Genomic DNA, 283,891 nt, shown 5'->3' on the forward strand with positions numbered 1-283,891 from the left:
GAAACCTGGGTCCCCCGTTCACTCAGCCAACCCCACTCCAAGGCTCACGAATTCCAAAATCCAGTCCTACTCCCAACGATGATGTCTAAGAGCTGTGGGCTCTCAGTTCCTGGCACCTGGGGCCTGACCTGACTTGGGGACCGCATGGGTCCCCTTCTTTCCTTCTCATTCTGGTGTCCTGGACCCCCTCTCACCAGCCTCCTCCCAGTCTCTCTCCCTCCACTTCCCTTGGGCCACAGCAGGGAAAACAACCCATTAGAGATGTAATCACTGCGGTAGTGGGGACTTTCCTGACAAGTCCCAAGGGACCAGGCCCCATACCCTTGGACAACCCCATGAGCCCTCCCTCGTATCTCACTGCAAACCCATCAGCAGATCAGCTCCTGGGCACTGCGGCAGCCTCCAAACTGTCCCTGCATTCTGCCCTCACCTCTACAGCTCCCCTCCCCACTCCAAACCAATGCTCCCCACCTCACTCTCCTGCCTCCCCTGCCCCTGCTTCCTCCCTCCCTCCCTCTACTCCTCCCTGCTGTTTCTCCAGAAGGCACCCTCCCCCCTGTACCTCAACACTTGCAGTCTCCAGAGGCCTCCGTCCCTGGCCTTCTCCCAGCTGCCCCTTCCCCCAGGGCTTCCCACCTTCCCTGCCCTGAATTCTCTTTTTTCTTTTTTTTTTTTTTGAGACAGAGTCTCTCTCTGTCACCCAGGTTGGAGTGTGGTGGTTCAATCTTGGCTTACTGCAACCTCTGCCTGAATTCTCCTGCCTCAGCCTTCTGAGTAGCTGAATTATGGGTACCTGCCACCAGGCCCTGCTAATTTTTGTATTTTTAGTAGAAACAGGGTTTCGCCATGTTGGCCAGGCTGGTCTCAAACCCCTGACCTCAGGTGATCTGCCCGCCTCGGCTTCCCAAAGTGCTGGAATTACAGGCATGAGCCACTGCGCCTGGCTCCCTGCTCTGAATTCTCTTTCTCCCATGCACTCACTGCCTCCCGATTAGACAATGTGCCTGCTTCATTTATGGGCTGTCTCTCCACTGGAGTTCCTCCTGTGAACTCCAGGAGGGCAGGCATTTTTGTCTTTTATTCTCTGCCATATCCCCAGTGCCTGGAGCATAAATGCTCAACAAATATTTGAGCAAACAAATGAACTTCCTGTCGCCCACCTTGCCTGGGCCATCCCCACACAGAACACCCTTTCACCCCTAGCACAGGGGAGAACGCACAGGGCTGGGGTTGCTGTCATGCAGTCAGCTCTGCCCTAGCCTCTCAGTATGTGGCCTCCAGCCAGCCAAGCAGCCTCTTCTCTCTCACTCAGTTGCCCAGGCTGGAATGCAGTGGTGCAATCTCAGCTCACTGCAACCTTCATCTCCTGGGTTCAAGCAATCCTCCTGCCTCAGCCTCCTGAGTAGCTGGGGCTACAGGTGTGCACCACCACACCTGGTTAATTTTTGTATTTTTTATAGAGACAGGGCTTCACCATATTGCCTAGGCTGGTCTTGAACTGCAGGGCTCAAGTGATTCACCTGCCTCTGCCTCGAAACGTGCAGGGATTACAGGCATGAATCACCATGCCCAGCCCCAGCCTCTTCTTTCTCAGCCTCAGTTTCCCCCTCTATATGATGAAGAGATTAGATTGGAACTCCTCTAGCTTCCGCTGTGATGAAGCTCCAAGATGCCTTCAGCATCTCTCCAAGGTCCAGGTCCCGGTAGAAGGGAGTGGGGTATAGACACAGCATTCACACAGAACGGGAGTGGGGACACCTGGTGGTACCTGCTTGGGACAAATCTCCTGGCCTTAAAGCCCCCGCCCTGCAACAGGGGTGGGTGGAGGGGGACAGGGTGGGGTAGTTGTGGGAGGCTAAAAACACACTTGAGAAAGGTTTCTCCAAAAATATGTCCATATTTTAATCATGCCTAAAGTCCCATTTGGGAAGGCTAAGGACTGGAAGCCGGGAACTTGGAGAGCTGAGGCACCAAAGAGGCTGCGTGCAGAAGTGAGCCATCATCGCAGGAAGCCACCCAGCAGGCAGGCCAGCGTGGGGCCCAGTAGGGCAGGCAGGGCCCAGGGCAGCGGCCGACCCCGGGGCCCCAGACTTAATCACCGTTCACTGTCCTGGCTGCTGCAGGGGCCTGAGCATTGCTTCTCATGCTCAGTTTCTGGTTCTTGTCATAGTACAGCTTCTGAGAGAATGCCACGATCTGCAGAAGCGACGGGGCTCAGCGGGTGGGGGCAGGGGGAGCTGCACTCCCGCCGTTTGACCTCAGGCAGGCACCTCGTCCTGACCTGGGAGCCCTCATTAGGAAAGAGGGGCTCCAAACCCCTGGCTCTCAAGGTGGTCGTGAAGATGATAAGAATAGGGGATGTAAATGAGGTGCATGGCATGGGTGAGGACTAAGCGCCCATTGGCTTCCTTTCACTCACACTCCAGGGAGACCGCAATGCCTGCTTCTCTTGTCACTCTTACTACAGGACAGTGGCTCTCAAACTTGAGCATGCATTAGCTTCAGCTGGGGGGTGGGGTTGTTGGGCCCCAGATGCCTGGGCTCCACCCCCAGAGTTCCTGATTCAGTAGCTCTGAGGATTAGCATTTCTAGCAAATTCCCCCGGTGATGATGTTGACCCCACTGGTCCAGGGACCCCACTTTGAGAACCACTGTTTTGGAATGAAAGTAGTGCAAGGGCAGGGATTTGGGTCCTTTGGGCTCACTGCTGTCTCCCCAGAGCCTCGTTCATTGTAGAAACCCCAGCACTATTTGCTGAATGACTCCACCTTCCCCTGCCTCCCGTCCAGCCCCCAATCCGGGGATGGAACTACTCAGGCCTTTCTTGCCTGTCTTCAGTGAATGTCCATGATTAACAATGGAATTAAGTTACCTGGGCTCCCCACCCGCATCCCGAGGGACCTCTGAGGGCAGACAGAGGGATAATTTCTGGGGAGCCAGGCAATGGGAGCTTGTGCCCTGCCCTGGGCCCTGTGCACCTGTTCTCTGCGAAGCTGAATGGGCTTCTGGAACATAGTCCAGACAACCGTGTCATCACAGGTCGGTGTGGTCAGTGAGCCCAGGTAGCGGAAGTAGTGTCTCAGTTTCTCCTCCTTGGGGAGCAAGTCCAGCAGGCTGCTCTCTGCCATCATAGTGCTCATCTCTGAGGTAGGGGCAGAGGACACTGTCAGTGAGGGTGGGAGAAGGAGCCCCTCTTCCCCTGCACTCTGAAAGCCCAGCTCCCCGCACACCCACCCCTTCCTTTGTGGGAGGAATCACCCTCCTCAGCCCGCGCCCTTCTCCCCCATCCTGATTCACCAGGTTTGGGGATATTAGACAGTGCCACCAGCAGCAGCTGGAAGCCCTCGTTCACCTGGGGTCCAGCCTGGAAAGGGAGGGAAGGGTCTTGAGAAAGTCTGCAGGGAGCCAGTGGTGGTGGCCCGTTCATTCTCCTGATCTGGGGATGGAAGGCCAGGCAGCTTCTGGGATTGAGGCTCTGGGCTCCCCACCTGGCGCAGGGGCATGCAACCCCAGAAACAGAGGCGGAAGCTGGAGTCTCCTTGCCCCCTCCTGCCTCGCTGGAGTCCCAGGTCTCTGGATCCTAAGAAGCAGCCCTCAGCCCCGGGTTCCCTGGGAAGTGGGGGGTGGGAGTCCCACCTCCACCAGAAAGGCCAGCACCGTGATTTCATCTTCAGGGTCCTGGGCCTCTTTCACGTTCTCGATGTCCCCTTCTCTTTCTCATGTACTATGTGCACCTGGTGGGGGTGGAGGGGTGAAGAGGGGACCTATGAAGGGCCTGGACTACCCTGCTTGCCCAAGGCAGGTGCATGCCGAGAGCCCAGACAAAGTCCCAGTCGGGAAGGGGCCCTCACCTCCATAACAAAGTGTTCCCCATGGAGGCTGTGCTCCGAGCCCTTATCTAGCAAGTTGGACCAGTGCAGGTGCAACTGTGTAGCCTGGTACCGGGCAGGCAGTCCTCCTCCAGAAATGCTTGTTCTCCAGCAACATCATCACTGGGGGCAGAAGGGGCAGAGTTCTCGAACCACTCTCCCTCAGCCTCCTCCAGCCCCTCATCCCAGCTTCACCCAGACGAGACATTGTCTCCTGCCTCCCACCCTTCATGGGCTCTGGTCCTGGCCTGCAGGGGTGGGGCAGGGCGGGACAGTCCTGGACCTTTCCCTGGTCTCCTCCTTGGCCTCCCTGCCTGCCTCCCCCTCTCCTGCACCCTCCACTGCCCCAAACTGCAGCTCTGCCCTGGTGTCTCCTCTGCGTCCACCTCCTCTGTGGTGCCCTGGTGTCCTCGGGGTAATGTCCAAACTCCTCTGGCCTGGGCGATCTGCCCCCGGGCCTTGCTTGGGCTCCGCCTGGCTTCACTCTCTGTCCTTCATCCACACAGAGCTCCTGGCAGTTCTCTGGACGCGCCGAGCTGTTCCATGCCTCCGCGCCTTTGCACATGTCCTTCTTCCTGCAACGTTTCCTTCCCCCCATCCCAGACTGGTCTGATGAAAGTACCGAAAACACACTAGAGTGTTCTCTCCTCCTGGAAGCTGTCCTCCCCCATGGGATTTTCAGCCCCCTCGCAGCACAGATGGGCCTGGGCCTGGCACACCTTCCTGGGAGAAGCCCCATCCTCTCAGTCCTCGGGGAGCTCAGGTGCCCAGGCATGCCTGGGGCCTCCTTCCAGCCCACCTGAGTGCCTGTTATTTTGGATGGTCCATGTTTGCTTCTTATTGTAGCCAGAGAAGAAGCGTCCCAGTTTTTTTATCCACCTTTGCCTTGGTGGTGACGATGTTGATGGGGGACTGGTGGTCCTTCTGGCAGTTTCCACCCCACTTGACTGGCACTGAGCAGGGACAGAGGGTGGGCTGAGAGTCAGGGGCACCTGGCACCAAGGTGTAGCCCCCACTGCCCCACTGAAGTCAGGCCCACCCACTCAGTTCCCACACGGCAATGCTTTGGGGTGGCCTGAAGGCTGTGTTGGAGGGCTGCTCAGCTCAGAACTCTGCCCTCACCCTCCCTGGGCCCTCCCCCTCCTCCACAGACACACACATGCAAGGCTGGGGAGTCTAGCCCCAGTGTGGGACAGGGTGGGAACAGGGTTGCCACCTGTTGACTGTGAGCTCCGGGGTGGGGACAACTTCATGAGGTGGGGCACACGGCCTCTCCAAGTCCTGGGTTTCCCAGATGTAAAGTGGAAACTGCAGAGATAATCCGCTTCCCTGGGATGTCAGAGAGTTTAAAGGAGGTAGATGGAGAGGGCTTTGGAAGCAGTGGAGTGGGACCCCCTGGGGGGCTGCTGATGAAGGATGCTGAGCATCATCTCAGGAATGGGAGGGAGAGGAGTAACCCTGGAGGAGCTGGTTCCCCGAACCCTGGTGACCCCAACACCAGGTGGGCCAGGGTCAGGAGCGGGCAGCACTGCTCAGTCACCAAAACACAGCAGACTGCAGGGTTTGCATTCAAATTTGTCAGCATTCGAATAAAAGCATAAAGGACCATCGCTCAGGCCCCCTACAAGGGGTGTCACTGGGATAGAAACAACTCCCCGTTCTGTTATGGGAAACAGCAAGGCACCTTTCTTCCTTTAATGCTGCTGCCGATTCATTCCACAGGGAACACGCCCTCTCGGTGACAGCAGGTGCCAGTGAAGACTCAGGTCGCTCTACACTCCCTGGTCCCTGAGCACCAGGACAGGAGAGTGTGAGTGTGTGTTTGTGTGTGTGTGAGAATGTGTTTGTGTGCATGTGAGTGCGAGTGAGTGTGTGCTTGTGTGTGTTGTGAGTGTGAGTGTGGGTGTTTGTATATCTGTGTGTGTGTGTATATGTGTGTGTGTGTGTATGCTGGGAACTGATATCTGCCTGGGAGGCCACCATCACCCCTCGCCTTCCCACCCTTCCGGGGTCTCCATTTCGGCCTGTGTGGTGCCCACCACGCAGAAAGAGCAGTCCCCTGGACTGGCTGTACTCACCCAAGCAGGTGTAGTTGGAGGACTCGGCTTGAACCTTGTAGCACCAGTGTGACTCTGGAGCAGAGAGGAAGGGTGTGAAGTGTGCGTGCGTGTGTCTTGTTGCTCACACACACAGGAGGATCAGAGCCTGGGCTTACCCCTGGGGTTGGAACCCCTCTTGGGCTGGGATGGAGTGTTCCTGGCAGTAGGATTGAGGGCCCAGGGAAAGAGACTCAATCGAAAACTAAGCAGGGGCTGATCAACAGGTCAGCTGGCGTAGGGCTCTGTTCCCCAGGCAAGGCCAGGCCAAGCAGCCACCGGCCCTCCAGGGAACCCCTCTTAGGCCCCTCATCCCTAACGTGGGGCTGGCCTGGATACTCCATTCCTTGGTCACCAGCTGCCTCCTCCCCGCTTACCTCCCACACCCCAAACCTGGAAGGGAGACTCTGGTGAGGGGGGAAGAGGAGGACTCGGCCCAGCCTCCGATCCTGGGACAATAGAGTCAGGTTCAGCCGGACAGCCTTCCCAGATCCGAGATGAGGGAGGAGATTAGGCGGCCCCTCCCCAGAATGCCTTGCCCTGTGTTACTAAGATCCCTTCTTGGCTAGTGTCTCACAGCACCCACTGCGGGGAAAGCAGCCAGGCTTTCTCCCCTGCCCCTCAACCGCACAGTCCTGGTCTTTGGGGCCAGGCTGAGAGCTCTGCCTCAGGGCAGTAGAACCCAGCATCTCTGAAAAAAAGGCTGCACCTCAAATGTCCCACATGGATGCAAGATGTTAATAAGAGGGGAAAGTGCATGCAGGGCAGAAATTGCATTTTATGAAGTATTTTAAGTAATCTGATTTAAAGCATATGGATGTGCATAGATTATATGCAAATACCGCATCATTGTATATAAGGGACCTGAGCATCCATGGATTTTGGTGTCCACATGGGGTCCTGGAACCAATTCCCAGAGATACTAAGGGATGACAGTATCCACTCTCTTCTCAGATGAGGAAATGGTGACTGAGCATTTATTATTCTCTAAGTCTGTACTTGTGCCTATGTGGGTGACTATGTAGGTGTCCCCGTTTTCACAGCAGTATCTGAAGCTGTAAGATTCATAAAGAAGTAGCAGCTTGCCTGTAAAGAAAGCCTACAGAAGTGGGGAAATCAGTAGAATATGAAAGTTTAGGGAAGAAAGATTCCAGGAGGTGGGAACAACCTATAGTGTAGAATGCTGCAAAAATGTCAAGCAGGATGAGGTTTAAAAAGTGTCCATTCATTCATTTATTCCATAAGTATTTATTGGCCACTTAATATATGCCAAAAACTGTATTAGGCATTAGGTACAGTAATAAACAAAGCCAGGCCCGGCGCGGCAGCTCATGCCTGTAATCCTAGCACTTTGGGAGACTGAGGTGGGCAGATCACCTGACATTAGGAGTTGAGACCAGCCTGACCAACATAGCAAAAGCCCGTCTCTACTAAAAATACAAAACTTAGCCAGGAGTGGTGGCACATGCCCGTAATCCCAGCTACTTGGGAAGCTGAGACAGGAGAATCGCTTGAACCCAGGAGGCAGAGGTTGCAGTGAGCCAAAATCACGCCACTGCCCTCCAGCTTGGGTGACAAAGTGAGACTCCATCTCAAAAATATAAAAATAAAAGTAAAGCCGGGCTCGGTGGCTCATGCCTGTAATCCCAGCACTTTGGGAGGCTGAGGTGGGTGGATCACTTGAGGCCAGCAGTTTGAGACCAGCCTGGCCAACGTGGAGAAACCTCATCTCTAATAAAAATACAAAAATTAGCTGGGCGTGATGGCACACACCGGTAACCCCAGCTATTCGGGAGGCTGAAGCAGGAGAATCAGTTGAACCAAGGAGGCGGAGGTTGCAGTGAGCCAAGATCATGCCACTGCACTCCAGCCGAGGCGACAGGGTGAGACACCGTCATACGATACAATACAATACAATGCAATGCAATGCAATACAATACAACAAAACAAAATAAAATAAACAAAATCAAAATTGTCCCTGTTGACATTCAGTATAGTGAAAGAGACATACATTTAATCACTCCTTTGAGAAATAAGCTGGATGTGGTGGCTCACACCTGTAATCCTAACATTTTGGGAGGCCAAGATGAGGGGACAGCTTGAGGCCAGGAGTTCAAGAGCAGCCTGGGCAACAAAGCAAGACCCCATCTCTATAAAAAATAAATTAGTGGGTGGCACAGTGGCTCACGCCTGTAATCCCAGCAGTTTGGGAGACCGAGGCTGGTGGATCACTTGAGGTCAGGAGTTCAAGACCAGCCTGGCCAGCATGGTGAAACCCCGTCAGTACTAAAAATACAAAAAATTAGCCAGGCATGGTGGCAGGGGCCTGTAATCCCAGCTACTCAGGAGGCTGAGACATGAGAATCGCTTGAACCTGGGAGGCAGAGATTGCAGTGAGCCAAGATTGCACCACCGCACTCCAGCCTGGGCCAACGGGGAGACTCTGTCTCCAAAAAAAAAGACAAAAGAAAATTTCACCACATCAACAGGCTAAATAAGAAAAATTGTATGGTTTTTTAATAAAGGCAGAAAAAGATTTGTCAAAATTCAATATCCACTTATGATAAAAATTCTTAGCAGACTAGGAGTAGAAGGGAATTTATTTACTTGACCTGATAGATGACACCTACAAAAAAACCTAGAGGCTGGGCACGGTGGCTCACGCTTGTAATTCCAGCACTTTGGGAGGCCAAGGCAGGCGGATCACCTGAGGTCAGGAGTTCAAGATCAGCCTGGCCAACATGGTGAAATCCCATCTCCACTAAAAATACAAAATTAGCCAGGTGTGGTTGCAGACACCTGTAATCCCAGCTACTGGGGAGGCTGCAGCAGGAAAATCTCTTGAAACTGGGAGGTGGAAATTGCAGTGAGCCGAGATTGTGCCACTGCACTCCAGCCTGGATGACAGAGCCAGACTCCGTCTCAACAAAAAAAAAAAAAAAAAAAGAAAAGAAAAAAGAAAAAAACGTGAATATTCATAGATATACATATATGTGGGTGCAGGTAGAAACGGAGGGACACACAGACAAAGAAAATATGGCAAAATGGTATTAACTGGTGATCACCGAACTATTCTTGGAACTCTTTGAAAAGTTTTAAAAAATTTCAAAAGTATATTATTTTTGAACTGCTCAGGAGGTTTAAATTTTTGCATTTTTAAAATAAGCAATCAATTGTGAGGAAGTCTGAGAAGCCACAGACTAAGAGTTAAGATGAAAAATAAGGAAAGTAGAATCACAGTAATGAAAGAGAGTTTCAAAATGCTGTGGTCAGTAGCTTCAATGCAAAAGAAAGTTAAATTAAGAACAAATTCAGTAAAGACAACTGTATTCAGCAACTGGGAAGTCAATGATGACCTAGGGTACAGGAGCTTCATTGAAATAGTAGAGTTGGGCCATGGCCCACACCCATAATCCAGCAGTTTGGGAGGCCGAGGTAGGTGGATCTCGTGAGGCCAGGAATTCAAGACCAGCCTAGCCAACGCGGTGAAACCCCATCTCTACTAAAAATGCAAAAATTAACCAGATACGGTGGCACGCCCCTGTAATCCCAGCTACTCACGGGGCTGAGGCATGAGAACTGCTTGAACCTGGAAGGCAGAGGCTGCAGTGAGCCGAGACAGGGCCACTGCACTCCAGCCTGGGTGACAGGGCAAGACTGTCTAAAAAACAAAAAATAGGCCAGGAGCAGTGGCTCATGCCTGTAATCCCAGCACTTTGGGAGGCCGAGGCGGGCAGATCACAAGGCCAGGAGATCGAGACCATCCTGGCTAACACAGTGAAACCCCATCTCTACTAAAAATACAAAAAATTAGCTGGGCGTGGTGGTGGGCGCCTGTGGTCCCAGCTCCTCAGGAGGCTGAGGCAGGAGAATGGCATGAACCCGGGAGGTGGAGACTGCAGTGAGCTGAGATCACGCCACTGCACTCCAGCCTGGGCAACAAAGCAAGACCCCCTCTCAAAAAAAAAAAAAAAAAAAAAAAGGAAGTAAACTTGGTTGGTATGTGCCTTCAGAGGTGTTGTACGTTTTCAGCATTATAAACGAATAAAGATGAGTGGCAATAGTTACTTTGGTCCTTAGATTTTTGGTATCTTAACTAGTTTTGGATCTCTTCCACTAAAGGAATTGCCTGTTGACCGTTGTTAGGAATGTAAGTACTGAAGGCAAACTGCCTGGGTTTGAATTTTGTTCTGTCCCTTGCACCCTGCCTGGGTTCAAATCCTAGCTCTGCTTATTAAGTTCTTTAAAGGGGTTCATCTTTGAGCAAATGTCTTAGCTCCTGTTTTCCCAAGTAAATGGACACAATAGTTGCTACCTTGTGAGAGATTCATGTAATTGACCAGCATTTACCAAGTAAAATCAGTGTTCAGTTTCAGTCATTGGTGATTCTGCAGTTGGACTGTGAGGGGATGTTGGGGTGGGGGTGGTGTGTGTGTGTAGCATTTAATTGCATGCGGAAAGGAAAAGATACTTTTTATAACCGAGAGGCAGTTTTCTCTGCTTTTGTGTCAAAAGGGAAGAAGGGAGTTTGGAGAGGGAAATGAATTCTGTTCAATACTAAGCTCTCTTCCTCAGAATCAGAGGTACATAGAATGTGTAATAATTTACAGAATTTCTACACTTCAACAATCTGAATTTTTTTAAATGTATTTTTATTTTTTCAGGTTGAGACTGAGCTAAAGTTAATCTGTGGAGACGTGCTGGATGCACTGGACAAACACCTCATTCCAGCAGCTAACACTGGCAAGTCCAAGGTTTTCTATTATGAAATGTAGGTTCTATACTAAAAATTAACAGACATACTTCAATAATTTTAAACACGCTCAGGAATAATTGGCTTTGTTTTTTTCTTAGATATTTCCTATTATTTTCCTTATTAAATATAACCAAAAATCCTACAGAAATTAACTGAGGAGCCTCTAGATAGCAACAAAATTATCACTTGAAAGACTAGAATTAAACAAGCAAGTGGTTCCAAGAAATGGCACAAGTGTATTAATCATAAAATTAAATTTCTACATGAAACATTCAGCCAGCACTGTGAAATGTGTGGCCGTTTAGGGGAGTGGAATGAGATAGGTCCCATGAAAGCAAAAGAATATAAATAAGTAAAGCAAAAGCTAATGCATTTTTATAATAGCCTGACCATCTTTTTATTCCAACATTGACTATCCTTCTAATATTAAACACTTATTTTTAAATAAAAGTTGGAAACCTACATAGAAGGAAGTCATGATTCTAAAAAGGCCAACTTTTAATCTTACATTTTCCTTTCTAGTATAGAACCTACATTTCATAATAGAAAACCTTGGACTTGCCGGTGTTAGCTGCTGGAATGAGGTGTTTGTCCAGTGCATCCAGCACGTCGCCACAGATTAACTTTAGCTCAGTCTCAGCCTGAAAAAATAAAAATACAGGCCGGGCGCGGTGGCTCACGCTTGTAATCCCAGCACTTTGGGAGGCCGAGGCGGGCGGATCACGAGGTCAGGAGATCGAGACCACGGTGAAACCCCGTCTCTACTAAAAATACAAAAAATTAGCCGGGCATGGTGGCGGGTGCCTGTAGTCCCAGCTACTCGGAGAGGCTGAGGCAGGAGAATGGCGTGAACCCGGGCGACAGAGCTTGCAGTGAGCCGAGATCGCGCCACTGCACTCCAGCCTGGGCGACAGAGCGAGACTCTGTCTCAAAAAAAAAAATAAATAAAAATAAATAAAAATACATTTTAAAAAATCAGATTGTCTCAGTCTAGAAATTCCGTAAATTATTGCACATTCTATCTACCTCGATTTTGAGGAAGAGAGCTTAGTATTATAGAGAATTGGTTTCCCTCTCCAAACTCCCTTCTTCCCTTTTGACACAAAAGCAGAGAAAAGCTGCCTCTCGGTTATAAAAAGTATCTTTTCCTTTCCGCATGCAATTAAATGCTACACACACACACCACCCGCACCCCAGCACCCCCTCACAGTCCAACTGCAGAATCACCAATGACTGAAACTGAACACCGATGCTACTTGGTAAATGCTGGTCAATTACGTGAATCTTTCACAAGGTAGCAACTATTGTGTCCATTTACTTGGGAAAACAGGAGCTAAGACATTTGCTCAAAGATGATCCCCTTAAAAGAACTTAATAAGCAGAGCTAGGATTTGAACCCAGGCAGGGTGCAAAGTACAGAAGAAAATTCAAACCCAGGCAGTTTGTCTTCAGTACTTACATTCCTAACAACGGTCAACAGACAATCCCTTTAGTGGAAGAGATCCAAAACTAGTTAAGATACCAAAAATCTATGGACCAAAGTAACTATTGCCACTCATCTCTATTCATTTATAATGCTGAAAATGTACAGCACCTCTAAACGCACACACCCAGCTTGCTTCCTATCTTTTTTTCCTTTTTTTTTTTTTTTGATAATGAGTCTCACTTTTTCCCTCAAGCTGGAGTGCAGTGGTGCTATCTCGGCTCACTACAAGCTCCGCCTCCCAGATTCAAGCTATTCTGGTGCGTCAGCCTCCCGAGTAGCTGGTACTACAGGCACTTGCCATCACGCCTGGCTAATTTTTGTATTTTTCTTTTTCTTTTTTTGTTTTTTTGAGACAAGAGTCTCGCTCGTCGCCCAGGCTGGAGTGCAGTGGCACGATCTCCGCTCACTGCAAGGTCCGCCTCGGTTCACGTCATTCTCCTGCCTCAGCCTCCCGAGTAGCTGGGACTACAGGCGCCCGCAACCATCCCCGGCTAAGTTTTTGTATTTTTAGTAGAGCGGGGTTTCACCGTGTTAGCCAGGATGGTCTCGATATCCTGACCTCGTGATCCGCCCACCTCGGCCTCCCTAAGTGCTGGGATTACAGCCGTGAGCCACCGCGCCCAGCCCCTGATTTTTGTATTTTTCTTAGTGGAGACAGCGTTTCACCGTGTTGGCCAGGCTGGTTTCAAACTTCTGAACTCAGGTGATCTGGCTGCCTCAGCCTCCCAAAGTGCTGGGATTACAGGCATGAGCACCACGTCCGACCTTATCACAGTTTTTTGTTTGTTTGTTTGTTTTGTTTTGTTTTTTTAAGAGACGGAGTCTCACTCTGTCTCCCAGGCTGAAGTGCGTTGGTGCGATCTTGGCTCACTGCAACCTCCGCCTCCAGGGTTCAAGCAATTCTTTTGCCTCAGCCTTCTGAGTAGCTGGACTACATGTGCACGCCGCCACACCTGGCTAATTTTTTTTGTATTTTAGTAGAGACGGGGTTTCACTGTGTTGCCCAGGCTGGTCTTGAACTCCTTAGCTCAGGCAATGAGCCCGCCTCAGTCTCCCAAAGTGCTAGGATTATAGGCATGAGCCACCGCGCTTGGCCTATCACAACGTTTTAAAAGTGAAAAGTTATGTACATATAAATATTCCTTACATTTGTATCTACGTTATTAAAAACCACGAACCAGCTGAAGTATAAATGGGGGAACAGTTTAACACACATCAGTAAGACTGAAACTTGTTTATGCTGAGAGAAAATATAGGCCAGGCGCGGTGGCTCACCCCTGTAATCCCAGCACTTTGGGAGGCCGAGGCGGGTGGATCACGAGGTCAGGAGATCGAGACCATCCTGGCGAACACGGTGAAAGCCCGTCTCTACTAAAGATAGAAAAAATTAGCCAGGCGTGGTGGCGGGCGCATGTGGTCCCAGCTACTCGGGAGGCTGAGGCAGGAGAATGGCGTGGACCCGGGAGGCGCAGCTTGCAGTGAGCAGAGACCACGCCACTGCACTCCAGCCTGGGCTACAGACCGAGATCCTGTATCAAAAAAAGAAAAAGAGAATGCACATTTCTAGCCCTACTCCCAAGCACCCAAATCTTGGAAGATTCTTGTCTTACCAAAGTCTGAGCACCACTATGCTAAATGTTTCTTCCCTACCCCAGTGATTTTTCTATTTGCTTTAGGGCTCAAAAGAGAGTCACTGCAGTGGTGGGGTCAGCTATTAACCTCTCTCTTTTCCTGGAAACCAGTTGATGCCTGTAAGAGGGGTTTCCTGAGCTCTCTGAATAACTTCGATTTGTTCTTTTTGGGCCAAGCCCTGTGCTGCCTGGTCCTGCTGATCAGAGTTCGGCTAGAGGGAGGGGTGGGGAAGGGCCTGGGCTGGAGGGCAGCCTGCAGCCCTGAACCCTAATCCTCGTCACTGTCCCTTCTCTGCCTCATAAAGTTTTTCTTGCTCTTTCTAGCCAAGCCTCCTCCCTCCACATACGTGTTCTCATCCAGATCAGTTTCGATTCCCGCTGGTGGAAAGTAGCCTCAGGCAGGGCCACTGCGCAGGAAGAGCGGGTCTGGGTGCAGGCGGGGCTCCAGGAGTCACCCCCAGACGCCTGGCTGCCCTTCATTGTCCTCCGCATGACGCCAGTGCCGGAGCCCACGTGAGCCTTTACCAAGGAGAGATTCAGAGACGTGAGCAGAAAAGCTGGAAGAGGGACTTCTTCAATAAGGCAGCAGGAGGGTTTGGCTGGTGGAAGATGTTTCCCGGAGGCCTGTTCACGCTCCACCCTGAAAGCCCCAGGGCGTGAGAGACAGCCAGGCCTCCGAGGCCGTCCCCTCCAGGCTGCAGGATGAGCCAGGAACTTGTTTTCCTCAGCACTGTGTAGGTTTCAGCTTATGAGTTCTGTCCATGTTTTGTGAGATTTATAGCTAAGTATTTAATTTTTCGAGTGATTATAAACAACATAGCAATTTTAATTTGTGTCTACTTGTTTTTTATTACTATATAGAAATACAATCGGTTTTCATATATTTATGCTGCATCCTGTGCGCTTCTAAACTCACTAGTTTTGGAAGCTGTTTTTTGTTTTTAGATTCCTTAAAATTTTATATAGGGGCAATCATGTCATTTAAAATAGGAACAGTTTGATAATAATCAACCTGTATGCCTTTTATTGTAAGAAAATCCCTAAATGCTGGGATTACAGGTGGTGAGCCACTGTGACCAACCAGAAACTTTTTTTTGGTGATTTCAGATGAACTTGACTTTTACTGTAATTATACCTAAAGTGTTTGTAAACAATTGTTTAGAACTTCTATTTGTCATGGACTTTTGAGTTTATTCTTTAGATCACATAATAAGACTTTTTTTGTCTTTAAAGTTATAAATCTCTGTATGCACTTTGCTTTTCTTAATTAAACATAATCCAAAGTAAGCTGTGACTTATTTATTTATTTATTTATTTGAGACAGGGTCTCACTTTGTCACCCAGTCTGTGGCTCGATCTTGGCTCACTGCAGCCTCAACCTCCCAGGCTCAAGCAATCTTCCCACCCACCTAGGCCTCCCGAGTAGCTGGGACTACAGGCACGCACCACCAGGCCTAGCTAATTTTTGTATTTTTTGTAGAGACAGGGTTTCTCCATGTTGCCCAGGCTGGTCTCAAACTCCTGGACTCAATCAGTCCTCCTGCATCAGCCTCTCACAGTGTTGGGATTACAGGCGTGACTTTGCCACCATCCCCGGTTTATTTTTTTCAACCGGCAGAATTTAACTGCCACGGAAGCCTCCCGCCTCAGCCTCCCAAAGTGCTGGGAATACAGGTGGAAGCCACTGCACCCATACAGCTATGATTCTTTGGTAGTGTACAAGATTGTACACTACCAATGTATCTGATTTTCAATTTTGCTTGAGATGTGATGCAAGTGATGTCAGCCTGCTGACGAGTTAACGTTGTCAGGATGAATCTTCTACAGAAATAATTGCTTTTTTCCCCAGTATTTAGTACTGAAAGATATTAATGGTAATATATTTCTGGCTTAAAAAAATTAAGCATGTTTTCTAGTTATGTACGAATGCTGGCTGGCAACTTAGTAAGTTTTGACAGTTGTTTAAATATGTAATGTTAAGCTTAGGTTTTAAAAAAGTAAAACTTATAAGGGAAAATAAAAACAATCTCAGGATCCCCAAACTCCTTATGCCAAAGGGAAAGTTAAGCATAGAGGTTGTGCCACACAACACTGCCATGCTTTTGCCAAGTGCCAAGCTGCTACTTCACAACCTTGTGTGAAAGCATGAAGCATTAGCCAGACCCCCACAGGTTGCAAAAGGCCTCAGGCAGCTCCAGATGTTTGCCCCACAAATCAGTCACACTTAAATATTTTGCTGCCTCAAAAACTTCCAAGATGTATATCTGCCCATAAAATGAGGGCATGTTGATTGTAACTTTAGGTCTGCAATCTAAATCTAGCTCCTAAAACCAACGTTGTTCCTTTCTACACACATAATGTTGATTCCAAGCTTATCTTTCCAGGTGCAGAACAAAGGGAAGATGAGATTAATCATTCTTCCACCTACCCGGAGACGCCTGCACAATTAATTCTTCCTTTACTCCCTTTTTTTCCTTCGGAAGTTCACCTTATCTTATGTAAAATGCAGATCTACTGGGAACTAACTAAAGTCTCACAAGAATATAACTATTCCTTGTCTCACTACCTACCTGCCCCTCATCCTACATACCTTCCCCACCTCCCCCCTTTTTTTTTTTGAGGTAGAGTTTCGCTCTTGTTGGCCAGGCTGGAGTGCAATGCCGTGATCTTGCCTTAACGCAACTTCCGCCTCCCAGGTTCAAGCGATTCTTCTGCCTCAGCCTCCCGAGTAGCTGAGATTATAGGCATGCACCACCACTCCCATCTAATTTTGTATTTTTAGTAGAGATGGGGTTTCTTCATGTTGGTCAGGCTGGTCTCCAACTCCAGACCTCGGGTGATCTGCCTGCCTCGGCCTCCCAAAATGGTGGGATTACAGGCTTGAGCCACCGTGCCTGGCAATGCCTTCCCCTTTTTAAGGATATGTATAAACACTACATCTCTTTAAAACCTCTTCAGAGAATCCATGCCACAGACTCTTTCTGTGCCTTGTGTATTTCCTGGGCACTTCCTCAAGCTTGGACTCCATAAACTTTGGCTGATGGAGACTTACCTCAGCCTGTCATTTTTTTTTGTTTAACAAACTGATAAACTGCTGTTTATTATTTACTTTTAAAAAAGAAAATAAATATGAATGTGTTTGGCACATTCAAAAAAATTTAAGGACCGCTTTTGAAAGACACTTGAAAAAATGAAAAGATAGTCACAGGCTGAGAGAAAATATTTGAAAATCAAATTTCTGATAAGGTGCTTGCATCTGTTAAGTCTTGTTAAACACCAACAAAAAAAAATAAAAAAAGAAAAGTACTCTCACCCAAAATATGTAAATTACTCTCAAAACTAAATAATGAGAAAACCATCTAAGTTATAAATGGGCAACACGTTGAAACAGACAATGCAAAAAAAGAAGAGACACAGGCATAAATAACCAACTGAATAGATGTTCAACATCATCACTCTTTAAGGAAATGCAAATTAAAACCATTAATGAGACACCACTACACAGCTATTAGAATGTCTAAAATGAAAACATTTCACTCAGGCTTGAGAGGCTGATAATGAGGTTCTGCCTAAGTCCTGTCACCCAGAGTTACCTGATATACCTTAGGAATGCACCCTGAGACTGGGTAATTTACAAAGAAAAGAGATTTATTTTAGTTCACAGTTCTAGAGGCTGGGAAGTTCAAGATTGGGCAGCTCATCTGGTCAGCTTCTGGTGAGGGCCTTTGACCTGTGTCCTAACATGGCAGAGAAGCAGAAGGGCAAGCAAGCGTGTGCCAGAGAGAGAGAACAAAATAGGCTGACCTGCTTTATAACAACCTACTCTCAGGAGAGCTAATCCATTCTCTCGATAAGTCACCCAGAGGAAGTCATTCATCCATCCTGATAACCCAGTCACCTCTTAAAGACCCTGCCTCCCAACACCATCATGTTGGCAAGTAAATTTCAACATGAGTTTTGGTTGGCACAAACCACATTCAAATCATAGCACCTGTCAAGCAGAGAGACCAGCCTGTCCGGAACACCCTGAAGGAAGTGCCTAGGGTAAGGCCCTGTGTGGGGACAGGGAACAGAATAAACCTGGCAGTGGTAGATTCTCAGTCTGGTTCATAGAGACCATCACACTCACATTAAAAAAAAAATTTTTTTTTTTTTTGAGACGAAGTCTCGCTCTTGTTGCCCAGGCTGGAGTACAATGGCATGATCTCACCTCACTGCAACCTCTGCCTCCTGGGTTCAAACAATTCTCTTGCCTCAGCCTCCCGAGTAGCTGGGATTACAGGCACCTACTACCACACCCGGCTAATTTTTGTACTTTTAGTAGAGACTGGGTTTCACCATGTTGGCCAGGCTGGTCTCGAACTCCTGACCTCAGGTGATCCACCCACCTCAGCCTCCCAAAGTGATGGAATTACAGGCATGAGCCACCATGCCTGACCACATTTTTTAAAATTTTAATTGCAGGCAGGTGCAGTGGTTCATGCCTGTAAATCCCAGCATTTTGGGATGCCAAGGTGGGCAGATTCACTTGAGCTCAGGAGTTTGAGACGAACCTGGGCAAGAGGGTGAAACCCTGTCTCTACCAAAAGTACAAAAAATTAGCCAAACATGGTGGCATGAGCCTGTGGTCACAGCTACTCAGGAGGCTGAGGTGGGAGGATGGTTTGAGCCCGAGGGTGGCGAGAAGAGGTGGGGGTGGCACGGAGGTTGCAGTGAGCTGAGATCACACCACTACACTCCGGCCTGGGTGACAGAGTTAGACCCCATCTAAAAAAAGAAAATTAATTGTGGTAAAACACACATAATATAAAATGTACCATATTAACCAGTTTTAGATATACAGTTCAGTGGTATTAAGAACATCATGCTGTTATACAATTATCACTACCATCCATCCGCAAAACTTTTCATCTTGTAAAACCAGAACTCTGTACCTATTAAATGGTAAGTCTTCATTCCCCCTCCTACCAGCCCCTAACCACCATTCTACTTTCTTTTGTTGATTCTGGCCACTCTAGGTATCTCAGACAAGTGAAATCATACAGTGCTTTTTCTTTCTTTCTTTTTTTTTTTTTTTTTTTTTTGAGACTTTGTTGCCCAGGCTGGAGTGCAGTGGTGTGATCTCAGCTCACTGCAACCTCCACCTCCCAGGTTCAAGCGATTCTCCTGCTTCAGCCTCCTCAGTAGCTGGGACTACAGGCACTCATCACCACGCCTGGCTACTTTTTGTATTTTTTTTTTTTTTTTTTTTTGAGACGGAGTCTCGCTCTGTCGCCCAGGCTGGAGTGCAGTGGCGCCCTCTCGGCTCACTGCAAGCTCCGCCTCCCGGGTTCACGCCATTCTCCTGCCTCAGCCTCTCCGAGTAGCTGGGACTACAGGCGCCCGCCACTACGCCCGGCTAATTTTTTTGTATTTTTAGTAGAGACGGGGTTTCACCGTGGTCTCGATCTCCTGACCTCGTGATCCGCCCGCCTCGGCCTCCCAAAGTGCTGGGATTACAAGCGTGAGCCACCGCGCCCGGCCAACTTTTTGTATTTTTAATAGAGACGGGGTTTCACCATGTTGGCCAGGCTGGTCTTGAACTCCTGACCTCAGATGATTTTACCACCTTGGCCTCCCAAAGTGCTGGGATTACAGGTGTGAGCCACCGCACCCAGCCTACAGTGCTTGTTCTTTTGACTGTTTTATTTCACTTAATGTTCTCAAGGACCATCCATGTTGTGGCATGTGCCAGAATTTCCTTCCTTTTTAGGGCTGAATTGTTATGTCTGGCCCACATTTTGTTGACCACTCATCCATTGATGGACACGTGTTGCTTTCACCTCTTGGTTTTTGTGAATGATGCTGCTACAAACATGCATGTTCACATGTCTCTTTGAGTTCCTGCTTTTGGTTATTTGGGGGATATACCCAGAAGTGGAATAGCTGGATCATATAGTAATTCTATGATGAGGAACAGCCACGCTGTTTTCACAGGGTTCCAGTTTACTCACATTCTAGCCAACAGTTGTTATTTTCTGGATTTTTTTTTAAATCATAGGCATCCTAATGAGGGTGAGGTGGCAGACTCCCTCAGTCTATAGGGCAGAGAACAGAGAGCCTCCGAGAAGGGTCTGCGACTTTGAATACTAGAGCTCTGAGCAGGAACATTCCCGAGGGCTGCTTCTAGCCTCCTGAAGAACAGAGCTAACCACTGAGAATGGATTATGGTGACTGAAGGGTGCCGAAGTTAGAACTCTCAGTGGCCTGGCACTGTGCCTCGAAGTGCCTCCCTACTGTGTTGATTAGTCTAAAAACATGTCAGCCTTTGGGTATGAGTGGGGCCCCTCCAGACAGGGCATGGAGCAGAGGGCCCTCCTCTATGGGCTGGACTCACTAGTGAAGCTGCTTACCTGTGACTCACCTCCAAGGCTCAAGGTGATGCTAAGGTACTAAACTGCTGGAACTCTTAGCTGTGCCTGTGTCTCCTTGGGCTCTGGGAGATTTTTTCGTTTAGCAGTATTTTATGGAGATATTGTCTAGGTAGAGTAAAATGTACAGATCCTGGTTTTCTGTTTGAGTTTTGTTTTGTTTTGTTTTGTTTTGAGACAGGGTCTTGCTCTGTCACTCAACCTGCAGTGCAGTGGCACGATCATAGCTCACTGTGGCCTCAGCCTCCCAGGCTCAAGCAATCCTCCTTCCTCAGCCTCCCTGTAGCTGGGACTACAGGCGTGTGATATCTACCACATCTGGCTGATTTAAAAAAAAATTTTAGTAGAGGTAGCATCTCACTATGTTTCCCAGGCTGGTCTCGAACTCCTGAGCTCAAGCAATCCTCTTACCTCAGCCTCACAAAGTCCTAGGATTACAGGCATGAGCCACTGCACCCAGCTTGATTTTATCTTAAGGGTAACTGAGAGACATGGAAAAGGGGAAAATTATATTGCTTCCCTTATCCCCTTTGTAACATATTTGTATATCAATATGCTTCCTTGTGTTTTACTATGGTAAAATTCTATCTTGCATATAGAGAAATAAGTCTATTAGGGTGAATTAAAAGAAATCTTTATTCTGAGGTGGCAGCCTTGTCTAGTGGACGGTATGTTTAAGCCTTGTTAATACATCACACTAGAGCCCAGCGCAGTGGCGTGCGCCTGTAATTCCAGCCTCTTGGGAGGCCGAGGCAGGAGGATTGCTTGAACCTAGGAGTTTCAGACCAGCCTGGGCTACATAACGAGACCCCAACTCAGTCAATCAACCAATCAATCATTTACACTAAAAAGATCAAGATCTTTCTTGCTGTTTTAGAATGTTTTTCCCAGACATTTGTTAGAATGTCTGGGTGTCTACGGCCGGGCGCGGTGGCTCACGCTTGTAATCCCAGCACTTTGGGAGGCCGAGGCGGGTGGATCACGAGGTCAGGAGATCGAGACCACGGTGAGACCCCGTCTCTACTAAAAAAATAAAAAAATACCCGGCCGTGGTGGCGGGCGCCTGTAGTCCCAGCTACTCGGAGGGGCTGAGGCAGGAGAATGGCGTGAACCCGGGAGGCGGAGCTTGCAGTGAGCCGAGACTGCGCCACTGCACTCCAGCCTGGGCGACAGAGCGAGACTCCGTCTCAAAAAAAAAAAAAAAAAAGAATGTCTGGGTGTCTAAAACAATAAAAAGGGTTTAAGACAGAGTTACAGCAGTCATCAGAGAAAAATCCTGGACAAGTTGCAAATCTATACCAGTTGTGAATTGCTATGACTGCAGTTGAAATCCGACGTTATTTTTCTACAGTCTTTTTGGGTATATCTGTGTTTAATAATAACTTCTTTGCAAATTGAGAGGACTGTAGCTATGATTTCTTCTTAGAGACCTTGACCTTGAGGGACTTACAGTTTAATGGAAGACAGAACTAGAAACCAAGAATTCAATGCAGAGAGTGAGGTTCTGCAGTACAGGGTGTATACAGGGTGCAGAGAAGCGCTGTGGCACCGTGTTCTGGCCTCATCTTCTACTGCTCTAGACTTCCTAAGTGCCATTTCCTGAACCTACCCGTTTTCTTCCACCATCTGGACCTCTCTCTGTAGGCGCCGTTCTCTCTCCTTGCAAGCCTTTTCCACACCTTATGTGTCTGGTGAAGTTCTGTTTCCTCAGAAGCTCTAGCTCATGCAAATCATTGTTTTATCTACATCTCTGTTCCTTCTTTATAAATAACTACAGTCAATTCTTATTGTTTGCAGTAGTAATATTCTATAAAGTTTCCTGGAACACTGAATTAATCAAATACTGAGCCCTTGTTTCCAGGGTAAATATGTACATATATACATATCTCACATGGGTTATAATCTTAATTCCGAAAACCAACTCACCCTGGTAGATTGAATTTTTTCTTTCCAAGAGAATAAGGGAAGTACAGAAGTGTCAAGTGATTTGCCTGAGGCCACTCCACTAACAGGTGCCAGAGTTAAGATTCAGACCCCGTCCAATTGGCCCCAGAGCCACAGCTTCTTGCACCACACTGCACTGCTCTCTACTGTCTCTGTCCTCGGGTCATCTTTGTATGAGAGCTGAAACAAGAAGACCGAGGGTCACCTTATTTGACCTTAGCTTGGGACGTGTGCAAGGAGTGACAGAGTTTTCACTACTATGTGTATATCCATGAGTCACCTTGAAAGCTCCACAAGGAGTAACTTGGGGATTACAGAGACATTTTAGCAAGTAAGCAAATTCGCAAATGTGGGATCCACAAATAATGAGGGTCAACTGTATTTGTAAGTGACTGCTCGGGTCTGTTTCAAGGTAATCCCTTCCCCCAAGAGTGTGGAATGTTTCTTTAGTTTCTTTGATAGTTTATTTATTTAGTAAGTACTTACTATAAAGCAGACTCTGCGTTAATTTGTGGTGAACAAGCTAGAGATTAAGTCCTGCCCTGTAGATTTTATATTAGAGCGAGAAAGACAGATAGCTAAGTCTGGAGCTCAGGGGCGAGGCCCAGGTTGGAATTACAGATTCACTTGACCAAGGTGAAATCTGGTGTGCCCCCTCCTACTTCACATCCCCAGACACACTTCCAGAACATTTCTGCTCTATTCTTGTGTATAAACTCTTCCTTTTGAGCCTCTCTCCATTGATGCATGTCAACCTCTACTTGTCTTTTGTTGATTTTGAGGCCACTTGCCCATGTAACTGGCAGGATATTGAAGAAGAATCATACAGACCAGGCTCTGCTACCTAACAGCTGAGTTACTTTCGTCAAGCTCTTGGGCTTCTGAGGCTGTTTCCTAATTTCAAAAGTGCAGATATGATGTGTTAGGCCCTGGTGGGTTGCAAGGAAGAGGTACACACATATCACCTTTGATGATGAGGGCCGAATGTTAACTTAGATGGAAAGTCATCCAAACAGTGATATTGTCTCTGGCCCCAGTACTTTTAAAACCTCACAGAATATTAATTTAGCAGTATTTAGGATAGGGTTTGAGCTCTGAAGACCTATAGTGTGGTTATTTGTTCATATGGCTGTTTTCCATACTAGACCATGAGCTCCATGGGGGCAGGGTCTACAGTTTCATCTTTCTATCCTAGGCACTCAGTTCAGTGCCTGATATATAGTAATAGAGGCAAAAATGTTTCAAGACTTGAGGAATTTTCAACTCTTACTGAAAGAATAGGAAGATATAAAGGCTTCTCAGAGAAGGTATTATTCAAGCTGTTTTTTTGTTTTTTGTTGGTTTTTTTTTTGCTTTTTTTGAGGTGAAGTCTCACTCTTTCGCCCAAGATGGAGTGCAATGGCATGATCTCAGCTCACTGCAAACTCTGCCTCCCGGGTGCAAGCAATTTTCTTCTGCCTCAGTCTCCCGAGTAGCTGGGATTACAGGCATCCACCACCATGCCCAGCTATTTTTTGTATTTTTAGTAAAGACGAGGTTTCACCATGTTGGCCAGGCTAGTCTCAGACTACTGACCTGAGGTGATCCTCCCGCCTTGGTCTCCCAAAGTGCTGGGATTACAGGCATGAGCCACCATGCCCGGCCTATTTAAGCTGATTCTTTAAGGGTGAGTAGCAATTTTTTCCAGATGAATAAAACCTTGAGATATTATTCCAAGCAGAGACCAGTAGGTGCAAAGACACAGGGATATAGAGATGTTGAAGTTTACCAAACACTGCTAGATTAAAAAAACAAAAAGGAAACTATCAAAATCAAAAATTAAAATTAAAAATCACCTAAAATAAAAAGTATGAATGGGCTTGGCCGGAGGTCACATCGCAATTGAGTTAACTATGACCGTAGACACTCAGTAATGGATGGACGTTTTAGGGAAAAAACAGAACATTCTCAGGTCGTTGGCAGAGTATCTGGAACAATTTACAAATATGGGCATTGAATTCTGGGAATAGTTACACTGTAGTGATATCATTTCCTTCTCTGCGTATGAAGCATGTATGTATTGCACACTTTTCAAGGTGCTGAAAATCAGACTCCTCATAAGCAATCAACGGAGATAGATGGGTGAACAACTGATTATCGTGTGACAAATGAGGTAATAGAGACATGACTAAGATGCTATCTAAACAAGAAGAAAGGAATTATTCATAATATATGGAGTGCTGGGGAAAGATTTCTCAAATGAAGCCGGCTGGGCGTGACAGCTCCCACTTGTAATACCGGCACTTTGGGAGGCGGAAGTGGGACAGGAGGATGTAGGAGTTCAAGACCAGCCTGGTCAACAGAGCAAGACCCTGCCTGTCTCTATATTTGAAAAAAAAATAGATAAATTTTTTAAATGAAGTGATATTTGAGCACTCTGGAGCACCATACAAATATAGGACAGACTGAAGGAATGTGTACAGCTTAATTTGAGTTAACATTTTTTGAAATTTTATATTGTAAAAATAGTACATATTCACTGTTTTGAAACTAGAAAGAATTGATAGGCAAGGAGGGCTGTCTACAAAGCACTCCAGAGATCCACCATACTGAGACAATGCTTAATGCTTTGATGGATTTATTGTATACTTCCTATGCATGTGCATGTATTATATACATACATGTGCATGGTTAAATAGAAATGGTTCTCTTTGGTGTTCTGTTTATCCATTTATTGTTATGAAGTAAATCCCCAAAGAGCACATTTGCTTTGCCCAAGGGAGTCTTTTGCTACATACTGCTGTACATAATGAAAACTAAAAAAGGGGCTAACTATTCAGCCTTGTGACCTTGTGGTGATTCAAATAGAGGCTTCATCAAAGGCAGATTCAGAAATGAACTTGGCGTGTGTGGGTGGTTATGCTTGGCATTATTGTTTGTAATAGGATGACAGGGATGACTTCAGAGTCCACCAACAGGGAACTGGTTAAGTGAACGGTGGTACATCCAAACAGTGAATACTGTGCAGTTGTAAAGAAGAATGAGAAAGACCTCTGTACTCATGTAGAAGAACCCACATATATTGTGTGTGTGTTTTAAAAGGAGCAAGGAATGGTATAGTATGCATGGTATGCTACTTTTTGTGTTGAGAGAGAAGAGTAGAATAAGAACATACATGTGTATTTGCAAAGATAAATTCTGAAATGATATATAAGGAACCAATTAAAAGTGTTTGGCTGTGGAAGGAGAATAAGACTGTGAATGGGATTTGGCCACATACTTTTATAGGTAGTTATATTTAAAAATTTTCTGAACTATGTGTTTTTACACATGACCCTTTTAAAAATAAGCGAATGAAGGAATGAAGTAGGATTATGAGAAAGAGATAAGAACAAATGATCTAAGGGGCTGCCCATCTTTTTAGTACCCAGTGAATATTAATACATAACAATAGCAGCAAAAATTGGAAGAGTAGCCCCAGGAGGGTAGGGAGTCAGCCTTTCCTTTGTCTTTTCCTCAATTTCATATATTAAACAAAATAATCTGAGAACAATAAAACAATTTGAAACAAAAATGTCTCCAGATCTCTTAAAAGGAAGCTGGGGCAGCTTTCTGTAGCGCACTTCCCAAAAATGGGCTGATTTACCTCAAGAGGCAGGGATTCTAGCCTACATGGGATACATATAGGAGAAAAAAAATCAGAAAAAGAAAAGAGATTTAAATATAAATAAATGAAAATAACAATTCTTCCCGATTATAAAGGAAATCATTCTTTTTGTAATAATTTGGATGACAAATATTAAGAAAAATCTTTAATTTGCCACTCAGAACATTCTGGTTTGTTGCTTTTTATATGTTTTTATGCATATAAACCTTTTAAAAAGTAGAATTGTAATATATAGTCTTTTGTCACTTACTATATTTTGGGCATATTTCTGTGGCAGTAAATATATCCTGGCATCATCATTTTTAATAGCTGGATGTATATTAAGTTAATCACTGCCACCCCAGAGGTGAATTTTCTTATACATACATTTTAATGGGCTCAAGCAAACATTTTTGGACTGAATTCATAGAAGTAGAATTTCTGGAGGAAAATAATTTTTCGGGTTTTTAATAGAAATTTTCAAATTATTCTCCAGGAAAAGTGACTCAGGTTATACTCCCACCAACAAGGACAGAGCTCCAGGTTCCCTTTTCCATTTGTCATCTTTGCTGCCTTTATACAGAAAATCTCATTGTTTTCATGACATTGCTTTGATTTCTTGTGCTTTTGAATCTTTTTATATGCCATTGGCCATTTTTATTCTTGTGAGAAGTGCCAGTTTCTCCATTGCACATTTTCGGTTGAAAATCATTTGTTTCTTTTCTCCATAATTTTAAAGATTTCTTTATAGACTAAGGATGCAAACCTTTTATCTGTCATTGAGGTTAAAAAAACTTTCTCCCAGTAAGTAATTTGTCATTTCATTTTTTCTTCCTTCTTTTCTTTTCTTTTGCCTTTCCTTTCCTTTCTCTTTCTTTCTTTCTCTTTCTTTTCCTTGTTTCTTTCTTTCTTCTTCTTCCTTCCTTCCTTGCTTTCCTTTTCTTTCTTGCTTTCGTTCTTACTTTCTTTTCCCTCCCTCCCTCTCTTTCTTTCTTTCCTCTTTCTTTTTCTCTTTTTCTTTCTTTCTCTCTCTTTTTCTTTCCCTCTCTCTCTTTCTTCTTTTCCTTTCTTTCTCTTTCTTTGTTCCCTCCCTCCCTCCTTTTTTTTCTTTCTTTCCTTCACTAGCCAAGCTCCAAAGTCACATTTCACTTAATTTTTATTCTGCCAAATTTGAAAGCCTTTTAACTAGTGATTTTAGTGTAAACAGGAGCAGGAGAAAATGTAATTATCTAAGTCTCGTTCTGTCACCCAGGCTGGAGTGCAGTGCCATAATCATAGCTACTGCAGCCTTGAACTCCTGGCCTCAAGCAATTTTCCCACCTCAGCCCGCCAAGTAGCTAGGACTACAGCTGTGTGCCACCACACCCAGCTAATTTTTAAAAAGTTTTGTGAAGATATGAATTCGTGTGCTGCCCAGGCTAGTCTTGAACTCTTGACTTCAAGTAATCCTCCCACCTTGGCTTGCCAAAGTGCTGGGATTACAGGCGTGAGCTACTGCTCCTGTCCGAGAGTTTAGTTTTGTTTGCTAGTGGTGTTCTTGGTATCTTTTCATATTTGAGGCTTTGGGCTAGTGCTGAAGTATTACACTCACCATCTGACGTCTACAGCACTTTTGGTTTAATATTGAACAGATGGAACTGTTTAGTTCTGCATCTTTGCAGGTATACAGAATGTGCCTACCAGGAATCTGCTTTATATCCATTGAAAGCAAGAAATAATACAGTAAAACTTTGCCTGGCTAGAGGCTTTGAAAGAATAGCATATTCTGGTTTAATTCTATTAACTTGGAAGTATGAAGGTGAAAAAAGAACTCAAAACTTAAATTTCCTGTTGAATGCAATTGAACATATAGCCAATAATTCCACTTTTCTTCTCTAGTAAGGTTGGACATTCTGATTTACTTGGTGTTTTATTATAGAACTGCTAGTGTGCCTGAGTCTTACATTGTGAAGATACTTTTTTAAAACTTGAGATGTAAGAGGATGTAAATGGTTTTGTAGGAGATCAGGCTGGATGAGAACGGACACTTGTAAACATACTTTCTAGACTAAATCTCTGATGGCCACTTGTTTTCTTATTGAACTCATAAAAATAAAACACATTGGATGGAGGGTGGGAGTAGAAAGGAGATTGATGTCTTTTAATTGCATGTCATTGTTTCATAACAAGGCAGAACGTATGGTAACCCTGGCTTTGGACCTACAGAAGGAAACACATTTTACTACCTGCTGTATGCCAGAGGTTCTTGAACACCTGGAGGGATTACTGCAGCACAGATTGCTGAACCCTAATCCAGAGTTTCTGATTCACCAGGTCCAGGGCGGGGCCTGAGAATTTGCACTTATAAAAAGGTCTCGGGTGCTGCTGGTGCTGCTAGTCCATAGACTACATTTTGAGAACCACTCTTGTCTATTAACTGTAAATTGTAGAACTCTAGAAAAAAGCTTAGTTTGGTCTGGGATAAGAACCACACAGGTTATGGAGAACATCATGAAGGATTCAACCCTTGATCCCAACCTAGTGTGGATTTCAGGTAACAAGCAATACACAGTGACATAACATAATTCTTGGTTTTCATGATTGCAAGTCATAGCCAGGTATCAAGTGAGAAATTCAGTTTCATTTGCAAGGCTTAGAGAGGCCAGGTGATTCTAGAAAAATGGGCCTTGTGTTTGTTTTAAACCAGTAAAGAGCTTTAAGTGCTTATTAAATTGAAAGATTTGTGTTCTTACTGATTTTGTATTTTATTTTATTTTGTTGCTTTTGAGATGGAGTCTTGCTCTGTCACCCAGGCTGGAGTGCAGTGGCGTGAGCTTGGCTCACTGCAACCTCCGTCTCCTGGGTTCAAGTGATTCTCCTGCCTCAGCCTCCCAAATAGTTGGGATTACAGGCACCCACCACCACGCCTGACTAGTTTTTGTATTTTTAGTAGAGACAGGGTTTCTTCATGTTGGCCAAGCTGGTCTCGAACTCCTGACTTCAGGCGATCCACCCACCTCGGCCTCCCAAAGTGATGGCATTACAGGCATAAGCCACCACACCCGGCCCATAAGCTTTGTGTTTTTAAAGATATTAGACCTATTTCTTGTTTTTAAAAAAAATCTTAACAATAATGGAGGGGAATAAGACAAACATTTTTCCAAAAAAGAGAAATCATTGTGATTATTTTGTCTTATTGGAATGTTGGATACTATAGTTGGCTTCATTAATCATCAAGCATGCTATGGATTTTCCATTTTTATAGGATCTATATCTCAGTTAAGGTAATACTGGTAATTCTTGTGATCCATTTGAAGATGAAAAATATAGGCCAAATTCCTAGACTTTGCATAGAAGCTGGATAATGAAGACAGCTCTGGAGGAACACATAGATACACACACAGAGACACACATATATATAAAGTATACACACATATGTTTTTTAAAGTGTATTTTTTACAGTTTCAAAGCTTTTAAAGCAAAAGCCAGCCCCTCCCCTCTCCCAGAGTGGGCGGCCCCTCCCCTTTCTCTGAGGGGGCGGGGACAGCGGTTGCATGGGCCGCTTTCCTTATGATGTCACAGGTCCCTCTGGACATGCTGCTGCCTGGCCACACCTCCTTTCCCTTTCATCTTTCGCACTGACCAATGGGCTTGGAGTACTAAGGCCACGCCCCTATTCTGCGTTCTAGTGGGGCCCTGGTTACGCCTCCTGTGGCTCAGTCGCACAGCTGCCTGGTAGGTGACTGGAGGCATTCAGCAGTGCTCACTGGGATTTTGCTCATGTGGCCCCAACCCCGCCTCCCTCCCCACCCTGCGATGTCAGAAAAAACACAACAGGGGAAATTGGCTGCAGCCAAGAAAAAGGTAAAAACACACCAGGTTATGGCCCCCAACCCAGCCACAGATCCCCTCTGATGACAAGACTGGTGCCAGAGTCCATGCCACTCCTGAGGCATACCAGACTGGGCCCCCCAACCCCAGCGCCTCTGGGCTCCCCCGACCAAAGTCTTGTCAGCCCCACCCCTTCAGCAAGGAGCCCAGTCCCCGCCCTTGCCAATCACCCCAGGGTGACTTTGGGTGGGTGACTCCTGGGGCTCCCTGCTCCATACTCGGCCCTCACCTCCTGCCGCCCCAAGCCCAACCTCCCTGGGCTCTTTGGGCTTGTGTCTCCCAGGACCTGGGTCCCCCAGCCCCAGGCCCCACCCTCGCCAGTCGTCGCTGGGTGACTTTGGGCTGGTGACTCCTGGGGCTCCCTACTGCAGACTCTGCCCTCCCCTCTTGCTGCCCCAAGCTCGACCTCCCTGGGCTTCTTGGGCTGGCGTCTCCGAGGACCTGGGTCAAAACTGTGTGTTTCCCTCCCCCATCATGGAGCGGCTACTTGGGCATCGCACTGATGTGGTCCCCTCCCCTGGGAGGAGTGGAATGTAGTGATGTCACAGTCCCCCTAGGAACTGTCATTACTGCTGCAAGACCGGCCTTTGATCTTACAACCCAGTCCCCTAAGTTTTCTCACCCCATTTCTGGTTCCTCTGGTTGCAGCACAAATTTCCAGCTGGAAGGGGAGTGGAGACTATGGGACCTAGGAGCAAGAGGTTCAGGCTGCCTTACTCCCTTAACAATGTCTAATTGACAGTGGGAAAAGCCTACACTTCGCCCGTGAGCTCAAAACGTTGACAGTATCTCTGGGTGGCAATGGGAGAATGGGTTTGGTTTGGTTTTCTCCCAGGCTTCTACTTTCCAGAGAGACTTTAACATTTTTTTCTGAGTTCTCCACGCTTCTGGGACCAGACTGCCCTTCAGTCAGTGGTCTCTGAAGTGAGATTTGCCCATCTTCTGTGGAATAGATCTTGGGAAACTGAACTTGACAGCTTGAATCTTCCTCACATCATCTCAACCTGGGGTACTTTGAGTGCCACTGGATAAATGTGGGACATCTTTCTGAAGCATCATTTTCCCTTGATTCTCTTGAGAAAAAACATTAATGTACTTAGAGATGACAGACACATAGGTTTCCAAGAATATACCAGACTTCCCTCTGAAATGAGGCTTGGGTTGTCATCTTCCTGATAAATTCCCAGATTTAACAGAAAAGCTGCCTCCTGCCATGAGGACACATTGATATGAAAGTATGAGAGGTACCAGTGCACTTCTTCACACCAATAGACGTGTGAGGATGTATGACTCTAAACCACAAGGCCTACAGTTCCTGCCTGCTTAATGCTTACTTTTCTACCTCTGCCCCTGGTTTTGGTCCCTGGCAGCTGCTGATTCAAGGCAAAACCCCAGAGCTTGGAGTCAGAGGACTGAGTTTAAGTTCCAGTATTGCCTTTTTCTTTCTTTCTTTTGTTTTTTCTATCCATGATATCAATCCCTGTCATTCACTAAATGATTGTGACAACACCTTGTACAGTGGTTGGTGGCATTAAATCAGATGGTGTATAAAAGTATTTTGTCAAAACTGTAAAGGAGGATGTGGCTATAGGGGCTGATAGTTCTCACGAGTGTTACTGCTCTTTTTTCCCACAGCTAAAAAAATTATGGCAGAGGAAGAGCCCTGGCATTCCAGGAGGAAAGCAAATCAATAGCAGTAGCCCTGAAGCATCCACTTCTCGTGGTTACCACTCACCTGGGGATGTGAGTCTTGGCTGGCCAGGCTCCTGGGGACAGGGGGCCCAAGGGGCAGTAGAGGGTAATTGTTAAGATTGTGGACGGACTGTTGGGTACTGGTTAAGAATCCTGGGTTTGAATCCTGCCTCTCCGTCTGCTAAGGATTGATTAGGGATTGATTAGGATATGATTTAGGGCAAGTTGCTTGAGGTCTTTGGGCCTCTCTTTTCACATCTGTATAATAGAGATGGTATTTTTTGACTTCCATTTGTGAAGTTTAAATGAGATTCGTTATTGTTGCTTTTATGTGCATCCTTAGTACATGGCCTGCTGCAAACACCCAGGACACCCGGGAAATGGTCATTTCTGTTTGATATTCCTCATCCCCAGTCTCAAGGGGAAGCCAGGCCAATGAGAAAAGCCACTTGCCATCAGGCCGTCCCTTTAGGAGTCACTGAAAGGGCCCCACGGTGGGATGGTGGGGAGGTAAGAACCATGAGAGAAGTTGGCACAAAGGAGTTATAGGACAAAGGGTCCAAGATAGGCAGAAAAGAAGCTTTTGTCAGTTGATGGGGAAGAAAGGAAGTCAGAGGGCTTAGACAGTGAGGGGGGACAGAACATTTCCATGTGCACTCTCATCTCTTGCAGTCAGCAACAGGTGTGTACAGGGAGGGCCCTGCGTCATCTACCCTGAAGGATCTGGAGGTAAGAGGCCCTGGGCCGAGGTGCAGTGACCCTGCAGGCCAGCCCTCCAACCTCCTCCCACAGCAGGGGCTTGTTGCCCCTCTGCCAGCTGAGACAGCCCACACCCCCCTCAGCCCTAATGATTGTTCTCTCTACCCCTCCCCACAATCTTCCTCCAACTCCTCCTCTCTGCATGCACCTCAGAGCCAGTACCAACAACTAGAGGTAGCCCTGGATTCAAGCTCCACAAAATTCGGCCAACTCAGCGAAAACATCAATTCACTGGGAAGAGTCCAGTGGGGTCCCCTGATTCCAGCCTGTCAATCCTGGACTCCAGTTTCCCTTTGGGGCCCTGAAGAAAGGGGTTAGGGGCCCCTGATGCCAAGGGCAAATGGGGAGCTGGGGTACCCAGGTCTCACCTGGAGGGACCCCAGAGCACGGAACATGCAGCATGGCTCTTCTGCACTGCCCTCTTTGCTGACTCTCTCTTCTCCAGACACCCCTGCTCTAGTCCTTGCCACACATGCCCTGGAGTTGTCACCTCTCAGGGAAGCACTAGCCTGACTGGTTGTCAGGGGCCGGAATTTCTGCCCAGCCTCAGTCCCTAATTTGCTTTTGAGTCTGGACAAGCCATCTCTCCTCCTTAGGCTCGTGTTTCTGGAGGAGGTAGAGAGTATCAAAGGTCTCTGTTAGCTCTGAAAGTCTGAGATTTAAAGGCCCCTAGAATGGAAACCTCAGGGCCAAGGGCTCCTGTCTGTCCTTTGCTGTCTTATATCTCTGCTATGAAGAACTGTACCCGGCCTGTACGTGCTCAGTAAATGTTTGTTGAATGAATGCACCTTTCTAAATCACAAGCTGGCAGAAGGGGGGTGGGCCTTTCTCAAAGTCTGTCTCTAGAGGTTCACCAGCCGCTCTCTCCAGGGCCCTTTCCCCCCTGTCCTTTGGGCAGGCTCCTCGCATGTTGAAGAAGGGGAAGTCCCGATTACTGAAGCTCGGGAGGAGCTTGTTCAAGTTAAAACACCAGACGGGTAAGATGGGGCTGGCATGACCTGGGAGCAGGACTGGCATCAGAGGTCTGTAAGGGTGACTTAGAATGCCCCAGGGAGGTGGGTGGATGGAAGGGCTTTGAGGCAGAGGGAAAGAGGTCTGTGCCAGGAGACGGCAAGTCTTGTCTTCTCCATGAGCCTCAGTGTCCCCATCAGTAAAGAGGGAGGAGTGCCCGCTGTCAGCCACCCACAGTGCTCTCTATCTGAAAGGGACTTGGAAGACAGGCTACCATCCGGGTGCGAGGAATCATTAGCAATGAGGCCAAGTTTGGGAAGCCTGAGAGGAGGAGCTGTGTATCAAAGGGAGGATTTTTTTTTTGTGGGGTGGGGGGAATCCAGAGGCCCTTATTGTCTGCTTCCTTTCTCAGCTGAACCCCTGGCCCCAGAGCCCCCAGCAGGGCCCTCTGAGGTGGAGCAGCTACAGGTTGAGATCAACCATCTAAAAAAGGAGCTGGAGAGCGCGAGAAGACAGCTCCAGGCCAAGATGGAAAACAACAAGATGTTGCTTCTCCTGAGCACCGGACACAAGGAGAGGCTACAAACACAGGAGAAGAGGATACGTGAACGGGAGGAGAGGATATATGAATGGGATCTGCATATACGGAAACAGGAGGAGAGGCTATGCGAATGGGGAGAGAGGCTATGTGACTGGGAAGAGAGGCTACAGGAACGGGAAGAGAGGCTGCGTCAGCAGAAGAAGCTGCCAGGGCAGGAGAGGCCGCGGGAGCTGGAGAGGATGCTGGAGCCGGGGTGGGAAGACCTCGATGAGGAGTTGGAAGAGCTATCCAGCGCCTCGGAGGACCTGGTGCGTTGCCCCACCTGGGGAGGCTGCCCTCTTCCCTAGCCCTCAAGGCCTTTGTTTCCCCACCTGTAAAATGGGGCATTGTAGCCTTCACATGAAATGGTACTTCTAAAGGCACCTGTGAGCCAGAGCCCTGCTCTGATGGCTGTGGGAGAGAGGGGATGGTTTTTCTAACCTGCCTCCACCCTTCCCGGTGCCATGGGAGGCAGACACCAAGTTCTGGGGTCTCCAGTTTTAGTGGGTGGCCACTGATTGGTTCTCTCTGTCCCGAACAAGGCCCTACAGCTGCTGGAGCAGAAAATAAAGGAGAAGAAGCCAGGTGAGCTGAAAGAGATGGTAACCTCTGACCCATCCAAGAAGGGCTGGGAGGCGGGCACCAGCCTCTGGAGAGGGGAGGTGCCAGGCCAGAGGCAGCTGCAGCCTGGGGGCAGGTGACCCCAGCACCCTCCAGGGCAGTCCTATGACTGTTTCTTGCTTCCTGCCCTCTGACTTTTAGAGGCAGGTAGCCCTGGGCTCCTCCCAGGTCTGGACATCATCATCCCAGCTAGAGGCATGGAGCCCCCCAATCACAGAGGAAGAGACAGTGGTATAAGAGGCTCCTTATGTCGGGTGTGGTGGCTCACGCCTGTAATCCCAGCACTTTGGGAGGCTGAGGCAGGACAGTCACTTGAGGTCAGGAGTTTGAGACCAGCGTGGCCAACATGGCAAAAGCTCATCTCTACTAAAATTAAAAAAAAATAATAATTAGCCAGGCCTGGTGGTGCATGCCTGTAATCCCAGCTACTCTGGAGGCTGAGACACGAGAATCACTTGAGCCCGGGAGGTGAAGGTTGCAGTGAGCTGAGATCGCACCACTGCACTTCAGCCTGGGACACAGAGTGATGCTGTCTCAAAACAAAACAAAACACAAAAACAAAAAAGACTCCTTGGATTCAAACTGGATTCTGACCTCGGTTCCACTGGTCATAATTCAACTACTTTGCATCTCTAAGTCTCTGTTTCTTTCACTTCAAAAGGAAGGTGGCCTTTTCCTTGCAGAGGTGCTGATGATTAAATGAGATAATACGTGGAAACATTAGGCATGTAGCCCACTTAGCAGATGGTGGTTGGCTCCCCCTGCTTTTCCACCAGTCTGTGGCCTACAGTTTAAATGCTGGGAAAAAGGACGTGAGGTTTGAGGCTGGGGAAGGAGGCATGGGGTTCTAGGCAAGGGAGGCAGTCTATTAGGCCTGGAGCAAGGGGCCAGGGGCCTGGGCAGGCCACAGAGCCCCACAGTGCCCTCGCTACCCTATTAATGGGCCAGGAATCTGGAAGCCAGCCACCACATGCCCTCATGCCCAGGGTCTTCCTGCAGGTGGAGCTGAAGAGCCAAGAGGCTCAGAGTCTGCAGCAGCAGCCAGACCACTACCTGTGTACCGTTCTGGGAGCCCTAATCCCACAGGACCTGGGGTGTTGCTGACAAGCAGGGTGGTGAGTAGAGCCCCCAGGTGGGGTGGGCAGTCAGGAGCAGGTGAGGCTCGCACTGTGCTCAGATTCCCTCCCCCCTCCCTCTCCCTGAAGATCTTTGTGAGGTGAGCCTCACTGATAGCGTGGAGCCTGCACCAGGAGAGGAGAGGGAGGGTTCTCCCCATGACAACCCCACTGCACAGCAGATCCAGCAGCTGCTTTCTGTAATGCAGGACTCCCCAGGCTTGGGTGGAGAAGCTGTTGGTACAGGAGAGGCGGCAGGAGGAGCAGGAGAGGCTGCATGCCATTCTTTTCGGGCTGCCAAGAAAGGGAAGAGACATCTTCTTCAAGAGCTCGTCAAGAAATTTAAAAAAACAAAAACAAAAAAAAAACGGTTAAGGGGTTAATCTCCTACACAATTCATTTACTTCATTTGAAAGTTAGAGCCACTTATGTTTATTTGTGTTTCTAATTTATAGTTTAAATTTATTTGTGTTTCTAATTTATAGTTTAAATTTATTTGTGTTTCTAATTTATAATTTAAATTTATTTGTAAAAAGTTAAAGGAGAGTGGGTCTTTCCCTCATGTTCACTCTGGCATCCTTTAGCATTTTTTTAATTTGATAATTATAGGACGTTAGCATGCATATCGAGTTTGCCCTTATGTGGTGGGAGTTCAAACACACAAAGACCCACTATATGCACACAACTGTTCTTGCTGGTTTGGGATAGGCTGCCATGCTTTTTTAATGTTAGTGCAGCATGTATATTCATTACAGAATTCAGATAGAATTTGCTTATGTTCTGCTGTTATGTTTGATCAAATCCTAATCACAGTGAGCTCTTCATTAGCTCAATATGTGGTTTGTCCTCAAGTGCACAGTTTATTACTTTGTAATATGCCACTGTGAGTACTGACGTTTACAGCTGTTTAAAGGCGGAGCACTGGAAACAGCCTTTCCCCCTTTTTCTGTGTATTGGGGATGGGAGTAATAACATTTTGGGGGGCTTTTTAAATCTCCCGGAAGAGGAAAGTGGCCTGCTCTGGCAGGTGTGTGCAGGATAGAATATGTTTCATTTGTTCCGGTGCCAAGAATGAGCACTGTACTATGGTAGTTCCCTTAGGATTTGTATGTGCTCTGGGCTCATGAAGATATTGCATCATGAGCTGTGGCAGTTGTTCTCTTTTTTGACGACCTAAAAAGGGATTATTTCTGAGGAGTGAAAGGCTCCTATCATGACTGTGGATGTGGAAAACCTTTTCTAGCTGAGAGCGTTTATATCTACAATACATTTTAAAGTCAGAGTTCATGTTCCCTGTTTTAATCAGATGACTACATGTCCCAGTACACAAAAGGGCACTGGCTGGCATTCTTCTTAATGTATTTAGTAAAGATCAGAAGAAATCCTTTAAGAGTTTAAATGTCCCTGGAACAGGCATACAGGCTCTAGTCAAGAATGAATTCGAGTGAAGGAAAGGTGTGTGACACCTGGCGTTCCTCTATGTTCATGGAGCTTATTTGAGGCTGGAAGATGGATTTTACCATCTAGACCTCTCTGGCTAATACCTAGTCTTCAACCATCTGACATAGGAATTTACTTCTTTTCCTTGAATGGAAAACACTTTAAAAATAATAAGAAACATTATTATAAACTAATATATGTGAGAGTACTTAGTTGAAACGAAAAGGAGTTTTAGTAGACAGTGGTATACTACATTTGAAAATCAAGGAGAAGTTTATGCAACTTAAAATGGTTACAAACTGCAGCGCAATCTACTGTTTGTGAATGTCAAAGTGTTATGAGGAAAAGTGTCTATACAATCACAGAGTTATATTTCCTCACAAAGTTCTTTACGAAGAGTGAAATATGTTTTTATACCTCTTGGTTTCAGTTAGAGGCGTATTTTGTGTAACATTTATGTTAATGTGCATGATCAATGAATTATTTCAGTCATATGTTGCCTAAATCATTAACTGGATGATGCTTGGGAAAGAATCAACAGCTGAAACTTCACGAAGTTCTAATGTCTGTATTCCAAAATATATCATATCATTAGGATGTAGGGAGAGATGTATCTGTGCTCCCTGGGGTGGGCATTTCTAGTTACTAGACCATCTCCATTTTTAGCGTTTGGCATCCTCATGATACTTTTATAAATATGACATTAATAGGAGATCAATAATACGATTTTACAGATTGAATAAGAAAATTGCCTGCATTCACTGAAAGAGTGTAAATATTGAGCCCTTGTGACTTCAACTGACTCTTCCAAATTGTATGAATTTATCAATGTATCAGATAAACTCAGTTTCAGAATGATAAAGAAAAACTGTTAGACCAAATAATGTGGCTAATTAACAGTGGTAGGATTTCCAGCCCAAGGGTTTAAAATGGACTTAAAGTCCTGTTCTTGCCTTTTATTTTCTGAACTTGCTGCTTTTGCATTCTTTGAGTTCAGTTTAAAGACAGTTACTTTAAGTCCATTTTAAACCCTCGGGCTAGAAATCCTATCACTGTTAATTAGCCACATTATTTGGTCTAACAGTTTTTCTTTATCATTCTGAAACTGGGTTTACCTAATACATTGATAAATTATTTCAAAGGTATTTTTATAGTATTTTTATATTTCGAATCACTTCACTTTTACCCTGACACATATAAGTGACCAGGAATGACCTTCAGATAGTGTTTAGCATCTGTAACCAATCTGACAATAATGTGTTCATCAGGTACCTATGGATTAAATCACATATGGGCATATTTAAGCTCAATGTCAGTCTGAAAAATAAATGTACTATATTAATTCAAATACCACTCTTTGTGTAGGTATTTTGTCATATGTTTAAGACAAACCTAAAAAGAATGGAAACCGTGTGACAATAACTTAAGTCTTTCTTCAAAGTGCATGCAGTCTTTTGCAATACCTCATTCAGCCAAGTATTTGTTTTCTTCCTCATTCAGTATAAGGCAGCTTTCAATTTGCTTAGAAGGCAACATTAGAAGATTAGAGTTCATCAGAAACAGAATTTTAAAATGTGAGTTCAACTGAATAAATGTGAATTTCTGTAGGAAGTAAAGAATTAAAATATCTATCTAAAGACTGCAGTATATGATGATTATTTTCAAAGTATTTGATTAAACCGATAGGTTTTCTCGAAATGAAAAAAATCAGTTCTAAAACCAAAGCTAATTTTTTGAAAATGTGAAAATGTAAATCAGCCCTATCCATAATATAATTTCTCTAAAACTTTATCTTAGTCATCTTAAAATAATATAACTATTCAAAAATGTAACTGCTATCTTAATGTTTTGAAATAAGTTAAAACATTTTAAATATGAATACTGTAGTTTAAAAGAAAGAAACCACGGGAAGGAAAAGTAGAGAAAGAAATGCCAATTCCAGTCCAAAGCTTTATTTGCCAAGTTTTCTTAGAATGACTTTTACCTCTTTATGAATTCTTACAAACAGAATGTATAATGGAAATACTGACTTTTGCCTAAAGTGGCATTGTTGACTGCTGTGATGTTACTGTAATGTAATAAATTATTAAATTGTTGCAAAGTGCTGTTTTTGCCTTAAAATTTTGTGTGTCTTGAAAACTATAGTATTAAATACTATAGCCTGCAAATAATGGGCACGCTTGGCATGAGATAATCTGTTTTTGTTTTTACAAAATTGCAACTATATAAGTGTGTTTATTAAAAGAACAAAGTTATGGGATGAAAGAGTTGTGGGATAAAAAATGTGGAAAAGTGTGTCAAAAAAAGTAGAAAAAACTTGTATGAAAAGTTATTTAAAAAGTTATGAAAAAGAAGTTATGGGATTAAAAATAAAGTCATGGGATATAAATAAAAATAAATAAAAGCAGGCCCCTGTCAGCATAAACCTGGAGAAGTGGGTCTGGAGTCTCCGCCCCCACCATGTCCCTACCACCCCTTCCCAGTCACCCCTTTACCATTAGGGTAGCAAGACAAGACCCCTGTCTAATGGGGGGAGACAGACCCTTTGCCACCTTGACCAGGGCTGGGTCCTTAAATTTCTGGATGATGATGTTTGTTATTTAAGCGCCAGAGGTTGGTAGAGTTGGTTTGTTTGGAGGAGGTCTGATGGCCTCCTTACTCTCACCAGAGCAACTTTTCCCTCAGGGGTCTCCCATCTTCTTATTCAGAGAGGCAGCTGAGGCAGGACAGTGGGGCTAGCAGTAGACCAGGCGAGGGCACGGGCTGCTGGGGTGACCCCCCCTTCCCTAGTGTATATATTGTATCTGTGTAACATTTTGTATATTCTGGGGGGTGGGGCCGCCCCTGTATCGTACCTAGTGGAGGTTAGAGCTGGCATATGGGGAGGAGGTTCTAATAATTATTTGCATCTGGGAAACGTATTTATTGCTAGCATAGGACAGAGGAAGGAGGCGGGGATGGGGTTGTGGCTCCCTTGGTGATGCGACTCCTGTTTATTTTGCTTTTCATTTTGGAATAAATGGATTTAGCCATACTGCTCAGCCTGGTGTGTTCCCGTTTCCTTCGCTGGGTCCTGGAGTTTGTCCCACTGAATGAGGAGCCCCAGAGTGTCTGAGCATGTCCAGCTGGGCTGTTGGGGATCTTCCAGGCCTGTTACCTGTATGCTGCCTGGTGACACCTGGTGGATTTCACGGGGACTGCCATGGCACCTATGGGACACAGTCCAGCCCTGACAGCCAACAGGCTCAGAAGCCTGATCTAGCAGTGGCCGGGAAGACAGATAGCAGCACCCAAGGGCACTGACTTCCATCCACCCCAGGCGTCTTCCCTTCCGTCCCCTCGCCTCCCTCTCCTGTCTGCACTGGGTGGCCTTTTCAACTTTTTTTTTTTTTGGGGAGACTCGGCCTCCCAAAGTGCTGAGATTACAGGCATGAGCCACTGCGCCCGGCCGCCCAGCCTATTTTTTATATTTTTCCACCTATAGGAGGATTTAAAACCCTCATTATAGGTGTATTGCTAGTGATAAGAACTTGCTTGCTGCTCCCCTGTGTGTTACCCTTGCTTTTTCAAATGATAAAAGCTTTTGTTGCTACTTTAGTTCATCAGAAAACTTCAGCTCACGTATATTATATAAATCACTATCGCTCTATCTCACAAAAAGACTCACAAAGTAAAGACAAGAGTAAGAACTCCCACTAAAAAGTAAAAATTCTCAAAGGGGGGAAATATGGTATGAGACCACCACTTCTCCTGTTGTCCTTCCCAGTTTCTCCCCAACCTCCCCTTTTACCCTAGTTTATAAGACAGGAGAAAAGGGAGAAAGCAAAAAGCTGAAAAGAAACAGAAGTAAGATAAATAGCTAGATGACCTTGGAGCCACCACCTGGCCCTGGTGGTTAAAATAATGATAATATTAACCCCTGACCAAAACTACTGGTGTTATCTGTAAATTCCAGACATTGTATGAGAAAGCACTGTAAAACGTTTTGTTCTGTTGGCTGATGTATGTAGCCCCCAGTCACGTTCCTCACGCTTACTTGATCTATTATGACTCTTTCACGTAGACCCCTTAGAATTGTAAGCCCTTAAAAGGGCTAGGAATTTCTTTTTTGGGGAGCTCGGCTCTTAAGACACGAGTCTGCCGACGCTCCCGGCTGAATAAAAAAAACCTCTTCCTTCTTTAATCCAGTGTCTGAGGAGTTTTGTCTGCGACTCATCCTGCTACAAGATCAAACATCTATACTGAGGTTTGCATAGGGAGAAAGGAGGGCATTTATTTGCAGGGTGCCAAATAAGGAGAATCAGGCAGCTCGTGCTTAAGACCCGACCTCCCTGATGGCTTGCATGCAAGAGTTGGTTTTTTTTTTTTTTTTGAGACAGAGTCTCGCCCTGTCACCCAGGCTGGAGTGCAATGGTGTGACCTTGGCTCACTGCAACCTCTGCCTCCCAGGTTCAAGCGATTCTCCTGCCCCAGCCTCTCAAGTAGCTGGGATTACAGGCATGCACCACCACGCCCAGCTAATTTTTTGTATCTTTAGTAGAGGAGGGGTTTCGCCATGTTGGCCAGGCTGTTCTCAAACTCCTGACCTCAGGTGATCCATCCACTTTGGCCTCCCAAAGTGCTGGGATTACAGGGGTGCACCACCATGCCCAGCTAATTTTCGTATTTTTATTAGAGATGGGGTTTGTCATCTCATGCTGAGATTAACGACACATACACATGAGTAGGTTAAGGAGAGGAAAGTTTATTTATTTATTTATTGTATTTCTTTTACTTTTTTGAGACAGAGTTTCACTCTTGTCACCCAGGTTGGAGTGCAATGGCATGATCTTGGCTCACTGCAACCTCCACCTCCCGGGTTCAAGAGATTCTCCTGCCTCCGCCTCCCGAGTAGCTGGGATTACAGTCATGTGCCACTACACTAGGCTAATTTTGTATTTATTTATTTATTTATTTATTTATTTATTTATTTTAGTAGAGATGGGGTTTCTCCATGTTGGTCAGGCTGGTCTCAAACTCCTGAATTCAGGTGATCCGCCTGCCTTGGCCTCCCAAAGTGCTGGGATTATAGGCATGAGCCACTGCGCCCAGCCTTTGTTTTTTTTTTTTTTTTTGAGACACAGTCTTGCTCAGTTGCCCAGGCTGGAGTGCACTGGCGCGATCCCAGCTCACTGCAAGCTCCGCCTCCCGGGTTCATGTCATTCTCCTGCCTCAGCCTCCTGAGTAGCTGGGATTATAGGCGCCCACCACCACACCTGGCTAATTTTTTTTTTTTTTTTTTGTATTTTTAGTAGAGACGGGGTTTCACCATGTTAGCCAGGATGGTCTCAATCTCCTGACCTCGTGATGCACCCGACTCAGCCTCCCAAAGTGCTGAGATTACAGGCATGAGCCACTGCGCCCGGCCACCCAGCCTATTTTTTATTTTTATTTATTTACTTTTTTTGAGATGAAGTTTCAGTCTTGCAGCCCAGACTGGAGTGCAATGACATGATCTTGGCTCATTGCAACCTTTGCCTCCTGGGTTCAAGTGATTCTCCTGCTCCAGCCTTCCAAGTAGCCGGGATTACAGGTGCACGCCACCACACCCAGCTAATTTTTTGTATCTTTAGTAGAGACGGGGTTTCACCATGTTGGCCAGGATGGTCTCGAACTCCTGACCTCAGGTGATCCGCCCACCTTGGCCTTCCAAAGTGCTGGGATTACAGGCATGAGCCACTGCACCCGGCCTCAATGGCATTCTTTACAGAAATAGAAAAAAATCCTAAAATTCATATGGAACCACAAAAGACCCCAAATAGCCAAAGCAACCTTGAGCAAGAAGAAAAGCTAGAGGCATCACAATTCTTGTTTTCAAAATATATTACAAGAGTTCCTGACCAGCCTGGGCAACATAAAAGATCCTGTCTCTGCAAAAAATTTAAACTGGGCATAGTGACATGCACCTACAGTCCTAGCTACCCAGGAGGCTGATGTGGGAGGATTGCTTGAGCCCAGGAGTTGGAGATTACAATGATCACAACTTCGCATTCCAGCCTGGGTGACAGAACAAGACATTATCTCAAAAACAAAACAACAACAAAAACCCAAAATATATTACAAAGCTACATTAATCAAAATAGTATGGTACTGGCATAAAACAGACATATAGACCTATAGAATGGAATAGAAAACCCAGAAATAAATCCACTAATCTATGGTCAACTTATCTTTGACAAGGATGCCAAGAAAACACAGTGAGGAAAGGATAATCTTTTCAATGTTGGGAAAACTGGATATCCACATGCAGAAGAATGAAACTGGAACTTTACCTCACATTATGTACAAAAATCAACTAAAAATAAGGCCGGGCACGGTGGCTCACGCTTGTAATCCCAGCACTTTGGGAGGCCGAGGCGGGCGGATCATGAGGTCAGGAGATCGAGACCATGGTGAAACCCTGTCTCTACTAAAAATACAAAAAATTAGCCGGGCGTGGTGGTGGGCGCCTGTAGTCCCAGCTACTTGGAGAGGCTGAGGCAGGAGAATGGCGTGAACCCGGGAGGCGGAGCTTGCAGTGAGCCGAGATCGCGCCACTGCACTCCAGCCTGGGTGAGAGAGCGAGACTCCGTCTCAAAAAAAAAAAAAAAAAATCAACTAAAAATAGATTAAAGACAAAAACCTAAGACTGGAGACTACAAAACTATTAGAAGAAGAAAACACAGGGGTAAGCTTCTTGACATTGACCTGGGTAATGATTTTTTTGGATATGACACTAAAAGCACAAGCAAAAAGGCAAAAATAGACAAGTGGACTGCATCAAACTGAAAAACTTCTGCAAAGCAAAGGAAACAAAAGAGTGGAAAAGGCAACCTATTGGATGACAGAAAATATTTGAAAACCATGTATCTGATAAGGGGTAAATAAATATCCAAAATATATAAGGAACTCATACAACTCAGCCAAATAAAAAAACCCAAATAACACAGTTTTAATTTTTAATTTCTTATTTTTGAGATGGAGTCTTGCTCTGTCGCCCAGGCTAGAGTACAGTAACATGATCTTGGCTCATGGCAACCTCCACCTCCCAGGTTCAAGCGATTCTCCTGCCTCAGCCTCCCGAGTAGTTGGGATTACCACTGCCTGGCTAATTTTTTTATTTTTTAAGTAGAGATAGTTTCACCATATTGGCCAGGCTGGTCTCGAACTCCTGACCTCAGATGATCCACCCACCTTGGCCTCCCAAAGTGCTGGGATTACAGGCATGAGCCATCGTGCCCGGCCACAATTCAGTTTTTAAATTGGCAAAAGACCTGAATAGACATTTCTCAGAAGAAGACATACAGGCCAGGCATGGTGGCTCATGCCTATATCCCAGCACTGCTGAAGTCCAAGGCAGGCAGATGGATCCCTTGAGCTCAGGAGTTGGAGACCAGCCTGGCCAACATGGTAAAACCCTTTCGCTACTGGAAATACAAAAATTAGCCAGTCTGGTGGGACGTACCTGTTGTCCCAGCTACATGGGAGGCTGAGGCAGGAGAATTGCTTGGGCCCAGGAGGTGAGGGTTGCAGTGACCTGAGATCATGCCACTGCACTCCAGCCTGGGTGACAGAGTGAGACTCCATCTCAAAGAGAAAAAAAAAAAAAGAAGAAGACATACATACAGTAGCCAGTAGGTATATGAAAGGGCACTCAACACCACCAATCATTAGGGAAATACAAATCAAACCCACAATTAGGTATCACCTCACACCTGTTAAAATGGCTATTACGAAAAAGACAAAAGATAACATGTTAGTGAGGATGTGGATCTAATGTACAGCAATGTGAATATAGTTAACGATAGTATATTAAAGACTTGAAATGTGCTAAGTTGGTAGATATAACAACAAAAAATACTCTAGAAAAAATCAGACACAAGAAACTGCAGTTAATGAACTAATTGAAGGAGGAAAGAGATGTAGGGCATATGGAAAACAAATAGCAAAATGTCAGAAGTCATTCTTTATAGGCCAGGTGCGGTGGTTCACACCTGTAATCCCAGCACTTTGGAGGCTGAGGCAGGTGGATCACTTGAGGTCAGGAGTTCGAGACCACCCTGGCCAATATGGCAAAACCCCATCTCCACAAAAATACAAAAATTAGCTGGGAGTGGTGGCATGTGCCTGTAATCCCAGCTACTCGAGAGGCGGAGGCACAAGAATCACTTGAACCTGGGAGGCGGAGGTTGCAGTGAGCCGAGATTGCACCACTGCACTCCAGCCTGGGCAACAGAGCAAGATCCTGTCCCCTGAAACCCCTGCCCCAAAAGCAGGGCTGAGGCAGGAAGATTGCTTCAGCCCAGGAGTTCACAGTTACAGTGAGCTATGGTCACACACTTCACTCTAGCCTGGGTGACAGAGCAAGACCCTGTCTCAAAAAAACCAAAACCAAACAAACTCACTTTACCACAGACAAATTGGAACATTACATACAGATGGTCCCTGACTAAAATGATTTGGATAAAATTTTCAAGTTTATGATGGTGGGAAAGCAGGACACATTCAGTAGAAATCATACTTCATACTTTTGATGTTTAAAAAAATTAAACAAAAATATTTAGTGGCTGCCAGGACCCCCCGATTAGAGGCCCTGTTTTTCACTTTCAGTACAATATTCAATAAATTACATGAGATATTCAACACTTTATTATAAAATAGGCTTTGTGTTAGATGATTTTGTCCAACTGTAGGCTAATGTAAGTGTTCTGAGCTTGTTTAAGATAGGCTAGGCTGGGCTGGGCGCGGTGGCTCACGCTTGTAATCCCAGCACTTTGGGAGGCCGAGGCGGGCGGATCATGAGGTCAGGAGATCGAGACCACGGTGAAACCCCGTCTCTACTAAAAATACAAAAAATTAGCCGGGCGTGGTGGTGGGCGCCTGTAGTCCCAGCTACTCGGAGAGGCTGAGGCAGGAGAATGGCGTGAACCCGGAAGGCGGAGCTTGCAGTGAGCCGAGATTGCGCCACTGCACTCCAGCCTGGGCGACAGAGCGAGACTCTGTCTAAAAAAAAAAAAAAAAAAAAAAAGATAGGCTAGGCTGAACTATGATGTTTAGTAGGTTCAGTATATTAAATGCATTTTCAACTTACCAAATTTTCAACTTACAATAAACTTATCAAGATGTAATCCCATTGTTTAAGTTGAGGAGCATCTGTATTGATGAAATTCATCCAGAAGAATAACAATTATAAATAATATATGTACCTAGCAACAGAGTCCCAAAATACATGAATTGAACGAATAAATATAAAGCTGTTAATACTAGTTGGAGATTTCAGTACCCCACATTTAATTAATTAATTAATTAATTTATTGAGATGGAGTTTCGTTCTTGTTGCCCAGGCTGGAGTGCAATGGTGAGATCTCGGCTCACTGCAACCTCCACCTCCTGGATTCAAGAGATTCTCCTGCCTCAGCCTCCAGAGTAGCTGGGATTACAGGTATGCGCCATCACACCTGGCTAATTTTGTATTTTTAGTAGAGACGGGGTTTCTCCATGTTGACCAGGCTGGTCTTGAACACCTGACCTCAGGTGATCTGCCCACCTCAGCCTCCCAAGATGCTGGGATTACAGGCATGAGCCCCTGTGCCCAGCCCCACCCACTTTTAATAGATAGAACAATTAGACAGAAGAGCAAGAAGAAAATAGAAGGCTTGAGCATCATTATGAATCAACCAATAGACACATTTAGAACACTCCCCCAACAACAGTAGAACACATGTTCCTCTCACATTCTAGAATTAGAAATGAAGGACTAGAATGAATGGGGACATTACTACCAACAAAAAGGATTATGAAGGAATACTATGAACACTCAAGTGCTAACAAATTAGGTAAGTTAAATGAAATGGGCAAATTCCTAGAGACACACAAATTACCAAAACTGACACAAGAAACAGAAAATATGAATAAACTTATAACAAGAGATTGAATTAGTAAACTACCCACAAAGGAAAGCGTAGTCCCAGAGGGCTTTACAGGAAAATTCTACTGAACATTTAAAGAAGTAATATAAATTCTTTACAAACTCTTCCAAAAGATAGAAGAAGAGGGAACATTTCCTAGCTCATTCTATGAGGCCAGTATTACCCTGCTACCCAAAATCAAAGATATCACAAGAAAAGCAAACTACAGATCAATGTCTAATCTAAATATAGAGGAAAAAAATCCTCAACAAAATCCAGAGCAAACCACATTCAGCAAAATGTAAAAAGAGCTATATGACATGCCTAAGTGGGATTTGTCCAGGGAATATCGGGCTGGTTTAAAATCCCAAAATCAATTAATGTAAGACACCATATCAACAGAATCTAAAAAAACCAATAGACATGGAAAAAGCATTTGACAAAATCCAACACCCTTTCACGATAAAGTCTAGGAAAGGGAAGTCAGCATCCAACAGTCTTAGAATAGTGTGGGATTTTTCTAAAGGGCATCTAAAGAAAAGCCTACAGCTAACATTGCACCTAATAGTGAAAGACAGATTCTTTACCCCAGTTCTAAGATCAGGAAGTTAGAAGACCATCACTTCTTTTAAACCTTGTAGTAGAGATTTTAAACAAAAACAAGAAATAAAAGTCATCTAGATTGGAAAGGAAGAAGTAAAACTGTCCCTATTCCAGATGAATCCACAGGATATGCAGAAAATCCTAAGGAATCCACAAAAACCTTTTAATTCCACAAGTTTGCAGGATAAAAGATTGCTATTCAAAAATCCATTGCTTTTTTTTTTTTTAGACAGAGTCTCGCTCTGTCGCCAGGCTGGAGTGCAGTGGCGCGGCGATCTCGGCTCACTGCAACCTCCGCCTCCCAGGTTCAAGCAATTCTCCTGCCTCAGCCTCCCGAGTAGCTGGAACTACAGGCGAGCGCCACCACACCCAGCTAATTTTTGTACTTTTAGTAGAGACGGGGTTTCACCATGTTGGCCAGAATGGTCTGGATCTCTTGACCTCGTGATCTGCCCACCTCCACCTCCCAAAGTGCTGGGATTACAGGCATGAGCCGCTGCACCCAGCCAAATCCATTGTATTTCTACATACTATCAATGGGCCGGGTGTGGTGGCTCACACCTATAATCCCAGCACTTTGGGAGGCTAAGGAGGATTGCTTGAGCTCAGCAGTTCAAGACCAGCCTGGGCAACATAGCAAGATCCCATCTCTTAAAAAAATGTAAAAAAAAAGAAATTAAAAAATATGTACTAGCAATGAATAATTCAAAAATAAAATTAAGAAAATAATTACATTTTAAATATCCTCAAAATAGCAAAGTACATAGGAATAAATTTAATAAGAGAAGCATAAAATTTATACTCTAAAAACTAAAAAACTTCACTGAAAGAAATTTAGAAAGACCTAAATAAAACTTTCCACGTTCATGGGTAGTAATATTGTTAAGATGTTGGTACATCTGAAATTGATCTAGAGAATCAATGCAATCCTATCAAAATAATGACTGGATCCTTTGTGGAAACTGACAAGCTGGTTCTAAAATCTGTGTGGGTACTCAATGCAGCAGCATAGCCAAAACAATTTTTTTTTTTTTTTTTTTGAGACGGAGTCTCTCTCTGTCGCCCAGGCTGGAGTGCAATGGCACGATCTCGGCTCACTGCAAGCTCCACCTCCTGGGTTCATGCCATTCTCCTGCCTCAGCCTCCTGAGTAGCTGGGACTACAGGTGCCCGCCACCACGCCCAGCTAATTTTTTGTATTTTTTTAGCAGAGACAGGCTTTCACCATGTTAGCCAGGATGGTCTCGATCTCCTGACCTAGTGATCCACCTGCCTCGGCCTCCCAAAGTGCTGGGATTACAGGCGTGAGCCACCACGCCCGGCCCCAAAACAATCTTGAAAACAGAACAAAGTTGCAGGACTCATACTTCTGGATTTCAAAATTTACTATAAAGCAACAGTAACTAAGAGATGGTGGTACTGGCATGAAGATAGACATATAGATCAATGGAATAAAATTGAGAGTCCAGAAATAAATTCATGTATCTATGGTCAACTGATTTTCAACAGGGCTGCAAAGACCATTCAGTGGAAAAATAATAGTCTTTTCAATAAATGGTTCTGGGATAACTGGATATCCACATGCAAAAGAATGAAGTTGTATGCCCACTTCATGTCAAGTACAAAATTAAGTCAAAATAGACCGAAGACCAAAATATAAGAGCCGGAACTGTAACTCTTTTAGAAGAAAACATAGGGCTAAGAGTTTGTGAGCTTGGATTCTTAGATATGATGCCAAAAGCACAAACGACATAATAAAAAATAGATACATTTGGCTTCATGAAAATTAAAAACTTTTGTGTTTCAAAGGACACTATCAATAAAATGAAAAGACAGCCCACATAATGGGAGAAAATATTTGCAAATCATATACCTGACAAGGAACTCATATCTAGAATATTGTGTTAGTCCTTTTTGCACTGCTTTAAATAAATACCTGAGACTGGGTAATTTACAAAGACATTTATTTGGTTCACAGTTCTGCAGGCTGTACAAGCAGGCACCTGCATCTGCTCAGCTTCTGAGGAGGCCTCAGGAAGCTTACAATCATGGCAGAAGGCAAAGAGGGAATAGGCACATCACATGGCAAGTGTGAGAGTGGGAGAGAGGCGAGGAGGTGCCAGGCTCCTTTTAACAACCAGCTCTCGAGTGAACTAACAGAGTGAGAACTCACTTATTACTGTGGGGAAGGCACTGAGCCATTCATGAGGGATCTGCCCCTGTGACCCAAACATATCAAATATATAAAGAACTCTTACAATGCAATAATAAAAAGACAAATACTGAATTTTAAAAATAGACAAAAGATCTGAAATTTCCCCAAAGAAGATATACAAACTGGCCGGGCACAGTGGCTCACACCTGTAATCCCAGCACTTTGGGAGGCCAAGGTGGGTGGATCACCTAAGCTCAGGAGTTCGAGACCAGCCTGGCCAACGTGGTGAAACCCTGTCTCTACCAAAAATACAAAATATTAGCCAGGCCTGGTGGCGGATGCCTGTAATCCCAGCTACTCGGGAGGCTCAGGAGGCTGAGGCAGGGGAATTGGTTGAACCCAGGAGGCAGAGGTTGCAGTGAGCAGAGTTTGCACCACTGCTCTCCAGCCTGGGCAACAAGAGCAAAACGCTGTCTCGAAAAAAAAAAGTATATGTGTGTGTATATATATATATATATACACACACACACACACACACACACACACACAAACTGCCCAATGCCCGTGAAAAGATGCTCAGTATCAATTGTCATCATGGAAGTCTAAATCCAAACCACACTGAGATGCCACTTGACACCCACTAGGATGGGTATAGTGAAAAAAGACAAGTCTTACAAGTGTTGGCAAGAAGTTGGAGAAGTGTTGATAAATGAAACCCTTAAATGCTGTTGGTGGGAATGTAAAGTGTTGAAGCCCCTTTGGGAGATAGTCTGGCAGTTCCCAAACTAAACAGTGTCACCATTTTACCCAGCAATTCCACTTAGATTATATCAAGAAAAATGAAAATATGTATGCACACAAAATCTCGTACCTAAACATTCATGGTATGTTCATGGTAGCCAAAGGTGGAAACAACCCAAATGTCCATCAACTGATAACCAAATGTGGTCTATCCTACACTGGAATATTCTCCAGCCATGAAAAGGAATGAGATACTGATCCATGCTCCAACATGGATGAACCTTGGAAGCACATGCAAAGGAAAGAAGGCAGTCACAGAGGACCATGTGTATCACTCTATTTATGTGTGTGTGTGTGTGTGTGTGACAGAGTTTCATTCTTTCGCCCAGGCTGGGGTGCAATGGCGCAATCTCGGCCCACTGCAACCTCCTCCCCTGGGGTTCAAGTGATTCTCCTGCCTCAGCCTCCCGAGTAGCTGTGATTATAGGCACCCACCGTCCACCCGTCTCATTCTCCCAAAGTGCTGAGACTACAGGCGTGAGCCATTGCGCCCGGCCAACTCCATTTATATGGAAGTCCATAGCAGGCAAATCTTAGAGACAGGAAGTAGATTGGTGGTGTCTAGAGCTGCAGTGGACGTGGGAGATTTGGGAATGATGACTAATGAGGACAGAGCTCCTGTATGGGGTGATGGAAATGTTCTAGAATTGACTGTGTTGATGGTTGCTCTGCTCTGTGAATATATTAAAAACTATTGACTGCGCACTTTACATTGACGAATTGTATATGAATTATATCTTTTTTTTTTTTTTTTTTTGAGACGGAGTTTCGCTCTTGTTGCCCAGGCTGGAGTGCAATGGTGCAATCTTGGCCCACCACAACCTCCGCTTCCCAGGTTCAAGCTCTTCTCCTGCCTCAGCCTTCTAAGTAGCTAGAATTACAGGCATGCGCCACCACGCCCAGCTAATTTTATTTGGATTTTTTAGTAGAGATGGGGTTTCTCCATGTTGGTCAGGCTGGTCTCGAACTCCCGACCTCAGGTGATCCGCCCGCCTCGGCCTCCCAAAGTGCCGGGATTACAGGCGTGAGCCACAGCGCCCGGCCTGAATTATATCTTTTTTTTTTTTTTTTTTATTAATTTTTTTTGCATACAAAAACAATAAACATTTTCTAAAAATACATACAAACAAAAAGATGCGTATCAAACATATTAGGAAGGTTGCACATGGGAAGTCGGGGAATAGAAATGGGGGGTGGGAGTTAAAATAAATGAGAGAGGGACTTTATATGGATCAGTGATAATAACTCAATCCTCTATTTGACAAAGAAGAGGGAGAAGGAAGAGGAAGAAAAAGAAAGTGGGATAAAGGATCAGAAAGGGAGGAAAATAGAAAAAATTAGAGTATGACTCCAGGGTAGACCTGTTTTGTTGTCACTGAGTTGGTTGGTTGGTTTGTCTGTTGTATTCTTCATGTTTCGCCAAGTTGGCCAGACTGGTCTCGAACTCCTAGCCCGAAGTGATCAACCCGCCTCGCCCCCCAGAGTGCCGGGACCACAGACGTGAGCCACCACGTCCAGCCCCCACATTGCTTCTGGCCTCCGTGGTAGACCTCCCAGACGGAGCGGCCAGGCAGAGGAGCTCCTCACTTCTACCCAGACACGGGGCGGCCGGGCAGAGGAGCTCCTCACTTCCCAGACGGGGCGGCCAGGCAGAGATGCTCCTCACTTCTTCCCAGACGATAGGTGGCCGGGCAGAGGCGCTCCTCACTTCCCAGACGATGGGTGGCCGGGCAGAGGCGCTCCTCACTTCTTCCCGGACGGGGCGGCCGGGCAGAGGCGCTCCTCACTTCCCAGACGGGGCAGCCGGGCAGAGGCGCTCCTCACTTCCCAGACGATGGGTGGCCGGGCAGAGGCACTCCTCACTTCCCAGATGGGGCAGCCGGGCAGAGGCGCTCCTCACTTTCCAGACGATGGGTGTCCGGGCAGAGGCGCTCCTCACCTCCCAGACGATGGGTGGCCGGGCAGAGGCGCTCCTCACCTCCCAGACGATGGGTGGCCGGGCAGAGGCGCTCCTCACCTCCCAGACGATGGGTGGCCGGGCAGAGGCGCTCCTCACCTCCCAGACGATGGGTGGCCGGGCAGAGGCGCTCCTCACCTCCCAGACGGGGCGGCCGGGCAGAGGCGCTCCTCACTTCTTCCCGGACGGGGCGGCCGGGCAGAGGCGCTCCTCACTTCTTCCCGACGGGGCGGCCGGGCAGAGGCGCTCCTCACTTCTTCCCGGACGGGGCGGCCGGGTAGAGGCGCTCCTCACTTCTTCCCGGACGGGGCGCCCGGGCAGAGGCGCTCCTCACTTCTTCCCGGACGGGGCGGCCGGGCAGAGGCGCTCCTCACTTCTTCCCGGACGGGGCGGCCGGGCAGAGGCGCTGCTCACTTCCCAGACGATGGGTGGCCGGGCAGAGGCACTCCTCACTTCCCAGACGGGGCGGCCGGGCAGAGGCGCTCCTCACCTCCCAGATGGGGCGGCCGGGCAGAGGCGCTCCTCACTTCTTCCCGGACGGGGCGCCCGGGCAGAGGCGCTCCTCATTTCTTCCCGGACGGGGTGGCCGGGCAGAGGCGCTCCTCACTTCCCAGACGGGGCGGCCGGGCAGAGGCGCTCCTCACTTCCCAGACGGTGGGTGGCCGGGCAGAGGCGCTCCTCACTTCCCAGACGATGGGTGGCCGGGCAGAGGAGCTCCTCACCTCCCAGATGGGGCGGCCAGAGGCGCTCCTCACGTCTTCCCGGATGGGGCGCCCGGGCAGAGGCGCTCCTCATTTCTTCCCGGACGGGGTGGCCGGGCAGAGGCGCTCCTCACTTCCCAGACAGGGCGGCCGGGCAGAGGCGCTCCTCACTTCTTCCCGGACGGGGCGGCCGGGCAGAGGCGCTCCTCACTTCTTCCCGGACGGGGCGCCCGGGCAGAGGCGCTCCTCACTTCTTCCCGGACGGGGTGGCCGGGCAGAGGCGCTCCTCACTTCTTCCCGGACGGGGTGGCCGGGCAGAGGCGCTGCTCACTTCCCAGACGATGGGTGGCCGGGCAGAGGCGCTCCTCACTTCCCAGACGGGGCGGCCGGGCAGAGGCGCTCCTCACTTCCCAGACGGTGGGTGGCCGGGCAGAGGCGCTCCTCACTTCCCAGACGGTGGGTGGCCGGGCAGAGGCGCTCCTCACTTCCCAGATGATGGGTGGCCGGGCAGAGGCGCTCCTCACTTCTTCCCGGATGGGGCGGCCGGGTAGAGGCGCTCCTCACTTCTTCCCGGATGGGGAGCCCGGGGGAGAGGCGCTCCTCATTTCTTCCCGGACGGGGCGGCCGGGCAGAGGCGCTCCTCACTTCTTCCCGGACGAGGCGGCCGGGCAGAGGCGCTCCTCATTTCTTCCCGGACGGGGCGGCCGGGCAGAGGCGCTCCTCACTTCTTCCCGGACGGGGCAGCTGGGCAGAGGCGCTCCTCACTTCTTCCCGGACGGGGCGGCCGGGCAGAGGCGCTCCTCACCTCCCAGACGATGGGAGGCCGGGCAGAGGCGCTCCTCACTTCCCAGACGATGGGTGGCCGGGCAGAGGCGCTCCTCACTTCCCAGACGGGGCGGCCGGGCAGAGGCGCTCCTCACTTCCCAGACGGGGTGGCCGGGCAGAGGCGCTCCTCACTTCCCAGATGATGGGTGGCCGGGCAGAGGCGCTCCTCACTTCCCAGACGATGGGTGGCCAGGCAGAGGTGCTCCTCACTTCCCAGACGGGGCAGCCGGGCAGAGGCGCTCCTCACTTCCCAGACAGTGGGTGGCCGGGCAGAGGCGCTCCTCACTTCCCAGACGGTGGGTGGCCGGGCAGAGGCGCTCCTCACTTCCCAGACGGTGGGTGGCCGGGCAGAGGCGCTCCTCACTTCCCAGACGGTGGGTGGCCGGGCAGAGGCGCTCCTCACTTCCCAGACGGTGGGTGGCCGGGCAGAGGCGCTCCTCACTTCTTCCCGGATGGGGCGGCCGGGTAGAGGCGCTCCTCATTTCTTCCCGGATGGGGCGCCCGGGCAGAGGCACTCCTCATTTCTTCCCGGACGGGACGGCCGGGCAGAGGCGCTCCTCACTTCCCAGACGGGGCGGCCGGGCAGAGGCGCTCCCCACCTCCCAGACGGGGCGGCGGCCGGGCAGGGGCTGCAATCCCAGCACCCTGGTAGGCCAAGGCAGGCGGCTGGGGGGCAGAGGCTGCCGCGAGGCCAGACCACGCCACCGCACTCCAGCCCGGGCAACACCGAGCACTGGGTGAGCGAGAGTCCGTCTGTAGTCCCAGTACCTCGGGAGGCTGAGGCGGGCAGAGCACTCGGCGTCAGGAGCTGGCGACCAGCGTGGCCAAGATGGCGAACGCGTGCCTGCAGCGAAAAGAGAAAAGGCAGGCAGCGGTCGCGCGCGCCGGCAGTCCCAGGCAGTCCGCGGCGCGGGCAGCAGCAAGCGGAGTAGATTGTAGCCTGGGCCAGAGAGGGAAAGAGAAAAGAAAAAGAAAGAAAGAAAGAGAGAAAGAAAGAAAGAAGGAAGGAAGGAAGGAAGGAAGGAAGGAAGGAAGGAAGGAAGGAAGGAAGGAAGGAAGCAAGCAAGCCTGAATTATATCTTAATAAAGCTGTGACATGACCTGGAACCCCTAGGGTCCTGCTGAACCCGGTCTCCCGCTGTCTGCCACACTCAAAGCACGCCTGCCTTCCATCCAGACGTTGCTCCCGTCTTCTTCCCACAGTGCCACCTGCCCAGAACTGCTCCATGGTCCATGGAGATCGGTTTACTTCTCTTTTCGCCTGCTTCAGCAGCCAAGACTCAATTCCCTCCCATCTATGAGTTCTCTTAGAGTATCTTTGTGTAAACAAAGTCTCAGTAACTAAATCCTGTTTCCATCTCCCTGCATCAGTGTTCTCTGGCTGGGTGGGCGGCGCTCCTTTGGCTCGGTGCTGCTGATGTCCTTAAAGGCCTCAGCCCATGGAGTCAAAGCCTGGGGCCAGCGGCTGCAGGATTCTAAACACTGTGAGTGCTCAGTTGCGCAGCTGGGTGTGGGACTGTGTGATGGCAAGAAGCATCCAAAGGTGGACGTGGCCAGGGATAGGAGGAGCCATTGGAGCGGTGGGCAGGACAGCGACCAAGTTCCCTGGGAGAGGCGAGTCTTAGTAATTCGGGAATTCAGCCCCCACGACTGTGGTGAATGAGGAGGAAGAATGCGGAATTGAGAGATGGAAAATGAGGAAGGCACTGGCCCCAGCCCTGGAAAGCCGTCCCTTCTCCTGTTCTGAAAGCCGACTTCTCCCACCTGGACGTGCACCCCATCTCCCCGGGAGGCCCCGAAGCATGACTGCCGTCCGTCTGCCTGCCTGGCTCGCTGCCATGGCCTTGCTCACCCCTCTCATCTTTGCCATGTTATCTCTACACTTGGGAGTTGTGGTTTGTCTTGTACGCTAATAAACGGCAACTCTATTAGGACATGAACAGTGGCTTTAAAATTTTTCTGACTCCATGACTCTCTTCATGGTATATTGCACAGAAAGCCACTGGTAAATATCTGTTAATTGAAGCACCTCAAAAATCCAGAAATAGGGCCGTGTGCAGAGTGAGTACTTGATTCATTCAGTCATTCAGCAAGTATTTATTCATTGTCTATTATGCATGGGTGTGGTCACTGCCATGGACACAGAGACCACTATCCTGAACAAAGCAGATAAAATATTCATCCTCACCAGGCTCACGCCCGTAATTTCAGCACTTTGCGAGGCCAAGGCCAGAAGATGGCTTGAGCTCAGGAGTTTGAGACAAGCCTGGGCAACATAGAGAGACTCTGTTTCTAGAAAAAGTACAAAAATTAGCCAGGCATGGTGGTGTGCGCCTGTCGTCCCATCTACTCAGGAGGCTGAGGTGGGAGGACGGCTTGAAGCTGGCAGGTCAAGGCTGCAGTGAGCTATGATCTCATCACTGCACTCCAACCTGAGAGACAGAGCCAAACCCTGTCTCAAAAAAAAGGTTCGGCCGGGTGCGGTGGCTCACGCCTGTAATCCCAGCACTTTGAGAGGCCAAGGCGGGCAGATCACGAAGTCAGGAGATCAAGACCATCCTGGCTAACACAGTGTAACCCCCTCTCTACTAAAAATACAAAAATTAGCCGGGCGTGGTGGCGGGCGCCTGTAGTCTCAGCTGCTCGGGAGGCTGAGGCAGGAGAATGACGTGAACCCGGGAGGCAGAGCTTGCAGTGAGCCGAGATCATGCCACTGTGCTACAGCCTGGGCGACAAAGCAAGACTCCGTCTCAAAAAAAAAAAAGGTTCATCATCATGGCACTTAAATTTCAGTGATGTGTATGTTTCCCCAACACGTACACTAATGAAGGAGGGGAGGTTCCTGGAGAGCAGTGAAGGACTTTAAATATTCATGACTATGTCCTCTCTTGCCTTAAGATGTTCGAGGCACTTATTAAACTAGCCATTAGAGGGCACTCCAGGCACCGAGAGAGGAATAAACCTGTGCTTGATTTTCCAGCCCCTGAAACTGGTGACTCAGGTTGGGGGCAGTGGCTCATGCCTGTAATCCCAGCACTTTGGGAGGCCAAGGGGGTGGATCACCTGAGGTCAGGAGTTCAAGACCAGCCTGGCCAATATACTGAAACCCTGTCTCTACAAAAAATACAAAAAAAGTACCTGGGTGTGGTGGTGCATGCCTGTAGTCCCAGTGACTCGGGAGGCTGAGGCAGTAGAATCACTTGAATCTGGGAGGCAAAGGTTGCAGTGAGCCGAGATCGCAGTAGAATCACTTGAATTTTGGAGGCAAAGGTTGCAGTGAGCCGAGATGGCGCCACTATACTCCAGCCTGGGCAACAACAGTGAAACTTCGTCTCTAAATAAATAAATAAGTGATGGACATCCCATTTACCTCCTTGCCTTTTGGTTTCTATTCCCAAATCCTGGGCTTCAGTTTGATCTTGGACAAGCTTTATTCTTTGGGTCATGGGTTCCCTATCTGTAGAATGGACATTTTGGATGGATGATTTGTGAGGTCACACCTGGGTCAAATTTTCTTTTTTTTTTGAAATGGAGTCTTGCTCTGTCGCCAGGCTGGAGTGCAATGGCGAGATCTCGAGATCTCGGCTCTCCGCAAACTCCGCCTCCCAGGTTCAAGCGATTCTCCTGCCTCAGCCTCCCGAGTAGCTGGGATTACGGGTGCGTGCCACCAGGCCTAGCTAATTTTGTATTTTTAAGACAGACAGGGTTAGCAGGCGAGGAGTGGGCAGCAGCGCCTATGTGAAGTTAGCTAATCTGAGAAGGCCCACTTCTGGTTCCATGGATGATGGCGGTTGAGCAGATGCCAAAAAAGGATTAGTACAGCATCCTGGGGGCAGACCCATCTGCAAATATATCAGACCTAAAACAAAAATATCAAAAACTCATATTAATGTATCATACAGATAAACAAAGTACAGATGTACCAGCAGGAACAGTGGAGGAATGTGCACAGAAGTTCATCGAAATTGATCAAGCATGGAAAATTCTAGGAAATGAAGAGACAAAAAGAGAGTATGACCTGCAGCGGTGTGAAGATGATCTAAGAAATGTAGGACCAGTAGATGCTCAAGTGTATCTGAAGAAATATCTTGGAATGAAGGTTGGAATTTTTTTTTCTCTTGACAACATTAAAAAAAAATAGGGATTTTCTATAAGAAAAAAAAACTCATTGGATATTTGGAAATCGTAAAAAGAAATAATAGTATGGCTTTCTAAAAAAAAAAAAAAAAAAAAAAAAGACAGACAGGGTTTCACCATGTTGGCCAGGATAGTCTCGATCCCTTAACCTCGTGATCTGCCCGCCTCAGCCTCCCAAAGTCCTGGGATTACAGGTGTGAGCCTCCACGCCCAGCCCTGGCTCAGATTTTCTAGGGTTCAAATATTTGCATGGTGAGGGGATCTTTTGTCATACTAATTCATGCATTTCCTGGGTCTTTGAGATTTTTGAAATCAGATAAATCTGATGCACAGGCTCATGCCTGTAATCCCAGCATTTTGGGAGGCCGAGACAGGAGAATCACTTGAGGTCAGGAGTTCGAGACCAGCCTGACCAACATGGTGAAACCACTTCTCTATTTTAAAAGAATACAGAAAGGCATGGTGGCTCACACCTATAATCCCAGCACTTTGGGAGGCCAAGAAAGGAGAATCACTTGAGGTCAGGAGTTCAAGACCAGCCTTACCAACATGGTGAAACCACTTCTCTATTTTAAAAGAATACAAAAAGCGGGCCGGGTGCGGTGGCTCATGCCTGTAATCCCAACACTTTGGGAGGCCGAGGCAGGCAGATCACAAGGTCAGGAGTTCAATACCAGCCTGGTCAACATGGTGAAATCCCGTCTCTACTAAAAATACCAAGAATTAGCCGGGCATGGTGGTGTACACCTGTAATCCCAGCAACTCAAGAGGCTGAGACAGGAGTACTGCTTGAACCCAGGAGGCAGAGGTTGCAGTGAGCTGAGATCACGCCATTTTACTCCAGCCTGGGCAACAAGAGCAAAACTCTGTCTCAAAAAAACAAAACAAAACAAAACAAAAAGCTAGGAGTGGTGGCTCACACCTGTAATTCCAGTACTTTGGGAGGCTGAGGCAGGCGGATCACCTGAGCTCAAGACCAGCCTGGCCAACATGGTGAAACCTCATCTCTACAAAAAATACAAAAATTAGCCAGGTGTGGTGGTGTATGCCTATAATTCCAGCTACTTGGGAGGCTGAGGCTGGAGAATACTCGGGAGATGGCGGTTGTAGTGAGCTGAGATCATGCCACTGCACTCCAGCCTGGGTGACAGAGTGAGACTCTGTCTCAAAAAAAAAAAAAAGTAGGCCAGGTGCAGTGGCTCACACCTGTAATCCCAGCACTTTGGGAGGCCAAGGCAGGTGGATTACGAGGTCAGGAGTTCGAGACCAGCCTGGCCAACATGGTGAAACCCCGTCTCTACTAAAAGTACAAAAATTAGCTGGGTGTGGTGGCGCATGCCTGTAATCCCATGTATTCAGGAGGCCAAGGCAGGAGAATAGCTTGAACCCAGGAGGCAGAGGTTGCAGTAAGCCATGATCCTGCCACTGCACTCCAGCCTGGGCTACAGAGCGAGACTCCATCTCAAAAAAAAAAAAAAAAAAGTGATGCACAATATATTGCCAGGCTCAACAATCCACAGCCACTCCAGGGGATCCCCAGAGCCCCAGGCCACCTGTGGTGTGGGCTTTAGCAACTTTGACCCGCTCTCTGCTCTGGTGCCCTCTCCTGGTCAGCCCCTTCTGCTCAGGGCATCATGCATGGCTGGGGGGCCTCAGCCCTAGAGGAGCAGTTCAGAGATTAACCCACTTCAGTGTAGAAGCTCCCCCATCTCCCAGCAGAGGCACTATGTCTCTTGGTGGAAAAACAAATTTCACTGTCATTTTCTCCCAGCCCTCTCCAACTCACAGCCTAACTTGGTCTCCAGTCAAATGACTGTCTTCTAGAAGCCTGTACATAGTTTAAGATGGGTCTCTGCAGAAACTCTCCCAATTCCCTGGACTTTCTGCTCATTGGCAGTGAAGCTCTGGGAAGGCAGAAGAGAGGTGAGCAGTGCCTACAGGAAACCCTGCCAGGAGTTCCACAGGCTGGCTGGCTCTGCAGCTCCTCTGCACCCCAGATCATCCCAGGGCCAGGTAACAGACAACTTGGGACACCCTACACCGCAGAGCCTGCGGAAATTATTCAAACTAACCAACCCTAAGCCTACTCACCTTGCCTTGCCCATTCCTTCCAGAGAAAACCCAATAAAGGCTTTTATCCACGCCTTCCCCTCGCTCCTGCCTTCTGGCCAACCTCAGTGCTTCTCTGCATGGCCCTGCATGGGATGGCCTGCTCCCTCCTCTTGATAACTGTAACTTTTTTTTTTCTTTTTTTTTGTGGTGGGGTCCTCACAGTCTCACTCTGTCACCCAGGCTGGAGTGCAGTGGCACAATCACAGTTCACTGCAGCCTCCACCTCCTGGTGCAAATGATCTTTCTGCCTCAGCCTCCTGAGTAGCTGGGAGTACAGGCACGCGCTACCACACCTGGCTAATTTTTGTATTTTTTGTAGACAGAGGGTTTTGCCATGTTGCCCAGGTTGGTCTTAAACTTCTGGGCTCAAGTGATCAGGCTGTCTCAGCCTCCCAAAGTGCTGGGATTACAGGGGTGAGCTACCATGCCTGGCCAAGTAATTAGTTTTCTTTTTTTTTCCTTTTTGAGATGGAGTTTTGCTGTTTTGCCCAGGCTGGAGTGAAGTGGTACAATCTCAGCTCATCCCAACCTCCTCCATCCCCCAGGGTTCAAGTGAGTCTCCTGCCTCAGTCTCTCAAGTAGCTGGGATTATGGGCACCCACCACCACGTCTGGCTAATTTTTGTATTTTCAGTAGAGATAGGGTTTTGCCATGTTGGCCAGGCTGGTCTCAAACTCATGACCTCAGGTGATCCACTCGCCTTGCCCTCCCAAAGTGCTGGGATTACAGGCATGAGCCACTGTGCCCAGCCCAAGTAACTAGTTTTCAATGGCAAATGTCTCCAGATCTGTAAGCCTTGCCATAGCTGTATAAAAAGCAACTACCAGGTACATTTTAAAACACTGACCATCATGGGATCCTTGGAGCTGTGTTCCGGGAGAGGAGTACACAGGAGCCCTCCTGGAGCTCACTTGGAGGGGGGCCTCTGGGCCAAGTGACTGGAGCAAGCAGAGGGAAAAGACACCCCTCTTCACTTTACCCATCACGGATGGTTAACCTCAGAGATCATTAGGCCCAGAATGAGCCCCAGAGTGGCCTTAATCCCCTTAATTTGCACACGGGGATAATGAGACTCAGAGGGGAAGGGAGACACCAACTGCAGAGACAAAGTGACCATCTGGGCTGCAAACCTGCCGTGTTGACTCTGATTAGCTCCAGTCCCAGGAATGCCTCCTGATTCCTACACTTAATCAGGAACACCATGGAACACTGGTGTTCCATGAAAGGGCCTGGACTTAATTTCCTGTCCTTAGTGTGCGAAAGGACTTAATTTCCTGTCCTTAGTGTGAGAACATGTCAACCCTGATGTTATCACACAAATTCTAGGCTATGTGCACAGCATTCCTGCCTGTTCCGAATTGCTGCCATTGTCTCTGTAGAGCAATACACGCTTTCTCCATGGTGTACAAGCCCTGGGTCTGGGAGTGTGGACACCTGTCTTGCTGTCATCCAAGACCATGCTTCTGCCTTAAATTCCCCAAATAAACCACCCTTTGCTGACACACTGGATGTGTGTGCCTTGTTCTTTGGTTTCTCAGCTCCTTCTGCATTTGGGGCTGCTTTGCATATGTGGCCCTTTCATGGAGCACCAGTGTTCAAACAGCGCATGGGAAATATGATCTCATTGCCCTCCTTGCCACCCCCCCTCTTTTTTTTTTGAGATGAAGTCTCGCTCTGTCACCCAGACTGGAGTGCAGTGGTGCCATCTCAGCTCACTGCAACCTCTGCCTCCCAGGTTCAAGCAATTCTGCCTCAGCCTCCCGAGTAGCTGGGATTAGAGAGATGCACCACCACCCCCGGCTAATTTTTGTATTTTAGTAGAGACGGGGTTTTGCCATGTTGGCCAGGCTGGTCTTGAACTCCTGATCTCAGGTGACCCACCCACCTTGGCCTCCCAAACTGCTGGGATTACAGGCATGAGCCACTGCACCCAGCCTCATTGCCCCTTTCTGACCTGCTCATAGCCTAAGCCCAGGCTAAAAGTGAAACAGGAAAACCAGTCCCCCTTATGTACCCCACAGAAGCCTGGGAGCTAATCCTGATGTCGTAAATGGGATATGGGGAACCTGAGGTGATGGGGCGAGAACGTTGAACAAGCCTGACTCCGTCCAAGCCAGGCACAGTACCAAAGGACCTGAGTCGCTGACATCAGAGAGTGCTTTACTGGGCTTCTCAGCCTTGTATGACCCTGGGCAGGTTTTTCCTCTGGTCCTTTAGGCTCCGAATAAATGATGGCAAAAACTTGGTCTCCAAATGCTATGATGACTTCACCAGAAGATTCATATAAGGATGTTCATAGCAGCTTCATTCATAGTATCCCCAAACTGGAAATATCCCAGGATTCCACCAGTAGCAGAATGGAAAGCAATCTGTGGTCAGGCACACAACGGAACACTGCTCAGCAATAAAAGCACCGCTGGCACACACAGCCTCACGGTGCACAAAAAGAACATCGTCCCCAATGGAGAACATATTGTATGAGCCCATGAATAGGAGGTTCCAGAATAGGAAAAACTTACCCAGAGTGGGAGAAAAGCAGAATGGTGGTGGTCTTTGTGGGGACAGAAGCCTTACCCAGGCAGAAGCAGAGTCGCAGAGCACAGGAGCCACGGATATGGCCCCAGCCAGCTTGCACTGCTGGCTGCATGTGCCTGGCCAGGGTGTTCATATCACTGGCGAGGACACACTTTGTGCTGACTGCTCCCCGACAAGTAAATTAACATGTGGACTCACTTAAGTGGAGAAAATGTACTCAGTGAGGCTGTGAGTGCCAAGCATGTCTTTCCCCTCCCCTGCAAATCCAAACTTACTCATTAGGGCTCTGAGTTTTTGTTCCTAGGCTTTATTTACATTTTCTTCTCCAGCTTGTGCCACGTGCAGTGAACACATGTCACGTTGCAGTTTTCTACAGGGTTCCTCCTTGGAGGTTTTCTTTTTTCTTTTTTTTTCTTTTTTTTGAGATGGAGTTTGGCTCTTGTGGCCCAGGCTGGAGTAAAATGGCATGATCTTGGCTCACCACAATCTCCGCCTCCCAGGTTCAATAGATTCTCCTGCCTCAGCCTCCTGAGTAGCTGGGATTACAGGCATGCGCCACCATGCTCGGTTAATTTTTGTATTTTTAGTAGAGACAGGGTTTTGCCATGTTGACCAGGCTGGTCTCGAACTCCCAACCTCAGGTGATCTGCCCACCTCAGCCTCCCAAAGTGCTGGGATTACAGGCGTGAGCCACCGCACCCAGCAGAGGTTTCCTCTTTCTACTCAGGTGTTCAGTACACAATGCTCTGTCCCACACTCTGGCTTCTATTCCCCTGTTGCCCAGGTGTCCTGAGGCTTTCTGGATGTGTTAGGTCATTCTTGCCTTGCTATAAAGAAATACCTGAGGCTGCGCAATTTATTGGATTGGTGCAAAAATAATTGCAGTTTTTGCTATTTTTTTAATGCAAAGGCTGCAATTACTTTTGCACCAACCTAATATAAAGAAAAGAGGTTTAATTGGCTCACCGTTCTGCAGGCTGTACAGGAAGCAGGGCACTAGCATTTGCTCAGCTTCTGGGGAGGCGTCAGAGCTTTTACTCGTGGTGGAAGGGGAAGTGAGAGCAGCATATCACATGGGGAAAGCTGAAGCAGAGAGAGCATTGCACCAGTGAAGCCACACACTTAAACAACCAGACCTCAGGAGAACTCACTATCACGAGGACAGCACCAAGCCATGAGGAATCTGCCCCCAGGACCCAAGCACCTCCCACCAAGCCCCACCTACCAACATTGGGGATTACATCTCAACGTGAGGTTTGGGCAAGGACAAACATCCAAACTCTATCATTCTGCCCCTGGCCCCTCCAAATCTTATATCCTTCTCACATTGCAAAATACAATCATGCCTTCCCAATAGTCTCCCAAAGCCCAAAGTCTTTTTTTTTTTTTTTTTTTTTAGACAGTGCCTCACTCTGTCGCCCAGGCCAGAGTGCAGTGGCGCTATCTTGGCTCACCGCAACCTCTGCCTCCTGGGTTCAAGTGATTCTCATGCCTCAGCAATCCGAGTAGCTGGGATTACAGGCATGCGCCACCGTGTCTGGCTAATTTTTGTATTTTTAGTAGATGCGGGGTTTCACCATGTTGGTCAGGCTGGTCTGACAAACTGGCCTCAAGTGATCCATCTGGCTTGGCCTCCAGAAGTGCTGGGATTACAGGCATGAGCCACCATGCCTGGCCCCAATAGTCTCCCAAAGTCTTAACTCATTCCAGCATTAACACAAAGTCCCACGTCCAGGTCCAGAGTTTCATCTGAGACTCATCTCCTTCCTCCATCTATAAGCCTGTAAAATCAAAACAAGTTATTTACTTCCAAGATACAATGGGGAAGTGGGCATTGGGTAAACATTCCTGTTCCAAAAGGGAGAAATCGGCCAAAAGAAAAGGGGTACAGGCTCCAATTAAGTCAGAAGCTCAGTAAGGCAGTCATTAAATCTTAAAGCTCCAGGCTGGGCATGGTGGCTCATGCCTGTAATCCTAGTACTTTGAAAGGCCGAGGCAGGTGGATCACTTGAGCTCGGGAGTTTGAGACCAGCCTGGACAGCATAGCTAAACTTCATCTCTACATATATATATATATATATATATATATATATATATATATATATACACATATATATAATGTTATATATATTATATATAATTATATAATATATTATATATAGTTATATAATATATAATATATAATATATTATATATAGTTATATAATATATTATATATATTATATATGTGTATATATGTATACATATATGTATAGATATTATATATTATATATTATTAATATTATATATAATATATATATAAACATACACATGTATATTATATATAAGCATACACATATATATTATATATATTATATATTATATATATATATAATCTGGGTATGGTGGTGTGCACCTGTGGTCCCAGCTACTCAGAAGACTGAGGTGGGAGGATCATTCGAGCCTGGGAGGTGGAGGTTGCAGTAAGCCAAGATCACACCATTGCACTCCAGCCTGGACAAGAGAACAAGACCCTGTCTCAGAAAAACAAAAAACAAAAACAAAACAAAACAAAACTTAAACTCCAAAAGAATCTCCTTTGACTCCATGTCCCACATCCAGGCACACTGGCATGAGGTCTGGACTCCCAGGGCTTTGGGCAGCTCTGCCCCTGTGGCTTTGCAAGGTTCAGTTCCTGTCGCTCCTGTCACACTTTTCTGGGCGCAAGGGTACAAGCTGCCAGTGGCTCTACCATTCCAGGGCCTGGAGGACATTAGCCCCCACTTCCCAGAGCTCCACTAAACAGTGCCGCAGTGGGGATTTTGTGTGTGGGGACTCCAACCCCACATTTCCCCTATTCCACCTCTTTGGAGGTTTTCTCTTTCTACTCAGGTGTTTGCCACATGGTGCTCTGTCCCACACACTAGCTTCTATTCGCTTGTTGGCCAAACGTCCTGAGGCTTTCTGGATGTGTTAGGCCATTCTTGCATTGCTACCAAGGAATACCTGAGGCTGGGCAATACTGTGCTAGTAGAGGTTCTCTCTGAGGGCTCCAGCCCTGCTGTAGGCTTCTGCTTGGGCACCCAGTCTTTCTCATACATCCTCTGAAATCTAGGGGGAAGCTGCCAAGCCTCATTCACTGTTGGACTCTGCAAGCCTACAAGCTTAACACCACATGGAAGCCACCAAGGCTTATGGCTTGCACCCTCTGTGGCTGTGGCCCACGCTGTCCCTAGGGCCCTTTGAGCCATGGCTGGAGCTGAAGCCTCCCTAAGTGGCACAGGGCACACTTCAGGCTGGGCCCGCAAAACCATTCTTTCTTTCTAGGCCTCTGCACCTATGATGGGAGGAGCTTCCTTAAAGGTTTATGAAATGTCTTTGAGGCCCTTTTCCCATTGTCTTGGCTGTTAATTAGCACTTGGCTCCCTTTTAGTTATGCAAATTTCTCTAGCAAATGGTTGTTCTGCAGCCTGCTTTAATTCTTCCCCTGATAGTGCTTTTACTTTTTCTGCCACATGGTCGAGCTGCAAAATTTCTGAACTTTTGTGCTCTGTTTCCCTTTTGAATATGAATTTTAAATATAAGTCACAATGGGCCATCTATGACATCATGCTGGGGCTGCTTGCCCACTTGACTCCCTCTAGGAAGTACTCCCAGCTGCCCAGAGTCATCCTCCTCCATCCCACTGACCTTCCACCCCTGACCAATCAGGAGATGTTTCCAGTTTATCGGTGAATTTATTAGGGCTCAGAGAGGATGACCTATCCACGGTCACACTGCCAACTGGGTGTAGGACAAGTCTCTGAACCCAGTGTGCCCCTGCCGGAAAGCAGCAGGGATCACAGAAGTCCAGCAGAGGTCTGCCGCCTTGGACCCCCCCTCTTACACATTGAGTGTGGTTTCCGTGGTGATGGTAAACAAGCCTCGAGCCCTTAATTCCTTAATTTGTTCACTGACTCTATATTTTCCATAAATGTGGCAAACATTTCTCTCAGTTGATCTTTTGTGAGTCTTCATTACAGTGGATTTTTATGTTTGATTTTTCTATTTCTCGGTTTTGACTTTCATTTTGGCAGCAAATAATTATTTTTATTGAGTCCCATTTAGGGTGACTTTTATTAAGGGAAAAATAGAAAGTGATGATCTTATCCCACAGGGCGTTGTTTCCCACAGAATTTATAGCTGGGTGTGTCATGTTAAAAATGAAAATAAGGATAGGCAGGGTGGCTCACGCCTGTAATCCCAGCACTTTGGGAGGCTGAGGCAGGCAGATCGCTTGAGCCCAGGAGTGTGAGACCAGCCTGGGCCACATGGGGAGACCCCCTCTCTACAAAAAATACAAAAATTAGCCAGGCATGGCGGCACACACCTGTAGTTCCAGCTACTTGGGAGGCTGAGGTGGGAGGTTTGCTTGAGGCCAGGAGGTCAAGGCTGCAGTGTTCACACCACTGCACTCCAGCCTGGGTGACAGAGTGAGACTTTGTCTCAAAAAAGAGATAAATTTTTAAAACTTAAGGTTGTGGGAAGAACATTTCCTTAAATAATACCCTTTAATGCCTATTGTTCATAATGTCAGATATGAGCTGACTTAGGAAACAAATTAGAAAGGAAATCTAAGAATTCAGGAAAAGAGGCTCTATATCTCAGAGGTCGACTCTTATTTGCTGAGGCATGTGGAATCTTGTGAGTTTTGGTTTTGAAACTTATTTGTGGTAGCTGCTACAACAACAAGCAAACATCACCCCATGGAGTGAATAAATAATTAAAGAGAATTACAAAGTATGCTCTACAGGAGAACCTGAACCCTTTCTATGTCCCCTAAGGGATTTCTATGAAGGAACCTGTGTATGGCAAGAAAGAGACAGAGTGACAACACAGAGGTTTACAGGCTCTTTCTGTAAGTGTTGCTCACCATAAATGACCCACCCAAAGCTCATCCAGCTCCTTCTTCTCCACTATTGATCTGAAGTCACCAGGAAGGAAAATGAGCCAAAGTACATAATGGCTACACCCTAAGAGGGGTTATCAAGTTTCTTTGGCACTGGACTACTTCAATTTGAGCCCCTACCTGTCACTGGCCATCATTTGTGGGCTGAGGGCATGTCTTAGATTCCCACACTCTCATCATCTACATGCAAAGAGGAAGGCAATGGAGCCCAACTCACAGAGGTTCTGTGAGTTTCATGTGGGGACAATAAAATCACTCAGAACAATATGTTGACAAAAAGAGTCAAACTCTTTGAAGAGATTTATTCTGAGCCAAATATGAGTGACCATGGCCCATGACACAGCCCTCAGGAGGTCCTGAGAACATGTGTCCAAAGTGGCTAGGGTGCAGAAGCCTGGTTTTATACATTTTAGAGATGTATGAGACATCAATCAAATACATTTGAGAAATACATTGGTTTGGTCCAGAAAGGCAGGACAATTTGAAGCGGGGTGGGGTTCCAGGCTATAGGTAAATTTAAACATTTTCTGGTTGACAATTGGTTGAGTTTGTCTAAAGACCTGGGATTAATAGAAAGGAAATGTTTAGGTTAAGATAAAAGATTGTGGAGACCAAGGTTCTTTTGATGTCTCATAGTGGCTGCCCTTAGAGACAATAGATGACAAATGTTTCCCATTCTGACCTTTAAAAAGGTGGTAGACTCTCAGCTAATCTCTTCAGAACTGGGAGGGCCTGAAACAAAAAGATCGAGCTATGTTAATAGAGATTCTTTACAGATGCAAATTTTCCCCCACAAAGGATGGCCTTTGCAAGGCCATTTCAAGGTATGGCAAATAAAATTGTTTGGGGGTAAAATATTTTGATTTTCTATTTTGTCATGTGATGTTATGCCAGTCAGATTGGAAAGTAAGTCACAATATATAGGGTTAAATAAAACCCATCTGATGAGAATTTATGGTTTGTAGAGCATGACTCTCCAGACCCCTTAGACAGGAATTTGGGCAAGATAAGAAAAAAATCAGAGCTTAGTCCTCAAATACCTGTGCTCTGTGTTAGCTTTTTAAAGAGCTATTCCATTTTTTAATACAACCCTGAGAGTGGGTCTTAGAGGCACAATTTGCCAAACAAAGCCCCCTCCCTCTATTCCTTTTGCCCCAGTTCCTCATATGGAGGTGCCATTTGTGGCATTCACTCATGTTTGTGTCAGGCCTCTGAGCTTAAGCTAAGCCATCATATCCCCTGTGACCTGCACGTATACATCCAGATGGCCTGAAGTAACTGAAGAATCACAAAGGAGGTGAAAATGGCCTGTTCCTGACTTAACTGATGACATTACCTTGTGAAATTCCTTCTCCTGGCTCATCCTGGCTCAAAAGCTCCCCCACTGAGCACCTTGTGACCCCCACCCCTGCCAGCCAGAGAACAACCCCCTTTGACTGATTTTCATTTACCAACCCAAATCCTATAAAACGGCCCCACCCCTATCTCCCTTTGCTGACTCTCTTTTCGGACTCAGCCTGCCTGCACCCAGGTAATTAAAAAGCTTTATTGCTCACACAAAGCCTGTTTGGTGGTCTCTTCGCACAGATGCAAGTGAAATTTGGTGCCGTGACTCGGATCAGGGGACCTCCCTTGGCAGATCAATCCCCTGTCCTCCTGCTCTTTGCTCCATGAGAAAGATCCACCTGCGACCTCCAGTCCTCAGACCAACCAGCCCAAGGAACATCTCACCAATTTTAAATCGAGTAAGCAGCCTCTTTTTACTCTCTTCTCCAACCTCTTTTGCTATCCCTCAACCTCTTTCTCCTTTCAATTTTGGTGCCACACTTCAATCTCTCCCTTTTCTTAATTTCAGTTCCTTTCCTTTTCTGGTAGAGACAAAGGAGACACATTTTATCCGTGGATCCAAAACTCCGGCGCCAGTCACAGACTCAGGAAGACAGTATTCCCTTGGTGTTTAATCACACGGGGACGCCTGCCTGATTATTCACCCACACTCCATTGGTGTCTGATCACTGTGGGGATGCCTGCCTTGGTCATTCACCCACATTCCCTTGGTGGCAGGTCAATTGCGGGGATGCCTGCTTTGGCTACTCACCCACATTGCAGCCCAGAGCTGCTCACTCAACCCCTTCTCTCCGTGTCTCTACCCTCTCTTCTCTCCACTTTCCTGGGGGGCAAGCACCTCCCACCCCTTCTCCACTTTCCTGGGGGGAAAGCACCCCCCAACCCCTTCTCCACTTTCCTGGGGGGCAAGCACCCCTCACCCCTTGTCTCCAAACTTGCCTCCTTCACTATGGGCAACCTTCCACCCTCCATTCCTCCTTCTTCTCCCTTAGCCTGTGTTCTTAAGAACTTAAAACCTCTCCAACTCTCACTTAACCTAAAATCTAAGCACCTTATTTTCTTCTGCATCACCGCTTGACCCCAATACAAACTTGACAGTGGTTCCAAATAGCCAGAAAACAGCACTTTCGATTTTTCCATCCTACAAGATCTAGATAATTCTTGTCGTAAAATGGGCAAACGGTCTGAGGTTCCTGACGTCCAGGCATTCTTTTACACATCGGTCCCTCCCTAGTCTCTGTTCCCAGTGTAACCTGTCCCAGATCTTCCTTCTTTCCCTCCCACCTGTCCCCTCAGTCCCAACCCTAAGCGTCGCCGAGTCTTTATTTTTTTTCCTGAGATGGAGTCTCGTTCTGTCGCCAGGCTGTAGTGCAGTGGCGATCTTGGCTCACTGCAACCTCCAACTCCTGGGTTCAAGCGATTCTCCTGCCTCAGCCTCCCAAGTAGCTGAGATTACAGGCGCGTGCGACCACACCCAGCTAATTTTTGTATTTTTAGTAGAGAAAGGGTTTCACCGTGTTGGCCAGGATGTTATCAATCTCCTGACATTGTGATCCGCCCATCTTGGCCTCCCAAAGTGCTGGGATTACAGGTATGAGCCACCTTGCCTGGCCTGCTGCGTCTTTCTAATCTTCCTTTTCTACAGAAAAATCTGACCTCTCCCCCCCTCCCCAGGCTGCTCCTCGCCAGGCTGAGCCAGGTCCCAATTCTTCTTCAGCCTCTGCTCCCCGACCATTTTATCACCTCCCCTCCTCTCACCTGGTCTGGCTTACAGTTTCTTTCCATGACTAGCTGTTCCCCACCTGCCCAGCAATTCCCTCTTAAAAAGGTGGCTGAAGCTAAAGGCATAGTCAAGGTTAATGCTCCTTTTTCTTTATCCGACCTCTCCCAGATCAGTTAGCGTTTAGGCTCTTTTTCATCAAAAATAAAAACCCAGCCCAGTTCATGGCTCATTTGGCAGCAACCCTGAGACACTTTACAGCCCTAGACCCTAAAAGGTCAAAAGGCCGTCTTATTCTCAATATACATTTTATGCCCAATCCACTCCCAACATTAAATAAAACTCCAAAAATTAAATTCCAGCCCTCAAACCCCACAACAGGATTTAATTAACCTCGCCTTCAAGGTGTACAATAATAGAGTAGAGGCAGCCAAGTAGCAATGTATTTCTGAGTTTCAGTTCCTTGCCTCCACTGTGAGAGTAACCCCAGCCACATCTCCAGCACACAAGAACTTCCAAATGCCTGAATCACAGCTGCCAGGGGTTCCTCCAGAACCTCCTCCCCCAGGAGGTTACTTCAAGTGCCAGAAATCTGGCCACAGGGCCAAGGAATGCCTGCAGCCCAGGATTCCTCCTAAGCCATGTCCCATCTGTGCAGGACCCCACTGGAAATTGGACTGTCCAACTGGCCCAAAGCTCTGACTGACTCCTTCCCAGATCTTCTCGACTTAGCGCCTGAAGACTGACACTGCCCGATTGTCTCAGAAGCCTCCTGGACCATCACAGATGCTTTAGGTAACTCTTACAGTGGAGGGTAAGTCCATCCCCTTCTTAATCAATATGGAAGCTACCAACTCCACATTACCTTCTTTTCAAAGGCCTGTTTCCTTTGCCTCCATAACTGTTGTGGGTATTGACAGCCAGGCTTCTAAACCTCTTAAAACTCCCCAATGCTAGTGCCAACTTGTATTCTTTTATACACTCCTTTTTAGTTATCCCCACCTGCCCAGTTCCCTTATTAGGCCGAGACATTTTAACCAAATTATCTGCTTCCCTGATTATTCCTGGACTACAGCCACATGTCATTGCCACCCTTCTTCCCAACCCAAAGCCTCTTTTGTGTCTTCCTCTCATATCCCCTCACCTTAACCCACAAGTATAGGACACCTCTACTCCCTCTTTGGCGACCGATCATGCACCCCTTACCATCCCATTAAAACCTAATCACCCTTACCCCGATCAGTGCCAATATCCCATCCCACAGCATGCCTTAAAAGGATTAAAGCCTGTTATCACTCGCCTGTTACAGCATGGCCTTTTAAAGCCTATAAACTCTCCTTACAATTCCCCCATTTTACCTGTCCAAAAACTGTACAAGTCTTACAGGTTAGTTCAGGATCTGCGCTTTATCAACCAAATTGTCGTGCCTATCTACCCCGTGGTGCCAAACCCATATACTCTCCTGTCCTCCATACCTCCCTCTACAACCCATTATTATATTCTAGATAAATCTAGCTGACCCCATAGATCCTAAATCCTTTCCCCACTCCTCTTTCTGTTCCTTAAAAACAGCCCTAAAAGCTGCTCCCACACTAGCTTTCGCTAACTCATCCCAACCTTTTTCTTTTTTTTTTTGAGACGGAGAGTCTCGCTCTGTCACCCAGGCTGGAGTGCAGTGGTGTGATCTCGGCTCACTGCAAGCTCCGCCTCCCGGGTTCACATCATTCTCCTGCCTCAGCCTCTCCAAGTAGCTGGGACTACAGGCGCCTGCCACCACGCCCGGCTAATTTTTTTGTATTTTTAGTAGAGACAGGGTTTCACCGTGGTCTCGATCTCCTGACCTCGTGATCCACCCGCCTCGGCCTCCCAAAGTGCTGGGATTACAAGCATGAGCCACCACGCCTGGCCTCATCCCAACCTTTTTCATTACACGCAGCCGAAGTGCAGGGCTGTGTAGATAGAATTCTTATACAAGAGCTGGAACCATGCCCTGTAGCCTTTTTTGTCCAAACAACTTGACCTTACTGTTTTAGGCTGGCCGTCATGTCTCCGTGCAGCGGCTGCCACTGCCTTAATGCTTTTAGAGGCCTTCAAAATCACAAACTATGCTCAACTCACTCTCTACAGTTCTCATAACTTCCAAAATCTATTTTCTTCCTCACACCTGACGCATATACTTTCTGCCCCCCTCCACTACCTTTCAGCAAGCCGAACTCATTGCCTTAACTCAGGCCCTTACTCTTGCAAAAGGACTAGGCGTCAATATTTATACTGACTTGGCCAGGTGCAGTGGCTCACGCCTGTAATCCCACCACTTGAGAAGGCTGAGGCGGGCGGATCACAAGGTCAAGAGATCGAGACCATCCTGGCCACCATGGTGAAACCCCGTCTCTATTAAAAGTATAAAAATCAGCTGGGTGTGGTGGTGGGTGCCTGTAGTCCCAGCTACTCGGGAGGCTGAGGCAGGAGAATCACTTGAACCTGGGAGGTGGAGGTTGCAGTGAGCCGAGATCATGCCATTGCACTCCAGCCTGGGCAACAGAGAGAGATGCCGTCTCAAGAAAAAAAAATATATATATATATATTTATACTGACTCTAAATATGCCTTCCATATCCTGCACCACCATGCTGTTATATGGGCAGAAAGAAATTTCCTCACTATGCAAGGGTCCTCCATCATTAATGCCTCTTTAATAAAAACTCTTCTCAAAGCCACTTTACTTTCAAAGGAAGCTGGAGTCATTCACTGCCAGGGCCTTCAAAAGGCATCAGATCCCATCACTCAGGACAATGCTTATGCTGATAAGGTATCTAAAAAAGCAGGTAGCATTCCAATTTCTATCCCTCACGGCAGTTTTTTTTCTTCTCATCTGGCCACTCCCACCTACTTCCCCACTGAAACTTCTGTCGTGGAAATCTATCCTTAATGAAATCACTTCTCAGGGTTCCATCTGCTATTCTACTACTCCTCAGGGATTGTTCAGGCCCCCACCCCCACCCCCGCCTTCCCTACACATCAAGTTCGGGGATTTGCCCCTGACCAGGACTGGCAAATTGACTTTACTCCCATGCCTCGAGTCAGGAATCTAAAATACCTCTTGGTCTGGGTGGACACTTTGACTGGATGGGTATAGGCCTTTCCCACAGGGTCTGAGAAGGCCACCACAGTCATTTCTTCCCTTTTGTCAGACATAATTCCTTATTTTGGCCTTCCCACCTCTACACAGTCTGATAACGGACTGGCCTTTATTAGTCAAATCACCCAAGCAGTTTCTCAGGCTCTTGGTATTCAGTGGAAACTTTATACTCCTTACCATCCTCAATCTTCAGAAAAGGTAGAACGGACTAATGATCTTTTAAAAACACACCTCACCATGCTCAGCCACCAACTTAAAAAGGACTGGACAGGCCGGGCGCGGTGGCTCACACTTGTAATCCCAGCACTTTGGGAGGCCGAGGTGGGCGGATCACGAGGTCAGGAGATCGAGACCACGGTGAAACCCCGTCTCTACTAAAAATACAAAAAATTAGCCGGGCGTGGTGGCTGGCGCCTGTAGTCCCAGCTATCCGGAGAGGCTGAGGCAGGAGAATGGTGTGAACCCGGGAGGCGGAGCTTGCAGTGAGCTGACATTGCGCCACTGCACTCCAGCCTGGGCGACAGAGCGAGACTCCGTCTCAAAAAAAAAAAAAAAAAAGGACTGGACAATACTTTTACCACTTGCCCTTCTCAGAATTTGGGCCTGTCCTCAGAATGCTACAGGGTGCACCCCATTTCAGCTCCTATATGGACGCTCCTTTTTATTAGGCCCCCGTCTCATTCCAGACACCAGACCAACTTGGACTGTGCCCCAAAAAACTTGTCATCCCTACTATCTTCTGTCCAGTCATTCTCCTATTCACCATTCTCAATTACTCATAAATGCCCTGCTCTTGTTTACATTGCTGGTTTACACTGTTTCTCCAAGCCATCACAGCTGATATCTCCTGGTGCTATCCCCAAACCGCCACTCTAAACTCTTAAGGTAAATAAATAATCTTTGCTGGCAGGGCTATGCTGAACCTCTTTGTGCACTCTCTAATTGGATGTCCTGGGTCCTCCCAATTCTTAGTCCTTTAGTATTTGTTTTTCTCCTTCTCTTATTGGGACCTATGTCTTCCGTTTAGTTTCTCAATTCATCCAAATCCGTATCCAGACCATCACCAATCATTCCATACAACAAATGTTCCTTCTAACCACCCCACAACATCACCCCTTACCACAAAAGCTTCCTTCAGCTTAATCTCTCCCACTCTAGGTTCCCATGCCGCCCCTAATCCCACTCAAAGCAGCCCTGAGAAACATCGCCCATTATCTCTCCATACCACCCCCGAATTTTTGCTGCCCCAACACTTCAATACTATTTTATGTTATTTTTCATATTAATATAAGAGGACAGGAATGTCAGGCCTCTAAGCCCAAACTAAGCCATCATATCCCCTGTGACCTGCGTGTACACATCCAGATGGCCTGAAGTAACTGAAGAATCACAAAAGAAGTGAAAATGTCCTGTTCCTGCCTTAACTGATGACATTACCTTGTGAAATTCCTTCTCCTGGCTCATCCAGGCTCAAAAGCTCCCCGACTGAGCACCTTGTGATCCCCACCCCTGCCAGCCAGAGAACAACCCTCTTTGACTAATTCTCGTTTACCTACCCAAATCCTATAAAACGGCCCCACCAGGCCAGGCGCGGTGGCTCACGCTTGTAATCCCAGCACTTTGGGAGGCCGAGGCGGGTGGATCACGAGGTCAGGAGATCGAGACCGCGGTGAAACCCCGTCTCTACTAAAAATACAAAAAATTAGCTGGGCGTGGTGGCGGGCGCCTGTAGTCCCAGCTACTCGGAGAGGCTGAGGCATGAGAATGGCGTGAACCCGGGAGGCGGAGCTTGCATTGAGCCGAGATTGCGCCACTGCACTCCAGCCTGGGCGACAGAGCGAGACTCTGTCTCAAAAAAAAAAAAAAAAACGGCCCTACCGCTATCTCCCTTTGCTGACTCTCTTTTCGGACTCAGCCCGCCTGCACCCAGGTGATTAAAAAGCTTTATTGCTCAGACAAAGCCGGTTTGGTGGTCTCTTCACACAAACACAAGTGAAAGTTTGTCCATCTTCCTCTTTTTAGTGGTGAGGACCCACCTGAAATCACTTGACCAGGCTACTGCGGTGGGTGTATGGAATGGGGCAGAGGATTTCTGGAACACCTTGTGGAACATGAGGATGAATGATGAAAACCTGTCCGTACAGCACGGTTGCACTAGGAGAGTGCCAGGCTGTAAGCAGCAGTTCATGAGCCACAATCTTCCCCTGCTAGGCCTGAGTCCTGAAGCCTCTACTCCTGCATTTGAATGATGAATACCAAGATAATCTGCTTAGCATCCCTCTTTGTCTTGGCTGCCCCCAAGGAAGACATAAAGTCCCTCCCTCCATGTCTGTAACTTCCAAGTGGTTTTCATGTGGAGGAGTTTCATGGATTAGGAAAAGGGAGGGACTGCATTCACCCCAGGCTGCCACCATTTTCTCAGGTACCCTGCAGTATTGAACACAGCCTAGGGATGGAGTGTTGAAGAAGGCCCTTTAAAGAAACCTGAAGTTTTATCAAAAGCTCCAACTGTACAGGGACTTCAGGCTTCAGAATTTCTGCATTTGAGCCAGGCACAGTGGCTCACGCCTGTAATCCCAGCACTTTGGGAGGCCAAGGCAGGTGGATCACTTGAGGTAAGGAGTTCAAGACCAGCCTGGCTAACATGGTGAAACCCCATCTCTACTGAACATACAAACATTAGCTGGGCATGGTGTGTGTGTCTGTAATCCCAGCTACTTGGGAGGTGACGCAGGAGAATCACTTGAACCCAGGAGGTGGAGTTTGCAGTGAGCCAAGATTGTGCCACTGCACTCCAGCTTGGGTGACAGTGAGAATCTGTCTCAAAAAAAAAAAAAAAGATTTTCTGCATTTGAATAGATAAGATCAGCTTGCCAATTTAGGAACAGAGGAAACAGATTTAATGTTAAGTGGTGAGCTGCAGAAACAAAAAATAAAATTCTAAGCCCCACAAACATCTGTACAGACCCCTCCCCTTAGCCAAGAGCATTTTAAAGTTAACCTGCAAAACCAGTTCAGGCCATGATGAGAAGGGGGAATCAGACATGCCTCATCATACCCTCCTCTCTTTTGGAATTCTGGCACAGCTGACCAGCATGAACATCAACACAGAGGCCTTCAGATTGAGAGAACAGACTCTCAAGTCTGACAAGAAACATTTACACTCTATTCTCTCTGAAGCCTGCTACCTGGAGGCTTCGCCTGCATAGAACCTTGGTCTCCACCACCTCTTATTCTAACACAGACACTCCTTTCTATTGATTCTAGAACTTTGATAATAACTCTTTCAACCAATGGCCAATCCGAGCTCAGAAGCTTCCTAAATAATATCATATACAGTCATCCCTTGATCTATATGGGGGACTGGTTCCAGGACCAATGGCGCATAACCAGATCTCCACATACTCAACTTCCACAGTCAGCCCTGCCAAACCTGCTTGCAGGAAAAGTCAACCCTCTGTAAATGTGGGCTTTGCATCCCATGAATACTGTATTTTTCATCCTCATTCGGTTGAAAAAGAGCTGTATGTAAGTGGACTCATGCCGTTCAAACCTGTGTTGTTCGAGTGTCAACTGTGCAGCACTATAATCACTGAGTAGCCACAGTGGAGGGCAGATCTCCCTCCACAGACTGATTTTGTTTTCCTGAGAACAAGGACCCTCTCCTCCCTCCAGTCACATTGAAACTGGCTTTGCAAAAATTGTAACAGAAAATTATGGCAGAGGGGGAGATCTGACCTAGCCAACCCTGCTCTTGCCTTTAGCCTTCAAGCTGCCTTTAATTATTCCTGGGCTTCGGCCAAGCTAACTTTGGGAGACATTTAGCTTATAGTTTAAATTTTAGTAGCCCTTTCCCAAAACTCAATTGCCTTTGTAAAGCTAGTGAGTGACCACCAGCCTAGGAGGAAGAGGAGCCTGGATTCTGCCAAGGAGTACACATAAACAATCACTACCATTCTTCCAGAGCTCACAAGACATGCAATTTCCCCACTTACTCCTGCAGGTAACATCACTATTGTAGAATCTAAGATTGGCCTTTTGAGATATCTTTTCAGGATTTTTGCATGTCTGACACTAATGGCTCCACCTGGACCCACCAGGACCTGCCAACTGCTCCTGTGGCCCCACTCAGAAATGATTCAGTGCAAGAGGACAGCTTCGATCCCCTGATTTCATCTCTGACCCAACCAATCAGCACTTCCTATACCCTAGCTCCCTGCCCACCAAACTACTTTTGAAAAACCCCTACCCTATGAGCCTTCAAGGAGATTGATCTTCTGTTTGTTTGTTTTTGTTTTTTGAGACAGAGTCTCTCTCTGTCAGCCAGGCTGGAGTGCAGTGGCGCCATCTCGGCTCACTGCAACCTTCGCCTCCTGGGTTCAAGCAATTGTCATGCCTCAGCCTCCCGAGCAGCTGGGATTACAGGCACCCACCACCATGCCCAGGTAATTTTTGTATTTTTAAAACAGAGACAGGGTTTCACCATGTTGGACAGGCTGTTCTCGAACTTCTGACCTGCACTCAAGTGATCTGCCTGCTTGGCCTCCCAAAGTGCTGGGATTACAGGTGTGAGCCACCATGCCCAGCCCAAGGAGATTGATTTGAGTAATAACTGTCTCCCACATGGCATGAGCAGCCTCACGTCTGTTGAATTCTTTCTTTACTGCAATGCATTGATCTCCTTTGTGCAGTGGCCAGGAAGAACCCATCAGGCAGCTACAGCATCACTGTGAGCAGAGAGGGAAGGTTCTCACTCCAGCAAAAGTGGGAGTACTTGGGAGCCTCATCACACATGTTTACAAATGGTACCCTAAATGAGTGACTGAGGCAAGTCTCAATCATTTGAGGTTGAGTAAGCTAGAGCTTGAGGGCACATCTGAGGAAAAACTCAAGCCAGAGATGCACCTGTGGCTGTTTTTTTGTGGAGAAGTTTTCAGGAGCTTCCGTATGTATACATTTCTTTAAAGTGGGGGAAGGCATGTAGGAAAAGGGGCAGGTAGGTGGTAAGGCAAATGTTACATTCTTGTGAGACTTTAGTTAGTGTAAAAGAGGTCTCAATTATGCTGATGTCTCTTGGTAGGGGAAGGAATGGTTGATCTCATGTCGACTTTGTTCTGCCCCTCGGAAGGTAAGCTTGTAATGGGCATTGTCAGTGTGGAATGCAACAGACTTTAGTTTTAGGAGCTGGACTTGGATTGCACATCTCAAGTCCTTATTTATGGGAAGAAAGACATCTTGAAAGGCGTGTGAAAGGAAAATAAATAGTGAGACTCCCAAACTCACTCAGCCAGAGGGAAAAGTCAAGCTGGGAACCGGCTCATGCAAACCTGCCTCCCATTTTGGGTCCCAAATAAGATGGCTGCAAAGATGAAAAGCTACCTACCTCCCTCACATTTTAGGGTAAAGATCCTTATGGGCCTCAAGATCTTTACCCTAAAATGTTTCTGTTGCAGTTCACCATGGCAATGTAAATTGATAGCTTATCTTCACAGGTGCCGGGACATACAACAGAGCTCAGATTCATGCTTCCGCCCATCTGAGACAAATGCATATCTTACTGTTTCCTCTGCCCTATGGTCTATGGCATCTCATGTAAAAATTCAGATTCGCTGAGCCAGGCAAAGGCATGAATGACTGTTTTTCCCTACCCTGCTCTCACATGAAAATTGTGTATTTCTCAATATTCCACCCATTCCCCTTTAAATATGGAAGCCAACAAAATTATCTTCAGAGAAAGGCATAGACCTGTCTCCAGGAGTGCATCCTTAACTTTGGCAAATAAGCCTCCAAAATGATTGAGACTTGCCTGGGTTATTTTCCTTGATTGACAGTAAGTCAAGTCAATTGACATAAGAGTTTACTTATGAGTGCTTTGTGGGGGCTGTCATCTGGAGATGCCTGATGCCTTTCCATGGGGGTCTAGCTAATGCCTAATGCTTTGACACAAGGTTGTGAATTAACAGCAATTCATCTGGCAGAGGGTGTTGCCAGTGACTCAGGCTCCAGGCTTAACTTTCCCTTTGGCAGAAGGAGTTGAGTGGTCCTGAGATTTTTTATTTCCTTGTGTGAAGACCTACTAAAAGCAAAAGCGTTTGCAGCACCGCCATTCACTTGGCATTTCAGGCAAAGTGGCTGTGGAGAGGTGTCTGGGTATGAGACTTATTGTGGGGCCCACACTCCCAGGGAGCTCTTCTTCAGCCTTTCCACTCCGACCCTGGCTGATCACCTCTCATGGAAAAAAGTGCAGGGGCTGCCAGGCATTTGAAAAGCACAGTTCTAAAGTTCCTGGTTGCTTCTTTGGCAGAGCACCTGGGTACCACAGCTGTTTGCTGACAGCCAAGTTCCCTTCATTTTGAAAATCTGGGGATGCTGTCTTAGGGTTAGTAGGGGCTGTGCTGAGAGGCAGGAGATCGGAACTCAATTTGTGTATTTCTGCATTAAATGGGGATGTGCACTTCACTTGGATCCCTGTATGACTTGTCTGATGTCACCTCAGTAAAATCCCAGTAGTTAGAAGGATGGCGAGGCCCTGCGTTCCCGTTCACCCTGAAAGTGAAAATCAAGTGCACTTTTGCCCTTTTGTTCCAGGGGAAGTTCTGTCCACCCTGGCCTGCTTTGGGACACCCGTGGACCTCCCAAGAGCTGGTGGTGAAAGTTCCTGGAGGTCAGGATGCTCTCGCTGGTCATTGGAGAAAACCACAGGAGTAGCAGACTCCTCTGTCTCACCAGGCCAGACTACGCTCAGTCTCTGGGGTCTTTCCCCAAGATCCTGCCAAGCACATTCCCTTGGCTGAGGTTTTGCTGGAGACTGGGGCTCCCTGGGCAGCCACAAGGCCCACAGCAGCTGGGGGCAACCATGGGAAGGGCCCAGCTCCTGTCCACAGCCACAGTCCCTGAACCCAGCAACCCCATGACACTGCAGGACCCTTTCTCCCACTAGAGCCCTACATCCACCCTTCCTTGGGGGCTGGAGGCTGGAGACATCTAAGGTCCAGGGGATCCTAAGTGAGGATGGGAAAGTTAATCACTTTATCCGGTGTGTTAGTTCATATTGCTTCACTATAAAGAAATACCTGAGGCTGGGGAATTTATATAGAAGAGGGTTATTTGGCTCATGGTTCTGCAGGCTGTACAAGAAGCATGGCACCCTTCCTTCCTTCCTTCCTTCCTTCCTTCCTTCCTTCCTTCCTTCCTTCCTTCCTTTCTCTCTCTCTCTCTCTCTCTCTCTCTCTCTCTCTCTTTCTTTCTTTCTTTCTTTCTTTCCCTCCCTCCCTCTGTGGCCCACGCTGCAATCTACTTGGCTCGCTGCTGCCCGCGCCGCGGACTGCCTGGGACTGCCGGCGCGCTCCTTTCGCTGCAGGCACGTTCGCCATGTTGGCCACGCTGCTCGCCAGCTCCTAACGCCGAGTACTCTGCCCGCCTCCGCCTCCCGAGGTGCTGGGACTGCAGACGGAGTCTCGCTCACCCGGTGCTCGGTGTTGCCCGGGCTGGAGTGCGGTGGCGTGGTCTGGCCTCGCGGCAGCCTCCGCCTCCCTTGGCCTACGAGGGTGCTGGGATTGCAGCCCCTGCCCGGCCGCCGCCCGGTCTGGGAAGTGGGGAGCGTCTCTGCCTGGCCACCCATTGTCTGGGAAGTGAGGAGCGCCTCTGCCTGGCCACCCATCGTCTGGGAAGTGAGGAGCGCCTCTGCCCGGCCACCCATCGTCTGGGAAGTGAGGAGCGCCTCTGCCCGGCCACCCATCGTCTGGGAAGTGAGGAGCGCCTCTGCCCGGCCGCCCTGTCTGGGAAGTGAGGAGCGCCTCTGCCCGGCCACCCATCATCTGGGAGGTGAGGAGCGCCTCTGCCCGGCCACCCATCGTCTGGGAAGTGAGGAGCGCCTCTGCCCGGCCACCTATCGTCTGGGAGGTGAGGAGCGCCTCTGCCCGGCCGCCCTGTCCGGGAGGAAGTGAGGAGCACCTCTGCCCGGCCGCCCCGTCCGGGAAGAAGTGAGGAGCGCCTCTGCCCGGCCACCCACCGTCTGGGAAGTGAGGAGCGCCTCTGCCCGGCCACCCACCGTCTGGGAAGTGAGGAGCGCCTCTGCCAGGCCACCCATCGTCTGGGAAGTGAGGAGCGCCTCTGCCCGGCCACCCATCGTCTGGGAAGTGAGGAGCACCTCTGCCCGGCCGCCCCGTCTGGGAAGTGAGGAGCGCCTCTGCCCGGCCACCCACCGTCTGGGAAGTGAGGAGCGCCTCTGCCCGGCCACCCACTGTCTGGGAAGTGAGGAGCGCCTCTGCCCGACCACCCATCGTCTGGGAAGTGAGGAGCGCCTCTGCCCGGCCACCCCGTCTGGGAAGTGAGGAGCGCCTCTGCCAGGCCACCCATCGTCTGGGAAGTGAGGAGCGCCTCTGCCTGGCCACCCATCGTCTGGGAAGTGAGGAGCGCCTCTGCCCGGCCGCCCTGTCTGGGAAGTGAGGAGCGCCTCTGCCCGGCCGCCCTGTCCGGGAAGAAGTGAGGAGCGCCTCTGCCCGGCCGCCCCGTCTGGGAAGTGAGGAGCACCTCTGCCCGGCCGCCCCGTCCGGGAAGAAGTGAGGAGCGCCTCTGCCCGGCCACCCACCGTCTGGGAAGTGAGGAGCGCCTCTGCCCGGCCACCCACCGTCTGGGAAGTGAGGAGCGCCTCTGCCCGACCACCCACCGTCTGGGAAGTGAGGAGCGCCTCTGCCAGGCCACCCATCGTCTGGGAAGTGAGGAGCGCCTCTGCCCGGCCACCCATCGTCTGGGAAGTGAGGAGCGCCTCTGCCCGGCCACCCATCGTCTGGGAAGTGAGGAGCGCCTCTGCCCGGCCACCCATCGTCTGGGAAGTGAGGAGCGCCTCTGCCCGGCCACCCATCGTCTGGGAAGAAGTGAGGAGCGTCTCTGCCTGGCCGCCCCGTCTGGGAAGTGAGGAGCCCCTCTGCCCGGCCGCCCCGTGTCTGGGAAGAAGTGAGGAGCGCCTCTGCCCGGCCGCCCCGTCCGGGAGGAAGTGAGGAGCACCTCTGCCCGGCCGCTCCGTCCGGGAAGAAGTGAGGAGCGCCTCTGCCCAGCCGCCCCGTCCGGGAAGAAGTGAGGAGCGCCTCTGCCGGGCCGCCCCGTCCGGGAAGAAGTGAGGAGCGCCTCTGCCGGGCCGCCCTGTCCGGGAAGAAGTGAGGAGCGCCTCTGCCCGGCCGCCCCGTCCGGGAAGAAGTGAGGAGCGCCTCTGCCCGGCCGCCCCGTCTGGGAGGTGAGGAGCGCCTCTGCCCGCCCACCCATCGTCTGGGAGGTGAGGAGCGCCTCTGCCCGCCCACCCATCGTCTGGGAGGTGAGGAGCGCCTCTGCCCGGCCACCCATCGTCTGGGAAGTGAGGAGCGCCTCTGCCCGGCCACCTATCGTCTGGGAGGTGAGGAGCGCCTCTGCCCGGCCGCCCTGTCCGGGAGGAAGTGAGGAGCACCTCTGCCCGGCCGCCCCGTCCGGGAAGAAGTGAGGAGCGCCTCTGCCCGGCCGCCCCGTCCGGGAAGAAGTGAGGAGCGCCTCTGCCCGGCCGCCCCGTCCGGGAAGAAGTGAGGAGCACCTCTGCCCGGCCGCCCCGTCTGGGAAGAAGTGAGGAGCGCCTCTGCCCGGCCGCCCCGTCTGGGAGGTGAGGAGCGCCTCTGCCCGCCCACCCATCGTCTGGGAGGTGAGGAGCGCCTCTGCCCGCCCACCCATCGTCTGGGAGGTGAGGAGCGCCTCTGCCCGGCCGCCCCGTCCGGGAGGAAGTGAGGAGCGCCTCTGCCCGGCCGCCCCGTCCGGGAGGAAGTGAGGAGCGCCTCTGCCCGGCCGCCCCGTCCGGGAAGAAGTGAGGAGCGCCTCTGCCCGGCCGCCCCGTCCGGGAAGAAGTGAGGAGCGCCTCTGCCAGGCCGCCCCGTCCGGGAAGAAGTGAAGAGCGCCTCTGCCCGGCCACCTATCGTCTGGGAGGTGAGGAGCACCTCTGCCCGGCCGCCCCATCTGGGAGGAAGTGAGGATCGCCTCTGCCCGGCCGCCTCGTCTGGGAAGAAGTGAGGAGCGCCTCTGCCCAGCTGCCCCGTCTGGGAAGTGAGGAGCGCCTCTGCCCGGCCACCCATCGTCTGGGAAGTGAGGAGCGCCTCTGCCCGGCCGCCCCGTCTGGGAAGTGGAGAGCGCCTCTGCCCGGCCACCCCGTCTGGAAAGTGAGGAGCGCCTCTGCCCGGCCACCCATCGTCTGGGAAGTGAGGAGCGCCTCTGCCCGGCCACCTATCGTCTGGGAAGAAGTGAGGAGCGTCTCTGCCTGGCCGCCCCGTCTGGGAAGTGAGGAGCCCCTCTGCCCGGCCACCCCGTGTCTGGGAAGAAGTGAGGAGCGCCTCTGCCCGGCCGCTCCGTCTGGGAGGTCTACCACGGAGGCCAGAAGCAATGTGGGGGCTGGACGTGGTGGCTCACGCCTGTGGTCCCGGCACTCTGGGGGGCGAGGCGGGTTGATCACTTCGGGCTAGGAGTTCGAGCCCAGTCTGGCCAACTTGGCGAAACATGAAAAATACAACAGACAAACCAACCAACCAACTCAGTGACAACAAAACAGGTCTACCCTGGAGTCATACTCTAATTTTTTCTATTTTCCTCCCTTTCTGATCCTTTATCCCACTTTCTTTTTCTTCCTCTTCCTTCTCCCTCTTCTTTGTCAAATAGAGGATTGAGTTATTATCACTGATCCATATAAAGTCCCTCTCTCATTTATTTTAACTCCCACCCCCCATTTCTATTCCCCGACTTCCCATGTGCAACCTTCCTAATATGTTGATACGCATCTTTTTGTTTGTATGTATTTTTTAGAAAATGTTTATTGTTTTTGTGTGCAAAAAAAAATTAATTAAAAAAAAAAATAAGAAAAAAAAAAAGAAAAAAAAAAAAAAAAAAAAAAAAAAGAAGCATGGCACCAGCACCTGCTTCTGGTGAGGCCTCAGGGAACTTCCAATCACGGCCAAAGGCAAAGGGGAGCCACTGTGTCACATGTGAGAGAGGGAGCAAGAGATGACAGGCTGTCTTAAACCACCAGCTCTCATGTGAACTAATAGAGTGAGAACTCACTCATCACTGCAGGAAGGGCACCAAGCCACTCATGAGAGATCTACCCCCATGACAAAAAACCTCCCACCAGATCCCACCTTCAGCACTGGAGATCACATTGCAACACGTGATTTGGAGGGGACAGATATCCAAACCATATTCACCAGTCAAGATTACCTGACCCAGCCCTTAGAGCCAATTTTTATCCCCAAGTAAGTGATTGGCTCGATGACTTCCCTTACCTACTTTGTCCAGAGGCTGTTCACCTGGGAGACCTGCTGGGATATGGGCTGTGGAGATTTACACCCTCTTTCCCGGATTCTCAAGTGCCACTAGAAGTCTCCAGAACTGTGAACTTATTCTAGCCCTGCACTTCACAAGAAAAAGAGAGCTCTCCCTGGGCTCCTGCCGGCTCCTCCAGGATACGGCACTGGAGGAGGCAACTTGGTGTTTCCTATCTCCGCCACTCTGGATTTGGGAATCCGAACCCGACTCCCTTTCTAACACTGATGGCGATTGAGGCCAATGCCCACTCCTGTGGGATGATGCTCGCCTGTCTCAGGACCGACTGACTCATGTTCAACCGCTTTTCACATGGAATCCTTCTCCACTTTGGCCTTCAAAGCGCTCATTTGAATATTTACTACTACCACCAAGATCTGCCCCTGCCATGGTGCCACCTGGGCCCACCCCTAGGCTTGCAGGCACACCACAGTGGCCCCTTCTGCCAGTCCCAGCCTATGCGTGTGTGCATGATCCTGCATGTGCATGTCTGCATGTTAAGAGGGTAGATACAATGTCAAGCATTCTTAAAAAGATTTTTAAAAGATATTTTTTAAAAGTCAAAGAACTGTAGAATCTGTTTTTAAACTATGTATTTGTGCATTTTTTGGTGTGTTAGATAAATGGGATGATATCAGAACCATATAAACAAAATTGCACTGGGCGCGGTGACTCACCTGTAATCCCAGCACTTTGGGAGGGCGAGGTGGGCGGATCACAAGGTCAGGAGATCGACACAGTCCTGGCTGACATGGTGAAACCCCATCTCTAATAAAAATACAGAAAAATTATCCGGGCATGGTGGTGGGCTCCTTGTAGTCCCAGCTACTCAGGAGGCTGAGGCAGGAGAATGGCATGAACCCAGGAGGAGGAGCTTGCAGTGAGCAGAGATTGAACCACTGCACTCCAGCCTGGATGACAGAGTGAGACTCTGTCTCAAAAAATAAATAAATAAATAAGTAAAAATAAAAAATAAATAAACAAAAATGCTAACATTCAACATCTCTGGAAAGGGTTATAGAATTCTGGGAGGTGAACTTTCAGTCTTCCAAATATCTGTCCATTAATTGTTTGTTTACTTATTTTTTGAGACAGAGTCTGTCAACCAGGCTAGAGTGCAGTGGTGTGTTACTAGCTCATGGCAGCCTTGGTCTCCAGGGCATAAGTGATCCTCCTGCCTCAGCCTCCTGAGTAGCTGGAACTATAGGTGCACATCACCATTCCTGGCTATGTACTATTATTATTATTATTATTATTATTTTTAGTAGAGACCGGGTCTCATTATCTTGCCCAGGCTGGGCTTGATACTCCTGAGCTCAAGCAATCCTTCCACCTCAGCATCCCAAAGTGCTGGGATTACAGGCATGAGCTACTGCACCTGGTCTGTTCATTCATTGTTTTGTTGTTGTTATTGTTCTGTTTTTATTTGTTTGTTTTTCTCACTATTGGAGATAGAATTTTTTTAAAATTAATTGTTAATAGAAAAATATGCATCTGCATTATCTGTGTTAGACAAAGTTCCCCCAGATAGTGTTCCATGGAGCCAGTGCCTAGAAGACCACATCTTTTATCTTGCCCCCTTTATGTTTAATCCAGTGATGAAACAATCCACTAGCAACAGGCAAGTCCTCAATTTTCAAAGGTATTTATAACTGCACACAAGCACGGGATTGATTTTTCCGATGCCAATTTGTCTGTTATTTCCCTCCCCATTGGATCTGTTTTCTTTTTTTCTTTTTTTTTGGAGATGGAGTTTTGCTCTGTCACCCAGGCTAGAGTGCAATGGCACGATCTTGGCTCACTGCAACCTCCACCTCCCGGGTTCTAGCAATCCTCCTGCCTCAGCCTCCTGAGTAGCTGGGATTACAGGCGTGCATCAACACGCCCAACTAATTTTTGTATTATTAATAGAGACAGGGTTTTACCGTGTTGGCCAGGCTGGTCTCAAACTCCTGACCTTAGTTGATCCACCTGCTTCGGCCTCCCAAAGTGCTGGAATTACAGGTGTGAGCCACCTCACCCAGCCAAATCTGTTTTCTTTTTCTTTTTTCCTTTTTTTTTTGAGATGGTCTCACTCTGTCACCCAGGCTGGAGTGCAGTGGCGTGTGCAGTAGTGCAATCTCGGCTCACTGCAACCTCTGCCTCCCAGGTTCAAGTGATTCTCCTGCCTCAGCCTGCCTGGCTAATTTTTGTATTTTTAGTAGAGATGGAGTTTCACTATATTGGCCAGGCTAGTCTCGAACCTCTGTCCTTGTGATCTGCCTGCCTCAGCCTCCCAAAGTGCTGGGATTACAGGCGTGAACCACCATGTCTGGCCTCTGTTTTCTTCTGTAGTTTCACTACCTTCCTTTGTGGTGAGTGGGGTGAGCATTAGCCCAGGGTGGAACCTAGTTTTGTTTTGTTTTTCTTGCATCTGAACAAGATCTCGATTTCAGAATGACCACGTTGCAGAGCAGGCCCCCCAAATGTGTAGATAGCAGAAAGAATGATATGGGTGTCATGGCTTATGATGTATGCAACAACATCAAAGGCTGATTTGGAGGGAAGGCAAAACTTACAGTAAACAGAGATTTCTACATAAAGAATAATACATCAACTAGACATCTTGGAGGCATTCCCAGACTTGAGGTTAGTCAGGAGTCACATGGTGGATTAGCATTTGAAATAGAGTTACCTTTGTCCCCACAGCTGCTGTGGTTTTTCAACAGCAGATCAGAAAAAGGTCCCCTTCAAACCTCGTGTTGAAATTTAGATCCCCAATGCGGCAATTTTGGGAGATAAGCCCTGGCGGGAGGGGTTTCAGTCATGGGGGTGGATCCCTCATGAATGAATTAATGTCCTCCCATTAGTTCACGAGAGAGCTGGTTGTTAAAAGGAGCCTGGGCCAGTGTGATGGTTTGCATCTCTAATCCCAACACTTTAGGATGCCAAGACAGGAGGATTGTTTGAGGCCAGGTATTCAAGACCAGCCTGGGCAACACAGACATTGCAACATCCCTGTCTTTACCAAAAAGGAAAAAATTAGCCAGGCATGGTGGCATGCACCTATGGGCCTGGTTATTCAAGAGGCTGAGGTGGGAAGATAGCTTGAGCCCAGGAGTTCAAGGTTACAGTGAGCTATGATCGCATCACTGCACTCCAGCCTGGGTGACAGAATAAGACCATGTCTCAAAAAACAAAGAAACAAACAAACCAGCCTAGGACCTCCTCCCCACTTTGCTTCCTCCTTCAGCATGTGTGATCTCTTTGCACATGCCAATTCCCCTTTCACGTTACACCTTGAGCTGAAGCAGCCTGAGACCCTCACTGGATGCCCAATCTTGAACTTTCCAGCCACCAGAATTGCAAGCTAAATAAACCTCTTTTCTTCATAAACTACCCAGTCTCCAGTATTCTGTTAGAGTAACAGTAAACAAAGACCTCTGCCTCACTTGTTCAACCTTTCATTAAATATATTTGTGTTGAACACCTTTTTGACACCCAGTTCTGTACATCTTTTGACCTGATATGATCTTTTGGAGTAAAGAATAGAGGAACTGGGGTGACATCAGCAAGATGGCAGAATAGGAAGCCCCCACCCTTGTTTCCTTCACAGTGACACCAAATTAACAACAATATATAGACCGAAATACCTTTATGAGAACTCTAGAAACCAGTGAGGAAGTTGCAGTACCCCAAGGCAAGACCAAGCCAAGAACAGTGCATTGAAATCAGTAAGAAGAGCCATTTCACTTTATCTGCAATTGTCCCTGTCCCAAGCTAGCACAGCTCAGCTTTTCTCATGGCTTGTCCCTTAGGTTAGAGGGAGGGGAGAGAAGAGTGCCTAGCATTCCAGCTTCTCGGAAGGCTGCCCAGAAAACTAGTTTCTGTCTTACTTGACTCAGGGCACTAATGGAACCAGAATAGTTTGGATGCCTGGAGGATGCTGAAAGCAAGGGAGAATGTGGTGGCTTACTGTGCCATCAGAAGGCCTGAAGTGCTGCACACAGAGGATGGCATGACTCAGGGTAACTGGCAGGTGCTCAACTCATAGGTCTTCCCTTGGCAGGGAGGTAGAAGAGTGGGCTGTTTGGCTGGCTGTCCAGCTTTTCAGAGAGCTGCTCCAAGGACTGGTGAATGTCTCATCTGATCTGGGGGAGCTGACAGGGAACCAGAATGCTTTGGATGGGGCCTCTGAAAACAAAGGAGAGGACAGTGGCTTGCTGCTGTGGCACGAGGGAACCTGCAGTTCTAGAGACAGACACCAGAGGGAGCCAAAGATTATGATCTTCTGAAAAAGAAACTGGCAAACCTCTCTAATTGGAAAATTACAGGCAAAGCTCAGAGGAATTGCATCCTCCTAAAAAGATTTCAGAGGCCCCCAGAATCTCTAGGTGTGGCTGATTGGTGAATAGAATTCCCCTGTACAAACCCAATCCATAAAGACTGAGAGAGGAGGCTATTGTTTTCAAATGTGTACAACTCAACAAAAAAAATATCACAAGCCACACAATAAAGCAGGGAAATATGACCAAATCAAAGGAACAAAATAAATCTCTAGAAACTGCCTCCGAAGAGATGGAGGTCTATAAACTATTGGATTAATAATTCAAAATAATTGTCTTAAAGAAACACAGTGACATTCAAGAGGACACAGATAATTAAATGAAATTTTTAAAAATGCATCAACAAGATGAGAAAATCAACAAAGAGATAGAATGATAAAAAAGAAAGAAGCAGAAATTTTTGAGCTGAAGAATATAGCAACTGAATTGAAAAATTCTCTAAAAAACTTCAAAAGCAGACCTGATCAAACAAAACAGTGGACTAAACAACAGGTCATTTGAATCTTTGAGTTAGGGAGCAAAAAGAAGAAAAAAAATGAAGAAAAGTGAGGATAGCCTAAGAGACTTATGGGACATCATCAAGCAGATCAACATACACATTAAAGGCATTCCAGAAAGAGAAGAGAAATTATTTAAAGAAATAATGGCTGAAAACTTCCCAAATCTGACAAAGGAAGTGGACATCCAAATTCAACAATCTCAAAACAAATATTAGTAAACTAGTAAGATTATTAGTAAGATGAACTCAAAGAGGACCGTACAGAGAGACATGTTATAATCAAACTATTGTCTTCAAAAGAGCAAGGGCAGTGACTCATGATGTACAAGGGAGCTCCCATTAGAGTGTAAGTAGATTTCCCCACAGAAATTATATAGGCAAGAAGGGGGTGGGATGATATGTTCAACATGCTCAGAGAAGAAAAGCTATCAACCAAGAATACTATGGCTGGCAAGACTGTCCTTCAAAACTGAAGGAGACATACGCATCTAACAGCAGAGCATCCAAATGTATGAAGCAACATTGACAGAATTAATTGAGAGACAGAAAGTGTCATGGTGGTTGCGAGGGACTGGGAGAGGAATTAATGGGGAGTTACTGTTTAATGAGTACAGAGTTTCAGTTTTGTAAGATGAAAAAAATTCTGGAGATGAATGATTGTGATGGTGGCACAATAATGTGAATGTACTTAATGCCATTAAACTGTATGCTTAAAAATGGTTAAAATGGTAAATTTTGTTACATTTGTTTTACCATAAGTTAAAAAAAATTTTTTAAATTAATAGGCATGGTAAAAGCAAGAAAATATCACACATAATCAGGAGAAAAATCCATCAATATAGTAAGATTCATAAGTGACATAAATGATGCAATTAACAGACATGATATAGAAAATAGATATAAATATGGTTCACATGCTCAAGAATGTAGAAGATGAGGAGATAAATAGAAAATATTTTTAAAGAAACAGATGGAATTAACAGCAGAGTAGGTATTTGTATTAGTTCATTCTCACATTGCTATAAACAACTACCTAAGACTGGGTAATTTATAAAGAACAGAGGTTTAGGCCAAGTGCAGTGGTTCATGCCTGTGATTCTAACACTTCGGGAGGCCGAGGTGAGTGGATCACCTGAGGTCAGGAGTTTGAGACCAGTCTGGCCAACATGGTGAAACTCCATCTCTACTAAAAATACAAAAATTAGCCGGGCGTGGTGGCAGATGCCTGTAATCCCAGCTACTCGGGAGGCTGAGGCAGGAGAATCACTTGAACCCAGAGGCAGAGGTTGCAGTGAGCTGAGATCACTCCAGTCCACTCCAGCCTGGGCGACAAGAGCAAAACTCCATCTCAAAAAAAGAAAAGAAAAGAGGTTTAATTGACTCACAGTTCCACAGACTGTACAGGAAGCATGTCTGGGGAGGCCTCAGGAAACTTACAATCATGGCAAAAGGTGAAGGGAAAGCAGGCACTCCTACATGGTGGGAGCAGAAGGAAGAGCACGAAGCAGGAGGTGCCACACACTTTGAAACAACCAGATCTCATGAGAACTCACTATCACGTGAACAGCAAGAGGGAGTCTGCCGCCATGACCCAATCACTTCCTCCCAGGCCCCTCCTCCAACATTGGGGAGTACAATTCAACATGAGATTTGGGCAAGGACACAAATGTAAACCATATTATTCTGTCCCTGGCCCCTCCCAAATCTCATATCCTTCTCATATTTCAAAATACAATCATGCCTTCCCAACAGTCCCCCAAAGTCTTAACTCATTCCAGCATTAACTCAAAAGTCCACAATCCAAAGTCTCATCTGAGATAAAGCAAGTTCTTCTGCCTATGAGCCTGTAAAATCAAAACAAGTTAGTTACTTCCAAGATACGGTGGGGGTACAGGCATTGGCTAAATACTCTCTCCCATTCCAAATGGGAGAAATTGGCCAAAACAAAGGGGCTACAGGCCCCATGCAAGTCTGAAACCCAACAGGGCAGTCATTAAATCTTAAGGCTCCAAAACAATCTCCTTTGACTCCATGTCTCATATTCAAGGAACACCGATGCAAAAGGTGGGCTCCCATGGCCTTGGGCATCTCTACTCCTGTAGCTCTGCAGGGTACAGCCCCCTCAGCTGCTTTCATGGGCTGGAGTTGAGTACCTGTGGCACTCCAGGTGCATAGTGGAAGCTGATGGTAAATCTACCATTCTGGGGAGTGGCCCTCTTCTCACAGCTCCACTAAGCAGTGCCCCAGTGGGGACTTTGTGTGTGGTGGCTCCAACCCCACATTTCCCCTCCATATTGCCCTAGTAGAGGTCCTCTATCAGGGCTCCTTCCCTGAAGCAGATTTCTTCCTGGACATCCAGGCATTTCCATATATCTTCTCTGAAATCTAGGCAGAGGCTCCCAAGCCTCCACTCTTCCTCTCTGTGTACCCACCAGCTTAACACCTCACGGAAGCTGCTAAGGCTTATGGCTTGCACCCTCTGGAGCAGTGGCCTGAGATGTATCTGGGTCCCTTTTAGCCATGGCTGGAGCTGGAGTAGCTGGGATGCAGGGAAGAGTGTCCCTTTTAGCCATGGCTGGAGCTGGAGTAGCTGGGATGCAGGGAACAGTGTCCCTATGTTATGTAGGGCAGTTGAGCCGTGGGTCTGGCCCAGGAAATTCTTCCCTTCTAGGCCTCCATGCCTGTGATGGATGAGACTGTCACGAAAGTCTCCGAAATCCCTTCCAGGCATTTTCCCCATTGTCTTGGCTATTAGTATGGCTCCTCTTATGCAAATTTCTGTAGCTGGGTTGAATTCCTCCCTGAAAATGGGTTTTTATTTTCTACCACATGGCTGGGCTGAAAACTTTCCAATCTTTTACACTCTGCTTCTCTCTTAAAGATAAGTTCCAGTTCCAGCTCATTTATTTGCTCACAAATATAAGCATAGGCTGCTAGAAGTAGCCAGGCCAAGTCTTGAATGTTTTGCAGCTTAGAAATTTCTTCTGCCAGATACCCTATATCAACACTCAAGTTCAAAGTTCCACAGATCTCTAGGGGAGGGGCACAATGCCTCCAACCTCTTTGCTGACACATAACAAAAGTGATATTTGCTTCAGTTCCCAATAAGTTCCTCATCTCCATCTGAGACCACCTCAGCCTGGACTTCATTAACCATATCACTATTGGCATTTTGGTCACAACAATTTAACAAGTCTCTAGAAAGTTCCAAACTTTCCTTTATCTTCCTGTCTTCTTCTGAGATCTCCAAATTGTTCCAACCTCTACCCGTTACCCATTTCCAAAGTCACTTCCACATTTTCAGGTATCTTTATAGCAATACTTCACTCCCAGTATCAATTTTCTGTATTTGTCCATTCTCACATTGCTATAAAGAACTACCTGAAACTGGGTAATTCATAAAGAAAGGAAGTTTAATTGACTCACAGTTTCACAGGCTGTGCAGGAAGCATGGCTGGGGAAGCCTCAGAATACTTACAATCATGGCAGAAAGCAAAGGGGAAGCAGGTGCATCTTACATGGCTGGGGCAGGAGGAAAAGTGTGAAGGGGAAGGTGCTACACACTTTGAAACAACCATATCTCATGAGAACTCACTATCACAAGAACAGCAAGAGGGAAGTCCACCCCCATGATCCAATTACCTGCCACCAGGCCCCTCTTCCAACATTGGGGATTACAACTTGACATGAGATTTGGGCAGGGACACAAATCCAAACCATAAAAGTATTAAAGAAAAAAGACCAGAGAAGAAAAGATCAGAGAAAAAATGAAGTACAGATGGAAAAAATAATCAAGGATTTTTGTGATAATATCAAGTAATCTGATGTACATGACATTGGAATTTTAGAATGAGAAAGTATAAAGAAAAATATGAAGAATAATCTTATGAAATTTTCCAAAATTGTTGAAAATTATAAACCAACAGATCCAAGAATCTCAATAAACCTTAAACACAGGAAACATAAAGAAATACACACCATTATGTTTTTTGTATTTTATAATGATAAAAAAGTAAAAAAGAAAAAACCACATCACTGCACATCATATCAGAATTCCTTTAAATATAAATGGTCTAAAGACTGTGAACAAAAGCAGGTATCATCAGAATGAATAAGAAAAGCAAGATGTAAAATATGCTGTCTATAAGAAACAAGAAATCAAGTTTAAATTTAAAGACACAGGTAGTTAAGAGTAACAAAATGAAAAATAGATATGCCACAAAGTCACTAAATAAAACAAACATGGAATAGCCATATTAATATCAGACAAAGTAAACTTCAAAAGGACTATGACCTATATTAAAGAGAAAAATTTCATAATGCTACATGCAAAAGGAAGATACGACATTCTTAAATGTCTATACAACTAAATAACATAATTTCAAAATACACGAAGCAAACCTGATAGAACTACAAGGAGAAACAGACAAATCCACAATTATAGTAACAGATTTCAACATTCCTCTCTCAGTAATTGATGACCAAGTAGATATAAAACCCAGGGGAGATACTTAAGACTTGGCAGTGCTATTAATCTCATTGACATAATTAATATTTTTAAGACTCCACCCAACAGCAATTAGAATTCTTTTTAACTGTTCCTTCTTTTCCGTGGTTCTCATACATATAGACCCTCCGAATGAGGAACAATTTTCAGAGAAAAAATATTCTTATTTTCTCCTAATTCTCCTAAAAAAATCCACTTGGGAGAGACCTGCTGCAAAACTTAAAGGCAACCATATTCTGTACTTAGATGAAGTGTTTGTCAAGCTCCCTGGAAAAGAGAATCAAAGGACCCTGACTTGTTTACTCTGTGCCTTCTGGAAGAAAAAAGTGATGAGAGAGAGTGGCAATCTCACACCATGCTGAAAAGCCCCCCCAACTAATTCAGATTCATGCGTCCCTTTGGGCCCTGAGGAATGATACTGCTGGTTTAATTCTAGATATAAAACCAATAAAAATGGTTTACCTAAAGGATATACCACAATAGCCATATGTGAAACAATATCCTTTGTCCTGAGCTTGGTTTGAGAGAATCAAACCCATTATAAAAGAATTAGAAAAACAAGGGATACTTCTATAAAAGGTAGCCTCACCTTGTCATACTCCCATACTTCCAGTAAGCAAGGAAAGTAAATTTGGTAAAGATGGTTGACCACCATGTAGATTTGTACAAGATCTTTAAGAAGTAAATGAATTTGTAGTTCCTAATCCTGCAACTATTTTGACTTTGTTTCTGTTGTCTGTAACGTGTTCTGCTTTTACTTCCTGTTCCTGTGGGTAACGAGTCCAAACCCTTGTTTGCTTTTACCTACAAAAGAGTTCAGTACTTAACTTAGTAAAGAATTTCTCAAGGGTTTCAGGACTCTCCTACTATTTTCTCTAGCAACTTACAGGAAATGTTGGGGAAATTTGTCCCACCAGAGAAATTTATAATTATCCTGTCAATGAAAAGAGTCAAACTCTATAAAATATTTGAAGAGATTTATTCTGAGCCAAACATGAGGACCCTACATGTGACATAGCTCTAGGAGATCCTAAGAACATGTACCCAAGGTGATTGGGCCATAGCTTGGTTTCATACATTCTAGGGAGACATAAGACAACAATCAATACATGTAAGATGGCTGGGCATGGTGGCTCACGCCTGTAATCCCAGCACTTTGGGAGGCCGAGGCGGGTGGATCAAAAGGTCAGGAGTTCAAGACCAGCTTGACCAACATGGTGAAACCCCATCTCTACTAAAAATACAAAAATTATCCAGCCATGGTGGTGCGCAGCTGTAATCCCAGCTATTCAGGAGGCTGAGGCAGGAGAATTGCTTGAACCCAGGAAGTGGAGGTTACGGTGAGCTGAGATTGCACCACTGCACTCCAGCCTGGGTGACAGAGCAAGACTCTGTCTCAAAATAATAATAATACATGTAACATATACATTGATTTGGTCCCGAAAGGTGAGACAACTCAAAGAGGGGGCTTCCAGGTCATAGGTGGATTCAGAGATTTTCTAATTGGCAACTGGTTGAAAGAGTTATTATCTAAAGACCTAGAATCCATAGAAGGGAATATCTGGGTTAAGATAAGGGGTTTGGGAAATCAAGGTTCTTATTATGCAGATGATGCCTTCAGGTAGCAGACTTCAGAGAGGATAGATTATACACTTTTTTTATCAGATTTAGAAAGGTGCCAGACTCTTAGTTAATTCTCTCCTGCATCAGGAAAAATACCTGGAAAGGGAAGGGGATTCTCTACTGAATGTAGATTTTCTCCACAAGATAGAGCTGTGCAGGGCTATTTCAAAATATGTCAAAGAAATATATTTTGGGGTAAAATATTTCTATTTCTTTTGGGGCCTTCTATCTGTCATGTTGGTATCTTATTGCTACAAAGAGTCTATTTAAATCCAAAAATTAACCAGGCATGGTGGCATGCACCTGTAATCCTAGCTACTCAGGAGGCTGAGATGGGGGAATCACTTGAACCTGGGAGGCAGATGGAGGTTGCAGTGAGCCAAGATTGTGCCACTGCACTCCAGCCTCGGGGACAGAGTGAGACTCTGTCTCAAAAAAAGAAAAAAAGAGTCTATTTCATCAGTGTTAAGGTCTCTTGTTTTAACATTAATGGTAGTCAGTTGCACCTGAGTTCCAAGGGAGGAAGGTATAATGAGGCATATCAAACCACCCATTCCCATCATGGCCCGAAGTAGTGTTTCAGTTTATTTTGGAATCCCCTTGGCCAAGAAGAGGGGTCCATTCAGTTGGTTAAGGGGTTTAGAATTTTATTTTTGGTTTACAATCCAGTATGTAGATGATTTGCTGATAGCCTAAGAAACTAAAGAGCAACGCCAAACTGATACTTTTGGCTTTGTTAGAATTCCTCACTTCAGAGGGCCTTAAGGCCTTACTAGACAAATTGTAATATTGCCAAACTGAGGTAAAATATTTAGGACATTTGTCAACGAAGAACACAAAAGTGTTATAATCTAGGAGTTAGCTAATTTTTCAGATGAAATGGTCTACAACAGGAAAAATAACTTAAAGACAACTTTAGAGACGAGTAGGATATTTTCCACAGTGGACTCCAAGGTCAAAAGACAAAACTACAACAAATTTAAAGATCTCAATTGACTTTATTATGAGTCTAGAATTGAGCAACACTCCATTCCAGAAAACAGAGTAAGTGTTCCCACGAGCTGAGCAGAAGGGGTTGGCTTTATAGACAGAAGGGATGAAGAAAGCAGAAGCAAAGAACAAAGAGCATATCCCTGGTTTCAAAGCTACTTTTCTGGTAAGGTGGGCACAGGGATACGGAACAATAGAGAATAACTGACTAGGTTATTCTCAGGTTGCTTCAGGCTGCTGCTTTTGTGTAAGGATTAAAGCACAGAGAATTCATTATCATGCTGCTTAAAAATGGAAACTGGCCTGTTTGGGAAATCTCTCTCCTGTCAGATAACAACTTAGTTTTGGTTTTGTAACCTGGAACTTTAGCATAGGTGACTCTATTTTGATTTTTAGTCTGGTCCTTTGGGGCCTAGTGCAGGAGCTTCATCCAAAACAATGACCTCCCATAATTTACTTTACTTAACACCAGCTTTTACAGGGCAGGCAAAAACCTCTGATGGAGCATTACATGACAATATTCCAGAATCTCTGAGTTAATCCTTAGAACCTGAAAAGGCTTTTTCATTTTGTTTTGTTTTCGAGACAGAATCTTGCTCTGTGGCCCAGGCTGGAGTGCAGTGGCATAATCTCCACTTACTGCAACCTCCTCCTCCTGAGTTCAAGTGGTTCTCATGTCTCAGCCATCTAAATAGCTGGGACTACAGGCACAGGTCACCACAGTTGGCTAATTTTTGTATTTTTAGTAGAGACGAGGTTTCACCATGTTGGCCAGAATGGTCGTAAACTCCTGGCCTCAAGTGATCCGCCCACCTCAGCCTCCCAAAGTGCTGGGATTATAGGCATGAGCCACCGTGCCTAGCCTGAAGAGCCTTTTGAACAACTGAAATTGGCTATAGTCTCTCTCTGTGCTTCAAGAATTCCAAATTTTGAAAAAGCTTTCCAAGTGATTTGCCATGAAAGGCACTGCTGGTAGTGGTCCTGGACCAAATCAAGGGTCTGGCGGCTTACTCTCATGGCCCAATAATAAGATGCAGATGAACTGGGAAAGAAGAGAGTTTATTTCTGTATCGGGTATAGGGAAAAGGTTGGGAAAATATCACCAAACCAACCCAAAACTGCAAAGTTTTCTAGAGCTTATATACCTTCTAAGTTCCATATGTCTGGGTGTAAGTGTGCATTCATCTAAATACATAAGTGATTAATTTCTAATCTATAACTAAGGTCTGAGTCATGAAGACCTTATTCTAGAGCCTCAGTAAATTTACTTAATCTAATTGGGTCCAGGTGTCAGGCGTGATTACCCTTATCTTGTCTCCTTCTAAATCATGGAGGTTTGGGAGATCCTTCAGACCCCCAATAAAACTTGTTTAATCTGGCCGGGCGCGGTGGCTCACATCTATAATCCCAGCACTTTGGGAGGCCGAGGCAGGTGGATCACCTGAGGTCTGGAGTTCAAAACTAGCCTGGCCAACACAGTGAAACCCCATCTCTACTAAAAATACAAAAAATTAGCTGGGCATGGTGGCCAGTGCCTGTAATCCCAGCTACTTGGGTGGCTGAGGCAGGAGAATCACTTGAACTCGGGAAGTGGAGGTTGCAGTGAGCCGAGATCGTGCCATTGCACTCCAGCCTAGGTAACCAGAGCAAAACTCTGTCTCAAAAAAAACCAAAAACAAAACAAAAAACCCAACTTGTTTAATCTTGGCCGGGCAAGGCAGCTCACTGTAAGCCCGGCACTTTGGGAGGCGGAGGTGGGTGGATCATCTGAGGTCAGGAGTTTGTGACCAGCCTGGCCAATATAGTGAAACCCCATCTCTACTAAAAATACAAAAATTAGCTGGGAGTGGTGGCACGTGCCTATAGTCCCAGCTACTCAGGAAGCTGAGGCAAGAGAATCGCTTGAACCCAGGAGGTGGAGGGTGCAGTGAGCTGAGATTGTGCCACTGCACTCCAGCCTGGGTAACACAGTGAGACTCCATTTAAAAAATAAAAAATAAAACTTGTTTAATTCTAAACAGGTCCTGTTAAGAATTCCTTCATCATCTTGTCATGCTTCAAGGCCCAGAAAAGGCCTAGGCAAGACTCTTGGTGGGCTTCTGTTACATTCCAGCCTTTGTATAGGGGCACTGGGTCTTTCAGCTTTTAATATTTAACCTAACCATTCAGTGCCGAAGCACTTGGCATGGAGGCCTGCCTGTTCAGCTGTTAGTGAGACCTGGCCTGCCACAGTAGAATTTAATTCAAAAATTGATATTAGACGATAGACCAGTAGCATATTTCTCAGTTGTTCTGGTGACTGGATGCCTTCGAGCTATGGCAGGAGCTGCTACGCTTATTATAGGGGCTCAGGCCCTTACTTTGGGTCTTAATAAGAGAGATGAAAAAAACAAACTGCTTTTCCTACTCACACCACTCAACACAACACTTCACTTCTGACACCAGATGTGTGTGGGCTTGTCCTCACACACTAAGCAATTCTGCAGTGGATACCAAATGGGAGTCCTCCCATTCAATTCAGTTCTGACACTGTCTACCTGGGCATAATGTCAGATCCCACAGGTTAAGGCTTAGCTCTATTTTCACAAGACTGGCCTATTTTCAGACACCAATTGCAAGTAGTAGGTTGTCACCTATGCGTCTAACTGAGCAGCTATAAATTGGGGTTCCAACAATCCCATTCTAATTTGTTAGGAAGATTCACAGAACTCAAGGAAACATTTACTTATGTTTACCAGCTTATTATATTAGTAAGGAATATTATAAAGGATGCGGATGAATAGCCAGGCGGAAGTGATCCATAGGGCAAGTATGGAAGGGAAGGGGCAATAAGCTTCCATGTCCTGTCCTGCAGCACACCCCCATGGCATCCTGTAGGCATGCCACCCTACAGGCAGCTCCATCTATTCAGAAATTCAGAAGCTCTCTGAACCCCATCTTTTTGAAATGTTCTGGAGGCCTATTATGTAGGCATGATTGATCAATCATTGGCCATTGGTAATCAACTCAAGCTTCAGGCCCTCTCTACTCTCCAGTGTTAGCAGGTGGGGCTGAAAGTGCCAAGCCTCTAATTGTATGGTTGGTTTCCCTGACAACTAGCCCCATCCTAAGGCTATCTGGGAACCCCCAGCCACTAATCATCTCACTAGCATACAAAAAGACACTTATCACTCCAGACATCCCAAGAGTTTAGGATCTGGTATGCCAGGAACCAGGAACAAAAACCAAAATTACAATATCAAAGCATCTGAAGGAAATCAAATGATTTTACCCTAAAATACATTTCCTCGACATAGCTCAAGGCAGATATTCAGAAGGGTTGGAAATACAAAAATAACTAAAAAGCTGCCTTTTGTGGGGGAGATTGGCATCTGTAGAGAAATCTGCACTGATGAAGCCAGGCTGTCTCTGAGGCCTTCCCTCATCCCGATCTGGGAAAGATTAACCGAGAGTCTGACACCTTTAAAGTCTAACCGAAACATTCACCACCTATGCTGTCTGAGTGTTGCTACCTGTGAGGCTTCATCTACATAACAAGACCCTCTTTGCTAGCCAGGCCTCCTCTTCTTCCCCTCCATAACCTGTGTTGCCGCCATAGACTGATCTAACACTGTAATCTGGTTTTGGCCATGCTGTGAGCCTCCATTGTTAATGTAACCTGAAGATAGTACATAAGCTTCGGAACCCCACTGGGGAGTGGGGGTAATCACTCTGCGATTTTCCTTCTGTGCATATTAGTACATTTCTATGTCATTTCTCCTATTAATTTACCTATTGTGAGTTGATTTTTCAGCAGAATTTTCCCTTGCCCCCTACAGTTTTGGTGCTGTGAGCAGGATACTGTTGACAGAAAGGTTACATAACAGGCTCTATAACTTAAAGAAATTTAAAGTTAGTTTTATCCCGAGTGAAGTTGGAGGACTAATTCTCTGGGAAATACAGACTCAGAACAAACCAAAAATGTCTCCCCAAGTGGGCTACACAAGATAGTATTTATACATTCTGTTACATGGAAATGGAGAAGCAAAGGTGACATTCCTACAGTTCTGATTGGTGCTCAGTGATGTTGTACATAAGATAAAGCAAATATGTGGTTAACATATATAGGATGTGAAAATAAGTAATTCAAAATCTAAGCTTTTGGAACCTTAAAATATTTTGAGCCTTAAGGGAATGTGATTATGGGACCTGAGTCACATAAACTGGCAGCTATAACCCAGGAAGCTGTAACTTTTGTTTCCCCGATTGGTACATTAGTCTTTTTTCTTACCTAAATTATTTTGTAAAATGTTGTAAATGAATGAAGGATGCCAGGGAAGACCCCTTCCCTCTCAACTATTGATCTTCATCATAGATTAACTTCCCTCTTTCCTCTCTCACACAAAGATTTCATGAGGATCACATTGTCTAAAATGGAATTTTAAATACACTTTTTCTGTATTTAACATCTAACAATGGAAAGGAAGTGAAAACATGCTGCAGCTAATTAAACTGTAACTAATAAACCAGCCCTGTGTATGTTATAATCCTACTAGATTTTTTTTGTTTTCTGCCAATATAAGTGAGACCTTGTCTTTTTTTTTTTTTTTGAGATGGAGTCTCGCTCTGTTGCCTAGGCTGCAGTGCAATGGTGCGATCTCGGCTCACTGCAACCTCCACCTCCCAGGTTCAAGCGATTCCCCTGCCTCAGCCTCCTGAGTAGCTGGGACTACAGGCGTGTACGCCAGCATGCCCGGCTAATTTTTTGTATTTTAGTAGAGATGGGGTTTCACCATGTTGACCAGGATGGTCTCGATCTCCCGACCTTGTGATCTGCCTGCCTTGGCCTCCCAAAGTGCTGGGATTACAGACGTGAGCCACCGCACCCGGCCGAGACCTTAACTTTTAATTTTGGAGCACTAGAGTCTGTGTTTTCTGGACGGCAATTGCCAGTTTTTCACTTGAATAAACTCTTTAAAACTGGATGCTGATCCTTTCAATTATTTCAGGTTGACAAGGGTAAAAGGTTAACGAGCATGTAGGCATCTTAGGGGATGATTGACTCTATACTGTCTTTGTGCTTCGTGGGATAGGCAAGGTTGTAATCAATAATTCAGTGAAGTATTTGACAAACTCAAGCCTTGCAGGAGAGAGTTCAGCTTTAGTCCATAGGCCCAGTTTCTATTACCCATATGTCCAACTTGCAGCCATCTTGGGCCACTTTTAAGATTTTCCTTTTTCTGACAAAACCAAAGCTCTGCTCTTCTGAAGCCACAGCTTAGGGAACCCAGGACCTGACCAGCTTGTGGAAGGATAAGACATTCTTACCAGCCAGGCTGCCTGCCTCTCTTTTTGCAGAATCCAGTCAAGCAGAAGGTAAAAGTCACTGTCTCTATTTTCCTCTGTGAAATCTTGATCAATGGGAGAAAAGGATTTGTGTCTAGTCTTGGGTGTAATGACTCTTGTGTACTTTTTGGTATAAGTATTCATATTGTTTGATCTCCTCCTCAGATGGATCCTTTAAATTAGAAACATTTCTAATTTTTTAAAAAAAGGATTTTAGAGAACCCTTATTCTAAACAATTGCCTTATTTGTATTTATGAGAAAATTAAATTAAAAGAAAGACAGCATAGTGGTGTCATGACTAGATTTAGAAATTCTCTTGAGAAAATTAACAATCAAAAATTTGACCTACCCAGGCATGGTGGCTCATGCCTGTAATCCCAGCATTTGGGAGGCCAAGGCAGGTGGATCACTTGAGGCCAGGAGTTCGAGACCAGCCTGGCCAACACTGCGAAACCCTGTCTCTACTAAAAATACAAAAATTAGCTGGGCGCAGTGGTGCGCACCTGTAGTTCCAGCTACTCGGGAGACTGAGGGACGAGAATCACTTGGACCCAGGAGGCAGGTGTTGCAGTGAGCCAAGATGGTGCCACTGCATTCCAGCCTGGGTGACAGAGTGAAACACCATCTAAAAAAAAAAAAAATTGACCTAAAACAAAGTTAAAATCCTTTGTATGCTCAAACTGCCTGCTTTGGATCCCCTGTAGGATTTACAACGACTGCATTCTATCTTCCAGTTTAGGAGTTAAAATTCCACACTTTAACCACCATAGCCTGGATTCAATGTTCAATTCCCAGTCAGGGAATCAGTCTCATTTGGTTTCACATTTGTGTGACTTTTGACTTTTGGGAGCGACCAATTTTTATTGAGGAGGGTACCTCTGGCAAAAGAGTTCAAAAGCCAGGAGTATTAGCTACTTGTTCTGAATAAAGTCTGATAATAAGAGATTTGCAAATATTTTCCTAAAGAGCTCTATGGTCAGAAGTGGGCTTAATTAAAAGCTGATATTCAAGCTACATACATTTTTTTTAAAGGCCTTTCTGCTTTTTGGATCCTGTTTTGGGGATTTTTTTTTCTAGTAAACTGAAACCCCGTGTGTGTGTGTGTGTGTGTGTGTGTGTGTGTGTGTGTATGTGTGTGTTGTGTTGTGTGTCTTTTTTTTTCTTCTTTTTTGAAACCCCTTTTTGAGTTATGTGCTTGGTCTCTCTGTTTGCTTCCTTCCTTGAGAATTGTTCTCCCATTTACTTCTTCTTTTTTTTTTTTTTTTAATGGCATCTTGCTCTCTTGTCCAGGCTGGAGTGCAGTGGTGCAACCTCTGCCTCTCTGGTTCAAGCTATTCTCCTGCCACAGCCTCCCGAGTAACTGGGATTACAGACATGCACCACCACGCCTGGCTAATTTTTGTATTTTTAGTAGAGACGGGGTTTCACCATGTTGGCCAGGCTGGTTTCGAACTCCTGACCTCAGGTGATCTGCCCGCCTCAGCCTCCCAAAGTGCTAGGATTACAGGCATGAGCCACTGTGCCCAGCCTCTCCCATTTACTTCTAATCCTCCCTGCTTCTCCTTGTTTTGTCATCTTCAGTGCCATATAAAGGCATCTAGAAGGGACTTCTAATGACTCTGAGACCCTTGAGGAAAACAGAAAAAGTTTCCACTCATCCCCTTTCTAAAATCCTCTGTTTTCCTTGAGAAATTCTTCCTCCAAAGAGTTGCAGGCAGGTTCCCCTCCATCTAAAGCTCTGCTCCCTCTTGCATTGCATTGCATGATCTCTTTGGCTTTGTAGGGGCAGCAGGGATTACTCTGTGCTATGAGAGAACACAACCTTTGTGTGTGTGAGATAGCTGGCTGGTCACTGATGAGGGCTGCAGTTTTGGAGGTGGCTGACTGCAGCTGTTTGCAAAGGGCTACTCATTTCTTTGGGTGTTTAGATAAGAAATGTGCAGTGTGGACACTTGGAGGCTGTGGAAGCACCACCAAGGCATAGGACTCTCATGAGAATGAGCTCAGCACAGAATGGGCTGATTGGCATTGGGTTGCTCTTACAGTAAGGTGCACTGTGGAAGCACTGTACAAGACTTGGTCCTGGCCGGGCGCAGTGGCTCGTGCCTGTAATCCCAGCACTTTGGGAGGCCGAGGGGGGAGGATCACCTGAGGTCGGGAGTTTGAGACCAGCCTGACCAACATGAAGAAACCCCATCTCTACTAAAAATACAAAATTAGCTGGGTATGGTGGTGCATGCCTCTAATCCCAGCTACTCGGGAGGCTGAGGCAAGAAAATCAGTTGAACCCGGGAGGCGTATGTTGAGGTGATCACACCATTGCACTCCAGCCTGGGCAACAAGAGCGAAACTCCGTTTAAAAAAAAAAAAAAAAAAAAAAAAAGACTTGTTTCTATGGAGTGTCCCTCTTTAGGGGGACCTGGGATTCAATGTAAAAATGAGATCCTTGGCCGGGCGCGGTGGCTCAAGCCTGTAATCCCAGCACTTTGGGAGGCCGAGGTGGGCGGATCACGAGGTCAGGAGATCGAGACCATCCTGGCTAACACGGTGAAACCCCGTCTCTACTAAAAATACAAAAAAAAAAAAAATTAGCCGGGCGTGTTGGCAGGTGCTTGTAGTCCCAGCTACTCAGGAGGCTGAGGCAGGAGAATGGCGTGAACCCGGGAGGCAGAGCTTGCAGTGAGCTGAGATTGCGCCACTGCACTCCAGCCTGGGGGACAGAGCAAGACTCCGTCTCAAAAAAAAAAAAATGAGATCCTTGGCTGGGCGCGGTGGCTCACGCCTGTAATCTCAACATTTTGGGAGGCTGAGGCAGGCGGATCACCTGAGGTCAGGAGTTTGAGACCTGCCTGGCCAACATGGTGAAACCCCATCTCAACAAACAATACCAAAATTAGCCAGACATGGTGGCACGCACCTATAATCCCAGCTACTCAGGAGGCTGAGGCAGGAGAATCACTTGAACTTGGGAGGCATAGGTTGCAGTGAGCCGAGATCAAGCCACTGCACTCCAGCCTAGGTGATAGAGTGAGTGAGACTCCGTCTCAAAAAAAAAAAAAAGAGATCCTTGATTTTTGGGGATCTAGATGCTCTGCCTTCCAGCTGTGCTTGCTTTTCACATATTTAGTTATTCATTTTATTTTATTTTTTAAATCGAGATGGAGTCTTGCTCTGTCGCTCAGGCTGGAGTGCAATGGTGCAATCTCAGCTCATTGCAACCTTTGCCACCTGGGTTCAAGCGATTCTCATGCCTTAGCCTCCCGAGTAGCTAGGACTACAGGCGTGCATCACCACGCCTGGCTAATTTTTTGTACTGTTTTGTATTTTACAAGTAAAATGGTCCTACTATGATTTGTCTTTGGTAGAAAAGGGGGACTAGAGACAGAAAAACTATGTTTCAGAAGAAAACCACAGTACGCCTGCTATTATTATTGGGCTGAATCCTGAAATCTTTCCAGCTACAAGTCTCCAAACTAGTGTTTTTCCATTTTTCTCCCATTTTCTGACTTGGACTCACTAGAAATTAAAACTGTTTTTCTTGAAGCCCTGCATATTTAAGCTAGACAACTTGATATAAACTGTGGGATAAATCACCAGAACAACTTAATGTAAATAGCCTTCATGCCTGCTGGTGTATGGGCTACTCAGAAAGGTTCCTTGAACACTTGATTTGAACTACAGTCCAGAAAAATCTGTCAGCATGCCACCACAGGCTGGGTGCAGTGGCTCAAGCCTGTAATCCCTGCACTTTAGGAGGCTGAGGCAGGTGGATCACCTGAGGTCAGGAGTTTGAGACCAGCCCCAACAACATGGTGAAAACCTGGTCTCTACTAAAGATACCAAAATTAGCCAGGCATGGTGTTGCACACTTATAATCCCAGCTACTCAGGAGGCTGAGGCAGAAGAATTGCTTGAACCCGGGAGGTGGAGGTTGCAGTGAGCCAAGATTGTGCCACTGCACTCCAGACCTATCCCATCTGCAATGTCACCTCCTAAAACTAGACAAAGCTGTTTAACCAAACTGACTTATTCTCAGTATGAAGAATGATTTAAAAGAATATGGGAAAATGTATATAATTTGCTCTTTTCTGCTTATCTCAATTTGTTTTTCCCCTCCTTTCCCTATTTCTTATCTAACAACCTCTAACTCAAATCTCTTCAAAGCTATCAACTTGCCTTTTTTTTGTTCTTTGAGACACTGTCTTGCTCCATCACCCAGGCTGGAGTGCAGAGACACAATCTTGGCTCACTGCAACCTCCACTTCCTGGGCTCAAGCAATCCTCCCACCTCAGCCTCCCAAGTAGTTGGACTACAGGTGCATACACCACCACGCTTGGCTAATTTTTGTATTTTTTATAGAGACAGAGTTTTGCCATATTGGCCAGGCTGGTCTCAAACTCCTGAGCTCAGGAAATCCACCTGCCTTGGCCTCCCAAAGTGTGTGATTACAGGCATAAGCCATTGCACCTGGCTTCAACTTGCCTTTCCATATGTGAAATTTTCTGAAGGTAAAAGTCTCAAAGTGGGGACTGAAGAAAAAAAAAATATTTCACCCCAAAATATACTTCCTTTTTTTTTTTTTTTTTTGAGACGGAGTCTCGCTCTGTTGCCCAGGCTGGAGTGCGGTGGTGCAATCTCGGCCCACTGCAAGCTCTGCCTCCCGGGTTCACGCCATTCTACTACCTCAGCCTCCCAAGTAGCTGGGCCTACAAGCACCCACCACCAAGCCCGGCTTATTTATTTATTTATTTATTTAGTATTTTTAGTAGAGACGGGGTTTCACTGTGTTACCCAGGATGGCCTCGATCTCCTGACCTCGTGATCCACTCGCCTCGGCCTCCCAAAGTGCTGGGATTACAGGCGTGAGCCACCGCGCCCAGCCTATACTTCCTTGATATAGTTTAAGATGGCTATTCAGAAGGGCTGGAAATACAAAAATAACTAAAAAGCTGCCTTTTGTGGGGGAGATTTGCATCTGTAGAGAAATCTGCACTGATGCAGCCGGGCCGTCTCTGAGGCCTTCCCTCATCCAGATCTGGGAAAGATTAACTGAGAGTCTGACACCTTTAAAGTCTAAAAGAAACATTCACCATCTATTCTCTCTCGAGGGCCGCTACCTGTGAGGCTTCACCTACATAACAAGACCCCCTTCGCTAGCCAGGCCTCCTCTTCTTCCCCTCCATAACTGCCATAATCTGATCTACCACCGTAATCAGGTTTTGGTCATGCTCTGAGCCCTGATTCTTTCTGTAACCTCAAGAGGGTAAGTAAGCTTCTGAATCCCATTGAGGGGTTGGGATAATCACTGCGATTTTCCTTTTGTGCACATTAGTAAGTTTCTATGTTATTCCTCATATTAACCTGCCTTTTGTGAGTTGGTTTTTCAGCAAACATTCAGAGGGTGAAGAGGAAGTTTTCCCTCGGCCCCTAGAGTCATTTGACTTATTTTTATGTCTCCCATACCTTGATAGCTATCTTACCAGTGCATAAGACCCGGCACTTGTAGGTGTGCCATGGGACTAGCTGTGAACCAGCATTATTATCCGATGCCTATATTGTGCTTGGGAGATGCAATCTCCTAAACTCTGCTATCTCAACAGACTTTGATCAAATAGATGGTTGTACAATGTTGATTTAGTCTGGATATTTGTCCTTGCCCAAATCTCAGGTTGAATTGTAATCCCCAGTGTTGGAGGTGGGGCCTGGTGGAAGATGCTTGGATCTTGGGGCTGGATCCCTCATGGCATGGTGTTGTCTTCCTGATAGTGAGTTCTTGTGAGATCTGGTCACTTAAAAGTGTGTGGTACCTCCCCCCACCCCCCTCCACTGCCCGCAAGGGCCACCACCTGCCTCACTTGCTCCTGCTTTTGCCATGTGATGTGCCTGTTTCCCCTTCGCCTTCTACCATGATTGAAAGCTTCCTGAGTCTTCACCAGAAACCAGGCAGATGCCAGTACCATGCTTCCTGTAAAGCCTGCAGAACCATGAGCCAATTAAACCTCTTTTCTTTATAAATTACCCATTCTCAGGTATTTCTTTATAGAAGCGTAAGAACAGCCTAACACAAATGGTAATAAAAGATGACACTGGGCTCCAATGTGATTTATCTGACTTTTCTGTTAAAAATTCAGCTTTGACGTGTTAAATAAAATTTATAGGATGCAATTAGTCTGGAGTGAGCTTCTGCACTAGGCCGAACAGACCAAACCAAAATAGAGTTCTTCATGCTGAAGTTCCACACCAACAAGCCAAAACTAAATTGTTTATCTGACCTTCCAGGGAATTAGGACACAGAGGGAGAATAGCCAAATCCCCAAACAGGCCAGTTTTAGCCAGCAGGATAGGACATCCCCTCTGCTTTAAACTTTGCAGATGCTCCCAATAAACCCATCCTAAATTAAAAATATTACAAATTAAGTCATTTTAAGTTGGGGACCATTGTACAAGGAAAGTCACTTTGAAACCACTTTTTTGTGGTTTTTGTTTTTTTGTTCTCTGTTTCTGCTTTCCACAGACCTTTTCTGCCCATCGAGCCAAACCTCCTCTGTTCAGCTCATCGGAACACGCATTCTGTTTTACAAGAATGAGTTATTGCCCAATTCTTGAGTCACAAAAAAAAGCCAATTAAGATTTTTAAACTTGTGCTTTTTGTCTTTTGACAGATCACATTTGCTGATGGGTCACATACAGGATGCAAACAGCCAACTTAGGCTTCCTATGCTGTGGTAGCTGCTCATGAAACTGTGGGAGCTTATTTTGCTTGTAATCAAATCCGCACAATTCGAGTTAATGAATAGCTTACATTTACTAGGGCTTGGCTCAGGACTTCAAACGAATGGACGTACTGATAGTAAATGTCTGTTTAGTGTCAGTCATGCAACAGGGAAGATTCTGAAAAATAGGAGATTCTTGACTTTGACAGGAAGTAAACTATCTCAGAAAATTAAGAGCTGAGGCCAGGCATGCTGGCTCACACCTGTAACCCTAGCACTTTGGCGACCAAGGTAGGAGGATCACTTGAGCCCATTTCAAGTCTACAGTAAGTCGTGTTCATGCCAATGCACTCCTGCCTGGGCAACAGAGCAAAGAGACCCCGTCTTAAAGAAAAAAAAAAAAAAGAAAAGAAAAGCGAAAGAAAAGAAAATTAAGACCTGAGTGTTTAAGAGGCATTACACTGTAGCATTCACATGGGCAAAACAATGCCATTTCTAAAGGAAATAATTTTGCTGAAGAGCTGCGAAGGCTGCTCTTCAAATATGGCAGACCCAAACTTAGAAGTCCCAATTTTTTTTTCTTTCTTTTTTTCAGACAGGGTCTTGCTGTGTCGCCCAGGCTGAAGTGCAGTGGTGTGATCTCAGCTCACTGCAACCTCCAACTCCCGCATCCAAGAGATTCTCCTGCCTCAGCTTCCCAAGTAGCTGGGACCACAGGCATGCGCCACCAAGCCCGGCTAATTTTTGTAGTTTTGGTAGAGATGGGGTTTCGCCATGTTGCCCAGGCTGGTCTCGAACTCCTGGACTCAAGTGATCTGCCTGCCCTCACCTCCCAAATTGCTGGAATTACAGGTGTGGCCCTCCACGCCCGGCCAGAAGTCCCACTTTTAACACAAGTAACTTTTATTTACTTTCAAAACTATGCATCACAAAAGGAAATTGACAAATGGAATAAGAAAGGGGCTAAAAAAATCTGACTGGACTATGGGGATTAGCTAACAAAATAATATTGTACCGTGGTTCCCATTTGCTTGATTAGTAATGTTGTATCATCAACAAAACCATCCCCCAGTGAAAAGGGATCTTAAAGGCACTCCACCTCACTATGCCTGCTGAGCAGGTAGCATCATCCAAAACGTTGATGTGCGGGTTGTTGACAGGATTCTTTTAAGGCCACTCCCCAGGTACATAAAGAAGGTTCTCTTCCACCAGCTTCACCAGGGACCTCACAGCAGCTGGATTCTGTAGAACTAAGGCCTGTGGGAGGCAAAAGATTTTTGTCACGTTATGTTTTCTAGGATGTCCACATAGCCCATAGTCTATTGTGGTTCAGGAATGATGCAAATCATGCTGTCATACTCCCTGTTACCCTCAGTCCTCTGGACAAATAGAGCAGATGAATTGGACTCTAAAACCTCATTTAGAAATCTGCTGGCCTAAAATGTACTCATGCTTTAGTGCTAGCCTTGTTAAAAATGAGAGCAACCCTGCAAGCAAGCACAGTATTGCTCCCTTTGAAATTATGTTTGGCAGGCCTAGGAATTGGGTCTGAGACCATGTCCTGGGCCCAATTTAACTGAATCCTCTCATAATTGTGTTCTGTACTTAAAAGGGCTTCTCTCTTCCCTGGGGACATAAAACCAGAAGGATTCAGAAGGATCTGCCAAAGGAAATCTGCCACCCCATCAACGATCAGGTGATTTCATGTACATAAGTGTGTTCTAGAGGAAAGATGGCTGTCACCACCCTGCGAGGGACCCTTTCACATGTTCTGATACGATTATCAAGGTGAAAGAAAAATCCAGCTGGATTCATGCTTTCGACTGGACTTGGATTCCCACGAGGACTTGAAACTTAAATCTTCTAGAATAAATGATATTGGTACTGAACTCAACTGAAAAGAACTATTTTTGTGAACTTATTATTACTATTATCATAAACAGCCCTGCTGGCCTATTCACAGCAGTGATGATTTCAATTACTTTAAGACTCACAATTTACTAGAAACAAACATGCTATTTGTAACACTACTTTTCTTTCTGTACTCCCAGTAATGGTCCCCACAATTATTTACTTCCCATCTGCTCTATATTGTGTTTTCAGGATAGATATGGCCCAAATTTGTAAGACCAACAATCTGATTGTCATCAGAGTGAAGGTGGGACCATCTTTTTTTTTTTTTTGAGACGGGGTTTTGCTCTTGTCACCCAGGCTGCAGTGCAATGGCACGATCTCGGCTCACTGCAACCTCCACCTCACAGGTTCAAGCGATTCTTCTGCCTCAGCCTCCCAAGTAGCTGGGATTTCAGGCACCCACCACCATGCCCGGCTAAATTTTTTTTTTTTTTTTGAGACGGAGTCTTGCTCTGTCACCCAGGCTAGAGTGCAGTGGCCTGATCTCGGCTCACTGCAACCACCGCCTCCCAGGTTCAAGCGATTCTCCTGCTTCAGCCTCCCGAGTAGCTGGGATTACAGGTGCCTGCCATTGCACCTGGCTAATTTTTGTATTTTTAGTAGAGACAGGGTTTGACCATGTTGGCCAGGATGATCTCAATCTCTTGACCTCATGATCCACCCGCCTCGGCCTCCCAAAGTGCTAGGATTACAGGCATGAATGCCCGGCTAATTTATGTATTTTTTAGTAGAGACAGGGTTTCACCACGTTGGCCAGGCTGGTCTCGAACTCCTGACCTCAGGTGATCCACTTGCCTCGGCCTCCCAAAGTGCATTTTTGGGAACACTAACATAACTAATATGCATCACAATACTCAAGCCCTAAGTTTGACACGAAATGTCTGAGGCTAAGTAGTTTGCATAACCAGAATTGCAGCCCCTAGGCTCTCCCATTATGAAATCTGATTATTAAGGGGCTTGAGGCCATACAAGGACAAAAGGAAACATTAAATACAGTCCTTGGAGGAATAGAAATAGACAAGCGTAGCTAATGCTTGTTGATACTGATATTTTCAATAATAAACTTAATGCTTTGAGACAATTACAAAAACACATAATACGATTGCAATGGAAACGGCCAAAAATTCAGAATTGGACTGTTGAGAAGTAACGTAATGCCCAAACAAAAATTCACCACAAGGATCTCAGAGGGACTTGGCAATAAAGCAGTTTAGCAATTAGCTAGAAAAAAGCTCTGAGATTTCATCACTCGTTCAGCATGACATACTGCTATCATAATAAAACTATTGATTGGACTGATGTGGAAAATGGCCGATGAGTGGGTTTGTTCTCAAGACTTAATAAGAGCCACGGACATGGCCGGGCATGGTGGCTCACACCTGTAATCCCAGCACTTTGGGAGGCCAAGGTGGGCAGATCACCTGAGGTCGGGAGATCGAGACCAGCCTGACCAACGTGGTGAAACCCCGTCTCTACTAAAAGTGCAAAATTAGCTGGGTGTGGTGGTGCATGCCTGTAGTTCCAGCTACTCAGGAGGCTGACGCAGGAGAATTGCTTGAACCCGGGAGGCAAAGGTTGCGGTGAGCCGAGATTATGCCATTGCACTCCAGCCTAGGCAACAAGAGCAAAATTCCATCTCGAAAAAAAAAAAAAAAGAAAAAAGAAAAAAGAAAAAGAAAAAGTCTTAAAATTTTAGATAGGTGCTGCAGGTGAGCTACTCCTTAGTCTTAGATTGGGTAAGACTTTGTAAGCAACTACAAAATGATACTCAAATAGTTAACTGCATGAAAGGGCAAGTGATAAAGACAGCACAGCAGTTTGTAACATTAATGTGTGCCAAAGGAGAATTTTTGCACATTGCTAATCAAGTTTGCTTTAACCATTCCCCATTAGTATGATGTGTTTAGAGGTTTTTCCCCGAGGTGCATATTCTACTGACTGTTAAATTCATCCCATTGAGATCCTGATCATTGCTTTTACAACAGGCCGAATGTTTATGTACACCCAAAATTCATATGTTGAAATCCTAACTAACCCCAAGGTGATGGTATCAGGAGGTGGGGTCTTTGGGAGGTGATTAGGTCATAAAGATAGAGAACTCATGAATGGGATTAGTGCCCTTGTAGAAAAGAGCCGAGAGACACCCTTCACTCCTTCCAGCATGTGAGGTGAAAGTGAGAAGATGGAAGTCTATGAGGAAACAGGCCCTCACCAGACATTAGATCTGCGGGAGCCTTGTTCTTGGAGTTCCAGCCTCCAGAACTATAAGAAATAAATTTTTGTTGTTTATAAGCCAGTCAGTCTATGATGTTTTGTTCTAACAGCCTGATCAGCTTTGCTGTTTTACTGTGGGCTTGCTGAATATTTTAATGGCTGCAAACTGCCCAGAGAAAGGTTAAAAAAAAAAAAAAAAGCAATGGAGATCATTAGTAAATTATAGCGATACTGGCCGGGCGCGGTGGCTCACACCTGTAATCCCAGCACTTTGGGAGGCCAAGGAGGGTGGATCACGAGGTCAGGAGATCGAGACCATCTTGGCTAAAACGGTGAAACACCGTCTCTACTAAAAATAAAAAAAATTGGCCGGGAGTGCTGGCGGGCACCTGTAGTCCCAGCTACTCGGGAGGCTGAGGCAGGAGAATGGTGTGAACCTGGAAGGCAGAGCTTGCAGTAAGCCCAGATCGTGCCACTACACTCCAGCCTGGGAGACAGCGAGACTCCATCTCAAAATAAATAAATAAATAATAGTGTTATTATAAAATAATAATACCCAGCACTTTGGGAGGCTGCCACGGGCGGATCACGAGGTCAGGAGATCGAGACCATCCTGGATAACACGGTGAAAGCCCGTCTCTACTAAAAATACAAAAAATGTAGCCAGGCATGGTGGTGGGCGCCTGTAGTCCCAGCTACTCGGGAGGCTGAGGCAGGAGAATGGTGTGAACCCGGGAGACGGAGCTTGCAGTGAACTGAGATCGCGCCACTGCACTCCAGCCTGGGTGACAGAGCGAGACTCCGTCTCAGAAATATAATAATAATGATAACAAAGAAGGGGAAACTGTAAAGGTAAATAAAAATAAGATGGCATTTGTCTTGTTTCCAAAGGAAAAGAGACTCCTTCTCCCCCTCCCCTTTCTTAGAACATTTCCTTGAGAAAGCCTGTATTTGTAAATCCTTCCTCTGATCCTTCAGATACTTATGCAAGTCTTTTTAAAGTTTAAATAAATCTTTCACCAGAATTAAAACCCAAAACTGTTTTTCTGAAAAGCCTGGGGAGCCCCCTCTCGTAAGTGTAACATCAAGGACGACAGTGCCCCATGTTGCTGTCACCAAGGGTGTGTCAAGGCGCACCTAGGTGCCTTGACAACCTGCTTTTTTTTTTTTTGAGACAGAGTCTCGCACTGTCACCTGGGCTGGAGTGCAGTGGTGTGATCTCGGCTCACTGCAACCTCCGCCTCCCGGGTTCAAGCGATTCTCCTGCCTCAGCTACCCAAGTAGCTGGGATTACAGGTGCCCACCATCACACCTGGCTAATTTTTTGTATTTTTAGTAGGGACAGGGTTTCACTATGTTGGCCAGGCTGGTCTTGAATTCCTGACCTCGTGATCTGCCCACTTCAGCCTCCCAAAGTGCTGGGATTACAGACGCGAGCCACTGTGCCCAGCCAACAACCTGCATTTCCTAGAGATTCAAGTTGCTTTATTTTCCCTACAGAAAAACGCACTAATTAGCACAGATGACCACCCCAATCACCAGGTGAATTAGGCAAGCTGTGAGTGCATGTATAGCAAACGACGCTGTGGAGCTCTCTCTCACCTGAGTTCAAGTCCTCACACATGACAGCATGTGTGTAGCGGGTTGTAGCTGCTTGATTACATAAACGGGGATTTCTGACTGTCTTTATGATCGCGTTAGCTGATAATGCATCCATGTGTTTAATGCTTATTCAATCACAGAACTAGTATTTTCTTTATTTTCCACATTTGTGGAGGGAATATTCTGGGTTGGCAGGAGATATTATTTAAAATAATTTTTTTCCTCGACAGCACAAGGTCTGTCTTCCAAGTTGCCGTAGGCAACAATTTTAGCAAATGTTCTGCTATGACATAAAATGCTTTTCCTTACTGCCCAGCCCCCAACTGGTGATACTTTACCGGTCTGTTACAGCATCACTCCATTTCAAAGAACCCATTTCTGTGTGTGTTAGAGTAGGGTGGGCAATGGTGTACTAAGTCAACCTAGATGTCGCATCCTCTTCATGCAGTAAAAGTTTATTCCTTGCTCGCGGCGTGGTTTCATGAGAGCCAGTGGAGTCGAGGGCTTATTCCTGCTCCAAGCAGTCAAGGGCCTTCAGGTCGCAGGTTCCTTTGGTCTTGCAGTACTGCCATCTGCAACATGAGGGAGGCCTCAGAAACAGGAACCACACGGCAAGTCACCAAACCTCTAACCCAATCTTGGAACCTACCAATCTTGGAACCTTCAGTGGGTCATAGAAGGGAAACCAGCCAGACGTCAGCACGCTGCTGAGACCTCGGTCAATGAGTCACCTGGGCTCTTGTGAATTACAGAATCAATGTTGGAAGCCCAGGAAGCCAACTAATCAGGTTTGGAACCCAGAAGCCTGGTCGTCTTGGAGTCTGGAGAGGCTTGAAGGCTCCACTGAGCCAGGGATTTGGCACCAGAGCTCTTGGGGTCAAGTCCTGGCCTACCTCTGACTAGCTGTTTCCACTGAGACACATTATGTCTCTCAGCTTCAGTGTCCTCCTCTGTAAAAATGTGTGTTCTACATACTGCTCGAGATGATTTCAAGGCTTAAGGGAGATAATGTTTGAGGAAATGTTTTGAAAGCTATAAGGCACAAGACAAACACCACTTAATATTACTCATTTTGTCTCTGCAGAGACATCCCTCACTGGGCCAACCTCTTCCCATCTGTGCAAAGAGTGGGGAGAGGTAGACACTGAACTGTTTTTCCTTCCAGTGCTGCCGGGTGGGATTCTAGCCATGTAACACCCTCCCTCTCTGAGTCTCTGGGCCCCCTCATCCTGAGCCTCCAAAGTCTGGAAGGTTTCATAGCTCATGTGTCCACCAGATGACAGTGGAAGGGCTCAGAGAGATGCTTCCAGGAAGCCTTTCTCCACAAACACTACACAAAGTTAAGACCCTGTTCCCACCCTTGGCTCAGACCCTAAAAGAGAGTCACTCTCATTTGTCTTTACCCCACTCAACCCCGCCCTGGCTTTGGGATTTCTCTACATTCTGTATTTTGTCCCCAGCCTGTTAACTATAGCTTCACTGCTGAGCCATCTGTTCTAGACCATGTTGCTGCCTCTGCCCACCACAAACTTCCCTGGAGCTGGACCTGATCAGCCAGAAGAAGCATCTGAAAAGGAGCCTCTCAATTTCAGCACAGTCGACCTTAACAAAATGACTTCGGGAAGTGCACCAGCTTGGGAACCAGGACTTCAGGGTTCCCCTGCTTCTGTCATCAGCAGCTGCACAGGCTTATCTGAGACTTTTTCTCTCTGGGTGTGCACCTATAAAATGCCAGGATTGGACGCAGTGACTGCTGTTGTGATTCTGAGATGGGGAGCTGGGGAGCAGGGCTGGGAGGAGAATCAGTCAGGTGAACTCCTGGCTGGCTGAGCCCTGCAGAAGTTGTCCTGGGCTCCTCCTTCCTTCAAGGCTTGACCAAGTTCTCTCTGTTTATGTCTCCATTCTGTCCTCTTGCTGGGACAGGTGCTTGTTGACTGACTGTTGACAGGATCATAGGAAGCAGTTTCTCAGACAGGAGACAAGAGGAGCAGAACCCCAGGTCCTAGTGGAAGAGCCTGCAAAGGTGCCCATATCCACTTGGCCTTGGCCTGAGCCCTCTTGCAGCCACTGAACGGGTACCTCTGATGTTCACTTCCTTGGATCTCTTGAATTCCAATCTCCCTCTTCCCATCTGTGCATTTCAGCAATGGATCTCATTGATTCACCTGCTCCCACCATGAAGTCATATGAGGGTTAAATTCTGTTTCAATAATATACTGGGAAGCTGACATTCACATACACACATTTTATTTTTCATAAAATAAAGGATAATGTGCCCACCCATACCCTGTAAGTTTCATAGCCTAGAATTCAGTTTCATAGCCTAGAAGTCTTCCTAGTAGTCAGATTTTCTGTCCCCCAGAGGGAGAACTCCAGCACCCTCAGTTCCCAGGGGGCCTGGTGTTTGAGGAGCTGCATCAAGCTGCATTTTCTTATAAGCCCAGGGGAGAAAGGATGTGTTTAAGGATAGTTCTTCACTTTGTTTTCCTTTGCAAGATTTTGATAGAATCTAGTATAAAGGCTGTCTGGCTTAGCTCAGAATGCAAGAAAAGGTGTTATTCTTTGGCATTTGGGCATTTCACAGAGGGCATGGGCACTCTCCCATCTAAACAGGCTTGAAAAAGGACGCAGACCCAAGAGAGGTCCTTGCGGAGGCCCAGCACAGAGTGGTTCAGGATGCACAGACAGGCTCCCTGGGGCTGTGGGCCAGGAGTGGGGAAGCCACCTTAGTCCTGCTGGAGCAGATTTGGGAAGGGTCGTGGGAGCAAGTTTCTCTACTCTGGGGTCTGGGCCACAGCCTACCATGTCCCATCTCTGGTTCTGCCCAGTGTTCCTTCCTTCCTGTCATCCCCAGCACCTCATCCGTGCTCCCCACTCCTGAACACCATGGTCAATCATCCTGGGGCTTCTCACATCTGTGAAAGAACAGGTCTCTTGACCACCCAGGGGTAGACTTCCAGGATGGTGCCTGCTTAACTTTCCTACAATCCAGGGTCATCGGGGAAATGAGCCAGGTGGGGAGGGTAGAGCCTCACTTGCAGCCAGAAACCCTGGGATGTGGCCTATCTGTAACAAGGGCAGATGGGCAACCATCTGCAACCACAAATAGGCCGGGTGTTCTATCCACTGCCCCCAGATGCTGCCTCCCAGGTTCCAAGAGCCACCTTGAGTCCCAGCTCAGCTGCCACCCAGACATCGAGCATTCAACCACGGCAGTGCGGTACATGGCGGTGCCTTGGAATCCCTGGCATCACCCTCCCCCGACCTGCCCCTCTTCTTCATCCCCACCTCACATCTATCTTGTCCTTCAATACCTCCTGGGGCTGTTACTCTTCCTGGAGAAGGGGTTCTCGGTCCCCTTCCAGCAGCCTCTCATCCTCCTCCTTCTCCATGCAGCCCACTGTGGCAGCCAACCCAGCACCCACGCCACCCCCAACCACGGCGGCCCCTGTGGCCCCCACGGCAGCTCCAGCAGCCACCATCCCAGCCTCTGCAGCCAGTGCAGCTGCTGCCATGCCAGCACCCACCACGCCCCCTGCCAGGCCCATGAGCCCGGCCCCCACAGCACCCCCCACAGCAGCCAGGTGGCCACAGAAGCGCATCGTGTAGGAGTCCATGAAGGCCTTGGCCGTGGCCTGCAGCTCGGCTTCTAGTGCCTCCAAGGTCTGATCTCTCCCCTTGCAGAGTAAGGCCACACCATGGCGGGCCAGAATGACATCTTTCTGGGTGGAGAGGAGGTTCCGCATGGTGTCTGGCAGGACCCGCAGCGCAGAGAATATGCGCTTGGTGGCTATGTCCTGTGACAGGGAGGGGAAAAGAAGGTGCCCTGACCAGGAGTCCCAGGTATCCTCTCCCTGACCTGGACCCTGCCCGGCCCACACCTGCCTCCCGTGCAGGCCCCGGGGCTCACCTGCTGCCTCACATACTCCTCGAACTCCCTCTTGGCAGCTTCCATCTTCCTCAGGTCATGCAGCTGAGCAGCCATCTGTCCACGGGAAAACCCAGGCTGCCTCCTTCCTTCCTCCTCAGCCAGGGGCGCCGCCTGTTTCCTCATCTCCACTCCCAGGGCACACAGACCCCCACCCCAGAGGCCTCGGCACAGCCCCCACCTCCCTGCCTCCCCTGCCTCCCTGCCAGAATGCTGGATCCCCCAGGGGCTCATACCTCATCCGGAGAGGTGAAACCGGGCCCTGTCCTCCCCATCCATCCTGAGAGGTTCTGAGGAGATACCATCGCTGGGGTCAGGGAGAGCAGGGGCCCAGCCGAGTCGCCTGGGTCTCCAGGGAGTTTTCACACCTTGATTTCCTGAGCTAGCTGCTGCCCTGTGAGCAGGCGTCTGTCCCCCCTGGCCACGGCGCGCCCCTCGTTCCAGTACCCCTGGCAGCGGCTCTTAGCGTGCTGGGGGGCCGCACTCAGCACATCTGAGACGTAGGCCCCCAGAAGGTGGCGGAAGTCATCGTCTGTGTCTGAGGAGAGATGTTCATGCTGAGAGACCGCGCGCGGGCTTTGGGAGGAGAAGGGGTGTCAGAGGCCAGGAGAGGTGGGTGCTTCAAGGGGCTCAGTTGCCGGAGGGGAGCTGGGAGCAGCGCAAGAGAGGTTCAGCTCTCAGGGACACTCACCACCAGGGCTTGCGTGGCCTTGGTTCATCCGCCGCCTCCCTGGGGCAGGCAAGAGGCAGCAACGGGCTCGCTTCCCTTGCAGCAGCTCCTGCACCTTGGGGTATCTGCCAGACAATCTCTGTGAGGTAGCAAGAGGAGTGCTCTGAGCTAGGAGGTCCAGCCTCCCATGCTTAGGTCCCTACTGGGACGCCTCCCAGCCTTCCCCACCTCTGCCCTGTCTATGGCCCCTCCACCCCATCCCCTTGCACCACTCACCTGGAAGATGTTGCCTACATGCCCCTGCCCTGCCTTGTTGGGGAGGGATGAGTCACGAACTAAGAGGTCCAGATGCTGGAAGAGAAGGGGTTCTGACACCAGCAACTGGGGGTGGCGGGGCCTGGGGCCAATGAATCCAGAGATAGGTGTCTCACCTGGATTGGCACCATCCCATAATGCTTGCCCATCACCTCGGCCACGTGGACAAACATCTGGGGGTGGGACACAGACAGCATCAGGGCTGGGCCACTTTGAGGACTATGGTGCACCCCAAGCCTGTCTCCCCACCTCCCTATGCCTGCTGTAGGAGCCAGGCTTCCCCTTTCGCAGCCTGGGGTTTTCCTGCCTCTCCCCAGACCACATATCTCATGCTTTACTCTCCACCCTCCCCCTTCAACCCTGTTCAAGTGTCATAAAACCCTAGGCCAGACCAGGAGGGCACCTAGTTCCTTTGGGTCCAGCCCCTGGCCTAGAGGGCAGGGCAGGGGTGGGGGATGCCCCAACATCAGAGGTCTCTGTACCTCCAGATAGTCCAGGTCTGTATCCTTCAGCTCCTGGGAGGTGCTGAGGATCTGGAATAAGAGAGAACAACAACATGTACGAGGGATTACAGAGGCCAGGTGACTTCACTGGGGAAGGCCCTGGTGAGTGGGGAGCTCGTAGGCAGCCTGTGGGCCTCAAAGCATGGGAGAGGCCAGTATGGGGGCCTCGAAGGCTGCAGGGCTGGGTTGGCCTCAAGGCCAGAGCCAGGCCTGGAGGGTGTTGTGATCCATCAGGTCTTCAGCTGCCCCTGGGACCATCAGCCCACTTTTAGGAATAACCCACGTTCCCACCTTCACCGACTAGGTGCACCTTCCCCCTTCTGGGGCAGCCCCAGAACCTATGAGGACCCCAGACACCAAAGCCTGTGAGATGCTCTGGCCTTGAGGAAGCTGAGCTGGAGAAGGGTGTGTGGGGTGGGGATGCCAACATCAGCGCCCACCATCACCTGGTAGGAGCTCAGCATCGTGGTGAGAGCACAGAGCTTGATCCTTGTTTCCCTGCTCAGCTCAGGGCTCATGGCATCCCCTGTGTCCACCAGGAACACCGCCACCTATGCAGGGGGTAAGGGAAGACCCAAGGGGCCAGGCCTGCCTTGTTCTCCCACATTCTTCCCAACCCTGCCCCGTCCCATCCCCATCTTCTATCCTCACCCCGGAGATGCCCTTCTTTATTCCCCTTCCCATCCCTGACCTCCTTCTCCCACTTCCCCCCTCACCTTCTTCCCTTCTTTCCCCAGCAAGAAGGGGTGGCTCCACATCCATATGCCCCTGGCAAGGCCATTGGCGCCCCACTTGCAGCCCTGCAGGGATGCCTCTCCTCCTCTCGGCCGGCCGCCCTCACCAGACTCCTGCAGGGGAGAGAAGGGAGAGCATCAGTTGGTCGGTTCCTTGTCCCCACAGACCGGAATACCAGACCCAGCTTCCCCCAGGCAGGAACCCCCATCCTTGCTCCCCGCCCCCCTCCTGCCCCGCCTCGCCCTCACCAGGCCCGGCAAGCCCTGAAGCAAATAGTTGAGGAGGAAGGACTTCCCTGAGTGCTGCTCCCCCAGGACAGCGAGGAGGCAGACCGGAGTGTCCCTGGCCAGAGGGTGCTTCAGGCAACGGTTGATGGCCCCCATCCTAAGGATGAGGCCCCCAGAGGCATTGACGCGAACCAGCAGCAGCGGCTCCGCCCTCACAGGACAGGTCTCCTGGGCCAGGAGAAGAGAGGGGCCCCTGAGCATCCAGGACCAGCTCCTGACTCTGGAATGTGTTCAGCCTGGAGCTCTGGGGTCCTGTCCTGATGTTCTAGAATAGGGCCAAAGCCACCCCCTCCTCTTGGGTCTGAATGATTAGGCTCAGTCCCCAGACCTGCAGTGCAGGGGGCAGCGGCCGCTGCGGCAGGAGCTTCATCTTCTCGCCCAGGCTCCGGAGGCCTCTCTTCTGCTTGCATATCTTCCGGCACTCAGGACAGCAGGGCGGCTCACAGCCCGGGACACGGTGTGTGCTAAAGCACCGTATGCAGAAGTCGTGGCCACAGTCCAGCGAGATGGGGTCGCGCAACCTCTCCAGGCAGATGGAGCAGGTGGGGAGCTCCCGGGGCACCATGGGCCGGGGCCCCAGGCCCAGCTCCAACTTGGGGAAAGGCGTGTGGGACCTGTGGGGCAAAACAGGCCATTGAAAAGCAGGATGTCTATTGGGGGCAGGGGGTACTGGCCAGGCTTGTGGTGGAAGACTGATGGCTTGGGAGTGGAGGTCCCTTTGTGCCAACCCAATTTCCATCAGTGCCTGCATGGAAAGGCGGAGCTGCTCCCAGAGAGGCCAAGCTCTGCCCGTTCCTCACTGACATGTGTCCTAGGACCTGGGGGCCTAAGAGTAGGGGCAGCAGAGCAATGGTGAGAGAGTCTGAGAGGGAGAAAATCTGAGTGGAATGGACTCCACCACATCCCAGCCATGCAAATGCAAGCAAGTTCCTTCCCCTCTCTGGGCCTCAATTTCCTAACTGTCCCAGTGGAGAAGATAACAATACTCCTTATGGGGCCATCGGGGTGGCCATCCGAGAGGAGGCGTGTGCAGCTGTCTGCAGAGTGCCTGGTGCAAATGCTTGGGAAGAGCCTCTCCCGGCCTTCTGCAGCGGGGCTCCCTCCATGAGGTGCTGACTTCAGCCAGGCCCCCAGGGATGATACCCTCCACAGCCCCATGCTGCAGGGACAGTGAGGAGAAGGCATCAGCCTGTGCTGCAGTTGGGCAGATGGCTCTGGATCTTAGAAGATTCCTTCCGCTCTCTGCTCTGAGCTGGCATCTGCGTCCCTGCAGCACCCACCTGCTTCTTCCTGTCCCTCCCTCCACAGCCTGGCAGATCCAGCCTCAGGCGGACAGCCCTCCCGGCTGGGCTGCCAGGCTCTGTATTCCGGGACCGGCCATTTCAACTGACCTGCCTGGCCTCACTGCACCCATCCCAGCCTGGAAGGCCCTGCTACTTACCAACTGTTGCCGCTGTTTCCCATGAAGCTCTGTTTTCTCTCCTTGGAGAAAAAAAAAAAAAAAAGATTTAGAACAGAATCCAGACTTCTATCTTCATCCCGGGTTTCCAGGGACCCCTCATCCTCCCCACCCCCGGCCCATCCCCCAGCCCAAGGAGGGCCCTTCCCATCCCACTCTCGTTCCCGATCTTAGGACTGACGACTTGCCCGTTTGCCAAGCCGATGACAAAAGGAAGTGACTGACAAGGCAGGCCTCGGCATGGGAGGCTGGGATGGGGAGAGGGTCCGGATGCAGAGGGGGAGTCCCCGAGACCTTCAACCAGAGGTAAGGATGCCTTTTCTCCCGGAAAGGCTAGCGGACTGCGGCAGGTGGAAGGTGAGGCCGGGGGATGGTATCCCCGAGGAGCTGACTCCTGGTCAGAGCTGGAAAAGAAATGTGACAGTCGGGAAAGAGGAGGCTGCTGCTGGACTCACCCCAGGGGGAGGAGACAGGGCTGCGGGTAGCAGGGCTCCGAGGAGGGAGGGATGGAGCCCGGCTCAGAATCCCTGGCAGAGGCTGGGATGCAGGCAAGCCGAGGTGGTGAGTCGCCATGGAGACAGAAGGGAAAGATAAGGACAGGGAGGGGGAGGGGGACAGAGAGGGAGAAGGCGTGCGGTGCACCCGCAAACATGGAGGCGCCCTCCGGCGGAACCATGGGCCAGCACTGCCTCTACTGGGCCAGCTGAGGTCTCTCCAGGGCCACAGGACAGGGTGGGCAAAGAGAGGAGGTGTGGGAAACAGGAGAGGGTAAGACCAGAGCGGACCCAGAGACAAGGATTTATTCATCCATTCATTCAATGAACAGTTACTGAGTACCTACTATGTACACAGCCCCTGAATGCCACCCTACTTCACGTGGCCCTGCACATCCCCCTGCCCTCCCTCAGGTTTATGTCATTGATGCCCAACCCAGCTGCAGCCTTCTTCAGCACTCATGGGCCCTGCATGTCCTCTGGTGTATCTCCCTCCCAATGGCTTTCACCCTGCCTCAAACTTGAGCAGGGTGAAATGCATCAAAACTATGAGCCACTTCTGGACCCTCTAATGGCCTCTTGACTGGGCTCCTTGCCTCCCTTCCACTCCCCAGTGCACAGCCAGCATAGGCTCCCCAAGCACAGATGACCTCACATTGCTCAAACACCTTCTGTGGCTCCCTACTACCATCAGATCAAAATCCAAACTCTCTGGCCTGCGGTCTGGGCTGAACCTTCCTTCCACCCTTCTCTTGCCCCACTCTTCCCTGCCTCTGCACCCTGGCTTGGCTGCTCTGCTCCTTCTCATCCCTCCTGGGACACCCTCTTAGACCCAGTGCAGGTGCTGTGGCCTCCCTAGAGCCTCCTTGCCTCACCCCTCCCAACTGGGTGCGGTCTTGTTCTCGGGCTGTTCAGGGCTGGGACATCTGATATGTGATAGGCTTGGTGCAGCCCAGGCTTCAGAGCCAGGAAGATCTGGGCTTGATCCTCGGCTCAGGGGCTCTGGGACTCCACTGCACCTCTCTGTGCTCTGAGAAGCCACCATTACCTAGTAAAGCCACTAGTCCAGGCATGGGAGTCATTCGCACATCCTACAAGCCAGGATGTAGAAGGGTTGGGGTGAGGTGGGATTCAGAACCTAGAAAAGTTCAGCAGAGACCACCTTCAGCAGGTGGAGACACCCCTGAAGCTGGGGCTGGATCTTGTTCATTTTGGTGTCTGGAGGGCCTGAGATTGTGGGGCTGAATCAATCAGATTCAGAGAAGCAATGCCATAGACTCTGCCTCCTCCTGCCCCAGGTGGGACAAGCCCCTGTGTGTTGGCAGCAAAGCCTCACACTCAGGGGATGAGGAAGCAAGCCTGAGCTGTGCCACAGCTCTGCCTTCAGGGCAGAAGGGAGGGTTTTCTCAAGCCCTGTAGCCTTTCATCCTTGCAGGAGAGAAAGCGTGGGCGCTGGACTCAGATTCAAGCTCTGAACCTGCCTCCATCCCAGCATGAAATGCTGGTGAGTCACTGCCCTCTCTGAGCTTCCATTTGCTCATCACCAGGCAAAGATGTGAGGAAGCAGATGGGACAATCAGTCTTCACTTAACGATACTTACTGAGCACCAAGCGCTGTGTCTCACACTGCGGTACAGCTGGAAACAAGAGAGACAAAGCTCCATCTTCCCCAATATCCCAACCAGACAATGAAAAGGCATTGCTATGATCTGGGTGAGAACCTGGATGCGGGGAGGGTGAGGAGGGGTGTCAGCCTGTCCTGATAAGCAAGGAGGTAGAAAAAGGCTGTCCAGGCGGGGCAAACCACAGGTACAGGGCCCAGAGGAGAGGGGATACAGAACCCATTCTGGGGAACGAAGGAGGTCTGGCTGGCCTGGCAGGAATATTTGATGCCAAGATGGGTGCACCAAGGTGAAGGGCAGAGCAGGCCTGGGTCATGCAGGCCCTCAGGGGCCAAAGGAGGGGATGGGGACTTCACCAGTCAGTATCTCAGGAGGGATCCCACAGGGCAAACATGTATGGTAGAAGCCTCACTCTTAGGGCTGGCTATATAATTTTATTTATTAATTTTTTTTTTTGAGATGGAGTTTCGTTCTTGCCCAGGCTGGAGTGCAATGGCATGATCTCAGCTCACTGCAACCTCCGCCTCCCGAGTTCAAGCGATTCTCCTGCCTCAGCCTCCTGAGTAGCTGGGATTATAAGCATGCGCCATGACATCCGGCTAATTTTTGAATTTTTGGTAGAGACTAGGTTTCTCCACGTTAGTCAGGCTGGTCTGGAACTCCCGACCTCAGGTGATCTGCCTGCCTTGGCCTCCCAAAGTGCTGGGATTACAGGTGTCAGCCACCACGCCTGGCCAATTTTATTTATTTATTTATTTATTTTTGAGACAGGGTTTTACTCTGTCACCCAGGCTGGAGTACAGTAGTGTGATCTCAGCTCACTGCAACCTCCACCCCCTGGGTTCAAGCAATTCTCCAGACTCAGCCTCTCCGGTAGCTGGGACCCCAGGTGCACACCACCATGCCCAGATACTTTTTGTATTTTTTTGTAGAGACGGGGTTTCGTCATGTTGCCCAGGCTGTTCTTAAACTCCTGAGCTCAAAGTGATCTGCTTATCTCTGCCTCCCAAAGTCCTGGGATTACAGGCATAAGCCACGGTGCCTGGCCAGGCTAGCTAAACAATTTGTGGATTTGGTGAAAAATGTAACTGCAAAGCCCCCACCAGAGGCAAGAAAGTCCACTGCCTCTTCTCACGGCACATTGCCTCCACCCATGGCCAATAGGCAGCCCCTCCAGATTGCCACAGTCATTTTAGGACATGCTCAATACCTGGATTGGGGGTCGGGGAGAAGCCTATGCTAAGTTTTAGCCCAGGGAGGGAAGAACCACTACTCTGTCACACCCTAAGATGCCAGGGGCCAATCCAGCAGTCCCCAGTCCTCCTTGAGCCTGCATTCAGGCCTCCAGATGAAGTGGGGTAGCCATGGTGGGGCAGAGGTGGGGATACTGGGAGTCTGGGAGTGGGCAGCCAGGAGCCTGTGCTGGGGAGGCAGTGGGACATGGGACACACACAAACCAGCTTCCAAATTCCCAGTGAAGGTGCCATTTTCCCATCAGACTTCACTCACAAAGCACAAATTCAATGCTAAAATGATTGTTTCAAGATGGTGACCAGAGCACTGAAGCCCAAGCACATGGTCCTTCTGAGCTCTCGCCTTGAGTGGCTGCACTGGATGCATACCTGCGAAGCCGGCCCCTCCCACTCTGGCTGCTGTATGGACAACAGACTAGAGGGGCAAGCGGGGAGGCTGAAGGTTCTGTTGGGGAAGTCAAGGCTACAAGTGGAAATACAGATCCACTGGGATCATACCCAGGCACCTAAAAGAGGGCACTCCCCAAGGCATGGTACAGGCCGACCAGGTGGATAGCAGATGGAAGGAACACCAGGCCTGCTCCTGGATAAAGGATGGGATAAAGGATGGGCCCTGCTCCTTTGCAGCCAGAGGCCTCTGATGCTATCTAGGGCTCCAAGGGGAACCCCTGGCCCAGGGAGGCCAGCTGTGGTGGTCCTAGGTCCATGTCTATGGGCAGCCCCGCTTTATCCATTATGCTCCACGAGTCTCTGAGTCTACGGTCTACGAGAATGTTTGAAACCTAATGGAAAAATGAGGGTCTCCAAACCACAAAGAGAAAATTTCAAAATCAAAAGTAACACCCACTTAGCTTAATGTCCCAGTACCCCTTACATGATGTTAGCTGGTAAACCCAGCTCAAGTTATCATCTGTAAAGTCAGATTCAAGTCATGAGTGCACTGATTCAACAAATGTTTATTGAGCACCTACTAAGTGCTGAGCACAGTGCTAGGTTCTGAGAAGTCAGGGTGACCAAAACAGAGAAAGTAATGGCAGTAAAGTGTTGAGACATCGACCAGGCATGGTGGCTCACACCTGTAATCTCAGCACTTTGAGAGGCCGAGGTGGGTGGATTGCTTCAGCTCAGGAGTTCGAGAACAGTCTGGACAACATGGTGAAACCCTGTCTCTACACACACACACACACACACACACACACACACACACAAATTAGGCATGGTGGTGCACAGCTACTCAGGAGGCTGAAATGGGAGGATCACTTGAGCCTATGAAGTGGAGGTTGCAGTGGGCCGAGATTGCACCACTGTACCCAGTCTGGGTGACAGAGTGAGACCCTGTCTCAAAAAAAAAAAAAAAAGTGTTCAGACATCAAAATAAATAATGTGTCTTATCAAAAGATGATCCTATCCTTTGAAAAATATTAATGGCAAAAAAGTTCAACTCAACCTGGGCTGTGGATACCACGTGTTTTAATGTGTTTGCTGTGATTAGAGAGAGTCCTCCTGACAGTCAAAGGGCCCAGGGCCTGCAAAGTTCTTGAGCCTGGCAGCTAAGGCCCTCATAAGAGGATGACTACCCCACGTGGACCCCAGCGAATCTGAGAAGGAACAGAAGAAACTCCACTCTGCCTAGTTCCTTGCTTTCTAACCATGGTGAGGCTACCACACAGGTTTCTCATGGTGCCCCTAACTGGCCTCTGACCTTCCCCAGGGACTCAGCGGGACAGGAAGAGCCACACTGAGCCAGGCCTGGTCCTGCAAGGTGGACAGGCCCTCACGGTGCTGCTGGGGGCTGAGCAGTGACTTGAGTGAGAATGGAGAGAGGGTTGGGGTGGGAGGGGAGGTCCTGGGTTTCAGGGGTGGAGCTTGAACTGTGGGAGGGAGCGAATTGCAGGCCCTAAAGACAGACTTATTTCTCATTTCATCTGTTGTCCATTCATTCACCAACAAATATAGGCTGAGTTGGTGTGAGGTGCTTCTACCCAGCAAAGAAATGCCAGGAATATGGCCATAACTCACCCAGACAGGATCACTACCTTCGAGACCTTGCACAGACTTGAGGAGTATGGACCTGGGAGTCCCAGCGCCAGCTGGGCTGGCCCTGCACCATCAACTAGCTCCATGCCATCCACCCTGTCAGATCTCTGCCCAAATCCAGCCCTTGGCCTCCAGATCCTGAAGCTGAAAGCTTTCAGCACCTGCTCTCCCTCTGCCTCTTCCATCCCTGTGAACAGATGGCCCAGCTCAGGCCACTAACCTGACTTCCTGACCTCTGGCTCTAGCTTCCAGGCTGGGAGTTGGAGTGGAGGTGGACTCATTTTTGGAATAACCACCCTCAGGAGTCAAAAATACAGTTTTCCAGACTGGGACCCTGTTTGGGGAGGTTTCTGAGTCCCTTGATGTAGGCAAGAGCCAGCTTCACACACAAACGCACACGCACACACACATGCATGCATGCACACACCTGGTCAGCCCTCCCCCAACATACCATTCCATGTAAATCCTCACACATACCATACACATATGGTCAAAATACTCCATGTATCCCACACTCTGTGCTCACACATTGTGCCACATGCACATCCATGACTCCACCTTGCCTGATAGAGACCCACAGTACTCGCACACACACAAACACGCATACACAGTTACACCCTCACAACCGCACTTGCACATCCACATCCATTCGCATGCTCACTCCTTCATACTCACACATAAATATGTGTGTACCTTCAGGCCTCATGCTCATGCACATTTACACACATGCTCACTCTTACTGCCTTACACGCACAGGCACACATCATACATCCTTACCCAACAGGCGCTGTTCCAAGCACTTTATGTGATAAGCTCACCCCGAGTAACACAACCTATGAGGGAGGTACTGTATCACTTCCATTATATAGATGAGGGAACTGAAGCACAGAGAGGTTAAGTCACTTGTCTAACACCACACAGCTATTAATGGCAGAGCTGGAATTCAAACCCAAACCACCAGGCTCCCCAATCCAAGCTCTTAGCCACTACATTCCATGGTCTCTTTGGTGGCAGAAATAAAGTTAGTTATTACAATAAGCCTTGGAAAGAGTTTGTAGTTTTGCTGTGTCTCAGTTTGCCATCACTTGCCTCAGAGGGGGATAAAAATCAGTCCAGCCTCTGTCTATGCAGAATATTGGAAACAGTCAACTGAGTTCTGACTGGTTCTGACCCCAGCTTGCTGTGTGACCTCGGGCAAGTAGCTGATCTTCTCTGGGCCTGTTTCCTGATGTGTAAATGTCAGGGGGGAGGCAATGAGATCAGAGGTCCCTTTGGGTGGAACGCCCCCAGTCCTCTCCCACCTCTTAGCCTGAGAGCTGGCCTTCATGAAGCCTGGCACTGTGGGCACTGCCCTGGTAAGCACTGGATCTTAGCCTGTTTCTGCTGCAATAACACAATACCACAGACTGGGTAATTTATAATGAGCAGAAATGTATTTGGCTCAAGGTTCTGGAGGTTGGGAAGTCTAAGAACAAAGGGCTGCATCTGATGAGGGTCTTACTGCTGTGTCATCACATGGCAGAAGCCATTACAGGGACAACAGAGAGAGGAAAGGGGACCAAACTCATCCTTTTATAAAAGAACTCATTCCCGAGGTGACAGCATTAATCCATTCCCAAGGTGACCTTTAATCACCTCTTAAAAGTCCCATCTCTCAAACCATTGCATTGAGGATTAAGTTTCCAGCACTTGAACTTTGGGAGACGTGGTCACCATCTTGTTCATCTTCCGCCCACTCACCCATCCATGCATTCATTCATTCTCCATTCCTCCAACTATCTATCCATGCATGCACTGATTATCTACCTATTTATCCATCAAGATAAATGCATTATCTACCTATTTATCCATCCACTCACTCAATCACCCATGCACTCATTATCCATCCATTAATTCATCTATGTATCCACCATTCGTTTCTCTTTCTTTTTTTCTTTTTCTTTTGAGACAGAGTCTTGCTCTATCACCCAGGCACGAGTGCAGTGGCACAATCTCGGCTCACTGCAACCTCCATCTCCTGGGTTCAGGCAATTCTCCTGCCTCAGCCTCCCAAGTACCTGGGATTACAAGTGTGCACCACTGACCTCAAGTGATCTGCCCACCTCGGCCTCCCAAAGTGCTGGGATTACAGACATGAGCCACCACACCCGACCTCATTTCTTATATTCTTTCATCCATCCATTCTCCAACTACCAATCCATGCATGCACACATGTATGATTTGCTCCATCCATCCACCCACACATGCACACATCTTTTCATCCATCACTCCTCCACCATCTGTGTATCTACTCATCCACCATTTACTCTTACACTTATCCGTCCATGCATGGATTCATCCATCTGTCCATGTTACAAACACTTACTGAGCAACACACCAGACATCATACTAGGCTCTGGGAGTAGACTGATGAGCCCTCAGAGTGCTTCCAGTCTACTGGGGAGACGGAAAGGTCAATAAACAGGTACAGGGTGATAAGTTCTCTGATTAGGTAGAGTGAGGGGAGATGCACGAGGAACAAGCAAAGGCAACCTTGCTCAGACCTGGGCACCTAGGAAGGCTTCCCACACGAGCTGCATCTGAAGGATGAATATGAGGTGGCCAGGCAAAGGAATGGGGACAGGCAAACAATATGTGCGGCAAAGAGACCAGCCCATGCAACAACACAGAGCTGCAAGATAAACAGCTCACCTGGAATGTAGCATGTGAAGCGAGGAGAGGTAAGGGTGATGGGCCAGTCACAGAGAGGTAAGCCCTCCCTTGGTGTCATCCCTTAGTCCATGCCTGTACATTGCTTTCTTGCAGGGCTTGGGACACCTGCTGTCCTGCTGAACCAATGGCCTCTGGGTGCTGCTGGCTGTGGTGAGCTGGTGTCCATGCCAACATGGCTGCCTTCCCCATCTGGGTCCTGACCCTGGCCCCAAGGTGCAGCAGCATCTGCTCTCTGTGGCTGCCCTCCTCCTGTCCCCCAGGCCCAGTGGCCCTTGCTCTCGCCACAGCTGTGTCTGTGCCAGGTCCCCTCGTGTGAGCATCAGAGGCCAGGCCTTCCCATCAGCAGCTGGAAGGAAGTCAAAGCTCCCCAGCTTTACTTCTGAAGCCCCCCATCATCAATCTGGTACTAGGCATCCTGAAACAACTAATAATAGTACAATTATCCAACATTTGCTTAGCAATTTAGGGTTCACAATGTGTCATCATGTGCCCTACTACCTCAATTGATTCTCATAATACAATGACTATTAGCCCTGCTTTCTGAATGAGGAAACTGAGGTTTAGACAGCTAAGGAAACCTTCCAATGACAGCCCTGGAAGAAATAAAATGCCCTGACTCCCAATCCTGGGCCATCCCCTCCTTTCTGGCCTGCTGTGTGCTGTGGTCTCCCAACATTCACACCTCCACACCTTTGCCCAGCCACTCTCCTTGCCTGGAATGCCCTTGCCAGTCTCTGCCTGCCTTCATGAAACCCATCACCCAGGCCCAGGTTGGCTCAGAGTTTCTACAGGGAACCCTTCCTCATCCTTCTCTCCCTCCCCTTTGCTCTTCAAACTTATGAAATGCCACCTATGTACCAAGCATGTACCCAGAGTGATGCTGGATGCAGAGACTACAACAAATAACAAGATGTGGTCTGTTAAATAAGATTTATAGGAGGTTATTGGTCTGGATTGAGCTCCTGGATAAGCTCCAACAGACCAAACCAAAATGGATTCACTCATGCTGAAGTTCCATGCTACAAAGCCAAAACTAAATTGTTTATCTGATCTTCCAAGAAATCAGGACACAAAGAGATAATAGCCAAATCCCCAAACAGGCCACTTTTAGCCAGCATGATAGGAAGTCCCCTCTGCTTTAACCTTTACAAGGAAAGTAACTTTGAAATCAGTCTGCTTTTTGTTCTGCCTGTTTACTTCAGCCCTTTCTGCCTGTAAATCTAATCTCTGTTCAGCTCGTCAAACAATCATTCTATTTTATAAGAATGAGGTGTTGCCCAATTCTAAAATTTCAAATAAAAGCCAATTAGGTCTTTAAACTAAATTTATTGTCATTTTGTCTTTTTACAGGTCCCTGCCCTGAGGAGTTCAAAGACTATGTGCAAACAAGGAAGCAGCTGCCTTGCAGCATGGCCCCTGCTGTATAGGAGCTGCCCAGGGAAATGTGGGAGCCCGGAGGAAGCCCCTCACTCAGACTTGGGAGTCAGCAAGGCTCAGTCTTGCAGGATAAGGGAGTTAGCAGGGTAAACGTTGTTGGGGGCTGGGACTCCAGACACAGGGGACAGCACGTGCAAAGGCCTGGCAGTGAGTTGGCAGGGCAGGTTCAGTGTGGGTGCGGCTGGAGCACAGGGTGAGGGCTGGCAAGAAGGAAGGATAGAGGCAGGGTAAGGGGACCAAGATCAGTCAGTAGGGAACAGATGATGGAGGGCCATGTGGCAGATTTTTGGATTTTCGCTGCATGTCAGTGGAGCCATAAACTATTTTAAGCAGGGATACATGTGAACAGATTTGTGTTCTTGAACCATTACTCTGAGCATCCACCGGGACAGACTGGAGGAGACACCTTGCTACTTTCAACAGCCACTTTGCATTAGGCGCCTTTGAGTACTGACCACATCCTTGAGCTAGGCCTCTAGTGACAGACATCTAGAGCATTGCTAACATTTTGCTATAACAAATAGCACTGTAGCACATATTACTATTCTTACCCTGTTTCCACTTGGGTAAGTATAATTTAAGCATATCTTCACCAACACAGAGCAAAATCATACATATTGATCTTTGCCGATTTTGGCTACAAATGTTAAAGGATGATTTTTATCTTTTATTCAGGGAGTTTTTCGGTTATCTATCTGCCATGTCAAAAACAGCTTTACTTTATTTTTATTTTATTTATTTATTTATTATTTATTTTTATTTTTTGAGATGGAGTCTCGCTCTGTCACCCAGGTTGGAGTGCAGTGGTGGGATCTTGGCTCACTGTAACCTCCACCTCCCAGGTTCAAGTGATTCTCCTGCCTTAGCCTCCTGAGTAGCTGGGATTACAGGCGCGTACCACCACGCCCAGCTAATTTTTGTATTTTTAGTAGAGATGGGGTTTCACCACGTTGGACAGGCTGGTCTCGAACTCTTGACCTCGTGATCTACCCGCCTCGGCCTCCCAAAATGCTGGAATTACAGGCGTGAGCCACTGTGCCCGGCCAATTTTATTGATTTTTTTTTGAGATGGAGTCTTGCTCTGTCGCCAGGCTGGAGTGCAGTGGCACTATCTTGTCTTACTGCAACCTCTGATTCGCAGGTTCAAGCAATTCTCCTGCCTCAGCCTCCCGAGTAGCTGGGATTACAGGTGCCTGCCACCAAGCCCAAATAACTTTTTGTATTTTTAGTAAAGACAGGGTTTCACCATGTTGGCCAGGCTTGTCTTGAACTCCTGACCTCAGGTGATCCACCGACCTCGGCCTCCCAAAGTGCTGGAATTACAGGTGTGAGCCACCGTGCCTGGCCTTGTAGGAGAATTTTCAGATGCTCATCGAGCAGTAGGCACAGTAGAGAAATCAGAAAGGGGAGAAAGAAGCTGAGGGTGAGGAAGGAGGGGTAGGAGGCACCTGGAGACTGGCGCCCCATCTTTTTAACCCTCACAACCCTTGAGGTGGATATAAGCCGCCCACTACCCTGCACACACGCAATTTTACAGATGAGAAAACAGAGAATTGGAGAAGTTAAATTACTTCTCCAAACCTCATACCAATATCTCACTTGAAGCTTCAACAGTGAAAACAGTCAGGCCTGGGGTAGCCCAACAAACATTTGCTGGATTTATTGACAAAAGTGGGAAAGACAAAATTCAAATATGGGCTGCCTCTCCAGAGCTACGAAGCATGGGGCACAAGGGGTGGGGTGGGGGTGGGAGGGTGAGGACAGGAAGGTGGGCTTCAGAGGCAGGTTCAAAGCAGGACATACAAGTTGGGAGGCACTAGCTGATGAGGACAACAGGGGAGAAGGAAGTCACAAGAGTCAAGGTAGAAGACACCTTGAGCACCCTCCTGGATGTCCACACTGGCTAGCAGTCCCTGACTGCTGGCAGCCAACCTACCATTATGTATCATCTCCCCTCCTCCAAGTCAGAATCGAGACCAGGCTCCAGACCCCTCTCTTCTGCTGTACCACCCCCATTCCAACTTGCATACTGCCCATTAGGACCCTGGGATTGGAGTATCCAGGCAGTCAGCCAGGAAGTTGACAGACGTGGCCAGCTGGTCCCTGTGGAGCAAACTTCCCCCACAGACTATGCCAAACTGGATCCAGGACCCATAGACCCCTCTGGAGTGAGAGGCAGCCCCATGCAGCTGGTTTGATAGGCAGACTGAATGAAGCCAGAGGCCCGCTGCAGTCCAGGCCTCTGCATGTAAGCCTCTGTTGGCCCACTGACCTATGCCATCCTTCAACCTGACTGGCAAGGTTATGTGCGACCTGGGCAGTACCCAGGCTTTGGCACCAAACAGGCCTTGGTTCAAATACTGGTTCCACTCAACTCACTAGGCAAAGTCACTTCTCTCACTCAAGCTCAGTTTCCTCAGCAGTAAAACTGAAGATATAATTACTCCCATGTAGGGTCAGTGCAAAAAGTCTGGTGAATAGTAGGTGCTCAATAAATGCTAGCCTGGTTTTTTTTTTTTTTTTTTTTTTTGAGACGGAGTCTTGCTCTGTTGCCTGGCTAGAGTGCAGTGGCACCATCTTGGCTCACTGCAACCTCTGACCCCCTGGTTCAAGCGATTCTCCTGCCTCAGCCTCCCAAGTAGCTGGGATTACAGGCAGACGCCACCATACCCAGCTAATTTTTGTATTTTTAGTAGAGACGGGGTTTCACCATGTTGGCCAGGATGGTCTTGAACTCCTGACCTCGTGATCCACCTGCCTCGGCCTCCCAAAGTGTTGGGATTACAGGCGTGAGCCACCCTGCCCGGCCAATGCTAACCTGTTAATCAGCCTTGGAAGCAAGTCTGGGCCACTTACCTCAGTGTGCCCAGATGTCCCCAAGCATCAGTCCTGCCCCAACTTGGATCTCAGACCAATCCCCACAAGGCCTCGCCTCTTTTTGTCAAAGGAAAATCCAAGAGATTCTTATAGAAGAAGGGCTTTTTACACAGTAGGCCTGAGGACAGACATTCAACGGACAAAGAAGTACAGTTTTCCATTAGTTTATTACAATGATAATAATGATCATGTCTATTTACTGGGCTCCTACTATATGCTGAGTCCTAACAACAGAATTTCCCATCCTTCCCACATTTCTCTAAAGGTGAAAATATTGGCTCCATTTTACAGATGAAGAAACTGAGGCTATCCAAGTGACCTGCAGCCAAGCCTATCTAGTCTCTAGCATTTGTTTCTCTCTGTCTCTCTTTCTCTTGCAGACACACGGTGTTTCTTCTTCCTCTCTCTCTAACCCCATTTGCTCTCCCTATCACAACACCATAATCCAGGGCCGGGCAGAGTAAAGCAGCCACAGCAGTCATGTCCTTAGCAATCCATAATACAGCATGTTTGCTGACAAAATGAATGTGGAGTACAGTTAGGCAACAGGAAATTAACAGCTGACCCCACAAGTCAGGAAAAAGGGTGTACAAAAGCTGAAATGTGCTTCTGCTTCCTGACAATAAGTCTGATGCCAGGAAGAGCAGAGGTTCCCCACCCACATCAGGCAGCCCTGGACTGCTTGACCCTGACTGATGACCCAGAGCCAAAGAGGAGGGAGGTGACCCATGGAGCCCAGGCCACCCCACCCCACCCACAGGGGCCATTAGGGACAGATGATGGTGTCTGAGAACACTCAAGCCATCAGTCCCTCCCCTGCCTCCCACCAACCCATTTTCCACCTGGCAGCCAGCCCAATTTTTTAAAGATGCAAATAAAAATGTGTCCCTCCTCACAGGAAGCCTGCTGTGGTGCTAGGAATCAGGGTGGTAGTTCCCAGGTACACGTTTGTAAAGACTGGTCTACGTCACTCTATGTAACTTAGGCCTCATAATTCTTTTTAAGGAACTTCCACTTGTGGGAAGATGGAGTAGGTATATTTTTTCCTGTACTTCCTGCTAAGTACAACTAAAAACCTAGGACATCACATACAAGACAAACATGAGAAGACTCTGAAAGGTGGAGAAAAGAAGGCAGGCGGGCCAGGGACATCAGGACTGAGGACAGTGGCGACTCTCCTGGGCTTTCTTTTTGTCTCATTATCCCAGAATGGGTACTGGAGAAGCTGGCAGTCTGGAAATGCCAACAGCCACTACAAAAAAAAAAAAACCCTTAACAAAACCTGCTATCTGTAGCCAAAAGACCAGGAAAAGGGCGGCCTGGCAAGACAGAAAATTCCTGGGCAATAAATACCCTACTGCAGCCAAACACCACGGGAAAGCACGCAGCCCCACCCACCCATGCCACAAAGGCTGAATGGGGAGCCTAGACCTCCCCCTGACTAGGCAGTAACGAGGGGTCCCAACATCCCCAGCTGGGTGGTAACAGAGAAGGCCAAGTAGGGAGCCAGGACTTGCATCCCAGCCATTACAGGTGCTCTCCCTGACCTTGGAGTGTTAGTGGAGACCACGTGGGGAGCTGAAACTTGCACCCTGTCCAACAGTAACAGGGAATCCCCCTCTTAAGTGTCAACAGAAGCAAAGTGAGGAACCTGGACTTCTACCTCCACCTGGCGGTACAGAGGCAGTGCCACCCCTTTCTCGGCCAGAGGGGTGTCAGAGGAGGCCAGCTAAAACAAGTTTAGGCTGGGTGTGGTGGCTCACACCTGTAATCCCAACACTTAGGGAAGTCAAGGTGGGTGAATCACTTGAGGCCAGGAGTTCCAGACTAGCCTGGGCAACATGGTGAAAGCCCATCTCTACTATCAGGTTGATGCAAAAGTAAGTGTTTTTGCCATTAATGGCAAAGTCACAATTACTTTTGCACCAACCTAATAAAAATACAAAATTTAGCCAGGCATGGTAGCATGCCCCTGTAGGCCCAACTACTCGGGAGGCTGAGGCAGGAGAATGGTTTGAACCCGGGAGGTGAAGGTTGCAGTGAGCCGAGATTACGCCACTGCACTCCAGCCTGGGTGACAGAGCAAGACTTAGTCTCAAAACAAACAAACAAACAAAAAACAGGTTTAAATAAGACCCAGCATTTTGTAACATAATACAAAATGTCCAAGTTTCAACCAAAAAGTATTAATCATATAAAGAACCAGCAAATCTCAAACTGAATGACAAAGGATAACTGATAGATGCCAACACTGAGATAACTGGGATGTCAGGATTAGCTGACAAAGGTTTAAAATGGCTGTGATAAAATGCATCAATAAGCAACTGCAAACACACTTGAAACAAATGAAAACATAGAAAGCCTCAGCAAAAAAAGAAAAAAGAAAAGTAAAAGAAAAAAAAAGAAGGAGCTACAAAGAACCAAATGGAAACTTTAAAACCAAAAAATACAATAATCAAAATAAAAACCTCAGTGGATGGGCTCAAGAGCAGAATGGAGAGGACAGAGGGAACAATCAGTGAATTCCAAGACAAAACAATAGAACTACCTAATCTGACAACAGAGAGAAAAAAGACTGGAAAAAATATGAACAGACTCATGGACCTGGGGAACTATCGTACAACAAAGATCTAACATTTGTGTCACTGGAGTCCTTAGAAGAAAGAAGGAAGGTGAGGCAAAAAGAAGTACTCAAATCAATAATGGCTGAAAACTCCCCAAATTTGACAAGAGACATAAGCCAACAACAGATTAAAAAGGTGAGCAAGCCGGGCTCGGTGGCTCACGCCTGTAATCCCAGCACTTTGGGAGGCCGAGGCGGACGGATCATGAGGTCAGGAAATCGAGACTATCCTGGCTAACACGGTGAAACCCCATCTCTACTAAAAATACAAAAAATTAGTTGGGCGTGGTGGCGGGTGCCTGTAGTCCTGGCTACTCAGGAGGCTGAGGCAGGAGAATGGTGTGAACCCGGGAGAAAGAGCTTGCAGTGAGCCGAGACTGTGCCACTACACTCCAGCCTGGGCGACAGAGCAAGACTCTGACTCAAAAAAAAAAAAAAAAGGGTGAGCAAATCCTAATCAGGATAACTCCCAAAAATTCATGGCAAAACACATTATAAATTTCCGAAAACTAAAAACTAAGAAAATAATATATAAAGCACCTAGGCAAAAATGCTTTATTTATAGAGGGAAAGCAATTTAAATGACAACAAACATCTCTTCAAAAACCATGGAGGCCTAAAAGATGTATCACAATATTTTTCAGGAAAAAAAAAAAAAATCCAGCCTCACATGATTTCCCTGAAGAATTCTACCAAACTTTTACAAAAGAATTAACACAGGGCCAGGATCAGTGGCTCATGCCGATAATCCCAGCACTTTGGGAGGCCGAGGACGGAGGATTGCTTGAGCCCAGGAGGTTGAGGCTGCAGGGAGCCATGATCGCACCACTGCACTCCAGTCTGGGTGACAGAGTAAGATCCTATCTAAAAAAAAAAAAAAAGAATTAAAACTAGTTATATACAATATCTTCCAGAAAACAGAAGGAAAGAGAAGGAAATACTTCCCAATTCATTACAAAGCTATTATGACCCTGTATCAAAACCAATATTCAGACTAATATCCTTCATGAATAGGTGCAAAAATTCTTAACAAAATATTACCAAATAGAATTCAGCAATATAAAAATAATTCTACACTATGACCAAGTGTAATTTATTCTAGAAATGAAAGGTTGGTTCGATATTTGAAAATCAATCAATATAACCCACCAAGTGAATAGGCTAAAGAAGAAAACCCACATGATTATATCAATCAATGTGGAAAAAGTATTTGAAAAAATTCAACACCCCATGAATGATAAATTGTCAGAAAAGTAGGAATACAGGGGAAATTTCTCAACTTGATAAAGAGCATCTAAAAAAACCTACAGGTAACATTATTCCTAACAGTGAAAGACTGAATGCTTGCTTTCTTTTCTTTTTTTCTGAGACAGGGTCTGACTCTGTCACCGTGGCTGGAGAGCAGTGGTGCAATCACAGCTCACTGCAGCCTCAATCTCCTGGGCTCAAGTGATCCTCCCACCTCAGCCTCCCAAAGTGTTGGGGATTACAGGCTTGAGCCACTGCACCTAGCCTTGGATGCTTTCTTGCTAAAATCAGGAATGAGGCAATGATATCTGCTCTCATTACTCTTATTCAACATAGGATTAGAAATTCTAGCCAGTGCAATAAGACCAGAAAAGGAGATAACAGATATACAAATAGGAAAGGATGAAATAAACTTCCCCCTATTTGCAGATGACCTAATTATCTATGTAGAAAATCCTAAGGAATCTACAAAAAGAAGGGCGAAAAAAAGAACTTGACTTCTATAAATATTAACTCAAAGTGGATCACCAACTTAAATGTAAAATTATTAAAACTAGAAAAAAATAGAAGATCTTTGGGACCTAGGACTAAGCAAAAAGTTGCTAGATATAATACCAAAAACACAACCATTAAAGTTGATTAATTCAACTTAATCAAAATTTAAAATGTTTGCTCTATAAAAGACTGGCCCTATAGAGGATAAAAAGACAAGCCACAGAATGGGTAAAAATATTTGCAAACCACACAGCTGACAATGAACTAGTATCTAGAATACATAAAGGTCTCTCAAAACTCCAGCAGCAAAAAAGCAAATGATCCAATTAGAACACGGGTTGGGGGAACGGGTGCAGTGGCTCATGCCTGTAATCCCAGCACGTTGGGAGGCTGAGGCCAGAGGACTGCTTGAGTCCAGGAGTTAGAGACCAGCCTCGGCAACATGGCAAAACCACGTCTCTAAAAAATATACAAAAATTAGCCAAGTGTGGTGGTGCACGACTGTAGTCCCAGCTACTTGGGAAGCTGAGGTGGGAGGATGGCCTGAACATAGGAGGTTGAGGCTGCAGTGAGCTGAGATTGCACCACTACACCCAGCCTGGGTGACAGAGCAAGCCCCTGTTTCAAAAAAAAAAAAAGAACATGGGCAAAAGACATGAATAGATTTTTCACTAAAAAAGATATACAGATGGCAAACAAGCACATGAAAAGATGTTCAACATCATATGCTATTAAATAATTCAAATTAAAATCACAAGACATCATTACATAAGTATAAGACTAGCTAAAGTAAAAAATAACGACAATACTAAATGCTGGCAAAGATATGGAACAGCAATCATTCATTGCTGGTAGGAATAGAAAATGGTACAGATACTTTGGAAGATAGTTTGGCAGTTTTTTACAAAACTAAATAAACATAGTCTTACCATATGATCCAGCAATCATGCTCCTTGGTATTTACCCAAGTGAGTTGAAAATGTATGTCCACACAAAACCTGTACACAGACGTTTATAGCAGCTTTATTCATAATCATCCAAATTTGGAAGCAACCAAGATGTCCTTTATTAAGTGAATGGATAAACTGTGGTACATCCAGACAATTGCATATTATTCAGTGTTGAAAAGAAGTAAGCTAACACACCATGAGAAGACATGGAGGAAACTTAAATGCATATTACTAAGTGAAAGAAGCCAATCTGAAAAGGCTACAAATTATTATATGACTCCAGCTATATGACATTCTGGAAAAGATAAAATTATGGAGACACTAAAAAGTTCAGTAGTTGCCAGGGGGTTAGGGGGAGGAAGAGATGGTTGGCAGAGCACAGAGGATTTTTAGGGCAATATATAATACAGGATCAATTTAAGAGATCTAATAACCAACTAATAAAATTATCACAATCAGAACAGAGAAAATGGAGGAAAGAAATAGCCAAAGAAGTAATAGAAAATAATTTTCTCAGAACTGACGGAAACAAACCTCCACTCACTGGCCAGCACAATGAAAGAGAAAAGACTCAACCCCAGGACTCATCAAACACAGGGCTAGGGACTGCTGTTTCTCCATATACGGCCTCCAAGTACCCCTCTTATCCCAATTATACACATGCATTTGTTTATTTAAAAACAAAAAGACCTCTAATCTGTATGCTTTCTCCCCAGTTATGTAGCATCTACACATCAAAGTAAAATCAGGAACCTAAGTTACATTATCTCAATATACCCTAATCCCAAAGGCCCTTGGGATCAAGTTCAAATGTTTTAGCCTAGATTTAACACCCTCCCCATCTCTAATCTGCCTCTTCTCTCTGCCACATCCTGAGCTCCATCAACTGATCTTGTCCCAAACTATAAAAAGGCGGGTAGAGACACTAAATCCCTCCTAAAACCTTCCCCCGTGTTAGACAAATAAGATAGAGCGTTCCCCACCACAAAATGTCTGTGTCTGCCCTTGGACCCAGAGTTTGCCATTACCATCTCCACACTACGGCCTTCTGGACTACGGCCTTCTGGACATGCCCTGTTTCAAACTTTGGCCCCACTCCTGCCACCTTCCTGCTTCATTTTTCATAGTACTTATCATTTCACTTTACTTTTCTTTCTCTTCTGTAGCTCCAAGAGGGCTGGAGGTTCTGTCTTGTGCACGGTTGCCTATAAAGGGTTAAAGAGTGCCTGGTGTTTCGAAGATGCTTGTTATGGGATGAATCGTGTCCCTCAACATTCACACTGAAGCTGTACCATGCAGTACCTTGGAATGCAACTATATTTGGAGATACAGCCTTTAAAGAGGTAGTTAAGGCAAAATGAGGTTACGAGGATGGGCCTGATTCCAATCTGACCTCATATTCCACAGCACCCACTCGGAACACCACATCTGTGTCCTGCCAAATGATGACTGTGCGAGCCCCTGCCCCCTCTCTTCTGTCCACCTCGGGCATCCCCAGGCTTCACCCCCGTCTTCCAAACAGTCGTTCTCACTTTGCTGCAGCAGTGGCCTCTGGGAAAGGGCCCTTGGGTTTGGGCAGCTCAGCCTGTCAACCCAAGTCTGTCCTTCTGGCACACAGCCCCTCTCTCTTGGAACCCCTTTGCTTGGCCTGGGTTGGGGGGACTCACCGTCTCTTCTCCCTAGGTGCTCTCTGCTTTGATGAGTTTCCTTCAAAAACTCTCCTCAGGCTTCTCTAGCTCCGGATACAGGAGGGTGGATAAAGGAGCAGTCTAGCTGCCTGCCAGCAAGACACACAGGGAGGTGTCTGCACCTGCAGAGAGAATAGGGGTCTTGTCCTTAGCTGTTGTCCAAAACAACAGAAAATGCTCCACTCCACAGGCTGCTGTGCTTTTAGAGGAAACCAAAGTAAGACCTTGAGTCAGTCAGGGTCCTCTCAGGAAACAAAGGGTGAACTCAGCTGTTTGGTTTTTTTTTTTCTTCAGATAATTTAATGAAGGGACTATTTACTTGGATGTGAAGTAACCAACATTAAGAAAATCAACATGGGGCATTGAGGCATCCTGGGGCTAGCAAGGATGATAACCCTCATCATCCCAGCCTGAGGGGCAAGGGGAGGAAACAGGGTTACTGGAGACAGTGAGGGAGGTTATGGCAGGAGATGTCATCAGGAGGTGGGGGGGAGGGGCGGGGGGACAGAGGGCACGCTACGGCCAAAACTGCAGTGCTCATCAGGACAGGAGCCGGGGAGAAATACTTCAACCTCTCTCTTCTCCCATCTCCTGCTGGTGTCTCCCATTAGTCAAACCCAGCTGGAAGCCAGGGGCCATGGAAACCCAGCGATGCCCTCCCTACAGGGCAGCCCCCACACCGGGCACAGAGGAGGATGTGGGTGGATCAGGGAACGCAGAGAACCAGCACAGGCCTAACCCAGGGGCGGCAGCCATACCAACTTGAGCAAATGTCCTACCAAAATGACATCGAGGAAGCACAGGGGGTCATCCGTTTTTACTGAGCCATCTGGGTTTGACAATATTACAGCGTACATTACAATGACTATTACAGAGGGTATTTAGTGGAGACTTTTTGTACACCTGCAGCCACTTCCCCTCCTAATCTCACACTCGTTTTCTGTATTATAATCAGGGATGCCTCTCTCCCTGAATCAGTCCAGTTTCCATCAAGTAACACTCAGGTTAGGACAATTTGAGTAGCATTTAATAAAAGGACTATTTGTTGAGGTGTAAGCAGGAGATGGCCGCCTATCTCTGGGCTGGTAACACCAGAGCTGTCAACATCCCTAGACCTGAAGCAGACAGAGGAGGAAGGAGTCGCCCACAGTGAGTCAGGAGGCTGTATGGAGATGGCTACCTGGCAGGACTTGAGACTGTTGGCTGAGAAACAAAACCAGCCTGGGGGACTCTACAAGGAGGGGAATGAATATTCCTCTTCATTCTCCTTACCGCTGAATCTTGATAGGCTGCTCATTGGCTGGACCCAATCAGAAACCAGAGGGTGAGGCTGGCCTTCCGGGTCCCAGGGCAGTACGGAGAAAGGTGGGGAGGCAAATGAAAGGTGTCCAACTGCACTTCCCTTGCCAAGGGATGCGTAAAACAACCCAAGCAAGGCCAGTGGGATGGGCCCTCCTCACTCCTGGAATCTGGCAGACAGACAAAGCCACAGCCCTGTGCATTGAGCAGCATCAACCTGACATTGTCCCACCACAGGACCCCCACTGAGGGCCTGCTTTCAAGAGCCCAGGGCAGCCTCAGCTCCCACCCACCCCTAGTCTAGACTCCCAGCAAAGCCTCCCAACAAAGTCAGTTAGTGTCTGTTGTTGGCAATGACAGAATCCTGACACAAACATCTTCATGCATGTGAGTTGGGGGTCTCTTTCAAAAACATTAGCAGGCAGAGCAAACTGATCACCGGGAGGGCTGAGAACCAAGCTCAGGGCTTTGCAGCCCGAGCCTAAGTCAGTGTCACTCAGCATTGTGCTTGCCAAGCCACCACCAACCACCCAGAGAAACTAGGACCCAGACAGCACTGAGGTCACCATTGCCCCAGGAATGGATTCTTCCTGCTCCTGCTTCTCAAATCACTTTCTCCCAAAATGAAGCCCAGGACCGTGCATTTTATCAGCTAAACCAAGGCCATGTGCCTTCAATCAAACTGCAAGGAACCCTGGAAATGTGAACACCCAGCATTCTAGTTAGGAGAGGAACACCCCATACGTGGGAAGAGGTTTCCCATGCTGGGCAGCTAACAAGTAATGTCCCCCAGCTGTATCTGTGCCTCTTCAACATGTCAGAGTATTTCCTCCAGACAACATCTTAGAAAGATTACCAATTCTGGGTATGTTATTACCAAATTTCTTTCCCACAAAAGTTAAACTAATTTCCAGTCACATCCAGTGAACACAGTGCCTGCTTTGCTGCACCCACACACATTATTCAATTTTTTAAGTAAAAACTAATTGGCAAAATGTAATTGATACCTCGTATCTTAATTCTCTCTTTTTGAGGGGGAGAAGGAGTTTCTATGTTTGTTCATTAGTGGTATTCTCCAAAAGTCTTCAATACTTGACTTTGGACCATTTTAGTATTTGTTTTGATGACTGATTTTTTTTTCATTATTTTCCCTTGTATAGACTTGTGTTAAAATTAGCTGGCATTTGCTGAAAGAAGAGATCAGGATTAGATTCAGCTATGTGTAACAGAAAAAAAAAAAAAAAACCACCTGACACTTAAAGAACATAGAAGTTTCTTCCTCTCCTGCATAAAAAAGGCCTAGAGGAGGGCAGTCCAGGGCTGTTTTCGGACCGACTCCACAAAGTTGTGAGAGGCTTTGCCAGTTCCTCCTCTGCCATTCCCTGATGAGGCCTCATCTTCCTCATCCCCACTGTCCAAGGTGGCAGCTAGAGCTCTAGCCATCACATCCAGCAGGACAGAGGGCAGGATGAAGAGGGACAAGCCACCTACCTTTACAATATACCTGTTGGCATCTTATTGGCCAATATTCAGATGTGTGACCTCACCTAGCTACAAGGGAGGCTGGACAATGAGCCCAGATAAAAATTAGGATCTTACTACTAAGGACTAAGGGAAGAACGAGCATTGAGAGCCAGCCAACTGTCTCTTCCACAGGCAAGGATACAAGTTGTGTTGAAGACAACCCATTCATATGAGAACCATGATGTTTATGATGACGATGACGATAGCTAATATTTACTAAATAGCTGCCATTTGTAGGCACTGTTCTAGGAACTTGATATGTATTACTTAATCCTCACCACACCCCTATGAAGTAGATACTATGACTATCCTCATTTTACAGAGGAGGAAACCAAGGCACAGAGAGACTAGGTAATTTTTGCAAGGTCATCCAGCTAACAGGCAATAGAACCTAGATTTGAACTGAGGTAGCCTGACACAAGACACAACTATGAATAGAGGCAATCACAGAACCAAGTCAGGGAGGCCAACTGGGGCTTTGCCAAGGGGCTTATCTATTGACTCAGGAGTGGAGAGATGGGACCTAAGCCAGAGCTGCCTCATCACTTTGCCTTTGAATATTTCATCTGTTCATCCATTCAACACAAATGTCCTTTTGTAATACACCTTACATTTGCAATTCACTGTCCAAAACCTGTGCTTGCCACTCCTTGTGGGGCAGATACTGTATCCTCAGCAGCCAGCATAGCCTATAGCACACAGCACTCAAAAGATATCTGTGAGCCAGGTGTAGTGGCCCTGTAGTCCCAGCTTCTTGGGAGACTAAGGTGGGAGGAACATTTGAGGCCAGTTCAAGACCAGCCTGGGCAACATAGGGAGACCCCCCCCATCTCTACAAAAAAATTAAAAAATTAGCTGGGTGTGGTGGCACACCTGTAGTCCTAGCTCCTTAGGAGGCTGCGGTGGGAGGATCACTTGAGCCCAGGAGCTTGAGGCTGCAGTGAGCTATGATTGCACTTGGGCAACAGGGCAAGGCCCTGACTCTAGTATCTTATCCATATATACATATAAATACGTGAGTGACTGTGCATGTACATATCAATCCTACTCTGTGCCAGGCTCTGTGATGGGCACTGAGCATGCAGAACTGAGACACGGACCCTGCTCACTGGCCCTTATGGCCAAGAAAAGGAGGCAGATGAGCGGGCACCGCAGGGAGCATCACAAGAGTGGGAACCTCCATGGTGAAAAGTCTGGAGTGGCTGCACTGTAATTTATGAGTCACAGCAATAAGGGACAAGGTCCTCAAGATAGGCCAGAGAAAGACTTGAAATTCCTTTCATGTCCAAGGTGAAAAACCTAGCCTCAGCCCTGAGGCAATAGGGAGCCATGAGGCTTAAGCAGGGTGACATAATCTGAGAGGCCATCTAGAACAACTCTCCTGGTAGTGTGCCAAGGATAGGAGGACAGAGCCCAGAAGTAGGGAGATTCAAATGAAGTAGAGTCTGGGAGGTATGGGAGCTGAAGTGAAGGGTTTGGAAGAAGGAAGGAGGGGTGGAGTGAGGAGAAACAAAAGAGGTCCCATACCCGGTGCATGTGAGCCAGACAGATGGGCCAGGGAACTGTGGGAGGGGAAAAGAGCCGGCCTGAGGTGGCCAGAGTGAGGGGTGGCTGGGGAGGGGGGCTGGACAGGGGCCCTGGCCTGAGCTGGGGCAGACAGAGCAGTTGGACGCCAGCAGCCTTGTGCTCATGGCTCAGAAATGTCCCAGGCCTGCCAAGAGACTGCTGCCTCTGTCCCCCCACCAGCCCCAGCCAGGCTCCCACATCAGGAGCTCTGAAACTGTCCCCTCAGCCTTCTGCTCCCCCAGAGCAGGCCTCCCCTCCCCAGAAGCCAGCCATATGACACCCCCACTCTCCCTCAGCCCTCCCCCTCAATGGCTGATGAAACACAGGCCAGGGAAGGAGGGGAAAGAATAAACAGACATCCGCAGGGGGGGGCCCATCAGGAAGCAGGGGGCAGGCTGCGGTGGGCTGGGGCTGCCAGGGGGCCCACAGCTCTAGCCGGGTGGGTGGCAGATGGCGGATGGCGGATGGAGTGGGATCCAGGGAACAGTTGGAGCCAGCAGGGAGTTAACGTCTGCAGTACTTTGCCCAACGGGCCTAATGAGACACAGGTGGTCCCCTGGCTCCAGCCCCACCTCCCAGCCCCCTGATAGTGTAAACTGATGCTGGTTGTCTGGGGTGGGGAGAGGGGGGTTCTGCAGCTACGGGAAGGGGGGCGGGGCTGGGGCGGCTGGCGGGGGCCCAGCACATAACTCTGGGCGGTTGCAGTCTGAGGCCGCAGACACCCAGCCACTCTGAGCAGAACTGACAGCATGAAGGTACGGGGCCCAGGGTGGGGGGACTCATAGCATGGGGGAACTGAGCCCACTCCAGAGGCCCCTGGCTACAGAGGGGACTATGAAGGCACAAGGAGTTCTCTTGAAACTCGTAAGCTATGAGGGTATATAGCCTGTCCCAGACAGTTGGGTTACTTGGCGGGCGGGGTGGGGGGAAGGGAAGAGGGGCCAAACGGCAGGAGAGGGATTCAGGCAAGGGCAGTACGTCCACGGGTGGTGGGGGCAAATGCAAAGAGAACAGGGGGTCTCTGGAGCTGGGAAGGGGCTGTGCTGACCCTGTCTGCCCATCGCCAGGCCCTCCTGGCCCTGCCGCTGCTGCTGCTTCTCTCCACGCCCCCGTGTGCCCCCCAGGTCTCCGGGATCCGAGGAGATGGTAAGCAGCCCCACACTCACAGACACGGCCTGGCCCATAGGTTGGGCAAGAAGAGGCTGGACTGTCAGAACAGACTGTCAGGGTCGAGCCCCAGCTCTGCAGGACTCAGGTTCCTCCTTTACAAAATGGGGCAGATGGATGACATGAGCATTGCTCATCTCCCTTGAAGAAATCTTCCATGACTCCTTGTGTCAAAGTCCCCCAGCCCCAAGGACTGAGGCAAACCTTGGGGTGCTGAGGTGTCAATGATGCCATAGTCCCACTCTCCTCACTGTCCCCATGTCCCCACCGCCAGCTCTGGAGAGGTTTTGCCTTCAGCAACCCCTGGACTGTGACGACATCTATGCCCAGGGCTACCAGTCAGACGGCGTGTACCTCATCTACCCCTCGGGCCCCAGTGTGCCTGTGCCCGTCTTCTGTGACATGACCACCGAGGGCGGGAAGTGGACGGTGAGTGGGAGGAGGGAACAGACGCCAGAGCTGGTTCTAATCCCAGCTCTGTGACCCTGGGCTTCACATCTGTGAACCTGTTTCTTCATCTTTAAAATGGGGATAATGATACCCACGGCACAGCTTCTGAGCAGCTGCCAACACTTAATTCTAAGTGCCCGAGGTAGGTGTTTGTTTGTTTTGAGGTGTTGTTTTGAGGTGGAGTCTCACTCTGTCATCCAGGCTTGAGTGCAGTGGCTCCATCTCAGCTCACTGCTGGAACCTCCACCTCCCAGGTTCAAAAGATTCTCCTGCCTCAGGCTCCCAAGTAGCTGGGATTACAGGCATGTGCCACCATGCCCAGCTAATTTTTTTATTTTTAGTAGAGATGAGGTTTCACAATGTTGGCCAAGCTGGCCTTGAACTACTGACCACAGGTGATCCGCCCACCTCAGCCTCCCAAAGTGCTGAGATAACAGGCGTGAGCCACTGCGCCCAGCTGAGGTAGGTTAATGCGCATAGGCCTCACAATAACCCTGGCAAGTAGTGAGGAACTAAAGCCCAGAGAGGGGAAGTAACTTGCCCAGGTCCCACAGCTAGGCACTCGAGCTCTAGAACGCCTCCCTCTTAGCCTCTTTCCTGCCTCTATAGGAAACTGGGTATGAAGAGCCCAGGTGGGTGCTGGCAACTGCTCCACAGGGGGCCTGGTGCCAACGTGGACATTGTTTTAGCAACCCCATTTCCACTACCCACCCCCAACTCAGTCCTTTAACTGGCCATGGTGTCACAGAGTCCATGCTTGAGGTGGGCAGGGCAGGACCAGAACCCTGCCCACTGGACCCTTGATGATCCAGTCTCATCTTCTCTGCTCCAGGTTTTCCAGAAGAGATTCAATGGCTCAGTGAGTTTCTTCCGCGGCTGGAATGACTACAAGCTGGGCTTCGGCCGCGCCGATGGAGAGTACTGGCTGGGTAAGGCAGGGACCAGGTGGGCTGACGGGCTGCCCCAGGGCCAGGTCCTTGTTGACCAGCTGCCCCTCCTCCCCAGGGCTGCAGAACATGCACCTCCTGACACTGAAGCAGAAGTACGAGCTGCGAGTGGACTTGGAGGACTTTGAGAACAACACGGCCTATGCCAAGTACGCTGACTTCTCCATCTCCCCAAACGCGGTCAGCGCAGAGGAGGATGGCTACACCCTCTTTGTGGCAGGCTTCGAGGATGGCGGGGCAGGTATAACCCGCTGTTAACTTTAGGAGGGGCTGTGAGGGGAAAGAAAGCAGGGCTGGCCCTGCCCAGTCAGCCCCAACCTACTTCAGGCCCCTCCTTCAACCCTCCTGGGTCTGGAAGGGCCACAGCTGGCTCCAAACCAGCTCAAACCAGCTTGGGCCTCAGCCCTGGGGAGCAGCCATCCTGGCCCTGCTCCAGGCAACTCTGTGGCGGAGCAGCTGTTTCTCTTCATTGCAGAAGCACATCTACCCAACATCTGGCTCAGGGAGGGTGCCCCCATCCCGTCAGGCTGCCACGTGATATCTCTCACAGTCGTCATTGTCACCCTCTCCCGGCCAGCTCGGGGCTCAGTTCCCTGCCTCAGCAGCCCCAACCCTTCTCTCCTCTGCCAGGTGACTCCCTGTCCTACCACAGTGGCCAGAAGTTCTCTACCTTCGACCGGGACCAGGACCTCTTTGTGCAGAACTGCGCAGCCCTCTCCTCAGGAGCCTTCTGGTTCCGCAGTTGCCACTTCGCCAACCTCAATGGCTTCTACCTAGGTGGCTCCCACCTCTCTTATGCCAATGGCATCAACTGGGCCCAGTGGAAGGGCTTCTACTACTCCCTCAAACGCACCGAGATGAAAATCCGCCGGGCCTGAGGGGCTGGCCCCCTCAGGCCCCTTTCCTCCCCTGGACACCCATGGTCTCCATGAGTGCTCCCTCTGCTGCCCCTGATGCATGCTTCTGCTGATTCCCCAGCACCAACTCCTTACAAGGGGACCTTGTGGTTCTCAGCCATGCCTCATCCCTGTCACACATCCAGGGCATCCATTCCTAAGCCAGACCCGGCTCCCCTACACCTGAAGTTACGCTGCCAGCAGCTCCCCGGGCCTCTTCCAAGAGGCACATGGTTCTAGCCTGGACCTGGCTGGGCTCCATGAGAATGAGTTGCCTCCACCCTGTCCCAACAGCTAACAGCCAGGAGCCACTCTCCCAGCTGCAGGCCTTTGTGGTCCATCTTGTCCTGCCTCCTCACTGTGGACCCGTCTGGGCCACCCTAGTGTGCTAGGCTGAGCAGTGCAGTGTGAACAAGGCCCATGGTGTATTCTAGGCCACAGCCCAGCACTCCTCTGGCTGCTCTCAAACCATGTCCCATCTTCAGCCTCCCTCCCACCAACTTACTCCCCTGTGGTGAGTACCGTGGAACCCCAGCCCACCTCACTATCATACTCAGCTTCCCCTGATGGCCCATCCCAACTCCTGAAGCTCTATGCCAAGAACACAGCTACTGCACACCACTCTGAAACAACCACAGCCAAGGTAGGCATGCTGAGGTCTTCCCCATTCCTTCTGGGGGTTGAGACGTTTAGCCACATGAGGGAGCAGAGGACAATCTCTGCAGGGCTGGGAGTGGGTAGGGACTGAAGGTCTCAATAAACCTTCAGAACCTGAATGAACTGGCTTCATACACACAAACATATTTGCTTATCCCCCAAATGTAGGCACCTGGCTCCTCCTTGCTCCCCTACTGATGGTGTCCTACCCCGAACTCCAAAAATTACACCTGGAGTCAGGTGCAGAAGGGAACCTTGTATTTCACAGGCCTCATTTTGATGGCAAAAAGACAGTGTAATAATAACATAATAATAATAAAAATATAATACTGAAAAGGATTTTTCAGGGGGAGTCGGGGTCTCCCGATCCTGCCATGGCTCGGTGGTGGCTCAGGTGGCTGCTTAAGGCTGAAAGGTGGGTCTGAGATGAACCTGCAGAATAATCCAAGCCAAGCCTCACCTGCTGGGTCCAGGGCTAAAGCCTTTGAGAATGCTCCCATGGATCCTGGAACTAGGTCTACCGTGGCAGCAAGGCACAGGCTGTGGGCCTCAGGGGTCCTGGAGGTCAGGCAGGTCAGCCAGCAGCATTGGGGAGTCCATCTGGATCTCACGCTGCAGGGACTCAATATCGGCAGGGTTCATGCCATGGCCTTCGAGCCAGTCAGCAAGCAGGGAGGCTGAGAGAGAGGCTGAATCTGCCTGGCTGCAGGGGAAGGGAAGGGAGGAGTGCTGTTAGCCTAGGCTGGACCCTCACCCATCCCACAGGTGCATGCCTCCTGCACCAGGAACTTCTCCCCACAGTCCCAGTCTAGGAGCTCAGTCCAGCCACCTTACCCATCCTGTGGCCCATCAGCCACGCCCATGTCAAAAGACTGGTTTAAGAATTCCTCCAGGTCAAAGCCAACACCGTAGCCAGCCCCACTGCCCTTTGGTGTGCCTGAAAACACGGGGGGCAGGGGGTCCTCCACCTGCAAGGAATGACAGGTTACAATGCAGACAGACTGAGGTCTGCAGGCCACCCTGTCCCAGTGCTGCTGACTACTCCGCCTGGATATCTGGGAGTGCTAACACCAGTCTCGGCAGGCAGTCAGTGCTGGCTGGCCCCATCTCTGGGCTAGGCACTTTCCAGGCCATATCTAACTTGTCTCCTAACAACCTCTTCATTGCCATTATGCTCCTTCTGTGAGCAAGGGGACACGTTCAGAGATAAAGCCCCATCTGCTGCTCAGTTTTTGTGGAACACGGACCACTTCCTGAACCCATTTTCCTTTGGCCCAGACCCAGGTGTCCCCATGGCCTGGGCCTCCCTCTCACCTGTGACTTAGATAGCTGCTGGGTCACAAGGTTGACATCAGGTGACTCTGACATGGAAGACTGAGGGGCTCCCCCAGCATCTGGAGGCGGCAGGCCAGGTGGGAAGTAAGGCAAAACTCCTGGAGTGCTGGAGCCAGGCAGCCCAGGGGGTGGCACAAGTGACTGGGGAGCCAGGAGGCTGGTGGAGGTGGCAATCTGGGGTGGTTCAGGGACAGGGATGGGCCTAGGAGGGCCAGTGGGGTGGGGTGCAGGGCCAGGGGGTGGGCAGGCAGGCTGGGGTACAGGGCCAGAGGTAGAGCCCGCAGGTTGTGGTTGCGGGCCAGTGGGCTGAGCTACAGGGCCAGGAGGAGGACTGGTAGGTTGGGCCGGGGTTGGCGCTGGTGCTGGGGTAGGGGCTGGCACGGAGGTGGGGGCTGGGGGCCGGGCCATTCGAGTCCAGCGTTCCAACAGGCTTCTGTCATTGTCACTGAGCACCAGTCCAGCCAAGGGGTCAGTGGAGGGGCCCCCAGAGGCCCCAGCCCCCCGTTCCTTTCGCTCCCGCTCCTGCCGCCGTTTCTCCCGCTCCTTGGCTCGTTCTTGCCGCCGCCGCCGCTTCTCCTCCCGCTCCCGCTGGCGCTCCTGGGCTGTCACCGGCTTCCGAGGCTCAGGAGCCTCCAGGGGTGCGCTGGGGCCATCTGCGGGGAAGTTGAGCAGGGGAGAAGGTAAAAGCCTGAAGCCTTGTCCAAGTCCAAGTCTCCCCTCTGCCCACCCGACCTGCCCACAAGGCACCTCTGAGCCGGCTCCTCAAAGACTTGAGCAGGGCAGCTTTAAGGGCAGCCTTAGTGTTGTCTGAGATGGCACCCTCTTTCTTCGGTGGGGCAGGCTCACTGGCTGGTGGGGGTGGCTGCAGGGTCAGATCAATGGTGTCAGGTGCAGGGCCCGGGCACGGTGGTGGGGCTGGTGGTGGAGACTCCATGGCGCAGTCCCCACTGGGAGCCCAGGGACTGGGCATTTCAACATCTGGACAGCCAGGCTCACTAGCCACAGGCTGTAGAGAAGGCTGGAAGCGGATCTGTTGGCGGATGCCCTCACGCCTTGCATGGAAGTCCTCAATTTCAGCCACAATGGCCTCCTTAATGCGCTCCCGAGTGAGGGCTTCGCGGTCAAAGCCAAAGTCAAAGGGCGGGGCACAGTCAGGCTCATCATCAGGATCATGGTACTTGGCCAGGAAAGGGTGGCGAAGGGCAGCAGCTGCTGAGATGCGGGCGCTGGGCTCAAAACACAGCATGCGACCCAGCAGTGATAGGGCCTGGCGGTCGGCACCTGGGTACACTGTCTCCCAGGGCACAGGCTGGCGTGGTGGCAAGCTCTGGATATAGGCTCGCACCCTCTCAGCCCCCACAGCCTGAATCACGGCTGGTGATGGGGTACCCAGCACCATCATGATGAGCTGTAGCTGGTGTACATAGTTTTTGCCTGGGAAGAGCTGGCGCCGGGCCAGCATCTCACCAAAGATGCAGCCCACAGACCAGAGGTCAATAGCCTGTGTATACTCATGCAAAGAGAGCATGAGCTCAGGCGCACGGTACCAGCGCGTGGCCACATACTCGGTCATGAAGTACTGATGTTCAGCAGGTGAGGTGCACAGGCCACGAGCCATACCAAAGTCACCAATCTTGAGCTCACAGTTCTCATTCACCAACAGGTTGGAGGGCTTGAGGTCACGGTGGATGACCTGAGCCGAGTGCATGTACTTCAGGCCCCGCAGCAGCTGGTACAGGAAGTAGCGCACGTGTTCCAGTGTGAGGGGCTGTGAGGAGTGGATGATCTGGTGCAGGTCACTTTCCATCAGGTCCAGAACCACGTAGCTGGAAGGGGAAGGAAGGAGAGAAGCATGGGTTGGCCTGATCACACTCCAGGGACAAGCCCCATCCTCACCACACCCTTCCAATTCCAGACAGGTAACAGCCTTACCCTGGGACCCCGTAGGGGCTGACGGCATGGTATGGAAGAAGAGCATCACGTTTTAGATTCTCTACGACTTTTCCATGAACTTGGTTAAATCACTTTTGTCTCCAGACCTAGTTTCCCCATCAGATAAAAGATGGGGTTGGACTACACCAGGGCTGGCCAATAGGTTTCCTTTTGGGGCTATCTCCATTGTTTGGTAGTGGCAGCTTGAAGAACTATGATGAAAATTGACCAGGCTTGTCCACTGTCTGTAGGAAAGTGTTCTGTGATTGATTAGTGAAGTCTGCTATGGGAATAGGAGGGTGTGGTCATAGTAGGAATGTCCTACATTTGACATCCTATATACTAAGATTCTGTAAAACTGTAAAATCATCTGTACACTTCTTGAGGAATAACAGTTGTCCCTGGCAAAACTCTAAAGGAGAACTGGTCCTAGAACTGCGGGAATTTTCCCAGCCTGCTTCAGATTAGATTCAGCTGCCTTTCCAGAACTTCAGCAACATGGTTGCAGCCTCCAGAAAAGTCCCAAGTCTGGCTCCCTCTCCCATCCCGCTTCTTACACAGATTTGAATTCGCCATAGGGCACAGTGGGCCTCAGGATGTCCTTGATGGCGATGATGTTGTCATGCTTAAAGTGCTTGAGGATCTTCAGCTCCCTGAGGGTCCGCTTGGCATTGGTCACCACATCGAAAGCATTAGGGATCTTCTTGATGGCCACCTGCTGGCCTGAGGAGCAGGGAACAGGGACATACCAGAGGATACCTTGGAGAAACTGCAGAGTCGACTCAGCCCCTATCAACACCTCCCTTCTAGGATGCAAATAACAACAGCTACCAAGTACTGGGTACCTACTATGTGCCAAGCCCTGTGCTAAGCATGTTACCTACATTATTAAATATTACCTTCACAACTCCCCTACAGGGCAGGTCCCAATAGGTCAACGTTAAAGAGAAGGAAATATGGCTTAGTAACTTGTTGGAGGTTGCACGGATGCCCAGTGGTGGAGTTCAGCCTCTTATGCCTACACTCTCTCCATCTCAGACCTCATCCATCCCACCACCAGTTCCTTATGCCAGTGTCTGGCTCCAGAACACATTTCTCTCTTAGACACGAAGGACTGGCTCTCCATTCTGGTCTAACTGGGACTGTCATTTTTCTAAGGAGGAAGTGGGCAGGCAGGATGGCAAAACCACCAGGCCGGAGTTTCAGAGAACCGAGCCTCCCCGGAGCCTGGCAGGCAGAGGGCCCTGGTCAGTGGGTGTTGACTGGAGCCAGAACTGGCACCCCACTTTCCTTCCCGGCTGTCTGGGACAGGCCGGTTTCCCACTCCCTGCGACGCTGCCACATCTGGGAGGCGACGGCTCAGGAAGCTCACCGGTGAGGCGGCGGCGGGCGGAGGACACCACTCCATAGGCCCCGTTGCCTATGGTCTCGATGATCTCGTACTCGTCGCCCACGTCAAAGGTCACATCGAAGGAGCGGGCTTTAAGCAGGGCCAGGTTCTTGGCCGCTACAGAGGCAGCAGTGTGGGCGGGTTCGGCCTTCACGGGCCCGGGGGGCTCCGCAGAGCCGTCCTCGCCGTCTTCCTCCTTCAGAGGCTCGGCCATGGTGTCTGTGTGGAGACTCGCGTGAGGAGGGGACCACCTACCGCGGGCCTCAGTGTCCCTTCTGCGGGCTGGGGAGCAGGACCAGGGAACTTCCCAGTTTCCTAAACCGACAAGGGCAGAAGCGCTACCACAGGGGTCGAGGCCCAGAGCCGAGGCCCCGCCAGGGTCGGGGGAGGGGGAGGCGAGGCGCAGGCCAGGAAGAAAGGGAGGGGCGGGGCACCTGGGTTTCCCCAGGGCCGCACTCACCCCCGCGCCTCCTCAAGGCTTTCAGAGGTCCCGAGGCTCGCCGGCCTCCCGTCCCCAGCGCGGGGGTCTCCGAGGGTGGCTCACTTACTTGTTCAAAGGCCGCAGCCACCACCTCAGCGTCGTGAGCTGCCCTGTCCGTCCCCCTCCGCCCCGCCTCCCAAGACCACGCTCCCTCCAGCTCCTGGCCAATCGCTGGGCTACTTCTGCGGAGGGTCCTGCCCCTTCTACCTGCTGCGTCCAATCCTAGCCCACCGGCCGAGGAAACCACGCCTGGCGCGCGCCGCTGTCCAGCTCGCCGGCGGGAGCCGCCCAAAGGATGCCCGGCACTTCGCAGGGATGTGCTCCCCGCCCTGCACCGCCTTCAAACGCATGCGCACCGGCAGTCGGGAGCCAAGTGAATGGAAGGCAACGCCCCTGCACGTAGTGCGCGCGTCCCCATGAAGCTCTCGACCTCATCCGGCCAATCACAGCTAGTCCCGTGAGCTCGGGGAACTGCGCGGCCTGAGATGCCCAGGACTTGGACTGTTACCTTGGCTACTGGCTCCCGAAGTCCCCTTCCGCCCAGGGAATTGTGCCCACCATTTTCTTGGTCCCAGGAGCTCTGGGAATGTGTCATCCCCGGTAGAGGGTGCCCGTCACGGCCAACCACAGAGATCCCGGTCCTCCGGGATTCTAGAGCGTCCGGCCGAAACCTCCACTGACTTCCGGTGGCTGAGCCTCTCCGCAGCTTCCGGCCAAGTTCGGTCGCAGCTCGCGGTTTCCTGGCTTCCAGGTGCCTTCCCTCCCCTCGTTTGTTTGTCCCGCGATTCCCGTGCTTTGGGCTGCAGCGGAGTTAACCGAGGCGGCCGCCCAACCTCTGCCCCTCTGCGGAGCCCGCGGGTAGGCGGAGCCCTGGCTGGAACCGAGCTGCCCCGACCCACCCCAAAATCCGATAGTGGATTCGTTCCTCCATGTGGCAAATGTTTATGGAGCACCGCCCCTCTAAGGCCCAGTGCCAGCAGGCGAAGGTGGACGTGGTGGATAGCGTGAGCTGGAGGGAAAGGTTTTCTAAAGAGAGCTCGAGGTAGGGCTGAAAAGAAGTGAATTTTGGTTTCACTCCTAGGCGGCTTCTAGGAAAAAGCCATACACACACATATTCGTACCCACCTCCCCTTTTGTGTACAAAACGTAGCATATTATGCTCTTTTCTTGAAGATCATTCCATATCAATAACTGGAGGGGTCCCTCACTTTTAAACAACTTTTAATAACATACCATAAAACTCATCCTTTTATAGTGTACAATTCAGTGTTTTTTGGTGTATTCACAGTTGAGCAGCCATCATCACTACCTAATTTTAGGTAGAGTGGTTTATGGAATATTTTCATCGCCCCTAAAAGAAACCTATGTCAACCAAGTATCTGAGACAAGTCTCAAGTCAATTTAGAAAGCTTATTTTTGCCAAGGTTAAGGACATGGCGGTGACAGCCTCAGGAGGTCCTACAACATGTGCCCAACATTGTCGGGGCACAGCCAGCTTTTATACATTTCAGGAAGACATAATACATAAGTCAATACATGCAAGATTGACATTGATTTTATGTGCTTATTGGCCATTTGTTGCCTTTGGGGAAATGTCTGTTCAATGTCTATTCTGGAAGGGCGGGACAACTCAAAGTGGGGGGGCTTCCAAGTCACAGGTAGATTTAAACATATCCTGATTGGCAGTTGGTTACAAGAGTTATTATCTATAGAAAGGAATATCTGGGTTATGATAAGGGGTTGTGGAGACCTAGGGTTTTTTGGTATTGTATTTTATTTTATTTTATTTTATTTTGACAGTGAGTCTTACTCTGTTGCCCAGGCTGGAGTGCAGTGGTGCGATCTCGGCTCACTGCAACCTCCCCCTCCTGGTCTCCTGCCTCAGCCTCCCGAATAGCTGGGATCACAGGCGTGAGCCACCAAGCCCGGCTTTTTTTTTTTTTTTTTGTATTTTAGTAGAGATGGAGCTTCACTGTGTTGGCCTGGCTGGTCTCGAACTCCTGACCTCAAGTGATCCACCACACCCACCCACCCCCACCCCCCCCCCCGGCCTCCCAAAGTGCTGGGATTACAGGCGTGAGCCACTGCACCTGGCCAGGAGACCTAGGTTTTATTATGCAGTTGAAGCCTCCCAGTAGCAGGCTATAGAGAGAATAGACAAATGTTTCTTATCAGACTTAAGGTCTGTGTTGATGTTAATGTTGGAGGGGTATAATAAGTCATGTCCAACTCCCACCTCCCATCGTGGCCTGAACCAGTCTTTTAGGTTAAATTTTAGGGTGTGCTGGCCAAGGAGGGAGTCCCTTCAGATGGTTGCAAAGGGCCTTCTAATTTTATTTTTGGTTTATACCCATTAACGGTCACTCCTCATTCCTCTTTTCACCTGAGCCCTTGCAACCACTGAACTACTTTCTGTCTCTATGGACTTGCCTATTGTGGATACTCTATACTAATGGAATCACACACTGTGTAGTCTTTTTGTGTTTGGCTTATTTCACTTAGCATAAAGTTCGTGTTGTCATATTAGCACTAATTCCTATGGCCAAATATATTGCATCGTTTATATACCATATTTTGTTCATCAGTTTATGAACATTTGGGTTGTTTCAACTTTTTGGCTATTATGAATAATGCTTCTGAGAACATTTGTGTACAAGTTTTTTTGTGGACATGTTTTCATTTCTCTTGGGAGTGGGATTGCTGGGTCACTATAAACTTCTTGAGATCGATCTCTCTCTCTCTCTCTCTCTCTCTCTCTTTCTTTCTTTCTTTCTTTCTTTCTTTCCCTCCCTCTCTGGCCCAGGCTACAATCTACTCGGCTTGCTGCTGCCCGCGCCGCGGACTGCCTGGGTCTGCCGGCGCGCGCCACCGCTGCCTGCCTTTTCTCCTTTGGATGCAGGCACGCGTTCGCCATCTTGGCCACGCTGCTCGCCAGCTCCTGACGCCGAGTGCTCTGCCCGCCTCAGCCTCCCGAGGTACTGGGACTACAGACGGAGTCTCGCTCACCCGGTGCTCGGTGTTGCCCGGGCTGGAGTGCGGTGGCGTGGTCTGGCCTCGCGGCAGCCTCTACCCCCCGGCCGCCTGCCTTGGCCTGCCAGGGTGCTGGGATTGCAGCCCCTGCCCGGCCGCCGCCCCATCTGGAAGGTGGGGAGCGCCTCTGCCCGGCCGCCCCGTCTGGGAAGTGAGGAGGGCCTCTGCCCGGCCGCCTCGTCTGGGAAGTGAGCAGCGCCTCTGCCCGGCCACCCCGTCCGGGAAGAAGTGAGGAGCGCCTCTGCCCGGGCGCCCCGTCCGGGAAGAAGTGAGGAGCGCCTCTGCCCGGCCGCCCCGTCCGGGAAGAAGTGAGGAGCGCCTCTGCCCGGCCGCCCCGTCTGGGAAGAAGTGAGGAGGGCCTCTGCCCGGCCGCCCAGTCCGGGAAGAAGTGAGGAGCGCCTCTGCCCGGCCGCCCCGTCCGGGAAGAAGTGAGGAGCGCCTCTGCCCGGCCACCCCGTCTGGGAAGTGAGGAGCGCCTCTGCCCGGCCGCCCCGTCCGGGAAGAAATGAGGAACGCCTCTGCCCGGCCACCCCGTCCGGGAAGAAGTGAGGAGCGCCTCTGCCCGGCCGCCCCGTCCGAGAAGAAGTGAGGAGCGCCTCTGCCCGGCCACCCCGTCTGGGAAGCGAGGAGCGCCTCTGCCCGGCCGCCCCGTCCGGGAAGAAATGAGGAGCGCCTCTGCCCGGCCACCCACCGTCTGGGAAGTGAGGAGCGCCTCTGCCCGGCCACCCACCGTCTGGGAAGTGAGGAGCGCCTCTGCCCGGCCACCCACCGTCTGGGAAGTGAGGAGCGCCTCTGCCCGGCCACCCCGTCTGGGAAGTGAGGAGCGCCTCTGCCCGGCCGCCCCGTCTGGGAAGTGAGGAGCGCCTCTGCCCGGCCACCCACCGTCTGGGAAGTGAGGAGCGCCTCTGCCCGGCCACCCATCGTCTGGGAAGTGAGGAGCGCCTCTGCCCGGCCTCCCATCGTCTGGGAGGTGAGGAGCGCCTCTGCCCGGCCGCCCCGTCCAGGAGGAAGTGAGGAGCGCCTCTGCCCGGCCGCCCCGTCCGGGAAGAAGTGAGGAGCGCCTCTGCCCGGCCACCCATCGTCTGGGAAGTGAGGAGCGCCTCTGCCCGGCCTCCCATCGTCTGGGAGGTGAGGAGCGCCTCTGCCCGGCCGCCCCGTCCAGGAGGAAGTGAGGAGCGCCTCTGCCCGGCCGCCCCGTCCGGGAAGAAGTGAGGAGCGCCTCTGCCCGGCCGCCCCGTCCGGGAAGAAGTGAGGAGCGCCTCTGCCCGGCCGCCCCGTCCGGGAAGAAGTGAGGAGCGCCTCTGCCCGGCCGCCCCGTCCGGGAAGAAGTGAGGAGTGCCTCTGCCCGGCCGCCCCCGTCCGGGAAGAAGTGAGGAGCGCCTCTGCCCGGCTGCCCCGTCTGGGAAGTGAGGAGCGCCTCTGCCCGGCCGCCCCGTCCGGGAAGAAATGAGGAGCGCCTCTGCCCGGGCGCCCCGTCCGGGAAGAAGTGAGGAGCGCCTCTGCCCGGCCGCCCACCGTCTGGGAAGTGAGGTGCGCCTCTGCCCGGCCACCCACCGTCTGGGAAGTGAGGAGCGCCTCTGCCCGGCCGCCCCGTCTGGGAAGTGAGGAGCGCCTCTGCCCGGCCGCCCCGTCTGGGAAGAAATGAGGAGCGCCTCTGCCCGGCCACCCACCGTCTGGGAAGTGAGGAGCGCCTCTGCCCGGCCACCCACCGTCTGGGAAGTGAGGAGCGCCTCTGCCCGGCCACCCACCGTCTGGGAAGTGAGGAGCGCCTCTGCCCGGCCACCCACCGTCTGGGAAGTGAGGAGCGCCTCTGCCCGGCCACCCCGTCTGGGAAGTGAGGAGCGCCTCTGCCAGGCCGCCCCGTCTGGGAAGTGAGGAGCGCCTCTGCCCGGCCACCCACCGTCTGGGAAGTGAGGAGCGCCTCTGCCCGGCCACCCACCGTCTGGGAAGTGAGGAGCGCCTCTGCCCGGCCACCCACCGTCTGGGAAGTGAGGAGCGCCTCTGCCCGGCCGCCCCGTCTGGGAAGTGAGGAGCGCCTCTGCCCGGCCACCCATCGTCTGGGAAGTGAGGAGCGCCTCTGCCCGGCCTCCCATCGTCTGGGAGGTGAGGAGCGCCTCTGCCCGGCCGCCCCGTCCAGGAGGAAGTGAGGAGCGCCTCTGCCCGGCCGCCCCGTCCGGGAAGAAGTGAGGAGTGCCTCTGCCCGGCCACCCATCGTCTGGGAAGTGAGGAGCGCCTCTGCCCGGCCTCCCATCGTCTGGGAGGTGAGGAGCGCCTCTGCCCGGCCGCCCCGTCCAGGAGGAAGTGAGGAGCGCCTCTGCCCGGCCGCCCCGTCCGGGAAGAAGTGAGGAGCGCCTCTGCCCGGCCGCCCCGTCCGGGAAGAAGTGAGGAGCGCCTCTGCCCGGCCGCCCCGTCCGGGAGGAAGTGAGGAGCGCCTCTGCCCGGCCGCCCCGTCCGGGAAGAAGTGAGGAGTGCCTCTGCCCGGCCGCCCCCGTCCGGGAAGAAGTGAGGAGCGCCTCTGCCCGGCTGCCCCGTCTGGGAAGTGAGGAGCGCCTCTGCCCGGCCGCCCCGTCCGGGAAGAAATGAGGAGCGCCTCTGCCCGGGCGCCCCGTCCGGGAAGAAGTGAGGAGCGCCTCTGCCCGGCCGCCCACCGTCTGGGAAGTGAGGTGCGCCTCTGCCCGGCCACCCACCGTCTGGGAAGTGAGGAGCGCCTCTGCCCGGCCGCCCCGTCTGGGAAGTGAGGAGCGCCTCTGCCCGGCCGCCCCGTCTGGGAAGTGAGGAGGGCCTCTGCCCGGACGCCCCGTCTGGGAAGTGAGCAGCACCTCTGCCCGGACGCCCCGTCCGGGAAGAAGTGAGGAGCGCCTCTGCCCGGACGCCCCGTCCGGGAAGAAGTGAGGAGCGCCTCTGCCCGGCCGCCCCGTCCGGGAAGAAGTGAGGAGCGCCTCTGCCCGGCCGCCCCGTCCGGGAAGAAGTGAGGAGGGCCTCTGCCCGGCCGCCCCGTCCGGGAAGAAGTGAGGAGCGCCTCTGCCCGGCCGCCCAGTCCGGGAAGAAGTGAGGAGCGCCTCTGCCCGGCCGCCCAGTCCGGGAAGAAGTGAGGAGCGCCTCTGCCCGGCCACCCCGTCTGGGAAGTGAGGAGCGCCTCTGCCCGGCCGCCCCGTCCGGGAAGAAATGAGGAGCGCCTCTGCCCGGCCGCCCCGTCCGGGAAGAAGTGAGGAGCGCCTCTGCCCGGCCGCCCCGTCCGAGAAGAAGTGAGGAGCGCCTCTGCCCGGCCGCCCCGTCTGGGAAGCGAGGAGCGCCTCTGCCCGGCCACCCCGTCCGGGAAGAAATGAGGAGCGCCTCTCCCCGGCCACCCACCGTCTGGGAAGTGAGGAGCGCCTCTGCCCGGCCGCCCCGTCTGGGAAGTGAGGAGCGCCTCTGCCCGGCCACCCACCGTCTGGGAAGTGAGGAGCGCCTCTGCCTGGCCACCCACCGTCTGGGAAGTGAGGAGCGCCTCTGCCCGGCCACCCCGTCTGGGAAGTGAGGAGCGCCTCTGCCCGGCCGCCCCGTCTGGGAAGTGAGGAGCGCCTCTGCCCGGCCACCCACCGTCTGGGAAGTGAGGAGCGCCTCTGCCCGGCCACCCACCGTCTGGGAAGTGAGGAGCGCCTCTGCCCGGCCACCCACCGTCTGGGAAGTGAGGAGCGCCTCTGCCCGGCCGCCCCGTCTGGGAAGTGAGGAGCGCCTCTGCCCGGCCACCCATCGTCTGGGAAGTGAGGAGCGCCTCTGCCCGGCCACCCATCGTCTGGGAAGTGAGGAGCGCCTCTGCCCGGCCTCCCATCGTCTGGGAGGTGAGGAGCGCCTCTGCCCGGCCGCCCCGTCCGGGAGGAAGTGAGGAGCGCCTCTGCCCGGCCGCCCCGTCCGGGAAGAAGTGAGGAGCGCCTCTGCCCGGCCGCCCCGTCCGGGAAGAAGTGAGGAGCGCCTCTGCCCGGCCGCCCCCGTCCGGGAAGAAGTGAGGAGCGCCTCTGCCCGGCCGCCCCGTCTGGGAAGTGAGGAGCGCCTCTGCCCGGCCGCCCCGTCCGGGAAGAAATGAGGAGTGCCTCTGCCCGGGCGCCCCGTCCGGGAAGAAGTGAGGAGCGCCTCTGCCCGGCCGCCCCATCCGGGAAGAAGTGAGGAGCGCCTCTGCCCGGCCACCCATCGTCTGGGAAGTGAGGTGCGCCTCTGCCCGGCCACCCACCGTCTGGGAAGTGAGGAGCGCCTCTGCCCGGCCGCCCCGTCTGGGAAGTGAGGAGCGCCTCTGCCCGGCCGCCCCGTCTGGGAAGTGAGGAGGGCCTCTGCCCGGACGCCCCGTCTGGGAAGTGAGCAGCGCCTCTGCCCGGCCGCCCCGTCCGGGAAGAAGTGAGGAGCGCCTCTGCCCGGCCGCCCCGTCCGGGAAGAAGTGAGGAGCGCCTCTGCCCGGGCGCCCCGTCCGGGAAGAAGTGAGGAGCGCCTCTGCCCGGCCGCCCCGTCCGGGAAGAAGTGAGGAGCGCCTCTGCCCGGCCGCCCCGTCCGGGAAGAAGTGAGGAGCGCCTCTGCCCGGCCGCCCCGTTGGGAAGAAGTGAGGAGCGCCTCTGCCCGGCCGCCCCGTCTGGGAGGTGAGGAGCGCCTCTGCCCGGCCACCCATCGTCTGGGAGGTGAGGAGCGCCTCTGCCCGGCCACCCATCGTCTGGGAGGTGAGGAGCGCCTCTTCCCGGCCACCCATCGTCTGGGAGGTGAGGAGCGCCTCTGCCCGGCCACCCATCGTCTGGAAAGTGAGGAGCGCCTCTGCCCGGCTGCCCCATCTGGGAAGTGAGGAGTGCCTCTGCCCGGCCACCCATCGTCTGGGAAGTGAGGAGCGCCTCTGCCCGGTCACCTATCGTCTGGGAAGAAGTGAGGAGCGTCTCTGCCTGGCCGCCCCGTCTGGGAAGTGAGGGCCAGAAGCAATGTGGGGGCTGGACGTGGTGGCTCACGCCTGTTGTCCCGGCACTCTGGGGGGCGAGGCGGGTTGATCACTTCGGGCTAGGAGTTCGAGACCAGTCTGGCCAACTTGGCGAAACATGAAGAATACAACAGACAAACCAAGCAACCAACTCAATGACAACAAAACAGGTCTACCCTGGAGTCATACTCTAATTTTTTCTATTTTCCTCCCTTTCTGATCCTTTATCCCACTTTCTTTTTCTTCCTCTTCCTTCTCCCTCTTCTTTGTCAAATAGAGGATTGAGTTATTATCACTGATCCATATAAAGTTCCTCTCTCATTTATTTTAACTCCCACCCCCATTTCTATTCCCCGACTTCCCATGTGCAACCTTCCTAATATGTTTGATACGCATCTTTTTGTTTGTATGTATTTTTAGAAAGTGATTATTGTTTTTGTATGCAAAAAAAATTAATAAAAAAAAAAAAAGAGAAACTTCTTGAGAAAGTCCCAAGCTGTTTTCTCCAGCAGTTGCACCATTTTACAAATTCACCAGCAATATTTAAGAGTTCCGATTTCTCCACATCCTCACCAACACTTCTTTTCTTTTTTTGATACTGAGTCTCACTCTGTCGCCCAGGCTGGAGTGCAGTGGCACGATCTCGGCTCACTGCAACATCTGCACCCCAGGTTCAAGCAATTCTTCTGCCTCAGCTTCCCGAGTAGTCAGGATTACAGGTCCCTGCCACCATGTCCAGCTAATTTTCGTATTTTTATTAGAGATGAGGTTTCACCATGTTGGCCAGGCTGGTCTCAAACACCTGACCTCAAGCGATCCACCTGCCTCAGCCTCCCAAAGCATTGGGATTACAGGCATGAGCCACAGTACCCAGCCTTATTATTATTATTATTTTTTAATTATAGCCATCCTAGTGGGTGTGAAGTGATACGTCATTGTAGTTTTGATTTGCATTTCCCTAATGACTAAGGATGTTTTCACGGCTTATTGGCCATTTGTCTCCTTTGGGGAAATGTCTGTTCAATATCTATTCAAATCCTTTGACCTTTTTTTTTTTCTTTTTGAGACAGGGTTTCACTCCAGCCCAGGCTAGAGTGCGGTGGCAGGATCTCAGCTCACTGCAACCTCCGCCTCCCAAGCTCAAGTGATTCTCCTGCCTCAGCCTCCCAAGTAGCTAGGACTACAGGTGCACATCGTTGCACCCAGCTAATTTTTGTATTTTTAGCAGAGACAGGGTCTCACTGTGTTGGCCAGGCTAGTCTTGAACTCCTGAGCTCAAGTGATCCGCCCATGTCAGCCTCCCAAAGTGCTGGGATTACAGGCATGAGCCACCGCACTCAGCCCTTTGTCCATTTTTAATTGGGTTATTTGCCTTTTTATTGTTGAGCTGTCAGAGTTCTTTATATATTCTAAATAAAAGTCCCTTATCAGATGATTTACAGATACAGATATTACCTTATTAGATGATTTACAGATATTTACTTCCCATGATTTACAGATATTTAGTTCCATTTCTCAGGTTGTCTTTTCACTTTCTTGATAACGTCCTCTGTTCCACAAAAGTTTTTAATTTTGATGAAGTCCAGTTATGTTTAGTCTTTTGTCACTTGCGCTATTGTCATATCTAAAAAAAAAAAGCACTCATTTTTACAGCTGCATAATATTCCTTTACAAATGTAACCTATTTAACAAAGACCCCCTAGATAGACATTTAGATTAGCTCAGTTTTTTCACTATTGCAAACAATGCTGCAATAAATTTTCTTGAACACATCATTTTGCACACAGCAAGTGTATATGCAGGAAGAATACCAGAAGTGGGAGTGTCAAGTTAAAGAGTATTGTTCTTACAATTTTAGTAGCTAATGTCAAACTTCTATCCTTAGAGATTATACTGATTTAGACACCCACCAGTGGTATGAAAGAATGACTCACACGGTGCTTTTTAAAAGCTTGGAATTATTTGCCCGTCAAAAATGGGGAGATTTGCCATAAGAATCCTGATTTTTGCTTTCTTTTGGAAAATCAGATCAGTATTTCTACATAGCCATCGAACTATGACCCCGCCATTGAAAGAACATGTGCTCTCTAATTCACCACAGTCCCTGCCACTCCCTGACAGCCTCCCCAGCACAGGCCAAGGGTCAGATGCTACTTATCATTGTGCTTTCACAACTGTTTTCTACATCTTATTAAAAGCAGGAAAACAAAAGAGGCTGAGATGACATGTGTTTCAGGAAAAGAAAGACCAAGTATATCTTTTTGTGGGAACAAAGACAATCTCATATGTTATATACAGATACTCTACTCACTTGGCTCACGTTTCCTGCATGGCCACGGTGGGCATTTGAGTTCAAGATTTCTGGTTTATGTTACCGAAAGCCTCTGAACTAATCTAAATGTCTACCTAGGATTTTTGAGTAGACAAATGCCCTTCAGAGCTGCCTTCCTGAAAGGTATTTCTGGCAGACATCATGGAGGGTGTACTTGAAGGCAGAGCATGCCTTGATTAAAAGACAGATGTGGGATTGGGTGCGGTGACTCACACCTGTAATCCCAGCACTCTAGGAGGCTGAGGCTGGTGGATCACCTGAGGTCAAGAGTTTGAGACTAGCCTGGCCAACATGATGAAGTCCCGTCTCTACTAAAAATACAAAAATTAGGCTGGGTGCGGTGTCTCAATCCCAGCACTTTGGGAGTCCAAGGCAGGTGGATCACCTGAGGTCAGGGGTTCGAGACCAGCCTGACCAACATGGTGAAACCCTGTCTCTACTAAAAATACAAAATACAAAAATTAGCTGGGCATGTTGGCAGGCGCCTGTAATCCCAGCTACTCAGGAGGCTGAGGCAGGAGAATTGCTTGAACCCGGGAGGTGGAGGTTGCAGTGAGCCGAGATGGTGCCACTGCACTCCAGCCTGGGTGACACAGTGAGACTCTGTCTCAAAAAAAAAAGTAAAAGAAGAGGTATATAAAGGGGTAAATGCAGGACATGTGATAGTGTCCATTTCTAGCAATGGAGATGTCACCAAGATGAGGAACCAAGAAGCAGAACAGGTTGGGGGGTGCTGATGTGATTTGAGACTCTTTTAGTCATCTATGACATGGTAATTAGTATCTCTAATCCAAGCCCTGGAGACCTTCCTGAGCCCCAGAACCTTACCCTCATTCAAGGACGTCCATCATGGCAGTCAGTCCCAGCATGGGTTCCAGGGTAGCTTCCCATTGGACAGGTTCAGCGTGGGGGAGGGGGTATGCTGATTGGCCAGACCCGAATCACCTGTCCACCTCTGGAAGTGGGGCAGGGAGTCTGGCTTAGCCAAACTCCTCAGACCATGTATGGATGAGGGCCATTTCCCCACAGGAAACCTGAGCTTTCGGGAAGGTGGATGGACGTGGGTCAGCAGAAATAATAGATGTGCCCGACTGTTCACACCTGTCTGCCACAAGGGCAGGTGTGGTTAAAAACTGAGGAGCGCAGGTGGATTGTCCGAGCAGGGTGCCACTCTGCTGATGTTACTGCCTCCCTTCCAATCCCATGCTCTCAAGTTTTACGAAGGCACACTTTGGTTTCAGAAACACCTGGGTTTGAATCCAGCTCCGTCACATGGAGGCCAGGGCATCCTTTCTTGTCTGTGCTGTGTGCTGGGGTCAGAGCCATGAGCACAAGTCCCAGCTTTCTCTGATGAGGGAAATCTGTGACAGGCACCGAGATGGGGGGCCGGCCCTGGGGAGCTAAGAATGGGCCCTTTGCCCAGCACAGGAAGTCAGGAAGGGGCCCTGGAAGTGACATGTAAGTCAGGACCTAGTGGACGAGCATGCGGCAGCAGAGGGACAGTGGGGGCAAAGGACACAGAGCTGATGCAGGTGAGAGTGTGGCACATCTCAGGGCCACGAGAAGGCCAGAGGGAAGTGGCAGGAGGGAGGGGGTCACACAGAGACATGGAGACTAGAAAGTTAGGCAGGGGTGAGACCATGCAGGGCCCCAAGGCCATGGAGGTAGCCAAGACTGACAGCCCTGACCTCGAGTTCCTCATCTGTGAAGTGGGGATGTTCAGATCCACCTGGTTGCATTGTTTTGTGGACTCGAGGAATTATATCTGCAGGGGCACCTGACACAGGGTCTGGCCCTTCACCGGCGCTATAGCAGCAACCCTTGTTAACACTGCCCCGCTCTGCCCAGTCCCTGCAGTGTTCCAGCAGCATCTTCAGTGTGAAGCGTTTCTACCTTCATCTTTCTCCGAGGGGGACTCAGGTGATGCATCATTGTCCCTGGTTACAGATGACAAAATGGGCTCAACTGTGGGAGGGGCCTCTGTTTGTAGGACTCCCTGCACCAGGTTTTCCTTCTTTTTTTTTTTTTTTTTGAGACGGAGTCTCGCTCTGTCGCCCAGGCTGGAGTGCAGTGGCGCAATCTCGGCTCACTGCAAGCTCCACCTCCCGGGTTCACGCCATTCTCCTGCCTCAGCCTCTCCGAGTAGCTGGGACTACAGGCGCCCGCCACCACGCCTGGCTAATTTTTTTGTATTTTTAATAGAGACGGGGTTTCACCGTGGTCTCGATCTCCTGACCTCGTGATCCGCCCACCCAAAGTGCTGGGATTACAAGCGTGAGCCACCACGCCCGGCCAGGTTTTCCTTCTTTATACACACACAGCTCTCTGATTAGTGCCAGCAGCCACAAGTAATCCGGTTCAGTCACCCAGTGCGTGGCTGGGGCATCCAGGAGGAAGCCCAAGTGGCCAAACCACAACCCACACCCACGTCTGTGGCAGCCTCTCCCACAGCCCACACTCTGAAGGGCAGGCAGTTGTCTTTCTGCCGGACCCCCACCCCTTCCCCTTCCCCGCCTTCCTTGGCAGGCCCTCCTGCTCCAGGGGCCATCTACCTGCTAGGACAGTCTTGGGAAGGATGGATTGTCCCTGTTTCATGAAGAGAGGCCAGTTTAACAGATGAATCTGCCAAGGACACTGTCTCTTCCCAACAGGGGTATTGCAGGCACCAATGGGACAGGTTGGGGAGGAGAGTTTGGGACCAAGAACACCCATGAGCCCTTAGAAGCCACCATAGAAGTGAGGACTGAATTGTAATCCCATCAGCTGGTGACCTTAGGCAAGTCTCGCCCTCTCTGAGCCTCAGTCTCACTTCTGCAAAATGGGAGTAGTGATCTGTTCCTCGGTCATGCATGAAGGAATCTCCCCAAGGCTGAAAGTGGGATGTGGATCTAAATCATAACTGGTTCCAGGCGCCTATACACACACATTCACACACAGACAACACTCTTAGGTACACGTTTACATTCACACACAAAGATTTGCACAAACGCACAGAGATTGGCACAAGCACACACCCAGGGCACAGGTACACACAAGCTACTGGGACATACACCCTAGGTACACACATGGGGCTTGCACACAAAGACAAATCCACACACAGGACACACAGCCACACACACACTCCTCCCTCCCTCCAGTGCTGCTGCCTGTTCGCTCTGCCTCAGCACACACAGTGGCCAGGGCCACCTGCCTTCCTCTCTCTGTATCAGGAAAATCAGAGGGGATGACTGCATCTAAAAGTGCCTTACATGCAGGCGCTCAGGGTGAGCAGGGTTCACCCAGAGAGGCGAAGGCACCAAAGCAGTGGAAAGCAGTGGGGCTTGATGGGCAGGGTGGGCTTTGTTGTGGCTGACCTGCCCATAGGATGTGGAGGATCCAGGCCTCCAGAATTGACCCCTGCCTTGGCTCAGCCCAGTGTGGCATTTGCATGCAGCCCTCCCCTTGGGAAAGGGACTGCCCCTGAGGCCAGCCTATGAGTTGAGTGTGGTTTTAGTGGAGGAAAGGGCAGGAAGCCGCAACTGGGAAGCAGCTGCCCATGGCTTCCAGAGGCCTGGCTGGGTGGCTGACCTCACGGCCAGATGGCTCTAGACACCTCTCGGGGCCTCACCCCTGCTTCCACCATTCAGCACAGCCAGGCTGACTACAGACCTGGGTGGGGGAACCTGGTCACATCCTATCACCATGCCTGGAGCTCCACCATTGGTGCTGCAGTCCTCTGTGGTCCCAAGAGAGCCCAGCAGCTGAGCAAACACACTGAGGCTGACATCGCCCATCCCTGAACATTCCCCAAGGCCTGTGTTTGCCTGCCAGAAAGATCCCAAGTCTGTGAGGGACACACACAGCACATGTCATCGAGATGTCAACCACACAGCCACATGCCCCTTCTCCTGGCCCTCTGCTCTTCTCTGGAATGGTGACATCTCCAGGCTCAGCCTGGGGCCCTCTCCTCTGAGGGTTGTTCTCCCTGAGCTCCAGATCCAACACCCAGTTGTCCTAAGACATCTCCCCCGTGCGCACCCTGAGAAGCCACTCTGCACAGTAGCCAGAGCAATCTTTCAAAAAACAACTCAAATTGTGTTCCTGCAACAGCTGCCCCATCTCATGGAATAAAATCCATCACCAAGGCTTGGAAGGCCCTGCCTATGAAGAATGAAAGGGGGATGGGAGGTGGCCGTCGGTGAAGTGCCCAAGTTCTCTGAGTCCAGGGTGTGGTGACAACTCTAGCTTGTCTGGTTTCCTGCGAGATCATCATTTCACCCATCAGTGATGTGCTCCCTGCCCAGTTTCCTCTCTCAATCTACAGGAAAAGCCTGTAGGAAATGACTGAGGGGCGGGTGTGGTCCAGGGTGAGTTGGGGTGTGGGCCATGTTTGGCGGGGCACTAGGTAGGAATCCTGCTCTGAACATCTCAGGAGGAGGGAATGGCCATGGGGTGGGCGGAATCACACAGCGAGAGTCTTCCAGAAGCAATCGTGAATCTCCATCTTCCACCTGCCGCCTGGGTTGCTAGCTAAAACACAGGATACCCAGTGTTTTAAATTGGAATTTCAGATAAACAACAAATAATTCTTTAGTTAGGTATGTCCCAAGTAGTGCATGCATCCTGTATTTTTCTTTGCTAAGTCTGGGAAACCTACCTGGATTACCACATCTGCCTGCTCCTCGGGCTCTCGGCTTCCCCCCCACACCCACACAGTGGGATCCTGTAAAAACCCAAGTCACTTAACCTCCAGCCACTTGGGCCCTGGGTGATCTGGGCCTGGCAAGTTCTCTGACCTCATCTCCTACCGCCAGTGATATGCTGGTAAAGTGGCATGTCACGTTTTCTGAGAAAAAATAAAATATAAAATAGTAAAGCCCTGATTGTAGCATTGGCCAATTTCCTTGGTGTAAATATTCCTTCCGTGGCTGACTGCAAGCTACCAGCATGACACACCGAACGCAGAGCTGGGAAGAGGTGCACAGTTGTCTCAGTGCAGGCAGGCTCCAGACTGCCCCTCCCTCCATGAAGGGCCTTTGCACTGACTGTACTCTTTGCCTGGATGTGCACACCCCCAGATCCGTGCATGACTCAACCCTTCACTTCTTTCTGGACTTTGCTCCAATGTCTTCTCCTGAGAGGAGAATTGCTTGCCTACCTACCCTATATGCCCCCCATCCCTCATTAGCTCTTTGCCATGCTTCATGTTTTTCTTCATAGCAGTTCTCAAAAACAAAAAAAGAATGTCATCCACTTCACTCTTTCTCAGAGGGGGAAAATGTAGTTCTTAGAAACAAGCATCCTAGAACCGTCAGAGGTGCTTATACTCAGCAACATCCAGTGTAAGAAACAGAACTCATGGTTCTGGGTTTGTTTTTGTTTTGTAAGAGACGGGGTCTTGCTCTGGCACCAAAGTTCAAATACAGTGGCGCCATCAGTTCACTGCATCCTCAAACCCTGGCTCAAGCATTCCTCCCGCCTCAGCCTCCCAAGTAGCCAGGGTCACAGGCGCGCACCACTGCGCCTGGCTAATTTATTTATTGTATTTTTCTTAGAGATGGGGTCTCTATTTGCCCAGGCTAGTCTTGAACTCCTGGGCTCGAATGATCCTCCTGCCCCAGCCTCCTAAAGTGCTAGGATTATAGGCATGAGTCACTGTGCCCCGCCCCAAAATGAATGATTTTTAAAGACCTACAATTTTTTTCAGAATTTGGCCAGCAATTCAACTTCTCTGTCTACAAGTAAACTGGACTCAAGTCATGTCATCATCTTCACTGTGGAGACCATTGCTGACATTTACTGAGCCCTACTAGTAGGGACCTTATCATCCTCATTTTCCCAGAAGCTGAGACTCAGAGAGGTTAAGCAAACAGCCCAGGGTCACATAGCTAGTGAGGGGGAAGAGTTTGGATTGGAACTCAGCTCTGTCTGCTGACTAACTCCTAGAAGAAGCTACTCCAAGCACTTTCTCCCGTGAGCTTCAGGGGTAAAGGGGGCATGTCTAGCCCCTGAGTCACGGTTTAGAAAGGCCAGGGATTCCCACAGCCCTTCAAATGACTTAACAGGAGAGTGAGATAGTCCAGGCAATGCCCCCTTTCTCATTAATGAAGATTTTGAGGCCCAGAATACGGCAGTGACTGGCCTGGGCTCACAGTGCAAGTTGAGGAAAGGCCAACGATGGAAACTGAGAGCCTCTATCCCACCTCGGGCTCTGCCTCAGACCCAGATCGGGTTATTCTGTTATGCTGCAGGAGGCTGGATCCGAGTTGTCTCTCCCCATGTCAGACTCTAGGCCCTCCCTGTGGCTGGAACCCGAGGGCCCAGCCCTATCCACAAGGCCTCAGGGCCCCCCAGAGTGCTCCCCAAAGACCTCCACTCATGCATTCACTCAACAAGCATTTAGTAAATGATCCCAGTGCACCCACCCTCCACTGCATATGCTGGGACTTTGAGTCTGGCTGGGGAGACCAAGTCAGACCACTAGTGTGGAAGGGCTGTGACCAAGGGGCTGAGGAAGCCCAGGGAGAGCCCCTAGACCAAGTTGGGGATCAGAAAAAAGACATCCCAGAGGAAGGGGCATTTATCTGGCTCTTGAAGTTCAACAGGAAGCTTCCAGGCAGAAATGGCAGGAAGGACTTTCTAGAACAAAGGAACAGCATTTGCAAAGACAAAGTGATAGACAGAATGACCCCGAATTATACACATAAAAAATGGTTGGCCAGGTGCAGTGGCTCACGCCTGTAATCCCAGCACTTTGAGAGGTCAAGGCAGGTAGATCACTTGAGGTCAGGAGTTGGAGCCCAGCCTGGCCAACATGGGGAAACCCTGTCTCTACCAAAAATACAAAAATTAGCTGGGCATGGTGGCGGGCACCAATAATCCCAGCTACTTGGGAGGCTGAGGCAGGAGAATCGCTTGAACCCGGGAGGCAGAGGTTGCAGTGAGCCGAGATGGTGCCACTGCACTCCAGCCTGGGCAACAAGAGCGAAATTCTGTCTCAAAAAAAAAAAAAAAAGATTGATTTTAGGTTATGTGAACTTCCTCTCAAAAAATAAACACACAACATTGTTGAGAACGTCATGTGCAGGTGCAGAGGCCAAAGCGGCTCCATCTCAGAGGCGAATATGCCATGCTGGCTTCTGATTGACCCCAGTTCCAGAAAGGCCTCTAAGATTTCTACTTTATCTACTGTCACTGGCAATGCTGATCAATTGCCCTACACACCCCTTCTGAAGCACATATGCCCTTTCCCTATGCTATATATGCCCTGGCTCTAGAGTTAACAGTGCAGAGACCTCCTGTCTCGTGACTGCCCAAGACATGGCTTCTGTTCATATGCCTCTATTAAATGCTTCTTTCTGAGAAACTGGATTTGTCTGCCTCTTTCTTTGGCCTCTCAGCCCCCGTAGCTTCTGGTTTGCATAGACCTGCCCACCGTAGAACTGCAGGCATACAGTACTTCAAGGCTGAGAGGAAGGGTGAGGTGAGGCCCAAGGAATTGTCAGGGACAGGCCACAAAGAGTATTGACTTGGCATCATTTGTGAAATTCAGCCGAGTGCCTGTGCCCAGCATTTCAAGCAACTGGCATTCCAAGTGTGGCCCCTCCGCTGAAGAGCCAAGAGGCAAAGACAGAAGAAAAGACCTATAAGGCCTTTGAGAGAAATGATTTGGGGACTCGGAGTCACAGGGACCCTGATTTGAATCCCAACTCTGCTTCCAACTCACTGTGATCTTGGGAAGTCAGTTTGTCTGTTAGCCTCGACTTCCCCATCTGTAAAAGGGGGCTAGGAGCACTGGTCTGGGGGGGTCACTGTGAGGAGCCCAGAGTCACAGGTGCTCAGGACTTCGTGGGGTGTAAAGAGAGGGCACGTGGGATTATTATTGTTACTATTGGTCTCAGCCAGCTGCCCTCTCTGCCTCTTACCTGAGACAGGAGGCAGAGCAGGACTCTGAGAAGTCCCCTGCCCCAAGACCAAGGACAAGCTCCTGGGAGGAAGATCTGGAGACCCCAGCGCCAAGTCTGTATGCAGGATGCCTGCCCCTAGTGTGCACCCCAGGGCTGCCCACCCCTTGAAGGTGCTGAGGGTGGACCCCGATGACCAGGGCAGAGCAGATGGAGGGCGTCCTCAAGGAGGCCCAGCTTCCTTAGAGATGAGTGAGCTCCCTGTCTAGAGAGAAAAGCAAGCAGAGCCGGACACCCACTTATAATGAGCTTCTGGGTGAGAAGTGGGGAGCAGACTGTGGGGCCAAGGGGAGAGGCGTTCAAGGAAGACTTCACAAGAGTGGGCTCTGAAGGCTACATAGGAGTTCTCTGGGCGGATAGGTAGGAGATGATGAGCTAGGTAGAAGGAACAGCATGTGCAAACCAGGAGGCATGAAAAAGCAGGAGCACCCCAGGAAGGACTTTAGCAACAAGAATAGCTGCAATGTATACACCTACTATGTGCCCACAAACTTTTTAATTAAAAAAAAAAAAAATAGCTACAAATGTATGGAACTTTGACATATATTATCACATTTAATCCTCACAACAACCGCCTGGGTGTGATGAGGAAACTGAGATTCCGAGAGGTTAAAAGACTTTCCCTGAGTCACATATGATTCCACTGCAGGCAGTCTGATTTTGAGCTGGAGGGGCGAGGGGTGGAAGCTGGGCTGCAGAGGTCACAGGGCTGGATAGAAAGAGATGCATGGTAGACCTGCAAGGCCCTGGGACCTGGAGCTGAGCTCTGAGGCCTCAGTCTCCTGAGGTGCAGGGTCCAGGCTGGCTGAGGCCTCCAGCAACAAGGGCCCAGATAAATGGCTTGGCCAGGCCAGCATCTTCCTGGACACCTGGTGCCGCTGTGAGGGGGCCCTCATCTCCCAAGAATGGGTGCTCACAGGCGCCAACTGCTTTGACAGGTGGGTGCACGGCCAGGAGAGGTGGTGGAGAGGGGCTCCAGGAGGGTGGCCCCCAGCCTCTCCACCTCTCCACCTCCCCTTCTCCTCCTGTCTCCACAGTTGGCCTTGGTCCCACTTCAGTGTGATCTTGGGTCCAGATCGACTGCAGATGGACTCTTGTGAGATCAAGTTACCATGGGGGAGCTGCTCTTGTCCTCAGCAGGGCCCAAGGGCTCTGGGTTTGGTAGCCTGGTCCTGGCACAACTGGCAAGGGGCAAGGCCTCCATCGCTCACCAGCGCTGTGCAGCCTGTCCCCCTGGCCACCCAATCCCACTGTTCCCTCTTCCTGAGACAGCTCTACTGTGGCCAGGGGTTTGAATCCGATTTCAGTAAGGATGGGAGCAGAAGCCTGGGATGGTTGAGAGACTAGGGGAGGCAGATGGCCAGGCTGGAGCTTGGGACCCTGCAGGGGCTCTGGACAGCTGCCCAGCAGCACCATGGCCATAGGCATGCAGGGAAGAGGGCTGGCGCTGACACCTGCTCTGCTTGAGCCGGCTTCCAGCCTCACCCCTGCCCAATGGTTGACAGCCCCGCCTCCCCAATGTGCTGGAAGCTTCCCTGAGGGGACTGCGTGGGAGTTCACCAGAGGACAGAGCTGTACTAAGAGTGAGGTGGGAGCGAGGAATGTCTAGGAGCCCAGGAAGGCATCTGGGGGTGGAGAGACTTGGCACAGGCACAGGCAGGGAAGCTTGGCAATATATGTTAACAACCAGCATGGCTGGACTGGTGCAGATCTGCTGGATGTCAGCCAGGCTGAGGGTCTCCCCCACCCCATTGCAGATCCCTACATCCCACCCCAAGAGCTGCAGAGTGTCCTGCTGAGATCACTGCATGTCAGCATCTGCAGAGACTACCTTCTCCTCCAACCTGACTGTCCTGACCTGAAGGACAGCCTGCCCAAGGACTTCTAGTGCACCAGGCTCTCCACTGGGCCCCTTGAACTGGTGGTAAGGATTCCAGCAGGCCCTATGCAAGCCCCTGAGACCCCCTACCCCAAAGTAGCTTCTAATGCCACTAGACTTGTTAAAGTTAGGCCTGGTCACCCTCCCATCCTATCCTGGAGTCTTCCATTCCCCAACACCCAGGGGTCGGGCTTATTTGTACCCCTGAAGGCCTCCCTAGAACTTCCCACCCCTTGGGGAGACTCCCCCATTATGTCCTATTCGAATGTGGGGCAGCCTTTGGTATAGCCAGGTCTTAAACTACTGGGAGCCCCCAGTTATTCGATAACTACAAGCATTTTGCTGAAAACTAACTTTTGTGCAATACCGAGCCTCAAAGGCCGAAGGGAGGAAATAATTGGGTGAGACTGATAGAATGTGTGGGAGAAAGCACTTTAACTGGAAAGAGATGGACAGAGGAGGGGAAGAAGGGAGTATGACCCCCTCTCTAGGAGGGGAAATGGGCCCTGTCTTGGGCTCTGGGTGCAGCACTTGGGCCACCAGCCCATCTGTCCCCTCCCCCAGCTGCTCTTGTCAGATGTGTGAACTAGTTACCCACTGCCCCCCTCCCCGATCAAATATCTTTGCTCACCAGGCAGGGGGTGGTTCAGTGGGCGCAGGCTGGGCTGAGACTGCTCCTTCTCTCCCTCGTGCAGATGGTTGATGGGACTCCCCTAGTCTGCTCCCAAGCTGGGAGCTGCAGAATGTGATGATCTGGGGTCCCTGCTCGGAGCCTGGCCTCCTGGGAGTCTACACACCTGTGAATCCCTTCATTTCCTGGATCCAAGATAATGTCTCCAACGTCTCCTTTGACACCTCTGCCAACAGACGCTCTTGGGGCTGGCCTAGCACAAGACAGAGGCAGTGAGGGTTGTTAGCCTCTGGAGTCCTGGGTTTGAATCCTGACTTAGCTACTTACCTGCCTTTGCCATCTGAATCTGTTTCCTCGTCTGTAAAATGGAGTTGTCTTCAATTATTCATTTATCAACAAGTTAGTAGTTACCAAGTGCTTACTATGTGACAGGCCACTAAGATACAAGACTGTATCTTGACAGATTCGTGGATTCTGGCTAGCAACTCCCCTGAGCGCTGGCTGATTGGGGTGCCAGGCGCCGCCCGCTGCGGGCCTCAGTTTCCCCAGCTTCGAACTAAAGAGCGATGGCTTGGATGTAAGGATTCTTGAGGTCCCTCCCAAGTTTGTTTAATAAACTTTTTCGAGGGGAAGGGTCTCCAAGCCACAAGGGCGCATCCTTTTCACCTGCTTGGACGCTGCCCGGCCCCAGTTGGGGAGCCTCCTCCGAGCACCTGGCCTTCCAGAGTTAGCCCCGACCGCTGTGGTCACGCCGCCCGTGCTCCGCAGCGCCTCCTTCCGCGTCCTCGCGGTGGGGCCACAGCGACATCTAGTGGCTGAATGTATTTTAAACACGGCTTGCTGCGGGCGTGAGTCGGGGAGCTGCTCCCCTGGACTCAGCTCTCATTCGCCTCCGCGCTTCGGCGGGGAGGGGGAGCTGGGCCGAGTCAGAGTGAACGCACACTCCCTGCGGGTGCAACTGAGTCGAGCGGTAGGGCTGGCTTTACCCGACCGGTCAACACTCCCGCACCAGGTCTCGGTCATACCTGCCCTAAGGGAGGGTGGAGCCTCGGTGTGGAGCCCCGCCCCCTTGTGCCCCGCCCCACACAAGCCCCGCCCCCTTATGACGGCGCCCGCTCACTGCGCCTGCGCATGCCACACACGCACTCGCGTGGCCTTCGCGAAGGTGTCGCTGCCAAGAAACGTGTCCTGCGCGCAACGCCGTCTGTTTCTAGGGCAACGCCGGCGTCTCTTAGCAACCGCGCGCGGCCTGGGTGGGTCCCCCCGGAACCCCCAGCCCTGCCATGGCGACCGCGAGTCGTAGCGTCTTTCTACTCATGGTCAACGGGCAGGTGGAGAGCGCCCAGGTGAGCAGCCGTGGACCCCGCCGGGGCCCGCCCCCCAGCGTCCCTCGGGGCCCTTCCCGCAACCCCCCGGGCTGCCCTGTGGCCCCCGGAGAGCCACGTCATTCCTCTGAGCCTCTCGGTTAGGCGGGGGAGGGGAGCCAGCATTGGTGAGCTTGGCGCGAGGTTGCCCGGATCCTGAGTCCCGATGTGCAGGAACAGAAGCAGACCTCGAGATGTTGAGCTAGTACCGAGGTCACACTCGGCCAAGCCTGTGGGCCCTCGCACGGATCATGCCCACTTGGTTGGATCACTGGCAGGAGCCTCCCGGGGTGTAACGCGAGGAGCCGAAGCTTGGCCGAGTTTCCAGCATTTGCGCCGTGTCCCGTGTGGAGTTACTGTCCCGCATTCTGAATCCCCAGATCCTTGAACTCGGGTTCGAATCCAACCATCCAACGATGGTGGTGGCCTGGAATTGACCCAAGGAAGGCGTGCCTGCCAGGCCCGAGGGACGCTATTCTCCATCTCCCTACACTTTAGAGGAATCATTTATTGTAAACATAAACCAACGCTCACCAAGTCCTCAATATGTCCCAAAGTCGGTGCTCGGCACTGGTCCATCCTTACAACCTTACTAGATAGGCACTACTAACACCCCCATTTTACAGCTGGGGAAATATACCAAAGGAACTGGCCTGTCTGGGAATTGAACCCACGCCTATCTGACCTCAAAGCTTCACTACACTGTCCTTCCAGGCTGTTGGAGGTGGTTTTTTTTTTTTTTTTTTTTTTTTTTGAGACAGTGTCTCGCTCTGTGGCCCAGGCTGGAGTGCAGTGGCGCAATCTCGGCTCACTGCAAGCTCCGCCTCCCGGGTTCAAGCAATTCTCCTGCCTCAGCCTCTCCGAGTAGCTGGGACTACAGGCGCCCGCCACCACGCCTGGCTAATTTTTTTGTATTTTTAGTAGAGATGGGGTTTCACCGTGGTCTCGATCTCCTGACCTCGTGATCCGCCCGCCTCGGCCTCCCAAAGTGCTGGGATTACAAGCGTGAGCCACCGCGCCCGGCCTGGAGGTGGTGTTTTTTATTATTTTATTATATTATTGTGAGGATTGACTGAGACGGTTTGGGTAAGGCTCTGACAGGGCCTGATGCTTTGTAGGTGTCTCCTGCCTTCCTGTTTCATCAGGGATACTACTCCATGCTCCCACCGTGTCCACCTCTGCCTTAGCCTAGTGCCTAAGACCGTCTTTCCCCACTCTCCTGTCCTTTCCCATTAGGGGCTCTTGGCTGGGCTGAGTCACATGTGTCTGTGCTCTCAGCATCATCGACCCCCCCCCACACACACACACACACTGACAGTCACACTGTTCCTCCCTGCTCTGCTCTCAGCACCTCCCTCTTTTCAGGGCCTCAGCTCCAGCCTTGCATATGATGGCCTCCTGGGTTCTCAGACCTTTCACTTCAGCACCATTCCCTTACACCAGTGGTCCTCAACCTTTTTGGCACCAGGGACTGGTTTCGTGGAAAACAATTTTTCCATGGACAGGAGGTGCGAGGGATGGTTTTGGGATGATTTGGGGACATTACATTTATTGTGCACTTTATTTCTATTATTACTTTGTAAATAATAATGAAATAATTATACAACTCATCATAATGTAGAATCAGTGGGAGCCCTGAGTTTGCTTTCCTGCAACTAGATGGTCCCATCTGGGTGTGATGGGAGACAGTGACAGATCATCATGCATTAGATTCTCATAAGGAACATGCAACCTAGATCCTTCACGTGTGCCGTTCACAGTAGGGTTCGTGCTGCTATGAGAATCTAATGCTGCCACTGATCTGACAAGAAGGTGGAGCTCTTGTGGTCATGCGAGCAATGGGGAGCAGCTGTAAATACAGATGAAGCTTTGCTTGCTCGCCTGCTGCTCACCTCTTGCTGTGTGGACCCGTTCCTAACAGGCCATTGACTGGTACTGGTTGGGGACCCCTGCCTTAGACCTTATCTTTGCCCAGCCCTGTGCCAGGCAGTGGGGACACAGAAAGGCATTAAATCTGTTCCCTGCTCATGGTCTAGAGGAATTGACAGACTTAGACAAAGGCAATCATTGCTTTTATGGAGGGAAGCACAGGCCTAAGGGAGACAAGAGGAGACCTTAAACCAGCCTGAGAGTTAGGGCAGGTTCCCTGAAGGGTAAGTTTTGAAAGGTGAGCAGGAGTTTTCCGGATGAAGTAGGAAGGACAAATCAGACAGAAAGCAGAGCCTGGGCAAAAGCCAGGGGCCGTGGCACCTGGGAGTCTCCCATGGACTCCCGCTTCTAGGTCCTCAGCCTCTCCTCTGAACACATCTCCAGCCGTCTCTTAGACCCACTCCCAGGTGTCTCACGTTCAGAATTCCCCTTGGCTGCACCTGCCTAGCAAATGCATTGGCCTCAGCGTGAATACCAGTCAACAGAATCTGTCTGTGCTTTTTTCAGTTTCCAGAGTATGATGACCTCTACTGCAAGTACTGCTTTGTGTATGGCCAGGACTGGGCCCCCACAGCGGTAAGCTGGACTCTTGGGCCTCCCTTACTGCCTTCATGACTTTTGGGGTTTCTGAAGGTGTCATACCCTTCCCCTCCCCATTCAGAACCAGTTAAGACGTAGACACTGAGTTCAGGGGAACCCAAACATGAGTGTTCCTGGTAAAGCGGGAGCAGAGGACACAGCCATGGTTGGACTCCCTGATCCATCCACCAAGACTGCACTCACACGCCCTACCCTGTGAGCTTACCCGGGGCAGCAAAGAGCAACACCTGCAGCAGGAGGCAGGCGCCAGTGAGCCAGCCTGGCTGCAGCTGAGCTGTGGACACTGGCCAGTCCGCTCACCATTTGGCCTCTCCTCAGCCAGTGGGGAGGACCTGGAGTCAGAAGACAGAGTAGGAGCTCTCCTTCCAGGACTTCCCAAGGGGTAGCTTGCCTCCACCAAGTGAGGGACCGTGGTGACAACTTCAGCCCGCTCTGTGCTCTGCTGTTAGCAAAGCACTTGTTTCATCTTCATAGCAGTTTAAGAAAAGGAGACTGAACTTATTTAAGCTCTCTGAGCCTCAGTTTCCTCATTTGTACAACTGAGATGATAATCCTTCTTTTCCCTTTACTGATTGTCTTCTGTGTGCCAGGGATGCAGGGGTGAGCAAAGCCAAACCAGAAGACCCTGCCTTCCCAGAGCACACATTCTTGCTGGGGGGTCAGATAATAAGGAGTGCATATTTTAGAATGTTAGTAAGCCAGAAGTGTGAGGGGAGACCAAGCCAGGAAGTGACAGGGATGAGTGATGAGAGGGAGGCTGCGATCTCACTAAGGCTGCCAGGGAGGGCCTTGCCGAGAAAGTAACTTTTGAGGAAAGACCTGAAGGAAGTGAGGGAACAAGCCATGTGGAAACCCGTGAGAACTGTCCAGGCAGAAAGCAGAGAGTGCAAAGGCCCTGGAGCAAGAGCTTGCCTGGCATGTTTGAGGACCAGCAAGGAGGCCATGTGGCCACTGGAGAGTGAGCCAGCAGGAGAGTGGCTGGAGCAGAGAGGCACCTGGGCAGGTCTTGTAGGACTTAGAAGGTCAGAATAAGGACTGTGACCTTTACTCAAAGGGAGATGGGATCCCATTGGAGAGCTTTCAGCAGAGAAAGTGATCTGACTTACGTTTTTAGAAGATTCCCTGGCTTCTATGGCAAGGATAGACTCAGAGGGGAAAGGGCAAGAGCGGGCAGCCCAGTTGGCTCTGACAGCAGTGGAGATGGGAGAGGAGGGCAGCAGCAGTGGGGTGGCGGGAGGGGCTGGACTGCAAGTATACTCTGAAGCTAGAGCTGCCGGGTTCTTCTGATGGATGTGAGGTCTGAGAGAAGGAGTTAGGATTCACAGCAGGGCTTTTAGCCTGAGACCTTAGAAGTAGGCAGCTACACCCTGGAGTCATACTCTAATTTTTTCTATTTTCCTCCCTTTCTGATCCTTTATCCCACTTTCTTTTTCTTCCTCTTCCTTCTCCTTCTTCTTTGTCAAATAGAGGATTGAGTTATTATCATTGATCCATACAAAGTCCCTCTTTCATTTATTTTCTTCAATTCCCACTCCCCATTTCTATTCCCCGTCTTCCCGTGTGCAACCTTCCTAATATGTTTGATACGCATCTTTTTGTTTGTATGTATTTTTAGAAAATGTTTATTGTTTTGTGTGCAAAAAATTAATAAAAAAAAAAGAAAAAATAAGAAGTAGGCAGCTACCTTTCAGTGAGAAGAACAGATTGGGGAGAGCTACCTGGAGCTCAGCCTGGTGTGGGTTAAGGTTGAGGCACCCACTGGATATCTAAGAGGAGGTGCTGATCCAGAATGCAGAGGCAAGGACCAGGCTGGAGACATAAATTTGGGAATCCTTGACATCTAGAGCACATTGAAAGCCATGAGATGGATGAGATCACCAAGTACAGGTAGAGGAGCTGGCCAAAGATGCAGCCATAGGACGGCAACACTGAGAAGGAACCAGCAAGAGCCGCTGAGCAGGGACTACCCTGTGCGGTGGAGAGACCCAGAAGCCAAGGGAAGACAGTGTATCAAGGAGTAAGCAGCTGCATCAGGTGCTGCTGATGGGTCAAGTAACACGAGGATAGAGAAATGACTATTGGATCTAGCAATGTTGGTCACGGGCATTAATGGAGAAAACCCTTTGGTAGAGTGCTGGAGCCAGCAGTCACACTGGAGTGGGGTCACAAAAGAATAGCAGGGGAGGAATTGGAGCCGGTGAGTGTGGCAGCTCTTTGAAGCAGTTTTGCTATAAAGGGAGCAGAGAAAGGGTTGGTGGGTGGAAGAAGCAGCAGAGTTGAAAAAGGACTGTTTTTGATGGAGAAAACACATTTACGTATTTACCAATGGGGATACTCAGGTGAGGGTGGGGATGCAGGAGAGTGTAAGCATGCTAGACCATTTCCTTCAGTGGGGCAAGAGCTTGGGACCAGACCTAGTGCCCTTGTGCCCGGGAGAATGGCTGGCCTCCCAGGGTTGTCACGCTATGGCATTAAAGTACCAGACTTAAAGAGGTACTCCATCATCTCTTAGTCCCCTTTGTTTGGAAGTTAGTGTCTTGGGAGAAGACAGCTGAGAAAACAGCCCTCCCAACTGCCTGCTGAAGGTAAGGGGAGGAGCTGCAGCAGCTTGGCTCTGCTCTGAATCCAGCCGTCTGTGTCACTGTCCCCACAGGGTCTGGAGGAGGGGATCTCACAGATCACATCCAAGAGCCAAGATGTGCGGCAAGCACTGGTGTGGAACTTCCCCATTGATGTCACCTTTAAAAGCACCAACCCCTACGGCTGTGAGTCTGCAGGGGCCCTGCGGGTTAGGGTGGCAGAGCTTTCACACAGCACCCCCAAGACAGCCTCTCCCTCATCCAGCCCATGACTGTTCACATTCAGATTGTCACCTGGGCTCTTGAAGCAGCCCTCAACGTTCTCTCTCGCCATCTGTCCCTTTCCCTCCTCTTCTTCCTCATCCCCACTCACCCCCTTCATCTGCTACAGGCTGTGCAGCTGGCCCTCTGGAAGTTCAGAGTGCATCAGGGCTAGTGGCCACACCTGTAAAAGGCAGGCTGCGCACCCTGGCATGCAGGACTGCAGCTGTTTGACCTGGAGGCCTGACTCTGTGCCTGCTGACTTCCCATGGCATGTTGTGTTCCGGCTAGACCCTGGCACTTGCTCCTCCTGTGCTAGTCCCTCAACTTTCTTGATCTGAGCTTTATTCATGCCGATCCGTCTGTCTGCATACCGTTCCCACGTCCTATGTCTAACCTCTTTCCCAAGGGCTTCCTGGCTGTCATTGCTTACTTTCTACCTTGGCTGGTGGTTATTAACCATTCTGATCGTTCACTTGCACTTCATAAGTGCCTACTGTGCACAAAGCCTGGGCTTAGTCTCCGTGGGGACTATGAATACTTTCACTGTGTGGACTAATCTGAGCTTCCCAATCATACCTGCTGGAGAGATTTCTCTCCATTTCTTTCCCCATATAAGGAAATTGACACTCAAAACTGACATCATTGGCCTTCTGCTTTACATCTAGTGACCAAGTGTGGATTTTAATTCAGGCCCATCTGATTTCACAATCTAGGCCTTTCTACTGCACGTGGCCTGGGCCTAGGCTCACCACGGTGTGGAGGGTCTGGAGCAGAAAATTCCTGGTGGTCCTCCTGAGCAGGTCCTCCTGCTGTCATCATCCATGAGTAGCAAGTTTCAATAGACTTCCTGGAACAGTGCAGTAGGTACTGTAGGTACTGGACCAACCTCCTCCTGCCGAGGACAGGTAAGAGAGGTAAATGTAATACACAAAAGCAAAAACAAAAAGCAGCCACCTCAGAGGCATCAGAGAGCTAGCAAAGTAGAAGAGATTTACCAGGCAAGATGCAGGAGAACAGAAATCCAGAGAGGTTACCCCAATCCCATCTCCTCTGGGAGTGTTTGCTGATTTCAACAGAGGTGATTGAGAGACTGATCAAGACTTTTGACAGCCTCTCTGGGCCCAAGACACACAAAAAAACTGATGTTCAGAGCCTTCCAAGGGGTTGGGAGGAGGGCCTCAGGTAAATCTCACCAAACTGGGTTAAGACCTCAAAGAGCTGCCCTAGGAATAAGGGAGAGATGGAAGCAGAGCAGCCTCACAGGGATTTCAGCTCAGCCCCTGATGATTTCAACCTCCTGATTCTTCTATTCAGCTCCAAGATTGTTACAGCCAAGGCACCTGACAAAAACAAATTAGAAACCTCTTTGGGCTGGGCATAGTGGCTCATGCCTGTAATTCCAGCACTTTGGGAGGCTGAGGCAGGCAGATCACCTGAGCTTAGGAGTTTAAAACCAGCGTGGGCAATATGGCGAAAATCTGTCTCTACTAAAAATACAAAAATTAGCTTGGCATGGGGGTGGGTGCCTGTAATCTTAGCTACTTTGGGGGCTGAGGCAGAAGGATCTCTTGAGCCTAGGAGGTCGAGGCTGCAGTGAGCAGAGATTATGCCACTGCACTCCAGCCTGGGTGACAAAGTGAGACCCTGTCTCAAAAAAAAAGAAAAAAAGAAAACTCTTTGGAGAAAGATAACGTCTCATAGACATAAAATTATTTCTATATATTTTTTCAAATGTAATATCTGGCATATAATAAGGCACACAAGAATCAAGACAACATAAATGATAACCAGCCAAAATAAGGCAATAAGGCAATAGAGATAAACAGAATCTCCAGACACTGAAATTGTCAGCTACATTTTTACTATGCTCAAAAGAGATAAAATAGACTGAGAATTATGGCAGAGAACTAGGAAGCCTGACTTTTTTTTTTTTTTTGAGACTGAGTCTTGCTCTGTTGCCCAGGCTGGAGTGCAGTGGCACGATCTCAGCTTACTGCAAGCTCCGCCTCCCAGGTTCATGCCATTCTCCTGCCTCAGCCTCTCGAGTAGCTAGGACTACAGGCACCTGCCACCGTGCCCAGCTAATTTTTTTTTATATATTTTTAGTAGAGGTGGGGTTTCACCATGTTAGCCAGGATGGTCTCGATCTCCTGACCTCATGATCTGCCCACCTCAGCCTCCCAAAGTGCTGGGATTACAGGCGTGAGCCACCACGCCCAGCCGACTTTTTTTTTTTTAATTGCAGACAGAGTCTTCCTCTGTCTCTCTGAGTGAAGTGGCGCCATTTCAGTTCATTACAACCTCTACTTCCTGGATTCAAGCGATTCTTATGCCTCAGCCTCCCGAGTAGCTGGGACTACAGGCATGCACCACCATGTCCAGCTAATTTTTTGTATTTTTAGTAGATACAGGGTTTCACCATGTTGGCCAGGCTGGTCTTGAACTCCTGAGCTCAGGCAATCGTCCCACCTCGGCCTAAGAAAGTTCTGGTGTTACAGGCTTGAGCCCCATGCCTGGCCATATTTTTTAAACATTGTAATAGAAATTCTAGAATTGAAAAATATGATAACCAAAAGCAGGAATTCAGCAGATTAAACAAAGCTGAAGAGATAATTATATACTGAAAGCTAGGTCAAAGGAAAATATCTACAGTGAAACCCAAGAATAGAAAATATAGACGAGAAGGTAGGAGACAGAGAATACTGAAAGTCTGCCATGTGGAATTGGAATCCTGGAAGGAGGGGGAGAGGACAAGATAGAGACAATATTGGAAGGGATAAATAGCTACAATTTTTTTCAAAAATGATGAGAGACATCAAGCCACAAATTCAAGAAGACAAACCTCAAGCAGGATAAATGGAAGAAACCCACCCCTAGGTGCATGATAATCAAACAGTTGAAAACCAAAGACAAAAAGAAAATCTTTTTTTTCTTTTTTTTTTGAGACAGAGTCTTGCTCTGTTGCCCAGGCTGTAGTGCAGTGGCATGATCTCAGCTCACTGCAACCTCTGCCTCCCAGGTTCAAGCAATTCTCTGCCTCAGCCTCCCGAGTAGCTGGGGATTACAGGTGCCTGCCACCACGCCTGGCTAATTTTTATATTTTTAGTAGAGATGGGGTTTCACCATTTTGGCCAGGCTGGTCTTGAACTCCTGACCTCATGATCCACCCACCTCAGCCTCCCAAAGTGCTGCAATTACAGGCATGAGCCACCGCCCCCAGCCAAAAAGAAAATCTTGAAAGCAGCTAGTACACAGATGTATGCGTTTGTCAAAATCCATTGAATAGTACACTTTAAGATTTATGTTGCATTATGCATAAATTTTATCTCGAAAGAACTGTGAACAAATACTGAGCTCTATTTGCTGACATGCATAGTGAAGTATTTTGGGGAAAGTGTCCAGAGATCTGTAATTTACTTTGAAATTCCTCACAAGTAGGACGACTTGACTGAGGCATGGGGGGAGGCAGTAAAGCAAGTAGACTCAACTGTTAGTGGTGATCCGGTAGTGAGTCAGTGCCAGTACATTGGAACTCTTTTAGCTTTTCAGGAGGAGCGGAGTATTTTCTTTGACCACAGTGAACTTAAGCTAGGGACCAACAGCAAGGATAATGAGAAAAATCTCCATATGTTTGAAAAATAAGAAAATAACTTCTAAAAACAACCCATATGTCAAAGAAGAAATACTGATGGAATAATGGAATTTTGAATTGAATGATAATACTGAGCTATTTAAATTTGCAGGGGGCAGTTAAAGTCATGGATAGAGGGAAATTTTGTAATTTTATTTTATTTTTAAATTTTATTTGTTTATTTAATTTTTTGAGACAGAGTTTTGCTCTTGTTGCCCAGGCAGGAGTGCAATGCCACGATCTTGGCTCACCGCAACCTCCTCCTCCTGGGTTCAACTGATTCTCCTGCCTCAGCCTCCTTAGTAGCTGGGATTACAGGCATGCACCACCACGCCTGGCTAATTTTGTATTTTTAGTAGAGACAGGTTTTCTCCATGTTGATCACGCTGGTCTCGAACTTCTGACCTCAGGTGATCCGCCCGCCTCGGCCTCCCAAAGTGCTGGGATTACAGGTGTGAGCCACCATGCCTGGCCGTATTTATTTATTTTTTGAAATGAAGTCTCGTTTTTGTTGCCCAGGCTGGAGTGCAATGGCGCACGGTCTTGGCTCACTGCAAACTCTGCCTCCTGAGTTCAAGCGAGTCTCCTGCCTCACCCTACCAAGTAGCTGGGATTACAGGCGCCTGCCACTATGTCCAGCTAATTTTTTTTTTTATTAGAGACGGGGTTTCACCATGTTGGCCAGGCTGGTCTTGAACTCCTGACATCAGGTGATCCACCTGCCTCAGCCTCCCAAAGTGCTGGGATTACAGATGTGAGGCACTGCGCCTGGCCAATTTTGTAATTTTAAATGCATGTTAGAGAAGAAAATAGGCTGAAAAAGTAATGATTTAAGCATCCATCTTAAGAAACTAGTGGCTGGGTGTGGTGGCTCATGCCTATAATCCTAGCATTTTGGGAGGCCGAGGTGGGTGGATCATGAGGTCAGGAGTTCAAGACAAGCCTGGCCAACGTGGTGAAACCCCATCTCTACTAAAATACAAAAAATTAGCCGGGTGTGGTGGTGTGCTCCTGTAGCCCCAGCTACTCAGGAGGCTGAGGCAGGGGAATCGCTTGAACCCAGGAGGCGGAGATTGCAGTGAGCTGAGATTGCATCACTACACTCTAGCCTGGCGACAGAGCGAGACTCCATCTCAAAAAAAAAAAAAAAAAAAGAAGTAGTAGAAGGCTGTGTGTGGTGGCTCACGCCTGTAATCCCAGCACTTTCAGAGGCCAAAACGGGTGGATCACCTGATGTCAGGAGTTCGAGACCAGCCTGGTCAACATGGTGAAACCCCATCTCTCTACTAAAAATATTAAAAATTAGCCAGGCATAGGCCAGGCGCAGTGGCTCATGCCTGTAATCCCAGTACTTTGGGAGGCCAAGGCGGGCGGATCACCTGAGGTTGGGAGCTCGAGACCAGCCTGGCCAACATGGAGAAACCCTGTCTCTACTAAAACTACAAAATGAGCCGGGCGTGGTGGCACATACCTGTAATTCCAGCTACTCGGGAGGCTGAGGCAGGAGAATCACTTGAACCTGGGAGGTGGAGGTTGCAGTGAGCCAAGATCATGCCATTGCACTCCAGCCTGGGCAACAAGAGCGAAACTCCGTCTCAAAAAAAAAAAAATTAGCCAGGCCCATGGCAGGTGCCTATAATCCCACCTACTCGGGAGGTTGAGGCAGGAGAATCACTTGATCCTAGGGGGCAGAGGTTGCAGTGAGCTGAGGTTGTGCCACTTCACTCCAGTCTGTGCGAAAGAGTGAAACTCAATCTCAAAAAAAAAAAGAAATTAATAAAAGAATAGCAAGTTAAACCCAAAGAAAGCAGAATAAAATGAGAAACAGCAGACATTAATTCATTAAACAGAAAGCACACTTAGAAGAGATGAAAGAGGCAAAAGTTGGTTTTTAAAACTGAAAACCCCAAGTTAAGATGATGAAAAAGAAAACAGGCTAAGCAGGGTTGCTCACGCCTATAATCCCAACACTTTGGGAGGCTGAGGCGGTAGGATCGCTTGAGCCCAGGAGTTCGAGACTAACCTGGGCAACATGGTGAGACCCTGTCTCTACAAAAAATAGAAAAATTGGCCAGGCACAGTGGCTCACACCTGTAGTCCCAGCTACTCCGGAGGCTGAGGTAGGAGGATTGCTTGAGCCTAGGAGTTTGGGAGTGTAGTGAGCTATGATCATGCTACTGCACTCCAGCCTGGGTGCCAGTGCTAGGCCCTATCTCTAAAAAAGAAGAAGAAGAAACAGAAGACAGAAATGGCAGGAATGAAAAAGGAACATGTTACAGATCTTGCAGACAGTAAAAAGATAAGATATAAAGAACAGCCATTTGCTATACATTTGGCAAGGTAGATGAAATGGTCAAATTTCTAGAAAAAGATAACTACCAAAACTGCAAAAAAGGAATAAGAATCTGAGCAGTCCTATATCTATTAAATTGAATCTATAATTAAAAATGTTCTCACAGAAAGTTCCAAGTCCAAGTGTCTTCTTCACTGAGTTCCACCAGGCATTTAAAGAGTGACACCTTCCATGGCAGAAGTGTAAGAAAAAAAAGAAGAGGAAGTAACAGCAGACTTACACAAACTCCTAGAATTGAAAAGATTAAACATTCCCCAACTTTCTTTAGGTCAGCATAGTTTTGATTCTAAAGCCTGCTGAGGACATTAAAAAGAAGCAGCTCCTTCATGAACAGAGTTGCAAAACTCCCAAACAAAATATTCGGAAACTGAATTCAAAACTCGCAAATGAAATATTCAGAAACTAGCAAGATAAAAAAAAGGATAATATAATACATCATGAGAAGTAGGGTTTATTCCAAAAATACAAATGTTTTATGACATCTATAGTTGGCCAGGCACAGTGGCTCATATGGAGGCCAAGGTGGGAAGATTGCTTGAGGCCAGGAGTTTGAGACCAACCTGGGCAACGTAGCAAAACCCTGTCTCTAAATAATTCACCACATTAAAAAGAAGAAAAGTCAGAGTCAGGCCAGGCACCATGGCTCACACCTGTAATCCCAGCACTTTGGGAGGCCGAGGCAGGCAGATCATTTGAGGTCAGGAATTTGAGACCAGCCTGGCCAACATGGTGAAACTCTGTCTCTACTAAAAATACAAAAATTAGCCGGGTTTGGTGGGGCACGCCTGTGATCCCAGCTACTTGGAAAGCTGAGGCAGGAGAATCGCTTCAACCTGGGAGGCAGAGATTCCAGTGAGCCAAGATTGCACCACTGCACTCCAGCCTGGATGACAGAGCAAGACTCCATCTCAAAAAAAAGAAAAATCATGATCATCCCCATAAATGAAGAAAACACATGGTAAAATTCAACTCCCATTCATGATAAAAGCTTAGTAAACTAGGAATAGAAGGAAGCTTCCCTAACCTGATCAAGATTATCTATGAAAAGCTTAGAGCAAACATCACTTTTACTGGTGAAATGTTGAAAGATTTTTCTGCAACCTCTGCCTCCTGGGTTCAAGCAATCCTGGTGCCTCAGCCTTCCAAGTAGCTGGGATTACAGGCATGTGCCACCATGCTCGGCTAATTTTTGATTTTTTTTTTTTTTTTTTTGAGATGGAGTCTTGCTCTGTCTCCCAGGCTAGAGTGCAGTGGCATGATCTCAGCTCACTGCAACCTCTGCCTCCTGGGTTCAAGCAATTCTGCCTCAGCCTCCCGAGTAGCTGGGACTACAGGGACAGATGATCACACCCAGCCAATTTTTGTATTTTTAGTAGAGATGGGGTTTCACCATGTTGGCCAGGCTGGTCTTGAACTCCCATCCTCAGATGATCCACCTGCCTCAGCCTCCCAAAGTGCTGGGATTACAGGTGTGAGCCACCACGCCTCACCTAATTTTTGTATTTTTCATGGAGAAGGGGTTTTGCCACGTTGCCCAGGCTGGTCTTGAACTCCTGGCCTCAAGTAATCTGCCACCTCAGCCTCCCAAAGTGGTGGGATTACAGGCGTGAGCCACTACTTCCAGCCTGGTCTTTTTAATAAATGGTGCTGGGACAATTTGATATACATAGGAAAAAACTTCAGCCCTGTCCTCATACACACAAGTCAATTTCAGATGGATATGTAGCATAGAGGACTATAGCCATGATATCAGGGTAAGGGAAGATTTTCTGGGAGGACTCCATAAAGGAGATCAATGAAGTTGACTGTATTAAAATTAAGGGCTTATGTTCATCCAAAGACATCACTAAAAGTAAAAAGATAAGTAACAGGATAAACACATATACACACTATAAATCAATAAGAAAAAGGCCAGGCCAGGCAAGGTGACTCACACCTGTAATCCCTGCACTTCGGGAGGCTGAGGCAGGAAGATTGCTTGAGCCCAAGAGTTTGAGACTAGCCTGGGCAACATAGACCCCATCTCTACAAAAAATTTAAAAATTAGGCGTGGTGGCACACGCCTGTAGTCCCAGCTACTTGGGAGGCTGAGGTGGGAGGATCACTTCGGCCCAGGAGGTTGAGGTTGCAGTGAGCCATGATTGCACCACTGCACTCCAGCCTGGGCAACAGAGCAAGATCCTGTCTTAAAAAAAAATGTTTTTAATGAAGAAAAAAGAAAAAGACCATCCAGTAGAAAACCGGGCAAGAGACTTGAGTAGGTTCTTCACAAAAGAAGACATCCAGGTGACCAAGAAACAGGTAAAGGTCTCAACCTTATTTCAGTAAGAAAAATCTAAAATGAAGGAAAATGTAATTTAAAGCTACACAGTGAGCTACCACTATTCTCTCACTAGGACGGCTCAAATTTAAAAGATTGGTAATGCCATGTTTTGGTGAGGTACAGAGGAGCAGGAATCAGATACCACTGCTGGGGGAGTGCTGGCTGATAGGACCATGCTGGCAGCTTGGTGTTACCTTTTGGGAGGGAACATACATGGGCCCTGTGCAGTGTCATTCTTGGGTGTGTGCCCACCAGAGATGTGTGCACGTGAGTACCGAGAGCCTGCACCATGGTGCTCAGCACTGGGTGTGTGGCCCCCAGAGGAAGGGCAGCCCATGTGTCCATCAGCACTAGAATGAACAGTCATTGTGACAAATTCCCAGGCGGAATGTTATATGGTATTGAACATGAACACACCCCTTTACAGGAAACCATTTGAGAAAATCTCATGGACATAATTTTGGATTAGAGGCTGGGCACGAAAATAAATATACTGTGTAATTCCTTTTGTATAAACTTTCAAAAACATTGGCAAAGATAAAGTACCAGGTTTGGGATGCATTCTTTGGCAGTGAAGTCTTAAAGAAAAGTAAAGAGGTAGTTTCATAAAATTCAGAATAATGGTTACCTTTGGTGGAAGGTAGTAATGGGAAGAGCACAAACCTCTCCCTAACATTTACTGAGCACTTACTATGCATTAGGTACTATTTCATGTGTTTTAGAGATGATGAAACAGGGGCAGAGAGGTTAGCTAACTTGCCTAAGCCGTGGCTGCAGGATCAGAGCCTGGCAGGCTGGCTCCTAGTCCCTCCCTGGGCCTCACCTGAAACTGGCGAGGTGAAAGTGCCTCATGCGTCTCAATGGCAACACGAAGCGGGTGTAAAAACAGCCACACCTATTATAGTACCTATAATATTTTAAAGGAAAATGCCCAGAAGGTTTTTGTTTTCTCTCTGACTTCTAGACACCCCCAAAATGAGCCCCTGCCACCTCAGTCCCATGAGCCCACCTCCATCAGGAAGGGAGCACCCAGAGAGCAGAGGTCCTTAGTCGGCTCTGATCATAGCTGGGGCCCTGGGCCCAGAATAAGGCCTCTGGAAGTGCCTCCTTGTACATGGAGTGACTGAGTGGGCACTGACTCCACAGCAGTGAGAAGGGGTGTGGAGTGTGTGCCCAGGCCTCAGTGGAGACACAAGAAGTACCAGGGTGGGCAGAAGTCTTTGGCACAGTCTGGGTTCCCATGCCTCCTCCTGTCCCCTCTCAAGCCTGCCACCCCAGGGCTTTGAGCTCCATTCTTTGAGCACCCTCAGCTGGACACGCCCTGTTCTCTGCCCTGCACCTCCCCCATGTGTCCTCATGTGCCCGTCCCCTGCCTTGTCCTTCCCAAGGGCCACAGATCGTGCTCAGCGTGTATGGACCAGATGTGTTCGGGAACGATGTGGTTCGAGGCTATGGGGCCATGCATGTGCCCTTCTCACCTGGCCGGTAGGTCCTCATTCTTACCTGGGCCCTGGGCAGGGCTTGTCCTAGGACAGACCTCACCTCGTTTTCTGTCTTAGGTTCAGGCTGGGAATGCTCTGGGGTCCCTAGGGGCCTGGGCAGCTCAGCCTGGTGGCCAGGGGGGTTGTAGCCTGTATTTGGGAGAACCTTTCGGATGGGTGGTGCCAGCCACACACCAGGTAGGTTGAGGAGGTAATGGGACCCAGAAAAGAAAAGACCCTGAGGGACTCTGACCTCCATGAGGCTGTCTCCTGGCGCTCAGCACCTTGCCCAGGCACAGGGGTGCTCAGTTAGCACAGGTTGGATTCGTTGATATTGGCCCTGACTTGGCCCACGCTGCAGCTGCACTGGCCTGATCTGAGGGTTTCTTCTCCCTGGAGGCTCAGAAAGGTCTGTTACTCAGCATCTCTGTCTGCAAAAACATTTGTTTCAGGCACAAAAGGACTATCCCCATGTTTGTCCCAGAATCTACGTCTAAACTGCAGAAGTTTACAAGGTGAGTCTTGTACCCATAACCCCAGCCCCTCCTTCTGATCTACTGGATGAATGGATGTCCCATTCTACCCCTCAGTTTGTGCCTGGTCGCCTCCTCAGATCTGCAAGCTGCTCCACCCACTGAGGACAAATAGAAACAGGTCCCCTGGGAGTGCTGAGTCATGGGGCTCCCTTCAGCCCTGTTCTAGCAGTAGAAGGCCGGGCGATTTTACCCTGTGCCCTGTGAAAAATCTTTGTGTCAGATGGAGCAGAGGAAAAACTCTTGTCAGATGGGAAAAATGCTCATGACATAATGTGACATTAAAAGGTGGGAAACGAGAGGATATAGCAGTATGAGTCAGACACCTTGGAACAGTAATCATGATAAATGCCTTTACATGTGGGAGTCTCTGGCCAGAGCTGACATTTGCGCAGAGGCTTAGTGTGGAGGGAAGAGCCGGGGAAGAACATCAGGCACAGGGAACAGTGCCTGCCAGGCTGAGGAGAGCATGAGCTTAGCATGCTAGAAGAAGCCAGGACGGCAGTGTGGCCAGGACAGGAGTGTGGCCAGTAAGTGGTAAGCCAGGCAGAATGGGGGAGACATCAGGGAGGCTGGCAGGGGCCAGGACACAGGGCCTGCAGGGAAGGCCCAGGGGATGCCTGGATGCAGCCCCAGCAGGAAGGCCTCTTACCCCTGCCCACATCCAAGTGAGAGCTTAGAGGGCCAGCTGGGCCCTGGCCTTCTGATTTGAGGCCCATTAGCACAGTTGGGCAGCAAGCCTCTGCCGCCCCCAAGCAGATCAGTGAGGCACAAGTGGAACATAGAGGACTCCCTGGGTTCCAGGGCAGCAGCTGGCAAGCAGCCCCTGTGAGCCTGGCCAGTACTGGGCATGAGACCAGGCCAGAGCCCTGCTGGGTGGAGGGACAGCATCGTGCCCCAGGGCCGAGAATGCTTCACTGAGTTCTGAGAGCCATAGAGGGGAGGAAGGGCAGGGTCTCCGCTGGCCTCAGCCTGAGAATTTGTGTGCCCATTGCCCCTAGGAGTCCTTCTGGGAGGCCACCCTGTGGCAAATGATTTCTTTCCCAGATGACCTGGGCCAGTATCACCGGGAGGTGACAATCCCCATGCCACAGGCTGTCAGGGAGGCAGTGAGGCAGTGCCCATCAGTGGGTTGGGAAAGCCTAAGAGATTGGGGACCCACACAGCCATCCAGGCTGTGTTGTTCACGCTGTTCCACCGCCCACAGCTCCAAGGAGGACTTTGGGCCTCCAGGAGACAGCTCGCTGAGGAAAGGGTTTCACAGCCCCTGTGGAGGGGCTGGCAACTGGGCAAGGCAGTATGTGCTTGGATTACAAAAACTGGGGAAAGGTCTGATTAGTGAAGGCAGTTTGATTGGCAGAATCTTCCCAAATATGGAGGCTCCTTGCTCAGGCTAAGACCTCGGTCATCCCCACCCCTCTCCCAGCCTCTCCCCACATCCTCCAGCGCTGGCCTAGGGCCTGCCCCAAACACTCTTGGCCCCTGTATTCATTTCCCACAGTGGCTGCTGCAACAAAACACACAAACGTGATAGCTGAAAACAGCAGAAATCTATGTCCTCACAGTGCTGAAGGCCAGAGTTCAAAATCCAGGTCACTGGGCCCAGAAGAGGCGCCACAGGGCTGTGCTCCTTCCTGAGGCTCTAGGGCAGACTCTGTTTATTGCCCTTTCAGTTTCTGCTGGCCGCAGCCTTCCTTGGCTTGTGGCCTCATCACTCGAGTCCCTGCCTCTACGGTCACAGAGCCACCTCCTCTGTCTCTCTCTCTGATAAGGATATTTGTGATGGCCTTTAGGGTCCACCTGGATAGTCGCCTCAAGATCCTTAGCCTAATCATATCTGTGCAAAGTGCACATGACCCTGTTTCTCAATAAGGTCACGTGCACGGTTTCCTAGGACTAGGATCTGCTATCTTTGAGGGGCCGTCATTCAGCCTGCTGGAACCCCTCCAGTCTAGTCTTCACACAGCAAGAAAAACGGTGTTCCTAAAACACAATTGGGGCCGCATCCCTCCCCTGCTAGAACCCGCCTCTGTCAGGATGAACTTCAACCAGAATGCTGCCAGGCCGGTGGTCAGGCCCTGCCCACCTCATGGCCTCTGCCCGCTTGCTTCCCATCTACCTCAGTTCCTCCCGCCTGAGGGGTCCTTCCCTGCCTCAGGTCCTTGCCTGGAACGCTTTCCCACGACAGCCTGTCTTGTCTCCCCCACCCCAGCCAGCTAAGCAGACCACCCGGGCGGACCCCAGGAAAGAAATTCAGTGGGAACGGGAGCTCCATGTGAGCTCCGGGATGGGATCTGCTGGGCGCAGTGGGGACATGCCCAGGCCCCAGTCCTCACACACAGCCTCTTGTGAGATGGGTGCTGTGAGAGTCTTGCTCTCCCAAAGGAGAAACTGAGGTGCAGGGGTTGTGGCTGCCCATCCCTTCCCCTTGGGGAGTGCCCGCTGGCTTTGACTTCCTGGCTGCCTCCTTGGGGTTGGGGGCTGGTGGGCAGCGCTCCCTGGCTGTGGTCTCCACAGGCCAACTCTGCGGCAGCCGAGAGCCCCTCCCTGGCCTGGGCCCCTCTGCAGCAGCCCCAGGTGAGCGTTGGTGCCCACCTCAGAGACGGAGAGGCCGCGGGGAGGGCGGTGCGTGGGCTGTTGCATCAGCACAGTTGCCAGCGACCCTCGGGGCCGGGTGTGTCCGTGCGGGGGGGCCTTGGGAGCTGTGGTGCAGAGGAGGCGCGGCCGCGAGTCCCGGCGGGGCGAAGCCCGCGGCTGCTGGACCCACCCGGCCGGGAATAGTGCTCCTGGTTGTTTCCGGCTCGCGTGGGTGTGTCGGCAGCGGGGCCTGACACCCCCGGCCTCCTGGCCTCCTGCCTGGCCCGACTGGGGTCTGGGGCTGGGGAGGGCGCATGCTTGGCCTGATGGCTGCATGCCGCCCCTGGCAGGGCCTGTGGTGGGTGCCAATATGGGAAATGACATGTCCTGGACCCCACACTAGTGGGAGGTAAGGCTGAGGAGCCTAGTTCTGGCCCTTCTGCCCATCCCACAGACTCTTTGGGTGGGACCCCCTTCCAGGGAGGCTGGAGGGTCACACTGTCCCCTCCCCTCCCCCACCTCAGCTGCTGTCACTTATTTCTGGGGGTTCAGGCAGCACCCCCACCCCAGAATCTCCCTGAGCTCTCATTCCCAGTGAACCAAACCCATGGAAGCCAGAGATGGAAAAGCCTAACCGGCCAGTGGAGGCAGCGTGGCTGCAGAGCACATGAGGCCTGGCCAGGCTATGTGACCCCGGCAAGGGACACCCCATGCTGGAGCCCAGCCACCGGGAAGGCTCTGCTTAGGGCCTTACTCCTGGTGGGGGTGGGGTGCGGTTGGAGCAGGAGCGCTGGTTTCCAAACTGAGGAGAGCCCACATCCAGCATCGTCCAAGGCCAGGAATGCCCAGGTGGGGCCCTGCTCACCTGTGTTCTTCTGTGTTCCCAGCTGGTTCATGGGGCGGCGGCCCGAGTACACAGACCCCAAGGTGGTGGCTCAGGGTGAAGGCCGGGAAGGTAAAGCTCCCTCCCCTCCCTTACCCCCAGCCCCCAGACAGGTTAGAGCCTGGGAGTGGATGGGCCCAGGGTTGGGGTGAATGCCGGGGACCTGCCAGGCACATGGGAGCTAGCCCACAAATGTTCCCAGATGAGGGCCTGGTTGGAGCACAGAGGGTTTGTCATGTCTGCCTGTCCCAGCAGCCCCTTTACCTCCCAGTGAGGGGCTTGGGTCAGGCGCTGTTGTCCCCATTTTACAGATGAGAACGCTGAGGCTGAGAGATTCCCAGATCAACCTGGGTCTGTCTCTGCCCCAGCCCAGCCTGGCTGATGCTGCCCTTCTGTCCCCAGTGACCCGTGTCCGTTCTCAGGGCTTTGTCACCCTCCTCTTCAACGTGGTGACCAAGGACATGAGGAAACTGGGCTACGACACTGGGCCTTCTGACACACAGGGTGTGTCGGGGCCCAGCCCGCCCCAGAGCTTCCCCCAGTGAAGGCTCCACAGGCTGCAGTCTCTGATAATGAAGAGCTGCCTTCCCGGAGTCAGCTGCTGGCCATCGGCCTGAAGGGCACCCTGGTGGCCAGAGCTGGGAGCACACAGAATGGTTTTATATAATAAAGTCTCATTTTCAGAGAGCCTAGGCCTGGGGCTGCCTTCTCTCCTGTTTAGCCCCTCCCCCACAGGAGCTGGGGGCTCTTGGGCCTTTCCTGGCCCCACTTCCAGGGCTCTCCCCGTCCCTACCCCTTGTGCCATGGAAGCTGCCAGGAGACCAGACCGTGCAGCAGGATGGCATGTGGGATGGGAGCTTTGACATAACCAGGTTCTGCCACTCAAAGCTGTGTGGCCTTTTCTATACCTCAACACGTTGTTCCTTGAACTGGGCATGGCACCCTCCTTAGAGGCTTGGGGTTAAGTAGAATCACTTGCTCAGCCATGCTCCTGGCCGCCAGCCTCCCTTGGCAAGGAGAGAACCCTGTTATTGGAAGCTGGATGGTGAGGTACCTGGGGGATGGCAGACCCTCAGCCTGCCCACTCCCCTCTCTGCCCCCCTACCCGCAGTCCAAGGATGGGGGCTGGAAACCTCTCAGAGGTGGGAGGCCACTGGCTGGGGTCCAGCTTTCTGGCAGCCCCTTGGCAGGAGAGGAAGGTGAGCCCCCTGGCTCAACACCCTGACCTCTGAGGTTGTCCGGGCCCTTCTGGAAGCAGAGCCCCTTCAGCATTACTTTGGGAGGCCCTGGCCCTGGGCCTCCCCACCTTCACAAGAACCCCTGGCACCTCACAAGGCAGCCCCGGGCCCTCTCTGCCCTGCTCTGAGCTTTCGGCAGACATGGTGCCCCAGCCGAGATACTGCCCTCAGCGGGATCCAAGAGAAACCACAGGCTCCTGGCAAACCCCCACCTCCCAGCCTCACCCATGTTGCCCTGGACTGTCATGGGCACTTGCCCTGAGACCATCTGGGCCGACCCTCTTCTGGCGTTTATCTCACGAGCACTCCCCTGCCCTCCCCCCAACTCACTGTGCGTTCTGAAACTCATCATCTGTTGTCAGCAAAATTCCTGTGATTCCGACCATCTTCTCGGAATAGGAAGTTCCCTCTGCCTTCTGGCCTTACTGAAGCCCACTCAGTCCCCTGCAGCCCTCTTAAGTGGAATCTTTTTCCTCCCACTCCCCATGTGCAGTGAGCCTAGAGCAGGGGTGTATCCTTGCCTCTTCCTCAACCTCCTCACTTGGAACAATCTTCACCTCTACCCCTCACAGCCAGGCATATCTCTTGTTACTGGTGAAGGCACTGCCTCCGAAGTCTGGATTGGGGCATCCCTCCCTCAGTCCAGGCCCTCACTCATGTGGTGCTTCCCTGTGCCCTTCAAACCACCAGGCCCTCCAAGCTCCTGGCCCAGCCCCTTTTTGCCAACCATCAGCCCCTTTTTCCTTGCTTTCCTCCCAACCCAGTATAGAACTCCTGGTCATCTGCATGCACTTCCCATAGTGCCCTCCATCCTTCATTTATGCTCACCTGGCAAGGTCTCCGCCCTGGTGACAGCCAGCTGTTCCTTCACCTGCCCTGCACCTGTCTGAGCCCCCAGAGCCGCAACGGCTCGCGTTCCATCCATGGCCCAGGTCTGTGTTTCCTTAGACAACTCCCTCATGCATTCTCTGAGGAAACTTACAGCCTTTGTCTCTTCAGACTTCCAGCACCCTCCCTGCCAGCTTAGCTGAGGTGCTCCCTTCTGTTCCCACAACCACCCCACATTAGCTGCCTTCCTGACCCTACTTGAGGACATGCCTTGGGTGTGTGGGAGATACAGTGCTTTCAAGGGTCTTCTCCCCTTCTCCCTCTATCGTGAGTTTTCCTGCACAGGCTCCTTCACACCAGCCTCCACATGTGCCCCACATGTGTCATGGGATGACACAGAGCAAAAGCCCAGTACCCTCAGCTGCTCCTGTCCTCTGCCCCATTTCATCACAGCTCCCCGGAAAGCTGTCTTCTCTGTCCATGGCCTCACCTCACCCAGGGCACTGGCCTTGGTCCACATCAAGGGGACCTGAAGCTTCCCTGAAGCCTCTAGCCTGTGGCATGCACGTCCAAGCCTCAGGCCCCATTTGTCCAGCCTGTCAGCAGCTGGGAAATACTAACTCACCCTCTCTGGTTATGTTTAATTTTCCAGTTTTTCTCAACATTACTGAAATGTCTAAACATGGAAAAGTTGCCATCATTTTACAGTGAACACCACATACCCACCACCTAGATTTTACCATTACCAATTTCCTGTTCCATACTTGTATATTCACATATATCCAACTATTCATCCCTGCTTCAGTCCATCCTATTTTTATTGCATTTCAAAATAAACCACGACATCAGGACTCCGCCTTCTGTATATTTCAGCACACTTATACCATTAACCAGAATCCAGTGTCTGGCTTTAATGTGTTCTTTAGAGGGGACATTTACATATAACAAAATGCGTAACTTTTTTATTTATTTATTTTTTTTGGGACAGGACAGGGTCTTACTCTGTCGCCCAGGCTGGAATGCCACTGCAACCTCCACCTCCCGGGTTCAAGTGATTCTCCTGCCTCAGCCTCCCGAGTAGCTTAAAATTACAGGCACCTGCCACTGAAGCTGGCTAATTTTTGTATTTTTAGTAGAGACAGGGTTTCACCATGTTGGCCAGGCTGGTCTTGCACTCTGGACCTCAGGTGATCTGCCTGCATCAGCTTCCGAAAGTGTTGGGATTACAGGCGTGAGCCACTGCGCCTGGCCCAGAATACTTTAAGAATGCACAACCAGGCCGGGCATGGTGGCTCACGCCTGTAATCCCAGCACTTTGGGAGGCTGATGCAGGCGGATCACCTAAGGTCAGGACTGTAAGACCAGCCTGGCCAACATGGTGAAACCCCGTCTACTAAAAATACAAAAAGTTAGCCAGGCATGGTGGCAGGTGCCTGTAATCCCAGCTACTCGGGAGGCTGAGGCAGAAGAATCGCTTGAACCTGGGAGGCGGAGGTTGCAGTGAGCCAAGACTGCGCCACTGCACTCCAGCCTGGGTGACAGAGGGAGACTCTGTCTCAAAAAAGAAAAGAATGCACAACCCAGCCCCAAAGGCACAGAAATGTCACTGTCACTTCACAAAGCTCCTTGCATCCCTGCCCAGTCAAGGCAAGAGATGATGCAGTGAGATTTAGAGGCTGAAGGCACGAGTGCCCAGGAACCCGGAATGGGGGGGAGTTGGGCATCTGGGACCCCCTCCATGAGGACAGTCGAGGCATACGGCCTGCAGGTCCACACTAACTTGCTGTCCATGCTGTCAGCCACTGTCACAAAGCTGCATGTTCACCAGACTATCTCCCTTTTCTCCTGGCACACCAGAAGACTACATTTCCTAGGCCCCTTGTATCAAGGTGGGTCCATTTGAGTAGTCCTAGCCAAAGCAAAGTATGAAAAGGATGTTCACCACTGAGAGGTCTGACCCACTTCAGGGTCGCACAAGCACTTCTCCTCGTTCTTGTCCATGGCACCCTTTGAGGCAAGCATTGAAGACAGCAGCATCATAAAGGAGGAGCCTGGGTCTGGGCACCCCAGCTTGCAGAGCACTGCCAGGAACATCTCCATTAGGCTTTTTGTGAGTGAGAAACACTCATAAGATACTGTGCTCAGCCAATGAGAGCTTGGGGTTATTTGATCCTGTGTAGCCTATTCTATTGCAAATGATATGAAAATCAGGAGTGGGTTTCTGCTGTAGCCAAAAAACAGAAAAAACAAACTTGTTGGCTAAGCAGCTGCGTAGCAGGCAAAAAGAATACAGCTCATAAGATGGACAGCAGGAAATCTATATTATGCAAGTACAAGACATTTGCTAAGACTCTCATGCTAACTTGGGAGGCAGGTTATGTGCCCCAGAGACAGCAGCTCTAGGGGAAAGGGACAGACCAGATAGGATGTGCAGTGTGAGTTGGCTACTGTTGACTGCATTTTGGAACGCTATCACAGTAAGGAGGAAAGAACTGGCTAGTTTGCAAGCAGAAATGAAAGGCAACAAAGAATCTAAAAAAAATTAGCATCAAAAGGTTGCAAAATACTTTCTTGAACTCTAATGAGAAAAGATAAGATTCAAAATTGCTTTCAGCAACAAAGGCATAATAAAACTTCTCATCTGAGCAAAATAACTTGGTCTTTTGGTAAATATGGAATTAAGGGGGTGGCTCTCCCATCATGATCCCAGATGGCCTCATGGTAGCTACCATTAAGTTGAGAGAAGCATGGAGGTAAGGCAGCAAGGAAATAAGGCAGCTTATGTCTAGGAAAGAATTTTATGTGTGTACTTGAGTTCTCTATTGCTGTGTAACAAATTACCCCAAAACTTTGTCATTTGAAACCACTATCATTTATCACTCATGACCCTATAGGGGACTGGGTTCAGCTGGACGGCTGTGCTACACTTGATTCTGGCTAGAGCTATTCCACTGAGCTGACCAAGATGATTACTCACATGGTGGGCTGTCATCTGGGGCTCATGGGGGCTACTGACAGAACACCTCTGCTCTCCCCCATGTGGCCTCTCCATGTGTTTGAAGTTCTCATAGCACGACACGTGGGCTGTCAAGCTCCATGTGCAGGCATTTATCAAGCCCCTCCTGCCATCATGCCACTGGCCCCATCTAGTCATATGGCCACGCCCATCAGGTGAGGGAGACCACACTGGGAGACAAGGTCCATCAGGGGCCACCAAAGTAACACTCTGACCAAAATAATGCAGTTATTTTTACATGGAACTGATTAGAAGTACAAAGATTGTCACATTTTTTATGGAAGTGTGCAAGGCCCATGAGCCTGGACTGAAGCCTCTGGCTCACTCAAAACAGGTCCTGGCCTGGAACCATCCACCCACAGGCAGCAGGTGAGAAAGCTGAGCTTGGCCCAAAAGCTGCAGCCAAGGGAATACAAAAAAAGGCCAGCTCGCCACCAGGGGGCAGAGCCCAGAGCAGGGCACCATCAGGTCCTTTCCTTCCTCACCGCAAGGTGACCTCAGTCTGTGCGGCAGCTTCCAGCACTGTGGGGCGTCTCCCATTCTCTGCTCCTCCAAATGGAGCTGGACTGTGGGTACTGACCCCTGCCCCGCTTTGTTATTGTTGGGGGAAGGGCACAGATCATAGGTCTTTCTAGTTTATAGGCTATGTCTGCCTAGCTGGAGAAGGCTCTGTACCCCACAGAGCCCAGGACACAGGACCTTACGGCCTGTGTTTGAGAAGAAGACTGAAATAACTCTCTGGGAGCCAGAGTCCACTGTGATCGGGACTGGCAATGTTAACCAAGCCCATTTCCCCACCTCCCGCCCTCTGCCACTAAGGAAGCCTGCACTTGCCCATCCCCCCCACATCTGGATGGGGGCCGAGGGCCTAATTCTGGCACTGGTGTGAGTGGCAGTGAGGCAATTCCAGGCCTGGCTGTAAGAAATCTATGCTTGACCCTTGTCCATTTTTCCCTTCATAGCCACCTTCAGGGCTGTCTGTCAAAGACAGCAGTGTTTCAAGATGAAAGCAGCTTGAGTCCGAGTCACTGACTTCTGTGAGAAACTTCTGCGGGAAGCCGCGCAGACCTGGAGATGTGTTACTGCAGCATAACCAAGAGCATCCCACACACCCTTCTTTCTCTCCTGTCCCCTGCACTGAACGGGCACCCCCTGCCACCAGTCCCTAGCCTCCTAGCTCTGAGTCAAGCTTGTCTGCTTATCCTTGGGTGGACACTGGGAGCCAGGCACTCGCACAGAGAGCAGAGGGCTGCAGGGCAGTCCCAGGCCTCCCTCCAGACTTGTCTCAGGGCCTTTCCAACCCTTCCCATCAGTGTCTCCCAGCCGCCTCTGCCTCGGCCTCGCCTCCTCCCATGACCCGAGCACCTCTTCCACCTCTGCTGCCTGGAGGTGCACGTGTCCTCCCGCCGCTGCCCTCCTCTGGTTGGTGGCTCTGAGGCACAGGCCCTCTGTGTCGGTCAGCTGTTGCACAGCAAGCCACCTAAGAACCAGTGGCTCTAACAGTCCCTTCCTCTCAGGAACACGCAGTTGGCTGGGCAGCTCCACACACTCCCTCCCTCTGTTGCCCCAGCTGACAGGCAGTGGCTTCCCAGAGCAGCTCTTCTGCAGCATGGACACAAGAGGCAGAGCACAGGAAGATTCTGGGGACCCGGCTCACTGTCACTTCCACCTCATCCAAAGCAGCCTCCACCAGTGACAAGGCTGCATTAAGAGGGCGGATGCAGGAAGGGTAAAGGGCAGTGGCTAGCACTTCCCCCAGCACACCCGTGCAGGCCACCAGTCTCAGCACCTCGCAAAGGGCAGGCCTCCCACCCCCTTTCCCTGCGGTTCAGGGGCAACCAAATGCCCAGCTCACACGGGCACTAGGACCAGGCTGGTGGCCTCAATAACTGCAGACCAAGCTCCACAAGAATCGGCTCCCTCATCTCCCACCCCTCTCCAGTGGCACAGGACTGATGAAGACGGGGTGGGAGAAGGACACAGCCAGAAACTACATCATGGTACAAATGATAAATTATATTTATACAGTAAGTAAGTATCAACAGTCAACACAAGTTCAAAACCAGCCACCAGCCTTTGGGACTGAGAAACAGCTGGGTGACTTCCTCTACCACAGTGCCCATCAGGAGGGAGCACGATGGCACAGGTGCAACACACGTGGCAGTGGCCGGTGGCTTCATGATCAGTGCAGTGGGCAACAGGGACATGCACTCGGGATGGCCCGTGCCAGAAGATGGGGCAGGGGGCTGTCTTCTTGGGTCCTGGTGGCACAGTGGCTGTCATGTTGGGGCCTCAAAGTCGCATCGTGAAGGGCTCTTGTTACAAAAGAATCACTGACCCCAAGTAGTCGAGACTGGTCTACTGACCTGTAAGGCTGGCCCAGACCCTGCACCGTCTGAAGGAAAGCACCTTGCTGGGCAAGTATCCTGCCTCCCATCCCACTGCACCTCCCCACCCTTCCCCCGGCAGACGAGACCAGCTACCGGCTTACCCGAATGGCAGCGGGAGCCTAAGGCCCAGCCGCAGGCCTGCAGTTCTGGCAGAGGGTGGCTGGTCAGGAACTCTAGACACGGCTCCTGGGACTGGAGAGGGTGGCCTCAGGAACAGCATGAGTGGGTGCAGTCCCCACTCAGAGCCTGCATGTCCCAGCAGCCAAGAGACCATTTAAGATCTCTCCTGTACCAGTGTGAAGGGTAATCTTCTGGAACCAAAGAGGGACTGGCAGGTGGTCGGCTGCCCTTAGAGCTAGAGGTGAGAAGTTCCCATGGTGGAAAAAGGGCCAGAAACATCCACCAGGCAAGCTGCCCAGACACAGGATTGGGGGAATGTCCCTTCCCTGGGTAAAAGCAAGTCTTTTCTGGTCTTTAATGCACGATGTAATACTTTTACAGTGGTGGGTGAGGTGAGGACAGCAGGAGTTTGGAAGAGGGAGGTAATATTAGTGCATGTTTGTTAAAAATCTGTCCCAGGTGAATGACTTTTTTCTTCATCTCCAAAATACAAGAGAATTATTTTTAGATCTCCAACTTAAAAATAATGTCTGGAGTTAGCAGGTAGGTGGATCTGGGCCAGCCCTGGTCCCTTAGCCGCCCACCCCCATCTTAGCCTAGGGACTGTTGCCCAGGGACCCATGGGCACAGAAGCACCCCCCGCCCCACACCCTCAGGACAACTGCCATTTCCACATTATCCCCATCTTTAGCCTGAGCATGGATTAAGACAGAGGAGATCACAGACACACAAGGTTAAAGATGTTTCTTCCATTTCAGATTTCCATTGTAAACAGAAGTCCTTGTTAATCCCTGCATGCCTTTAATAAAAAAAAGGAATTAGTTGATAAAAATTGGTGAGTCACATTCATACATTAGATTTTTTTAACTTTCAGGATGTTGGTATATTCGTAAGAAAAATAGCCTCTCTCTCAGGATCTAGCCAAAAAGGCTGAAAGTCAATCGGTTTAGTAATTCATCAAAAACAGGAGCTAAAGAAAGGAAAAGGCAACTGGAGGCTAGGATTTTTTGTTGCTGTTGTAGTTTTTTTTTTTTAAATAAACATCATGATCTATGTGTAATCAAATTCCCATATTTTCTTCCTATAAAGAATTTGCTTTAGTTTTTCAATAAGGCATTTTTTTTGTCATCCAAACATCTCTTCCTTTTAAAATTTTCTTAGAGTTAAAACCATAAATAAGAGGATTTAAACCACTAAAATGACACGTGCCAATATCTTCATTCAGCCAGACCTGGTAAATTCTATCAAAACTAGACAGTTAAATAAGAACCACGTTATAAAAATATTAGCCAAAAAAAGACTATTAGATAATTCTGCAAACTCAAATATGAAACTGTACTAGGCTGGGCGCTGTGGCTCACGCCTGTAATCCCAGCACTTTGGGAGGCTGAGGCGGGTGGATCACGAGGTCAGGAGATCAAGACCATCCTGGCTAATACGGTGAAACCCCGTCTCTACTAAAAACACAAAAAATTACCCAGGCATGGTAGCGGGTGCCTGTAGTCCCAGCTACTTGGGAGGCTGAGGCAGGAGAATGGCGTGAACCTGGGAGGTGGAGCTTGCAGTGAGCCGAGATTGCGCCACTGCACTCCAGCCTGGGCGACAGAGCGAGACTCCGTCTTGAAAAAAAAAAAAAAACCAAAACTGTACTAAACAAAATATGTGCAAAGGTACACAAGCATAGAGCCACGTTGGGGGTTATGCTCAGATTAGTTTTAAAGCTCGCTCTAGTGGATTTAATTCAAGAGTTGTCCACGGTGGTGGTGTTTACTTTGAACTCACACGAGTCAAAGAAAAATAAAATATGCACAACCACTTCTCCAAAAGGTGTCTTATGGAGCCGGTGCTTAATCGTGTCCACACCCAGGACTGCCTGGGGTGTCCCTAGGGCTGGGGGGTGGGGAGGACAAAGACAAGGCCACCACCCCAAGTCCTGGGCCAAGCAACATCCTGGAGACCCTCAGGCTGAGGCTGGGGGCAAGGGCAACACTGATGAATCCACCTTCTCGTCCAAGGCCTCAGAGGAGCCCTGCCAGGACCTGAGTGCTTTGGAGGAGGTGGTGAGAGGAGGCCAGGCTGAGGGGCCTGCCTTGGAAGGCGAGGGTCTGAGGGTTGGGGCTGTAAAGACAGCCCTTTCATCAGGAAGCTGGAGCTGAAAAGCCCTAATACCCCTAATCCCCAAACTCTTGGATCCCGTCCCACAGACGAGAGTCCCTGCTCTGCATCCTCCAGCACAGGTGCTCTGGGCGGGTCCCAGGCCCAGGCACTAGAGAAGGAAAGGGTTGGTTGTGCCGGTGGCCTGGGCTGCCGATGGGGGGATACCCACACTGCCCACCATGTTCATCGTTGCAGGGCCCAGTGGTGTCAGAGAGGAACCACTGGCCCCCAGAGCTGGCTGTGGGGCCGTGGAGGTCATCGAGGCCACACTCATGGACTCCACTCCTGGGCCAGGCCCAAAGGATGTGCTGGTCCCCAGGACTGGGCTCCCCCGAAGCTGGTTCAGCGTCAGTGGCTGGGGCTGGTTCACTTGGAAGGGGTTAACAGGGGCCGAGGTAGCAGGTGCACCTGGGGAGACAGAAGGAGGGGCAGAGGCTGAGCCAGTCAGGGTGCGGCTTTCTGAGCTCCCAGGTCAGGGACTGCATGCGGGTGTTCTGGTCCCTGCTGTGCCCTCAGAGCCCGTGTCTGCCAGCCGAGTCCATGGCAGACACTAGCAAATATCTGCTGACAGCATGAATCTGCACTTTAAGGATGAGGAGATTGAGGCTGTGAGAAGCCAAGTGATTTGTCCAGCGTTACAAAGCTGAACAAGGCCGTGCCAGGAACACAACCATCTTGGGGCACCCTGGCTCCTCTGCAGGGCTGGCACCCAGGACACCTTCACCAGCCATCAGCTGCCACTGCTCCCTCATTTTGTTTGCTGAAGGGGACATGGGACTGGCAGTGTGTGGCTCATGTGGCAGTGCCCACACTGCACCCAGGGACCCACATATGACACCTCGAAGGCTAGAAGTCCTGCAGTCAAGAAGCTGGTGTAGCCTTGTCTTTCCTGGTGTCTCCAGAATTTACCTCACGCCAGAAAGCCTTTTCTTTGCAAAAGTGTGTGCACTGCCGGCACCAACTCTCCCATGCAGCCTGGCCCTACCCTGTGTGGCCTGGAGAATGGCCCTGTATGTCCAGCAGAATTGCCCAAACCTCCTCCATCTTGGCTGCAGCCCCCAGGGACCATGACTTGTGTGCAGCCAACAAAGCTGCCTCAGGCCTCCAGCCAGGTGCCCACCAAGAGCTGACAGACACAGATGACCACTGGAGCTCCTGCAGGGCCTTCAAGGGCTCTCTGGGCAGAAGAGGCATAAGGCCTCCTGGGACAGACACAGACTCCTGGCTGGCTGAGGAGCCTGGAAGCTAATCTAGTTCCACCCAGGGAACCACCTCCCCTGGGGGCAGCCATGTCCTCACCCATCTCAGGACCTCAGGGTTGGCCAGGACCCAGGAACTCCACACACCTCACTTCTGCCCAAGGGTCCCCAACTTCAGCCTCTGTAAGTTCAGTGGTCATTCTCCTCTCCAAGGTACTGTCAGGGATGGTGGCCCAAGATCCTCAGATCCCTACATGGTGGGGCCAGTCTGGGGCTAAACACCTGAGGGTGACACATTCCTACCCTGGGGGAAGCCCAAGGCCTTGGGGAAACCCGTGAGGAAGGGGGCTGGGGGAACTTCCTAGAAGGGGGTCATCTGAGCTAGGTGTCGAAGGATGAGTAAGACGCTTTCATTAGGGAAGAGGAGGGAGGACATTCCAGGCAGGGGAAACTGAGTATGTAACAGCCTGGGCTTAAGGAAGGGCTCTACAAGCTGAGGGGTGCCAAGGGGCTGGGTGTCACAAGGGTTTCATGCGCAGAGGGAGGGAAGAGGAGGGTGGAACCAGGCCATAATGGCCCTGGATACCCAATTGAACAGCTAGGGGCTTGTCCGGCAGCCAACATGGAGCCCTGAGGGCAGGGGGCAGACTCTGGCACCAGGAGTGGAAGCAAGGGACCTGGAGGAAGGCTTGTACCCAAGGGCTAAGTTACATTTTTCCCAAGAGAGGAATGCTACACGTCAAACCCTGGCTCTTCCTCACCCCCAGCAGCCCACCCTACTCCACCTGTCTTAGAACTGACACTCCCTCAAGGGTCTCACAACAGGGGGTCACCAAGTCAGGGACAGCTTCTGCTTGGTAGTCTCAACTGAGAGGAGAGGAGCTATTTCCTACCCACACCCTCACCACATAACTGACAACAGCTTCCACACCCCACCCCATGCAGCCCTGGTGAGGGCATACGTAATAATCTAGAGTTTCCAGCTAGTCCCACTCCTTCTCCATCACACAGAGGGAAGAGCCCCCAAGAGGCCTGCTGCACACCCATTCCCAGGCACAGCAGGCAATGGATGAAGCCTGGGGTGAGAGCCTACCTGGTGCCAGGAAAGGGTTGAGGGACTGGGCCGGTGGGGCAGGCCTGGTCACCAGTGAGTCCAGGTTCACCAGGGCCGCGTTGGGGCCCAGGAAGGACTCAGGTGTTTTCCGGGCACTGCTGGGCTTGCTTGAGGCGACGGTCAGGGGTTGAGACTCAAAGGGGTCAGGGCTGGTAGTTCCATTGTTTTGGGATGGCAGAGAGGTCACAGATTCGGCTACAAGACAAGGACACATATGGCAGGGTAAGTGTGGCAGGGAGAGCCTAAGACTGTGTACTTAACACAAAACACGGCCTCCTGGGGACATGCCTGCCTGACAGCGCCACGTGATGACACACAGCCAGTCATGGGCTGAGTTAGATAAATCAAGTGTCCACATAACCAAACACCAGAATGCAGGAACAGAGGAATACCTAATGATAAGCAAAGAAAGCTTTATCAAAATACTAAAGCAGGTTACAAAAGAGTGTGTATAGCTCATTCCTCCAGAATACCAAGATGTAATTTTGGGTTGGAAGCTAGGCATGGGCAATTCACTTTTTTTTCTTCCATTTTCCATTTACTAAATTTTCCACAATAAACATGAACTTCTTGATAGTAAAAAGAAAGCAAATTGTTTCTTTTAAAATTCAGCCCATAGAGGCGACACAGGCTGTGCTGAGATAGGCCGGTAGGAATGTGATTGCCACGATGGGATGATTCACGGTACAGGAGTTCTTAACAACAGTCATTCTCTCACTCAGTAATCCCATTTCTAGGAATCTGTCTAAGCAAATAATGTAAAATGTGAACAGGGTTGTAAGCACAAAGAGCTTCACAACAGCATCATTTACAGTAGCAAAACCTGAAATCAACCTAAAATGTCCTCCCCCAAATTAATGAATTATTGCTGAGCCATATAAAGAGAGATTATATAGCAATGAAGTATTTTTAACAAGTTTTAAAGTCATGAGAAAATGTTTTCAATCTGTTAATCCATAAAAGTTGAGGCAAGGGGCAAGACAACTCTGACAATATGAGCTGAGCAAAAAAGACTCAAAAAAACAAAACAAAACAAAAAAACAAAACACCAATAATGCCAGTGCACTCCAGCCTGGGCGATCAAGGCTCACTGCAGTCTTGATCTCCTGGGCTCAAGGGATCCTCCCGCCTTAGCCTCTTGAGTAGCTGAGACCACAGGCAGGTGCACACGACCACATCTGGCTAATTTTTTAATTTTTTTGTAGAGACGGGGGTCTCACTATGTTGCCCAGGCTGGTCTGAAACTCCTGGGTTTAAGCAATCCTCCCACGCTGGCCCTCCCAAGGTGCTGGGATTGCAGGTGTGAGCCACTGCACCAGCAGGGGATAAATGTTTCAAAAGCTGACATGTAACAATGGCCAAGCTGCCTTCTTACTGAGGCACGGAGCAGGAGTCAAGGACAGGTTAGGCTATACTTTGGCCTGCAGAGAAGACACGTGGAATCTTATGAATGCAGCAAAGGAAAGACCCAAAAAAGCAGCACATTCTCAAAGCTGCCTCTGGTCTCCCAGCTGGGAGCTCTTGAACTGAGAGGGGTTAGAGGAGGTCAAGGGGGTCAAGCAGGGTCAACGGTGCCAGGCTGCTTGTACCTCACACCAGGGCCTAGCCAGGCTTGTGGCTACAGTTGGTAGGGAGGGATAAAAGAGAAGGGAGAAAAAGAAGAGACTGGGAGAGAGGTGGTAGGGAAACTGGGGGAGGCAAGCAGCAGAAGCCAAGACAGGAAAGAAAAAAAGAAGTTGCCATGCGTGGCTGGGAGATGTGGCCCAGAGATGGACAGAGGCTGTCACACCCCAGTCCAAACAGGGTGTGTGAAGAATGCATTCTAGGCCTTCTCCCTCCACCCCACCAGGCCCACCTTGGCCCACTGGCTCCTTCCTTCTGCATCCACCTGATATCCTCCCATCCCAGAGGCACACAGGGAAGGAAAACAGGTCTGGAGACTAGACTGTGAGTCTGCTGGGCTGGAGCGGTCACCTGGGAGGTGACAACACAGGGCAGAGGCTGACCCCACTGATGCCCAAAGGTGGCTGTCTGGGAAAAGGAGACCCTCTGAGGAGTGGAAATTGGCAGGAGGAAGGTGAACAGAAACGCTGGATCAGGCCAGAGGTGAGGCCCACTCTGAGCTGAGGAGGCCGGGGCTGTGGAATCTGCAGGAAGCCTTGGGGATCCTAACCTGGAGACACAGTCCTGGGGGACTCCACCTTGTGATCTTTAACTATTGATGTATGAATTCTTAGAATTAGAAGCTTCAGGCTCCCAAGATCAAAATACAAAGAAAATGTAGGAAGTTGAAGGGTTTTGAAAGCTGATTATTATTTCTGCAATAACTGAGCTGGTCAAATGCATGGAGGATTACAGAAACCATCATCACCTGTACATACCTGTTTTTTTTGAAGTCCGAAGGTTGTCAAATTCAGAAAAGTCGTCTTTAATTGTACCATTCAGATTACTGAAGACCTCAAAGGACCCTGGGTGGACACAGAGGCCAGTGACTGGGGGCATCTCACAGGACTTCGTGGCAACTCCACTGCCCAGTGCACACCCTCAGGATGGGCTGGCAACAGGGGCCTCTCCCCGCTTACCCTGCCTCATGGAGAAGAATTCTGAGAGCCAAAGAGGCAAGACAGCCTGGGATCACCAGTGCTCTGGGAGGGGATGACAGGGAGCCTGGCCTCCCAGGACAGGGTGTGGGATGCCCACCTGCTACTGCTTCTACCACCCCCACCCCCAAAGGGAAATGGGTGCTGGCAGTGGTGGAGGTGCATCAAGCTGGGTCTGGTTGCTTGGATGAGGGTCTGTAGGAAGTCACCAGAAGGAAGTGCCTGGAGGCCAGCCTGCCCAGCCCCCCAGGGGTGAGGACAGGACCCACAGGCTGTGGGCCCAGAGCAGTCTCCTCTCTCAACACCCAATTGGAAGCCCCCTCAATTTGGAGGGAGGTACCAGTGCACAAAGCCTGGGAACTCGCACTCACTCGCTCTCACACTGGGGCACCTGGGATCTGGGGATCAGGAACAAAGGCTAAGGGGGAGGAGGGGAGCAAATGCAAGCAAAGCAACAGGGCTGATGCCTAGGAGCCAGCAGTGGCTGCAGGGCCCATGGGCGCTCAGAGGCCAGGCAGGAAAGTGGGTGAGTGAGGGGCTCACCAGAGGCAGACACAGGCTTGGTGGTGGAGACTGCACCCCACGCATCAGAAGCTGTTTTCCCAGCACTGGAGGCAGGCTGCTGTGAAGGTGCCCAGGGGTCCGAGTTCTTGGGGACAGATTGTGTGCTGGCTCCAGTGGGCACCCCCCATGGGTCAATGGAGGCAGCTGGCTTGGTACCTGTTGGAAGGCAGGGTCAGGGCTCAGAAATGCCTTCAGAGGGTCTGGGCAGCTGGGGTGAGAAGGGAAAAGGATACTGCCAGCCACACCAGGGTCTGCGCCCTGTGCCAGGTGAGATAGCCATCGAAAGGGTACTGTTCCATGCCAGCAAAAGTGACACAGCTGGGGCCCAGGGCCAACAACCCTGGGAAGGAAGCATGCTAGGCCAGGATGTCCCAGGATAACCGCTCCCTGTCCTCTGGTAATGACCAGAGGAAGCAGCTGAGAGGTTCTCTCCAAGCTCCCCACCATACAGGGGGCTTGCAAAGGGCTCCTGAGCTCAACCCCACTTCGATGGACTATCTGAAACAAACCTATCTCCCCACAGAATCCAGGCTCCCTCCCCAGACAAGGGGCCCCAGGCAGCCCTCCCAGCTTGGCCCAGGCTCTTGTAGAGGCACAGAGGCATCCTCTCCCCATGTGCTTTGAGTGGTTTCTGCTTTCTGACAGAAGCATATATCAAATGGATGAGTCCTGTATAAAAAGGAATAAAACAAACAGCTACATACTTACCACCCAACTTAAGCAATAAAACACTTTCAAACAGGGAGTGACAAAATCAATTTAGTGGGTCACAACTGGTTTTAAAAAAAAGAACAGAGAAAAAAATTAGAAAAAAAAAACTACAAAAAAAAAAACCACACACACACACACAAAAAAACTATCTAAAACATCTGAGTGCATCTAATGTTAAGTGTCAACGCTGTGATGTGCATCTTTATGTATAGACACAGATTTGTGTATACATGAGTATATATAAAATAAAACCAACATCTCCTTCCTTCTTGCGGAGCACTGCAAGTGTTCAGACACCACTGCTGTCTCTCAGGGACCAGAAAGTGCCTCCCCAATGACATTCCTAACCCAACCACTATGAACTGTTTATTAGCCTTTCTCGTTTCTCCTTCTAGTTTATCTTGTAGGGATATCTTTAGTTAGTTGTGTCTATTTTCTGAATACACACACACACATATATATTATGTATATGTATGTGTGTATTCATTTATTAGATAGGGTCTCACTCTGTCACCCACACTGGAGTGCAGTGGTGCAATCACAGCTCACTGCGCCTCCACCTCCCATGATCAAGTGATCCTCCCACCTCCACCTCCCAAGTAGCTGGGACTACAGGCATGTCACCGTGCCCAGCTAATTTTTTTTCTAATTTTCATCAAGATGGGGTCTTACTGTGTTGCCCAATCTGGTCTCAAACTCCTGGGCTCAAGCAATCCTCCTGCCTCAGTCTCCCAAAGTGCTAGGAACACAGGTGTGAGCCACCATGCCAAGTGCCTATTTTCCGAACTGTATATGAATAGATGCATTCTGTACACATTTCTTTGTGGCTGGCTTTGTTCACTCCACATTTTATTTGAGAGAGTCATCTGTGTTGAGGTGGAGCTGGAATTTGTTTTGTTCCATCTATGAAAAAAAAGTCATGATTCCTCTGTTGAAGGATACTCATTTGGTTTTGCTGCTTGTTCTTGTTCACATGTATACACGAGTTGCTGGGTCATGGGTAACTCTGCCTTCACCAAGGAATGCTACAACTATTTCTACATGGTGGCACGAGTTTATGTTCCGTCCAGCAGTGGGTGCCAGTCTTGCTGCCCCAGGAGTTCCCTCATAACCTCTCTGATGCTTAGTATTAGCTTACTTTCCCACGTGTGCCAACCTGGTGGGCTGAAAAGTTATTTGATTGTGGTTTTGATTTGCATTTCCCTGTTCTTTAATGAGGCTGTGCATCTTTTCATATACTCATGGATCACTCATGATTCCTCTCCTATGAGGTACCAATTTGAGTCTTTTACTGATCGTCCCTTATGGTTACCTTCTTCTTGACTCATCCCAGCAGCAAGGACTAGAGTTCATCCACTCCTCACGGCATGGTATGCAGGGCCTCCTCTGTCGTAAGTCAAGTCTCTGTGGGCTTATTACTGGGCTCTTTACATTTACCTATTTCCGTCCTTGCACATTTTTTTTTTTTTTTTGAGATGGAGTCTCGCTCTGTTGCCCAGGCTGGAGTGCAGTGGCATGATCATGGCTAACTGCAAGCTCCACCTCCCAGGTTCATGCCATTCTCCTGCCTCAGCCTCCCAAGTAGCTGGGACTACAGGCACCCACCACCACACCCAGCTAATTTTTTGTATTTTTTAGTAGAGACGGGGTTTCACTGTGTTAGCCAGGATGGTCTCGATCTCCTGACCTTGTGATCCACCCACCTTGGCCTCCCAAAGTGCTGGGATTACAGACGTGAGCCACCACGCCTAGCCACTTGCACCTTCTTAATTATCCTCACAAACACTGGTATGAGAATTCTTGATATCTGATACAGCAAATCACAATCTTGTTTTGGCTATTCTTGGCCCTCTGCTCTTCTGTAGTCATCTCAAAATCATCTTGTCAAGTTAAAAAACAAAAGTGAAGAAACAAGAAAAATTAAATCTTTTTGGGATTTTGGCCAGAATTGCATTGCATCTCAGATCAATTTGGGGAGAAGCGTTATCATTCCAATAGCGAGTTTTCCAAACCAAGATCACATGGTATCTCTGCATTTGCTTAAGTTTTAATATCTTTTGGTCAAATGTAATCTTTTTAATTTTTACCCTTTATCTCCCACAGAGATTTGTACAACTTTTGTAAAATTTATTTCTAGGAACTAGTATCTTTTAAACTTTTCACAGAAATCTATTTACTGTTATGCAGAGAAACTTTTGTATACTCTTTCGTACCCAGCAATCTTGCTAAATTGTTAATTAGAAGTCATTCCAATTATTGATTCTAATAATTCAAATAACTCTTAATTCTAATAACTTATCTGTAGAAATTTTTTCATATTCTATGTATAATCCCATCACCTGCAAATGATGACTATTTAGTGTCTTCCTTCTAGTCCTTTATACTTTTTCTGGTCTTACTGCATTGGCTAGGATCACCAGTTACATCATCAAATAGAAGTGCTGGTAGTCGGTATCCTTGTCTTGCTCTTGATGTTTCAAGATCAATTTTTAATATTTTACCATTAAGTTCAATGTTAGCTATAGGCTTTTTTCCTTTTAGAAGCCCTTTATCAGGTTATGGAAGTTCGCCATTATTCCAAGTTTGCTAGAATTTGGAAATAAATGGCTAATGAATTTTATCAAATGGTCTCTGCCTCTAAGATCATCACATTTTTTCTGTTTTAATATGTTAATATGGTACATTTGTAAATTTTCTAATGAGTTGGTTCTTGCAAACAAAGTACTTCATAATGTACATCTTTTAAAATATTTCCCTGGCTTGGGTTTTGTAATTGTTTCTTTCGTTAGAATTTTTACATCTATATTCATAACCAGACTGGCCTGAAATGTTTGTTCTCACTGCACTGCTCTTGTCTGGTGTTGCCATTAGGCTTCTGCTAGTCTCATACAATGACTAGGAATATTCTTTATTTTCCTGTTCTCTAAAGGAGTCTGTATGGAAGTGGGATTGTTTCTTGAATGTTGTTAGTACTTACCAGCAAAGCCCTCTGGGTGGATTTGCAGAAGGGCAGGATTTTTAAATACTGATTCCATACCTTCCATGATTACAGATTTCTATTTATAGGTTTTTTATTATTCTTCAGTTAGCTTTGCTGTTTCCTTTTTAATTTTATCCATTTTATCTAAGTTTTCAGATTTGTAAGCACAGAGCTGATCAAAAAGCCTCTCACCCGACATGAAATCCTGAGTGTGCTGGCAGTTATGCTGTTTCATTCCTAATGCCGTCTGTGCCCTTCTTCTTAAAATTTCTTGCCAGGAATTTGTCTATTACTCTTTTCAATTACTGACTTGTCTTTATGGATACTATTATGTGTTTATGTTCTTTTCATTAATTTCTATCTTTATCCTTATAATTTCCTTTTACTTTATGTCATCTAACCTCATTGTATCTTTCTTCTTTACTAATGTGAACATTTAAAGCTATAAATTTATTTTACTATTGCTTCAGTTGTCCCACAAATTCTTATGTAAAAATATACTATTGGCCAGGTGCGGTGGCTCATGCCTGTAATCCCAGCACTTTGGGAGGCCAAGGCGGGCGGATCACCTGAGGTCGGGAGTTTGAGACCAGCCTGATCAACACTGAGAAACCTCATCTCTACTAAAAATACAAAATTAGCTGGGCATGGTGGCACATGCCTGTAGTCCCAGCTACTCGAGAGGCTGAGGCAGGAGAATTGCTTGAACCCAGGAGGCAGAGGGTGCAGTGAGCTGAGATCACGCGATCGCACTCCAGCCTGGGCAACAAGAACAAAACTCCATCTAAATATATATTTAATTTGGTTCTAAATATATCTGATTTTCATTATAATTTTTTCTGTGACTCAATAATTTAGAAGTGTTCTCAAAATTTTAGGTGTATGAAGTTTTTCTACTTATCCTTTTAACTGATTTTTTACTTAAGTGTACTGTGATCAGAAATTGTGTTATATGTGATACCAATTTTTTGCAATTTGTTGAGACTAGCTTTTCTGTCTAGGACATCATCAATTTTTTCCAAGTATTCTGCATGTGACTGCAAAGAATGTGTATTCTCCAATTGCTAGGAACAACAAATTCACAAGCTTATGGATTGTGCCGCTCAAATTTTCTTATATCCTTATTACTTCTGAAATGTTCTCCCAAATTATTACCCATTTCCGATGCTCTTCATTCTGTCCTGAAGATCTGAGTTTTCATCTGGTTTTCTCTCCTATCAGCCTGAAGAACTTCTCTTAGCATTTCTGTGGTACAGACATGCTGGCAACAAATTCTCTTAGTGTTTTATTAACAGATGTCATTCTTTCACCTTTATTCTTCAAGAACACTTTCACTGAATACAGAATTCTGGGGCTGGCAGTTTTTGTTGCTGTTGTTTCTAAATTTAAAATATCTTTTTTTAAAAAATTATCAATTCTTTGTAGAAAGATGATTTTGCTAGCAATGGCTTTCTAGGTTGTGTTTTTTTTGCAGCACACTGAAGACTCTATGCCACTCAGACATCTACTGTTGCTGTCAATAAGTTAGCTATCCATTTAGTTGCCATTTCTTTGTAATGAATGGCCTGTTCTCTGTAGGTTTATTTAAGGTATTTTCTTCCTCTGGTGTTCTGCAGTTTCCTGATGATATGTCTAGGTGAGGATTTCTTTGATTTATCTTGCTTAGGATTCACCAGGCTTCCTGGATCTGAGAAGCAGCATCTTTCCAAAATTCTTGAAAACCCTCAGTCATCTTTCAAATATTAGCTCTTCTGGAACTCAAAACAGACACGTTAGGTGTCCTCATTCTGCTCCCATGTTTACCCCCAGCCACACTGATTCCCAACTGCTTCCCAAATGCCTGGCATCTTCTGGGCCTCTCCGATCCTCTTATTTTCTCTTCCTGCCTTCTCTGACTCCTCTGGAATCCTCCCCTTGATTTTCTTTTAGATCACTTATCATATAGCACCATAACTATTATTTAACTATGAGTGTCTCATGCACTGTAAACTCCCTGGGGTGAAGGCTACCTTCAGCCCTGGCACCAGACATGAGGGTGGCACCCAGCAAACTTGTGACAGCCTGGCTGAGCTCTGAGGCCTAGAGAAAGGCAGCAGAAGGTGGCAGTGATGTGTCAATCTCAGAAGACTAGGGAATGCTCCCCTAAGCCTCCAAGACAAGTAGTCTCTTTCCTCATTCCTACTCTCATTTCTACAAATGGTTCTCTTAAAAGCCCCAGCTCGACCGGGCGCGGTGGCTCAAGCCTGTAATCCCAGCACTTGGGAGACCCAGGCGGGTGGATCATGAGGTCAGGAGATTGAGACCATCCTAGCTAACACGGTGAAACCCCGTCTCTACTAAAAATACAAAAAAATTAGCCGGGCATGATGGCGGGCGCCTGTAGTCCCAGCTATGCGGGAGGTTGAGTCAGGAGAATGGCGTGAACCTGGGAGGCGGAGCTTGCAGTGAGCCGAGATCGCGCCACTGCACTCCAGCCTGGGGCAACAGAGCGAGACTCCGTCTCAAAAAAAAAAAAAAAAAAAAAGCCCCAGCTCTACTGCTCAAGGATGGACAGGTGAAGAAGAGACTCCTTGGCTTTCAAAAAGATGAACCAACTGCTAGGCATTCTACATGTAGCTTCATGCCTTCTCATCTCTGAAATGCTGAATAGCTTTAGTAAGGGCCTATTAAGCCACACCAGCCACTATCTTTTTTTTTTTTTTTTTTTTTTTTTAGAGACAGGTTTTTGCTCTGTCACCTAGGCTGGAGTGCAGTGGTGCAATCACAGCTCACTGCAGCTTCAACCTCCTAGGCTCAAGTGATCCTCCCACTTCTGCCTCCCAAGTAGCTGGGACCACAGGCACACACCCCCATGCTTGGCTGATTTTTTGTTTTTTGTCAAGATGGGGTCTCCCTATGTTGCCCAGGCTGGTCTCACAGGCTTCAGTTGTCCCACAAATTCTTATGTAAAAATATATTATTGGCCAGGCGCAATGAGACACTGCACCTGGCCCACCAGCCACTATTTTGGTGGCCTTTTTCACTTTTGGCCAGGATCAGCTACTGGCTAGCTATAGCTGCACAAGGTGGGAGAGGAGGAGAGTGCTGCCTTCACTCCTTCCTAAGCTTGCCCCGGCGATGGGGGCCCGGCCAGGCCAAAGCAGAGGTCAATCTGCAAGCTTTGTTCCCAACATCCCATGGACACTTGTGCCTTTCGTTTCCTCGTGGCCTGTCCACTCCTGTTTGAACTTAGGGCTTCTCCTGCTGCTGCCCAGAACCCACAACCTTCTAGAGGCTCCAGAAATAACTGTTTCCATCCAGAAGCTCCTTCTGACACTTCACTCCTCGTCTTCCAGCATCTCATGTAGATCGTCCTCCCCTGGGACTGAAACTGCCCTTGCCAGGTCCACCTCTGCTCGACATGGGGAAGGGGCTATCAGGTAACTAAATCTGCCCCCTGCTGGAATCACACTGTAGAGACAAGCCCTCACTCTAACACCCTGCAACAGAATACCTTGTGAGTCCTCAGCTCTCTGTCCCAGCTGGAGGTAAGTGGCATGGTGGAAATGATGAATCAGGGAGAGCTGACTGCAAGCTGAAGAGCTGTGGTGTGACTTCAGGACTGCCGTGACACAACACAGAGGACACAAGAGACCTGGGGCCCAGTGCTAGGCTGATTCTGGCCCCCTGTGGAGCCGGGGGGAGTCAACATGCCTTCCTCACTGCCCATGCTCAGCAGCCCAGCTGTGCCTGGATGACACAGACTGGAGCCTCGCTTTCCCTGCAGCCCTGACCATGCATCATCTCCCCTACAAACTATCTCACTCCCCAGCTACTATCCCTTCCCACTTGCCTCTGTCAGGGTTACTTCCAGCCCCCACTCCCGCTTTCTCCTGCAAGGATGCCCTGGTTCTCCTTGGAAGAATTCTCCCCTCACCCACTTCCAGTCAGTCTCCAAAGGGACAGATCCTGCCCTGGCAACAGAAAAGGGTTCTCAGTGGTTAAAATCAATCTGCAAAGTGTCTCCAACTCCAGTCCCCCATCCCCAAATGTCAGAAATGGTATTGGAGCTACAGAGAAATCCGCTCTCTCTATTCCCTGGGCTGTGGTAACTGGGACTATGAGGTGAGCACCTGAGGCAGCCACTGTGCTTGCCAGAGCAAAGGCTTGAGCTTCTGAGGTGAACAACACAGCAAAGGGGGTCTGAGTCTTGGTGGTCACCTCCTAACCACTGGGTCAAGCTGAGGGCAGCATCACATCTCGACCAAACTGGCTCCCCTGACACACTGTATGTGGGGCACTTGCTGGGAAGGCCTGGCCCCCACTCTGCAGCCTCCATGCCAGCCCGCCATGCAGTTCTCACTCTAAACCCAGCTCAAAACCCTTCTCAGGGCACTCATGCCACTTGTGTGCATGTGAGACTGCATCTGTCCCCCTTGCCAAAGCATGTGCTCCATGAGAACATGGGCTGGGTCTGCTTTGCTCCCCATCCCTGAGATCTAAGCCTGACACACAGATGGTACGCTCCATCACTAACTAGGGATTGAAGAGAGGTCACAAGGATCAAGGGAACCACAGGACCTCAGGCTGGCAGGGACTTTGCAGTTTATCTGCATCTCTGCACACGAGTTCAGTGACCACTTCTAACAGGTTCTGGATAAATGTCCACTTCAGGGGCTCAGAAACACAACCTGATTAGAGTGGCCCATAACCTCCATCCTGATTATCTAAGACAGGGAACTTTCAAGTGTCTTAGACTGAGTGGTATTCATGCACCCTGGGCCAGGGGGCACCAGACTAGTGGTTCTCAACCATGGTTCTTCTTGGGAAGCTCTTAGGGATTTTAGTAAAATACTGATGCTGTCCCCTGCATACACACAGATTCTGGGGTGGGCCTGAGCATTTGGATTTTTAGAAGCTACTGAGATGACTCAAATGGGCAGCCAGGATGCATAAGAAACACTGAGCTCTGGGTGCATCCAGACCTCTCACCAAGCCCTCCCCAAAAATGAGGCCCCATGTGAGGGCCCAGCTCAGACTCACAGGCCTGAATGGGCAGATGCATGGTGGAGACAAGCTCTGGCCTCCCACAGTCACCTTGCTCTATCCAAGCATTTGGTCAGCAGTCCCCAGGTCTGGCTCCAGGATGGCCCCTCCCTCTGAGATAAACAGACAGCCACTATAGCCAGCATGCAGGTCACAAGCAGCCATCAATGGCGAGAGGGCAAGAGGCAGGCCTGAGGACGGGGTGACCACATCCCCTGAGTAGGGTCTGAGCCATGATTTTGAAAATACATAAGAGTTTGCCAGGCAGACAATGAGACACAATATAAAGATTAGGCATTTAAGGGAATCCAGGATGCCTGAGCCCCTGCAGAGGCCCTCACCAGGGAGGAGTCTCTGAGCTCTGCTCCAAGCCCCAGGTCCCTCAGGCTTCGTTCACCTTTCTGGCCTCAGCCACCGCATACCCAGGCTCCCTGCAAAAGTAGAATCTGTCACCGGGCATGGTGGCTCACACCTGTAATCCCAACACTTGGGGAGGCCGAGGCGGGTGGATCAAGGTCAGGAGTTGGAGACCAGCCTGGTCACTATGGTGAAACCCTGTCTCTAATAAAAATACAAAAATTAGCTGGGCATGGTGGTGGATGCCTGCAGTCCCAGCTACTTGGGAGGCTGAGGCAGGAGAATTGCTTGAACCCGGGAGGCGGAGGTTGCAGTGAGCCCAGATCATGCCACTGCATTCCAGCCTGGGCAACAGAGGGAGACCCTATCTCAAAAAAAAAAAAAAAAGGGGGGGTGGGCCAGGTGCGGTGGCTCACGCCTGTAATCCTAGCACTTTGGCAGGCCAAGGCAGGTGGATCACGAGGTCAGGAGTTCGAGACCAGCCTGGCCAATATGGTGAAACCCAGTCTCTACTAAAAATACAAAAGAATTAGCTGGGTGTAGTGGCACTTGCCTGTAATCTCAGCTACTTGGCAGGCTGAGGCTTAGTCGGGAGAATCGCTTGAACCTGGGAAGCGGAGGTTGCAGTGAGCCGAGATTGCGCCACTGCATTCCAGCCTGGGTGACAAAACGAGACTCCGTCTCAAAAAAAAAAAATTTAAAAAGTAGAATCTGTCCTTCCATCTAGACGTACTATTAGTGAGGTTCTAAACACAGTTCAAACTAATAGGTTTATATCTTTAAGAGTTAACACAATGCATTTTAACATTTCTGGAAAAAAATTTTTTTTTTTTTTTTTGAGACAGGGTCTCACTGTTGCCCAGGCTGGAATGCAGCGGCATGGTCTTGGCTCACTGCAAACTCTGCCTCCCGGGTTCAAGCGATTCTCATGCCTCAGCTTCCCAAGTAGCTGGGATTGCAGGCACGCACCACCACACCTGGCTAATTTTTTGTATTTTTAGTAGAGACGGGGTCTCACCATGTTGGCCACGCTGGTCTCGAACTCTTGGCCTCATGTGATCTGCCAAACTTGGCCTCCTAAAGTGATTACAGGTGTGAGACACCACGCCCAGCCAACATTTCTGGAAGAATTCTTTCTACCGTGAACTCTGCAATATGTGCAGTGTCTCCAATGCATGGGTTCTGAAGCACTCACCATGAGCCAGCAGCACGCTGACCCACCATCCAGGACTCATGGGCCAGGCTTCCACGTGAGAACCCCACACTCCAGTGGAATGCCACCTGAAACTATTCCAGAGACTCTTCTGACACCTCCAGTTAGCTCTTATGGGCCCTGCTTCCCCTTTAGAATCTGCTATTAAAATAACAAACAACAGCACTGCTAAGAATTTTAAAACTCTGCAACTGTATCAGGCACGATGTTGAAACTAACAAGTTTTGGCTCAGAAAGAACCCCCTACTCTTTTTTTTTTTTTTGAGATGGAGTCTCGCTCTGTCGCCCATGCTGGAGTGCAGTGGTGTGATCTCGGCTCACTGCAACCTCTGCCTCCTGGGTTCAAGCGATTCTCCTGCCTCAGCCTTCCAAGTAGCTGAGATTACAAGTACCCACCAATACGCATGGCTAATTTTTGCATTTTTAGTAAAGACAGGGTTTCACCATGTTGACCAAGGATGGTCTCGATCTCTTGACCTCGTGATCCGCCTGCCTCGGCCTCCCAAAATGCTGGGATTATAGGTGTGAGCCACCGCATCCAGCCAAGAACCCCCTACTCTTATAGCCTGCATAGACAAAGTTGGTCACAGCTCAGACAGCTTTGAACATAGAGTGAAGTATGTGCTTGGATCAAACCCTGACCACCTCCAAATCATCCAGGTAATCATGGACAAGCTGTTTGGCGTGGGTGGGCTCTGTCTAGTTTGCATTCTGCAAGTGACTCTGGGGACCCGTGTGTGTACAGGACACTGTAAACTGCTGGGCTGAATTCAGACTATACAAATGGGCAAAGCCCCCCAGACACATAGACAGTCCCATGGCCAGTGTGACCTCCTCCTTTGCTGTGTGCAGGGGAGTCATGGAAGGCCACACACTGTGGCACCTTGCTTTTTTGAAATGTTACTTGGAGACAAAGTCACAAAGTCACAAGCATTCCCTGAGGGCCAGCTGTACCCTCAGGGAATGCCTGCTGGCTCGGGGGGCGATGGGCATGCTCCTCCTCTATGAATGGACAGTAGATCCGCTGCAAGGCTTCTCTCTGTGCTCTCCCTCTCCACGTCCTCGGCAGGGTCCAGGCCATGCCACATACCCAATCAATAAATGCTTGTTGAAAGTTCAAGTGAATGAGAGGAAATGAAGATGGAACCAAGGTTTGAAAGATCAAGCAGTTTCCGGCCTCTTCCTCTGTGGGGCCCATTCATGGGGAGCCTGTGTCCCGGTCGCCTCCCACCCACCAGCCTGGCTCATCCCAAGCCTCACAGATGAATATTCATGTGCACAGGGAGGCAGTCACTACGCGAGGGGGTGTGTCACAGAAGAACTGAGCTGTGCAGAGCTCACCAAGAAGCCAGTAGCACCACCTGCTGCTGCCAGGGCGGAAGACAGCCTCTGTCCCAGCCCAGGCGGTGGGCGGGAGTACAGAGAGAGGGCTCCAGCCAGCCAAGGTCTTCTGAATCAGCAGGCTGTAAGCCCTCCTCAGACCAGGTGGCTGCTTTGTGTGTCTGGAACAGAGGAGGAAGTGCCCCACTGACCTGGCAGGCTCCAATCTCCCTCCTTTCAGCCCTGAGCATTTCCTCCCAAGGCCACTTGGCCAAGCTGCTCCTAGTGCTACTTGGAAAAAACTGGTAATGATGGGGCTCACTACAAATGGTGGCTTTCAAAACTGTTTCTTTCATCCAGAGGGCACAGCTAACAGTGTTACGGGAAGGGACTCCAATCTTTCTAATTTATGAATGCGTCTCAGGATGGAGGGGTGACCCTGAAAATGTGCACTATTGGATTTAACTAGATGCTAAACAATAAATCCAATACTACACTCTTGCTCTGAGGCTATGCTGGTGGAATGTGGAAGTAGAGGGTGTGCTAACACACTTCAGTGAATGCAGGAGCTAGCAGAGGGCCATTCTCCTGCAGAGCTGTTCAACACCACCACTGAGAAAAGAATCTCAGAATTAAAAGAAATTAGTGTGATTTTAATGTATTTTTCTATTGAAAGCAGAGTGCTAAAACTGCAAAAACACCCCTATGAACATCACTAGGTTGCTTAGTAAATGATGGTACAGCGTGGTATTGTTTAGAATTTCTAATGATGCCTAGAAATGCTCATGACACTACAAATTGAAATATACACATACACACACATGTAATTATATATACAATATAACTTCAACTAAGTAAAAACATAATGCCCAGAAAAAAGACAGGAAGCAGACAAGCTAATATTTTAACAGTGGCTATCTCTCCATATTAGAATTTGTGGTGACTTTTCCAGGACATGCCAGGGCCACAGAGGGGCCTCGCAGCAGTCCAGGATGGTGTGACAAGTATAGGACATGGTGCCATAAGCACTGAGCCTGCCCCAAAGCTGCTAACAACGTCTCTGGGCTTTGGTGACCTATCTCCTCCCCAAGTCACTGGTAATAATGCCAAGTGCATCAGAACCAAGAAGGTCCTAGGTTGGGCAAGTGGCAAGAGATGGCCAACTGGCAGTCAATAAGCCACATGTGCCCATCCTCAGATAGCTTTTAATTAGCTCAAACCATATTCTTAATTTCTAAAATTCAGAGCCAACATTTAAACACTAAACAGATTTCAAAAATCCAGGTTTCTATCTTCTCTTTAAAAAACTGGATTCATAATAGCCAAAATGTGGAAACAGCCCAAATATCCATCAGTTGCTGAATGGTTAAACGAAGTGTTGTATATCCATGCAATGGAATATTATTCATCCACAGAAAGTCATGAAGGACTGACACATGCTATAACATCGATGAACCTTGAAAACATGATGCTAAACGAAATAAGTCAGGCACAAAAGTCCACACAGTGCATGACTCCGTTTCTACAAAATGTCTAGAGGCGAATCCCTGGAGATAAAAAGCACATCAGTGGTTGCCAGGGGCTGGGTATGTGGTTTCTTTCTGGGGTGATGGAAACGTTCTGGAATTAGATATCTGATGGTAGCTGCATAACATTGTGAATGTGCTGAAAACCAGTCAAGTGTTCACTTTAAAATGGTTGAAATGGGCCAGGAGTGGTGCCTTATGCCTGTAATCCCAGCACTTTGGGAGGCCGAGGTGAGCGGATCACTTAAGGTCAGGAGTTTGAGACCAGCCCAGCCAACATGGTGAAACCCCATCTCTACTAAAAATAAAAAACTAGTCGGGTGTGGTGGCGCGCGCCTGTAATCCCAGCTACTCAGGAAGATGATGCAGGAGAATTGCTTGAACACAGGAGGCGAAGGTTGCAATGAGCTAAGATGGTGCCACTGTACTCCAGCCTGGGCGATAGTGAGACTCTCTCAAAAAAAAAAAAAAAAAAAGTTGAAATGGTGAATTTTATCTCAAGTTCTTAAAATTTGGGAGGGCAGATTCATGTGGGCAGCATTCCTAGGTGAAGCAGCAGCCCATCAAGCCCACCAGGCTGCCCCCATTCATCAGGGGAGACTCCTCTGCTCACACCCCCTGGACTCTGCACCGAGTCTCACCCCAGGGTGCTCTCAACACAGTATTGCTATTATGCTGTGTTCCTAGAGGGTCAAGTCAGGTCCTTGGCTCAGCCCAGGACACTGGGTCCAGGGCACAGCCCTGTCCACCAGTCAAAGGAGGGGCTGGGCATAACTTGGTCATTTAAAGATATTTTGAGATTGTCTCTCCTGACTGGGAAAAACTTAGCCCTGGTAAACAAGTCAAACAATATAAAAAGGTAAAGTGTTAAAACTAAGTCTCCTTCCCACCACTCTGATCCCCAATCCCCTCTCCAGAATTTAACTCTATTAAACCCACCTGGCTCCTGGTGTGACCACTTTCTTTACAGGGCACTAAGACAACTATCCAACAGTTTAATGAACAGTCTTTCCTGAAAACATCCTAACCATAACTTCTGGTGGCCATCACTTTACAGACTAATCATTCTTCAGATTTAAAAATAAAGCCAAAGCCACTGTCTAAAAGGGTCTGCCAGCCCTGGGGCACCACAGTCCCCATGTGTGGTGAGTAAAACCATACCACAGGCTCCCTGGGGGTACCGCACACAGGTGACAAACCTTGTGAACCAACCTCTTGAGCAGCCCTGGAACTAGCCTTCAGTCAATGAAAGCTGTGGGCAATTTTGCCTGGGGCTTTTCCCAAGGCCCAGAGGGCTCCTGCCAAAGGGGGTATGAGGCCCTGCCTGGGTTGCAGAGGCCATCATCAAGCTATCGGAACTCATCAGATGCTAAAGGGCATCTGGGGCTGACAGTGTCTTCTGGACCAAGTCCAAGCACTTGGTAAGGCTGAGTGCAGGCCCTGAGTGATCTGGGCCCTTCTCCACTGCTTCCCGGTTCACACCAGCTGGTTGCATCTGCACCCACTCCACCACTCCGTACCCCTCTGCTTCTCACACGCTAAGTCTTCTGCAGGGAACTCCCTGCCTCTTGGTGCCTGGACACCTTCTTTTCCCTGGGGAACTCAACGGAAGTAGCCTTCCTCCAAAATGCTTGCCTCACACTCCCTGGACTCCTGTACTGAGTCTCATCTCATCCCAGGATGCTCTCAAATAACCTCCATCGAGTCCTGGACTACATAGTACTGTTATTACGCTGTGTTCCTGTCCTGCCCACTCCTGAGCAGGGCCTTGACAACAGACAACAGGGACAATAATCACCTGTTGTCTCAGGGGTCATGCATAGCTGAACACTGCCTGTCACTTGGTACATTTTAGCAAACATCTAGGGAACTGAGTTGAACACAAGAGACGGTTCTAAGAGAAACAGAGACTCCAGGAGATACAGGCAAGATGCCACAAAATATACAAAGTTCCCAAACAGAAAGCCCACAGGTCAGCCATGCCCAGTAGGGTTTAGCACACCAGGAGGGGCCTCCCAGGGCACCAGGCCAGGAAGCCTTCACAAAGCCTGCTGGGCCATGCTCCTGCCCAGTGATTAACAAACTCGTGGGCCCAAGATCATCACCCAGATCAAACCAGTTGTGTCATGCTCACATTTTGAACTTCCCACCACAATTCCTCTTACATCTCATGTTAAGCAAAACTTTAAAATATTCATTTAGCCTATTAAACGGATTTTCTATTGCTTTAAGTAACAAGCAGAATTATAGCAAATGTATCCCCTTTTCATCAGCAGTGATGGTAAGCACATCATAATTTCCAGCTAATTACAGCAGCTTGATTTGGATGTTCCACGCTGTGTATTTTGATTCCTTCAGCTGGGGCGCTGGGTGCAATGCTGAGGCTGCAAGAGTTGAAACATGTCCCAGAGAAGGCACAAGGCATTTCTGATGCAAATGGGAGGTTGAGGGGAAGTTGACTTTCCTTCTCCCAAAGCAGAAAACCACTCAAAGAGGGAACACCATGCCACCATCCTCAAGGAGGAGGGCAAGGGCCAGTTGGGTATCACTGCTGAGGGCTGGAGGAGCCTGGACACCCACCACAATCGACCAGACCCAAGTGGGTGAGAGACAGCAAGAAGCACTGCCTTGCCCCTCACCCATCCAGCAGGCAAGCACGGGAGACCAGTAATGGGGTCTTTACCAAACGATGGCCAGGATTCTGAAGTACTCGCAGGAGCTGCTGGCCCGCCCCAGGGGTTGGTCTGGTTAGTGGAGGCCGACGGGCCCCAGGGCTCTGCTTTCTGGGACGCGGGGCCTGAGCTGGGGAGAGCATCCATTAAATCCAACAGCGTAGTCTGCTGTGGGAGAGAGCCGTGCTTTTAAGACAAAGAGAAGGGGACAGGTTTTACTATGCTACAGTTACAGCAAATACCCATGAACTAGCCATAAATATCACCCACCCGTGCCTCTTCCTCCAGTGAAGCCCTCTAGGAGGGGCTGAGAAGAACCTGGAAACTGAGCCGTCCCATCTCCCTCCCTGTCTAGCCAGCTCTCCAGTTACAATAAGCTATTTACTGTTTGCCAAACCCCTCCCCCCAACCCGACTTCACAGACCTCAGGGCTCCACAGACTTTTCCAGGCTAACACTGGCTTCTGCCCGGGCTGTGGACATCCTCCAGAATGCCATCCCTCCCACCTGCCAGCCACCATCCAGGGCCAGCCTGAGGGCCCTCCCCCTGGGGTCACCTGCATGCTCCCCACTCTCAAGACCACCCCATGTGTCATCAGGGATCATCAACATCATCCAGTCAGGAGCCAGGGGCTCCACCGGCCTCGGCAGCACTGTAACAGAGGAGGCCAATGGAGCCCCGGGGCCTGTGGTGTGAGGAGGGGTCTGGGTCTTGACTGGATGATGATGAGCTTGTCAAGAGCACAGCCATGTCCTGGTCATCTCTACATCAAAGCAGGAAGCCTGGCACAGGGCTGACGAGGCAACCAGCACTAATGGGGGCACACCCTGCCACAGGAAAGCGTTCCACAGCCCCTGGCATGTAGCTCACTTGACAGCTGCCATAGCCACAGCCGCAGGAGGCAGGCGCTATCATCACCTCCATTTTACAAACGAGCGGACTGAGGCACTGGGATGTTAAGTGTCTCCTGGTTAGTTCAGGTGTGTTTTCAGTCGCCTGCTCACCTGGCTCTCGCTCACTACAGGCATGAGGGTTATTTGCTGAGGTTGGAGAACTCACTGTACATCACGCCATCCAGGCAAGTTGGGTGGGGGATATTGAGGCAACAACTACAGGACAGGGTGAAACATCTACCCTCCCAGCAAGCTCTTACCTCTTTCTTTTTTGGAATTTTAACTGTGTCCCTTCGGCTTTCTTCCAGGGCCATCTGTAATCTGAGGTCATCACCCCGCCTGAGGCGTTCTTCCTGTAGAGGGACAATGCGAACTGGTAATTGTAATAACATCACTGTACAGAACAAAGCCACACTGGCCAGAAACAGGAAATGCACATTGTATGATGCAGTATTTCAAAGGAAGATTTCAAAACTACTTGTAAAACACAATTACTTTCAAATCCCAAATGTGTGTGTACCCAGAAGGCCCCTCCCTCATTGCGACTCCTGTGACTTCAACACCCTTGGGGGCTCAGGTACCACCAAACTGGGGAAAGGAAATGCTTAATCTTAAATACTTTTTTCTCAAAATGAAACTGGCTTTATAAATTATTTCTACTTATAGAAGCAATGTGTGTCCTTATAAAACACAAATCTGACAACCCAAAAAGGAATTAGAAAGAAGATAAAAATCATGTATCATTCCACCTCCACTGTGTATGCTTCCGGAAAATGGCGCATATTTCTATGATTCCTAACAGAAATGATTCACTATCTTTATTTAAGGCAAAGTCACCATATGCAAAAGACAGGATTGTCCTAAGCTTTTATATAATATAATAATTAAATATAAATAATATATTCCTTGTATTTTTTCTTGTTTTTAAGAGACAGGGTCTCATGGTATTACCCAGGCTGGCACACAGTAGCTATTCACAGGGACAATCCCACTACTGATCAGCACGGGAGTTTGAACTTGCTCCCTTATATTTCATTATAAATATTAACTAAAATGGGCTCAAACCGTCCGTCTGTCCCTATGTTTCTCAGTGGATGCTACCATGCACCTTCTTCCTGGGCTGCTGGCCATGGAGCCACATGCATCCACGTGGGCAGTTACTGGTGGCCTGTTTCCCACTGCAGGGACAGAGAGGCCACAACTGAGATTGCCCACTGTTATTGAGCTTTAGAATGTTGCCAGTTATAGACACACAAACAATGCCGGGACGAACTTGTCTGTACTCAAATCTAACTATCCCTAGTATTCCTCTCTGAACACCAACTTCTAATAGAGGAGAGGGATCCCTGTGCTGCCCCGGTCCCAACTACCTTTTTTAACCAAAGGTCATTGGAGACAGCCCTGTTAACTGCAACCAAAGGCTTGACAATTTGTAAGGCCACTCTAATTGCTCCCTTCCCTTCTCTCTGTTGCAAAGTAATGCACGCTTACTAAAGAAAAATGGGGGCCAGGCGTGGTGGCCCACGACTTACTCTCAGCACTTTGGGAGGCCGAGGTGGGCAGATCACTTGAGGTCAGAAGTTCAAGACCAGCCTGACCAACATGGTGAAACCCTGTCTCTGCTAAAAATACAAAAATGAGCCGGGCATGGTGGCACGCACCCGAAATCCCAGCTACTCAGGATGCTGAGGCATGAGAATCACTTGAACCCAGGATGTGGAGGTCTCAGTGAGCCAAGATTGCACCACTGCACTCCAGCCTCGGTGACAGAGCGAGACTCTGTCTCAAAAAAAAAAGAAAGAGAGAGAGAGAGAGAAAGAAAAGAGAAGAAAAGAAAAGAGAAAAGAAAAATGGGAACTGAAAAAAATTAAAACTATACATAATTCCATCATCGAAACATAAGCACTCTCATTTCGGGAGCATTTTTTCCAAGCTTTTGTTTTTTGCAAATCTCTTGCTACAGGTCAAAGTGCTTGGCGGGGGCTGGGCTGGCTCCTGCCCCTCAGGCCTGCATCCCTGCGCCCACCCTGCATGCCACCCTTCAAGGAGCCTGTGCAGGCTCAGCTCACTAGGGGAAAGCCCAGACACGTGTCTGCAAAGTGTTTCTGGGAAGCATTTTTAACTGGTTTCTTTCCTTGGCAAAGACTTCCTAGAAAATCTTTCCTAAATGTAACTTTGCATGGGATCCCTCCCTGACTGGGAGGGACACTGGGTGACAAGAATACACACGGCAGCATGAAATGCCATCTCAGCAAGCATATCTGAAATGTTTTGAAGAGAGGGCTGTGTCTGCCATCATCTTCCCAGTGAGCCACACTCCACCCCGAGCATGGGCAGTCAATGCAGTGCAGACCTGCCTGGGGCACTGACCTGCTCAGCCACTTCTCTGCTCATGGCAAGTGCCAGCTGCAGCTGAAGCTCCTCTTCTCCACTAGTCTGGGGCCGGGCTTGCTCCAGCTCAGAGGACACTCGCGGGGAGGTGGCTGTTGGGGAAGACCAAGTCATCACATGCAAAAGACAAGGCTGATACAGCTCCTGCACAGCAGTTTCCTGGGCAGACCACATTCCATTCCCATCTCAAACCCACAAGGTTCAGCAGTAACCCAACAATGCAGGCAGAGGAAAGGAAAGGCTTACAAATATTTGAATGTTAAAATCAAGTGACAGTCAAACATAGCTTCCCAACTACAGAAGTCCCCTGGTACCGACCAAGAGAAGATGCCTTTGGGTATGCAAGCCCCAGCCATCAGGCCTCATAAGGATCAGAACCTCAGTCTTCACTGCAGATCTGCAGTGCTCCAAAAAAAGAAACTAATTCAAAGACCCAAAGTATAACTCTTGAACAGATGGACCAAAGAGCATCCTTCAAACAGGTGGAGGGCATCTGGAGACCAAAGACTCCACTCCAGGCACACCAACATTCAAGAGTTGACTTTTGAGGCCAGGTGCGGTGGCTCATGCCTATAATCCTCGCACTCTGGGAGGCCGAGGCGGGCGGATCACAAGGTCTAGAGATCAAGACCATCCTGGCCAACATGGTGAAATGCCATCTCTACTAAAAATACAAAAATTAGCTGGGCATGGTGGCATGTGCCTATAATCCCAGCTAGCAGGAGAATAACTTAGAGACCCGGGAGACGGAGGTTGCAGTGAGCTAAGAGCTCGCCACTGCACTCCAGCCTAGTGACAGAGCGAGACTCCATCTCAAAAAAAAAAAAAAGAGTTGACCTTGTCTCTCGTAGTGTTACTATGAGATCATGGAAAATGAAGCCCGCCCATTTCTGCAGTGACCCCAAACATTTTCATTTTGTAAGCAGCTTTGTACACCGATTAGAAAGAAATGCAGATAAAAATGCAGACACACATGCAGATACTTTTGCTGTGCACTTAGCTAGTTTAAACACTTCTAAGCAGCTCCTGGAAAGACAGTTTTTATTGAACGAATGAGATGTGAAGTCCTAGCTGATATAACAAACCCCACTGGAGTCTTGACATTCACACCATAAACCATGGTGCTGGGTGCTGGGGCTTACACAGCCATCAAGATGTTTCATGATCAGGGAATCTAAATGCCTCCAGAAATTATTATAGAGTTTTGGAAGTATGTGCCCACCTCTGCCCCCATTTCAGGAAGGGTCCATAGCTTCTCTAAAACTCTCAGAGCAAGACCTGCCCTCTGCAAGATTTGGAGCTACTGCTTTAGATGATTCCTTGCCCTGTCCTCCTCCTGGGTCTCCGTGCAGGCTGTTCCCTCAGCGCACCCACCTCCTCTTTCATATTCAGAGCTCGGCTTCCCTGACCTGGTCCTTCCCCTCCATCCTGATGCTGTGTCAGACTCTGCACCTCTGCACCTCTCCCTTGTAGCACTCACCCCTGGCTGACAAACACCTGTTGGGTGGAGGCTTATATGCATGCACAGACAGGTGCATGCACAGGTCGACAGATGGACAGATGGACAGCTACAGAATTCAATTTCATGGTTAACGGGTCATTTAAAAATGTTCTAATTGTGCCGGGCATGGCGGCTTAAGCCTGTAATCCTAGCACTTTGGGAGGCTGAGGCGGGCGGATCACCTGAGGCCAAGAGTTCTAGACAAGCCTGGCCAAAATGGTAAAACCCGGTCTCTACTAAAAATACAAAAATTAGCTGGGTGTGGTGGCGGGCACCAGTAATCCCAACCACTTGGGAGGCTGAGGCAGGAGAATTGCTTGAACACAGGAGGCAGAGGTTGCAGTGAGCCAAGATCAAGCTACTGCACTCCAGCCTGGGCAAAAGAGCAAGATTGCATCTCAAAAAATAAATAAATGTTCTAATTGTGTATTAGTTTACTTCCTTCTTTCATTACATCTATTTTAGGAAACATAACTAGCAGGATTCATTCACCTAGGTGTTGCTTCTGCCTTACTTTCCAAACTAAATTTGCTTCTTAGGGTTTTCCTCTTTGAGAGAAACTAAAAGGTTAGGAATAATTCCTGACAAGGCTTTCAGATGGCTGGGCCACGGCTATGGTGAATAAAACAGGGGAAAAGGCCTAAATGCAATTCAGGCCACAGACATGATCCACAGAAGAACCAGGGGAGGTAGAAAGAGGCTGCTTCTGGGCAGAGGGCTGAGGTGGGGCCGGGCAGGAGACTGGGAACTTCTCTATCACGTGAGGTTGCCAAGCAGAGGCATCAGCCTGTCATGAAATTCTTAAAAACACATAAAACATATAGCAATAAATTTACTTTAGAACAGGCCGGGTGCGGTGGCTCATGCCTGTAATCCCAGCACTTTGGGACACCGAGGCAGGCAGATCACGAGGTCAGGAGATCGAGACCATCCTAGCTACGAGGCCAGGAGATTGAGACCATCCTAGTTAACATGATGAAACCTCATCTCTACTAAAAATACAAAATAAATTAGCCGGGCATGGTGGTGGGTGCCTATAGTCCCAGCTACTCGGGAGGCTGAGGCAGGAAAACGGCATGAACCCAGGAGGCAGAGCTTGCAGTGAGCTGAGATCGCACCACTGCACTCCAGCCTGGGCGACAGAGCGAGACTCCATCTCCAAAATAAAAGAAAGTTGCAGCTGTAAAAACATAAATGTATTTTTCTACATAAAATCAAGTCAAATCCCATCCTAGTGTTATCATCCAATTATATTTCCCAAAGTATCTCTTCAGAAATAAAGCTAGAGGGCAATGAAAAGTCCTCAATCCACCTTAACAACTTGATTTCTTAATAATACACCAAAACAAAAAGTGCATTTTTTTGTTCGTTTTGTGCCTAAACTTCACCTATGCCAATCAGAACTCTCAAGTTTGGGCTTTCCCATGTTCAAAAAGATGTCCCCATCCACATGGAAGAGAATAAAGGAAGCCAGACAGTTCCTGGGGACTCTTCTCAACTGAACAGGGCACTCGCATCCAAATCATTAACCACTCCAGCCACCTGTTCCCAGCCTCTTTCCTGATAAGGAATCTCTGAGGCTTCGTTCACAAAAACCTTGCTATAAAGCAAATATTGCACTTACGACATCTTTCATTTACTACCAAATGGAAACCACAAATGAATCAAGTAGAAGGCTCACATCCCACCCCACCCCAAAAAAGTGCTCTGGAAAACAAGCCCCATCCTGGCAGGGAAGCTGGTACTGGGTTGCACAGCTACAGTGCCTGATACAGCCAGGTTGGAGGGGGAGAGTGGGCACGGGGCTCTGAACTGGACCTGCTGGAGAAGTGAGGCCTCCTTTGTCCTCTGAGCTTTCCAGCACATCTGCAAGGCCAGACTAGCATCAAATGCAAATGTACATGTTTATGTCTACCATAACTGACACTGTTAGAATAATGCACAGCTGGCACATACCGGCTCACCACATCATAGCTCACCACATCAATGTGGAGATTAAAGACAAAGGGTATTCCCCTGAATGTTGTGGTTTTCATAAACGGATGTACAGCTTTCAGTTCTGCAGATGGCAGAATTCTTGGCCACCAACCACTGAACATCAGCTGAGCTACACACAACGGGTCTGAGCTTCGAGGGAGGATTCCAGCAGAGATATTCTTGCCTTGGTGACAGCAACTCAGCTCCACAAAGGGCCTCTTGTGCCCATGCACATGACAGTGAACACAGACGTCGTTGTGAGACAGGCCTGAATGGGCCCTTCTGACCACCTGAGCCTAGCCTTGGCTCTGCTCTGAGGATCTGAAGGTTCAGAGCTCACAGGGACCAAGGGAAAAAGCAAGTGCTGGGGGATGTGCCAGTCTCTCATTGTTGCAGGTTGCTTTCCCAGACACTCACTGGAAGGAAGAATGGGAATTGTTAGTTTAAGCTCATCACTAAAGTTGCATCAAATGCACGGACCTTCTCCCAGGAAGGTGGCCTTTTGCATTATAAACCCCACTGGAAGAGCTCCAAGTCTTCACTTGCTGTGGCCAAGAACTGTAACCACAGGTAGGCCTTATTTCTATCCTTTCCAGTCTGTCACACCGGCTGAGAAAAAGCCTAAGGGGGAGAGGCTGAGTAGAAGGCTGGAAAAGCCCAACATTTCCCTCAAAATACAATCTAAAAAGACCAAGAAAACTCTGCCAACTCAGGCAGACAAGGGTCTCTCCCACTCAAGTCTACCCTGTCTGCTCCAGGGACTGCCTGGCAGAGCCTGGGTGCCTGTACTCTGTGCTGGGAGAGAGACACCCTTTCCCAAATGCGCTCCTAAAACAAAGGGTGAAAGATTTTCTAATAAAGATGCTTCAGTGGGCCACTTTCAGGTAACTGAAATAAGGCAATCGAGTTGGTAGAAAAACAGGAAATTGATTCTTATCAGCTATATTTTGCAATTTTCCTAGAAAGTACGGAAGCAGCATCTGCCAGTCACGTAGTACTGATTAAAAAGCCTCCTCTAATCTGCATGGTTAGGTCAAAGAGAAAGAAAGCGGCAGGTACAAAAAACACAAATGTAGGCTAGGCATGGTGGCTCATGCCTGTAATCACGTCACAGCACTTTGGGAGACCGAAGTGGGTGGATCACTTGAGACCAGGAGTTCGAGATCAGCCTGGCCAACCAGGGTAAAACCCTGCCCCTACTAAACATACAAAATTTAGCCAGGTGTGGTGGCACGTGCCTGTAGTCCCAGCTACCCAGGAGGCTGAGGCACGAGAATCACTTGAACTAAGCTGGTGGAAGTTGCAGCGAGCCAAGATCGTACCACTGCACTCCAGCCTGGGCAACAGAGCAAGACTGTCTCAAAAAAAAAAAAAAAAAAAAAAAAAACCCACACAAGTATATTTTTACATTTTACAGTACATGGGACAGGATTCTACCATCAAATGGCTCTGTGCAGTGGGCAGCGTGACTGCACAGGTACGTGAGCATCACAGACCCCGTGGGGAAGGCAGGGTGAGGTCCTGGTTGTCGTATGTCCCTGGACCTGGTGTGGCAATGCTGGGTACACAGGCGTGTCTGACAACTCAGAAAAAAAATGAAAGGTTGCCAGGCCTCGGGGGCATGAGAAGACCCCACGTGGGCCCAGGCACTGCTACCACCTCTCACACCCTGTGCATGTGAGCCAAGGGAAGACCAGATAGTGGAAAGAGCACTGGACAGACAAATCTTGTCCCCACCGCTGACCAGCAGTGGGAGTCCATGTGATAGCCTGACCTCTTTGAGCTTCTGCTCCCACATCAGTGAAATGAAGACAGTGGGGCCTGTGGGAGGAGGTAAGCAACTGACCTACCAAGGGGTCAGGAGTGCCGGGATGCAGGTGGCTCTTCCCCGTGGATTCCAGCCCTGTCCTGAGCTGGTGCTCTTTCCTCCATCCATGGGGACCAGACCACCTGAGGGCTAAGCTCTGTCAGGCACCCAACCCTCCACGTCACACACAGAACGTGTGGCCCTTCCCAGGCCTCCAAGGAACAGGCCTGGGGCTGCTTTCTGCTGGGCAGGCCTACTTTGAGGGAGGGGCTAGGGAGACAGCGTTGAGCGCAGGGTCAGCATCCACTGTCCAGTGGCCAGTCCTCTAGTTCAGCTAAGTTCCTTCCTCGTTACTGAACAGCAGCGAAACACTTCCTCAATGTGGTGACATCATCCGGTGGTTCCAGGGGCCACTTCCTGAATCAGCAATGACCTTGGCTACTGAGGATGTTCCCGCCACTTCTCAACACAGGAGAGCCTGAGGGCCCTTACTTTACCTCCTTGCAGGGAGATGCTGGGAAGGCTGCTTTTAGTCTAACGAGGCAAATTATAAAAAAGTTAAGTTCAGATTACACCAGGTTATTTATTTATTTATTTATTTATTGAGACGGAGTCTCACTCTGTCACCTAGACTGGAGTGCAATGGAGTGGTCTCGGCTCACTTCAACCTCCGCCTCCCGAGTTCAAGTGATTCTCCTGCCTCAGCCTCCTGAGTAGCTGGGACTACAGGCACGCACCACCACATCCAGCTAATTTTTCTATTTTTAGGAGAGACGGGATTTCACTATGTTGGTCAGGCTTGTCTGTAACTCCTAACCTCGTGATCCACCTGCCTCGGCCTCCCAAAGTGCTGGGATTACAGGCGTGAGCCACCCCACCCAGCCTACACCAGGTAATATTTAACAGGAATATATATATGTGATGCAAAGGACAAAAAGGTGTATAACGAAAAATGCAATGAAGCATGACCACAGCCAGATCACTGTCCAGCCACAAGGTGGATGTGACTTTACAACACAGGGACAAACCACAAAGTTATTTTGTGCTGTGGCCAACGCTGGCACTATCAGCGGTGGGAGGGCTGCCTGTCAGGTGATGTCATACCCCCATCCATGACAGTCCCAGCAAAACGCTGATGTGCACAGAATCCAGACTCCAGCCATGATTCCAGTTCTCGGGAAGCTCAGGGTGAGGGCCAGGCTGAGCATGGTGACAGGCAGCAGACGGACAGATCCAGGCCAGGAACAGACATCCCAAAGGCAGGCTGGCCCCGAGAAATGGAGAATGTGCTGCCATGACACAGACTGCAGGGACAGGATGGCCAGGCTCAGGCTGGGGTCCTGAGGTGGCCTCACGTTAGGGTGATCAGCAGCAAGACACTTTCAGACAACTGGAAAAATGTGACCATGACCTCAGTGTGAGATGATGCTGCTAATTTCCCATTTTGTGAGGTGTGTGACTGTGTGTGTGACAGCAGCTGTGTGACTCTCCAGGAAGAGATGTGTACTGAAGTACTTAGGGGAGGAATGTGAGGATACCTACAACTTATTCTTAAATATTTCAGCATAAAAGGAAGTGAGGGCCACTCCTCTCATCCTGCCCCACTGCTCTCCCCAGAGGAAACAGCTGTTCACATTTTCTTGTGCTTCCACCCAGGAAAGCTTCTGAACGCACATTCTGTGCGTGGATGCCTGTAGTACGCTTCCCTCTCTGACACTCGCCCATAGGGAAACCTTCCTCCTTGCCCTAAGTGCTTCTCCCACCTGGGCCTGACCCCAGGCCTAGTGTCATCAGCCTAAGAGGGCAGCCCAGTGTGGCAGACGAGAGCATGGGCCCTCGAGTCCATGCCTGGGCTCAGATCTGGGCTCTGCCACTTCTTAATGCGTGACCTTGGCCTATGTCAGCTGTCCCCAACCTTTCTGGCACCAGAGACTGGTTTAGTGGAAGACAATTTTTCCACGGCCAGGGGTGGGGTGGGGGATGGTTTCAGGATGATTCAAGCACATTACATTTATTGTGCACTTTATTTCTATTACTATTACATTGTAATATATGATGAAATAATTCTACAACTCACCATAATATAGAATCAGTGGGAGCCCTGAGCTTGTTTCCCTGCAACTATACAGTTCCATCTGGAGGTGATGGGAAACACTGACCGACCATCAGGCATTAGATTCTCATTAAGGAGCATACAACCTAGATCCCTCACATGTGTAGTTCACGATAGGGTTTGCACTGCTATGAGAATCTAATGCCACTGCTGATTTGACAGGACGTGGAGCTCAGACAGTAATCCAAGTGATGGGGAGCGGCTATAAATACAGATGAAGCTTTGGGTCTGTGGCCCGGAGGGTGTGGACCCCTGGCCTAGGTGATTACCTTCTCAGTGCCTGTTTTCCCTGGCCTAGGTGATTACCTTCTCAGTGCCTGTTTTCTCATCTGCAGAATGGGGACGGGAAACCGTCTCCCAGGGTTGTTGTGGGGAACAAACAAGAAGCGATGTGAAAATCACCCACCGCCTGTGCAACTCTGTCTCGAGGAACCCTCCATCCATAAGGGGGTGCTGCCCCACTTACAGTCCACGCTGAGGCCTAGGGGTGCGGTGACTGTCCCAAGGCCACTCAGCTGGGGCAGGTGGAGTCTGACTCTGAAGGTCTGGGTCTTCATTACCAACCCTTCCCACTGATGAGGACACCAGGGCCCAGAGAGGGTAAATGGCTGCGGCTCACAGCTGCCCAGGGGCAGGATGAGAACTCAGAGCCAATACTCAGGACCTATGCCCCACGCTTGCTCCTAGCACCCTAAAGGGGTTTTGACCCTCAGTCAGTTACATGCGCACACCCACACCAAGCAGGGCCGCCTCTAGGCCTGAGGAAAGTCCCTGTTCCCATGAGCTTGTGTTCTAGTAAGGAGAGACCATAAACAAATCTAAAAAGGGCAGGGCAGGGTGGGGAAGAGGAGAGCTTGCTCAGCTATGCTCTGACAGGAGGCAATGGCACAGAGCCCTGGAAGGACCGGCAAAAGGGCAGGGGTACTTCTGTTCTGAGAGCAGGGGACAGGCTCTGAGGCTAGTGTCAGCAGAGGCACCCAAGGGCACATGACCAAAGGGTGGTGGGGGTTCAGAAGCCCTCAGAGGTGCTTTGGAGAGTCTTAAGTGGGGCAGTGATGCCACTTGACTGGTCTAGGGAACTTGGGCCAGAAAAGTAGCTATGAAGGGGATGAGAAGTGGCCAGAGTCTGGACACATTTAATTGGGATCCTATGTATGATACCTGGTTCCTGAATCAGCTGGTGTGTCGTGCTGCCACATGGTGTGGACTCAGCACTTACAGTGCCTTCTTCTGACCAGGGGTTATGGGCAGAACTGGGTCCCCCATAAAGTAGGATGAAGAACATGACCTTATTTGTAAACAGGGTAGCTGCAGATGTAATTAGTGAAGATGTAATTAGTGAAGATGAGGTCATACTGGAGCAAGATGGGCCCTAGAGTCAATAGAACTAGTGTCCTTAGAAGAGATAGAAGCACAGACACACCAGGGGAGACTGCCACCATGGGACCATGGAGGCAGAGACTGGGGTGACACAGCAGCTAGCCAAGTAACACTGGGCCCTGCTCGCTTCCCATCCTCCCCAGGCACCTGCCACGCAGGCTCCTTCCTGCCTTGAGCCTTTGCCTGCCTGCCCCCTGCTCCCTCACACTGTGTATGCTGCTCATGGTCCTCAAATGGGAAGGAGAACCACATCCTCATCCCTAAGTATCAGCTCTAAGGCCACCTTCTCACTGCGCCTCCCCTGGCTGTGTTATCAGGCCAATCTCTCATCAGACTGGGAGCTCCACAGGGCAGGGGGTCCATCCGTTTTATTTGTTACTTGATTACCTTGATACCTGGAACTGGCCTTGGCGCACAGGGAGCACTTGGTGGATGTGGAGGCCAAAGCAGCTCCATCTTGGAGGCTAATTCACCAGGCTGGCTTCTGATTAATCCCAGTTCCAGGAAGGCCTCCAAGATTGACAGTTTGCCGGGTGCGGTGGCTCATGCCTGTAATCCCAGCACTTTGGGAGGCCGAGGCGGATGGATCACCTGAGGTCAGGAGTTCGAGACCAGCCTGACCAACATGGAGAAACCCCGTCGCTACTAAAAATACAAAATTTATCCAGGCGTGGTGGTGGGTGCCTGTAATCCCAGCTACTTGGGAGGCTGAGGCAGGAGAATCGCCTGAACCCAGGAGGCGGAGGTTGCAGTGAGCCGAGATTGCACCATTGCGCTCCAGCCTGGGCAACAAGAGCAAAACTCTGTCTCAAAAAAAAAAAAAAAAAAAAAAAAAGATTTACAGTTTATTGTTTTTATGTAAGAGCACATACTTACTTTAAATCCTGTCTTTAGGTCAAGCTACCTTAATGTTATCATATTTAAATGTCCTACACATTCCTTCTGAACCACTCCTTCCCTATGGCATATAAGCCCTGGCTCTGGGGGCTAATGGTGTGGGATCTGACACCTTGTCTCACCACTTCCTGAGAGAAACATGGCTTCTGCTCCTAAGTCCCTGTTTCTTTCTAAGAAACTGGATTTATCAGCCTCCTTCCTTGACCCCTCAGCTTCTCTGGACATTGGAAGTAGATTTGCATAGACCTGCCCACCACGGAACCATGGGGCAGCTAGGTGGCACCTAGGCTGCAGCCCTGATCATCTGTAGCTGCATGTTCTAATCCGTTCAACTGCTTCCAGCCAGCCATCTGCCCTAGTGGGCAGAAAGCAGGGGCCACGTCAGCTTTGTTTCTGGCACAAAGTAGGTTCTCAAACACCCATCAGATAGATAATGGTCAAGTTTAGTTTCTGGTGAAAACAAATAATGGCTCTAACTTCTCCACTACCCCTCTGCAACACTGGTACTGCTGCCTCAGTTTACAGACAAGGAAGCTGAAACCCCAGGTGAAAAAAGGCAGAGCCCCAACAATGACCACGTTGAGGCCCCAATGTAGGGCTGGTGAAAGGGGAGAGGGTAAAACAGAGACAAAAGGCAGTCCATTCATTGTGTCTGCATGAGTCAAATCCCATCCTCAGTCAGAAATAAAAAAGCAAGTTGTGCCATTCTCTTCGGGCTGTTATTAAACTCTCTCCTACAATAAGAGCACCAGCTTGTTGGGTGGGAAAGAAGGACTTAGCCAAAACACTAAGCAGCTTTTTCTCACTGTCATTTACCTAAGGAGTCCCTGAGGTTCCTGCTGCTTCTGTCCATGGTGAAAGTAACAAAGCTACAGCCTGTCCTTTTCTAGGTGGAGTGCTGGGGCAGGGGTCTCATCATGGCTGGGGACCAGCAGTAAGGAAAAGAGGACCTGCAGCCTCACCCTGAGCCACCCCCAGCTCTCCAGGCATAAGCCAGAGTGGGAGGAGGGGTTCTGAAGCCCAGGCAGTGCCAGCTGAGGTAAGCGGGCACTTCAACAAAGATAATCATTTATCTCTTTTTTAATTCAATCATAAACTTCAAAGAAGTTAAATGCCTGCAACAATTTCTTAGAGTAATACTTATAAACAGGAAACTCATTTTTAAAATTAGTATTCTGATAGTAATTTTCATCTATTCAATTGGAAATAATCGATTACAAAATTATAGCACTTGCTGTGGGCTCAGGGTACCAACCGAGCACCCTCCTCCACTGCGGGGGGGAAAGCATTTGTTTGTTAACAGTCTGTTTGGAAAACATTCATCATGCTTCAAGAAACAGAATGTTCATACACTTTACCCTCTAATCTCACTTCTGGGAATTCTACATTGAAGAAATAATCCAAAGAATCCTTTAAAAAAAGAAAAAAACAAGCTTTCTGTTCAAAGAAGTTTACCACAGCATTATTTACACTGGTGAAAATCTGAAACAAGTCTGATCATAAGAATTACAGTGATGGGGCCACTTCTGGAGCATTTCTTGTGTGCAAGCTGGTATGTGAAGTGCACACATTATTAGCATATGTAATTTACACAATAACCCAGGAGAGAAGCACTATGGTTACGCCCATTTTACAAGTTATAACTTCTCCAAGTTAAATTAAGTAAGCTGCCAAAGGTTTAACCTTTAAAACTAAGTGTTGCTGGGCTTGGTAGCAGATGTCTGTAGTCCCAAGCTACTCGAGAGCCTGAGATGGGAGGATCCCTTGTGCCCGCCCAGGAGTTTGAAGATACAGTGAGGTAGAATCACAACACCGCTCCAGCCAGCCTGAGTGACATAGTGAGACCCCAACTCTAAAAAACACATAAATAGGCCAGATGCAGTGGCTCACGCCTATAATCCCAACACTTTGGGAAGCGGATCTTGAGGTGGGCAGGATCACATGAGGTCAGGAGTTCGAGACCAGCCTCGCCAAAATGGCGAAACCCCGTCTCTACCAAAAATACAAAAAATTAATTGGGCATGGTGGCGCACACCTATAATCCCAATTACTCGGCAGGCTGAGGCAGAAGAATCACTTGAACCTGGGGGGAGGAGGTTGCAGTGAGCAGAAATCATGCCATTTCACTCCAGCCTGGATGATAGAGCAAGACTCTGTCTCAAAAAAACAAATTAATAAAAATAAATTAAAAATACATAAATGAGGCTGGGCGTGGTGGCTCACACCTGTAACCCCAGCACTTTGGGAGGCTGAGGCGGGCAGATCACGAGGTCAGGAGTTCAAGACCAGCCTGGCCAATATGGTGAAACCCCATCTCTACTAATACAAAAATTAGCTGGGCATGGTGGCGTACACCTGCACTCCCAGCTACTCAGAAGAATCGCTTGAACCCAGGAGGCAGGGCTGCAGTAAGCCGAGATCGTGCCACTGCACTCCAGCCTGGGCGACAGAGTGAGACTCCGTCTCAAAAAAACAAAACAAAACAAAATACATAAATGAATCGATAAATAAATAAAACTAAGTAACTAGCAACATGGAAAATGCATAGATTTTTTCAAAAAAATCAAACTGCATAATTGTCCTATTTCTCATGGAAATGAGAGGCACCCTCTGCGGCCAAGTGCACCAAGGTCACTGCTCCTGCCCTCCTAGTTTAGGCCCCCCAGTGGCTTGCCCTTGGCCTCATGCTCCCTCGCAAACTGGGATGATGACAAGGGCTAGAGCAGCTCCATAGTTTACAGCCACTCTGCACTTCCTTTCTGAACACCACCTTCCCCCGCACCCAGCACCACACAGTGTCGGTATGTCTGCCTCTCTTAAATGGGGCCCACCAAAAACAAGGTCTCAGCTACCAGCTGCAAGCCCCTGAAAGCTTAGGGCTGGCCCTCACACACATGAGCGCAGAAAGTGAGCACATGAACCAACTTTTTGGAAAACATGTTTTGAAAATGTCACATGGTTTTGAATGACATGCCCATAATACTGCTATACTATCTGTACAATATAAAATGTTAGATCTGCTTTGTTTTCAGACCTATGATTCAGATCTGTCAGCACTTTTGGGAATGTGGGTCTTGCCCTGGCCTTCAGTTCCTCTCCAGATTAAGAACCTGCATGCTTTGTCCACAGACAGATGGCTACAACAAAGCTGCACAACTTGGTGGATCCCAACTGCCAGTGGTCAGTCTATGCAGCCAGGGCCCTGTCACTAAAATCTGTGGGCTGTTCAGTGTGAAGATGAGGAGTGACTGACAGTCCAACGTCAGGGCAAGGATGACTTAGGGATCTTCACCCAGAGGAATACTATGTGCCACTGCTAAAATGTTTACAGGGTGTGTGGGAACCACAGAAAATGCTTCTGTTTCAATGTCACAAGACAGAAAGCAGGAATGCAAAGTTGCGTTCACAGTGTGAAAAAGAAAATGCTTGGGAAAAAGTCCAGAAGGAACTACACCAACACGTGGCCAGGCATGATGGCTCGGTCCTGTAACCCAGCACTTTGCACGGCCACAGCAGGAGGATCGCTTGAGGCCAGGAGTTCCAGACCAGCCTGGCCAACAGAGGAAGACCTCGTCTCTACTAAAAATAAAAAATTTGGCTGGGTGTAGTGGTGTGCACCTGTACCTCCAGCTACTAGGCGAGGCTGAGGTGGAAGGAGTTCGAGGCTGCATGGGCCTAGGAGTTCGAGGCTGCATGGGCCATGATTGTGCCACAATGCTCCAGCCTGGGCAACAGCAAGGCACTGTCTCAAAATAAACAAATAAAAATAAAAATTAATACACCAACATGTGAATAACAGTTGTCTTTGTATATTATAGTTAAGATTGCAGGACCTTTTTCTTCTTTTTCTATTTCTATTTTTTTGCATTTTCCCAACTATCATGAATGGACATATATTTGTACCAAAAATCTAGTAGAGCCAGGCGCAGTGGCTCATGTCTGTAATCCCAGCACTTTGGGAGGCAGAGGTGGGTGGGATCACCTGAGGTCACGAGTTCAAGACTAGCCTGGCCAACATGATGAAACCCCATCTCTACTAAAAATACAAAAATTAGCTGGGCGTGGTGGAACGCACCTGTAGTCCCAGCTACTCGGGAGGCTAAGACAGGAGAACTGCTTGAACCTGGGAGGCAGAGGTTGTAGTGAGCCAAGATCACGCCACTGCACTCCAGCCTGGGTGACAGGGTGAGACTCTGTCCCAGTTTAAAAAAAAAAAAATAGAATGAATGACTTAATGCCCTCACTGTATTTGGAGAAGCAGGTCATGGAGTGGACTCGTGGGAGGGGCTCTGGTTATCCCACTGCAAGCTGGACTAAGCTTTCCATTAGCAATCAGCAGGAGGAGACTAATTCAATGTGTAATATCAATTTCCAAGCTGCTCCAAGTTGGAGTGTTGCCTAGCTGCCTGTAACTGTAAAAAGAGACTGCTATGGGCCATGAGTTGAGGAGAGAGGGGAGGAAGAGCCCTTCAACTGATTAAAGCCTGACAGGGAACCAGCAGCCCCCAGTACACTGCTGTCACTGCCACCGCAGCACCTGGGGCCCTCCCAGAGATTCTAATTTGAGAGGTGTGGGAGAGGTGTGGCCCAGGATTTGGGACATTTTGGGAGATTTAAAAGCTTGAGAGCTAGTGATTTAGGGAAAAAAGAAAAGGCAACTGTCAAAATGAGGAACTGCCTTTTTATCACTAAACAAAAACAACAACTATGAATCATACTGTTGCTAAACTCAACCTTAAAGCATCGAGAAACCGCACATATATATAAGGCATTCCTATATTTCTGGAATTGACCTCAAATGTTTTTCTTTTTCTTTTTTTTTTTCTGAGAGGGAGTTTCGCTCTTGTCGCCCAGGCTGGAGTCTAATGGCACGATCTCGGCTCACTGCAACCTCCGCCTCCTGGGTTCAAGTGATTCTCCTGCCTCAGCCTCCCAGGTAGCTGGGACTACAGGTGTGCACCACTACACCCGGCTATTTTGTGTGTGTGTGTGCATATGTTTAATAGAGACGGAGTTTCACTGTGTTGGCAAGGCTAGTCTTGAACTCCTGACCTCAGGTGAGGAGAGAGGAGAAGAGAGGCTTATTTAGCACTCATGCATGAAGTATGTTCTGAGCACCTTTCCTGGTTCAAGTGTTGTGCTAGGGACACTAGGGATACAGCGCAGGGCATGAACGGGGCTCCTGCTCTAACAGCTTGTTTTAGTGCAGGGAGACAAAACAAAGCAAATAAGAGAATTTCAGGTAGTGAAAAAGACTCTGAAGACAGTAAAAAAGGACATGATACAGAGAGAGATTTAAATTATATGGCCTACTTTCCCATGCGAAGACAAATCTATCTGCATGCCTTCCCTCCTGTTTCTAGTCATATAATTTTTTTTTAATGCCTCCTGGAAGCTGGCTATTTGATACTAGCAACTGCTGTACTGAGCATCCATGAATAAAGACACTGTCAGCAGCTGTGACTATGCTAGCCAATCTGGCTTAAACCTGACAGGGAACCAGCAGCCCCCAGCACACTGCTGTCAGTGCCACCACAGTACCTAGGGCCCTCCCAGAGATTCTAATTTGAGAGGTGTGGCAAAGGTGTGGCCCAGGATTTGGGACATTTTGGGAGATTTAAAAGCTTGACAGCTAGTGATTAAGGGAAAAAAGAAAAGGCAACTGTCAAAATGAGGAACTGCCTTGTATCACTAAACAAAAACTAACAACTATGAATCATACTGTTGCTAAACTCAACCTTAAAACATCGAGAAACCTCCTACACTTATTGACAGTTTATAAACAATGGTCTGTTTACCTATACTACAAAGGATCCTTAAAAAACACGTAAATATTTTATTGATCCATTTTCTATGGCACACGCCAATGTCAATCATTTAATCAATAATCCCCAATCAGCAATTTTTTTTTCTTTTGAGAAAGGGTCTCACTTTGTCACCCAGGCTAGAATGCAGTGGCACAATCTTGGTTTACTGCATGCAGCCTGGACTTCCTGAGCTCAGGCAATTCCTCCCACCTCAGCCCCACAAAGTAGCTGGGACTACAGGTGCACACCACCATGCCTGGTTAATTTTTTTTTTTTTTTTTTTTTTTGTAGAGATGGGGTTTTGTCGTATTGCCCAGGCTGGTTTCAAATTTCTGAGCTCAAGCAATTCACCTGCTTCAGCCTCTCGAAGCACTAGGATTATAGGCATGGGCCACTGCAGCCGGCCTCCCGATCGGCAATTTTGATAGCACTGTTTCTTTTTTTTTTTTTTTTAAGACAGAGTCTTGCTCTGTTGCCCAGGCTGGAGTACAGTAGTGTGATCTCGGCTCACTGCAACCTCTGCCTCCTAGGCTTCAAGCAATCTCCTGCCTCGGCCTCCTGGGTAGCTGGGATTACAAGCGCCCACCACCACACCCGACTAATTTTTTGTATTTTTGGTAGAGACAGGGGTTTCACCATGTTGGTCAGGCTAGTCTCAAACTCCTGACCTCAAGTGATCCACCAGCCTCGGCCTCCCAAAGTGCTGGGATTATAGGCATTAGCCACCACGCCCAGCCTTGATAGCACTGTTTCAATTCCAAGAACAATCCCATATTCTGACAATCAGAGCAGCTCCTTAAGATCTGGGGCCCAATTAAATAATGGTTTAATTAGGTATTCCTGGCTGAGTGTGGTGGCTTGTGCCTGCATGCCTGTAATCTCAACACTTTGAGAGGCCGAGGCCAGAGGATAGCTTGAGCCCAGGAGTTCCAGATCAGCCTGGGCAACATGGCAAAACCCCATCTCTACAAAATACAGAAAGAAAGAAAAAAAAAAAAAAGCTGGGTATGGTGGCATGCACCTCTAGTCTCAGCAACCCAGGAAGTGGAGGTGGAAGGATCACTTGAGCCCAGGGAGGTAGAGGCTGCAGTGAGCCACAATCACACCACTGCACTCCAGCCTGAGCAACAGAGCAAGACCCTGTCTTTTTTTTTTTTTTGAGATGGAGTTTTGCTCTTGTCACCCAGGCTGTAGTGATCTCAGCTCACTGCAACCTCCGCCTCTCAGGTTCAAGTGAATCTCCCGCCTCTGCCTCCTGAGTAGCTGGGATTACAGGTGCCCACCACCATGCCTGGCCAATTTTTTTATATTTTTAGTAGAGATGGGTTTCACCATGTTGGCCAAGCTGGCCTCGAACTCCTGACCTCAGGTGATCTGCCCGTCCCAACCTCCCAAGGTGCTGGGATTACAGGTGTGAGCCACCCTGCCCAGCCAATCCCGTCTTAAAGAGAAAAAAATAATAATACAGAAAAAAGCATTACATAAGACGAACCATATAATTTTAAAATTGTAATAGGTGTACACCGTATTTGCCTATTTTGCACAAAAAATTTTAAAGCAATTTCAAAAACTGTAAAGTAGAGGAAAGAGAACCAGAGTTCTTCAAAATCCCAGTTCTAATTCTAGCTTCTTCACTTACAAATGAGAGGATTTAGGGGAGCAAGTTCATGTCAGTTTCCTTATTAACCTCATCTGCCCTGTCTACCTTCTAGACAACTGTGAGAAGCAAATGGACTCCTCCTAAGAGAAGGCAAAGGCCCAGGAGAGGTGATCCAGATGCCTTCTGGTTGTGCTGGGCAACTGTCTGACTTTAGCAGCTCAGCCATTCAACAGCCTTCACGAGTCACATTCAAATCCCACTTAAAACCCAAGCCCTTGTGGCAAGAACGAGCATCTTTTATACCTGACACTTAGATAGATGTGTCAATAAATCTGCCGCCTCTGAGGTTTTCTTCATGTTACTGATCAGCTTCCTCCGTGACTCAATTTTCCACTTGAAGAGATTAACTCTCTCTAGAGTAAGCTAACGCTGACAGCCCTGCTGTGCCTCTGCCCCCGGGACTGACCGCCAGCCAAAGATGCAGGGCTCCCCTGACTTACAGAACACATTTTTTCCACCAAAACAAGATGCCAAATGAGTCTCATCTCCCACCAAATTCCTGGTCCATCCCCAAAACCCACTGGAAGGGCCCTGAGGGCTAGACACACTCCCCACAGGTAGCTATCCCTGGCCTGACACTAGGAAATACCTGGCTGGCGGCCACCAACCACCTCTCAGCCCCAGGCGTGCCCTGCTGCCCCCCTAGTTCCTGGCAGCATCACTCAGCCCTGCATCTCGGAGCTCTGTCACCTCCCACACTCTCAGGAGACCTCAGCTGGCCCAGGATCCTTCCAAGGTCCACCTCAGATGCACTGCTGACACGCTGGCTGGGTTTGGCTTTTCTTTTTTTAACAATATATTTTCCCACATCTTTGAGTTTTCAAAAGTAGACCCGTGTAGGACTCCCTTTTCAGATGCCTTCTTATCAAAACACTCTCCTTCGTGTGTACATGTCTGGTGTAAGTGCACATGTGTCTGTGTGTGTGCATGCTTCAGCTCTACTCCTAGAGCCGGGCAAGCAGGGCTGAGGCCATGACAACTCTGGTTCACCCCTGAGGTTCCCTTGTTATGAAGACAGATTCCGAAGAGAGTCCTCTGAGGGCCCACTGTGCCTGGGGACTTCCTGGACATACTCATGAAACAGTGCACAAGAAAGCTTTCAAATTCTACCAAGTCTCCATCGGGTTTAAGAATGAGGCCGGGCGCGGTGGCTCACACCTGTAATTCCAGCACTTTGGGAGGCCGAGGCAGGTGGATCACGAGGTCAGGAGATCGAGACCATCCTGGCTAACACGGTGAAACCCCGTCTCTACAAAAAATACAAAAAAAATTAGCCGGGCACGGTGGCAGGCGCCTGCAGTCCCAGCTACTCGGGAGGCTGAGGCAAGAGAATGGCGTGAACCTGGGAGGCGGAGCTTGCAGTGAGCCAAGATAGCGCCACTGCAGTCCCGCCTGGGCGAAAGAGTGAGACTCCGTCTCAAAAAAAAAGGAATGAATGAATGGCTGATAACCGTGGATAGCCTTGCCATTCCACTCCCTGAGAAATCCTGTTTCCCCTTAGATTCTTGCCAGGCCACTAGAGAGTGGAGGCATGGCCCAAAGGCCTGGCAGACAGCAGCAGCAGCTGTTGGGGTGATGCCGCAGGACAATGATCACGGCCACTGCTCCATGAAGTCCCGCGCAGGCTGCTTGACACTCTGGCCTTCCCAGCTGCACAGTATCAAACCAAATTTGGATCCATCTCCAGCCACTGTATACAATCCTGGCTTTTCTTTCTCACCTCTGTTTTCCTTTTGCCCCAGTTTCTTCTGGTATCTGTTTAATCCTGCGGCATTGCATGTGTTTTATAAGTCAACTCAAATCCTTTCCAGTAATCGCTTGGCAAACCCTCGCCAGGTGGGGTGTGAGAGAAGCAGCTTCAGCACAAGGGGCTCTCAGCCCACAGGACCAGTGGCCCAAAGGAATCCCTGCCATTTCTCTGGGAGCAGACCTGAAGCATACTACAGCCAGGGCCAACGGTGTCAGCAAGACAGGAGGGGCCATGAGGAGAGCCATGAAGACCCAGCTGCAGGCAGCAGCCCCCACCTGGTACAAAGCCCACCGCTGCTTACTTTGGTTTCAGGACCCAAGTTGGTTCTGATTCACTTGAGTGAATCAGAAAGCAATGAAGATTTCTATTCTGCCTACCTTCCTTTTTCTTCTTCTTTTTCTTTTCTTTTTTTTTTTTTTTTTAGGAACAGGAATGCTGGGCAGTTAAACTCCCACCAAGAAGTGCAAGGTACCAGGCAACTCGGGACTTGCTCAGGGAGCATCAAGACAGCTGTAGCTCTGGCTCCGCAGACTGTAGTTCAGGGAGCTCAGCAAGGGGGCTGAGAACACCAGGCTGGGCATTCCTTCCTTCCCTTACCCACCCTCAACAGAGGCCAGCCAGGGCAGAAGATCTGGCCCCTGGCCTTAGAGTGTCCTCGGTGAGAGGAAAGCAGCCATCTTTCTTTCCAGACCTCCACCTTGACTCAGGAATGCTTTTCTCATCCCCATCTGCCTCCCTTTGATGTAGGTTCCGTCTACCCCAAGAACTTCTGTAATTTCTCCAAAGCCTTTTGACACTGTGGCCAGTTCTGCAGAACAGAACAGGAAATGGTGGAAAGAGCCCGGGGGGCGGGTAACATGTGGGCTGCTCACCCCCACCAGATTGCAGTTCAGACCAGCTGCCATCTCTGTGTGATCTTAGGCAAATCCCTCAACCCCCTGGGCCTGAGGGTCCTCCTTTGGGCTGCGCAGCTTCTGCCCACACACAACTGTCCTGAGCACTGACTACATGCCAGGATCATGTGAGGGCAGCCAACACAGGTAAGCCTTAAGAGGACCCAGCCTTGGGAGGGCAGCTGGTGTGTCTGAAATTACAAGACCACCAAGTAAACATGAGCGCCAGAGGCTAGGCTAGGCATGGTGGCTCACGCCTGTAATCCCAGCACTTTGGGAGGCTGAGCTGGGCAGATCACTTGAGGTCAGGGGTTCAAGACCTGGACAACATGATGAAACCCCATCTCTACTAAAAATACAAAAATTAGCCAGGGATGGTGGCATGTGCCTGTAATCCCAGCTACTCAGGTGGCTGAGGAAGGAGAACAGCTGGAAGCCAGCTAGGCGGAGGTTGCAGTGAGCCCAGATCACACCACTGCACTCTAGCCTGGCCAACAGAGTGAGACTCCATCTCAAAAAAAAACAAAACCATGAGCGCCAGGTGAGGCCGAAGAGCTGACGGCCATAAGCACTGTCCATGATAACTTCCAAAGTGCGTCTGCAGCCCAGAATTCTCTCCCCAACTCCAGGCTTCTCAGAACTTCTTGACACCTCCACTTGCGTGTCTAGGAGACGCTTTGACGTGTCCTGAACTCAACCCCTCCACTAACCTGTTGCACCCACAGCCGCCCTCACCTCATATGATGGCAGCTCTGCCTCCAGCTGCTCTACTCCCAGCCCTCAGAGTCGTCCTCAGCTCGCCTCTCACTCTGCCCAGTCCTCTAGCAAGGCCTGTCAGATCATCTTTAAAACATACCCAGAACCGGCCAGGCGCAGTGGCTCACGCCTGTAATCCTAGCACTTTGGGAGGCCAAGGTGGGCGGATCACGAGGTCAGGAGATCGAGACAATCCTGGCTAACATGGTGAAACCTCGTCTCTACTAAAAATACAAAAAATTAGGAGGGTGTGGTGGGGGGCGCCTGTAGTCCCAGTTACTTGGGAGGCTGAGGCAGGAGAATGGCGTGAACCTGGGAGGCAGAGCTTGCAGTGAGCGGAGATCGTGCCACTGCACTCCAGCCTGGGCAACAGTGTGAGACTCCGTCTCAAAAAAAAAAAACATACCCAGAACCTGGCCACTGCCCAGATTTCTGCAGCCCTGTCGGGTCCAGACCCTCACCATCTCCCACCTGGATGGGGACAGTGGCCTCCTGACCTGGCTCCCTGCTCCCACCCAGCCCATACACAGCCCAAGGGATCCTCCTAACCCTCGTCTTCCCCCACCTCACTGTGAGTGAAAGTCAAAGAAATTTCTGACATAAACCCAGAAGGCCCAGCACCAGGCCACTGAGTGCATGGTCTGCAAGGTAAGCACAATGAAAGTGTTTCAAAAGCTCCTAGCAATGACATCGGCACAACATCTAAACATGGACACAAAAGTACCCGTCTGGATCGACTAGGAATTCAACGAATGCCCCCAGCCAGAGAGAGTTGAGAGGCCCTGCCCCACACCTCCTCCAGGCCCACCTCTGCCACGCTCCACCCCCACGCACTGGCCATGCTCCGTCACTCATCGCCACCTCACTGGCTGCCTTTTCTCAAACACCGTGAGCACACTCCCACCTCAGGGCCTTTGCACAGCTGCCCTTCTGCCTGGAAGGCTCTTTCCAACCTCCACAAGGCTCACCGCCACACTCCTTCAATCCTTGATCCATTCATACTGCAAGCCACCCTCCCTTACCTCCCCAAAGACACTCAGCAGGACTGTTTTTGTTTTGCTGTTTTCCAGAGCACTCGTTACATAACATGCTGAATAATTTATATTGTGTTTTTCTTTCCCATTACCATATAAGCTCCACGAGGGCAAGGGGCTCTGTTCTGTGCTCAGTGCCTGGTGCCCCATGGGAACTCAATAAATACAGAGCAGAGGGCAGGTAGAGCAGGCTTCAAAAGGAAAGCCCAGAGCTGTGCCTGCAGGCAGACATCGGCAGGCCTGGGAAGGCCTGGAATGCTTCTGTGGGAATAGGAGGACCCCCAGACTGAGGGCGGGGGGACACAGCTGGTGGAAGCAACAGAGGTCTGCAACGTCAAAGGCTCTGGGATGGCCTTGCAGGGCCTGGCATCTAAAAGGGCTTTCTGAGACTCAGGACCAGGGCATCCTTTATAAAGATGGAGGGTGGGTGAGACTGGGAGATAATGACAGCAGGAAATTGGTCAGAAGGCTGGCACTGAATTGAGGCCATGGAACAAGATGGACAATTCAAGAGACTTCCAAGGTCAGATCTACAGATCTATGTGGGAGGTGAGAGAGAGGGAGGGGCACAGGGAGGATGAGATGACATATGGCACATGAAAGAAAGCTCTCCTCAGACATCCTCACGATTATCGCCAGTCACACAAGAGGCCTTCCCGGCTGTGGCTGCTCTCATGTGAAGAGGGCTTCTGACCAGTCTGCCTCCTCTGCCTCTGTGGGGTCTGTGGTCCCAAATGCACCCCTCACAAACATCTCTCCTGAATCACAGCCTGCATCTCACCTGACAGTTTTCTGAATGGCCGGCATCATTCTGACTTTTCCACTGCTGATTTCCAAGAAGGTGTGCTCCAAACAAATCCACTGGTGTGCACAGATTAAGCACTTACCTTATACTCAACCCTTTGTGAAGCATCAAGAAAGAATAGAGAGGAAACATGGCCAGGGTCTTTGCCCCGGACTCCAACAGCCCCCTACCCTCTGACGGGGAGGGAGTGAGATGTGGAGAGGATGACACACCCAACAGTTAAAGGATGAAATGCAATCCATAGAACATTTGTTTGCTCAAAACTCATCTGGGGCATGAGAAATCTTTGAAGAAAAAAATACTCATTTTTATCTTCAACTCCTATCAGGGCTGAAGGACAACAGAAATCCACAAGGGGTGGATACCTTAAGCAACTTGCCAGGTTGGGGGAACAGGGGCAGGTGGTGGGAGTGATATCCAAGCAGAGAGAACGGAATGGCACAGGCAAAGGTGCAGAGGCAGGGCCAGAGACAGCCGCAGCAGGGGAAGATGGCCAGCCTGCAGGCCTGCCAGGCCGTATTTAACACGCAAACGTCCCAGGAGAGCCAGTTTGCCAGCAGGAGAGCTAGAGGGCCAGGGTAACACAAAATTAGCCACCAAGGCTCAAAACAGACCTTGTCAGTTACCAAATGGGTAGAACATGGGAAAAACAAAAAGGGAACTCCATGGAGAGTTCTGCGGGACCTGCTGAGAACAGCAGCCCCTGACTGTCTGGGGGGGGGTGAAATGGGCATGTAACTCCAATGCCTCTGGGTGACCCTTTAACGTATGCTTTTATCGTTTACATTCTTTACAGCGCAGAGCTGGCCTTCCACACGTTTTCTAATGTAAGTTTAGAAGAAGCCAAAATCCCGTATAAACTGTTAGGGGAAAACAGGGACATGAAGGAAAATATCCTAGAGTTAAATATAGTTATCACACAAATACCCAAGTCAAACAAGCTGTAATATTAATGAGGCATGAATGAACAGTAACCGTTTCCAGGGCTGAATAAAGGCTGGTCACCTTATCAGGGAAGTCGCACAAAAGCTCTCTGTCGTGCCCCCTCTTGTAAGAAGAGTAGAAGAGAACAGACACCTTTCTTCTCTGTAGCAGAGACCCCACTTGGGACCAAAGGTAGACTGAGAGCATTTTCTTGTAGGCAACAGTGAAAATCTGTTTTCAGTTTAACCTGCTATAGTTGTAGAGCTCTGATCAGGATACATTATTAATTAGTAGAAAGAGAAGCCCCATTTTTAGTTACCCATTGAATTAGGTATCTTCAAACACTGTGACCTAGAATTGACAGTACAGCCAACTCTCTGTTTTCCATGGTAACGGGGATTTCAGGAAGAACAGCAGTTAATTGGGAAGCAAAAAAAAAAAATCCCATTTTATTCAGGGCAAGGCATACATTACTGCATTAAGGATGATGGCTTCCAATGACTGTCCACTGAGGATCTTATATTTGTCTGGCGTCGTGAGGTTTAAATCACACATTTCCGGTCCAACAAGCCAAGTTGTCTGACCCACCACCATGGGTGGGCCTGATAGGTGGCAGAGCCCCCTCCAGTTTGTCAGGGAATGGGAGCATGGGGAGAGCATGGGCCATCACCCCATGCCTTACGCAAAGAACAGCTCCCCTGCTAAACCTCTGACAGAACTTCTAGCAAGTGACATGTGATCCTGGAAGGGGAGCACCACCAGGCCACAAGCTCCCAGGAGAGAGGAAGAAAGGGCTCCTGGGCCTGCTGGAGGCCAAACCCCCAGGCCCAGAGGAGACAGGGAGAGAGTTGGCTGTACTGGCATGGCAAGCACACCCCCAGCAAGCTGCCCAGCATTTCTAGTAAGGAAAAAAGCAAACCGCCGTCCCACCTCGGGCTGCGCGGTCACAAGTGAGGCAGGGCTGGGACCAGTCGCCATTTGGGCGGGAGGCCAGCCCCAGGTGCGGCAGGAAGGGGTGGCGCTGGCTCAGTGGCTGCAGCTCCTCACTCTGACCCAGCGGGGCCCCTGTGCGGTGCTGGGGGCACAGTGAGGCCTCAGGCGCTGTGGGGCAGGGACACACACACACACACACACAGAGAGACACGCTATTAGAGGGTGCGCAGCAGCCCCTGCAGGAGGTACGGGCCAAGGCCGCTCGGGGTCAACCCCGCAGCCCACTGCGGTGGAAGCTGTGAAAAGCCCACTGACCACATTCTGACCCTGAACATGCAGCTCAAGCGTAAGCTCTGAGGGAACCAAAAACGTCAGAGCTGGAATTGCAGCAGTATCATTTAGCCCAGCAGGACCTATGGCTACAGGCCCTGGACTCGGTATGAGGAGGAGGGGTGGATCAAACCAGGCTCCTGCATCCCCACTGTCCCACCCCTGCATCTGCAAAGTTCCACAAATTGTTCATGGAACGTGAAGCTGTTTCAGCTCCTTGCTTAGTATCCTCTGGCTTCTTGAGAATAATGATCATGAAAAGCACATAAAGAGAATGGCAGCTCCCCTTGGCCTGCATCAAAGCCACAGCCACAGTCACAGGAATGGAGGAAGTCAAGGCAGGTTGGGACCAACTCAATCCAAAGGGAGCCTCTCTGGGGGTTGGTAAGAGGGTCCTTGAGAGAAATAGAACAGTTTCACTTCTTAAAGGGCAATCTTCATTTTTTTGGGTGCAATTTAACCCTGCGTTGAGGCTTCTGGAGATTAAGGTTAAATTGTTTTCACGCGGTTTAACCAAGGTCACAACCTTCGCTTAAGCAAAACAGTTCAAACTAAGAAGAAAAATGACAACTACGTATGGGACAAGAATATGTTAACCTGCTCCAAGCTCGGTAATAATTCAGAATTCCTAGAAGCAGGAAATCTGACTTGAATATGCAAATCTCTCATTTAACACATTTCTCAAAACGCTAGTGGTGGCGGTGCAATGTCAAATCGAAACCTGCAAAAGCAGGAAATGTTAGTAAATGGTCTGGTAACAGAACACTGACTAAGCAAGGGTTGACTGAGGTCTGTCAAACTACAAACAACTTCCTTTAAAAAAAAGTTTTCTGCTATGCTGACATACTGTTACTAGGGATCTGCACTTTTGTTTCAGCAGCCAGAAGATATAACTTCCACAATCCCCACCTCCATCCTCACCCTGTCCCCCAAAGGCCACTAGGGCCACCTGTCTCTCTGAGTGTGGGGTCCACACTGTGGCTGGAATAGCACTGTGAAAATGGAGAAACACCTGTTGGGGGACCACTTCCAATGAACAGCCAGGATGCCAATGTGGCTCACAGAGACCAGCTTCCATCAGGCCCTGAACTCCACTCTGTTCTCTGAAACCTCTTCTGACCATAAGGCAGAGACCCAAATTAATCCAACATGCAAAACCAGAACTAGACCGGCCCCACTCAATGCAGATCCAGCCATGCAACCAAATCACTAGCAACTCTCATTTGCATGTTTGGAAGGGAGGCCTTGTTCACACTAGCAACCTGTATGAGTTCTTTTGCTGAAGTAGAATAATACTGAGCCATTCAAGAGACCTGAAGCTCAGTCAGCAGAAAAACACTTAATATGAGATTAAAGAAACAAGATTATCAAGAAAGAGCATTTGTTTCCTCCTGGCTACCAGAGTCAACTCCCCATTGTATGTGCAGCAGGACAACTCCTTTGCTGCCAGACCCATTCTGACAAGGAAGCAGAAAAGACCTGCCTCTGCCCACCTTCTGCCCAGATGTACAGAATGAGACCCACAGAGCAGCAAAGGGCATTAGAGACCCCTGAACCAGAGCAGCCAAGGGACTAAAAGTCTCTTTATAACCAAAACTCAAACCAGACCAAAGACAATTTTCCTGGGCTGCCAAAAGCTGGGTACTGAGGACAGGTTCGAGCTGTGGCCACCACTCCCTAAGCCCAGGGACACCCACCCCACCTGTCACCCATTGCTGCTGCTCTGGCAAAGGGTGAGAAGCACTTCCATTACTCACAGCCATGGTAGGAGGCTGGGGAGCCCCCGGCCTTGCCATACTCCTGCTCCGAGTGGCTGGTGGAGAGGTTGGGCTGGCTGGAGCCTCGCCCAAAGGTGATCTGGTTGCTGCCCATGCCAGTGGCAACCTGGGCCATGCGCTCTTTGGTTTTGAGAGCCTGGGCCCTCTCAGCCTTCAGCCGTTCCTCGTCTTTGAGGAGGGCCACCAGTTGCTTTGACTTCTCACGCACATTGATGCCCTGGTCCTTCCCATCTCGGTCAATGTACTGGAAGTCCTTCAGGGTCTGGATGGCGAAGATGTTCTCCCGGCACTGCTGGGCCACACGTTCGGAGCCTGTCTTGATGAGGTAGTCCAGCAGGGTCAGTGCCTTGTACACATGCCGCCAGTTCTTGCCATGGTCATTGAGCCGCTTCCACACCATGCTCATGATCTCCGAGAAGGCCACCACGTTGTAGGTCAGGTCGGCAATCTCGGTCATCAGAGAACTGGACGGGCCCCACGGGTCATTGGAGGTGGCTTCCCGGACTTTGATTTCTGCCTCTGAGTAATTGTTCACGATGTTTTTCATCTGCCGTCTGATAGACGAAGTCGTCATTTTTATTTTCTCTGTTATAAGTTTAAAGCCCTTCAAAGAGAGAAACCTTCCTGTCCTTGGTAAGTGCACACCCTATGAAGGTTCAGTTTCCGTAATCAAGCTGGAGTAAGATCCCTGAATGGTCATTTCCTCCTTTGGAGCCTCAGATTCGAAAAGCTGGAAGCCATGACCTAGAGAAAGAGAAAACCCACTCCACTGCGACGTAAGCCCCCTGTGAGGGTGGGAGACTCTGGTCCAGCAGCAGGTACTGGGTAAAACTGGGGAGCTGAGTGGACATACCCAGCCTCCTTAGGACGAACCCAAGATAAAATCAGTATCACCAGTCAACAATCAATAAAACTTACACTCAAGTTTAAGCCTTTAGGAGAAAAGAAGTAAACATCATGACTATTGCTCTATTTTCAAAACACTTCCACTAGAATGGCTAGTTTATGGGTTGTCTTTTCACTGCCTGGCAAAAGCCAGCTGTGGAAGAATTGGAAACGCTGGGGGAAGCTGATCTTGGCACATTTAAAATTACATGTGAGACCAGATATGGTGGCTCGCACCTGTAACCCTAGCACTTTGCGAAGCTGAAATGGGAGGATTACTTGAGGCCAGCCTGGTCAAAATAGCGATACCCCCATCTCTATTTTTTTTTAAGTTTATTTAAATAAAAAAAAATACACATGAGGACAAGAAAGAGACTAATGTCAGGTCTATCTTAACTCAAAAATGCCTGTCAATACCTTCAAAACTGCTTTGGTCCACCGTGCTTCCGAATGTCCAGAAAATTCTCCTTGACAACCACTTTTCACCTGACCTTCCCTGTTCAAGAATTTATAAAGATTCCTAACAGCTCTTCTAGAAAAAGGATAAAGACCTCCACTTGGCTTTCAGAAGCCTCCAGCATCTGGCCCAAGCTAATACAGCCTTAAAACTAATCTGGTTATAGCCCAGCCCCTCATTTCACAAAGAAAGCTGAGACCCCTGGCTATCCATTAACTCACTCCAACCAAACACATCATCTATCCCCTCTCTTCCTCCAGATAACACTCACTTACCAGGCTACAGTGAGGTCCACGTCTCTGACATGAGGCTCCTGTCCACAAGTTTGGTAACCTTCATCTGCCTCATCACCAGTGAGCACCCAGCACTTAGCACTGTGCCCGACACAGAAATGAACACTGTTAAATAAATGAATGTTACAGATTAAAAACAGAGTCCCTGCCCTCGAGAAGGCCACAGTCTGGCAGGGGATGAAGGTTCCTTACCTATAAAATGGGAAAACTGAGGCCCTAGAAGTCTCCAGGGATTGCCCCAGGTAGATTAGGACAGCTAGGGCCCGGATAGGAAGCAAGGGGCTCCACCCACCATTCTGACCACCTGCTTGGCTGTCCCCCAAACCCTCAAACCCTCAGGGGAAGGATTATTTTTCCCACTACACAAGTGAGGAAACTAAGCCTGGAATCACACAGTCAGCTAAGGTCACTCCAGGCCCAGAACCTGCGCCTCCCTTTCTTCCTGTGGTGGTCTTTACTCTCAAGATGTTCCTGCCACAGAAACAACAGGTAGCTCCTACCTTCCTCATCTAAAGCCTCAGATGGGTAATGGGCACATCCAAAAAAACAAGCAAGTAAACAAAAGGTGGCAGATGCGAGGAAAAGCCACAGGAAATACAATGACTACTCATCACAAACAATCACACAAAAAGAAGGGTTTGCTAATGTGAAATATGTATTTGGTCTTCATCCCTCTCACTTGGCAGGGATTCCAAACCTAAAATCCTCAGAATCTCCATAGTGATGTCTTTTTGCATGTGAATGATTGACTGAGGGCTGGCAGTCCCTAGGCAGCTTCAGGATGGGGCTGGTCACTAGAAAGACCAAGGCAGGATCAGTCCTGGCAAGGGGAGAGGGACTGAAGATTAGGTTTATCACCAATGGCCAATCATTTAGTCAATCATGTCTCCATAATGAAACCTCCATAAAAAGACATAAGGACAGGCTCGGGAAGCTTCTGGATGGCTGAACACACAAAGGTTCCTGAAGGGTGGCACCGAGGTATGGCATGGAAGCTCGGCACTCCTTCTCCCACACCTGGCCTATGCATCTCTTCATCTGTATCCTTTGCGATATCCTTTATAATAAATAGGTAAATATAAGTCAATTTCCCTGAGTTATGTGAGCCACTCTACTGAATTAATTGAACCCAAAGAAGGGGTCTCAACTTGAAGCTGGTTGGTCAGAAGTTCCAGAGGCTTTGACTTGCACTGCTGGGAAGGAGGGAGTGGTCTTGTGGGACTGAGCCCTCAACATACGGGATCTGAAGCTACCTCCAGGTAAATATCAGAGCTGAACTGAAGGACACCTAGCTGGTGTCCTGCAAAACTGACTGCTTGCTTGTTATGTGGGGAGAAGGTTACAGAAGTCATCTGTATTGATTGCTGTTCAGTGTTAAGTGAGAAAACAGGAAAAAGCACTTTGTATGATTTTTCCACACACAAAAAGGGGACAGCTCGTAAAATCTCACCCTGCTAATAACCCATACATCTGCTCTGGCCAAGGAGGCCTTCTCTCCACCCTCAAATATGTCAAGGAATCTGACTCTATCTGAAGCCACAGAACAGGGCTTCAGCTAAAAGCAGGCGTATTCTGCAAAGGCTGTGAAAGGACCAGGGATAAAAACTTTTGCACGGTGACCTGCACATTTGATGTAATTAGGTTTTTCATTCATGATGCAACATTCACTGCTGGCAAAGATACGATGAGCCTCACAAAGAAAAAAGAAAAAAGAACACTTTAATTTTTAATGAATATTTCCCAGCTTAAAGGGCAAATATGTGTCAAAATCAGTAGTAATGTTCAGAGGTACTTAATGTTCAGGAGCCTTACAATGTGCCAGGGACCACGAGGCCCTTCAGTTTGTTGTTCCATTTGATGTAGAGCAGGTATGACTCTTCAGCTTCTCAGAGAAGTGGGCAGAGCTAGGATTCACCACTGACAAAGACTTTGGCCAGGCATGGTGGCTCACACCTGTAATCCTAGCACTTTGGGAGGTCCAGGCAGGCAGACAGCCTGAGCTCAGGAGTTCAAGACCAGCCTGGGCAACATGGCAAAACCCCGTCTCTACTAAAAATACAAAAAATTAGCTGGGTGTGGTGGTACACGCCTGTAATCCCAGCTTACTCAGGAGGCTGAGGCATGAGAATTGCTTGAGCCAGAGAGGTGGAGGCTGCAGTGAGCCAAGATTACACCACTGCACTCCAGCCTGGGCGATAGAGTGAGACCTTGTCTCAAAAAAAAAAGAAAAGTAAAGAAAAAAAAGAGGACTTTGGCCACCTCCTTCCCAGTAAAATGGTCTCAAATGGTTGAGAATGTCATAAGAAAAAAAAAGGAACACTTTTCCTGCAGGGCGCGGTGGCTCACGCCTGTAATCCCAGCACTCTGGGAGGCTGAGGCAGGTGGATCACAAGGTCAGGAGATCAAGACCATCCTGTGAACGGTGAAACCCCATCTCTACTAAAAATACAAAACATTAGCCAGGCGTGGTCGCGGGCGCCTGTAGTCCCAGCTACTCAAGAGGCTGAGGCAGGAGAATGGCGTGAACCCAGGAGGCGGAGCTTGCAGTGGGCTGAGATCGCGCCACTGCACTCCAGCCTGGGCGACAGAGCGAGACTCCGTCTCAAAAAAAAAAAAAAAAGGAACACTTTCCTAAGTGAGAAACAATGCTCTGGGCTCTGCTGCCCTCCCCTATCTGGTGACCTTGTGGGTGGAAGCAGAAGACCTCCAGCTGGGCCCAGTGTCCTCCCAGGGAGGCTGTGAGGCCCAGCCAGGGCTCCCAATGAGCCTCCTAGACCTTTGGCAGCAAAGAAAAGGCAGTGATTGCTGTGAGCAAGGGCCAAGGTGCCGCTGCCCTCCCAGACACAAGCTGGGAAAGGAACTCCAAACAATTAAGACACAGGGCTGTTGACCAAGGCAGGGGCTTTCTCTAACAGACTAACTTCAAAGGACATCTGTTGATGGTCTCTGAAATACTTAAACTTCAGGAAAAAGGAAAAAGCTAATAAAATAATAAAATACCGGTTACAGTCAAAAAACTAAAATAAGGCCTATGTAATTTTCATGGCTGCCTGCTATTTTCTTGAAGTTTATAGACAGGAGCAGCTTTCGGCACAGGCGGATGGTGAAAAGTGAGAGGTATGGAGCTAAGAAATCCTCACTAGGGGCCGGGCGTGGTGGCTCACGACTGTAATCCCAGCACTTTGGGAAGCCGAGGTGGGCAGATCACTTGAGCTCAGGAGTTCAAGACCAACCTGGGCAACATGGTGAGACCCCGTCTCTAAAAAAAAAAAAAAATAAACAAATAAATAATCCTCACTAGGAGAAAAGTCACTGGAGGCTTTTCGTTTTTTTTTTGTTTTGTTTTGTTTTTTTATTTGAGACATAGTCTCGCTCTGTCGCTCAGGCTGGAGTGCAGAGGTGTGATCTCGGCTCACTGCAAGCTCCGCCTCCTGGGTTCACACCACTCTCCTGCCTCAGCCTCCTGAGTAGCTGGGACTACAGGCACCCACCACCGCACCCAGCTAATTTTTTTTGTATTTTTAGTTGCGACGGGGTTTCACCGTGTTAGCCAGGATGGTCTTGATCTCCTGACCTCGTGATCCGCCCACCTTGGCCTCCCGGAGTGTTGGGATTACAGGCGTGAGCCACCGCGCCCGGCCGAGGCTTTTCATTTTCCAAGCCAACTGGACTACGCACCTCACCTAAGCGAGACTTTGGAGGCTGAAACTAATTATTCCAACCGTGAGACAGCCCATGATGCGTGGGCCATGAGGCAGGACTCCAGCAGTGCCAGTGGGCACAAAGCTCCAGCTATTCCAGCTGAACACCTGGACTTCCATTACTTTGACACAATTGACCTTGTACACCTCAGGTCCTCATTTTTCACTGCTTCCCCTCAACCACAGGACTGGCTGTAAATATTTAAACATCTCCTCTCCCAGCAAACATCTGCCATGAGTCCATCCCAAGGGCAAGCTCCAAGCTCCAAACACATACCACATTCCATGGCACATCCTGTTATTTCTCTCTTTTTTTTTTTTTTTTTTTGGAGACAGAGTCTCGCCCTTTTGCCCAGGCTGGAGTGCAGTGGCACAATCTCGGCTCACTGCAACCTCTGCCTCTCAGGTTCATGTGATCCTGGTGCCTCAGCCACCCAAGTAGCTGGGATTATAGGCGCCTGCCACCACACCCAGCTAAGTTCTGTGTTTTTAGTAGAGATGGGGTTTCAACATTTTGGCCAGGCTGGTCTCGGACTCCTGACCTCAAGCGATCCACCTGCCTCGGCCTCCCAAACTGCTGAGATGACAGGCGTCAGCCACCGTACCCAGGCACATTCTGTTATTTCTAGAATCTGAGTTTTGTTTTGTTCTCCCTCTTTTTCGCGAAGTTTGCACGCTCCACTTTCCAAACTTTCTTTCTCAATTTTCCAATTTTCTTGCTTCCAGCTTGCTGAGACTGAACTAATGCACATGCAAATGCAACTAAAACAGGATCATTTGTTACCTTCTGGGCTCCTCACTCAAGCCTGAGGAAGTGTGTGATCAGCTCACAATCATTTCTCATGAACCTCTACGCCAGATAAGGATGTTAGAGGTGGAGGTGGTAGGGTTGTCAAAACAAGGAAAAACAATATTATAACTCTGTTAAAAGTTTAGACCCAATACAGCAAAAACAAACAAACAAACAACAACAACAAAAAACTTATAAATTACATACTGACAATTGAAAGGATCCTCAGTAACTAGAAACACCTTTAGAAATCCAGTTCTATCATCATATCATCAGTTATTACCTAGAACTCTTTGATGCTAAGTGATAAATGAAGTACATGAACTTGTACAATTCTGTCAAAACTTTAAATATTTTTAAATGAAGACACCAAGGTGTAAAGTGAGATCCATTATTCAAGGCAAAGAAACCTTTCTGTACCTTCCAAGACAGCTGTCACGGGAATAGGGCCAGGTGTAGTGGCTCACGCCTATAATCCCAGCACTTTGGGAGGCCAAGGCAGGAGGATCACTTGAGCTCAGGAGTTCAAAACCAGCCTGGACAACATGGTGGGACTTCGTCTCTACAAAAAATAAAAAACAAAAATTTTTAAATTAGCTGGGCATGGTGGTGCACATCTGCAGTCCCAGCTACTCAGGAGACTGAGATGGGAGAATCCCTTGAGCCCAGGAGATGGAGGCTACAGTGGACCATGATAATGCCACTGCACTCCAGCCTGAGTGACAGAGCAACTTTGTCTCAAAAAAAAAAAAAAAGGCTGAGCAGGCCCACAGAATGGCCACTTTATTTGCAGGACGAGATGACCAGGCAGAGGCTCCTGGCCACCACCCCACCAGCCACACCTTCCCCACTCTAGCCCTAGCCCTAAAAACCTGTTTTGAAATTGTATTAATTAATCATTCATTTTACTAAGAAATCAGGGTGCTGACGCACATTAGGTAACTATTGTTAACCACACAGAGTCAATAAATTCCAACCAACAGCAAAGAAAACTGAATGCTTGAGATGGCCTGGGGAAGTAGCACCATGAGCAATGCAGAAATTGTCAGGCCTTCTGAAATGCCCTGGGAGCTTCAGAGCCTCCGCGTAAAAAGCCATATCTATTCAATATAAAAGGGAATACTCACTTTTCTACAGTTAGTCCCCAGAACTAGGTAAGGTTCTTTAAACCAAATAATATTTCATTCCCATTCTGAAAACTGAATCATTGATTTTGCCTATGTAACAACCATAATCCCCCTCTTCTTGGAAAGAGTACTTCAGTCATCCTTGGGAAACTCGCCAGGAGTAGGCTCAGGACACAGACCAGGCCAATCAAAGCCCCACAGCTCCCCCGCCCAGCAGCTAGATCAGTGATATGTTAAGACTCCAGACTGGACCACCTGTAGACCCCTCTGGACGGTTCCTAAAACTTCTGGGAAACTAGCAGGGTTGCTAAGCTGCTGGAACACACCACAGGGGCAGAGTCAGAGTTTACCTATGATTGAAGCAGCCACAGGAGAAAGCAAGAAGCCAAGGACAGGAGAAGGCACAAGACATAACAACACGTGGTCTGCACCTCTATGTCTACCTGTGCATGAAGCCATTTATCCCCTGAAATTCTCATGCTGTAACCTAAAGCAATGTGTGCTTTTGACCCCTGCAACTGCAAACCCTGTGCACAAAGCACCTGAGAGAACCACAGGTAGAAAGGCAGCAACAGCCAAACAACAAAAGGCCAGAGCATGGGCGCTCCCCTGAACCTCCAACAGGGCCTCGAGTAGGAGTGCGGAGACATCAGTCAGGCTCTCCCCAGCCACAGTTGACCCACAGCTCAAGACTGACCAAGGAAGAACCGCATCCTCCCCAGGAGGGCTCGGCACTCCCTGTGAATGAGGCACCTCCAACCAAAGTCTGGGATCATCTGCTCTTTTTTGAGAGTGACTCATGACGGGAACCATAAAATAACAGCTAGATCCCCATACATGCAGGGGACAAGCTGGGGGAAAATTTTCTGGTAAACTTGAAAACACAGAATTCGAATGAGAGTAGAGACTGGAAAGAGACTAAACAAAACAGCAACAGCAAACAGAACAAAACTGGAAAAAAAATTTCCAAGGCTAGGGTTATGCCCCAGGAGGCAAGAAGTATTCCATAAAAATGTGCTCCGAAGGCTTGAGGAGCTGGGTGGGGAAATTCTTTCCAAATCTAGAGTTCCCCATCGTGGGAGACAGAGGCTTTTCACAGTTCCAAGCAACGCAGGTGGGCCTGTGGTGAAGGCACACACCTCTGTACCCCGTGCCTCTGTGCCACCAAGGTGCGGCTGATCGTGTGCTGAGAGGAGGATGTTCACCTTTCAGGTGGGGTCTACATCAGGTCCCTAAGGAAACTATGGGGAGCAGCCATCATTGAAGGTCACGCTCGGCTGTCAGGGAGCTGCCTTTCCACTCCCCTCCCCAAACCTAACAATCACAGGTCAATCAACATTGTGAAAACCCAGTCCCAATCAATGAATACGGGTGAATTAATTGACCTGAACATCTTCACCTCAGATGGCAGCTCCACCTATGTATGTCTGGCAGCCTCCTATGTTTCTACACATACTTTATTTTTCTAAAAGTAGATGACAGAGAATGCTTGGGAAAGGGGTACACCCCACCTTTCCCACAGTGTTCCACCAGTGAGTGTGGTCCATCAACCAGATACATCAGAACTTCCTGGGAGTCCATTCAAAAATCCAGTCATTCTGGGGGCAGAGCTGAGGGGCTGCCACTCTCTTAAGAAGCCCCCACGGTGATTTCTAGGCATGCTGGAGTCAGTGTCATGGTGTCCACTGCAGGACACTTGAATGTGTGCAATACTCCGCAATCCTCAATTCACTGGCTTTATCTTTCCTGAGGTGCAGTCCACGAGTGAGGAAACATCTCCATCTTCCTACCGGAGAAAAGGGTACAACGATCGTTACAAGGAGGCCCAGTTGGGGTAGCTGAGACCACAGATCACATGACCAAACCACACGGGCTCTCCAGAAGACAACAGGCCAGTTAGGACAATATGGACAGTGCTACATTCTTTTCAACAGTCATCATTTCAGCCAAAAGAGAAAGGACTATTATGATTCTGTTTCAGCCACGCTAGCAATAACTTAAAGCCTAATAACTGTTGCTCATCCCGTAGAGAAATGAAAAGAAAAAAATCCTTTATTTCCCTCGTACCAGAAAAACGTGAGATTCAGCCAAGAAATAAACATCTTCACTAACTGAAAGTGGGCATCTATATTCTGATGACTTCTTGTTGGTTAGAGAAATCAAATTTTCTATCAGCTGGGCAGGGTGCTACACACTTGCATTCCCAGCTACTCAGAAGGCTGAGGCAGGAGGATCACTTGAGCCCAGGAGTTCAAATCTAGCCTGGACAACCTAGCAAGACCCTGTCTATAAAAATGAATAGTTTTTTTTTTAATAAAAAATTTATCAGTCTCCAAAAAGTGGGCTAAAAAACCTTTATACTCATGTACTTAAAGAATTTTGAAGAAAAACAAACATTTCAGACTTGACTTCTAGACAGTAGAGCAGGAAAAGGTAAACTGCCCATGTGCTTACTTGTCTCCCCTGGGACTTTCTTCTAAGGAAGAAAGATCCCCGCAGGTGTCAGTTAACCTACTGCCAGAGGGGAGCCAGGAAGGGCTGACTGCATAGGAAGAACCAACCTCTAAAAAAAGGCTGAGCAGGCCCACAGAATGGCCACTTTATTTGCAGGAGGAGACGACCAGGTAGAGGCTCCTGAAGGAGAGTAGGAGGTCCACCCTCAAGGAGCCACCTAGGCAGCTTCTCCCAGGATCTGACAGCCACTGGAACAGACACAGCAGAGCTCAAATTAGATGTCACTTGGCCTCCTAGAACTTGATATGTACTCAATTTTCTAAAAGCAGAAAGCAAGTACCAAAACATACACAAGGAATTTAATTTCTTGTTATCGACATGCCCCTATCATTTAGTCTCTGGGAGGAGCAGCCTGTGGGTGTAGACTACACGGGCAGGTGGGGAAATCCAGTCTTTTTAAAGACTGTGTGAAGAAAAGATGGGGTCTGGAGACCTGGTTTTGGCTGTTCCTGCCAATCCAGGAAAACAGGGGTATGGCAAGAAGCTGCAGCACCTCCCCCTCAGTGTAGAGGATCAAACACTGTGACTGCACAAAGGGCAGGCAGCAACACTCCATAAAGGCAAAGGAGAATTCTTGAATGCTCCCCCACCTCTCCTATTCCTCAAAGCCGTCTTACAAATGACCAAATTATGAACAGTATTCTTTTAAAAATCATGCCAAAATGCAAATAACGTGATGTGGTAGTGAGAGGAGACGGGAATCCAGGGACCAGGGCCAATGCTGTAACCGCTCTGTAGCACCAAGAAGCCAGTACCCAGGGTCCTCGCTTCTAAAATGATGGGATTAAACCAGATGCTCACCCCAAATCCTTCAGTCCCAAAGGCCCCCATTCTGACCAGTGATTCAATTCCCTGCCATCTCCATGGTGGCATGAGAAACCCAAGCTTCCGATCAGCCCAGCCATAGGTCACCAACTGAGGGAGTAGAATTCCAGCCACAGCCAAGCAGCAGATGTTTTTGTTAGCCTGTGGGGCTTCATGGTGGGCAAAAAAGTAGGGCCTCCCTTCAGCCTTTGGAAATGTGAAAAGCAGCCTTCAGAACCCTCCACTCCTCTGAGGATGGCTGCTGTGACCCTTAGGCAGAGATTCCCCGTTTCTCACACACTGTGGCTATGCTAGAGAAAACACTGGTTGATGGGAGATGATGAAGCCAACCAGAGACTGGGCGCAGTGAACGGGAGCCTTTGATGGCTACTCACCCCCACCCCACAGGACAGGCCGAGCTATGGATTACCATTTGATCAGCATAATTTTCCAGCTTGAGACATCTGAAAAACATGCAGAGCTGCATGGGAAAATCTACATTCCCATGATCTCGTGCTTAATTTAGACCTGGCTGGTGGATGTGGTGGTGCTAACTGCTGGGCTGTCGCCATCTCGCGAGGAGGCTGCGAGAGTGTGGAAGTAAAGGAGGGGCAGTGGATCCCCTCAGGCAGGGCCTGCTGACTTCAGGTTTCGGGCACAGTAGTGACGTAACATATTTTCTCAAAGAGAGCTCCAGATGCTGGCCAAGGAACAGGTATTTTTACACTGTGCATGTACAAGTGCAAGACCACAGCTGTGAGAAAAACAAGTGGTTTGCTCACCTCTGCCTTCCCACCTGTGCCTCCAGGAGGTCACATCTAACTCTTCCCACAGTAGCTTCGGAGGAACAAGGCAGATTTCTGAACAAGGCAGATTTCTGAGGGAGTTACTTGCAGGGACTGGTGGTAGTGATGGTTGATGTCTGCTGAGCCTCATCTAAGCAGCACTGCGGGATGGGCGGTGAGCCAGGGTCTTAGAGACCACAGGAGCAGGCTCACCTTAGCTGAAGCTCAAGGGATGAGCTCCTTCATCCCAAAGGTGGGCTCTGGGGCAGAGCAATCCCTGAGGGTTAACTCTTTATGTGCCACCCACATGCTGCACTCTCGTTTCCGATCACTTTCCCTATGACCGGAACTGGCTCCTGCCTTGCATTCTACCCACCTGCCATTTCCCCCACCCAGCGTCCTCTATCTGTCACTAGACTGGCTCCTTGTCACTCAGATCACATGGCCTCCTCAGAACCCATCAGGCACTCTCTATCAACGTCACCAGCTGTCATCTGGAACAGAGCCCCTCCTCTATCTGACATTTCTTATGTGCCTGTTTATCTGTTTCTCTCCTGCCCCCGCACCACCCCCCTGAGACCAAGGCCCAGCCTGTCTCTTTGCCACTGTCTAGAACAGTGCCTGGCACACACTGAGCCCTCAACAAACACCTTCCATGTGACACAGAAGCAAAAAATAAGAACACTGTTAAAGATACCCATTATCTCTCTATTCAGAGACTGCCAGAGTTCACACCTTGAGGCTGTTCTCCCAGTTCCTGAGTCCCCTTCGGTCTCCATCTCTTGAGTTAAAGGGCAAGTGCTGTATTGTCGGCCTAACAATAAACTGCCTGGGAACAGGAACAGCCCTACCTGGTGCTTAACACACGCTCCACACGAACCAGCACCTGCCAAAGCCCAGGCACCACGGGGCCTGAGAATCCACTTGATGCCCCTTACAGCTGGACTCAGGAGTGACACCAGCAGCCTGGGCAGCAGCCTAGGGCTGAAATATGTAGTTCTCACTCCGGCCACAGGGATTATGTCCTGCCTTTCCAGCTGCACGGTCCAAGGCAAGCTGAGCTTTCCTGAGCCTCTATTTCCACACCTCTCAAATGGAGGTAACAGGTGCTGCTCCGCTTGGCTGTGAGGGTTGGTAAGAGTAGGACTGGCAAATAACAGGTGTCCAAATACCTGCCTCCTCTCCTGTGTCCTGCCAAGGTGCAATGTCTACAGTGACATTTCTCAGCAGGTTCCTGAGGACAGCTCGGCAGGTGATGAAAGCCTACAGAGGCATTCCTATGAGAACACACCAGGTGGGAATCACCTACCAGAGGGGTGGGTGGCATTGTCCACAAGCATCTCTCTCTAGACTATACACACAACCTGTTCAAAACCATCACCAGTCTTGCCTGCCCTTCTCCTCTGCAGCTGACATTTCCAAGCAAAGTCTCACATGTGCTCTTCGATACTAGTAAGAGAACAGAATTAAAAGAGCAGTAAGAAACAGAAGGGGCCCTCGAAGCAGAGGCTAGTGAATACTAACTGAGCAGGTCACATGTGTCCACTGATTGAATCTTCATAACAATCCTATGGAGGAGTTATTCTTCTTATTCATATCTTACAGAGGAGGAAAGTGAGGCAAAGACAGGCTAAGTAACTGACTCAAGGCTGAGGTGCCAGCAAGAGGTGGGACTAGGATTTGCTCTCGGACTCTGACTTCTGATCCCATCCTCTTAATCCCTATTCCTATTCTCATTCTTTGTAGCTTTAGCCAAATTCAGTGTTCAAATTCGTTAAGAACAAGGAACTTTCCTTTGCTGAATCTGCAGGCCTAGAAAGGTCCCTCTTGTCTAGATGTTTGAGGCCAAAAGATGGCATGGAAACAACTGCTTTCCGACCTCATGTTTTGTGGGCCATAATGGATCCTTTCCCCAGCCTCTCACCAAGTCAAGCAAGCAGGGGCAAAGATGCTACAGCAGAAGGGCCTTGGAAGTCAACCACGTGCAGATGCCAGGACCCAGAGCCGTTCAGTGCTAAGCCAGGACAGAACCTGACATTCCCAGCTCCCTTCAGTGCAGCCAGCAAAAGGGAAGAGGCTTTAACGCTATTCAAAGAAACTTTTACCTTGAAATGTGGAAGGTTCTACACATTGGCAATACAATGGAGTCAGTCAGGGTGGAGGTCCAAAATAACAACACAGAGACTCTAAAACTATTCTTCAAAACGTGTTCTTCAGAACTCACATCCTTAAGAAATGATGCCTCTTTGGCTATTAACAGTGTCTTCTACTAAATCAGTCACACCGACTTTAACACCCTGAGAAACCTGCACTGTTCCTTTGAAATAGCTGTTGTCATCTGAAATACCACTCAGAAAAAAAAGTCTCTTCATGTTGAAAGGTAAACTTCCTTTTTTGGTGCAGAGTAAAAATATTACTTCCCTCTTTCCTTCTCTGCTGGAGACATTCCCAGTGTTTTATTTACTGTGCAACACTGACTGGATACATTAGGAGGAAATGTTCCTTCCCAACTCTTAAATGTCAGAGTCTAGCCCACAAAAGGCATGAGCCAGCCCTAATGTTTTCTTGCTGCTCCTCTGTTTTCTTAAATGTTTTATGATGTAACATTAGGTACATATAAAAGAATATGTGCAAACCACATGTGAGGACAAACAAAATAAGTCCCCATGACTCCACAGCGCCCTCAAGGCCTGGAACGTGACCACCATGTCCAGCCACCTGGCTCCCCCTCACTTCCCTCTCCCCACCTCCTCGACCCCCAAGGCAAACAGCCCTGGTATTGGGTTTTCGGTCCCTCACTTTTTAAAAAAGAACATAATTGTATCACACACTAGTAAAACTGAACAGTATGCCGTCTTCCCCAGCCCGCCTGTGGCATTCTATACCCCTTCTCAGGTTCTCTCTGTTGTTATGCACAGCTAGCTGCCACTCACCCACTGTCACAGCTGTGTACCATGTGATCATGCTGATATTTAACAATGTGCCTACCCGTGTTCCTGTCCATGGACATCTGGGTTATTTCCAGATTTTTGCTCCTGTGAAAAGTGCTTCTACAGCCATGCACGTCTCCTGGGACACATGGGCCAGCTTTTTCTAGAGTCTGTTCCTAGAACAGCTCATGCATAGGATATACAAACTCTGCAATATATTTTAAAAATATTTTTGCCTGATTTATAACATCGTTTTGTCATTACAAAGATGTATTAAGGCCAGGTGTGGTGGCTCACGCCTATAATCCCAACACTTCTGGGAGTAGGAGACTGAGATGGAGGATCGCTTGAGCCCGGGAGTTTGAGGCTGCAGTGAGCCATGATCATGCCACTATACTTCAGCCTAGACAACAGAGCAACACCCTGCCTCAAACAAAAAGATGTATTCATAGTTTAGTTGACACAGGTTTGACAAGTATTTTTCACACACTCACTGTGTGTCCAGATCCCCATGCCAGCAGCTACAGGGGATCTGAACAAGCACAGATGTGCCACCCTGTCCGGACTGGGGGAGCAACAAAACGACTCCAACTGGGTGCTCTAGGCAGCTCTTGAGAAGACGAGGACAAGACTGGGGGCCATCAAGGGCACTACAATGAAGAATGAGAGGGATGAGTGCCTGAGTATGGAAGAGGAGGCCTCTGCAGGCAGAGTGAGAACCCTCAGGGAGAGACGCCTGCCACTAAGGTAGCTGGGAAAGCAGAGGCTGTGGCAGGCTGAGGCTGCACCAACAGGGCCTCACTAGGCACACAAGAAATCTGCGCTTGCCAACTTGAGTTGTTCACCTTCAAGATTTTTGCCATCTCCTCTCAGGAGTAACAATGACTAACACTTACAGAGCACCCACTATGTGCAAGCACTGTTCGGGGAATTAGCCCATTCAAATCCTCACTATAAAAGCTGCTTGGCCGGGCGCGGTGACTCATGCCTGTAATCCCAGCACTTTGGGAGGCCGAGGTGGGTGGATCACGAGGTCAGGAGTTCGAGACCAGCCTAGCCAACATGGTGAAATCCCATCTCTATTAAAAATACAAAAATTAGCCAGGTGTGGTAGTGCGCACCTGTAATCCCAGCTACTCAGGAGGCTAAGGCAGGAGAATCGCTTGAACCCGGGAGGCAGAGGTTGCAGTGAGCTGAGATTGTGCCATTGCACTCCAGCCTGGGCAACAGAGTGGAACTCTTGTCTTTAAAAAAAAAAAAAAAAAAAAAAAAAAAAAAGCTGCCTACTGCTTGCCTCGTATTTTTCTTCATATCAACTTACGTTTAAATTCAAATACTCACTTGAAGTAACATATATAAAATCAGGTATTACTGCTATGGCATATGGGGGGATCTTTTGTTTCTATTGAGATATAATTCACATAGCATTAAATTCACTATTTTAAAGTATACAATTCAGTGGGGGTTATTATTATTATATTTTAAGTTTAGGGTACATGTGCACGATGTGCAGGTTTGTTACATATGTATCCACGTGCCATGTTGGTGTGCTGCACCCATTAACTCGTCATTTACCATTAGGTATATCTCCTAATGCTGTCCCTCACCCCTCCCCCCACACCCCACAACAGTCCCTCAGCGGGGCTTTTTTTTAGTATATTCACAATGTTGTGCAATCATCACTATTTCACTATTATTCCAAAACATTTTCAACACTCCAAAATTAAGCCCAACATCCATTAGTGGTCACCACCCATGTCCTCACTCCCAGCCCCTGGCAATGACAAATCTACTCTCTATGGATTTCCCTACTCTGGACATTTCATACAAATGAAATAATATAATATGTGAACTTTTAGGCCAGGCACAGTGGCTCACGCCTGTCATCCCAGCACTTTGGGAGGCCGAGGCTGACGGATCACAAGGTCAGGAGATCGAGACCATCCTGGCTAACACGGTGAAACCCCGTCTCTACTAAAAATACAAAAAATTAGCCAGGCGTGGTGGCTATCTCGATCTCCTGACCTTGTGATCCGTCTGCCTCAGCCTCCCAAAGTGTTGGGATTACAGGCCTGAGCCACCACGCCCGGCAGGTTCAGTGTTTTCAAGGTTCATCCATGTTGCATTATGTACCACTATTCCATTACTTTTTACGGCTAAATAATGTTCCATTGTATAGATGGACCACATTTTGTTTACCCATTCATCAGTTGATGGACATTCGGGTTGTTTCTAATTTTTTTGGCTATCATGCCATGAAGAATAATCATATTCATAATGCTGAGATGGCCGGGCGTGGTGGCTCACGCTTGTAATCCTAGCACTCTGGGAGGCCGAGGCGGGCGGATCACGAGGTCAGGAGGTCGAAACCATCCTGGCTAACACGGTGAAACCCCATCTCTACAGAAATACAAAAAATCAGCCGGGCGCGGTAGCGGGCGCCTGTGGTCCCAGCTACTCCGGAGGCTGAGGGCAGGAGAATGGCACGAACCCGGGAGGCAGAGCTTGCAGTGAGCCGAGATCGCGCCACTGCACTCCAGCCTGGGCGACAGAGTGAGACTCCGTCTCAAAATAAATAAATAAATAAAATTAAAAAAAAAAAAATGCTGAGATGGACATCTATGCAGTGTTTGTGTGGACAAGTTTTCAGTTCTCCTAGGTATATACTGAGGAGTGAAGCTGCTGGGTCATATGGTAACTACACGTTTAACTTTTTCAGGAACTGCCAAAATACTATGGCATTTCTAAGACAAAGATTAAAACTAAGAACATTCAACTGTATGCCACTTAAAATTATTTTGGGAAATACCGGGGAAGGTAAAGCTACTAAGGTTGATTTTTTATTTTTGCTTGGAGCAGGGAACTCACGTCTTCAGGATGGTATTTCCGAATCTTGATCAAGCAGCAGTGGGAGAAAGGATTAGGGCAGAGGCGGGAGGAGGAAGACAGAAAGATGACTGAGAAGCCACACAACACAATGAGCAGAGTCCAGAGCCTGAATCCAGCTGCAGGGGAATGGGAAAGGCAGGCGATGGACATAAACACAGAGTGGAAACATGAACCCTGACAATCAAATTTCAGTGTGGGTGGGGCAGAAGGGGTGGAATAGCCAGGAGGACGGAGGCATCCCTAACAGAAAGGGAAGGTGGAGAGGTTGCAGACGAAGGCAGGAGGTAGCATACTTAGTTTTATTTCAAACAAACATGGCTGGAGGTGCTGGCAGGACAGGCCTGGAGAATGAAAACGCCCTAGTGGAGCTGATGCCTAGGACCAGGGCACAGGAGGGGCACTGTGGCCAACATGTTCATCTCAGAGGAGCATGTGAGAGGACTAAGGGAGAGACAGAGAGCAGAGGAAGACGGGGACAAGAATGCAATTAAGGAGGAGGCGAGTAGCCATCAGCCAAGTCCAAGAAAGGGCCAAGAGCAGGGCAGGGACACAAGAGAACCATCCAGTGCCAGGGAAGCAGAGAATGAAGAGATCATGCTTTTCTGCCCCATGCAGAGCAGTGCATGCTTGGGAAGTGTCTTCACCTTCTAATGACCACCAACAAATAGTTCAGACACCTTTGTGTGAGACCACGTGTAACTTCCTAGACATTCTTTTTTTTTTTTTTCTTTTTTTTTTTTTCTGAGAAAGGGTCTCACTGTCACCCAAGATGGAGTACAGTAGCACAATCACAGCTGATTACAGCCTGGACCTCCCAGGCACAAGTGATTCTCTTACCTCAGTCTCCTAAGTACAGGTGTGCACCACCAAGCCCAGCTTATTATTTTTTGTAGAGATGGGGGTCTCCCTATGTTGGCCAGGCTGGTCTCGAACTCCTGGGCTCAAGCAATCCTCCTGTCTCGGCCTCCCAAAGTGCTGAGATTGTAAGTGTGAACCACCATGCCTGGCCACCAGACCTCCTTGGTCACTGGTACACACCTCTGTACCATGCCACCTTCCCCTCCAGTTTCAGGACAAAACCGAACCCATCATCCCCAACTCCACACCTGCCCCCTTCTCCTTCCCTCCAGGGATGCTCTGCCCAGGATCCACCACCTGCTGCCCAGCTGACTGAGCCAGAGGCCTTGGAGCTCGCCTGGGCTTCCGGCTTTCCCTCCACCCTTCCTTCCTTCCTCCCATGACCTCTGGACTGCAGGCTCTCAAGGGACAGAGACCCCAACTGTCTCCTTGCTGCTGCATGCTGGGCCTGGCACGGTGCCTGGCACACATCTGCTGCAAGAATGAATGACTCTACAGGGCACCGAGTCCAGCCCCACCTGCTCAACACACTCCCCCTTTCTCTCTCCCTTCCTCCAAGCTCTCTGATCCTCTCTACACCCTTACCAAACCACAAATGCCCTCACTGAACATAAAACATGGCCTATGAATATTGGTAAGTGTTAAAATAACTACCTGGCAGAATGAAAAGATCACTGCTCTACCCAGCACCTTTTAGCCACCTCACTGAATCTCATTTAGTTTTCTCATTTGTAAAATGGAAATGGCAGCCTGCGAGAATCAGCAAGATAAGGAACATGAGAGAGCTGTAGGAAATAAGGCGGCACTTTCTGCTTCACTACAGGTTTCCCCACATGCCTCATATGCTTTTGACAGGCCCTCTTCAGGTCCCACTGGTCCTTTGACCACGCCTCTCAAAGAAAAACAAAAATGGGAGCAAGCTGACATCCCAACAGGAGGGGAATTTTTGAGTTTACTTCGCACTAAATTTAACAGCATAAACAAACTAGAGTTCGCATGCCACATAATTTTTATAATTCCTAAAAGATTAGGAGTATGCTACCAAATGTCAAAACACAAAAACCAAAAGGAAATCAAAGTTGTTATTTTCCTTTTGGTTTTATCTCCATTGGCCAAATGCTTTTTGTTCAAACAATGTTTACACTGCCATTGTCCTGCTTTGTTTAGAAAAATAATAATAACGGGGCACGTTTCCAGCACTGACAACTGAGTGCGTGTGCGGATCTGCCCAGCTGCTCCTATACTCAGGAATCACTCTACTTTAGAAACTTGTGCCGAGAGGCCAAGGAAGAACTGTTTACTTGCCCTCCAACTATACACTGGCTACACCCGTGCCCCTAACCCCCCTTCTCGCTCCAGCCCCTTTCCTTCAGCCACCACAGGGATGACCAGGCCAAGAAAACAGGGATGTTCTTCAGCACATTTATGCCTCACAAGGAAAATATAAGCCCAAGGCCTCAGGAAGGCCATGTCTGGTGACTCAGTGACTGCAGACTCAGCTGCTGCTGGTCAAATGCACCAAGGTGACAGCTGTAATTTACTGAGTGCCTACCATGTGCCAGGCACTGATCCAGGGGTTTCGTGGCACTGATCTTGCTGCACTTTTGCAAGGGAGGCATTACGCAAGAGAGAGGGTAACATACAGCAAATCACAGAACTGGGATGAAGCTCTGGGCCACAATGCCTCCTGTGAAACGCAGAAGTGCTCAATCCTAAACCTCCGTTCTACTTATATTACTTCTATGTGGTTGCCCTTCTCTGTTCCAATATCATCATATCCATCTAAGACACTCCTTGGAAGATGTGAAGTTTTTCCACCAACCAGCTTTCAAGGCCAACCCATGTAATTTCTACCTTGGAACTCCCTCCTTACTAGTGAACGCTTTCCGGAATGACTTGTCCAAACAAAACCACTCTCCTGGGCCCCAGGGATGTCCATTTCTCTTCTCTTCTATAGTACTGATTCTAGTCACCAAGTATTTCCAGTTCACCCACTTCTAGGCCTATGACAGAAGTGCATTTTCCCACCTCCTCTGAAGTCAGCCATGGCACTGCAACGAGATGAGATAGAAACGATGTGTGTCACTCTCTGCTGAACAGTAAAAGGCAGGTGCCACATTCCCTGCGGTGGTGACAGTGGGTGCCTATGTCAGGATGGAGCCTCCTTATCTATCCAGAGACAGGAAAGCATGTCTACACAAGAACTCGTGTACCATGTTCACAGCTGTGTTAATCACGACCACCAAAGACTGGAGACAACTTTGTCCGGTTGATGAATGGATCAACAACATGTGATCTATCCACACAATGGAATATTATTCAGCCTTAAAAAGGAAGTTCTGGTCCATTCTACCATATGGATGAACCTTGACAACATTACACTGAATGTAAGAAGACAAACGCAAAAGCCCACATACTGTATGGCTCCATTTATGTGGAATGTCCAGAACAGTCAAATCCATAGAGACAGAAAGCAGACTGATAGTTGCCAGGGGCTGGAGAGAATGGGAGGGGAAATGATTGCTTAATGGGTACAGGGTTGCTTTTGGGGATAATAAAATGTTCTAAAATCAGATTATGCTGATGGTGAACTTTATTGCATGGCAAATAAATTATGTATCAATAACACTGTTTTTCTTTTGTTTTGTTTTGTTTTGTTTTTGAGATGGAATTTTTAACGCTCCTGTTGCCCAGGCTGGAGTGCAATGGTGTGATCTCGGCTCATGGCAACCTCCGCCTCCTGGGTCCAAGCGATTCTCCTGCCTCAGCCTCCTGAGTAGCTGGGATTACAGGCATGTGCCACTACACCCAGCTAATTTTGTATTTTTAGTAGAGACAGGGTTTCTCCATGTTGGTCAGGCTGGTCTTGAACTCCCAACCTCAGGTGGTCCGCCCGCCTCGGCCTCCCAAAGTGCTGGGATTACACGCATGAGCCACTGCACCTGGCCTGTTTTTTTTTTGAGACAGAGTCTCGCTCTGTCGCTCAGGCTGGAGTGCAGTGGCATGATCTCAGCTCACTGCAACCTCCGCCTCCTGGGTTCAAGCAATTCTCCTGCCTCAGCCTCCCAAGTAGCTGGGACTACAGGGATGCGCCACCACGCCCGGCTAATTTTTGTATTTTTAGTAGAGATGGGTTTCACCATGGTGGCCAGGCTGGTCTCCAACTCCTGACCTCAAGTGATCCACCCACCTCGGCCTCCCGAGGTCCTGGATTACAGGTGTGGGCCACCACTCCCAGCCAATAAAACTATTAACAAAACAAAAGGCTTGTGCCACCATCATCCTAGGTTCATGAGTGACTATGAGTGAAGTCTCCTGACCACATACACTGGACATGCAGCATGAAAAAGAAATGAGCCTCTGCTGTTAGGCCACTGAGGTGAGAGGGTTGGCTGTTCTCACATCATGTAGCCCATCCTGATACAGCTCAAACACATCCACGCTATCGTAAGTTCATACCGAAAATGTGTCTAAGGCCAATTAACTTAAATTCTGGAAGGAAGCCAAAGGTGTGGTTCTGCCCCAAAGCCACTGTCCAAATCTTTAAACATAAGGAGATGGGGCAGAGGGAAGGGGAGGAATGGAATTATTTAAAGACTCTGCCTAGATCAGAATAACTCCTAGCCTGAAAAAAATTTATAACTCATAAGACAATGAACTAACCTTCCAAAAATATAAAAAACACCTTCAGAAATTGAGAAAAAACCAATAACCCAAGAGAAAAACCAAAGAACTGTCCACAGAAAACTATAAATGGTCTTTAAACATATGACAACATGATCGGCTCCTCTTCAGAAAAATACAAACTAAAACTATACTGAGATATTATTTACAAGCGTCAGGTTGGCAAAACTCTTAAGCATTTGACTACACCTTGTGTTGGCAAGTCAGTGGGGAATCAGGCATCAACACTGCCAGTGGGAGTGCAACATGGAACAAGCCCTGTAGAGGGCAACTGGGCAAAATCTGTCAAAATTACAACTGTGTTTCCTCTTTGACTCCGCAATGTCCCTGCGGGATGCCACCCTGCAGGACCACTGCAATGTCGGAAACGATGTGCACGTGAGACAACTGTTGCCGGCACGTCATGAAACAACAAGCTGGAAACAGCCAGGCGCCTTTCCTCAGGGGTGAGCATTCAAACAGGGACAACTTCACAGTACAACACAGCTGAAAGAGAATGACAACCATTCTCCATGCACTGATATGGAAAAATCCCTACAATAAGTTAAAAAAAGCACAAGGTGAAGAACAGTATACACAGAATGCTATCTTTCATTTACTGAAAAGGGAGAAATAATAATACACAATTTGTGTCTGTTGTACTTGCATGAAGAAAAACTAGAAGGGTATTCAAACTGCTACAGGTGGTTATCCCCTGGGAGGAGGGAGGACAGAGATGAGATCAGGAGTGAGGGGCAAAATTTCTTAAAATATATTTTAATATATTTTCATTTTAGAAACGTGACTATACTGCCTATTCAAAAGGGCATTTCATTCAAAAAAAAAAAAAAAAAAGTTCCATTCTTAAAAAAAAAGAAAAAATACCAGAGCCACATCAAAGCCTTTGGCCAACAGGTCTCAGATGCCAAGGCCAAGAGCAGCCCAGGAGTGACCATCAGCCCAGGTCCACCTGTGTTCTTCTGCCACCAACCCGTGTAAGAGCCCAGTACCAAGACCTGTGAAGCTGGAGGGCAGGGACCCTGGACCCTCCCGCGTCTGTCCCTTCCTTTCTGTGACTCTCTTCCAGGCCCCTCCAGTTTCACACTTGGAAGGCTGCAAATGGCCTTTAACGCATCCCCCACTGTCAATGCCCCCATCCAGCCTGCAATCCACTCAGTCTGGGTTTCCTTCCTCCTGGCCCTCTCCCATGGGCTGCCCAAAGCATCGTGCACAAATCCACCACAGCCCTGTGTCCCTCCCATCATAAGGTAGCAGATTCAAGAAGGGAAGAACCAGAGCTCCTGGCATCCACTTGTGCAGCAAGCCCTTCCTCAGCTTCTGCTCTCCTGTTACGTGCCAGGCACTGGGCTGGTGCTGAAGGATGGAGGTCAACCTGACATGGTCCCTGTCTGCAAAGAGCTCCAGCGGCACAGTCCACAGAGAGTGTGGAAACAGATGATAATTCTACAGTGGAAGTCTAAAGGGCGCAGGACAGCAGACTGGGCTTTTAGGCCAGCCATGGAGTGTGCAAGGGGGCAGACGAGGTGGGTACGCAACAGGCAAAGCACATTCCAAGCAAAATGAGGAAAAGCAAGTGAAGAAAGGCCACAGGCCAAAGCAGTAAGGCGGAATGCCCATGGTAAAGATAAAGAAGTCCGTCCCTTCCTCCGGGCATTTAGGAGCGAGGGGTCGCTCTCTCAAGGCCCATCTGCGAACAAAGCCCCATCCAACTTGCTCTAGGCACCCTTGGCCTTTTCCCTGGAACCAGGCAAGCCTGGCCTTCATTTACTCAGGGAACAGGGAGAGTGTAAAAGAGAAAAAAACAAAAACTGCAAGCAAAGATCAAAAGTTTTGACCCCTAAAGACCCAATACTCGGCTGGGCGCTGTGGCTCATGCCTGTAAACCCAGCATTCTGGGAGGCCAAGGCAGGCAGATCACAAGGTCAGGAGATCGAGACCATCCTGGCTAACATGGTGAAACCCCGTCTCTACCAAAATTACAAAAAATTAGCCGGGCGTGGTGGCGGGTGCCTGTAGTGCCAGCTACTCAGGAGGCTGAGGCAGGAGAATGGCGTGAACCCGGGAGGCAGAGCTTGCAGTGAGCTGAGATCGTGCCACTGCACTCCAGCCTGGGTGACAGAATGAGACTCCAGCTCAAAAAAAAAAAAAAAAAAAAAAAAAGACCCAACACTCAAAAGATGCCAGATCAATAAGCTACGACTCTCACACTTGACAAAAACAGCAGGAAAACCATGTTTCCCTAGCACCAAAAGGAGAAACACCTGAAGCTAATGGAGTCCAAATTGTATTTCCATAAGCCTTACAGGGCGGTTTTCAAAAATCACAAATTTCCAAGACTTGATTCAGCAGCCGCTATGTTATATAATGAATTTTTTTCTTTTAAGGCAGATAACATTTGTTTCCCCATTCCAAATTATAAACTGATTTTTTTCTTCCAAATGGAAAAAAAATTCCTTCACAGTAGCCTTTTAATTCAATCAAATGGATTTCTTAAATATCCACCAGTTGGCAATATGATGTGGCACACACATACAGACTTCCAATGTGTATGGGCCACACACACGGCGGACCGTCGGCTAGACTCACTGACACAGCAGTCTCACCCCTGTGGCTGCAGTCTTGTGGGAAGGCTGGGGTTGGCTCTGTGACCAGTCAGGTGGGCCTAACACCACTGGGCAGGGAACCAGAGACCTTTCCCTGTGTGGGAACCCTGCTCACAGGGTCTCACAAACCGCGCTGTCCACATGCAGCATCGATGCCAAGGGCCCCCAGAAGGAAATTACTAGACACTGTCTAGACCCACAGCCTGGACTAGCTCTCTAGGTTATATCACAGTTACCTGCTGAGTCTCAGGCAAACACATTTCCTGAGGAATTGGCCTGTTTTCCCTTCTGAAAACTCCTGAAAAGAGAGGCAATAAACTGTGTGGAAAGAATATGCTGACACCCACTGCCAATTTCCCATTGTCAACCCAATGCAACGTCACCAAACGGAGAAGAATATGCCCAGGGCCGGGCGCGGTCGCTCACGCTTGTAATCCCAGCACTTTGGGAGGCTGAGGCGGGCGGATCACGAGGTCAGGAGATCGAGACCACGGTGAAACCCCGTCTCTACTAAAAATACAAAAAATTAGCCGGGCGTGGTGGCGGGTGCCTGTAGCCCCACCTACTCAGGAGGCTGAGGCAGGAGAATGGTGTGAACCTGGGAGGCGGAGCTTGCAGTGAGCCGAGATTGCGCCGCTGCACTCCAGCCTGGGCAACAGAGCCAGACTCTGTCTCAAAAAAAAAAAAAAAAAAAAAGAATATGCTCAGAAACAACCCAATAGCTGCCGACAGGAATGCGACTCTCATCCAGGAAGGCAGAATCTTAAAAGACAGAATCAAAGCACGCTGGCATTGGGAAGGGCCTGGCAACCACTTAGTCCCACTCTCTCATTTATATCATAGATGGGGAGACTGAAGCCCAGAGAGCAGTAAGTGTCTCTGCCCCATTCTGGAAGCCTCTGAAGTACACACAGGGCTAGCAGTTTTTAGTCCCATTGTCCAGCCCTGAAATCATTTTCCTCACCAGACCAATTTTCTCCTCCATACTGTCTCAGCATCAGCATTAGCACCAGCACCAGCAGCCACCTGAGTCAGTGTTTATTCCTCTTCCCTCACCCACATCTAACTGGTTAACACACCCTATAAGTCCAGCAAAGCCTCTCCCCTACCAGACAGCTCCCTCCTGGCCTCCCAAAGCCTCTGATGGGCTGCGGGACACCTACCACCTGGAACATGGGAGACTGGGACCAAAAGCTTCCTTGAATAGAAAACAAATCACAGGGGGCAGCTGACCTCTTCCCAGTATAGCCAGTCAAGGGAAAGCTCTGAGCCATCCCATGATGGCTACAGAGGCCATAAAGACCCCTGAGGATTAAACAAACACAATCTACCTAGAGAAAATAAACCGGGCTGGGTGTGGTGGCTCACACCTGTAATCCCAGCACTTCGGGAGGCCAAGGCGGGTGGATCACCTGAGGTCGAGAATTCAAGACCAGCCTGGCCAACATGCAAAACCCTGTCTCTACTAAAAATACAAAACATTAGCCAGGCATGGTGGCACATGCCTGTAGTCCCAGCTACTCGGGAGGTGGAGGCAGGAGAATCACTTGAACCTGGGAGGTGGCGGTTGCAGTGAGCCAAGATGGCGCCATTGCATTCCAGCCTGGGTGACAGCGAGACCCCGTGTCAAAAAAAAAAAAAGAGAGAAAATAAATCAAAATATTAACAGTGATTACGGACCGAACTAGGACTTGACGTATAGGTCCTAAGGCTATAGGTCAAGTTCTAGTTTGGTCCATCCTACTTAGGCATACTTTCCGAATTTCTCTGATGACCATTAAAACAGGCATTCCAAACAATCTCCATGGGACCTGGTACAAAAAAGAAACACAGCCTGCAAACACCATGTTGCACATATTCTGTTTTGGTAGACCTGACTTTTACACAGTCTTTGGAAACTACTGATTAT

General features: G+C 49.3%; 6 protein-coding genes, 4 long non-coding RNA genes and 1 pseudogene across 35 annotated transcripts in view; 5 read left to right on the forward strand and 6 right to left on the reverse strand.

Annotated features, from left to right (window-relative positions):
- Positions 1-1,968: 1,968 nt before the first annotated feature.
- LOC129463004 (carbonic anhydrase 4-like) lies at positions 1,969-29,426 on the reverse strand (annotated as a pseudogene).
- A 101-nt stretch (positions 29,427-29,527) lies between these two features.
- Positions 29,528-34,268, forward strand: LOC129463005 (golgin subfamily A member 6-like protein 9; the record flags this gene model as incomplete). Its single annotated transcript, XM_055243453.2, has 7 exons — positions 29,528-29,660; positions 31,323-31,430; positions 32,052-32,108; positions 32,292-32,378; positions 33,037-33,115; positions 33,502-33,938; positions 34,212-34,268. Coding segments are annotated over exons 1-7 (909 nt in total), but the record flags the coding sequence as incomplete, so codon positions are not given.
- A 22,950-nt stretch (positions 34,269-57,218) lies between these two features.
- On the reverse strand, positions 57,219-110,652 carry LOC134732456 (uncharacterized). Its single transcript, XR_010115641.1, has 4 exons — positions 110,137-110,652; positions 64,051-64,377; positions 63,563-63,679; positions 57,219-57,671 (listed from the first exon to the last, which is right to left on the reverse strand). It is a non-coding gene; the product is annotated as an uncharacterized lncRNA (long non-coding RNA).
- Positions 66,277-112,632, forward strand: LOC134732458 (uncharacterized). 3 transcript variants are annotated; one of them, XR_010115646.1, is made up of 5 exons: positions 66,277-66,488; positions 69,111-69,268; positions 71,249-71,404; positions 78,036-78,173; positions 110,650-112,632. It is a non-coding gene; the product is annotated as an uncharacterized lncRNA (long non-coding RNA). The 3 variants fall into 3 exon arrangements; XR_010115645.1 differs by lacking the exon at positions 78,036-78,173; XR_010115647.1 differs by lacking the exon at positions 78,036-78,173 and having other exon boundaries at positions 71,249-71,385.
- Positions 112,633-116,997: 4,365 nt separating this feature from the next.
- On the reverse strand, positions 116,998-126,634 carry RNF112 (ring finger protein 112). 2 transcript variants are annotated; one of them, XM_063617750.1, is made up of 14 exons: positions 123,120-126,634; positions 122,647-122,687; positions 121,534-121,819; positions 121,167-121,373; positions 120,900-121,031; positions 120,630-120,734; positions 120,163-120,213; positions 119,797-119,853; positions 119,642-119,716; positions 119,387-119,504; positions 119,064-119,233; positions 118,932-118,985; positions 118,678-118,752; positions 116,998-118,564 (listed from the first exon to the last, which is right to left on the reverse strand). In XM_063617750.1, the coding sequence occupies exons 2-14, from the start codon at positions 122,667-122,669 to the stop codon at positions 118,094-118,096; spliced, it is 1,824 nt and encodes a 607-aa protein (XP_063473820.1). In that variant the 5' UTR covers positions 122,670-122,687; positions 123,120-126,634; the 3' UTR covers positions 116,998-118,093. The 2 variants fall into 2 exon arrangements, with proteins under 2 accessions (XP_063473820.1, XP_055099201.1); XM_055243226.1 differs by lacking the exon at positions 123,120-126,634 and adding an exon at positions 122,853-122,978.
- Positions 122,988-156,646, reverse strand: MAPK7 (mitogen-activated protein kinase 7). Of its 10 annotated transcripts, XR_010115637.1 has the most exons (11): positions 155,724-155,900; positions 155,246-155,578; positions 154,431-154,596; positions 153,874-153,891; positions 152,689-153,767; positions 151,921-152,594; positions 151,441-151,574; positions 151,067-151,309; positions 142,080-142,222; positions 141,560-141,617; positions 138,252-138,579 (listed from the first exon to the last, which is right to left on the reverse strand). XR_010115637.1 is itself a non-coding variant. In XM_055243209.2 (8 exons), the coding sequence occupies exons 2-8, from the start codon at positions 155,475-155,477 to the stop codon at positions 151,156-151,158; spliced, it is 2,457 nt and encodes an 818-aa protein (XP_055099184.1). In that variant the 5' UTR covers positions 155,478-155,578; positions 155,724-155,900; the 3' UTR covers positions 150,843-151,155. The 10 variants fall into 10 exon arrangements, 7 of the variants coding, with proteins under 7 accessions (XP_055099184.1, XP_055099188.1, XP_063473812.1 ...); XR_010115636.1 differs by having other exon boundaries at positions 138,252-141,617; XR_010115638.1 differs by lacking the exons at positions 138,252-138,579; positions 141,560-141,617; positions 142,080-142,222 and adding an exon at positions 122,988-123,068.
- MFAP4 (microfibril associated protein 4) lies at positions 147,175-150,945 on the forward strand. 2 transcript variants are annotated; one of them, XM_055243264.2, is made up of 6 exons: positions 147,175-147,244; positions 147,557-147,635; positions 147,931-148,085; positions 148,939-149,035; positions 149,112-149,294; positions 149,684-150,945. In XM_055243264.2, exons 1-6 carry the CDS (start codon positions 147,239-147,241, stop codon positions 149,929-149,931), a joined length of 768 nt encoding a protein of 255 aa, XP_055099239.1. In that variant the 5' UTR covers positions 147,175-147,238; the 3' UTR covers positions 149,932-150,945. The 2 variants fall into 2 exon arrangements, with proteins under 2 accessions (XP_055099239.1, XP_055099238.1); XM_055243263.2 differs by having other exon boundaries at positions 147,203-147,353.
- An 8,511-nt stretch (positions 156,647-165,157) lies between the features above and the next one.
- LOC129462840 (uncharacterized) lies at positions 165,158-177,522 on the reverse strand. 2 transcript variants are annotated; one of them, XR_008650967.2, is made up of 4 exons: positions 177,153-177,522; positions 176,814-176,844; positions 176,487-176,739; positions 165,158-165,325 (listed from the first exon to the last, which is right to left on the reverse strand). It is a non-coding gene; the product is annotated as an uncharacterized lncRNA (long non-coding RNA). The 2 variants fall into 2 exon arrangements; XR_008650966.2 differs by lacking the exon at positions 176,814-176,844 and having other exon boundaries at positions 177,153-177,519.
- Positions 177,523-177,569: 47 nt separating this feature from the next.
- On the forward strand, positions 177,570-204,426 carry B9D1 (B9 domain containing 1). 7 transcript variants are annotated; one of them, XM_055243265.2, is made up of 7 exons: positions 177,570-177,832; positions 180,287-180,355; positions 183,033-183,144; positions 192,918-193,014; positions 193,463-193,525; positions 197,008-197,075; positions 197,406-197,690. In XM_055243265.2, the coding sequence occupies exons 1-7, from the start codon at positions 177,770-177,772 to the stop codon at positions 197,546-197,548; spliced, it is 615 nt and encodes a 204-aa protein (XP_055099240.1). In that variant the 5' UTR covers positions 177,570-177,769; the 3' UTR covers positions 197,549-197,690. The 7 variants fall into 7 exon arrangements, with proteins under 7 accessions (XP_055099240.1, XP_055099245.1, XP_055099243.1 ...); XM_055243270.2 differs by lacking the exon at positions 197,406-197,690 and adding an exon at positions 203,048-203,195 and having other exon boundaries at positions 177,603-177,832; XM_055243268.2 differs by lacking the exon at positions 197,406-197,690 and adding an exon at positions 199,514-199,924 and having other exon boundaries at positions 177,603-177,832.
- Positions 184,134-190,130, forward strand: LOC134732465 (uncharacterized). Its single transcript, XR_010115654.1, has 2 exons — positions 184,134-187,760; positions 188,220-190,130. It is a non-coding gene; the product is annotated as an uncharacterized lncRNA (long non-coding RNA).
- The window catches only part of EPN2 (epsin 2), a 99,732-nt gene continuing 19,921 nt past the window's right edge, over positions 204,081-283,891 (reverse strand). Inside the window, exons 2-15 of one of the 6 annotated variants that reach the window (XM_063617746.1) lie at positions 267,477-267,617; positions 266,427-266,701; positions 264,209-264,350; positions 263,783-263,848; positions 259,280-259,402; positions 257,642-258,406; positions 255,552-255,722; positions 231,297-231,409; positions 229,187-229,279; positions 228,045-228,219; positions 212,209-212,385; positions 211,447-211,533; positions 209,045-209,260; positions 204,081-207,160 (exon numbers count right to left, since the gene is read on the reverse strand). In XM_063617746.1, coding sequence (XP_063473816.1) covers positions 206,862-207,160; positions 209,045-209,260; positions 211,447-211,533; positions 212,209-212,385; positions 228,045-228,219; positions 229,187-229,279; positions 231,297-231,409; positions 255,552-255,722; positions 257,642-258,236 — 1,926 coding nt within the window. In that variant the 5' untranslated portion in view covers positions 258,237-258,406; positions 259,280-259,402; positions 263,783-263,848; ... (1 more) ...; positions 266,427-266,701; positions 267,477-267,617 and the 3' untranslated portion in view covers positions 204,081-206,861. The remainder of the gene's footprint in view (positions 207,161-209,044; positions 209,261-211,446; positions 211,534-212,208; positions 212,386-228,044; positions 228,220-229,186; positions 229,280-231,296; positions 231,410-255,551; positions 255,723-257,641; positions 258,407-259,279; positions 259,403-263,782; positions 263,849-264,208; positions 264,351-266,426; positions 266,702-267,476; positions 267,618-283,891) is intronic. The other 5 variants (XM_063617745.1, XM_063617747.1, XM_055243225.2 and 2 more) reach the window with 5 other exon arrangements.

This window comes from Symphalangus syndactylus, chromosome 14 (assembly GCF_028878055.3).
Source record: "Symphalangus syndactylus isolate Jambi chromosome 14, NHGRI_mSymSyn1-v2.1_pri, whole genome shotgun sequence".
Classification (NCBI taxonomy): Eukaryota; Metazoa; Chordata; class Mammalia; order Primates; family Hylobatidae; genus Symphalangus; species Symphalangus syndactylus.

Bases quoted from the DNA above. Each gene is read 5' to 3' on its own strand.
- RNF112 (XM_055243226.1), bottom strand. From the start codon at position 122,906: ATGCCGAGGCCTGCCTTGTCAGTCACTTCCTTTTGTCATCGGCTTGGC. The intron at 122,688-122,852 runs GCAAGTCGTCAG...TTTTTCTCCAAG, and splicing joins GTCATCGGCTTGGCAAACGG to GAGAGAAAACAGAGCTTCAT. The intron at 121,820-122,646 runs GTAAGTAGCAGG...TTTGCCCCACAG, and splicing joins GGAAACAGCGGCAACAGTTG to GTCCCACACGCCTTTCCCCA.
- MFAP4 (XM_055243263.2), top strand. From the start codon at position 147,276: ATGGGGGAACTGAGCCCACTCCAGAGGCCCCTGGCTACAGAGGGGACT. The intron at 147,354-147,556 runs GTAAGCTATGAG...GCCCATCGCCAG, and splicing joins AAGGAGTTCTCTTGAAACTC to GCCCTCCTGGCCCTGCCGCT. The intron at 149,036-149,111 runs GTAAGGCAGGGA...CCTCCTCCCCAG, and splicing joins CGATGGAGAGTACTGGCTGG to GGCTGCAGAACATGCACCTC.
- MAPK7 (XM_055243209.2), bottom strand. From the start codon at position 155,477: ATGGCCGAGCCTCTGAAGGAGGAAGACGGCGAGGACGGCTCTGCGGAG. The intron at 154,597-155,245 runs GTGAGCTTCCTG...CCTGCTCCTCAG, and splicing joins CGCCCGCCGCCGCCTCACCG to GCCAGCAGGTGGCCATCAAG. The intron at 151,310-151,440 runs GTAAGGTGGCTG...CTTCCCCTGCAG, and splicing joins GCTGATGGGCCACAGGATGG to CCAGGCAGATTCAGCCTCTC.
- B9D1 (XM_055243265.2), top strand. From the start codon at position 177,770: ATGGCGACCGCGAGTCGTAGCGTCTTTCTACTCATGGTCAACGGGCAG. The intron at 177,833-180,286 runs GTGAGCAGCCGT...TGCTTTTTTCAG, and splicing joins GGCAGGTGGAGAGCGCCCAG to TTTCCAGAGTATGATGACCT. The intron at 183,145-192,917 runs GTGAGTCTGCAG...GTCCTTCCCAAG, and splicing joins AAGCACCAACCCCTACGGCT to GGCCACAGATCGTGCTCAGC.